Source organism: Pseudorca crassidens, chromosome 20 (genome assembly GCF_039906515.1).
Source record: "Pseudorca crassidens isolate mPseCra1 chromosome 20, mPseCra1.hap1, whole genome shotgun sequence".
In the NCBI taxonomy this organism is placed as follows: Eukaryota; Metazoa; Chordata; class Mammalia; order Artiodactyla; family Delphinidae; genus Pseudorca; species Pseudorca crassidens.
In genome coordinates, this window is record NC_090315.1 from 58246027 (window position 1) to 58532580 (window position 286554).

General features: G+C 49.4%; 4 protein-coding genes, 1 long non-coding RNA gene and 1 other non-coding gene across 22 annotated transcripts; 2 read left to right on the forward strand and 4 right to left on the reverse strand.

The window, feature by feature from the left end:
* The first annotated feature begins 5982 nt into the window (after positions 1–5982).
* ATP2C2 (ATPase secretory pathway Ca2+ transporting 2) lies at positions 5983–81607 on the forward strand. 2 transcript variants are annotated; one of them, XM_067719553.1, is made up of 27 exons: positions 5983–6227; positions 35922–36032; positions 37449–37565; positions 44533–44622; positions 45888–45923; positions 46027–46088; positions 49973–50081; positions 54695–54844; positions 54931–54999; positions 55332–55407; positions 59525–59591; positions 65749–65873; positions 66022–66119; positions 66724–66825; positions 67977–68066; positions 68998–69099; positions 70841–70997; positions 72290–72460; positions 73243–73340; positions 73437–73487; positions 75249–75415; positions 75860–75928; positions 76005–76121; positions 77326–77473; positions 79687–79785; positions 79873–80014; positions 81463–81607. In XM_067719553.1, the coding sequence occupies exons 1-27, from the start codon at positions 6129–6131 to the stop codon at positions 81579–81581; spliced, it is 2841 nt and encodes a 946-aa protein (XP_067575654.1). In that variant the 5' UTR covers positions 5983–6128; the 3' UTR covers positions 81582–81607. The 2 variants fall into 2 exon arrangements, with proteins under 2 accessions (XP_067575654.1, XP_067575653.1); XM_067719552.1 differs by having other exon boundaries at positions 79873–81607.
* A 1955-nt stretch (positions 81608–83562) lies between these two features.
* Positions 83563–128353, reverse strand: MEAK7 (MTOR associated protein, eak-7 homolog). 7 transcript variants are annotated; one of them, XR_010939131.1, is made up of 9 exons: positions 128231–128353; positions 116651–116828; positions 113253–113483; positions 112749–112893; positions 102323–102745; positions 97907–98025; positions 96114–96293; positions 94179–95676; positions 83563–90048 (listed from the first exon to the last, which is right to left on the reverse strand). XR_010939131.1 is itself a non-coding variant. In XM_067719556.1 (9 exons), exons 3-9 carry the CDS (start codon positions 116801–116803, stop codon positions 95563–95565), a joined length of 1365 nt encoding a protein of 454 aa, XP_067575657.1. In that variant the 5' UTR covers positions 116804–116828; positions 124540–124574; positions 128231–128270; the 3' UTR covers positions 83563–95562. The 7 variants fall into 7 exon arrangements, 5 of the variants coding, with proteins under 5 accessions (XP_067575657.1, XP_067575658.1, XP_067575655.1 ...); XR_010939130.1 differs by having other exon boundaries at positions 83563–90778; positions 90812–95676; XM_067719556.1 differs by adding an exon at positions 124540–124574 and having other exon boundaries at positions 83563–95676; positions 128231–128270.
* Positions 128354–182436: 54083 nt separating this feature from the next.
* COTL1 (coactosin like F-actin binding protein 1) lies at positions 182437–226716 on the reverse strand. The gene is made up of 4 exons (XM_067719790.1): positions 226462–226716; positions 226120–226202; positions 199035–199192; positions 182437–183674 (listed from the first exon to the last, which is right to left on the reverse strand). Exons 1-4 carry the CDS (start codon positions 226536–226538, stop codon positions 183564–183566), a joined length of 429 nt encoding a protein of 142 aa, XP_067575891.1. The 5' UTR covers positions 226539–226716; the 3' UTR covers positions 182437–183563.
* Positions 226717–227215: 499 nt separating this feature from the next.
* LOC137215108 (uncharacterized) lies at positions 227216–260540 on the reverse strand. Of its 5 annotated transcripts, XR_010939159.1 has the most exons (5): positions 260275–260540; positions 255562–255613; positions 255064–255195; positions 229492–229585; positions 227216–228128 (listed from the first exon to the last, which is right to left on the reverse strand). It is a non-coding gene; the product is annotated as an uncharacterized lncRNA (long non-coding RNA). The 5 variants fall into 5 exon arrangements; XR_010939160.1 differs by lacking the exon at positions 229492–229585; XR_010939162.1 differs by lacking the exons at positions 227216–228128; positions 229492–229585 and adding an exon at positions 234154–234765.
* LOC137215791 (U6 spliceosomal RNA) lies at positions 259429–259535 on the reverse strand. The gene has a single exon (XR_010939426.1). It is a non-coding gene; the product is annotated as a U6 spliceosomal RNA (small nuclear RNA).
* Positions 260541–260637: 97 nt separating the features above from the next.
* KLHL36 (kelch like family member 36) lies at positions 260638–273295 on the forward strand. 6 transcript variants are annotated; one of them, XM_067719785.1, is made up of 5 exons: positions 260638–260785; positions 263256–263334; positions 267769–268842; positions 270386–270543; positions 272586–273295. In XM_067719785.1, the coding sequence occupies exons 2-5, from the start codon at positions 263272–263274 to the stop codon at positions 273139–273141; spliced, it is 1851 nt and encodes a 616-aa protein (XP_067575886.1). In that variant the 5' UTR covers positions 260638–260785; positions 263256–263271; the 3' UTR covers positions 273142–273295. The 6 variants fall into 6 exon arrangements, with proteins under 6 accessions (XP_067575886.1, XP_067575885.1, XP_067575884.1 ...); XM_067719784.1 differs by having other exon boundaries at positions 260658–260785; positions 263191–263334; XM_067719787.1 differs by lacking the exon at positions 260638–260785 and adding an exon at positions 264891–266294 and having other exon boundaries at positions 263202–263334.
* Positions 273296–286554: the final 13259 nt, after the last annotated feature.

Below are 286554 nucleotides of genomic sequence, written 5' to 3' on the forward strand. Positions count from 1 at the left end.
CTGCCTCTGTAGTCACACCATCCCTAACCCCCGCCAGCCACTAATCTGCCCTCCGTCTGTATAATTTCGTCATGTCAAGAATGTTCTCTAAGTGGAATCATACACTGTGTGACCTTTTCGGATGTGCGTATATCCTTCCCAGATTACCCAAGTCTTTGTGCATGCTCCCCCCCCACTTTCTTGCTTCCCCTCCCTTCATTACCCCTAAGAACCTCAGGGTGCCCTTCCAAAAGGGACATTCTCTCCTACAACTAGAGAACAATGACCCAAATCAGAAGTCCACATCAGTACAATACCATTATCTCCAGAGCTCACTCAAATTCACCGCTGGTCCCACTAACGTCCTTTATAGCAAATGGTAAAGACATTTTTCCCAGCTCCGGATCTGATCCAGGGTTCCATTTGCATTTGGTTACTATGACTCTTTAGTCTCCCTGGAACATCCCGTGGCCTTTCCTGACGCTTCTGAAGGGCACAAGCCAGTTACTTCCTAGGCTGCTCTGCAGTGGGAGGGCTGCTTCCTCACGCTGGGACTCACATTCAGCACTTTGCCAGGAATCCCTCGAAGCGAAGCCGTGTTTCCTTCGTGCACCGTATCCAAGGCGCACGATGTCATTTGTCCCATCGGTGGTCCTGGTGACCCTGATCCCTTGGTCCAGCTGGGGTCTGCCAGATTTCTCCAACTAAAGTGACTGTTTCCCTTTGTAATTCATAACTATCTTGTGGGGACCCATTTAAGATGGTGTAAACGTCTTGTTTCTCATTCAACTTTCATCTGCTTCCTTTTTTAAATGTTAACAGAATTTCTTTTTATTGGAGTATAGATGATTTACAATGCTGTGCTAATCTCTGCCGTACAGCAAAGTGGCTTAGTTATATATATATATATATGTATACATTCTTTTTTTTTTTTTTTTTTTGCGGTACGCGGGCCTCTCACTGTTGTGGCCTCTCCCGTTGCAAAGCACAGACTCTGGATGCGCAGGCTCAGCAGCCATGGCTCACGGGCCCAGCCGCTCCGTGGCACGTGGGATCTTCCCGGACCGGGGCACGAACCCGTGTCCCCTGCATCGGCAGGCGGACTCTCAACAACTGCGCCACCAGGGAAGCCCTATACGTTCTTTTTTTAGATTCTTTTCCAGTATGGTTTATCCCTGGAGGTTGGATATAGTTCCCAGTGCTAAATAGTAGAACCTTTTTTTTTTTAATCTGTTCTAAATGTAATAGTTTACACCTACCAACCTCAGACTCCCACTCCATCCCTCCCCCTTCCCCTCTCCCCCTTGGCAACCACAAGTCTGTTCTCTATTTAACAGAATCTTTTATTGCAACAAAATTTACCTCCCGAAAAGTACACACAATGCAAGTTCCGCTCCATGAGTTATTACAAAGTGGACACCCGGACTGTAGTCTAGGCCTGAAGGGAGGGAATTTTGGGTCCTGTGAGGAGCTGGAGGAAACACACCTGGCAGAGGGACCTGTGAAGTTCAAAGGTGGGCTGAGCTCAGCTAGTTTGACAAACAGCCAGGAGGCCGAGGTGGGGGTGGTGCTGGGACAGGAGGCGCCCGGGGTTGACAGAGGGGCCATTCTAATAGCCACTTAACTGAGAACTAGCCCCACCCCTTCAGCACCACCTAACAGGGGGACCCTGAGGCTTTCTGAACTTTCAAAGGGCAGGCACTGAGAACTTTGAACTCTTTACTATATCAAAAAGCCAACAGAAATTGGACAGTTAACATTTTCAAATGTCCCACTCTATGACATTCTGGAAAAGGCAAAACTATAGCGACAGCAGTAGAAGGATCAGTGGTTGCCGGGGGTTTGGGGGGAGGGAGGGATGAATACGCGAAGACCAGGGGATTTTTAGGCAGTGAAGCTCTTCCATGTGATACTGTAATGGTAGCTAGATGACATTCTACATTTGTCAAAACCCACAGACTACAGAACACCAGAGCAAACCCTCATGTAAATGATAGATTTCACGTATGGAGACCTTCGGCTATACCACCACCTTCTAGAAGGTTCTATAACGGCCCCCACCCAAGGTCATTCCCTCCGCTTCTGAAAATCTTGCGGTAAACAGGTTTGTTCACGTGCCAGGCCTAAAGAATTGTTGGTAGCTACTTAAAGTTGACAAGTAGAAGGATTCCCAGGCCTGTCCCAGCCAACGGGGGAATGTCACCCCTGAGACTGACACGTGATGTCTGCCATGGGTGCAGGAGGTGGGATGGGTGGCATCCGTGCTAGGTGTTTCCCTCTCGGGATTTAGCAAGTCCCAAGGCACGATCACTTGGCACCTGGCATCAAGTTCCATAGGGCTGGGCCTCGCTCGCCTGGTGGAGTCAAGCCCCTTGGAAACCCAGAGATGCCCTCAGCTGCAGAAGGTTCTCAGCCAGTGTTACCCCATCACTCAGCAAACAATGACTGTGGAAGAACTGACAAAGAACATGACGTGAAGAGTGCCTGGAATAAGGCTCTGTGTGGGCGTGGGGTGAGTGTGGCCAGAGTTTGGGTGCAAATGTGTGAGTCATTTCACATAAGCAGGTCTCACAATGGTGACACGAGCTAAGCACACTTTCGCCTGGGACCTTCGCCTGGGGCCTTGGTCCCGTCCCTTCCCTCTGCTTGGAATACTGCCCCCCCCCCACAGATATCCACAAGTGTCACTTCTCACCTCGTTCAGGCCTCTGCTTGAATGTCACCTCTCCTGACTGCTCAAGCGACTCTCCCGTCCCTACTCTGCATCCTTGTCTTCACAGCGTTGCTCACGCTGCTAGTTTCCTGGGGCGGCCACAAGTGACCACAAACCAGGTGGCTTGAAGCAACATGAATTCTCCCGCAGTCTGGAAGCGAGAAGTCTGAAATCAAGGTGTTGGCAGAGCCATGCTCCCTCGGAAGGCTCTGGGGCGGGGTGGGGGGATCCTTCCTTACCTCTTCCAGCTTTGGGTGCCTCCGGGTGGCCCTTGGCTTGTGGCTGCATCCCTCCCATCTGTGCCTCCATCTTCATGTAGCCTCTCCTCTGTGTCTGTGTCTCTGTTCTTCTGTCTCTTAGAGGGACAGCAGTCCTTGGATTTAGGGCTTACCCAGCTAATCCAGGATGATCTTGAGATCCTTAATTATGTCTTCAAAGATTATTTTCCCCAATAAGGTTACATTACACAGCTTCTGGGGATTCGGACATGGACGAATGCTTTTGGGGGGCCCATTACTCAACCCACTACATTCACTGCCTGACACTGCATTACGGGTGGTTTTGTTTGCACCTTATCACACCCACTAGGAGATAAGATACAAGACAAGGGGAATAGAGTCTGTTGTAGCAGGGGTGATCTCCACGGCCACATGGCAGGTGCTTAAAAATATTTGCTGAAGGAATGAAAGTGGCTTTACTTCTCTAATTTCTTCATCTGTAAAATGATTATATTATCACTTGTATGCTCAGCCATTTAAAAAAAAACAGAATTGAGGGTCTAGGTAAGGCATGACAACTTCAAACTAAGTCCTAAAACTAATATATATATCCTTTGTATTCTATACCCCTTCTGAAAAGGATGTTTTCAAATTCTAACCTTGTAATTTGCCAGTGAGGTTTAAATACATTTCAGGTGCCTGGGGCTGCACTGAGGCTTCCCAACACGGTGTGTTTTGGGGAGATAATTTATGGTTCATGAAATGACACCACTTTCATACAGAGAGTGAATGGGCCTTGACGAGTGTGACCTCATTGTTCAAGATGCCCAGAGCCGATACTTAAGGAAAGGCTGGATGTTTTGGGCTGAGTCGTGCCCTTGACTCTCAAGGTCAGGCCAGAACGTCAGGATCAATGGCTCCCAGAGCGGCCAACCTCAGAAAGTTTCCCAGCAGCTGTCTTGTCTGAGTTAATTCCTTGAGAGTGGACTCGAGAATTCAACAGGCTGAAGGCAAAAGGGGAAAATGGACAGGAAAGCAATTAAACTGGGAAATTTCAAACTCTTCTTCCTGTGTCAGATCAGGTAGTCAAAAATAAAGACATGAACAATGGAGTCATAAAGTTAGAGTGAATAAATACAGAACTAATTTACAAAGAAAGTACAGCTTACCAATACTTGTACAAAGAATATACCAACTCGCCTTACTGGGATTGAAATATTTACAAATACTGCATACACAGTATGCAGACAGTCTCAATAAATTAAGGAAAGTTAGTAGACCTGTGTGCAGGCTGCATTTTCTGATCACTATGCAGCAAAGACAAAAATTAAGCAAACTTAAGCCTAACGATGCCCCTTCAGCCATCCCAGTCACAAAGCTGGTCTGTTAAACTGCTTTTGCTGTGATCCACTCCATTTTTTTTTTTTTCATCCCAACAGGTCTGGGTGTTGCACCATATCCACTACCCAGAATTTACTTCCTGAATGCCCTGGGCATTCTCATACATGATCCACAAATTCTTGACAGCTCTGAGCTGGAGCGGAGGTGGGGCTTTCAAGGGAAAGGCATTTGCCCAACACATCACTCCCTGCTCACAAATAGTCTGTTTATCAAACTTTCCCCAAAGCACTCAGTGTGAGGCACCATCTGTTTTTTGCTGGGACCCTCAGTCAGACGGATAGGTAGCGTCATTCCCATTTTGTGGGTGAGTAAACCGAGGTGGAAACAGGTGGTGAAAGTTGCCCGAGGTCACACATCTGAAAGGAACAGGCCTGGGATTCAAATTTGAGTCACACCAGACTTTTGCTCTTTCCATCACTTCTGAGCCTTTGCTGGAACCAAGCAGCATGGTTTCTGCAAAGGGGGGATGAGGCAGGAGAAACAGGAAGGGTCTCTAGAACCTATCAGCTTGAGTGGGGCTGAGGTGGCCACCCCCTGGGGGGGGCAGGTGGGGTAAGTGGCAAACCTTTGCTCCAAAGGGGCAGCACAGTTTAATGGACATATACACATGCCCTGTCCTATAGTCCTTAAGTAACCCCACTCGACAGATGAGAAAACTGAGGCACAGAAGAGTGGCACAGCCTTCTCTAAAGCCACCTCCCTACTAAGCGGTGGGTCTTGTTCTGGATTCCAGTCCCACGTGAAGCCAAAGCCCTTATACATTCCAGTATATCCACTTGGAGGCTGGGAACTGCCTACACTGCATATTCACCCACATACTTTGGGAGCCGTTTGAGCCCAGTGACTTCCCTGTGATGATGATGACGAGGATGATGATGAATATGCCCCCCACACACACTATGCCAAGCCCTGCCCTGAGCTCTTCCTACATTACATGGTCCATCGAATCCCCTCAACTTCACTGGGAAGGAAGTGCAATCATGGTGGCCGTTTTACAGATCAGTAAACTAAGGCTCTGAACATTTTAGAAACCTGCCCCAAGCCCCACGATTAGTGAGTGCCAGGAGCCCATTCTGCAGGTGAGGAAAGAGAGCTCAGAGATCATGCAGCACCAGGTGGCGCCCAAAGGGGTCCTCAAACTCTCCAGCTCCTGGGATTCACTCCCAGGGCCGAGGTGAGGTCTTAGCTTTCTCCTCCTTCAATAACAAACTGGGAACCGCGGCTCAGAGAGGCCACGTGGCTGGTCCCGAGCCTCGCAGCGGCTGTAGCAGTCTGACTCAGCTCCCGCTAACCGTGCTCCCAACACCTTAGTTGACCACACGTGGCTCCCCATGAGAATCACCTGGGTGCTTGCTAAAGTCCAGCTTCCCGGCCCAGGGTAGGGAGGGGTGTGGAAATCTACATTTTAAACAAGCGTTTATCGCTCATCTCCAACCCATTCCGCCCCCCCCCCCCCCCCCCCCCGCGCCCCGCTCCAGATGCATCTCATCATCTGGCAAGTTTGGGAAACAGCTAGGCGCCTCTGCAGCCCCCGGGCCTTCCCGGGCCGCCGCGGCCCCTAAGGGCGAGAAAGTCTCGGGCGGAATCGCCGGACGGGGCGGGGCCAGGTGCGCGAGGGCCGCCGCGGGCGTAGCTCCGCCTAGGGGGCGGGGCCTCAGCTGCGGCGGACAGGTAGACGGCTACCCGGTAACGTGGGCCTGGCCCGGGAGGCTTGGGCGCGCGCAGCCAGCCCCGGCCACGCCAGGGACCGAGGGACTCAGGCAGGGGCGGCCGCCGGCGGGACGGGAGGCTGGGCGAGGGGCCTCCGCCCGCTCACCATGGTCGAGGGACGCTTCTCCAAGTTTCTGAAGAAACTCGCCTTCTCGGGCGGGGGCCACCAGTACCAGCTGCTGGAGAGGGGCGAGTTGGAAACCTTGGTGAGTCCGGGCGCGGGGCGTGAGACCCGACACCCCACCCCCCACCCCGTCCCACCCCAAGTGCCCGTCCGCGCGCTGCGGGCTGCGTTCCTCCAGCTCGCCCGCCTCCCCCTGGTTCTAGAAAGACGATGTCTTCATAGCTACGCCAGCTCGCGTTTCTGTTCTGGGCCCGACGCTCGCCTTTTAACCCTCGCCTGCCAGCCCATTTTGCGGACTCGAAACTGAGGCCGAGACAGGGGAAATATGTCCCTTAAGGGACACGCGGCTAGCAAATGACCCAGCTGGGAACTTAACTTTGGTTTCTCTGACTCCAGAAAATTTAAATTACCGGGTCTCCACACCAGGTTGCTATCCGGATTTTTTAAAGTGACTTGAATGGGGCGGGGGGATTAGAGCGCCGTAAAAAACAAAAACTGTTGTGCAAATGTTTTAGCTTGAATAGTAGGAATAATGGTGGAAATCAAGGTAAGAGTGGCCATGCCTACCACCTTTGTTTCCCACATCTCCAGAGACACTTTAAAAGAAAACACCCAGATTTGTGTGTTGACTTTGCAGCCTCCAGGGGACCCTCTAGGATAAGCCAACAGGATTCTAGGGCCAGGGGAGTTTTTACCAGCAGAGAAACTGACAAAGCTGCCCCCAAAAGCCCTTCCTTCCATGTGGAGGACCCAGAGATGAAGCAGGGTCAACGGGTGACCCCCAACTTTCTCCGTAGCTTGTAAGCAGAACTCAGTGCGTGATACAAGAGCAGAGAGCATGGAATTTCTGCAAAAGCATCTCTGGGTCACTGCACTTTTTAAAATGTAATCAGTCATTCAAAAATAAACTTCCTGATGTGGAACTCTGGAGGTGCTCGTGGCCTTTCCACGGCTGAAGGGAAACCTCAAGTTAAGTATACTGGGTTTGTTTGTTTGTTTGTTTGTTTGCGGTACGCAGGCCTCTCACTGTTGTGGCCTCTCCCGTTGCGGAGCACAGGCTCCGGACGCGCAGGCTCAGCGGCCATGTCTCACGGGCCCAGCCGCTCTGCGGCATGTGGAATCTTCCCGGACCGGGGCACGAACCCGCGTCCCCTGCATTGGCAGGCAGACTCTCAACCACTGCGCCACCAGGAAAGCCCTAAATTTACTTTTTAATGAAAGAGGTCAGCTGGAAAAACTTGACAGCAGTCAAAACATTTTGGTTGTATGGGTCTTAGTATTTGTGCATTTAAAAAACTAGTATTTTATAAATGGTTGCTAACGTGAGAATTCTGGTGCTAGGGTGGTAGACCACGGTGCCGTGTAACTAGCAGTTCTCAGATAATCTCTATTATTCTGAAGCGACATGTATGTTAACCACGGATTGGATGCAGAGTTCCAATATTTTGCCGACATCCATTTCTCTCCCTATATGCCACGTAACTCATTCTGTTGGAGGAGTTTGAAGTTAGTTTGCCAACATGGTTGCCTGTTCTATGTTACTTTGTCTATTTTCTTTCCATCTTTTGATTTTTGCATCAAGCTAGGTATTTTTCAAACACTCCTGATGTAGTTGCTTGCAGTCAGATTTTATGGGATGTCCAGGTTTGCCAGGTATCCAGGTGTGCCAGGTATGGGGATGATGTATCATGAATAGAGATGCTGGGGCGAATTTGATCTCTGCACCAAAGTGGGCTTCGTGCCCCCAGAGGGGCCCTCGAGAGTGGGACAGGTGTTCAACCCGTCTATAGGTATGCACTGGCAGGGGCTTGCCCACCTGGTGTGGTCGGGATGTTCTCAGCTGCACCCCGAAGGGTGTGTGACGACTTAGCAGTGTGGACGTGAGGCGAGACAGGAGACCCAGGCCGCCAGCCGCAAAGGCTGGCAGAGAAACAAAGTATCCTGTCTTTAAAGGCAGTTCATCAAACCCAGGAAATTGAAATAAAGATAAATGGGGAGTGTGATGAGGGAGGAGACCGGCCGGGCCAGGTGACCGGCTTCCTGCCAGCTCAGCTGGCAGTCTTTGCTCTCACGCTTACATCCTCCAATTTGAACTCTTTTTTTTTTTTTCCTCAGAAACATTTGAAAAAGAAGCAAAGTTTGCTTACCGTGGTCATTTCCGTAATAGTCGTAACTCTCTTTCATGAGCACTTGTTGTAGGGGGTGTCCTGGGCGGGCCCTGAACCTCCCCGCCACTTTGCCGAGTCACCTCAGTTATAATACTAATTATTATTGAGAACATGCTGTGTCTCTTCACCCCTAGTTGAGTTGTGTTATTGTACCGGTGTGTTAGATGAGGCTGCTGAGGCGCTCATGTCGGCCAGGTGGTAAGGATACAGTTGTATCCAAAACAGAGTTCGTGGGGGAGGCTGACAGCAGAGACCCCAAGAGAAGTTTAATTTAAGATCCAACCATCTTAAATGGCAGAGTGACCGGGCAGGGGATAGGTGGTTGAGACAGGGATGGGGGAGGACCCAGAGTTAGGAGCTTCTGAGGCTGAATCAGCACAGTTCTTACGGCTCCGCAGACGGTTCATTCTTGCTGCAGTTCCAGTGTCGTGAAAAGAAAAATGTGTGGGAGATCCCCTTTCATTATTGGAAAAACGCTCTCTCTGCTGATCTGAGCTTTGGACAAGGAAAATGTTGGACCAGAAATACCTGCTTCCCAGATGACTCAGTACCAACTCAGGAAGTTATCTTTGACCCTCAGGGCTCCCTTCTCTTAACCGAGACCGGCACGGCTCCATATCCTGTGCCGCCTTCCCTCTTGTGAACTGATCCACCTTCCTGGGGCTCTGCAGGGGGAAGCCTGGCTTCCAGCAGACCTGTGTCCTGGTTATTCATTCAGCCCAGATTCATGGGGCGTCTACCCCGTGTTAGGGTGGTGCTGCGTGCCAGGGATGGGGTGGAGAAAAAGATGCACACACTCCCTGCCCTCGCGGCGCCCTGTCTGGTGGGCAGAGATGGGTCCCAAACTACAGATCATAGTTGACTGTTTAATGAGAAGGGGTGTTTAAGACTCATAGGAATGGCATAGACTAGGGTGAGTGGGAAGGGCAGAGCTGATGGAGAGTTCTAGGCAGAAGGGAGTGAGGTGCAAGGGTTAGTGGGAGAGGTTGAGGCTGCCGAGGTGGACCACTCAGAGCCTTTGGGCCTTGTAAAGGGTTTGGGCTCCATCCATAGCGCAACAGGGAATCACCGACATGTTTTACGTCGGGGCATGGTAGTCATTCATTTATTCAAAGATGTGCCGAACATGAGGAATGCAGGTAACAGAGCAGACACAGTCAGATTTGCGTTTTTAAGAGATCACACTTGGGTTGCAGGAAGAGGAGTTCTGAGGTTTACACAGACACACACACACACACACACATACACACATCATTGGTGTCTCTCAAAATTTAGCAGTATATGTCATCTTTTTCTTTTAAATTTTATTTTGGTTTTATTTATTTATTTTTACTTTTTGGCTGTGTTGGGTCTTTGTTGCTGCGCGCGGGCTTTCTCTAGCTGCGGCGAGTGGGGGCTACTCTTCGTTGCGGTGCGTGGGCTTCTCATTGCTGTGGCTTCTCTTGCTGTGGACCCTGGACTCTAGGCGCACAGGCTTCAGTAGCTGTGGCTCGCAGGCTCTAGAGCGCAGGCTCAGTAGTTGGGCGCACGGGCTTAGTTGCTCCGCGGCATGTGGGATCTTCCCGGACCAGGGCTCAAACCCGTGTCCCCTGCCTTGGCAGGCGGATCCTTAACCACTGTGCCACCAGGGAAGCCCATTATATGTCATCTTGAAGAAATGTATTGGAAGCCCCCAGTGTTGTCTTAAATTATTTGTATCAAAATGTGACTTAACTAAGTAGAAGCCTAAAATTTGCAACAAACATAGCCATGTGCTTATAACTCAATAAAAGCGAACTACGTTTATAATAAAATTAGGAAGTACACATGTAGCAAGTGCATTTTGATGTGACTGGTGATGTATCATTAAAAGTCAACTAGTCGGGCTTCCCTGGTGGCGCAGTGGTTGAGAGTCCGCCTGCCAATGCAGGGGACACGGGTTCGTGCCCCGGTCCGGGAGGATCCCACATGCCGCGGAGCAGCTGGGCCCGTGAGCCATGGCCACTGAGCCTGCGCGTCTGGAGCCTGTGCTCCGCAACGCGAGAAGCCACAACAGTGAGAGGCCCGCGTACCACAAAAAACAAAACAAACAACAACAAAAAATATGTCAACCAGTGACGTCGAATGATTGTGTTCATTATGGATTGCTGTGTAGCAGGTCACTCCCAAATGCAACAGCTGAAAGCAACAAATGTTGATTCTCTCCCAGTTTCTTTGGGTCGCAGATCTGGGGGATGCTCCAGGTAGCTCGTGAGGTGGCTGTCCAGCTCTCGCCAGAGCTCTGGTCTCATCTGAAGGCTCTCTGGGTGGAAGGGCAGAGAATCCCCTTCCAAGCTTCCTCCTGTGACTGTTGGCGGGTCTCTGGCCCCGGCTACATGGGCCTCTCCAAGGGGCAGCCTCGCGGCTGCCTCATAGCTCAACACCTGGCTTCCCCAAGGAAGAGTGATCCTTTTTATAACCCAGTTTTGGAAGTGATATCTCCTCATTTGTGGCATGTTCTGTTCATTGGAAGGAGTCTAGATCCAGCTGGTTCTCAAGGGATGGGGATTACACGAGGATGTCATTAAGTGGAGGCAGGGTGATCGGGGGCGTCTTAGAGCCTGCCGACCACAGTGGTAGAAAGGAATAGTTCCTTAAATGACAGAACCACACCTGGCACAAAGTCTGCTGCACAGCTGTCTCGTTGTGTTAGCGTGTTCAGTAGTCCTGAGGTCCAGTCTTTATTTAGACTCTCTTGAATTTTGATCTTGATAAAGCTCATACTGGGAACGTCTAATTACACGCATATGTAGAAAACGGCATTTAAATTGATCAAGAATGTGTTTGCTAGATTAGGACCACCTGCATCATACTTCACCCCAACTGGCAGCGGGCAGCCCGTGAATGCCAGTTGGAAAGGCTCTCATTTGATAACCATAGAACCTGCTGGCTCACTTGACGATAAGGTGAGTGCCGGCCATTGTGGAAGGGATGTTTCTTCACTGTGTGCGATGACCATACTTGTGCACATCACCTGTGGCAAGCAGCTGCGTGCAGAGACTGGGTGCGTGTACGGCCTCACTTGCAACAAGACGACACTCCTCAAAAGTGAGACGTTTTAAAGCTGATGCGCCGGTGTCAACACCACCTGCTGTGCGATGGCTCCGTTCTCCTGCCATTTCTTCTCTCTGAGCCCCTGAGAAACTTGCATCCCTTCAATGTGTCACCTGATTGTTGGCATAGATGCACGTGTGGCACTAGGGTCACATCACAGCTCTTCATTATAAACTGGCCACCCGAAGGTCTATATTATGCATTATAGTAGGCTAATTATTAAAACACGTATTCAAAGTTTGGAAGATCTCAGAAAACTTGTGGACTCTTGAGAGTACGTCTGAAGATGCCCTGTTAGAAACCCTGCCCCAGTCCCATGTCATGAGCCTTATTAGTAAGGATAACGGATCCTAGATCCCCGAGCTCCTAAGGGGAGGGGAGTAGCAGGCATGCAGACAGCCGTCTTCTCCCCGTGTCCTCACCTGGTCTTTCCTCTGTGTCCTAATCTCTTCCTACAAGGACACCAGTCACGTTGGATTCGAGCCCATCCTAATGACCTCATTTTACCTTAACCGCCTCTTCAAAGACCCTGTCTCCAAACACAGTCACAATCTGAGGTGCTGGGGGTTAGGACTTCAGCACAGGCATTTGGGGGGAGCACGATTCAGCCTGTAATACTATGTTCCTTGCAGAAAATATCTGGATGGGTATTTGGGGTGGGGGGAAAGCTGTGGGTCACACTGGGGAAATATGTAACCTTCTGTGGAGGTTGCAGACACTCTTAAGGTTGTGTTGATCGACCCCACCAGTGTGCCCCAAATCCCTGGAAATGGCTTGTGTTCTTCCAGCTCGTCTTGCCCGTGAACTTCCCGTGGGCAGGGAGCAGAGCCCAGCAGAGCACGTGTCTGACCCAACTTGAAACTCAAGTACATGCCAAGGAAGACGTGCTCAAAGTTCATGATTCTGGAGTCCCCGGGGTAAGAGAGACTTGAAACATCTAGAATAAAGTCAGGCATTACCCATAAGTATTCTTTATATTTCAAACCACTGAAACCGGACTACTGTGGTCGGGCTCTGATAGATTTACAGCTGACACACAGGATCACCCTGTGTACATCTCAGTATCCTCCGGTCTGTGCCTCTCCAGTAACACTGAATCTGGGGGACCTTGTGGATATGGGGGAAAGAATATTGGCCTAGAAGATTGCTCCTAACCAGGAGGTCTTGGTTTAGGGAAGAGACTGGGGCCAGAAGCCCAGAGGTGGAGCCCAGGTTCCATCACTATGACTACGTGAGTTTGGGCAAACTTACTTCATCTCTCCACATCAATGTCTTTGTCTGATAGCGGGGATGTGCCCATAGTGGCTTCGAGGTTCCCCGTGGGTGCTGTTCCCTGACTCTTGGTGAAGATTAGATTAGGTGATATATGCAGATACTCCCACGAGTATGACCGTAGTAACAAAACAAGGATAAATGAGAGGGGCTTCCCTGGCGGTCCAGTGGTTAAGACTCTGCACTTCCACTGCAGGGGGCACGGGTTCCAGCCCTAGTCAGGGAATTGAGATCCCGCATGCCACGAGGCAAGGCCAAAAAATTTTAAAAACAAAACAGAATAAATGAGAGAACGGTTTAAAACGCCGCACAATGCCTAGTTCAACATGTGACGCTGGGTTTTATTAGGAATCATCACTGTCTTGTTCGTCGTCTGGCCTCGGGTCCGGTGCTCAGCTCTGTGCCCAGGGAGGTGCTCAGTGGTGAGGGCAGGACCAGCTACATAATTTGCAAAACGGAAGTGTGGGTTCCTGTCGTGAAAAATGACTGAGAATTTCAGGTCAGCGCCGGCAGGGTGTTGCAGGCAGCACACGCCCTCCTGAGCACACCTGCCGAGCCGGCCTGGTGGGCGTCTTTGCGTGAGGTCCGTAGTCGGAGATGCCGGAAAGTTCTTGCCATCTGGTTTCCTCCTTTTCAGGCTCCGCACAGCCTTCTGACCCTCACCTACTTTTGTGGCTCCTTGAGATCAGCTCTTCCTCGCATGTGGTCTGGGGCCCGGGAATCTGAGTTGCAACCAGCCCTCGGGTGGTTCTGATGTTCAGTGAGTTTGAGAACCATTGCTTCGCCATCCCTGTGACATCTGTCCTCCTGAGGCCAGACCCCTTCAGTGAATAAAACACCCGTCTACTGAGTGGAGCTTATAGTCTGGGGGGTAAGTCATCAAGTAATTATATAGTGAGCATATAATTACAAAATGAGATAAGTCCCATGAAGGAAAGCAGTGCATGTAAGAAAGGAGTTGGATACCGCCTGTGTATGCCTGTCACCTGTGGGGACGCTACTGCTGCAATCCAGGGAGGCTTCCTGGAGGAGGTGGCAGGGACTTGGCGAACTGAGATTTGCACTTAAGCGACATAGTCTCATTTTAATTGTTTCCATGGGCCACATGTCATGCGTGCCCTGGAACATGGCCTCCCTCCTCTGATCTGGGAGGTACCTCTCTGCCTGGGGGATCCTGCCGGTCGCTGGTCTCATTCAGCAGCACCTCATCTCCAGTTTCAGAAATCAACCTACTGGGCTGCCCCTCTCTCTGCCCCTCCCTCCCCCAAGTACCCGCATATTGAAATTTGAGTGACAGTTTCGCCTTCATTGACCACTGAATTAGGCTAACGTTAGCTTGCTATTTTTCAACTGTCTTTTATGAACCAGGAACGCTGCATGGTTTTTTTCTTTATTTGCCTCCCTCTTTGTCCTTTGTTCTTTTCCCTTTCGAAACTTGTCTTAGTTTTTGTTTGTTTGTTTTTTCATGAACCACAGTAAAAGTTTGCAGAGACTGAGATTCCTGCTTCACTGCCCCACTTCTTTGCTTTAACTTTCCTCCTTAGTGAGGGGAGGAGGGAGGTACCGTTTGCCAGCTAATCAGTTTGCAGTAATCAGATTACCGTTTGCTTGGGTGGTCCTGGCCCCCTTTCTATGCAATTCTAGAGAGGCTATGGTTAGGAACACTGGAGTCTGCAGCACCAGATACCTGGCTGCAAAGTCCAGTTCCGCAGCCAGCGGAAGATGTTAAGCAAATTTCTTAATATTTCCAGTGCCTCTGTTTTCTCTCCAGTGGTGTCAAGTGCACACAAATCAGCGATCTGTTATGGAGTGGAATGATTCAGTACTAACGGAGTACTCAGGGCAGCACCTGATCACAGTAGTTACTATTATTTATATACAACAACGTAAGTCTTTTTTTTTTTTTTACATAGGTTCCTACTGCACACACCGTCAGCAACTCCTCCACTCTCCCCACATCCCTGCAATACATCCCAGTCAAACACATTCTTTTCTTTTCTTTTTTAAATGTGATTGAAGTATAGTTGATTTACAGTGTTGTGTTAATTTCTTCAATACAGCAAAGTGATTCAGTTATACACTTATGTATTCTTTTTCATATTCCTTTCCATTATGGTTTATCACAGCGTATTGAATGTAGTTCCCTGTGCTCTACAGTAGGACCTTGTTGTTTATCTGTCCTATTATGTAACAGTTTGCCTCTGCTAATCCCAAACTCCCAAACTCCATCCCTTCTCCACCCCTCCGTCTCTCCCTCCCCTTGCCCTTGGCAGCCACAAGTCTGTTCTCTATGTCTGTGAGTCTTCCTGTTTCGTAGATCGGTTCATTCGTGCCATATTTTAGGTTGCACATATAAGTGATATCATATGGTATTTGTCTTTCTCTGTGACTTACTTCGCTTAATGTGATAATCTCTAGGTCCATCCGTTGTTGCTGCAAATGACATTATGTCATTCTTTTTTTTATTAGTTATCTATTTTATACATGTTAGTGTATACGTGTCAATCCCAATCTCCCAGTTCATCCCACCACCCCCTCCCCACCTTTCCCTCCTTGCTGTCCATACATTTGTTCTCTCCATCTGTGTCTCTATTTCTGCCTTGCAAACCAGTTCATCTGTACCATTTTTCTAGATTCCACATATATGTGTTAATATGATATTTGTTTTTCTCTTTCTGACTTCACTCTGTATGACAGTCTCTAGGTCCATCCCTGTCTCTACAAATGACCCAATTTCATTCCTTTTTATGGCAGAGTAATAGTCCCTTGTATATATGTACCAGATCTTCTTTATCCGTTCATCTGTCGACGGACATTTAGGTTGTTTCCATGTCTTGGCTATTGTGAATAGCAGCACATTCTTTTCTAGTGGCCGTGTAGCCATTTTTATTTAACCTCCCTCCCCAGCGGATGGGCATTTAAGTAGTTTCCCCTCTTTAATTTTTAGAACAATGTTCCACTGAACATGTGTGGAAGCACCACATTACTTTGAATCCTTACAAAAATCCCTGCAGGAATCTGAGCCTTGGAAAGTGAAGTAACTTGCCCAGGAGCTCGGACCTGGGTCTGCCTGATTTCTGTGCTTGAATTCTCCACTCCTACTGGCCAGGTTTCTCTGCTGTAAAGTTACTGTTTCCCCATTGTAATCAACTGGTATTTTATGACGAGTCGCATTAAGGCTATGTCAATAGCCTGTTTCTCATTTTCTGTTGGTGATCCTTGCCTGAATCCATTACTTTTATTTATTTATTTTTAAAATTTTTATTGGAGTATAGTTGCGTTACAATGTTGTGTTAGTTTCTCCTGTACAACAAAGCGAATCAGCTATAATTATACATATATCCCCTCTTTTTTGGATTTCCTTCCCGTTTAGGTCACCACAGAGCACTGAGTAGAGTTCCCTGTGCTATACAGTAGGTTCTCATTAGTTATCTATTTTATACGTAGTATCAATAGTGTATATGTGTCAATCCCAATCTCCCAATTCATCCCACCCCACTTTCCCCCTTGGTATCTATATGTTTGTTCACTCTGTGTCTCTTTCTTCTTTGTAAATAAGATCATCTATACCATGTTTTTCAGATTCCACATATATGCATTATTACACAATATTTGTTTTTCTCTTTCTGACTTACTTCATTCTGTATGACAGTCTCTATGTCCATCCGTGTCTCTACAGATGACCCAACTTCGTTCCTTTTTATGGCCGAGTAATATTCCATTGTATATATGTACCACATGTTCTTTATCCATTCTTCTGTTGATGGACATTTAAGTTGTTTCCATGTCCTGGCTATTGTAAATAGTGCTGCAGTGAACATTGGGGTGCATGTGTCTTTCTGAGTTATGGTTTTCTCTAGGTATATGCCCAGTAGTGGGATTGCTGGGTCGTATGGTAGTTCTATTTTTAGTTTTATAAGGAACCTCCATACTGTTCTCCATAGTGGCTGTGTCAATTTACATTCCCACCAACAGTGTAGGAGGGTTCCCTTTTCTCCACACCCTCTCCAGCATTTATTGTTTGTAGATTTTCTGATGATGGCCATTCTGACCGGTGTGAGGTGATACCTCATTGTAGTTTTGATTTGCATTTTTCTAACAATTAGTGGTATTGAGCATTTTTTCATGTGTTTGTTGGCCATCTTCCATTACTTTTATAATGTTTGCTAAACAGAAAATTTCCAATTTCCTCATTCCTCCCTCATTTATTACCTGTGTTCTGATATCAGGAAGAGCTGCCCCTTTCCCCTCTTCACGTAGTTGTTTGTGTATTCATTCACGTATCGTTATGAGCTCACAAATTCCTATTCTATTAGGTGGGTTAAAACTGGTTACCATCAATTTTTTTTTATTCTGATGCCCAGATTGCCCAGATTTGGCCAATAGAAGCCTTTTCTCGTGGTGACGTTTGCCTCCTCTAGACATTTTTCCGTCCTTCTTTGAGCACTTGCCTGCTCTCTGGCATCCCAAGAAATTCCAGACTCATTGGGTACCTTCCCTGCCCCAGCCCTGGAATCAGCCATTTCTCCCAGGAGTCTTGGCTGTCTTTTCACTGGAAGAATGGTCTTTAGAAATCAAGATCTGGTATGATGTGTGTTCATGCTCTCGGGGTATGACGGCCTCTGGGCCCTCAGAGCAGGTGTGTGTGTACGTGTACACTGTTAGAGCCATATTTAGTTTTATACCTGTGTGTATGTGTACACATACGTATTTTTAATATACTTGATCACAGAGTTCAATGCAATAAATACCACAGGGCTGGCGCCAGCTCTTTGTATATTTGTAAGTCCCTTCACCAACAGGGAGAGCGCCAGCTCCCAGGATCTTTGGTATACTTACTTATTGCCAATCTCCCTGTGTGTAAGCAGGCTCTTCACCTTGCCAACCACCTATTGGTCCCCAATCCACTGGCCACCTCCTAGCTCTGCTGTCTTCTCTCTTGGCCCCTCGACTGCACTGCACCCCACCCCCCCAACAACATATGTTTTCTTGAGTATCTCATGTCCTATTGGCAGTTCTTTGCTGTCTGGGGTCACACCACCGTTACACACACACTCACAGACCACAGACACTACCTAGATGTGATTTCAGGGACTGGAAAACACCTCTGAAACCCATCTTGACCTGAGGCTGGACTTTAAGAACCCCCGCCTCAGCAATGCTGCGTGTGTGGTATCATTCCCATTTTACAGAGGAGAACACTGAGACTCAGGGAAGTCAAGGGAGTTGCTGAGAGTTGCACAGCTGGTAGCTGGGGGAACTAGAATCAGAGCCCAGATCAGTGAGACGTGGGCCTCCACCCAATTTCTGCAGTGAGGGTTCCTCCCCCCACATCGCCCCACAAGTATTAAAAAGTAGTAGGGGGAAAAAAAGAGAGGGAAAAGAAAAGGGACAAAAAAGAAAGCAGTGGGCAGGCCCTTTGAGTTCATTACATCACTCTTGCCCCAGGATCGGAGCCTCCTGTTGCTCTGTGCGCCCAGCCCTACCGGCCTCCTCATGGGTCCCTCTGGTCACAGCCTCTGCCCCTCCTTCCCAAGTGAGCAGCGGCCCAGTCTGATTCTCCAAGCATCCCTGTTCCCAGGAAGCCCCTTCCCTCCTGCACCAGCTGTGCCCCCAGGCTTGGTCGGGACTGGTTTCTCCCCCTTGGAATCAGCAATTCTTACGCGTGGTTCAAGATTTAAGAAGATACAAAATGGGGTCCAGTAGGAGTCTGTCACTGCCTCGGTTTTCCACCACCCTGTTCCCAGCCCCAAAGGCGACCCAGCCCCCGGTCTCTGTGGCTTCTGCTGGAGGTGTGCCCTGATTCGACTAGCAAATCCATCCTCTCCTTCTGGTTATACATAGGCTAGCGTATTGCTCATGACATGCTGCACCTTTTTTTTTTTTCTTCTCAAACTATTGCTAATGGTACCACTACTTGGGAAAGCTCTTGGGCAGTGTCTACTGTCACTAAAAGCACGTAAACCCACCCTGTGACCCCGCGGTCCACTTCTAGGTCTGTGCCCAGGAGAAATGGGGGCTTCTGTCTGCTAAAAGACGTGCGCACAGTGGTCCCAGCAGTGTTATGTATAAGAGGCCAAACTGGGCACAGCCTGAACACCCAACCACACGCAAAGAGTTACATGAATCGTGCATATCCATGCAATGGCATCCTGGGAATACTACACAGCAACAAAAGACAGTGACTTACAGACCATGGAACAAGCTGGATGAGTCTTGCTAAGAGCCAGTTACAGGAGTACATGTGTACGGCTTCCTTTGTGTGGAGTTCCCAAATGGGCAGAAGAAATCCACGTTGATAGAAGCCCCAGTGTCGGTCATCTTCTGGGGGGCTGTCAACCGGGAGAGGGCCCGAGGGAGCCTTTTGGGAGCTGGAGAGGTTCCACGTGGCACCTGGTGGGGTTACTCTGTTGTACACATGCGCAGAAGTGCGTCCAGGCACACGCGGGATTTGTGTACAGGACTGTGTGTAAGTTATACTGCCATATATATTTCACATTTTCCATGTAGGCAAAGAAAAAATAAACGCTTACGCTCTTTGGGTGGCAACAAAGGGTTTCACGGTGCTACCGTAATGAATGTAACCAATCCTTTATTAGCAGCACGTGGGTTGTTTCTAGTACTTCGTTATTATAAACAATATTGCAGTGGATGACTGAACAGAAGCCATTCTGCAGTAAATAAATCTGCAAACGATATGAGGAGAGCAGGTCCGTTTTCAACTTTGATGCTGCCGCCTGCCCTCCCCTGGGGCTCATCTGGCTTCACCTGCCCCTCCCGGCCTCGATGAGAGGCTCCATCCCCACCCCCTGGCACCAGCTCTCCTGTTACAAATTTCTGGAACCTTACCTATCAGATAGGTGGCGGAGGGTGTACTGGAGTCTCTTGAATGCGAATCTCTGATTTTAAATGAGTTTGATGATCCTTTCATGTTTCAAAGTTATTCATCTTTATTCCCTTTCTGTGACCTCTTTGTTTATGTCCTTTGCCCTTTTTTTTTTTTTTTTTTGCGGTACGCGGGCCTCTGACTGTTGTGGCCTCTCCCGTTGCGGAGCACAGGCTCCGGACGCGCAGGCTCAGCGGCCATGGCTCACGGGCCCAGCCGCTCCGCGGCATGTGGGATCTTCCCGGACCGGGGCACGAACCCGCGTCCCCTGCATCGGCAGGCGGACTCTCAACCACTACGCCACCAGGGAAGCCCCCCTTTTGCCCATTTTTGAAAAACATGAGCTGCTAGTTTTTTCCCTTCTTCATAAGTAAGAGCCCTTCATTTGTTTGGGGAATTGTTTTTCATCGGTGTTCTAAGCTACAGATATGTTCCACAGTGTGGTGTTTACCTTGGGACTTAGCGTGTGGTGCTTCTTGCAGAAGACAACCCGGTTCTATGTAGTGAATTTATCAGTCTTTTCCTTCCTGGCGTCTGGCTTCATCTGGCACTCAGAACGCCCTTTCTTACTCTGAGATGTTTTTGAAATGTAGTCCATAGTTTCTTCTAGTACTTCAGTGGTTTCTTTTGTTTCTACTTGTCCTAAAATTTCTTTTATTGAAGTATAGTTGAGTTACAATGTTGTGTTAATTTCTACTGTACAGCAAAGTGATTCAGTTATATATATATATACGTGTGTGTGTGTGTATATATATATATACACACACACACACATGTATATATATATATACACACACACATTCTTTTTCATATTCTTTTCCATTATGGCTTATCATAGGGTTGTTTTTTTTTTTTTTTTTCGGTACGCGGGCCCCTCACTGTTTGGCCTCTCCCGTTGTGGAGCACAGGCTCCGGACGCGCAGGCTCAGCGGCCATGGCTCACGGGCCCAGCCGCTCCGCGGCATGTGGGATCTTCCCGGACCGGGGCACGAACTCGCGTCCCCTGCATCGGCAGGCAGACTCTCACTCCCAAGTGGGCCACTTGCTGGCTCTTTCCGGTGGCCTTTCCACCTGAAGGCCCCCTCTGCTCCATGGGAGCTCACTCCTGCACCTTCTTCAAGGCTGTTTTCTCGCGATTCCTGAGTGCCCGCACTCTGAACCGGGGCCCCTTGGCTCCTTCGTAGGGCGAGGTGTCCCCGTCACGGTATTGCCGCACGGGTCACGGGCATCTCTTGGCTTGTTCCTTCCTGGTGTTGCCAGATCCCCAGAGGACGTCCAGCTGCATTTGACTTTCAGATAAACAGCGAATCGCTTTTTAGTATATGTGAGTTCTATGCAGTGTTTGCCAAGCACATATACTGAAAGATGATCCATTGTTTATCTGGAGTTCGGAAGTAACTGGACATCCTGCACTTTTTTTCTTTTTTTTTTGCTTATTCTGGCGGCCCTATTAGGAACCCCCTCCCCTACCGTGTTCTTGGAGCTGCTGGAGGATGAGGACATCCCTGCCCTCTGTTGTCCCTGTTCATCACCCCATTGCTTAGGTTCACATATGCTTCCCGGGTGCCAGGCCCTGAACTCGGGGCTCCGAGTCCCTGGTTTCCTGTTACCTCACGGCAGCTTATGGAATCCCTGCTGTTATAACCCCCACTTTGCAGAGGGGGAAATCGAGGCACGGGGGAGGTTTGGGGCAAATATGTTGCAGAAATAAATGTTTGCATGAACCCTTTAAAGAGGGAAGCGAGCATTGGGGTCTAACTCAGTAAGTGTTTGAGGTGAACCAGAGCTGGATGGGATGCAGAGGAAGCCGGGCTCTGCTCAGAGGAGACGGTTCACCCCCAGGTGCCATGTGGTCGCTTGCTCTGCTGTGAGCTCACAGCTCATCTTTCAGCGATGCTGTTTACCTCTGTGGTTCCCTTGGAAGCCTCCACCAGGTAGCATCAGCCCTGGACTGTCTTGCTTGGTGAAAATGCCCTAAGAAGTTCATATGTTCCAGACTCTTTCCTCGGGTCTCGGGAAGACCCCACTCACCATCACCAGTGTGGGTCTGTCCTCTGTGAGCAAACGATCCTTCGGGGGTCACAAAGGAGGCACAGAAGGTCACATATTATATGATTCTATTCATATGAAATATGTAGAATTGGTAAATCTGTGGAGGCAGACGGCAGATTGGAGGTTGCCAGGAGCTGGGTGTGTGTGTGTGACTGATGATGGTACAAGGTCTCCTTTTGGGGTGATGGCAATGTCTTACCACTAGGTAGATGGGGTGATTGCACGACACTGAGAATGTTCTGAATCTCCCTGAATTGTTCACTCCAAGATGGGTCATTTTATGTTATGTGAATTTCACCTTAGTGAAAAAGAACTTTGTGAAAAAAAAAAAGGGGGCTTCCCTGGTGGCGCAGTGGTTGAGAGACCGCCTGCCGATGCAGGGGACACGGGTTCGTGCCCCGGTCCGGGAAGATCCCACATGCTGTGGAGCGGCTGGGCCCGTGAGCCGTGGCCGCTGAGCCTGCGCGTCCGGGGCCTGTGCTCCACAACGGGAGGGGCCACAACAGTGAGAGGCCTGCGTACCGCAAAAAAAAAAAAAGACACAAAGGAGAAAGGAGGGGTGGTGCTCCCCAAATCAGGCTGGACAGGAAGGGAGAATCAGGGGTGCCCCAGAGGGTGCCTGACCTGAGTCAGGATGGGCCAGTCTTTACAGAAGGAAAACGCCGCGATTCAAACCCGGCAGAATCCACAAAGCACATGTCCTTAAGGGGTAGAGGGGGCCACACGAGAGCACCCACATGCCAGTGGGAACAGGGACCACATTGCAGTCCCATCTGAGGGCTGTGCTTTCTGAGAATGGCAACCCTGCAGTAAGGCGGGGTGAGCCCCTGCGGATGCCCTGTCCTAGCAGCCTGGGAACACAGGAGGGTCCTGGGACCCCGGCTGAAGTGGGTTGGGAAGTGATTGGGCGTTAACAAAGGAGAGACAGCAAGTGTAGACGGCTTCTTCCCAAGCTCGATCGTGGGCAAGGAGAGGAGTGAGTGTGTGGTCTCCAGCGTGAAGCCCAGAACGGAGGTTAGAGGTACGGGGAAAACCACACGGAAATGCGGCAGAGGGATTGGAGACCCGCAGGGGTGGGGCAGAGGTCTGAGACCTGATGCAGTTGGGGCCCAGGAGCGAGTTGGGGACACAGGTCAAGGTTTTGGAGGGAGTTCAAGTCTAAGTGGCTTTTTATTTTTTAAAGAAGGAATATTTTCTTTTTTTAATTTAATTTACTTATTTATTTTTGGCTGCGTTTTGTCTTCATTGCTGCACGCGGGCTTTCTCTAGTTGTAGCGAGCAGGGGCTACTCTTTGTTGCGGTGCGCGGGCTTCTCATTGCGGTAGTTTCTCGTTGCAGAGCACAGGCTCTAGGCGCGCGGGCTTCAGTAGTTGTGGCTCGCGGGCTCTAGAGCACAAGCTCAGTAGTTGTGGCACACGGGCTTAGTTGCTCCGCGGCATGTGGAATCTTCCCGGACCAGGGCTCAAACCCATGTCCCCTGCATTGGCAGGCAGATTCTTATCCACTGCGCCACCAGGGAAGTCCCCAAGTGGCTTTTAAATTTTTTTTTGAAAGATAAAATTTATTGAGGTGACATTCACATAACATAAAATTCCCCACGTTAAAGTGACCAATTCAGTGGCACCAAGTGCATCCCTAATGTCATGTGACCCCTGCTTCTAGCGGAACCCCCAGTGGAGGGCTCCAAACATTTTGGTCACCCCTAAAAGAAAGGTCACACCCAGAGCAGCCGCTCTCCAGTCATCCCCCTGCCGCCGGCACCTGGCAGCCATGCATCTACTTTCTGTCTCCGTGGATTTACCTGTTCTGATCATCCCCTAAAAACAGAATCACGTGATATGTGGCTTTTGTGTTCGGCTTCCTTCACTCAACGTGAAATTTTCGAGGTTCATCCGTGTTGGAGGGTTGTCGTCATTCCCTAGGGCTCCTGAGACAAAGCGCTCTAAATTATGGTGGCTTCAAACAACAGAAATTTATTCTCTCACGGTTCTGGAGGCCAGACGTCCCAGATGACGGTGTTGGCAGAGCCTGGCTGTCTCTAATGGCTGTAGTGGAGAACCTGTGCCATGCCATTCTCTTAGCTTCCGGTCCTGCTGGCGATCCCTGATGTCCTGGGCTTGCAGAGGCATTGCTCCTTGCTCTGTCTTCACATCGTCTTCCCGCCATGTGGGTCTGTCCCTGTGTCCAGAGCACTCCTTATGAGAACATCAGGCATATTCGATTAGGGCCCACGCTAGTGACGTCATTCTCACTTGGTTACCTCTGTAAAGACCCTATTTCTAAATGAGGTCGCATTCTGACGTTCTGGGGGTTATAACTTGAAGGTAGCTTCTTTTTCATTCCAGATTTTTTTTTTTAAGATTTGTTTATTATTTATTTTATTATTTTTGGCTGCGTCGATCTTAGTTGCAGCACGCAGGATCTTCGTTGAGCCGTGTGGGATCTTGTGTTGCGGTGTGCAGCCTCTGCGTTGTGGTGTGTGGGCTTCTCTGTAGTTGCGCCATGCGGGTTTTCTCTCTCTAGTTGTGGCGCGCAGGCTCCAGGGTGCATGGGCTCTGTAGCTGTGGCGTGTGGGCTCCAGAACACGTGGGCTCTGTAGTTTGCGGCAACAAGCTCTCTGGTTGAGGCGCGAGAGCTCAGTAGTTGTGGCACACGGGCTTAGTTGCCCCGAGGCGTGTGGGATCTTAGTTCCTGGACCAGGGATCAAACCCGCGTCCCCTGCATTGTAAGGCCGATTCTTTACCACTGGACCACCAAGGAAGTCCCTCCTTCCAGATTTATTGAGATATAATTGACATACAGCACTAAGTTTAAGGTGTACAGCAGAATGATTTGACCTACACATATCGTGAAATGATTATCACAGTAAGTTTAGCGAACATCCATCTCATATTTTTTTCCTTGTGATGAGAACTCTTAGGACTTACCCTCTTAACAACTTTTGTACATAACATACGGCACTGTTAGTTATATTTATCATTTTGTACATTATATGCCTAGTACTTATTTATCTTATAACTAGAAATTTGAACCTTTTGACCACCTTCATCCAATTCACCCTCCCCACCTCTGGTAACCATAAATCTGATGTCTTTTTCTATGAGATCAAATGTTGTTTTTTGAAGTTTAATTGACCTATGACACTATGTTAGTTCCTGGTGTACAACATAGTGATTCAGTATTTCTGTATATTTCAAAATGATCACCAGGATGCCTAGTGACAATCTGTCACCATACGAAGATATTACTTAATAACTGCATGTGTCCCTCTCACACTGTCGATTTCATACCTGCGACACGTTTATTTTGCAGTTTGTAAAATTTGTACGTCTTAATCTCCCTCACCTATTTCTCTCCTCCCACCACCCCTCTTCCCTCTGACAACCACTTGTTTGTTTTCAGCGTCTGTAACTCTGTTTCTGTTTTGTGATGTTTGTTCATTTGTTTTTTAGAGTCCACATATAAGTGATATCCTACAGTATTTGTCTTTCTCTGTCTGACTTACGTCACTGAGCGTGATACTCTCTAGGTCCATCCATGCTGTTGCAAATGGCAAGGTTTCTTTCTTTTTTATGGTTGAGTAATATTCCATCGTGTGTGTGTGAGTGTGTGTTTACATATATATATATATACACACACACACATATATATACACTGCATCTTCTTTATCTCTTCATCTATTACTGAGCACTTAGGTTGCTTCCATATCAAGGTATCTTTTTTGAAAAGACACAGTTCAACCCAGAGCATAGCATCCATCAGCACTTCATTCCTTTCTGAGGCTGAATAATATTCCATTGTGTGGAGAGAGCACATCTCGTTCATCCCTCATCCGTTGATGGGCCTTTGAGCTGCTGTGAACGTCCACGAACGTGTAGTTATTTGAGTCCCTGTTTTCTGTTCTCTTGTTCACATACCTGGGAGTGTGTCAATGACTTTCACTCAGAGAACACAGTTGGAGGCCAGGTACCCTCCCACTTTGGGCTCAGACTCTGTCCCCACAGTCATGGTCACAGTACACAGCTGGAATGTGGACCCTCCCCCTCCAGGCGGCCTTTCCTGGCCCCTCCCCTTACACACCCAAGCCTCTTTCAGCCACTTGGCTGGTTCCCAGGGACATGCGCTCGGACAAACTGGGAGTTCCTGAGAAATGGTGGGAACGCCTGCTAATCGTGACCCACAAAGGCAGAGGGAGTGGATTCCTTTGGTCCTTTTTTTTCTTGTGGATTTTGTGTGTGTGTGGTAAAATGTACATAGCATTTACCATCTTAACTGTTTTTAAGTGCATGGTCCAGTGGCATTAAGTACATTCACGTGGTCCTCCAATCATCACTGCCGTCCGTCTCCAGAACTTTTTCAACTTCTCCCACTGAAACTCTGTCCCCATTAAACACTAACTCCCGGGACTTCCCTGGCGGTCCAGTGGTGAGGACTTGGCGCTTTCACCACCGTGGCCCAGATTCAGTCCCTGGTCAGGGAACTGAGATCCCGCAAGCTGAGCGACGTGGCCAAAAACAAAACAAAACAAACAAACAAAAAACCCACTAATTCCTCCCCAGCTGCTGGTAACCACCATTCTACCTCCTGTCTCTATGAATTTCTCTATGGTGGGTACCACACATAAGTGGTATCATAACAGTATTTGTCCTTTTGTAACTGGCGTATTTCACTTAGCATAATGTCCTCCAGCTTCATCCATGATGTGGTAGGTGTCAGAATTCCCTTCCTTTTTCAGGTTGAATAATATTCCATTGTGTGGCTAGACCACACTTTGCTTACCCATTTATCTCTTGATGGATTTTTTTTTCCTGAAACATTTATATTAACATATTTCTATACAGATAACCCAAAGAAAGTTTAGTATTAGTTTTTTTGTTTTTTTTTAAGTTTTATTTCATTTAACTTTTTATACAGCAGGTTCTTATTAGTCATCCATTTTAGACATATCAGTGTATACATGTCAATCCGAACCGCCCAATTCATCCCACCACCACCCGCCCGCCGCTTCCCCCTTGGTGTCCATTCCTTTGTTCTCTAGATCTGTGTCTCAATTTCTGCCCTACAAACTGGTTCATCTGTACCATTTTTCTAGATTTCACATACATGCATTAATATACGATATTTGTTTTTCTCTTTCTGACTTACTTCACTCTGTATGACAGTCTCTAGATCCATCCACGTCTCAACAAATGACCCAATTTCGTTCCTTTTTATAGCTGAGTAATATTCCATTGTATATATGTACCACAACTTCTTTATCCATTCGTCTGTCGATGGGCATTTAGGTTGTTTCCATGACCTGGCTATTGTAAATAGTGCTGCAATGAACATTGGGGTGCATGCGTGTTTTTGAATTATGGTTTTCTTTGGGTATATGCCCAGTAGTGGGATTGCTGGATCATATGGTGATTCTATTTTTAGTTTTTTAAGGAACCTCCATACTGTTCTCCATAGTGGCTGTATCAATTTACATTCCCACCAGCAGTGCAGGAGGGTTCCCTTTTCTCCACACCCTCTCTAGCATTTGTTGTTTGTAGACTTTATTTTTTATTTTTTATTTTTTTAGCGGTGCACAGGCCTCTCACTGCTGTGGCCTCTCCCGTTGCGGAGCACAGGCTCCGGACGCGCAGGCTCAGCGGCCATGGCTCACGGGCCCAGCCATTCCACGGCATGTGGGATCTTCCCGGACCGGGGCACGAACCCGTGTCCCCTGCATCAGCAGGCAGACTCTCAACCACTGCGCCACCAGGGAAGCCCTGTTTGTAGATTTTCTGATGATGCCCATTCTAACTGGTGTGAGGTGATACCTCATTGTAGTTTTGATTTGCATTTCTCTAATAATTAGTGATGTTGAGCAGCTTTTCATGTGCCTCTTGGCCATCTGTGTGTCTTCTTTGGAGAAATGTCTATTTAGGTCTTCTGCCTATTTTTGGATTGCATTGTTGGTTTCTTTACTATTGAGCTGCATGAGCTGTTTATATATATTGGAGATTAATCCTTTGTCCGTTGATTCGTTTGCAAATATTTTCTCCCATTCTGAGGGTTGTCTTTTCATCTTGTTTATGGTTTCCTTTGCTGTACAAAAGCTTTGAAGTTTCATTAGGTCCCATTTGTTTATTTTTGTTTTTATTTCCATTTCTCTAGGAGGTGGATCAAAAAAGATCTTGCTGTGATTTATGTCAAAGAGTGTTCTTCCTATGTTTTCCTCTAAGAGTTTTATAGTGTCCAGTCTTACATTTAGGTCTCTAATCCATTTTGAGGTTTTTTTGTTTGTTTGTTTGTTTTTGCAGTATGTGGGCCTCTCACATTTGTGGCCTCTGCCTTTGCGGAGCACAGGCTCCAGATGCGAAGGCTCAGCGGCCATGGCTCACGGGCCCAGCTGCTCGGCGGCATGTGGGATCTTCCCGGACCGGGGCACAAACCCATGTCCCCTGCATTGGCAGGCGGACTCTCAACCACTGCGCCACCAGAGAAGCCCCATTTTGAGTTTATTTTTGTGTACAGTGTTAGGGAATGTTCTAATTTCATTCTTTCACGTGTAGCTGTCCAGTTTTCCCAGCACCACTTTTTGAAGAGACTGTCTTTTCTCCATTGTATATCCCTGCCTCCTTTGTCATAGATTAGTTGACCATAGGTGCGTGGATTTATCTCTGGGTTTTCTATCTTGTTCCATTGATCTATGTTTCTGTTTTTGTGCCAGTACCATATTGTCTGGATTACTGTAGCTCTGTAGTATAGTCTGAAGTCAGGGAGTCTGATTCCTCCAGCTCCGTTTTTTTCCCTTAAGACTGCTTTGGCTATTAGGGGTCTTTTGTGTCTCCATACAAATTTTAAGATTTTTTCTTCTAGTTCTGTAAAAAAATGCCATTAGTAATTTGATAGGGATTGCATTGAATCTGTAGATTGCTTTGGGTAGTACAGTCGTTTTCACAATATTGATTCTTCCAATCCAAGAACATGGTATATCTCTCCATCTGTTGGTATCATCTTTAATTTCTTTCATCAGTGTCTTATAGTTTTCTGCATACAGGGCTTTTGTCTCCCTAGGTAGGTTTATTCCTAGGTGTTTTATTCTTTTTGTTGCAGTGGTAAATGGGAGTGTTTCCTTAATTTCTCTTTCAGATTTTTCATCACTAGTGTACAGGAATGCAAGAGATTTCTGTGCATTAATTTTGTATCCTGCTACTTTACCAAATTCACTGATTAGCTCTAGTAGTTTTCTGGTAGCATCTTTAGGATTCTCTATGTCTAGTATCATGTCATCTGCAAAGAGTGACAGTTTTACTTCTTCTTTTCCAATTTGTATTCCTTTTATTTCTTTTTCTTCTCTGATTGCCGTGGCTAGGACTTGCAAAACAATGTTGAATAATAGTGGTGAGAGTGGACATCCTTGTCGTGTTCCTGATCTTAGAGGAAATGGTTTCAGGTTTTCATCATTGAGAGTAATGTTTGCTGTGGGTTTGTCGTATGTGGCCTTTATTATGTTGAGATAGGTTCGCTCTATGCCCACTTTCTGGAGAGTTTTTTATCATAAATGGGTGTTGAATTTTGTCAAAAGCTTTTTCTGCATCTATTGAGATGATCATATGGTTTTTCTTCTTCCGTTTGTTAGTATGTTTTATCACATTGATTGATTTGAGTATATTGAAGAATCCTTGCATCTCTGGGATAAACCCCACTTGATCATGGTGTATGATCCTTTTAATGTGTTGTTGGGTTCTGTTTGCTAGTGTTTTGTTGAGGATTTTGGCATCTATATTCATCAGTGATATTGGTCTGCAATTTTCTTTTTTTGTAGTATCTTTGTCTGGTTTTGGTATCAGGGTGATGGTGGCCTCATAGAATGAGTTTGGGAGTGCTCCTTCCTCCGCAATTTTTTGGAAGAGTTTGAGAAGGAAAGGTGTTCACTCTTCTCTAAATGTTTGATAGAATTCGCCTGTGAAGCCATCTGGTCCTGGACTTTTGTTTGTTGGAAGATTTTTTTTTTTTTTTTTTTTGTGGTACGTGGGCCTCTCACTGTTGTGGCCTCTCCCGCTGCGGAGCACAGGCTCCGGACGCGCAGGCCTAGTGGCCATGGCTCACGGGCCCAGCCACTCCGCGGCATGTGGGATCCTCCCAGACCGGGGCACGAACCCGTGTCCCCTGCATCGGCAGGCGGACTCTCAACCACTGCGCCACCAGGGAAGCCCCTGTTGGAAGATTTTTAATCACCGTTTCAATTTCATTACTTGTGATTGGTCTGTTCATATTTTCTATTTCTTCCTGGTTCAGTCTTGGAAGGTTATACCTTTCTAAGAATTTGTCCATTTCTTCCAGGTTGTGCATTTTATTGGCATACAGGTGCTTGTAGTAGTCTCTTAGGATGCTTTGTATTTTTGCGGTGTCTTTTGTAACTCCTCCTTTTTCATTTCTAATTTTATTGATTTGAGTCCTCTCCCTCTTTTTCTTGATGAGTCTGGCTAATGGTTTATCAATTTTGTTTATCTTCTCAAAGAATCAGCTTTTAATTTCATTGATCTGTGCTATTGTTTTCTTTGTTTCTATTTCATTTATTTCTGCTCTGATTTTATGATTTCTTTCCTTCTAGTAACTTTGAGTTTTGTTTGTTCTTCTTTCTCTAGTTCCTTTAGGTGTAAGGTTAGATTGTTTATTTGAGATGTTTGTTATTTCTTGAGGTAGGATTGTATAGCTATAAACTTCCCTCTTAGAACTGCTTTTGCTGCATCCCATAGGTTTTGGATCGTCGTGTTTTCATTGTCATTTGTCTCTAGGTATTTTTTGATTTCCTCTTTGATTTCTTCAGTGATCTCTTGGTTATTTAGTAACGTATTGTTTAGCCTCCATGTGTTTGTGTTTTTTACACTTTTTTCCCTGTGATTCATTTCTAATCTCATAACGTTGTGGTCAGAAAAGATGCTTGATATGATTTCAGTTTTCTTAAATTTACTGAGGCTTGATTTGTGACCCAAGGTGTGACCTATCCTGGAGAATGTTTCATGCGCAATTGAGAAGAAAGTGTACTCTGCTGTTTTGGGATGGAATGTCCTATAAATATCAATTAAATCTATCTGGTCTGTTGTGTCATTTAAAGCTTGTGTTTCCTTATTTATTTTCATTTTGGATGATCTGTCCATTGGTGTAAGTGAGGTGTTAAAGTCCCCCACTATTATTGTGTTACTATTGATTTCCTCTTTTATAGCTGTTAGCAGTTGCCTTATGTATTGAGGTGCTCCTGTGTTGGGTGCATATATATATTTATAATTGTTATACCTTCTTCCTGGATTGATCCCTTGATCATTATGTAGTGTCCTTCCTTGTCTCTTGTAACATTCTTTATTTTAAAGTCTATTTTATCTGATATGAGTATTGCTACTCCAGCTTTCTTTTGATTTCCATTTGCATGGAATATCTTTTTCCATCCCCTCACTTTCAGTCTGTATGTGTCCCTAGGTCTGAAGTGGGTCTCTTGTAGACAGCACATAGATGGGTCTTGTTTTTGTATCCATTCAGCAAGCCTGTGTCTTTTGGTTGGAGTATTTAATCCATTCACATTTAAGGTAGTTATCGATATGTAGGTTCCTATTACCATTTTCTTAATTGTTTTGGGGTTGTTTTTGTAGGTTCTTGTCCTCTGTTGTGTTTCCCATTTAGAGACATTCCTTTAGCATCTGTTGTAGAGCTGGTTTGGTGGTGCTGAATTCTCTTAGCTTTTGCTTGTCTGTAAAGCTTTTGATTTCTCCATCGAATCCGAATGAGATCCTTGCTGGGTAGAGTAATCTTGGTTGTAGGTTCTTCCCTTTCATCACTTTAAGTATATCATGCCACTCCCTTCTGGATTGTAGAGTTTCTGCTGAGAAATCAGCTGTTAACCTTATGGGTGTTCCTTTGTATGTTATTTGTCGTTTCTCCCTTGCTGCTTTCAGTAATTTTTCTTTGTCTTTAATTTTTGATTTGATTACTGTGTGTCTCGGTGTGTTTCTTCTTTGGTTTATCCTGTATGAGACTCTCTGCGCTTCCTGGACTTGGGTGGCTATTTCCTTTCCCATGTTAGGGAAGTTTTCAACTATAATCTCTTCAAATATTTTCTCGGGTCCTTTCTCTCTCTCTTCTCCTTCTGGGACCCCTATAATGCGAATGTTGTTGTGTTTAATGTTGTCCCATAGGTCTCTTAGGCTGTCTTCGTTTCTTTTCATTCTTTTTTCTTTATTCTGTTCTGCAGCAGTGAATTCCAGCCTTCTGTCTTCCAGGTGACTTATCCGTTCTTCCACCTCAGGTATTCTGCTATTGATTCCTTCTAGTGTAGTTTTCATTTCAGTTATTGTATTGTTCATCTCTGTTTGTTTGTTCTTTAATTCTTCTAGGTCTTTGTTAAACATCTCTTGCATCTCCTCGATCTTTGCCTCCATTCTTTTTCTGAGGTCCTGGTTCATCTTCACTATCATTATTCTGAATTCTTTTTCTGGAATGTTGCCTATCTCCACTTCATTTAGTTGTTTTTCTGGGGTTTTATCTTGTTCCTTCATCTGGTACATAGCCCTCTGCCTTTTCATCTTGTCTGTCTTTCTGTGAATGTGGTTTTTGTTCCACAGGCTGCAGGGTTGTAGTTCTTCTTGCTTCTGCTGTCTGCCCTCTGGTGAATGAGGCTATCTAAGAGGCTTGTGTAAGTTTCCTGATCTCTTTTCTTAAAAAAATTGAAATGTAGAGAAATTATTTGAGCCTAGCATCAAATGCAAATCAAAGGAGATTTTTTAAAAATAGAATTCACAATTTTTCTGCCTGTACTTTCAGTGTTGGTTAAAAACACACAGATTCGGGACTTCCCTGGTGGCGCAGTGGTTAAGAATCCGCCTGCCACTGTGGGGGACATGGATTCAAGCCCTGGTCCGGGAAGATCCCACATGCCACAGAGCAACTAAGCCCGTGCACCACAACTACTGAGCCTGCGCTCTAGAGCCCATGAGCCACAGCTACTGAGCCCACGTGCCACAACTACTGAGCCTGCGCACACCACAACTACTGAAGCCCATGCTCTGCAACAAGGGAAGCCACCTCAACGAGAAGCCCGCGCACCGCAACGAAGAGTAGCCCCCGCTCTCTGCAACTAGACAGAGCCCGCACACAACAAGGAAGACCCAACCCAGCCAAATATAAAATAAATTTTAAAAAATAAATAAAAGCACACAGATTCAAAAAAATGAATAAAAATTTAAAAATAAAATAAAACCACACAGATTTAAATATTTATGTATCTTCCAGAGCCACTTGTAGAAGCCTCGGCCTCTGAGAGAACATCAGGGAATATCATCTCCAAAGAGACAAAGTCCCAGAGAGAAGCTCCTCCAGTGCTGGGGTCACCACACCTCCTAAATCCCTCTGGTTCTTTAGGCTGCTGGTCGCTTGTGAAATATTTACTGAATGCACCTGCCACGTGCAAGGCACAATTACAGAGTTGGGTTTTCTTAAATCTTCAAAACTACCTGGGACAGATTATCATCCCTGGTTACGGGGCTGGTCAGTGACAGAGGGGGATTTGAACCCAGGTCTGTGTGATTCCAACCTCCGTGCCCCTTCTGTCGCTCTGGGCGTCTTCCTGCTCTTGAGTTGTCTGAACGTGGCTGAGCCACCCGAGTGATGTCACCGTCATTGTCATTCCAACCAAGTGTCGGAGGCCTGGTCCCTGAGACAGGTACCAGGCCAGCATTTAATCGGAGTTCATGGTGAGTCTGGACTGTGTCAAGCCCTGTACAGGCACACACTTGCTTGATTCCAAAAAAGCAGGATGAGGTAGCTAGCCATCATCATCCCCATTTTGCAGATGAGGAAATTATGATCAGAGAGGTCAACACTTGCCCGAGGTGACATGCTGGCCAGTGGAGCTGGACTGTCTCCTGGGCAGTGCTGACAATGAGGGTAAAATGAGGCTTGTGGCCGAGAGTGCATATCCAGTCATCCACACCGTGGCGCTAAGTGCACGTGCACTTGGATTGGTGTCCTGAGCTCTGACTGACAGATGCTCGCGGAGCAGCCCCTGGGTACCAGGCCCTGGTCTTGCCTTCTGGAGGGGCTGCGTCATGAGCAGATGGAGGCATCCGAGTGATAATCACTTGCTGGTCATGTTGCAAATGAAAGTTGTATAAGTGCCGTCAAGGAGACCTCCAGGGTGCCGAGAGGGTAGAGCAGGGTAACTCAGCTGGTCTGGGAAGACATCAGGACAGGACCACCACCTATTTCTTTCTTCAAAAAAATGTTTTATTTAATATTTATTTATTATTTATTAAATATTTATTATTTTAAATGTTTATTTATTTGGCTGTGCTGGGTCTTAGTTGCGGCACACAGGATCTTCCTTGCCGTGTGCGGGATCTTTTAGTTGCGGTATGTGAACTCTTAGTTGCAGCACGCGGGATCTAGTTCCCTGACCGGGGATCGAACCCGGGCCCCCTGCATTGGGAGCGTGGAGTCTTAACCACTGGACCGCCAGGGAAGTCCCCCATCATCAATTTCTAAAGCAGGTCTTCTCGCCCTCAGCTGGATGGACGTTTCTTTTCCAGGTCATTCCTTGTAGGATGCTTGGCAGCACAAGTGGCCTCTACACTAGATGCCAGTAGCACCCCTGACCCCCATTATGACAACCAAACATGTCTCCAGACAGTGGCAGAGTCCCCCAGGAGGCAAAACTGCCCTTGGTTGAGAACCCTGGATTTAAAGTTTGGTTTGGCAGTCGGGAGAGTGTACCATCTCCTGCAGGGGCACCGGAGCAGTCCACTCCTGGGGACACAGGACTCCTCCAGTGGGCAGTGGAATTTTTAGCTAGTATGCTGCTGCCCCACCTGAGGCCAGGAGAGCATGGAGGGTGGATGTGAGGCAGGGTCTGCTGCAGCCATATTGGAGACGGTTGGGTACTGCCCTGTAACTGGAGTCTATCCAGATGTTTCCAGCATGGGGTGTGTGTGTGTGTGTGTGTGTGTGTGTGTGTGTGTGTGTGTGTGAGAGAGAGACAGACAGACAGACAGACAGAAAGAGACAGAGAGCAGAAGGGAGAGGAGGGGGCAAGATTTATACCTTCAGGGTTGCTTGAGATGCTGCATAAAAAGTGAGTTGAGTGTGGTCATGCCAGACAGAAATGGTCAGCTGGAGAACACCAGGCAGGCAGGTCCTGTAACCCCAGGACTGTGTCCATCTGCAGTGTGATCAAGGATTGAGCACTTGATTTGGTACCACTGAACCAGGTCTTGAGAGCAGAAAAAACATCCTGTCTTGGCTGTGATGTGCATTTCTCTGGGAAGTGGATCTTGCACAGTGAAGAAAGTAAGCTTGACTTAAGCAGAGAGAGTCTGTCGAGTGATATGTGTAATAATCATTGGTTGCTTCCTGGTCACTGGCACGGTGAGAAGCACCCCCCGGAAGTGGGTGTGGTTAGCAGTGCATTTCTAAGCAAACAAGGTGTTTGGGAGATGGGGGCGGGGAATGGCAAGAAGTAACAGAGGAATTTACCGTCTCTGTTCCAGCTGAAGGAAGAGGTTAGCCAATGCCACTCCCTTCCTCCTTCCCAGTGCCAGACTACCTGGTGGAAAAGGAAAAGATGATTATCATGTTCTAGGGGTAAGAATACTAGGAATAATTTTGCAAAAATACTCAGCGTTTTCCTAATTATGAGGTCTCCTCTGTGTTCCCGTGTCCTCCCACACCCTTCAGGTGTTTCAGGTGGCTTCTTCCCAGACCTGCTAGACACCCATACCTTGGCCAGGTTCCCCCCCTCTTCTTAGGTTATTGCAGACATCTCCTAGAACAGGCTGTGATATCGCCAGTCACCATCAGGGGGCACTCTCTGTAGTATGGGGCAAACGTCACAGAATGCCAGACGTTCAAGGTCCAGGGTTCTAAGCCTGTGCATTGTTGCCTTGTTCTGTCAGCTTTGTGAGTTCCGGTGCTTGCATCTGTAATAGCCAACAACTGGAAACAATCCATCAGCAGTAGAACAGATAAAGAAATTGTGCTGTAGTCATTTGGCGGTATATTATGCAGCCATGAAAATTAGCGAACCATCACTACACACATCATGCATGAATCTCACTGATAACCTTGAGTCAAAAGCATATATATTGCATGTTACCATTTACACAGAGTTCAAACCCCAGCAACACAAATCTCCTGGGGGCTGGTAATGTCTGTTTCTTGATATGGAGGCTGGTTATATGGGTCAGTTTGTGAAAATTCGAGCTGTACAGTTAAGATCTGCACACTTTCTCTTTGTATATTATACTTTAAAAAGACATATCAGTACAAAACCTGTGTGCCTAATAGCAATCCTGCTTTTTTTCCACAGATTGACGGACAAAATGAGTTGAAAGCCATCGAGAAAGAGAAGACGGTGGTCGCTCTGCCCGCCAAGGAAGCAAGCAAATGCCACAGAGAGGATCTGGCCAAAGCATTTTATGTAAGAATTGAATTTGTATCTGATGCCAGGTGCGGTAGGGTTTTTAGATTAAGGAGAGAGCAGTACAAAGTCCTGAAAGTGGCTTTAGAATTCTGTGCTATAGTACCTTTTTATCATCACTGCTAGAAAATACTATCGCCATTGAGCCATTCTGATTTCCACCAGGAGTGGCATCCACATTAATGGCAGTGGTACTAATCGTCAAGGCCCTTCCTAGCAGCCAGGATCCTCCCAGCTCTCTGTGTACCTGTTGATGGGAGACAGAGGATGTCTCAGGGGACCCACACGGTTCCACAGCAGCACAGCCAGAATTGAGTCCAGGTGTTTTGACATCAAAGCTCAAACTCTTCACCGTGTGCTGTGCACACCCTTCATCTTTTCTAATCCATGGTGTTTCCAGTGACCGAAAACAAATCTCACCAGTTTCTCCAGTGAATTTGAATTCCTGGCCAGTACAAGACAAAACCCAAACCAAAAAACCACTTCCGTTCCATGAGGCTCCCCTCTGAGGCTGAAGGACTTTGCTTGCTTTATGTTTTTAATTATCTTTACTTAGATAACTGAGCACACATGGGTGTGTGTGTGTGTGTGTGTGTGTGTGTGTGTGTGTGTGTGTGTGTGTGTGTGTGTGTCCTCACCGCATTTTGCTTATCCATTCATGCATTTGTGGACACTGGGTTGCTTCCACCTCTGGCTGTTGTATGTTATGCTGCTATGAACATGGGTGGACAAATATCTCTCTGAGATGGCCTTCCAGTTCTCTGGGTATACACACCCAGAAATGGAATTGCTGGCTTATATGGTGGTTCTATTTTTAATTTTTTTTTTTTTTTTTTATGCGGTACGCGGGCCTCTCACTGCTGTGGCCTCTCCCGTTGCGGAGCACAGGCTCCGGACGCGCAGGCTCAGCGGCCATGGCTCACGGGCCTAGCCGCTCCGCGGCACGTGGGATCTTCCCGGACCGGGGCACGAACCCGTGTCCCCTGCATCGGCAGGCGGACTCTCAACCACTGCGCCACCAGGGAAGCCCTGTTTTTAATTTTTTGAGGTACTTCCATAACGTTTCCTACGGCAGCTGCACCATTTTACATTCCCAGGCCCACGCATTTTTCTAAAGATGAAACATAAGTGTTCCTGCATCTCCAGGTGTCCATACTACAGTTGCTCCTTGAAATGTAGGCCCAAGGCTGTCTTTTCTGCAGTATCTGGAGGGCAGAGTGCGGTCTAACTGACAAAGAATTGGACTCTGGGTTTCCTCCTGTCTCTGCCCCTCTTCGCTCGGTGTCTTTGAACCGGTGCCCCCTCCTCTGTGGACAGCCCATTTTCCTTGATCATCATGGAAGCAGCTGCCTTCCAGAGTGGGTATCCTGTGACCTGGGCTTCTTAATCCTTACTGGCCCATCCTTCTCCCTCCAGGTGGATTTACAGAACGGACTGTCAGAGTTCTCGGTGACACAGCGCAGGCTGGTCCATGGCTGGAATGAGTTTGTCGCTGATAACACAGAACCCGTGTGGAAGAAATATCTCGATCAGGTAGGACTGTAGGTGTCATTCCGTGAATGAACTCGTGTATGCCTGGGGGATAAGAGTGGGGGACGGACATTCATTGTTTAAGTATGGATTGAGTGTGTCCGTGGACAAGTCCCAGGGTGTGGAGCAACTGTACTACAAAGTTAAACAAGGCTCTCCCCATTCAGGCTGCTCTTAGCCGGCAGGAGGGATCACTAACTACCCCAGCAACCGTGGCCATGAATAGTAGTTGTTCCGTTCAGGGAGGGTTTACCATGTACCAGGCACATGCTGACTGAGTGAGTCCGCAAGCATCAACTTACTTAATCATCTTCCTAATCCCCACTTCGAGATGAGAAGGGTGAAGTACAGAGCAGTTGAACTATTTCCCGAGGCTATGTAGGGTTGCCAGATTTAGCCAATAAAGTTACAGGATGCCCTGTTAACATTTGAATTTCACATACATAAAAAAAAACTGTTCTTTTTTTTAATCTATGTCCCAAATGTTGCATGGGACCTACTTATACTTAAAAAAAAAAAGTTCCTTGTTTATCTGAAATTCACATTTAACTGGGTGACCTGTAGTTTATCTGGCAACCAGGGCCCAGAGTCACGCAGTAGGTAGCGGCACTGCTGGGAAGTGAAGCCAGACATCTGGTTGCAGAGCCCCGGCCCCCTTAGCCTCTGCCATTGGTGCTGAATGCGTGGGGCATGAGTCAAACGCCTGGAAGCCATTGGGAAGGGGGGAAAAAAATGGAAATAGACACGGCTGCAAATTCCCGTCTAGAAATCAACCCCCCATCCCCCCAGTACCAGCTCTGAAAGTTCCAGTTAACAGGCAGAACTTCCCATGAAGCCATGGGAACGTGAAGCCATGCAGATTGCCTCAGTGTCCCCTCTGGCCTTTTGCACCCTCTCCCAGCCCCGACACCTCCCTCTTAGCCTAACTCAGGGCTGCCCGGCTTCAGCTGCCTTCCCCTGGCTCACATTTAGGGCTCTCTCGATTGGTCAGTTCAGGGACCAATCACAGCCCTCCTTGCAGCATCCTCACCTTCCTTTCTCCTCCAGTCCCCACCCCGCTCATTGGTCGGTTCTCAGTGCCCTAGGGATGTCATTCATGGACGCATTTTGGCCCCAAAATAGGCTTCTAGGTATGCAGGTGGTTCTGGGCAACCCAGAAACTTCCTGGAATCCCAGTGTTGGGAAGAGGCAGCAGAGGCTCCTGGAAGGTGAAGTTCAGGGAAGGGGGCAGACATGCAGGCTGTGAGGGACATTTTCCCTTCTGGAGTGGGACCTTGGTCAGTTCTGCCCTGGCTGCCCCTTCCACTAGGACCTGCTCACCTGGCCTCTACTTCACGCCAAGGGCTGTCCTCCAGCCAGGGCCTTTCCGGGAATGCAATCTCTTCAGTTTCTAAGAGCAGGAAACGTGCTTATTCTTCTTAACCTCATCAGTTCAGGAATCCATCTCAGGGAATCCTCGCGGGATTGGAAGGAAGCTCCCAATGGCCGTGTTTACCCGCCCTTGATGGGCACAGGAAGTCCACGTGCTCTCACTTATTAATTCTTTTTGTTCATTGAGCATCTGCTGCATGCCAGATGCTGTGATTCTCCTGTCTGTCACCTGCAGTGACAGGGAACTCAACCACTTCACGAGGCAGCCCTGCTTCTCCGTCTCAGGAGACTCACCATGAGGAATTCTACCTTAGCGTGACCCGAGATCCCTGTCCTGGAGTCATGAAGCGAAGGCAGAGGAGAGTCAGCCGGGTTCAGATCCCACTTCAGCCTTGGGACTGTTAATCCTCCCTGAGCCTCAATTGTCCCCATCTAGAAAATAGGCCTAATAAGTACCTCCTGTTCTGAGGTTTACAAAAGAAGAGGCCTAGCCCGTATTGAGTGCCTAGTAAAGCTTGCCCCAGGTCCCAGTGTCTGCCGGTTAGCCCTGGTTTGATTTGAGCGTAGCTGTTAAGAGCACAGGTGTTGGAGTTGCCTGATCTCATTCAATCCTTGGCAATTCAGTTTCTTTCAGAGCCCCAGGTTGGTCATGTATCAAGCAGGACTCCTTAACAGTACCTGTGTCATGGGGCTGGGAGGAGCCTACGAAATGATGCAGGGAAAGCACTGAGCGCAGAGTGTGGCCTGGAGGAGGTGCTCGGGAAATGCTGGTTGTTGCGGTTGTTACTGTTCATTGTAATGAACGTCTCCCGTGTACCACCATTTCACCGCACAGTAAGGTTTCAACAGACCGCTTTCTGCCTGTCCCCCTTTACTTGTGGGCTTAGAAGGGGCCCCAAGAGCCAGAAGAGTCTGATTATCTGTGGCCAGGGCAGCCCTAGTGGCACGTGGTGGGATCTTCCCATTGGATCTGACACTTGTGTGCCGTGTCTCACGGTGACTCACCTGTCTTGCGTGGGAGAGGGCAGGTGCTTGGGATGGTCTCCTGGAGGGCAAGGAGGGAGGGAGGCTGATGGTATCAGTGTCAGTCTGGAGGGTTGCTCAGGTCCAGCCTCACGGGGAGGGGGTGAGATTATGGGCTTGGGATTAGAGTTCAGGGTGAGGCCAGCACCTGGTCCCAGCTCTCAGAGCATCCTGGCCGGGACTGTGGACCCATGAGCTAGCCCTGAGCCCATGGCTGGAGGGGTCCCTTGTGCAGAAACAGGCACCCTGCTCTCTGAGTCTTCACTGGGTACAGCCTGCAGGGAGGGAGGGAGCTGCCAGCCAGGGCCGGGAGAGGTGAGGGCAGGGATCCAGGCGGCGGCGCAGCAGTGACCTGGCCAGGAGGACGCGCCGCCGGGGCAGTACAGACCCACTGCTGATCCGCACCGTGCTGGGTGACCGGGGTCAGGAGCTCCAACCCCACCAAGCCTCCGAGTCGCCCACCTAGCGATGGGCGTTGGCTGTTCGTTCATTCATTCTAGATAAACGCCTTTTGTGCTCCTGGCCAGGTCGAGGCACTGTGCATAGAGCAGTGGCCTAAACCGAGTTTCTGGTTTCAGGGAAACAGACACTCGGTGAGTGATACAGCACCCAGTGGGCGTGGCCTGAGGAGAGGAGTCAAGACAGGAGTGAGGACGTGCCAGTGGGGAGCCGGGTGGTCAGCAGGGGCATCTGACTGGTGTCTGGAGGGGGCGATGTCTGAGCAGAGACCCAGTGAAGTGAGGAGAGGAGCCGTGGTAGGGTGTGGATGAAGGATGCTGCAGGAGGGGGACGTGCAAAGGCCCTGAGGAGAGGCCTGGTGCATGTGGGGTAACCCGGCCTCGGAAGGTGGCCTGGAGAATGCAGGTGCATGACAGGTGTTCAGGGCGTATTTGTGCCCCCTCCCCGCTCACTTCTGTCCAACCGGGTGGGAAGTCTATGATGGGCTCGGGGCTGAAATAAAATCTTATTCTTAACTCCACTGAACTGAGGGGTTCTCCTTCCCTGTGCAAGGTTGAATAGCATCCCCTCAAAATTCACATCTATCTGGAACCTCAGTCTTATTTGGAAATAAGGTCTCTGCAGATGTGATTAGTGAGGATGAGGTCATACTGGGTTAGGGTGGGCCCCTATCCAGTGACTGGTGTCCTTAGAAGAGACTCAGACACACACAGAGGGGAGAAGGCCCTGTGACAGCAGAGGTGGAGTGATGTGTCTACAAGCCAAGGAGTGCCGGCAATACCAGGAACTGGAATAGTCAGGAAAGGTTCTTCCCCTAGGAGACCCCGGGGCCTCCAGAGAGAGCACGGCCCTGCCGACACCTTGATTCTGGACTTCCGGCCTCCAGAACTGTGAGAGAATAAGTGTCTTGTTTTAAGCCCCCCAGGTTGTCATTTATCACCACATCCCCAGGACACCAATATACTGTTAGCCGGCTTGCCCTTGTATCTGGCCCTTCATCCTCCCTGGACTTCCAAGGAAAGGGTGTGTCCCTCTCTGGGGTGGTGGTGTTTGGCCGTGGCTGTGAGCTCTGCTGGGCAGCTGTGAGTCTAGCCCAAGGACTCTCGGCAGCCCCTTCCCTCTGCAAACTGCCCCCAATCCCCTTACCCCCATCTCCGGTGCTTCCAGGTGCTCTCAGGACCAAAACTGGAACTTCTCTGACCAAAACCTTTTATTAGGGAAAATTTCAAAAAGATACATTAGGAGGGAGGATAAGATAATAAACCCCATGTATCCAGCATCTAGTTTCACTAATTGTCAACCCGTTTTGCCCCATTTTTTATCCCCCTTTTTCCTCTGCAGCATTTTAAAGCAAATTCTAGATACTGAATCATTTTACCATCTATACTTTGATGTGTATCTCTGCCCTGGAGGACATTGTTCTTTCTCTCTCTCTCTCTCTCTCTCTCTCTTTTATTTTTTATTTATTTATTTATTTTTGGCCGCCCTGTGCGGCACGCAGGATCCTAGCTCCCCAACCGGGGATCGAACCCGTGCCCCCTGCAGTGGAAGCTCAGAGTCCCAACCACTGGACCACCAGGGAAGACTGTCTTTTTTTGTTGTTTTTTTTTTAAACCATAACAACAATACTGTTATCCCACTAAGACCATGAGCGCTTCTTTCACATCATCCAGTGCCTGGTTCAGAGCTGGTTTTCCCCACATGCCTCAAAGGCACCTCTTCACAGTTGATTTGTTAGTGCCCTTTAAATCGAATCCCTTTTCCTAATCTGTGGACTCATGCCCATGGAATGGCTTATAAGATCCGTAAAATGGATGGATAGTTTATTTACATGTTGAAGACATCGCTCTTGGGAAGAAGCCTGTAGCTAATTGAATAAGGTCCATCTCAGGAACTTTGATGCAGGTTTCAAGTTTTTGTGGGAAGCTCTTTCGCGGGTCTCCCGGGGTTGACTCCCACCCGTGTGTCTCAGACCGGAGCACCGGGGCTCCCAGGCAAGCTGGCTTTGAGGTGTGGTTCTCTCTGAAGGTGTGGTGACCCCCCCCACCCCAGCCCAGCCCAGCCCTGGCAAGGATCGATGGGAAAGCTTCCCTGAGGGCCAGCTATTGGATCAAGAGCCCTGATAAGAGGGACCGTTTTCTGGAGCTCAGGCAGCCACGATTCCTCCCTTTGACCAGTGTTTATCCAGTGCCTTTTGGAATCAGTCTTGGTCCTTCTGGCTCCCGTGTACTGAGCATCTACTGTGTGCCACCCACTGGGCAGGTCACTCTATCCTCCTTATGCCCTTTAGTCCTCCCATCAGCCGAGAGAGGCTGGAGAAGTCAGAGGCTCGCTCGAGGTCTGTCAATGAGCTCATGGTGGAGACAGCTGGAATTCTATCAGATTCCTGAGCTCTTGCCTGCCTCCCCATGTGCTCAGATCCCCTTCTAGGTCCTGGAGGGATTGGGGACCCCAGGATGGGCATGGCCTGTATGCTTAGGAAGATTACATTCTAGCAGAGAATAGAGACAAATAATTTGATACAGACGCAGAAAAATTGTAGCTAAGAAGGTGAAATACATTCGAGTTGCCCAGTCTTGAGGATTCACAATAGATGCGGTGGCTAACACCGGGTGACCCGTGAGCTGACCGCAAAGTGCCCTGTCCCTCATTCAGAGGAGTTAAAGCACAGCAGTTCTGGGGTGAGAGGCATTAAATCCCTTCATGTACCACACTGGCATGATGCTGATGTGCTTCTTTCTGTCAGCAGTACGAATCACACATCTGATCACATTTCCCTTTTTGCCTTTGCTGCTGGGAAGCTCAGAGCCAAAGGTACAGCCCCAATTTAAACAACCATGATTTGCTTATTGATATTTTGACTCCCACCCCGATCCTGATCTTTGGTCTACTCTCTCCGATCCTGTCTTTATATGTTTGTGTTTATGCTTCCTTTCACTTGTCTGTAACCATTGAAATGTATGTGTGAAATGAGACAGATACAGTAGTCCCCCCTTACCTGTGGAGGGTACATGCCAAGACCCCAAAGGATGGCTGAAACAGTTGATAGTACCAAACCCTATATATACTATGTTTTTTCCTGTACATACATATCTATGATACAGTTTAATTAATAAATTAGGCACAGCAAGAGATTAACAGCAGTAATAATAAAATAGAACCATTATAACAATATACTGTAATCAAAGCCGTGTGAATTAATCTCTCTCTCTCTCAAAATATCTCATTGTACTGTACTCACCTTTCTTTTCCTTGTGATGATGTGAGACGGTACAATGCCTACATGAAGAGCTAAAGTGACGGGAGTGACGCAGGCATTGTGACATAGAAGGAAGCTTATCTGCTTCATGTCATCCTGGATCATTGAGCCACGAGGGTGTCAGTGGTTGGATGCCAGGAGCAGGGGATGTGTTTGGTTGGGGATCCCAGGCAGGATGGAATGGGATAGCACAGACTTCATTATGCTACGCAGAATGGCACAGAATTTTAAACTTATGAATTATGTATTTCTGGAATTTTCCATGTAATAGCTTTGGACCACAGTTGACCGCAGGTCACTGAGACTGTGGAAAGCAAAACCACTGATAAGAGAAGACCACTGTAGATAAAATCATAAAGTAAAAAATCCTTTGGGAAGTTTCTGGAACACGTTTTCTCAGGAGGGACATCTCTGGAGCTCCCAGAGGCAGTTACAAGAGTGAGTCGTTGTGATTGGGACACACAGGATTGCAGCCCTGGTGTGGTGAGAGGGGACCCCTTGGCCATGCTGGGCCAGGGCTGGCATCCCACCAGAGGGGAGGATTCTGACCTGAGCATCGTGGAGATGTGGCAAAGCAAGACGAAGAACTCAAAGGCAGGGCCGGGGCTGGCGTCTTGACAGGGACAGTGTCAGGATGACCCCAGGAAGTCGATGTCAGTGAAACTGCAGTGGTGGGTCTTCAGGTGGTGGAGAACCATCGGGTGGCGGTGGTCCTCGTCTCCCAGCCCGCGCATCACTGTAGGGTTGGCCTGGAAGCGGGCTGTGAGTGAAGAGCTCACGCTGCTACACGGGAGAAAGCCCAGTCTCTGATCTCTGTGAGCCCAGAAAAGATCCCCCTGCCCTGTGTTCATTTTTCAGTTTAAGAACCCCCTGATCCTACTGCTTCTGGCCTCTGCCTTGGTGAGCGTCCTCACGAAGGAGTACGAGGATGCCATCAGCATCGCCATGGTGAGTGCACCCCGTGGGGGGCAGTGCCCCATCCCAGACCCGGCTGCCAAGGGGCTTGCTGAGTCTGTGCTTGTCTTTGTTATGCAAGGAAAAAAGAGTTTGGCTGTAGATTTTTTTAGAAAAAGAAAACACAACAGAAAGAAAGGACAGGAAATCCACATCCTTCTCTACCCCCAAATAGGGCGTCCTGGTTCCCTGGCCGTCGCTCTCTTGGCGGTTACGCTGGTGGCTTCTGGTTCTTTGCCGTCAGGAACAATGTTGTAATGCACTCCTCCCCTGTGACCCGTGGGTGGAATTGCCGGATCCTGGCTGTGTGCGCAGTACAAAGAATAATTGCTCGGGGACTTCCCCGGCGGTCCACTGGTTAAGACTCTGCGCTTCCGCCGCAGGGGACGTGGGTTCGATCCCTGGTCAGGGAACTAAGATCCCACATCCTGTGTGGTGCGTCCAAAAAAACAAAAACAAAACAAAACAAGAATCATTGTTCGTAATCATTATACAGAGAGAACCGTTGGGCACCTTTAAAAAAAATGTTTTTTTTTAATTTTAAAAATCAGCCATTTTAAAGTGAATAATTCAGGGACATTTACTCCATTCACAATGTTGTGCCACCACCACCTCTGTCTAGTTCCAAAATGTTTTCCTCACCCTAAAAGAGATCCCGTACCCATTACACAGATGCTCTCCTCCCCCGCCCCCCCCCCCCACAACCAGCCCCTTGAAACCACCATCGCTTTCTGTCCCCACGGATTTACCTGTTCTGGGTAGTTCCTATAAATGGACTCATACAGTACGTGACCTTCTAAATGTGGCTCTGAACATATTCTGATGACTTTTGTTCCTGCCTCCTTCTATCTGTCAAGTGCCGTCGTTTAAAATACAAAAACAGACTTCTTCCGTGCAGTGGAATGCGACGCTTCTGTTCGAAAGCCTGAGGCTAGGTCCGCATCTTCTGATGTGGACTGATGTTTATCAGCTGCTGTTGAGATATAAACGATTACCTCTGTACTAGCTGATCCTGTGTTGTACGTGTATCTATGCTGAAAAATCTAGAAGGATAACCCCCAGATGTGAACCTCTAGGTGGCAGAATTGGAGGTGCTTTTCTGGCTCGTCTGTTTTCTAAATTTCTGCACAGTGTTCTTATTTTGCAAGAAAAAAGGAAATAATATTTTGCAGGACGATGCCCCCTCCTTGCCTCCCCTGGGCTCGTTCGCCTGCTCGTTGGGCAGCTGGGTGTTAACGTCCCTCCCGTTTGCCCCCTAGGCCGTGCTAATGGTGGTCACCGTCGCCTTCATCCAGGTGTGTAATGTGTGTCCTGAAGTCCTGGGCGGGGTCGCCGGGCTGATGGGAGCTCTGTGGAAGCCTCCCTCTTAAACACCACGTTTCACATGCTTCCTACCAGGAGTACAGGTCAGAGAAATCTCTGGAAGAGCTGACCAAGCTGGTGCCTCCCGAATGTAACTGGTAAGTCAGAGACCCGCCCTGGGACTCTTTGGTTCCTCAGAGGAGCCAGGGGGCTGGTGAGTTTGACAAAAAGGTTGGCAATATTTATATCCTTTGTAATGTGATATGGGAGAAGCATGTCTCACTGGGGGCTAGGAAACCTGGTCTCTCTGCCCCGCCAGCCGATTGCTACATGTCTTTGGGTGAGTCGTTCAACCTCTCTGGGCCTCCCCTGTCACTGGTGTCGAATCAGGGTGCCCAGCCTGGGGGCCACGGGTGACGGGAGTGGCTTTGGGGAGAGGGTGGCCCACAAAACCTGTGATGAAGTGTGCAAAAACGTGTGCATTTTTCCTAGGGAGGCATTCGGAATTTTCACTGGATTCTCAAAGGGGGGCTCGGAAGAGGCTGAGAGGCGGGGCTTGAAGGAGCTGAGGCATCAGAACTCTGGCTGAAGGGGGTGGACAGCTCAGTAATGAACTCCGGTCATTTGCTCAACTGCCCGCCAGCCTCTTTCCTGCCCGGACATTCCTGCTTTGCCATTTGGTTATCACACAGCCCTCCCCAGAGACATTTAAAAAGGAAAAAAGAAAGACGAAAATGTCTCCCCATTCCTCCTGGGCCTGTCTGCTTAGCGCAGTGCTGCGCCATAGGACTTTCTGGAATTTTCTGTCATGTGTGCTGCCTGGGATGGCATCATTAGTCCCATATGGCTACTGAGGACTTCACCCGAGGAACTGAAGTCTTCACTTTATTTAACTTGAATTCAAATAGCCTCACAGGCTAGTGGTTGCAGTCTCGGACAGCTCAGCGTAGAGGATGTTCAGGGGCTGCCGCCATGGGTAAAGGGAGCCGCAGAGGCAGAAGGGAGAAGGTTTGTTTTTGGTTTTTTATTTATTTATTTATTTTTGGCTGTGTTGGGTCTTCGTTGCTGCACGCGGGCTTTCTCTAGCTGCGGCGAGCGGGGGCTGCTCTTCATTGCGGTGCGCAGGCGTCTCACTGCGGTGGCTTCTCTTGTTGCAGAGAACGGGCTCTAGGCACGCGGGCTCAGTAGTTGTGGTGCGTGGGCTCAGTAGTTGTGGTGCGTGGGCTCTAGAGAGCAGTCTCAGTAGTTGTGGCGCACAGGCTTAGTTGCTCCACGGCATGTGGGATCTTCCCAGCAGGGCTCGAACCCGTGTCCCCTGCATTGGCAGGCAGGTTCTTAACCACTGCGCCACCAGGGAAGCCCCGGGAGAATGTTTTAGGCTTGATTTTTTTTGTCCATTTAATTTTTTAGTGTATCAGTAATGCCTATGTTATTTTCCCTGTAAAAATGAAACTCTTTTGGAAAAGGCCCAGGTCTTCTCCCTTACCACTGCTAGCATCAGTTGAGGTTGTTTTAAAGTCACGTGTCTTTCCCAAATAGACATTGTTGCTCAAAAGAAAGTAACTGAAAGTATCTCGTGATCTGAGGTACTTTGGAAGGATTTAAACATACAGTAACTCTCTATTACCTGAAGGATAATTTGGGGGAAAGAACCTTAACGTGTATTTGGCAAAATGGAGCATAGGGCTGGGGGATAGAAAAATCTAGTGAGACAGAGTTCCACCTCTCATGGAAACAGCAAGCAAAGAGTATGTGTGTGCATGTGTGTGCGCACACATGTGTGTGTGCATGTGTGTGTGTGTGTGTGTGTGTGTGGGAACAGGCAGAGAATAATGAGTAACAAAATAGAGACCAGAAGAGCACGATGTGAAAGCATGAGAGAGGATGAGTCAATTCTAGAAGGTTCATCAGGGGGCAGTAAAAACGTCTGGGCCTAATGATTGGATGAACAAGGCTGTCAGAAATCCAGACGTGTGATGTGTGACGTAATCCTATAAGCGGACGGAAGTATCTATGATTTAAACAGCTTGATGAGATGATCTTAAGTTTAAATATCAAGTCTTGGCCTTTTGGATGAATAGTGTGCATTATTGATGTCCCTGGAAGTCACTTCTGAAAGATATTTTTATTTTCAAGAGCAGCGGAGGCGGACAGGCTGGTAGTGTTGAAAGAGCACTGAAGGGACACAGCCTCACTCCCCGAGTCCCTGAGACCCGTGTCACAAATCGGGAACAGCATCTGCCCTGCAGACACTTCCTATGTTACCTCCATCCTTTATGCATTCACTAAATACTTACTACGCACCTACTGTGTGCAGGGAGGTATTGTCCCAAGCGAAGCGATGGGAAGGCCCTGGCCTTCGGGGCGCTCACGTTTCTGACAGGGGAGCCAGATGATGAAGTGAAGGATGAGATGATTTTGGAATGTGGCAGATGCATTAAAGCCAAAAAGACCCCCTGAAACCCAAAGCCGCACAAAAATTAGAAGGAAGAGAACCTCACGGAGATGCGGTAGTGACGAGGGGAGGTGTGGGAACTACCTTAAATAACTGGCTGGCAGCCCACCCTGATCTGACATTTAAGGAGGAGCTGACCTTTAGGTTGAGGACTGAGAAACAGCAGGAGCCAGCCATGGGAAGAGCTGAGGGAAGAGCAGATGTATATCTGATAGGCACTCTTGGATACAAAACCCAGAAAATTCAGCTGTGCAAACCACAAGGAAATTGTGTTGTCTTATGGTAAGGGATCTGAGTGGGGGGGTGGATGCTGGGGTTAGTTAATTCAAGATGGTACCAAGGACCTGGTGCCTTTTATCCTCAGCTTGTTAGCTTTGTTCTTGGGCCAGCTTCCCTCATGATCCCAAAATGGCTGCCACAGCTCCGGGCATCACAGCCAGGTATAAAAAGGTCCAACAGAAGAAGAGGCCATCTCTCTCTGTGTGTGTGTGTGTGTGTGTGTGTGTGTGTGTGTGTGTGTGTGTGTGTGTGTGTGTGTGTGTGTGTGTACGTGTACAGAGTGAAAAAAACTTTCTCTCAAGCCCCCAGGAAATATCCACTCCTGTCTCTTAGGCCAGTATTGTAGATCATGCCTGTCCCTATGCTGTTCATGGCAGGCGCTGGGATCACCCTGATGGTCTCAGCCACTCAGGACCCACCCGCTAGAGCACTGCGCAGTGGGGAGAAGGGCGGTACCTGAATAAGATTGAATTCTGTTAACAGGGAAGAGGGGAATGTCTGCTCCAGCATTCCAGGTCAGCAAAGACCTTGAGACTAGAAGGAGTTGGGTGCATTCGGGGGCGGGGTGACAGGAGGCAGGGCCTCTGGGTTTGACTCCAAGGTCACTGGAGACGGTTGGAGTAGGAGGAAGTTGTGATCCGATTTTGTGCGTTAAGAGCTCTCTGGTTGCCACGTACAGGATGAATTGAAGGAGGTCGGAGGTGGGGTGGGCACAGGTCCATCTGGGAGGCTCCTGCCATGTCGGGCAAGGGGCAGTGTGTGGTGGGATTCCAGTGGGAGCCCATGCACAGAAGCACATCCGTGTCTAACGTTAGACGGCAGATGGCCGTGAGGAACAGTCCAGGCCCTGTGGGAGGGGGTGTCCCCAGCTTCTCGAGCACTTAAGATACTCCTCCCAGCTTTGGCAAGCCTCTGCCATCCCTGAGGTCCCGAGCCGGGCTCTGCACACCAGAGTGCTGTGTCCTCTGAGGACAGAAGTGCCGCTAGCTGCCAGCTTCATTAAGGAATTGCTTCCCTAGACCAGCAGAAGCGTCTGGAGGCCGTGTGGCCCAGCCTTGTTTCCAGGCAGAGTGAACAGTAGTCACCCCACTTTTCAAATGAGGCTCAGGGTCTCCTAGAAGCCATACACTTTCCCAAAAGTCTTTTAGGATAGGTGAATTTAAAAAATAATAAAACCGTAAAGGCACAAGGGTTTGTCCATAAGGGAAAGAGAAAGTGTGTTTCTGTAATCTTTGCTCAAGGTTATCAAAGTGCCTAAAAATGAGATGTCAACATGGGTGCTTTTGCTTTTTCCCATTTCAAACACAGCATAAGAGAAGGAAAACTCCATCACCTTCTTGCTCGAGACCTGGTGCCTGGAGACATCGTGTCTCTCTCTATCGGAGACCGGATCCCTGCAGACATCCGTCTCACAGAGGTGAGGGGCCCCAGACCCTGGGTCCAGGGGCCATGCAGACACTTAGCTTCTCAGAGGCAGGCGTTCTCTCTGTCTCGTGCACTGCACAGACACAGGCACGTGTGCACACAAACAGGAAGTTAGCAAGCGAGCTCATTTTAAGCATAAACCTCCTCCAATGGCATTTCACAAATTATTTCTTCTCATTTAAGTATAAGCCTAACAAACTGTGGTTATGTGATTTTTCTAGTTTACAGGAAACTGCAGTGGCAATTAAACCAGGGTGGGGCTGAGGAATGAGGGAAAAGTTGCTTCTGGAAACGGCCACGCTGATGTCGGAGAGAAACGCTATCTGACTGCTTAATCACGAGGATGGGAACAACCGGTACAGCCATAAATAGTAGCGCAAGATTTTAGAGAGCGCAGTTGGGGACATCGGGTGTGGGGCAAGCTCTGTCCCCAACCTTTGTGGGTCTCAGGGTGTCACAGCTTCACAGAACTTTTCCTGAGGCTCTCCGAGATACATTTGATTCTCGAGAAAAGCTTAAATCAAGTTCAGAGGGATCCGTCAATGGGAGTAATCTATTTTATGATCCCTGGAATACTTAAGAATATCAGCCTGATTTATTTATTTAAGGAGGACATGTTCTCAGGATGCACAGCAGGCTGTTTGAAGGGTGGCCTGGAGCGGGGGGATGGAGAGAGGCAAAGAGGCTGGGAGCTAACCCCCGGGAGCTGTGTTTACAGCATCCTGAGACAGTCTTTGAAGTAGAGGCAGAGGCCAGAGGGCACCCAGGTTTTCAAGCCCTTCTGCCTCTGGCTTTCAGATCTCCAGGCAGGGCAGGTGGGTCCCATTAGAGGAACCATCGTCCAGTGGCCAAGCCCCACGTGCGGGAAGGCTGGGGAAGCCAGTGTGACGTTGTCCATGCCTCCCCTAGGGGTGGGCTCTGCCCCACAATGTGAGGGAGTCCCCAGGTACGGAGTGGGGAGTCCACATGCCGATAGGGAGGATACGCATATACTACAGTCTCTCCAGAGAGGCAGTGTTGCTGAGTGGTTAGTGCCCTGGGACTGGGCATTAGCCGGATCCTGTCATTCATAAGCTGTGTGACCTGGAGCGAGTTGCTTACCTTCTCTTTGCCTCGGTTTCCTCATCTACCCAAGCGGTTAATGTTTATTCCCACCTCGTGGGGTTCTCCTGAAGCTGAAACGCTAAGACCTGCTGCCTGCTCGTGCAGCACCTGATGGGGGGACAGAGTCACAAATATCTGCAATCGATTTTACTGTTGATCAGTCCCAGGCTCTACAACAGTTCTTTGAAACAATTTTTTAAACCCCAAATGACTCCTTTCCTACTTCAGCTGGTTTTCTTCCTGCCCCGCTTCTGTCAAATGAAATTGTGCCTGGTCATTGCCACCACGAGGACTTTTTTCAAGGCTGCCAGCCGCCAACACTCTACAGGTTTCCTTTTTTGTCCTTTTGCAACTCCAGTGAACAATCAATAGCTTTGTTTACTCACAGTGGAATATTCTTCTCCACTATTAAGCTCTTAATTAGTTCCAATTAACCACATTAAGCTATTAATTGGTTCCCTTGCATCTTTCAGCCTCCAGAGGCCGCCCGCATTCCTGGGCTTGTGGCCTCAAATTGCTCCAACCGCTGCTTCTGTCTTTGTACTTCCTTCTCTCAGACACTTCTCTGATCCTCCTCTTAAAAGGACCCTTATGATGACATTTAGGCCCCATCAGGATCATCCAGGGTAATCTCCGCATCGCAAGGTCCTTAATTCAGTCACATCTGCAAAGGCTGTTTTGCCATTAAGGTAACACTTTCACATGTTCCAAGGATTAGGACTTGGGTGTCTTTGGGGGATCGGATGGTCGGGGGCTATTACTCAGCCCAGCACACTCAAAGCCCTCCTCTAAGCCTCTCTGCCCTCCCTCCCTGCCTCAGGGCACCCCTCCCCATATCCTCATCACTCATTCAGTTAACAAATATTTCTTGAGCACCTGCTATGTGCCAGGAACTGTGCTGCGTGCTGAGGAGGCAGTGGAGAAAACAGATGAGATCTCTGTGCTCATGGGTTTATTGCCCAGAGTAACACACAAACCACATCTACTCATGACAGGTAATGATTGCTGCAGGGGCTTGAGGGAAAAGCCCCGGGAACTCTGGGTTTCCCAAACAGGACAGACTTGCCTGGCCCAATGCAGCCACAGAGGGCTTCCTGGAGGCAGTGGCTTTTGAGCCGTCCTGGAATGGACGTGAATCAGCTGTTCTAGGCAGAGGAGGCCCAAGCTGTATGCCCAGCCCTGACTTAGAAGCCAGGTGCATTGATGCTTTCAACTGCCTGCAGTGTGTCTTCACTCAGGAGGGCCGTTTCTGCTGCCAGAACCCACTTTCCACCAGCATGACTTACAGCCTTTCTCATTCCTGAGGTCTCAACTCACTGTCCCCTTCTCACTGGCCTCCCCTGACCCGTCTCCTGAGGCATCACCGCCCCCCCCCCCCCGCCCTGGCCACCTGCTGCTCTTTCCAATGTCTGTTTGCTTTCATGTTTATTGCCAGTCCCTGCACAAAGGCAGGGGGTTTGTCTGTCTCGGCCCTGCTGGATTCCTAGGGCCCAGAAGAATGCCTGGCCCCTCGTAGGAGACGGATGGACAGATGGACAGATTGCCCACCTGCATTCCAGTACATCCAAACCCCCACCCACCTCCGCACCTGCGTCCCCTTCCCTTCCCAGCCCCGTGCCCCATTCTTCCTGCTTCTCTGGCCATCTGCCTTCAGAGAGGCACCTTTGTCTCATCTCTCTCTTCGTTTCCTCTTTTTAAGAAAAACAGACTTTATTTTTGAGAGCCATTTTAGATTTACAGAAAAATTGAGAAGATAGTTGAGAGGATTCCCATAGATCCCACACCCTTTCCTGTAATGTCAGCATCATAGATTAGTAGGGTACCTTTGTTCCAATTAATGAACCAATCGAGGCACATTATTATTAACTAAGGTCCATACCTTCACCAGATTGCCTTAGTTTTTCCCTAATGCCCTGTTGTTGTTGTTGTTCCAGGGTCCCATGTTACATTTAATCATCATGTCTCTTTAGGCTCCTCTGGGCTGTGACAGTTGCTCAGACTTGCCTTGTTTTTCATGACCTTGACAGTTGTGAGGAGGGCTGGCCAGGTATTTTGTAGAATGTGCCGCAATCGGGACTTGTCTGATTAGACTTTTTTTTTTTTTTTTTGCGGTACGCGGGCCTCTCACTGCTGTGGCCTCTCCCGTTGCGGAGCACAGCCTCCGGACGCGCAGGCTCAGCGGCCATGGCTCACGGGCCCAGCCGCTCCGCGGCATGTGGGATCTTCCCGGACCAGGGCACGAACCCGTGTCCCCTGCATCGGCAGGCGGACTCTCAACCACTGCGCCACCAGGGAAGCCCTCTTTTTTGCTTAAATGAGAAGGTCCTTAGGGGCAGAGCCCACCCTGATGCCTTGCATGTCCTCGGTGGTACCTGGCACAGTTCTGGCCACAGGAGACTCACCTCTTGAATGATACCTACTGGGCCTGTGGTCAGTTTTGCAAGGTGGTTAAGAGTGCAGTTTCTGGAGCCATCGCCTTGGTTCAGACCTCTGCTCTGCCACTAACTAGCTGTGGAAACGTGAGCACATTTCTTAATCAGTCCATGCCTCAGTTACCCCAAACGTAGAGAGGAGAAAATACTAGCATCTTTCATGGAGTCTGTGAGGATTGAGAGATTAGCCTTGTGTGGGACTCCCCTCGTGGCACAGTGATTAAGAATCCACCTGCCAATGCAGGCGACACGGGTCTGAGCCCTGGTCCAGGAAGATCCCACATGCCACGGAGTGGCTGGGCCCGTGCGCCACAGCTACTGAGCTTGTGAGCCACAACGACTGAGCCCACGTGCCACAACTACTGAAGCCCGCGCGCCTAGAGCCTGTGCTCCACAACAAGAGAAGCCACCGCAATGAGAAGCCCGCGCACCGCAACAAAGAGTAGCCCCCGCTCGCTGCAACTAGAGAAAGCCTGAGCGCAGCAACAAAGACCCAATGCAGCCAAAGATAAAAAATAAATTAAAAAAAAAAGAGATAAGCCTTGTGAAGTGTTCCGTGCCTGGCCTGGCGCATGGTAGGTGTTCTGGAAGTGTCACCCTGGAAACGTATGGGTGTGTGTGCGTATCTGTGCCCGAGTATGTGTTTTGGGTGTTGACGTGACCTTAGGCTGTCACTGCATAAGACGGCTCAGTGCTACTCAGACTACACAGATTGTACGGGACCTTCCAAGGCGGGTGGGATGTGGAGTGTTAGGGGAAAGACAGGATGCTCTAAGAGGGCTGTTCTAATTTAACCATTGCCTAAGTTTTTAAAAATATTAAAATTTAAAATAATGTTAAAATAGGATATGAGACCTTTGTGCTTTCTGAAAGGGGCCGTACATTCAAAGCTTTTCTGTTTCCTGGAGGCATCTGAGGCTGCGTTCTGATCCTCGCTTCCTGCTTTCAGCACGTTCCTGTTTGCTGTCTGCTGGCGATGACACTAAGATGCTAGACACCGTTCTGGGCTTTGAACACCAGCTCACAGGTGGGAGGGTGGGTGCCACGCCTTCTCGCTTTGCCCCCCCAGGTCACAGACCTCCTGGTGGACGAGTCCAGTTTCACGGGAGAAGCCGAGCCGAGCAGCAAGACGGACACCCCGCTGACGGGCGGGGGCGACCTCACCACCCTGAGCAACATCGTCTTCATGGGGACCCTGGTGCAGTACGGGAAGGGACAGGTAAGCCCCGGGTGCCTGGGGGCCCCGGCCTCCGTCATCTGCAGGCTTTAAGCCTCAGAACTCAAGCTCCTCTCTCCTGTACGCAGGGCGTCGTGATCGGAACAGGAGAAAGATCCCAGTTCGGAGAAGTGTTTAAGATGATGCAGGCTGAAGAGGTGAGGGCAGTGGGGCTCTGGGTTTGTGGAAGCTGGGGTTTGAGATGATGCTCAGCTGGTGACACCAGCCCGGCCTGCTCCTTAGGACTAAGGATGATATGATTAACGTGAGTACGCTTTTTCAAATTTTTTTCTTTTAAAACATGTATTCGGATTTTTGTCAAGATAACTTACGGTGACATGCGCAGATCTGAAATGTAGCAGTCAATGAAGTTTTATATATGTGTCCTTGTGTAATCGTCACTCAGCTTAAGATATTAAAAAATCCAGGGAGAAACTGGGGGACGCTGCTGGGATCTCATCTAACAAACCCATTGTTCTCATCCTTTCAGACGCCTAAAACTCCTCTACAAAAAAGCATGGACAAACTGGGGAAGCAATTGACACTTTTCTCATTCGGCATAATTGGTGGGTGAAGCAATTTCTGCACGGGGTCCCAGAGGGGATGGGGTGTGTGGAGGGAGCCGTCCGGAGCACCCACAGCTGTTTCTCAAATACCCTGCTACTCACCTGGGTGAGAATTGGGGTTTGGGATCACAGGTTCTTGGACAGTAACAAGAGGTTTCTCTATCAGAACAAGCTAATGGCTGTAACAAGCAGCCCCCACATTTTAATGGCCTAACATGGTCAAAATCTATTTCTTGCCCACACCACACTCCATGGGCATGTTCCTGGTGAAATGGCTTTCCTGGATAGCTCACCTCCAAACACTGACTTGGGATCCCAGGCCCCTACCGTATTGTTGCTCTGCCTTCCTGCAGGTCCTGGGAGGTGGGCCATAATTCTATGTAGCCAGCAGGTAGGGAAAGAGAGAATATGGAGGCTTGTGGGGGAAAATTTTTAAGGCAGGGACCAGGAAGTGATGTCATCAATTTTGCCTATTCTCGATTGGCTGGAATGAAGTCACATGGCCTACCTAACTGCAGAGGAGACTGGGAAATGTAGTCTGGTGGTGCACCCAGCCATGTTTCTATTCTACTAAGCAGGTTGTGCCTGGGCTTGTGCGTCCTGGCCTTTGGCAACACACCAAACAGCATCCACAGATGCTGCAGAGCTAAATTCAGGTCTTACTCCTGAAGATCCCCATGGGGCTCCCCTGGGCCCTTCACCTGCTCCTTCCTGCTGTCTCCAGCTCTGGTTTTGAGTCTGTGTCCTTCGTTCCCAGCTTTCAGGATCAACCAGTGCCTGGGCCACTGTAGATTCTCAATAAATGTTGGTTGAATGAATGAGTGAATAAAGAAACAAGCCAACCAACCACTGCTCATAGCATGAGCAGTGATGGGAGGAAGTACTAGAGAATCTGGCTAAACTGCAGAGCCAGTAATGTTCTTGGGAGAAACATCTGTCCCTCCTAGCAGCAGTTTTGTTGTGCTTCTGGGCATCTAGGTGCAATTCATTCATTTAGTGAGTATCTTATGACATGCTAGACCCTATGATAGGTTCTGGAAGCCACCAAGATGAGTCAGACACAGCTTGTGCCCTTTGAAGGACCCCAGGGAAATAGGAGAGAGACACCTGAACAAATATGAAATGTGAAGGCAGCAGTTAATTTTGCATGGGAGAGTTGGGAAGGCTCCCAGGAGGAGGTGACATTAAGTTGGGTCTTGCAGGATGGGTAGGAGTTTGCCAAGTGGAAAAAAAGAAGAGATTGGGAATTCCAGACAGAGGAAAGGGTAGATTCAAAGGCATGGAAGGTATCTCCCACTCCTTCACAACTTGTAAGAGGTGGTAAATTTAGCAAAGTGTTCAGAGGATATGGTCTGAAGTCAAAGCTCTCAATTCTGTCATGCTGGGGACGGACCTGCCCACCCTTTCCTCCCTGGCCACCCCATCCCAACCTTCTAGTATCCAGTTTCCAAATGTCAACTTTGGATTTAGTGCTCAGACTTTGCTCAGTCAGTAGTTTTACTGTTTTCATGTAGCTCTATGTCCTCTTCCCTCCTCTCCACCCTATTTTGTCCTGGAGCAGTTATGGAAAATGGGTTTTACCTTAAGCTGCCAAGTCTGATCCCAGCTAAGGGGGGGCTCTGTGCTTGTGAGAGGATTTGGAGTCCATGCTCAGGCTTGGTGGCAGAGAACTGTGATGGATTAGTGATGTCTGTCATGGACGCAGGAGGGGAAAGTGGCTCTGCATCGCCGTTCACCTGCCATCCTCGGGGTTACACTGATCAGGATTTTGGGCTAGAATGGATGCCCACGTGGCCCCAGCTGGCCAGAGGACCCTTTTACACTCTGGAGCAGGGGATGGAAACTATGACTCCCAGGCCAAATCGGGTTTGCCACCTGTTTTTGTGTGGCTCACAAGCCGAGAATTTTTTTTACATTTTTAAATGACTGAAAAAAATAGAAAGAAGAAGAATATGTTATGACATTAAAGTTATATGAGATTCAAGTTTCAGTGTTCACACATCTGTTTTATGGGCACACGGCCACACCCATTCACGTATTATCTATAGCTGCTTGCACACTGCAATGGCCAAGCTGAGTTGTAACAGACCATATGGCCCATAGAACCGATGCTGTTTACTATCTGATCTGTTATATGAAGACCTTTCCACCACCTGCTCTAGACATTGGGGTTGCCAGAAGGAGACTGGGCCGTAATAATGGCCCCAAGAGCAAATACCAAGTAGATGTGCTTCAAGGCACATTGTCAAATAGATGCTCTTAGCAGGCCTTTCCACAAGATGAAATTTGTTTAAAAAAAAAAAAATCCAAGTCAGAGGTCCTGCACGGTCATTGCCTCGTATAAGCCATTATTCCTCAAGTTAAATGAGAAAGTAAATTAGCATGTGCATGGCCAGGCCCATGATACCATTCAGACGTGTTTTCTTTTTAATAAATATTTGAAGAATTGCTCGGCAGAGTGGGAATTTTGAACCCTCAGAGGGTCCAAGGAGGAGATTCAGGGGAACAGCGAGCTCCAGCGGAAAGCGGTGTTTGCCCCTTTCCATGGTATCAGTAGTCACAGCCGCCCATTTCAAGCTACCAGTGCAAAGTTACTGAACGTGGATTTGGGAAGAAATGAGCACAGTCAGCTCTTGTGAGCCCCTGGGGAACAAGCTCAGCCTCCTACTGCAGGGAGGCCCCCAGGGTAGGGGCGGGTCCTGGTGGGTGCGACCTGCACCTATTTTTAATAGAGTTCCCTCCCACCCAGTCTTTTGCAACTGGGTTCATTTGGATGGCAGCTAAGATTTTATTTGACTACTGAAGCCTGTTGCTAATTATAGTATGAAAATACGGACTTCCCTGGTGGTGCAGCGGTTAAGAATCCGCCTGCCAATGCAGGGGACACGGGTTGAAGCCCTGGTCCGGGAAGATCCCACATGCCGCGGAGCAACAAAGCCTGTGCGCCACAACTACTGAGCCTGCGCTCTAGAGCCCCCGAGCCACAGCTACTGAAGCCCGCGCGCCTTGAGCCCGTGCTCCGCAACAAGAGAAGCCACCGCGATGAAAGCCACCGCACCGCAATGAAGACCCAACGCAGCCAAAAATAAATAAATTAATTAGAAAGATACATAGTATGAAAATAGCCCCTAATAAATCAGCTCTTCTGACCCCCGTACTCCAACACACACGCACACACGCACACCGCTACTACCCAGCAGAAAGCTTGCGCTGACTCCCCTTTCCCTGCAAAACAAAGCTAGTGCTTTTCAGCAAATCTCCCAGGACGTGTCAACAGGCGACTCCTCTCACCTCACACATTTTTCCCTTCACCTGTCCGGTAACCGTGGCCCCAGCAGTTCACGACTGGGTGCTACTGTGGGCCAGGAGCCGTGCTAAGCACTCCAAGTGCATTGTCACATCTTACATCCTGAAACAAGTCCTTGAGGAAGACACGGTCATTGTACCCACTTTGCAGGTGAGGAAACTGAGGCCACGCCTGGCGGCCCCTGAACTTTTCCCCATTGTCAGAACGTCTCAGCACTTTCACGGGTCCCAGCAACTCATGCCACTCCTGTGCCTGGAGGGTCCGTCTCTGACTGACTGTGTGTCCCATGCATAGCACAGTGCCTGGCGTTTAGAAGACGTTGGGTCAACGATTGACGAAGGAGAAAAATGGAAAAAGGAATGTATTTAATCATGAACACGCAGGATAAAGTCAGTCAAGAGACAGCGGCCAATCTGTGCATCACGGGAGCACAGCAGACACCTTGGGGCAAGTCCTGGGGGCGTGCAGCCCATGGGAACTTGTGGAATAATACAGAAATGTTGACAACAGCCCCAAATAAACTGGTTGGCTGTTTCTTTTACTTGAGCTGGCTTGATCTTCTCCTGAAAAAGTAAAGCCATCCTCTTTCTCGTAGGCAGGGGAGTTGTTTCTTAAAAAGAAAAAGGGGAGAGGTGGCACGTGTTTGAGGTTATTCATAACCGTCCTGTGTCTATATTACTGGAAACTCTTTAAGGAAATGAGTTTGGAATGCCTTCGTCCTTTGGAGGACATACTCGTGCGTGTGCGTGTGCATGTGCGCGTGTGTGTGTGTGCGCACATACATACGTGTATGTTTTTATCTCCTCCCAGGCCTGATCATGTTCACGGGCTGGCTGCAAGGGAAGCATCTCCTCAGCATGTTCACCATCGGGGTCAGGTAAGGGCGCTGGGCCATCCCCCCCTCGTCTGTGTACAAGAGAAGGTGGGGAGATTGGGGGGAAGATGCAGCCCTTCCCCCTAAGCCACAGTCTCCCCGTAGCACACTGTCTGGCAGGTGGGTGCCCAGCGAATGTCTGCAAAAGGAAGGAAAGCTGACGATTCGGAGTCCCTGTCACTGTCCCCCTGGCCCGTGGGTCTGGGTCTTCCTGGCTGAGCGCAGACTCCAGAGCCAGCCAACCCACGTTTAGATTCTGCCTTTGCCACTTGCTAGCCATGCGACCCCGGCCCAGCGTCTTCATTTACTGGTCCTTCTTTTCCTCCTCTGTAAACGGGTGTGATGTCAGCCCTCCGAGGGGCGCGGTGAGGATGCCCCGGGTGCCCTGCGCAGGTGCCTGCGGCCACGCGGAACGCGCAGGGGGTGCGTGTTCTCATTACGCACTTGGAACTCGGCCCTTGATTTAAGGAGGCAGCTGCAGGAGAGGACAGAGACCGTGTAGCCGAGGCCGCACGGCTGACTGCAGGGCTGGGGATCGGGGCCCTGACTTTAAGCCCCGGGAACCTGCCCTTCCACGACCTGGTGGTGCTCATAACTGACCGCCCCACCCTGGGTCCCAGTGGAGAAGCAGAGGCAGACAGAAGGCAGGCTCTGTGCAGGGGCGTGAAGTTGCCACAGCTTTTCCACGGCTGCTCGGGGACACAGGGTGCTGGGGATTGTCCCTAATGGGGCATGTCCCAGCGGAAGGGCAGCCGGTAATCCGGGACGTGGAGGACCCACGTCAGGCCCCTCATGGTTTCCTCAGGGTGACGCCCCCTTGTGTTGTTGTCTGTAAGATGGTCAGGTGTTACGTGGAAGATTAATGTCGGTGAGCGAAAATACATACTTAGTACCTCAAACCCACAATGTAAACAAACTTCGGTGCCCGTCAAGTAGTGAACAGATAAACAGCATACAGGGGAATACTATTCAGCCACGAGAAGGAGGGAAGCCAGTGGGGGAAGGGTAAGCTGTCAGGAAGTGAGAGAGTGGCACGGACATATATACACCACCAAATGTAAAATAGCTAGCTAGTGGGAAACAGGTGCATAGCACAGGGAGATCAGCTCGGTGCTTTGTGACCACCTAGAGGGGTGGGATGGGGGGGTGGGAGGGAGACGCAAAAGGGAGGGGATATGGGGACATATGTATACGTACAGCTGACTCACTTTGTTGTACAGCAGAAACTAACACAACATTGTAAAGCAATTATATTCCAATAAAGATATTAGAAAAAAAGAGTGAAGCACTGACACGTGCTACGGTGTGGATGCCATAGAAACATGAGGCTAGGAGAAGGAAACCAGACAGAAATGGCCACATGCCATGTGACTTTGTCTCTATGAAATGCCCCAAACACGCAAATCCATACAGACGGAACGTAGATTAGTGACTGCCAGGGACTGGGGTCGGGGAACGAGGAGGGACCCCAACAGTGATGCGGTTTCTTCTGGGGGTGATGAAAAGGCTCTAAAGTGATTGTAGTGATAGTTATACAACTCTGAATATAAAACCACTGAATTAGATACTTTAAAAGGGCGAATCTTACGGTACGTGAATGACATCTCAATAAAGAAAACATAAAGCAGGTAATTAGGAAAGCTGTTATTACAAGGATCCTTGGATCCTTTCTAATTTATATATAAAAAGTGAACTGTTTGCAGACAGCCACGTTGTAACTGTCATTACAGTAAATTACAGTGACGCGCCTCACAATGGCTCGGGGCATCCCAGTGTAGGACGGAGGCTGCGGGGAGCTGCTTCCCACAGGGCCGGCCAGCGTGGGCCAGAGAACCTTGCGTTAGGGGGTTGAGTGTACACGTCTCTGGTACAGAGTCAAGTCTGTCTGTGTAGAAATGAGTGGACACCATTACCTGGCAATTAGCAATAGAAGAAATTCAAATGCAGGTCTTGTAAAATTCCAAATGCCTCCCTTTTTAAAATTGAAGTATAGTTGATTTACAATGTTGTGTTAATTTCTGCTGTACAGCAAAGTGATTCAGTTGTACATATATATATACATTCTTTCAACTGCGTCATTGCCCTGTGTCAGTGCCCTGTGTGCATTGAGAGGCAGGCCAGCAAAATCCACCTGCGGGCAGGTATGTACCTATTATTCCGTGACTATTTTGTGACTGAATGGAAACTGGAAAAGCCTGTGTCTGGTTTTAGAAGCTCTGCCATTCCTTAACAAACAAAATCTCATTAATGCCAACTCCTGGGGACATGAAAAAGGAAAAGGAAAAGTTGGTTTAAAGACTATTATGCAGTTAGAATATTATGTGACAAAAACCATAAAAGCAAGATACAAATGGCAAACATTTGGAAAACGCCACCTCAGACTAATTCTGAGTATAAACGAAAAGATACCCTAACAGCAATTGTCTTTAGGTTTTCACTTTATATAAGCTATAAATAAATGGATTGATACCAGGGCTTGGGTCTTCCCCCCAAACTCTTTGGGACCATGAAGATCAGGCCATTGTGCTGTACAGATGTTCCTGCTGGATTTCAGGTCTTTTCCCTGAAACACACCCGGATCATCATCGTCACATTTGGGTGGCGGCCACAGCAGACGGCTTGCAGAGTTCTAGCTACAGAGCCCAACGCGTTCTTTTGAGTGGACGAGGTCATGATCTCAAGTCGAGCGGGGGTTTCCTGACTTTATATCCTGAGCTACGTGCCGTGAATGGTATAAAGGAAAATAGGACCCAGAGCTTTCATTGGCCGTTTATCCTTCCGTGTCAGTGTCGGAGTGTTGACCAGCTAGGTGAGGCGGTTCTAGAATCTTCGAGAACGTGAAGGGGGCGCAGCCAGGGTCTGCTGATGCCGAGTGGAGGGGGGGGAAGGACTCGGGAGGAACAGGTGACCTCGCTCATCGAGGCACAGCTCCGAGAGGCAGGCCGGTCTCCGTTTCACAGATGGAGACGCTGAGGGTTAGGCTGACACATCTGCCTGTAGTTACAGGATCAGGGAGTGGAGGAGACAGACTGCAGACCCCACGATTCTGATCCAAAGCCGGGGTCCGGCTCAGTGCCCCTGGCCACCTCCCGGGCAGGGTGGGGACTCTCCCTACCCTCCCCGGCCATGGCGCTTGGTTTGCTTATTTGCCCCACACATGTTTCTTGAGCACCTGTTCACTATGTACTTGCATCGTCCAGTGCTGATGGAGCTGGACCACGGAGTCTGCAGGCTGGTGGGGAAAGTAAACGTGAACAATTTAAGTGCATGTTAGCAAAATAATCACAACTTATGATCAAAGCTACAAAGGAAACGATGGTTGAGAGAGATTAAAAGGGAGGCGGGAAGGGATGTGGCCGGAAAAAGGGGCCGGGAGAGGTTTCTCTGAGGAGTTGAAGCTGGAGAGATGTTGCTAAGGGTGGGCGGGGCGTTCAGGCAGGGGAATGGCAGGGGCAAAGGCGTGGAGGCGGAGTGAGCCTAGCGCATCTGTGGAAGCAGCGGGGAGGCTGTGGTCGGGCTGGGTGATAAGACCAGACGGTGGGGTAGGTGACGGGGCTGATCACGCGGAAAGTCATGGGCCCCTTTTTCTCTGAATTCTAATCACATCCTCAGAACCCTTCTCAACACGCTGTGCCAGGCCATCTCTACTATTCTTTTGGAGCAGAGAGATGAAAAGTGTTGGCCATTCTTGGAATGGTGATGGGAGGTGTGAACCTCGGCTTGCTCTGAGGAGGGAGGGGGGAAGAGGGAACAGGGCAGTGGGCAGCTGGCTGCGCTGTGGACGGTGGCGTTTGAGGTGAGGGCAGGGCCTCCCGCAAGAGGAGGACGCCGTAGAGCAGGGGGTCTTGGACTTGACCGTAACTAACCTCACCATACAAGGGTCCCTGGGAGAGCTTGTCCCACACAGATTGCCGGGGCTCTGACTCAGTGGGTCTGGGGGGAGGGCCCGAGATTCTGCATTCCTAACATGCTCCCCAGGGATGGGATGCTGCCGGTTTAGGAAGCATCACTCTAAGCAGTGAGGCCATGGCTACAATTACCCTAGTCGGGGCTCCAGCAAGAGGTGGCGCTAGGGAAGAAGGTGGAGCCCCAGAAAGAAGGCTCAGGTGACTGGGTCTTCAGAGGTAGGGGGTGGTAGCAGAGGGTGGAGCCTCAGCCATGAGGGGCTCCCAGAAAAAGCAGAGCTCTCAGAGGCCATGATGCATGAGAACCTCCCCCAAGTAAGGATGCGTTCCATCCCATCTTGTAAACCACAGAAAGTTCCATGAGGCAAAAAGACTGTTAAATATTTCCAGGTCAGTAAGAGAAAAGGCTCCTGTGTCCACCGCATCCCTACTTCCCCAAGGTTATTTCTGATTTCTTGTCTAACAGCCCCTTTCATCTCTCTCATCCCACTCGGTCCATGGGAAACTGCAATTGAAAGAAAACTGACTGTGGTCATTTCACTTGTGACTTTGAAAGGATGAGGTTCTTCAGTTTTTAGCAGAAGAAAATCACTCAACACCTCTCAGTCATAAGGTAGAAATGGCAGGATAGCTGGTGAGGAAGAGATTCTCCAAAATAAATAGCAAGAGAATCATTCTTTTAGAAACTTTATCCTACTTCCCTGTGCCTTGAGCGACATTCAAGATGACCCAAGGTCTACTTGCTTTTCCTGGTCTATTCTAATCTTTATTAGTTTGCCAATTACTTTTTTATTATTATGAAAACATCCAGGCACACACAATGCCCTTCTCATGCCATGTAGGAGGAAAGTGCCCTGAGAAACCTTTGCAAATGTTTGCTTAGCTGGCCTTGTCAGCCTGTGCCATAAAACCAAGGAAACCTTCTTGCCGTCACCGTAGAAACCGGGCACAGTCCCTCGACCAAATTCCGTCACCTTGGTTTATATAACTTACCCCTGAAGACTCCACGGCCTCCAGGTGAAAGGCCGCCATCCATATACCGTATTTCTTTAAATCTAAGACACACATTCTTTTTCACCTTCTACCTTCTCTGAAGTCAGACTGCTTCTCACAAGTGAGGTGATAAGAAAGCATCCCGGCACCGTTAATGGGCAGTATGTTTTTAGAGGTGCGCAGGATAATGGTGCCCTTCCCAATCAGCAGCGCCTTAGATCTGATGAAATACGGTAGCCATGCGTGGCTTCGGTTCATCCTCGGCGGCGGCGGCGGCGGCAGGGCTTTCTGATTATTAAGCAACCTATGTAGAGCGCTCACTGTGTGCTAGGCCAGGGTGGGTCCAGGCTCTTGCACTTGCCATGTGTTCACTCATTCCTGTGTGTTCACTCAGCAAATATTTACTGACTACCTGCGGGACTGTGCTCTGCAAAGGGTGAACCACGCTGGGGCTTGGCACGGTAATGCTCACCCCACAGCTCTGCACAGTCTGCCCCGCACTCCCTCCCCCATCGGCCTGAGGTCACTGGCAAGACACAAACCCTGCCCACAGGAAGGGGATCCTGTGCTCAGTCCCAATGCAGATTCCCAAGGGAGGAGCTCATTGGTTCAGCTGGAGTCACATGTTCTTCTCTAACCCAATCAACGTTGGCTGTGGGAGGGCGGGGCCCCGTGGTACAGAAAGAGTGGTGGGGGGTGGGGGGTGGGGGGTGGGGGGCGTCCTAAGCAGATGAGCAGACAGCACAACAGCCTGCTTAGGCAAAGGCCTCGCCGTGTCACTTCACCTCCCCCAACTTTCATTTCCTTGTCTGGTTTTCTCACAGCAAATGTCTAAACCATTAGACCAATTTAGAGTAAAATTCAAGGGACCCAGGGAGGACCCTCTAAACCTAATAATTCCGCTTCCCACTTAGTGCCTGATTCCGGAGATTGCTTTCATAGGGCCCAAGACTTTTGTCTCTAATAGATGACAACAATTTAAATGCAAAAGCACTTAAATAGGCAAAACAAGGGACAGACTAATTCACACTAAAGTGTGGATGTCTGGTAGGAAAGCAGGGTTTCGCAGCGGGAAAGCTCAGCGCAATGGATGCTGAAGGAGGAGGCAGGTGTGTCATGGGACTGGCAGCAGAGAACAGAGCAGAGAAGGTGGGGGAACCACGGACAAGCTTCACCGGGTAAACATGCTGCCAACGCCAGGTGCGATGCACGTCATCGTTAAGTGCGTGCTCGAGGTGATCCGCCTGGCCTTTTCGATCCAGCCTGGCTGTGGCCGCCATTCCCGAGGGTCTGCCCATCGTCGTCACAGTGACGCTGGTCCTGGGAGTGCTGCGGATGGCCAGGAAGCGGGTCATTGTGAAGAAGCTGCCGATCGTGGAGACTTTAGGTGAGGGAACCCAGCTGGTTGGATTCTTACGAATTGGACTGCGTGGGCGTTTTAGTGCCGTGCTGATTCTACCTGGGTGTTTCCTAAGCCTGAGAGTTGGTGGTGACGACTTCTTGTTCCTATACACTCTGGTGTCTTCTTGTGCCAGGTTGCTGCAATGTCATCTGTTCTGATAAGACGGGGACTCTGACTGCCAATGAAATGACTGTCACCCAACTTGTGACGTCGGACGGGCTCCACGCCGAGGTGAGCCTGTGTGAATTTATAAGGTTCAAGTCCAGGTTGTGCCCTGCCAGACCCCTTCCTTCCCAGAGAAAGCACACGGAGTCTTCCGGAGAACAGTAAGGAAGAAGCAAATATGGGTTATTGGACAATCTCCTTGCTACCAGTAGCAGCAAGGAACACGACTGGTGGAAGGCAGCCACCCTCTGGCTGGCAGAGGATGTCCACATTGGATGGATGTTCACATTGTCCGTGCTTCCTGTCATATCACAGCCACAGAGTAATCGCAGCAGAGATTACTGCCAAGGCTACGATATTTGCTACCGGCTCTACAAGAGCGAGCTTGCCCGCCCCGGTTCTAGAACATAAGCACCCTTGTATGCTAATATTTGGTTTTCATAACCATAATTTTTACCGGCTGAAGAATGCCGTTGCATTTTACTGAAGCACGGCACTTGGTGAGGCGTCTGATGAATACGTAATCCTGCGGGGGACACTTCACGCTTGGAGACGTGTTCGTGGTGGGACCGTGTCCTTAGGGATGGATCCCCAGAAAGGGATAGGGGTCAACCGGGGAAGCGTCTTTTTGCCTCCTAGTGACACCCCGTTTTTTGCCTTTGCCCTGTAGGTCAGCGGAGTTGGCTACAACGGCCAAGGGACTGTCTGTCTTTTACCCTCAAAGGAAGTCATTAAGCAGTTTTCCAACATCTCAGTGGGGAAATTAGTGGAGGTAAGTGTCAAAAGCGCCACCGTGAAAGTAAACATGCATTTAAAACAGAGCTAATGGGGACTCTCTCCAGAAAGAGAGGCAGCAGTTGGACCAGCTGGTTCTCGGTGATGACTGGGCCACGGCCCAGGGGTCAGGTTGTCACGGTGGCCCAGATACAGATGGAAATATGGGACGTAAGGGAAGAGCTGGGATCCCCTTCCTCCCCCCTTGCTTGCTGGACAGGGAAGGGGCTCCGTGAATGTTGGGAAACAAGCACGGGATGAACGCTGCCTGTTGTGACCATCAGTACTTGTAACGTGAGCCATACCTATCTTCGCAGGAGCTCACGTCCCCTCCCCACAGGAAGTTTGACCACCGTCCTCTCCGCGCAGGTCCCACCTCCACGGTGACAATTAACAGAGCCCTGAGAGGGCTGCCCCATTATCTCAGTTGTGCAGATTAAGAAACAGGAGCTCGGGACTTCCCTGGCGGACCAGTGGTTAAGACGCAGCGCTCCCAATGCAGGGGGCACAGGTTCGGTCCCTGGTTGGAGAACTAAGATACGGCATGCTGGCATGCACAGCGCCGGCCAAAAAAAAAAACGGGGGCCCAGAGAGGTAGCGTGAGTGCCCAAGGTCCCCCAGTGAGTGGGAGGGAGCCGGGACTCACCCCCGAGCTCTTTTTGTCTATTTGTTTGTACTTCTCATTTTTCAGTTATTATTTTAAATTGAGATGTAGGTCGCACACCACAGAATTCACCCTTTTAAAGTGTACAGTTCAGTGGGTTTTAGTATATTCACAAGGTTGGGCAGCCCTCACCGCTATCTAATTCCAGGATGCTTCGTCGCCCCAATCAGAAACCCCGTCCCCATTAGCAGGCACTGGCCATCACCCCACACGCGTGACCCCCCAGTCTGCCTGCCTCCCCACTGTAGTTCCTCGTGACAGCTGTGTGACGACCCACATTCAGCAGAGTCAGTGAATATTAATCGTGTGGGTTTTGAGACTGATGTATTTTGAAGAGTAAACTTGTCCCTGGCCCCCAGGCCAGCCCCAGCTCTGAAAATGGGTGCAGCGTTCAGGCACCTTTTCACGTGCCTGAGTAAGCCCGGAACCCCGGCGGGTGCAGCTCCAAATACTAACAAACGACCTTCGGACACCGCTCCTTCCAGGCAGGCTGTGTCGCCAACAACGCCACCATCAGAAAGAACGCCATGATGGGGCAGCCCACGGAGGGCGCCTTGGTGGCCCTGGCAATGAAGGTAGGAGGTCTGTGACGTCTGCGTGGGGAATTCCTTCTCTCGGAGCTACACTGGCAGCACAATTCGAGGTCCTGTCTGAGTGAGGGAGGTCCTCACGTGGCCTTGTCCTCTTCTTGGAAGGACACCGGTCATGCCATCGTGGGCTCCCCCAACAACCTCATCTTAACTTCGTTACACCTCCAAAGACCCTATTTCCAAATCAGATCCTGTTCGCAGGCACTGGGGAATTACACCTTCCGTAAGTCTTTGAGGGACACAGTGCAACCGATGACACTCCCCTAAACATCCCCTTTTTAGATGTTTTTTCCCTAATCACTCCCCCCCATGGGATTTTAATACTGCAGATGTTACGGAAAGACCCAAACGAACTTTTTTGTCAGCCCAATAGTATGTATCTGTTCCTGTACTGTATGGGTGTCTGTGCTTTATACATAAAGGAGATTTTTTTCACCCCCTAAGAACCCATTTTCACCCCTTGGGGGGCGATGGGATGCACGGGTTAGGATTGGTTTACAACTGGGGAAACCAAGGCTCAGAGCTGTCAAGGAACTGGCCTGAAAGCATCAAAGAGCGAGTGAATGTGAGGCCTGGCAGGGACCCCAGGTGGTGACCGCAGGCGCCCCACTTCCCAGGGCTCCTTTTGCCGCCTCTTCAAGTCTGAAACATTCGTCCCGGCAAGAAACCCCACAGGGTTCCAGCTAGACGCTGTGGCAGAGGCCATCAGGCTCTGCCCCTGGGACAAGAGAAAAGAGAGATTGATTTCTTTTCCCATGGGACGTTTGAAAGCAAATGGCTTTTCTCTGTGTGCTAAACACGTGGATTTCTCATCTGCCTGAGGTGGTTTGAATAATGAATCATTTTAAGGGACTGAGCTTTGCATAGAGATTGGTTTAGGATGACTCACTGAAAACGTCCCATTTTATTTTCCTAGATGGGCTTAAGTGATATTAAAGATTCATACACGCGAAAAAAAGAGATTCCATTCAGTTCGGAACAGAAGTGGATGGCGGTTCAATGCAGCCCCAGGAATGAGGTGAGTCTGCCTCTCTGCCCCTTTCCAGCAAAGCAAAATGCAGACGTCAGAAGAGTTTCAAGTTCCTGGCTACTTCTGTGAGCTTCCAAATACGTGAAAGTATAAACCTTTGATTACCTCGGGTCCTCTTCTGAGATTGTCATCTGAATCTCTGGTTCTCAAAGTGGGGCCCCTGAACCCGCAGAAGCATCACCTTGGAATTTGTTTGAAATGCAGATTCTCAGGTTCTACCCCAGACCCACTGACTCAGAAATTCCAGGGCTGGGACCCGGTCATCTGTGTCTGCCGGGGATTCTGATGCAAGTTCACGTGTGAGACTCGCCTACAGTACGATGACTGAGTAATTACCACTGCAGTGACTGCATGTCCCTACTGGTGACACTGACCCCACTGCTAACTTAGGGTCCTTTATTCCCATCCCTGTGCTGAGTTCTTTACACACATGACCTCACGTAACTGTCGTAACGGGGGAACGAGCCTCCATCCTGAAGGGGGATCCAGGACACACACCCCAGCATCCACCATAGATGGTGCGGACGGTGGGCTCGCACGTGTGTGCACGCATAGGTTCTAGGCCACCTGGGGAACAGGTACCGAATTCCTACTAGCTGTGCCTGGGTGGGGGGATTCAGCCGTTTTCCCCCCCCTTTTTTCTTTTTAAATTTTCTGTAGCTTTTCAGATTTTCTACAATGAAGAAACTTTTTTTTTTTAAGAGATTTTTATCGCCTTCTTCCTTTTTCTCCGAACTTTCTGCTCTTTCTGGAATATGTCACGTCTTGCCCACGCTGAGATTTCCCGTCTCGTTCACAGTGGCGGGTACCTCGGCCAGCTTATCCCAGCTCTTTGCCCTGAGTGGACAGGCCTATAAATTCCGGGTGCTTAAGAGGGGATTTGGATTTTTTTTTTTTATGTTTTAATACCTTTAAATCTTATTTTCCCCCCAAAGGCAATGGTAATATATTTTCATTGAAAAAAATTATAGAAATGTAACTTCAAAAACGCAAGCTCACGACAATTCTGCCCCTCTTTTCTCCCTCCCCACTCCCCACCCATGCTGACACCCCTTAGCAGTCAGAGATAGAGTGTTCCAGGTTCTAAATGTGCGAATGCAACACGGGGGGTAGTAGTTTCAAAAGAAGGTCATGCCGTATACAGTGTGTGTAATTTGCTCTCTTCCCTGAAGTGCTGTCTTGGACAGCTTTCCGTGTCAGTTTGCACAGGCTCACTCGCTGCCCACTGCGAGCAGGAAGGTGCTGTGCTCGTGCCGGGGTTACAGCGTGACCCACACTGACAAGGCACCTGGCGCTTACGGTCTCTCTCAGGGAGACGGCACTTCACAAATGCACAGGAAACGGGTCAGCTGCTCATTTGGGTTCATTCTTATGGGCCAAGTTCATGGTGCCTGCCTTGCTTGGAAGCCTCCCTGAAATAGACATCTAGGGGTCAGTCACACGCTTAAAGACACAGCAATGGCTGGGTATGACCAGTTCGTGAAACGTGCAGATGCTCTGAGTGACGTTAACCAGGGAGCCCGATGTAGGGCAGGCCTGGGTTGGGTCAGAGATCGGTATTCCATCACATGGATTTCCTGTAACTTCTCTAACCTGTCCTGTATTGGTGAACAGTGACGGTCCGGGGTAAATAACCCCGCCGTGAACATCTCTGTGTGGATGAGGTGATGGTCACCAAGAGCTGAAGCAGCCAGTGTCAGCCCATTTTTTTCCTTTTGTCTTTTCCAAGGAGCAGGAAGACATCTACTTCATGAAGGGGGCCTTCGAGGAAGTGATTCGTTACTGTACCATGTACAACCATGGGGGTATCCCCCTGCCGCTGACGCCCCAGCAGCGAGCCTTCTGCCAGCAGGAGGAGAAGAGGATGGGGTCGCTTGGCCTGCGGGGTCAGTGCCTGCGGTCCCAGCCCCAAGCTCTGAGTTTGCACCTAACACTGACTTCTCAAGTGTATTAACGCAGGGTCCCGAGTCAACGCCGTGATGATCAGAGTGGTGTCAGGCAGGATGCTAATGCAAGCAAAGCCAGGGTGGACTCTCTTGGGCAGATGAAAGATAGGGAGACCCCCACCCATCTCAGCCGCCAGACGATACCCGTTATCCCAGACGCAGCTCACGCGTGCAAGGAGAGGTTCTGAGTTTTCTAAGACAGGTGGACAGGCCGCCCCTGAAACGATGATTTTCCCGACTGGTCGTCCTGCTCACGGCTCGCTGTCAGGAAAACCCAAAGCTCTTGTAAATTAATACAGACGTTTCATTCCTTGGCCATTTCCAATTTTCTGCACCAGGGCCAACGCCTTCCCCGATGGGCTGAACATTAAACCTCACGTTTCCCGTAGTGTCATATGTCAGCCTGTCCGTTTTCGGAGAAAATGTCTGAAAACACTCTGGAACACGTGTATTCCCTCAGGGGAAAGTGAGAAGCGTTGGCTTCCTGTATTGGTTTCAGTTGGCCTAGTTTTCCCCTTCAGGGGACAGTAATTATAAACTGACGAGCCTATAAGGTGAGGACATGTCAGGACAGAGCTGAGCTTGGCAGGGCAGGGAGGGTTGCTTTGAGAAAGGGGGGAATGGTACCCGCATCGCTGGCGTACCCCCCTGCATCACTGGTACAGTGTCATGACTGAGGGGTCACAGCTGGAACTTGTTGGCCATAGCTCCCCTCCAGTATCAGTAAAGTCAGTTCTCACACCACCCCCTCTCAGAGCACCTGTCCCCAAGAGCCGGGTCTGGCTTCTGTGCCCCTGAAACAGAGTCCTCTGACCCGTGTTGCCTCCTGCACATTTTTCTTGACCTTGGTAGCTGTCGCCCCGAGTCTGCTGGCAATGACAGAGGAGGGCAGAGCAATGACAGATAGGCCATCCGAAATGTGCCCTTATGTGCCAGCCCACAGGTGTGCTCGTGGCCACTCCCCGTGGGGACTGCACCACCAGCAGACAGAGGCCCGTCTCCCGCTGGGCAGGTTGTTGCTACTTGCCCTGCTCTCCATCGTGGGTGAGCCGTCAACAGCCGCTGCCCTGCACGGGCCTGACGACCATCAGAAAGATCATCCCTCCCCTTTGTGGTCCAGGGACTTTGTGCCCAAGCCCCTCGCGGACAGAAGAGGGTCTGGGACACGGTGGGGCTGGGGCTGACGGGACGAAAATCTTCTGAACCTTCTGTGGGTCTTGCTCTGTCCACAGTGCTGGCCCTGGCTTCTGGGCCTGAGCTGGGGGAGCTGACCTTCCTGGGTCTCATCGGAATCATTGACCCTCCGAGGGCTGGCGTGGAGGAAGCGGTCCACGTTCTCTCTGATTCGGGCTTGTCCGTGAAAATGATAACGGGAGATGCTCTGGAGACGGCCTTGGCGATAGGTAACCAGGGAATGGGGTGGAGGGTGAGGGTCGCTGCCACTGCTTACTCCTCGAGGGACCTGGTCAGGAGAGCTCACAACTACCTTCCACGTGCTTGGAAGAGATTCTGAGGTTCGAGGACCAGCATCCCACCTTCCGAGTGGGTGTTTGTCTCTAAAATGTTGGCAGGTTCTCCCAAAGAGGAAAAGACCTCGTGTGCACCAAGAACCTTCTCTGCCCTGGGGCCTTCCATCCATGATCTCACCTCATCTCCACAGGCAGCATCACTGCCAGTGCACACTTCCAGTCTGGCTTCTGCCAGCAGCGGTGGGCCCTTGGCAAATCATTGAGCCACTCTGACCCTCAGGCTTTTCATCAGCAGAGGGCTAGCAACCTTCCTCCTCCTACTCTTTTTATTACTGTTAGCATGGTTGCCACACCTTGGGTTTCTTCCCCCTCTGTCTTGAGGCAGCCTGGCACCATGGAAAGATCACAGACTCTGGAATCAGACAGAAAGAACCATGTCAGTTCCAGTATTAGCACTTACCAGCCCTATGACCTTGGGAAAGTCACCGCTCTCTGTTTCCTCATCTTTAGAGTGGGGATAAGAGGCCTTGGTTGCCAGTTCATTCTGTGGATGGAATTAAGGTCAGATACCATAGCAGGGGCTCTCTAATTGGGGCCACTGTGGTTTTGTTTTTCCCTGTGGCCAAGGCGGGGCCTGATGTCAGGTAGGTGGAGTGAGGGGCAAGTGCAGGGACCACAGTCTCAGGCCCTCAGAAGGGACTGTCCACACCTTGCAGGAAGAAACATCGGCCTGTGCAACGGGAAGCTGAGCGCCATGTCCGGGGAAGAGGTGGAAAGCGCCGAGCAGGGCGAGCTGGCCGAGCGCGTCGGGAAGGTGGGGCCCTCCCGAGGCTCGCCGCCGAGGGGCACGGGGTGAAGGTGCCACCTCCTCATTCACTGATGCCCGGCCCTCTCCCGTCTCCGTGTCCAGGTGTCTGTCTTCTTCAGGACCAGCCCAAAGCACAAACTCAAAATCATCAAGGTCAGTTGTGTGCCTCTCTGGTCCCTCAGGGCACAGCCCAGGGCGGTGGCGGCTCTGCTCACAAGGTGGTCCAGGGCCCAGCGGTGGCCGCCTCCTCTGCACTGGCCTCTGGGGAGGGAAGAACTGGGGGCCCCGTGCCACGTGTACCAAAAGCGGGGAGCGGGAATTGGGTGGTGCAAAGGGAGAAGCGCAGAGGCCAGCCTTCGTTAGTCGGGTGCTCCTTGGCGTACTCCTGTTATTTAACTCTAGGCCTTAGTTTCCTCATCTGTAAAATGGGGATAATATGAATGACAGAATGACACCAGCTAATTCACAAGGCAGGAGAGGACGAAACGAAGCCAGGGGGCTTTCCTGGCTGTCCAGTGGTTAAGGCTCCACGCTTCCAATGTAGCGGGTGCGGGTTCAATCCCTGGTCAGGGAACTACGATCCCACATGGGATCGGCCAAAAAAAAAAAAGAAAGAAACGAAGCTGGGCCTGTGAAGCCCTTGGCCGCCGCCTGGCCCACCGCAGGTGCCTTCTGATGGCGCATCAAAAACGAAACGACTAGAACGAGAGGCTCCTGTGTGGTTCCCACACATGGATGCTTTGAAAAGCTGTTCTTTAACACTTGTGTTTTTTCTTTTGTGTCATTTTGGGGTTGTTTAGTTCTACAGAGTAAACCTCTGTGCCAGTCATTCCTCAAAGAAAATATTAATCCTTATTGGGTACCACATGGATTCAGGGGACAAGCTGATTATTATGAATGGTTGTTGACTGAAAAAGAAAGCACACCGTGAGAGTTGTGAGTTAAGTTTTATTGGGGGCAAAATGAGGACTACAGGGTTTCCCTGAAGGTGGCGCAGTGGTTGAGAGTCCGCCTGCCGATGCAGGGGACACGGGTTCGTGCCCCGGTCTGGGAGGATCCCACATGCCGCAGAGCGGCTGGGCCCATGAGCCACGGCCACTGAGCCTGCGCGTCCGGAGCCTGTGCTCCTCCGCAACGGGAGAGGCCACGGCAGTGAGAGGCCCGCGTACTGCAAAAAAAAAAAAAAAAAGAGAGAACTACAGCTGGGGAGACAGCGTCTCAGCCCTGAGGGGCTCTGAGGGGCCACTCCGAAGAGGTAGGGGTGGGGTATGTATGTGACTCCAGTGAAGGCGGTACCAGCAGGCATGCACGTGCTTTGGCAGAAGGCTGCTCCTGGCCACGAGGAGCAGACGTCTCTGTTAGTGATTTTAGTGCTTTTCTAGATACGAAAAGTTGTACGAATCTGGGCGCATAAAATCTGCTCCTGGAAACAGCTAACCATCTGAGGCTTGTTCTGCCAGTTCTTCCCTCGTTCCCGATCTCCGCCCTGAACCCCTTTCAGCGGGTGTGGAAGGTCAGCGGCTGCAGTGGCCAGTGACTTCGACCTTGTAGAACCAGACGGCAAGCGACAGTTTTTAGCTGGCGTGGTGACGGATAACACATTCACGCCTGCGCTCGGTGCCGGGCACTGTTCCCTCTGTGTTCTTAGTTTAGGGTTCACAACAGCCCTGATAAGGAGAGACCGTGCTCCCACTCTGCAGATAGAGAAGCTGAGGTTAGGTTCAGGGCTTGCCCAGTGCCCACAGCTCATACGGGGGGAACTGGGATTCAGACCCGGGCCAGCTGACCCCAGTGCCCTCTAGAGAGGGGCCTTTGCCGTGGACCACTCTGTGTGAGAGGCGGGGCAGGAGGAGGGAAGGATCTGGAAGGAAGGTCCTCAGGCTGCAGGCCTCCACTGGCCTCCTCTTTCCAAAGGCTTTGCAGGAGTCGGGGGCGATCGTGGCCATGACGGGGGACGGGGTGAACGACGCGGTCGCCCTGAAGTCGGCGGACATCGGGATTGCCATGGGGCGGACAGGGACGGACGTCAGCAAGGAGGCCGCCAACATGATCCTGGTGGACGACGACTTCTCAGCCATCATGTAATTTGCTCTTTAGGTGTTTCTTTGGTGGCAAAAATGCCTGGGGTGGCAGCCGCCTCCTCTGCTGTGGTGGATGTACACGGTGTCCCCAGGCCCACTCCCCCCATGGAAAGCAGGGCCACGGGGGCTCCGTCTCCTTGGTGGGTCACCGAGGGGCAGGGGGCACTTCGGGAGCCTTGGGTGAGGGCTGGGGTCCCAGGGCTCGGACAAGAGAATGGTCTACAGTCTTTGGACAGAAGGGCGATCGTGGCTTGGCGACCAGCCCCCAGTGGCTGAAGGCACCTGTTAGGACATGAGCATCCTCTACCGGTGATTCCCCGAGAATGCCAGCAAGGAGAATCGTGACCTCTGCTGACACCGTCGCTTCCTTTAGCAGGTGACGGAGCTGGCTGACCCTTCTCTCCCGGCCGTCTTGGTGAATAAATGCTTTCTCCTCTCTTGCAGGAATGCGGTGGAGGAAGGCAAGGGGATTTTTCATAACATCAAGAACTTTGTCCGATTTCAGCTGAGCACGTAAGTCGACGCCGGCGTCCCCCCACGTGCCAGGTCTGGGAGCGGCTCGTGACAGTGCCCTGTGTGTGCCCTGCAGGAGCATCTCGGCCTTGAGCCTCATCACTCTGTCCACCGTGTGCAACCTGCCCAGCCCCCTCAATGCCATGCAGATCCTGTGGATCAACATCATCATGGATGGGCCGCCGGCGCAGAGGTAAGGCAGTGGGCTGGCGGGAGCGTGCAGGGGAGATGGCGAGGGGAATGCACCAGGCGCAGGAGGAGGCGTCTGGTGGGCGGGCAGGGGGACGACGAACTTTCTGCTCCTCTGCCTGGAATGCTCTCCCTGAGCTACCTGCATGGCTCGAGCCCTCTCTTCATTCAGGTCACTGCCTCCAAGAAGTCCTCCCTGATTTCTCTAGCAGCAGCCTCCTCCCTCCCAGTCACCTTACCCTGCTTTATTTTTGTCTAGAGGGAAACATATTTCCTTGTTTATCTGATCATAATCCATCTCCCCTTTAGGACGTCAGCTTCCTGGGGGAAGGCTTTTTTGTTCCCTGTAGGATCCCCGACTCCTACAATGGTGCCCGGCACACACCAGGTGCTCAGGACGTTATTGGCTGGGTGAATGAGGAGGGAGCGTGAGGCTAACGGAATGAATGCTGCAGGAGGAAGGATGGGCTCTGGAGGCAGGGAGGCCGATGTGAGCAAGCAAGGCACCTCCCTGTGTCTGAGCACATAGCGGGTGTTGCTCTCGGTGCAGCTGAATTGTTAGTTATTAATCTAATTACCACCAGTGATGGCTTTGCTCCCCCCACCACGCCCAGCGAGAGGGCCACCTCTTATACGTGCTCTCCCTGGGAACGGGGCCGCGAGCAAAGCTGGACCCCAGCCGTATCTGCCCAGCGTGGGCATCCCCCAGCCTGCTCACTCCTTGGTGCCCCACACTGTCCACTGCGGGCCTAGCCCCGATCCCGCTGCCTTGGAGTTGGCTGAAGGCAGGACCCCTCAGTTGCTGGGGGGCTCTTCAGTGGGCAGGGCCTGGATCCCATTTCTCCAGGCCAGCGGGGATGAGGCCAGGCCTGAGCTGGGGGCGGGGGTCTCCGAGGTGATGGGGAACAACCGGGCACCATTCAGGCCCACGTGGTCGGCCACAGGCGTGGTCTTCTCTCACCGCACTCATGGCTGGGGATGCAGGAGGGCAGTGGAGCTGCCAGGCTGCCGGTGGGGTCCAGGCTATGGCAGCGGAGCAGAGGACGTGAGGCAGGAGGGGCCGGGGACAGCCTGGAGGCACTGCCCACGCCCGTCCAGGCCTTCAGTGTGGACCCTTGTGCGTCGCTTTGCCGGGTGGCCTCGCGCATTTAACCCCTGCACGTCTTTTCAGTGGTTTAGTTCAAAGCGTCCGGTTTTGTTCCGAGCAGCTTGGGCGTAGAGCCGGTCGACAGGGACACCCTCAGGCAGCCGCCACGGAACGTCAAGGACGTGATACTCGGCAGAGCCCTCATCCTGAAGATCCTCCTGTCGGCTGCCACCATCATCAGCGGGACCCTCTTCATCTTCTGGAAAGAGGTGGGGGAGTCCTCATGGGCTTGGCCAGCGGGTCTGTGTGGTCGCAGACGCGGGGCAGGGGTGTGGTCCCGGCCCCCAGGGGTGCAGGCGCCGTGGCTGGGGGAGACAAACACACGTGCAGGGGAGGGGGCAGCAGAGGGTGGGGAGGGACTGCGAGCTGACGCTGCAGAGGTGGGACCGGGCGGAAGGGAGGTGAGGCCTCACAGGCAGAGAAAAGGCGGCAGGTTTCTTCCTAAATGGGACACAGTGCCTCTCCTGCTTTGTATTATCCCCAGGAAACAATCTGACATCTAGTAAAAGAAACTCCTGTCTTATTCTCAGGAGATGACTGTTTGGGAGATTTTTTTTTTTTTTTTTTTTTTTGCGGTACGCGGGCCTGTCACCGCTGCGGCCTCTCCCGTTGTGGAGCACAGGCTCCGGACGCGCAGGCTCAGCGGCCATGGCTCACGGGCCCAGCCGCTCCGCGGCATGTGGGATCCTCCCGGACCGGAGCACGAACCCGTGTCCCCTGCATCGGCAGGCGGACTCTCAACCACTGCGCCACCAGGGAAGCCCGAGATCTTATTTTTTATTAAATTTTTATTTTATATTGGGGTAGAGTTGATTTACAATGTTGTGTTAGTTTCAGGAGTACAGCAAGGTGATTCAGGTATACAGCAAGGTGATTCAGGTATACATATATACGTATCCATTCTTTTTCAGAATTTTTCCTTATAGGTTATTACAGAATACTGAGTTCCCTGTGCTACCCAGTAGGTCCTTGTTGATTATTTACATGTAACAGTAGTGTGTATAAATTAATCCCAAACTCCCAATCTATCTTCCCTGCCAACGATTCCCCTTTAGTAACCATAAGTTTGTTTTCAAAGTCTGTGAGTCTGTTTTGTAAATAAGTTCATTTGTATCATTTTTTTTAGATTCCACATATAAGTGATAGCATATAGTTGTCTTTGGCTTACTTCACTTAGTATGATAAGCTCCAGGTCCATCCATGTTGCTGCAAGGAGCATTATTCCACTCTTTTTTCTGGCTGAGTAATATTCCATTGTGTGTATGTACCACCTCCTCTTTATGCGTTCCTCTGTTGATGGACGTTGAGGCTGCGTCCATGTTTTGGCTTTTGTAAGTAGTGCTGCTGTGAACATAGGGGTGCAGGTATCTTTTCAAATTATAGCTTTGTCTGGGTAATTCGATTTTTAGTTTTTGAAGGAACCTCCCTACTGTTCTCCATAGTGGCTCTACCAGTTTACCTTCCCACCAACAGTGTAGGAAGGTTCCCTTTTCTCCACACCCTCTCCAGCATTGATTGTTGTAGGCTTTTAGACGATGGCCATTCTGACCGGTGTGGGGTGTTCTCTCGTACAGTTTTGGTTTGCGTTTCTCTAATAATTAGTGATGTTGAGCATCTTTTTATGCACTTTTTGGCCACCTGTATGTCTTCTCTGGAGAAACGTCTGTTTAGATCTTCTGCCCATTTTTTGACTGGGTTCTGTTGATATTGAGTTGTATGAGCTGTTTATATATTTTGGAGATTAAGCCCTTGTCAGTTGCCTCGTTTGCAAATATTGTCTCCCGTTCTGTGGGTCGTCTTTTATTTTCATTACTCTAGGAGGTGGATCAAAGAAGATATTTCTCTGATTTATGTCCGAGTGTTCTGCCTGTGTTTTCCTCTAGGGGTTTTGTAGTGTCTGGCCTTCCATTTAGGTCTTTCATCCATCTGGAGTTTATTTTCGTGTATGGTTAGGGAGTGTTCTAATTTCATTCTTTTCCATGTAGCTGTCCAGTTTTCCCAGCACCACTCACTGAAGAGGCTGTCTGTTCTCACTGTAGGGGCTCTTCCTATGCGTCACCTTTCCATGGCCTGCAGGTTCAGACAGCCCCTGTGCTGACATGGCCAGGGAGCTAGATAGAGAATTAGGCAGGTGATCGTCCAGGCGTTTAAACCCCAGCTCGCCCATGTGCGGGAGGCGGGATGGGGCGCCGGACAGCCCCCAGCTCTGTTTTTCTCAGGTGTTCCCCACACCACCCCCGAGGAGCAGCTGGGCTCTTGCATCCTCAACGGCCCGGAAGGTGGAAGAGGCCCCGCCTTTGTCCAGCGCGTGTGCTCAGCCAGGCGGGGGAGAGAGGCACAGATCTCAGCTCTCACACAGGGGTCCTGAGGATGGGGTCCCCGCCTCCCCTGCACCTTCTCACCCTGTGCACTCATGTTCCAGATGCCCGAAGACAAGGCAAGCACCCCGCGTACCACAACCATGACCTTCACCTGTTTCGTGCTCTTCGACCTCTTCAACGCCTTGACCTGCCGCTCCCAGGTGAGCCCCCACCGCCCCGGCTCACGCTTTCCCGGCCCGCGTCTCTAGGCGGCTCCTGTGCCCCAACTGTGACCTTCTTCTCCGCAGACCAAGCTGATATCCGAGATCGGCTTCCTCAGGAACCGCACGTTCCTCTACTCCGTGCTCGGGTCTGTCCTGGGGCAGCTAGCGGTGATATACCTGCCGCCCCTGCAGAAGGTCTTCCAGACGGAGAACCTGGGGGCGCTCGGTGAGTGGGAGGGGTCACCTGGGACCGCAGCCGTCCTCGCCGCATGCATGGGGCAGCTGCAGACCTTTCTGGGGCGTGAAGTCCCCGCATGGGGCCTTCCTGTCCCCAAAGGACTCGGCTCGTTCCTGGACATCTGCACTGGGTAGGAGGGGGCGACGTGATGGGGGGAGTGGAGAAGGCGGGAAACACGGGGGTACCTGCTAGGAGTCAGGGGAGGGCACAGGGGTCTCAACGTCCCAGCCCACCCCCTCCCCGCCCCACAGCAGGAGGCTCAGAGCAGGGACGGTGAGGCCCAGGGGCAGCGCCAGGATGGACCACAGTCTGGGCTCAGCCTGTGATGTGCTGCCCCAGCTTAGGAGTGAGGTTACCCTGTTGGGGGTTTTAACGGCCTGTGTCACTGGGACCCACTTACCTGGAGGCAGGAGTGGGCCAGCAAGCACTTCCTGCTGAAAGGGCCACATGCAATGACCACAGCTCTCTGGGCCCCAAGCACACATGCCGCGTGGGGCACCCCGGGGACTGCCCTGCATCTTCAGCAGGCTTCTCTTCGGAAGCTGCGCCGGGTGGCTTGGCCTCCTGTGCCTGAAACGGTGGTGACGGGGACCAGAAGTGGGAGGAGGGGGCCTGGAGAGCAGCAGTGCAGGGGGAGCACCAGGGTGACCGCCGACCCGGCTTTCCATCGGCAATCCCAGACCCCACCGGGGAGCCAGAGGGTGAGGGGGCTGGGGAGGCAGCCTCCAAGGCAGAGCACAGTGCGGGGTACCTCCCAGGATCATGAAATGCTCAGCAGCGTCCGAGGTGGTGGAGACAAGGGCACTGAAAACCTTTGGGCAAGACTGGGAACCCCCAGCTTCTCCTTCCCCAAAATCTAAAAAGCAGGGTCCCTGAGGGTACGGAGAAAGGAAAAAAACCTAAAAATGTTTTTTTACAGATGTCTCCATCCACTGGGAATTCAGGAAGCTTCCCAAGTCTAAAGGAAGTGCAGGGCCTGTGCCGGGCACCATGTCCGTCACGCACCGTTGACAGCAGGGAGCCCAGAAAAGGCTCAGGGGGAGAATGTAGGGGTCAGAACTAGCCGGAATCGGGTGGGACTGGGAGCCTGAGCCGTGGCCGGGGCGTCTGCCCAAGCAAGGGTCTCCTTACAGCTGAGGCTTGCAGCCTGCCCACCCCGCAGCTCTGAGCTGCCTGCAAAGACCAGCTGGTCCTGGTGGAGCTGGCTCTGCAGCGTTTTGGATGCTGGGCTGGGGAAATCTCTGCCCCATCAGGACAGTGGAAAGTCTGGTCCTCGGCTCCCGGGTCCTGGCCCCTCGCCTCTGTGACTCAGAACGAACCAAGCACGGAGAACGGAACTCCGCGGCCCCCTGGGCTCCAGTGCTGGGCAGCACAGGGCTGGGGACCAGAGGGGCCAGCTTGCACTCTGACCTTTTTCTCTCTTCACCTGTTGGCAGATCTATTGCTTTTAACTGGATTGGCCTCCTCCGTGTTCATTTTGTCAGAGCTCTTCAAACTATGTGAAAAATTCTGCTCCAGAGCCCAGAAAGCCCAGATCCACCAGGAAGATGTATAGTGGACCCCGACCCATGTAAAATTCCCCTAAGTCTATATTTTTATGTGACTGTGGCCCTCCCCCTGCCCCGCCTCTTCCGAGAGGTGCTTTCAGGACACCGTGGCGTCAGGTCACTCACCTGGCTATTCCTGGGAAATCGGCGGGGAGCTTGGGCTCAGCCTTGCGTCCATCCACCACTGTGTCCCGCCAGGCCCTGGGACAGTGAAGGACCTGCACAGAAACACCTCACTATTTATTAAATCACAATGATTTTTATTAACCACGTCTGGCTACATATCTGTGCCATAGCTTGATGCCGTGCAGCCCCTGGTAGGATGGGAAGGTGGGGGCAGGGGAGAGGGCAGGACCCAGGCTTCTGGTCGCACTGCCCAACTGAGGCCCCCTCTCGTCATCCGTAAAAGGGGGGCTTTCGGTATTTTTAATGATGATTATTTTGATGGATTTAATCAGCCCTTTCCTACACGTGGCCGGGTGGGAAACGCACAACCTCAAGTTCATGACCACGTATGTGGCAAGAGGCAGTCACATCCTGAACAGGCTAAGCAAAGGCCTCTGCTTTTGAGGCTGAACAAGACGTGGCCTTGCCCTCCAGAATCAGGAACCGGAATATGTCCCCCCAGCCTGAGGCTTCTTTCCCACTGGCCCCAGGGCTGTTCTTAACACGTGTCCGCCCTTCCAGCTGAAAGATGGCAGAGCAGGGATGTCTGTGGCCAGGCAAATACCACCACGGAGAACCAGAAATGCAACTCCATCTTTCATGAACTGAGGCCACAGCTATAACCCGCCCCTCCCCCCCCCCCCCCCCCCCCGACGCAGGGCTTTCCAGAGAAATCCAACCAACAGGATGGAGAGGAGAGAAAGAGAAGGACGGTTGTGTTAAGAAGTTGGCTTACGTGACTGTCGGGGCCAGGGAGTCTGACATTTCCAGCGCTGGCCGACAGGCTGGAGACTCAGGAAGGAGTTGGTACGGCAGGGCTCGGGTCTGGGTTCCTTTCTTATCGGGGACCTCAGTCTGCTAGCCTTCAACTGATTGGATGAGGCCCTCCCACATGATGAAGGTCATCTGCTTCATTTGGAGTCTACTGGTTGAAATGTTAATCACATCTAAAAAATCCCAGAGACATCTAGGCACCATGGCCTAGCCAAACTGACACACAAAAGTGAATCACTACACCCAGCCACAGGAGCTGTGAGACAGGCTGCCCCGGGTGGTAACACCCAGGCCAGACAGGGCGAAGAAGGTCAAAGTGGACCCCTGAAGCTCCCAGGCAAAGCCCACGTTCCTCCAAAGTAAGATTCGCAGCCTCACTAGGCTCCTTGGCCCCTAGTGACAGCAGAGCTGAATGAGGAGACACACACATAAGCCATCCCCACAAGAGGAGGGGAGGGGCTGGCTGGAGAAGACGCCTTTGGGGCAGGGGTGATACCTGCCCACAGCTACCAACATTTAGCGACTGCCTAGACATAAAGCCAAATAACGCCACACACACACAGCCTGCTACGGGGGCTTCTCTCTGAGTCAGGGACACTCCCTGCGGCTCCCTCCCTTTTCAGGATTCTTCAGCAAGTTGCTGGCCCAAGCAATAGGTTTCTCATTAAAATAATAACTAGGGTCGATTCATACTTGCAATAGAAACAACAAAAAAGTATTCTTAACCCTTACTTATACCATACAGAACAAGCCAGGATAAACTGCAAACGTAAAAGGTAAAACAGTAAAGTTTTTGAAAGAAAAAATAGGGATAGGTAAATTTTTACCAAATAAGACACAAAGAGCTAGCCACTAAGTGTTATATATACTGGATCGACTGGACTGCATGCAAGTGAAGACGCTCTTCTCGTCAAGGATGTAATAGAACAGGACCATTAAGCAGCTTAGCTCCATTTATTTTTATAGAACTCCACCCATCAACAGCAGGGGGCCGTTCACCAAAATAGACAGTAAAGAAAGAGCAGAAAACAATGAAGTCAAAGGCAAAAATAGAAAAAAAAAAATCAAAACCAGTTCTTTGAAAAAAATCAATGGAAGTGTCAGTCTTGCTAGAGGTTCATTCAAGGAAAAAAAAGATACAAACTACCAATATTAGGAATGAGAGATGGTATATCATACAGATCCCTCAAGATATTCCCAAAATAAAGGAACCCTGAGAACAACTTTATGCCCTCAACAAGTTAGATGAAATAAACCAATTCCTTGAAAACCACAAACTACTAAAACTCACTGAAGATGAAATAATACATAATCTGAGTAGTTGTATAACTAGCAAAGACGCTGAAGTTATCATTAAAACCATCCCCTGAAAAGGAAATCACCAAAGCCAGATGGTTTCACTGGTAAATTTTACTAAACGTTTAAAGAAATAACAATCCTGCACAATCCCTTCCAGGATATAAGAGGAGGGAACACTTCTCAACTCATTTTATGAAGCCAACATCACCCTGATATCAAAACCATACAGGGCTTCCCTGGTGGCGCAGTGGTTGAGAGTCCGCCTGCCGATGCAGGGGACGCGGGTTCGTGCCCCGGTCCGGGAGGATCCCACATGCCGCAGAGCGGCTGGGCCCGTGAGCCATGGCCGCTGAGCCTGTGCGTCCGGAGCCTGTGCTCTGTAACGGGAGAGGCCACAACAGTGAGAGGCCCACGTATGGCAAAAAAATTATAATAAAATAAAAAATTTAAAAAAACCATACAAACACAGTACCATAGACCAACATCCCTCATGAACACAGAGACAAGAATCCTCAATGAAATATTAGCAAATTGGATCCAGCGATATATAAAGAGTACAAGACACCATGAGCAAGTGGGATTAATCCAAAAATGAAAAGCTAGGTCAATATTCAATAATCACTGCAATCCACCATATTAATAATCTAGAGAAGGAAAACCACATGGTCATATCAACTGAAGCAGGAAAAGCATAACATTCAAACCCCATTCATGATAAAAACTCAGTGAACTAGGAATAGAAGGAAACTTCTTGAACCAAATGAAAAGTATCTAGAAAAAATAAAAAACAAAAAACCCTACAGTCAACATCATACTTAATGATGAAAGACTGAATGCTTCCCCCATAACATTAAGAGCAAAGCAAAGATGTCCAGCCTCACCACTCCTATTCAGCATAATACTGGAATTCCTAGTCAGTGCAATACGGCAAGAAAAGAAAATTAAAAGGCACTGGAAAAGAGATTTAAAAGGGGAAATAAAACTGTCCCTATTCACATGACACTGTGTATGTAGAAACTCCCAAGGAATCTAAACACAAAAACCTTTCCAGAACCAATAAGTGAGTCTAGGGAAGCCACAGATACAAGGTTAAAAAAAATCACTGGTATTTCTATATACTAGCAATGAACAATTGGAAACTGAAATTTTAAACATAATACACATTTACAATGAAGCAAATTGAAATACTTAAACTAACAAAACATGTTTAGGATCTGTTTGTGTGCTGCAAACTACAAAATGCCAATGAAAGAAATCAGAGAAAACCTAAAACAATGGGGAGACATACTGTGTTCATGCCTTGGAAGGCTCAATATAGTAAAGATATCAGTTCTCCCTAAATTGGTCTATAGATTTAACACAGTTTCTATCAAAATCTCAGCAGGATCTTTTTTTAAGACATAGACAATCTTATTCTAAAATTTATATGAAAAGACAAAGGAACTATAAAATAGCTAAAACAATTCTGAAAAAGAGGCAAAAAGTTGGAAGAAACATATTTCCTGGTTTTAAGACTTACTATATAGCTACAGTAATCAAGACAGGGCAATACTGGTAAAGTAACAGACACACACAGATCAATGTCAGAATAGAGTCCAGAAATAGTCCCACACAAGTATAGCCAACTTATTTTTGACAAAAAGCCAACAGCAATTCAAGGGGGAAAAAATATTCATTTCAACAAATGTGCTGCAACAACTGGACATCCATAGCAAAAAAGAAACTCTTATACTTTCTACAAAAATTAACCAAAAATGGGCAATAGACCAAACCATAGAAGAAAACAAAAGAGAAAATCTTTGGAATTGAGGATTAGGCAAAGAGTTCTCAGACGTGACACCGAAAGTACTATCCGTAAAAGAAAAGAAAAACTGATAAATTGAATTTCACAACTTTAAAAACTTTTACTCATGAAAGTTACAATTAAGAGAATTTTTTAGAAGCTACACACTGAAAAACATTTTCAAATCATATCTAACAAAGGACTTGAGCCAGAATATTTTTTAAATCTCAAAACAGTTAAATTTTACAAAAAGGGCAGAAGTCTTGAACTGAGTCTTCACCAAAGAGGACATACCCACGATAAGTAAGCACAAGAAAAGATGTTCAACATCATTAACCAGTAGGGAAAGGCAACCTTAACCCACAATGAGATACACTACACACCTATTAAAGTGGCTAAAATAAAATACTGACAATACTAAGTGATGACAAGGATGCACAGCATCTGGAACTCTTATATGTTGCTGATGGGGATGTAAATGCTACAGCCTCTCTGGAGAACTTGGCAACATCCTGTAAACTTTAACATACACTTAGCACGTGACCCATCAATCCTACTCCCAGGTATTGATCCTAAAGATGACTTATCACACAAAAATCTATGCATGAAAGTTCATGGCAGGTTTATTTACAAGAGCCAAATCTTAGAAATAACCCAAATGTCCTTAAGAGGGTGAACAGATAAAGAAACTGGTACAACCATACACTGGAATTCTCCCCAGCAATGAGAAGGAACATGCACAGAACAACTTGGATGGATCTCACGGGTATTATGCTGAGTGATAGTATCCAGTCTTAAAAGGTTACATACTAAATGGTTCCATTTACAGAGACCCCCAAGGTGACAAAATTATAATGATGGAAAATGGATTTGAGGTTGCTAAGGGTAGGATTAAGAGGGTGTGACTGTCGAGGGAGAACCTGAAGGAGTTTGGGGGTGATGGGATAGTTCTGTATCCCAATTGTAGTGGTGGTTTCACTGATCTACACATGTAATAAAATTTCATATAACTTGTGGCAGGGGTCCCCAAGACTACCCTCAGGCTCAGTGATTCTCTAGAAGGACTCACACGAAGAGGACAACCAGAGGCTCTGTGTTTTGAACCCTCCCAGAATCTTCCCTTTGTCTGGTTCTCATTTGTATCCCTTCCCTGTAATAAATATGACCATCAGTATGATAGGTTTCCATGAATTTTTTTTTTTTTTAGCAAATTATCCAACCTGAGGGTGGTTTGGGTAATTCCCTGAACTTGCAATTAGTTTCAGAAGTCTTGGGTAGACTTTGCTATCTGGAGGACTGTGCCCTTAACTTCAAGTAGGCCTCAAATCAGGTACTATGGAAAAACTGGTAAAATTCACATAAGGTTTGAGCTGTTTAGTTCATAGTACTGCATTAACTCTGATTTTCTGGTTTTGATCATTTGGTCTGTGGTTATTTAAGATGTTTTCACTGGGGGAAGCTGGGTGATGGGTACACAGGAACTCTCTGCACTATTTTTACAACTTCTATGTCAATCTAAAATTATTTCAAAATAAAGTTCAAGGAAAAAAAAAGACTCAAAAAAATTGAGCAAAAATATACCAGGCAAATGCAGACAACAACTCACGCAACAGGGGTGAAACTACTAATGTCAGATGAGATTTTAAAAATCCAGGCCACAAGCATTCAGTGAGACAAAGAAGGGAATTTAATAAGACATAACCACCACCAAAAATCTAATAGGCCTCGGTATGTACCAACACAACATCCAAATTCATAGAGCACAGTAGAGGAAATTTAGGAAAAACACAGAAACTTCACTAGGAGACTCTTAACTGACCACAAGCAAGGAAATAAATTGATCTCAAAAAGTAGATACAGGTGACCTCACTCATCACTAACCTGCCATGTAAGGACACCACTGAAACCTCAACTGATTCCAGGAAGTAGATGTGATACAGTCGACCTCTCTAATCACTGTTCAACAAAACCACAAAAGAGGCTTCCCTGGTGGCACAGTGGTTGGGAGTCCGCCTGCCAATGCGGGGGATACGAGTTCGTGCCCCAGTCCGGGAGGATCCCACATGCCGCGGAGCGGCTGGGCCCGTGAGCCGTGGCTGCTGGGCCTGCGCGTCCGGAGCCTGTGCTCCGCGACAGGAGAGGCCACAACAGTGAGAGGCCCACGTACTGCAAAAAAAAAAAAAAAACAAAAAACCCACAAAAGAAGCTGTGGAGAAATTCTCTAGCACACCAAAATTGTAAAACTCTTGGGCCCAAGAAAAAATCAAAATGGAACTACAGAAAACCTGGAAGCTCATCACACACACGCCAATCAGAATCTGTAAATGCAATGGTCACGCCGCAAGGTAAAGCAGAGCTCACAGAAAAACAGTAGTAGCCCCATATATTCTCATTTACTCTCTTTTTATTTAGTCATTTAATAATCAACTCAAAAAAAATGAAAATGAAAAATAAATATAAAAAAGCAGCAAAAATAATATAAAACAATATTAACTACAAAACAAAATTGGTAGAACCTAACCTAGGGAAAAAAATGAAAGGAAAACACAGGAAAAATCTACAAGTACAAAAAATTTCAAATATTTCAGTCAATCTATGTAAATTAATTTGAAGACTTAAATGATGTGGAAAATTTACTAAGAAATATAAAAAATCATCAAAACTGATCCCAGCAGAGATTTCAGACAACCCAGATGATTAAAAAAAAAAAAAAAAAGGATAAGGTTATCAATAATTAACCCCCTCCCTCCACCACCAAACCAAGAAATACCAGATGAATTCTACCCAAACTTTAAGGAACTCCTTTCATTTGCATTTTCTAGAACCTGGAAGAAAGAAAGATTCTAAATTATTTTTGTAAGGCCAGCACAATTTTAAAGCGTGACTTACATAAAATCTGACCAAAACAAAACAAGAAACCACAGACCAACTCATTTATACACACTGCCACAAAAACACTAAACATGGGCCAACTGAATGAACACATTAAGAGTGACAGTTTCGGGCTTCCCTGGTGGCGCAGTGGTTGAGAGTCCGCCTGCCGATGCAGGGGACAAGGGTTGGTGCCCCGGTCTGGGAAGATCCCACATGCCGCGGAGCGGCTAGGCCCGTGAGCCATGGCCGCTGAGCCTGCGCGTCCGGAGCCTGTGCTCCGCAACGGGAGAGGCCACAACAGTGAGAGGCCCGCACACCGTAAAATAAATAAATAAATAAATAAAGGGAAGGACTTCCCTGGTGGCACAGTGGTTAAGAATCCACCTGCCAATGCAAGGGACACGGGTTTGATCCCTGGTCCGGGAAGATCCCACATGTCACAGAGCAACTAAGCCCATGCACCACAACTACTGAGCCCACGCGTCGCAACTACTGAAGCTCATGCGCCCTAGAGCCCGCACACCACAACTACTGAGCCCACGTGCCTAGAGCCCGTGCTCCACAACAAGAGAAGCCACCGCAATAAGAAGCCCACATCAAAGAGTAGCCTCCGCTCGCAGCAACTAGAAAAAGCCACACGCAGCAACGAAAACACAACGCAGCCAAAATAAAATAAAGGCAAAAATTTTTTTCAGACAAACAGAATCATAATAGCTGCAAACTCCCAGAGAATTCATAGATTATCAGAAACAATGAACAGCAGTAGTTCTCTGTGTGAGGTCCCCAGACCAGCCACAGCAGCATCACCTGGGAATGTATTAGCAATGTAAATTCTCTAGTCCCTCCCCAGAACTACTGAATCAAACTCTGGGAGTGGAGGTCCCCAGTCTGTACTTTAAGAAGCCCCCTAGGTGATTCTGATGCGGGCTCAAGGTCGAGAACCGCTGGATAAAAGAATTCAGTAAGGTAACGGGGTACAACACTATGTAGAAAAATCAAGAGCTTTCCAATGTTCATAGAATCATCAGTTGGGGTGGGGGGGAGGGGGAAGTCCACTCACAGTGCCAGCAATGACAACAAAAATTTACATAGCAAACTGAGATGTTCCTGTTCTTGGAAGAATCAGCATTAGCCAATGTCAGTTCTGCCTACGTTCATCGATACTTAATGCCATCTTGAAAACACTATCCAAAAAGAAAAAGAAAATACTATCAAACTTCTTAGAAGTAGTCAAAGTGCTACCAAAGATCAGACAAAATAAGCAGGCAAGCATTTGAAGGAAAAACAAAACAAAACAGAACAAACAAGCAAAAAAACCCAGTAGTAATAAAGGAATAGCTCTTACTTTTTTTTTTTTTTGCGGTACGCGGTCCTCTCACTGTTGTGGCCTCTCCCTTTGCGGAGCACAGGCTCCGTACGCGCAGGCTCAGTGGCCATGGCTCACGGGCCCAGCTGCTCCGCGGCATGTGGGATCTTCCCGGAAATGGGGCACGAACCCGTGTCACCTGAATCGGCAGGCAGACTCTCAACCACTGCACCACCAGCGAAGCCCAGCTCTTACATCTTTTTATCACAAAACTCTGATAATTAAAACATGAGACAGAAACCTTCAGTGAGAAAGTAGCATTTTAAGTCAGTGGGAAAGAGACACACAGTTTAATATAAAATGTACAGGAATTTATTTGGGGGTAAGATAGAGGTATATTTTAAAATACAGCTTGAGCCAAAGCAATCTTGAGAAAGAAAAACAGAACTGGAGGAATCAGGCCCCATGACTTCAGACTATACTTCAAAGCTACAGTAATCAAAACAGTATGGTACTGGCACAAAAAAACAGAAATGTAGATCAATGGAACAGGATAGAAAGCCCACGCATCTACGGTGAATTAATCTATGACAAAGGAGGCAAGACTATACAATGGAGAAAAGAGAGTCTCTTCAACAAGTGGTGCTGGGAAAACTGGACAGCTACATGTGAAAGAATGAAATTAGAACATTCTCTAACACCATACACAAAAATAAACTCAAAATGAGTTAAAGACCTAAATGTAATACCAGATACTATAAAACTCTTAGAGGAAAACATAGGCAGGACACTCTTTGACATAAATCGCAGCAATATCTTTTGTGATCTGTCTCCTAGAGTAACAGAAATAAAAACAAAAATAAACAAATGGGACCTGATTAAACTCAAAAGCTTTTGCACAGCAAAGGAAACCATAAACAAAATGAAAAGACAACCCACAGAATGGGAAAAAACATTTGCAAACGAAGCAACCGACAAGGGCTTTATCTCCAAAACACAAACAGCTCATGAAGCTCAATATCAAAAACATGAACAACCCAATCAAAAAATGGGCAGAAGACCTAAACAGACATTTCTCCAAAGAAGACATACAAATGGCCAACAGGCACATGAAAAGATGCTCAACATCGCTAATTATTAGAGAGATGCAAATCAAAACTACAATGAGGTAACACCTCACACAGGTCAGAATGGCCATGATCAAAAAGCCTACGAACAATAAATGCTGGAGAGGGTGTGGAGAAAAGGGAACCTTCCTACACTGTTGGTGGGAATGTAAACTGGTAGAGCCACTATGGAGAACAGTATGGAGGTTCCTTAAAACACTAAAAATAGACTTGCTATATGATCCAACAATCCCACTACTGGGCATACATCGGGGAAAACCATAGTTCGGAAGCTATAAACCATAGTTTATAAACCATAGTTCCAATGTTCATTGCAGCACTATTTACAGAAGCCAAGACATGGAAGCAACCTAAGTGTCCATCGACAGAAGAATGGATAAAGAACGTGGTATATATATACAATGGAATGTTACTCAGCCATTAAAAAAATGAAATAATGTCATTTGGAGCAACATGGATGGACCTGGAGACTATCATACTAAGTGAAGTAAGCCTGACAGAGAAAGACAAATATCATATGATATCACTTATATGAGGAATCTTTAAAAAATGATACCAATGAATTTATTTACAAAACAGAAACAGACTCACAGACTTTGAAAACAAACTTATGGTTGCCAAAGGGGAAAGGCAATGGGGGGATAAACTGGAAGTTTAGGATTGACATGTACACACTACTATATGTAAAATAGATAACCAACAAGGACCTACTATACAGCACAGGGAACTCTACTCAATATTCTATAATAACATAAATGTGAAAAGAAGTTGGAAAAGAACAGATATATGTATAACCAAATCACTTTGCTGCACACCTGAAACTAATACAACATTGTAAATCAACTATAGTTCAATATAAAATAAAAAAATTTTTAAAGAGAATCAAAAAAACAAATAAAAAATTAAAATACATTTTGAATGGATCAAAGATTCAGAAGTATAAGTGGAAAGCACAGTAGTAGTAGAAGAAAACACGGTATTTCTTTTTGTTTAATCTCAGAGTGGAGAAAAACTTCCTAAGCAAACCACACATCTCAGAAGCTGGGAAATATGATGACATCAAATGCAAAATTTATGTATGGAAAAATAAAGGCAGACAAACTGGAAAAAACATTTACCACACGCGGCCAATGCCATTTTGCTTAATTCAAAAGAGCACTCTTGGAATTCCCTGGTGGCGCAGTGGTTAAGAATCTGCCTGCCAATGCAGGGGACACAGGTTCGATCCCCGGTCTGGGAAGATCCCACATACCGCGGGGCAACTAAGCCCGTGCGCCACAACTACTGAGCCTGTGCTCTAGAGCCCACGAGCCACAACTACACAGCCCGCGTGCCACAGCTACTGAAGCCCACACCTCTAGAGCCCATGCTCCACAACAAGAGAAGCCACTGCAACGAAGAGTAGCCCTCGCTCGCCACAACTAGAGAAAGCCTGCACGTGCAGCAATGAAGACCCAACGCAGCCAAAAATAAATAAATAAATAAATAATTTTTTTTTTTTTTTTAAAAAGAGCACTTTTGCAAACCAATAACACCCACACCCTAGGAAACCAGGTGAGGGATAGGACACACACCATTCTTGAAAAATGAAGCTCTTCACTGTCATTCATAAGAGAAAAAAAAAATTAGTTTTCAAGCATCCAGTAAACAAAAACTAAATTTTAATATAGTATTGGTGAAAACATGGCAAACAGGCATGCCAGGTCTCAAAAGTAAAAATCTAGCTTGAAAGAGGTTCATTTGTTAATACCTAAATAAAAAAGCACGTACCTTTGGATCCAGCAATTCAGCTTCAAAGAGTTTATTCGCCAGACAAAACCACACCAAGATGTATATAAACGATATTCATTCCGTTAACAATTAGCTACAAACAGACCGTTCCCCAGCCGGGGATGGCTGACCACCAGAAAGGATGGGGCGCCCATCTCATGGGGCATTACACAGACAATGAGAATAAATGGGTAGACAGAGCAATTTCCACCCAAAAAAAGGTGAGGGACACACCAGTGTGTACAGCACATTACCTCTTGGGAACAAAACGCTAGAGCGGAGTCAGGAGGAAGACTTAGATTTCAAGTTACATCCTTTTGTATTTTGAACTTTTTTGCTGTGTATGCATAAGCTAATTTTTTAATTAAAAAAAAAATATGGTGTGTCTATCAACAGATGAATGGATAAATATGTGGTGTGCATATATATACATACATATGAATATGTGGTGTGTGTGTACATACATATAATGGAATATTACTCAGCCATAAAAAAAGAATGAAATTTTGCCATTTGCAGCAACATGGATGGACTTGGAGGGCATTATGCTAAATGAAGTAAGTCAGAGAAAGACAAATCCTGTCTGATATCACTTACATGTGAAATCTAAAAAATACAACAAACTAGTGAATAAAACAAAAAAGAAGCAGACTCACAAATACAGAGACCAAGCTAGTGGTTACCAGTGGGGAGGGGCGATATGGGGGGGGGGATTATGGGATTATATAAGACCACGTGTGTGAAACCTTTTAAAATTGTAAAGCACTGGAGAATTTAAAGACTCTTTCATTCAATAAAAGAAAAAAATTTCCAGAAAAAAATATGGTGGGGGAGAAAAGTAACAACAGCCATGCTGTACCATGAACAGCGTTTTTTCACCCCTTCCTTCCAGCGCCTATCAGGGGCCCTTATGAGTCTTCACCTCCAGGGAGACCGCTAGTCCTTACAACCTGAATTCTTACTCCCACTTTATCAAAGAACAAACTCATCACATGTTAAAACTAGCATCACGGGTTTCTCAGGCCCAGGAGGAGCGTGGTTCCTCGGGTCCTGTGGCCCCGGGCACAGCTGACACCAAACTGGTCTGTGTGCTCGGGACCACACATGCTGGGGAATCACATGGCTGCCCCACACCCCCTGCGAGGGCCGAACACCCCAGGTGACCAAGCGCCTGGGCTGGGCGCCCAGCTTCCCTCGAGGAGGTGTGCTGTCTTAGGAAACCGTCAGGCCCCCAGGTATGACCTGCACTATTGTTAGAAGAGGCACAAGGCAGAAAACAGGCCGGCAGACACATCCAGCCTCTCTGACAGCCACAGACAGAGGCCGTAGGAAGTGGTCTTCAACGGACCTTTTATTAGCGAGGCATTATTTCATTGCATTTTTCTAAAAAAATATTCTGTAACACACTGAAGACTCGGGGCCTAATTCTTCAGATTACGGTAAGGATATGTGAGGATCCTAATATCCTGCATCTGCTTCCCATCAATTAAGAACTCACAAAATGTACCTGAGAAGCTGTTAAAAACTGTCTTTTTATAAGGAAACTCAACCATGACCGAGCGTGCATGTCACCGTCTGAGCACCTCTCTTCGAAGGCCCATGTGCAAGGCCTTCTGCTCAGGGCTCAGCGCAGAGTTTGACGAGCCTCCCGGTGGAAAATGCAGAGCCTGTGAAGTGCAAACAGCTCGGTTTACTATGGCTTATAATTGGGGGCAACTCAATAACAAGGCAGCATTTCGTCAGATCTGCAGAAGGGCAACGGGTAGCAAAGGGCAGAGCTCCGCTGAGCGGGATTCTCAGTGTCCGGAGATTCTTCAGGCCGCCTCCGAGGGATGCAGGGACTGGAAGGGACACGGCAGCTCTGCCTGAGGTCCAGCCCACCAACATCTTTGCTAGCACTTCAGGATCACTGTTCGTTTAAAGCAAGTCCATGCTGTCAAAGTACCCAGTGTCCCCTCGGGAAGCAGCACGGGGTGGGGGTGATGCTGGGAGGTCAGGAGCCCGGGCCAGTCCAGTTACTCACCACTAATTCCTGCGACAGGCCATACGTGTATTAACAGGAATCTTAGCCTCAGGGCCTCGAATGGCCCCACGTTTAAATTAGTAAGAGAACCACAACTTTGCTTCTCTGTAGACCTCCTGGTTTTCCCATTTGCTCATAGCACAGACTCACTTAACTCATCATTGACCGGGGGATTTTTGCAGAAACTAACGCCTGTGGACGGCGATTTGTTAGGTAAATGAGTACTGAAACGTCTCTGGTCAATGATGTTTGGGTAACAAAAGACGTATTAATACGTCTCTGGTCAGTAATGTGTTAAAAACAGCTGAGAAAGGCAGATACTGAACCTTACTGAAGACCCATATCACCGTTATCTTCAAAATCTCCAGCTGTTACCCCCGTTAGTACACTCCTGTGCTTTTTTTTTTTCCAAAATACAAAAATTCCATGTCAGAGGAAGCTGTTCCCCAAAGGGTTGAGATTCCCATCTGAGCACCTCTGCCCTTTACCAGTAGAAATGGGACATCGAGGCTTTTAGCTGGGAGGCCTGTGCAGAGGCCAAGCGACCCTCAGTGAGTGGACCCCCCCCCCCTCCAGCAAGAACTCAAATCCCCAACCACTGCTAATTGCAGTCGGCCTCAAACGTCTCAGCATCGTCTTCGGATTTCATCTGTACAAAACGAGCGAAGTCCAAGAATCAAGCTGGTAATCGGACATATTTCGGGGAGACACACCCACCAATCGATATATAGCATCAAAGGGACTGTACTCTGTTTCAATTAGGCACCTCCAGGACCACCTAGACGTGACCAGCACGCTCTGGATTAAAGTAAACACAGTCTGCAGGCTGTGCTCCAGCTCCAGGAAGGCCCGTGCTGGGGGCTCCGCCTCACTGGTCCTCAGGCACCTCCCGGAGCCCTTCGCTGTGGCGCATCCGCCCGCTGACTTCCAGCAGGGCCTGGGCCGTAGGGTCCACGTCCAGAACGCTCTTGGTGTTCTTGGCCTTGGGAAGAAGGGAAGGATGGGTGTGTTCAGTGACCAAAACCAGGCAGTGACGTCCTGCTGCTGTCAAGTTTATCAGAGGGGAATTTCCTACTGTCGCCACAAGGGAAATGTGGTAGAGGCTCTCCCCCGAGCCCCACTGAGTCCCCCCGCCCCGGGATGCCATCGCTGGGAGGTGACAAGACGCAGGGGCCCCAACGGTGACTCATCGTCAAACCCTGGAACTAGAAGGAACCCCAGACCCTCCTCATCTTGCAGACAAGTCCCCACCCCCCCCGGGATCCCACCTCCCTGGGGTGGTTCTTTCTACTAAACTTCCACCCACTGGCATCCCTCTGGCCAGCAACGGCTGCTGGAAACAAACTGGAATAAACCATCTCCAGATGGAGGAGTAAAAGGGACAAAGCCGAGAAAGGGGAGAAACGCCCCCATGCTCACCAGCTGTGTCACCGAAGCATCTCCCACCGCCCACACCTCCATCTTCTCGAACCGGAAGTCCTCCTGGGCCGAGAGCTGAGGGCTGTTGTACGTGGTACATGTGGGCTTGGCCTTGCTGTGTCCTTTCCCGAAATCGACATCGATCCACAGGCCAAAATAATTGTGCTGCCCTCCCATGCCCTGCGGAGGGAGGGGCATAGCACCGCCTCGGTCTGGAGCACCAGACACCTGAAGCCCACCCCAGCCGTCATGCCACCGGGGCGTATGAGAAGTGAACGCAATTTTCTTCCTTTCTTCCTTTTTTTTTTAACTGTGAAATACATATTCACAGATTGATACAATTTAAGTATCCCATGACAAGTTCCTAGAACACTCATCAAGGTGTCCTGACTCGTACGCCATGGCCCTTTCTCACGGGGCTGCACTGGCAGGAAACACAAGGGACAAGAGAGGAGAAAAGAACAGAGGCCCTCAGGCCTAGAGACCCCAATCGGTAAAATAAGGAGAGAGGTCTACACAGCACTTCCCGGACAGGGATGCCGATCCGTACCCGGCCCAGGACCCGGTGCTCAAGCAGGCAGGTTGTTCACTCAGCACAGAAAGGAGGGAAAGGAGGAGGCAGCCCCGGGAAGGCGGGAACCACTCGGCACACGGTCGGCTCTGAGCCAGCGGCCGATGGGAACAGACTGCTGTTCAACCTCTCTGATCCCTTTCTCTAGGTGCCCTTTCCACCAGTGCCTCCCCGCCCGGCCTGGGGAGCCTGGAGCTAACGCCAAGCAGGAGACCAGGGCAGGAAACGCAGCTAACCTCGGGGCTGCTTCTCCCCTCGGGCCGATTACTGACCACCACCGAGACCCACTGGGTGCTGCTCCTGAGGCCAAGGCCCTCGCCCCTGTCATCACCAAACTGTCCTATCTTTTTTTTTTTTTTTTTTTTTTTGCGGTACTCGGGCCTCTCACTGTTGTGGCCTCTCCCGTTGCGGACACACAGGCTCAGCGGCCACGGCTCATGGGCCCAGCCGCTCCGCGGCATGTGGGATCCTCCCGGACCGGGGCACGAACCCGTGTACCCTGCATCGGCAGGCGGACTCTCAACCACTGCGCCACCAGGGAAGCCCCAAACTGTCCTTTCTGAAAGGCGTCCGAGGCCATCAGGTGGCCCCGTGGGAGCCTCAGAGTGAGCCTGGGAAGGAGCACAGGGCCCTCTCCACACCGACAAGATGGACCAGCCTCTCCGGCCCTTGGCTTTGCAGAGACAGGGCTGGAATTTCCCGAGAGGGGCTTTTTAAGAAGCAGGGGAAAGAAATAGGCTGGTGCTGCCAGGACACACATTCCTCACCCAAGCTAAGCATCTGTGCGGGCGCCCGTCCCCACCACCGCCCCCGGCCTTCCCCCACGTCCTCTTCTTCCTGTGCTCCGGCTGGAGCACAGAGCAGACAACCCCCCGTGGGTCCAAAGGGTCTGGGGAGCCCAGCCCCGGCCCCGCGCCCGGGTGGTACCCCAGGCAGGGCAGCATCTCCAGCCATGAAGGCCACAGACCAACCACCTGATGGCCAGGAACACTGGCCGACTCTGTCATTTGCACACAAACCTCGGAAATGCCCCAATAGAGGCCCCTTTTTTCCACGAGAGAAATTCTGTCCTCGTTGTCGCTCATCGCATCACCACCCTGAGACTCGGGCAGAACGAACTGAGCGCGTACGGCTGCCCTGACGCAGGGCGGAGTGTCCCCGGGCACGTCGGGGTCAGTGCATCACCATGGGGGGGACGTGCCCTGCCCGCCCAAGTCCTTACCAGTCCATTCGGGATGGTCTGCTGCCCTTGATTCAGGTACATGTAGTGGTCATTGTAGCCCGTGGAGGTGTACACGGCCATGCTGGGGGAGATGGAGAACAGGAAGCACCTGTCATCCCCTGAAATCGATCACAGCAAGAAGAAGCAAGGTCAGCCATCGGCGCTGGGCACGGGGAGAAGCAGGAAACGGAAATGGGCCGTGGCTCGGATGGCTGAGCAGGAAGGGCTCCCCTTGGGTCCTCGGCATGCGCGGGGCTCCTGTGCATTGGGGGCAGGGCCGGCCGGCCGGCCAGCGGGCAGAGCCCGGGACCGTAGGATGACCTGCGGGTGCAGGCTGAGAGTGACCGTTACAAAGGAATGTGACATCTGCTTGCTGGGAACACCTGTTAGCGCTCTCCCGGGGAGATGGGAGCCCTGCCCCACCGCCCCTGAGTCAGCAAGAGCAGCCTCGTCTCAACTAAGGAGCAAGGGGCAGGCGGCCACTCCACGTATTGGCTGGGCACTCACGTGGCCTCAAGCAGGCACATCACCCAGAGCGGAGAAGGCAGGGTACCTGTAGACACAGCTGCCCACAGGGAGGGGCGGGGACACGCAGGGAAAGGGGACCCTCTACCTTTGCCCGGGCACAGGAGTGGGCATGCCACCACTCAGAGAAGGTACTGGTCAAAATCCTGGAAATGAACAGCACCCTCCATCTCAGAGACTCCTGCCCTCCCCGACGCACTCACTAGGGAGGGGACGGAGGCTGCACCTCACCAAGGGAACTCCCGGCTAGGCCGGAGCCAGACCAGGGATGCTCCCCACAGCTGTGAGACCTTGGCCGGAAGGACCGCCCCTTGACGGTGACAGCGTGAGGGCACCTGACACAGGACCGAGCTCGGGTACTTGGGGGTCGGGCCATTCGTCAGGTGGGAAGGAAGCTCCAGGAAGCTCCAGGGAGCCCGAATGTGGAGGGCGGACAGGAAGGGGGCTTTGAGCCCCAGAGGGGCCTTGGGGAGGACAGCCCTCGGCCACAGATGGGCCTGGACCTGCCGAGTCAGGACCAGTGACGCTCGGGCCTCTGCGGGGACTTAGCTCCCCCAAAGTCGGGAAGGACGTCCTGAGGTGGAGACGGTTGGGTGAGAGCCTCTCAGGGAGGAGGGACCCCGCAGGGACACGGCAGGGCATGGGGGAAACAGCAGGGCCCTCGGCTATAGTGCAGGGTGTGAGCCCTGGTTGGGGAAACGGGGAGGTGAGCCTGGGGAGGTCACCAGGACCAGGTGGCACAGGGCTCCCCTCCAGGCTAAAGACTCCAGCTTGAGTCCATGTGCCTCAGAAGGTTGGGTTTAGCCTCAAGGAATTGCCTGGTCCCACCTGTGGCCCCGGGCACTGGGCCTAAGCATCACTTTGCCTTGCCATCCTAAGGCTGCCTTTCAACCAACATTTACTGGGTCCCGGATGCTAAGTGAGGTGATGGGGCCACAAAGCGTGGGCCCCTTGGCTACAACGGACCCCACTCTAGTCCATCCTGCGGTCTGTGCCCAGGGAGAAGGGCCCCGTGGGGAAGATGACCCTCGAGGGTGCAGGGCAAGGACCAAGGAGTCATAAGACCCGTAAAAACATCACTTCCACAGAGGGGCTCCTCACCCAACTCTCACAGTGACACCACCACCCATCGCCCAGTGCGTTACAAGCTGCCATTCCTGTGGTTCTGGGGAACGGAGGCCCAGAGAGGGTAAGCAACTTGCCCAGGACAGAGCCGGACTCAGCTCAGAGCTGCGGGCCTGTAGCTGCCCCATGGACGACAGAGGCGAAAATGAAGTGACCCAGCGGCTGTCACACCATCTCAAGGCTCAAATACTCGGAGTGATTGTTTCCCGGGACAAATGGACAGGAACGCCCTGAACTTGACTGGAATCTGTGATGCTAGGCTGCCCCCTGCTGGAATTCTGTCCTCACGCTTCAGAACAGAATGAGCTCAAGTTTGAAAACTTGGTAATCTCATTTTTCCACCCTTCTTCAAGAAGATGAATTCTGCTTGTTAATAAAACATGAAGACGCAGCAGAGCTGACCTGGAGTTAATACTAAAGGAGCTGGAAGAAGCGGAAGTTCCGTCTATAATAATGATTCTCAGGGTTTTTCCACATCCTCCAACCACACAGAGACCCAGCCCGTCATCCCCCCCAGAGCCCCTCCCCGTGACACCGTGACGGAGAGACCTGGGTGTGTGGAAGCCCAGGCCTGAGACTGGGGTCCCCAGAAGGGCCGCCTTCCAGGGTCAGCCCTTGGCTGGCGTCTGGGAAGGTGGATTTGGGGAGGGTCCCCCCCTCCCAGGACTGATGAGCGGCTCCCTGTGGCTAAGCTGTGTGTACAGACAGGGGCGTTGGTGCCGGACTCCTGCTGTCCTCCTGGGGGTCTGGGGTTTGGGCGCGCGTCAGTCAGAGGGTGCTCGTGTGAACGGCCCCCCAAATAAAGACCCCGCGCGCTGAAGCTCTAACGCGTCCCTGATGGACGACACTGCACACGTGCTGTCACAGCTCGCGGCTGGGGGAATTTAGCGCGTCCTGTGCGACCCCACTAGAGAGGATGCTGGAGCCTGGCTCCCCCGGACTTCACCCCCCCAACCCCTACCCAGCCTCTGAGCTGATCGTGCTCTGCATCCTCTCACTGTAATAGATCAGCTGTGATGACAGCGCTGTGCTGCGTTCCCGAGTCCTCCTAGTGACTCACTGATATGTGGGTGGTCTTAAGGGACCCTGACACAGTGGGGAAGGGCTGGTAGCAACAGCTGGATTAAAGATCTAGAACAATCTAAAACCTAGAGAGAACCAAACCCTGGAAGCAACAGGATCTCGGGGATGAAGGCACCCAGCCTTCACACCATGGTCCCTTCCACCCACCCCACCACTGCTAAAAGCCCTCCTGTAATGGCACCTCTGCACCTGGACACGGCTCCCCAACCAGCAGAAGCTTCCCTGGTGCAAGGAAGATGGGAACAATTCCAGAAGCGTGCAGTCCCGTAGAGGACCGCGGGGAGTAGCTGGCACTCGTGTGGTCGGGAAGGCTTCCTGAAGGAGGTGACCGTGGACTGAGTCCCGACAAGGAGCTGACTGTGCACAGGTGGAAGAGGGAGAAAAAGCAGCATGTGGCAAGTCCTGAGATGAGAGCGCGGCCTGTTCTGGAAACTCTGGGTAATTCAGTGAGACTGAGCCCAGGGCCCAGGGCCCAGGAGAGGTCGTCAGGCTGGAGATAAAGGATGCACCATTCTGGGTGCACGGGGGGTCCGTCCAAGGGTCTCCAGGGGACAAGCACCACGGCAGGTGGGCCGGGATGTGGCAAATGAACTGGACGGGTGAGACCAGGAGGCGAGGGCCAGGCAGAAGGCACCCGCAGCAATGCAGGTGAGCATGGGGTGGAGAGAAGAGGGAGCGGGGACGCAGGCAGAGTGCATGCAGCTGACAGCTGTCTGGCTACGATGTGCAGCCCCCATCCCAGAGGAGCACGTGGCCTTTCTCCCCCGTATTTCGCATCTCAAGACCCTGGGTTCTCCCTTCCACTGACCCAGCCAGGGAGGGTGTTAGCCTCGCCCCCTCACTGGGAGGGACTCTCCCCGGAACTGCGTCGGCCAGGCTGCCCCATTTAGCTGAGGGGAGTGAGGACAGGCCTGTATCCGGCTGCTCAGAGCCACTAGGAAAAGGCCTCCATCTCACAGCTGTTGGCCCCCAGGAGACCTTCTGAGAACAGAGACTCGGGCAGCCCGGGGCAGGTCCCAGGGGACACACCGTGACTTCAATCCTGGGAAGACAGGTTCACCTCTGAGTACGAGAACAGCCCACTGACAGGAGATGAGCGTTTTCAAAAAGAGTCCTTTAAGAGCGTTTATCAGAGTAGTTCTTTGAGGAAGGGAAGTATTTCATCAGGGCCTTTGATCCAGGGCATTCAAGGTCTAGCAAAGAGCTTCCAATCTCCAGCAAAATCACAAAACCGAAAAACTACGGGCAGAAGCAGCAAAGCAGACCCACACAGGGGGTTCCAGGAAAGGAAGACGGTCCTCCGAGAAAACACACCCCACCTGCAAGAGCCGGTACCTCCCAGTCCCCTATGCAGCACCTACGGCCCAGCCTCGCCCGCGGTCAGGACCTGGCATCGTTTAATGCTGATCCGCTGTTTCCTCACCTGAAGGCCAGGGGTGAGGACAGCTGTCCTGCTCACCTGACCCTGCAGCCAGAATCTACAGAGAAATCCATGAAGTTAAACCATCATAAAGAAACACCCCGTTTCACTATCCTCCCAAACACGTCTCGCAAAACACTTGCGGGAGGAGATGGAAGAAACACGCACATCCCCTGGCGGGGCTCGGAGGTCTCCACACAGCAGCCGTCTGACCAGAACGAGCACTGGTGCTACCATGTGGGGTTTTGGTGGCCAAGACTCACCTTGAAACTGAGGTTTGACCTCCCAGGAGCAGGAAGCAAAGCCACCGAACACATGGCCGTCGTGGTCCTCGAGCAGCACCACGCAGGGCCCGCAGTGTGTGATGCGCCCGCAGAGCTGGGCGAAGCTGTGCCCGTGGAGCTCGGATGAGAACAGCAGGCGCCAGTGGTTCCTCTGCTCCCTGGGCAGGTGGGAGTTGATGTAGATGACGGACAGGACATCCAGGACGCTCGCAAACTCCCGTTCCTGGTCGACTTGGCGCTCGGGGACCAGGGTGGCCAGATCGAGGGACGAGCCCAGGAGGAGGAAGCCTTGGTGGATGACCACGCTCAGAAACGTGGCCACGTGGGGAGCCCTGAACACCCAGTCCTCAATTGTGGTTCGGTCACATTCCAGCCGCTGAGGCCCCAGAGGCTTCTCACCGCCTAGGGGAGGAGAAAACAGTATTAGTGGGTGAGGACATCGCCTCTTCTCTGCTTACCTAAACCTGCTCTGTCCAGCGGGGGAGGCACGCGTGGTTCGTCTGCATTGAGACGCACAGTAAGTGTAAAAGGCACACCCCATGTCAGAGGCTTGGCGTGAAAAAGAAAATGAACGTAAAATATCTCATTTTCTTACATTGATTGCGAATGTTAAAGTATACTTTGGACATATTCTTAAGATTAATTTTGCTTGTTTCTTTTTGGTATTTCCATGTGGTTACTGAAATATGTAAAATTTCATATGTGGTTGGCTTCGGAGTTCACATTCTGTCTCTATCGGACAGTGCTCATCTAAACAATTCAATATCGACACTCTTATCTTTTCTCTCTGCTCCAAGCTGCATTTCAGAGACACAGGAGACAGCTACACCCTCACCCCAGGGCCCCAAGACTCCCCAGCAATCCCTCCTGAGAGGGCTACACCAAAAGCCGCTAGTCCTAACAAAATCATTTGGAAAGGATTTAGAAAGTGTGCTCTCCTCCAGCTATGGCAGGGTAGTGGTTGGTTACTTCCTGGGCACCCCTCTAGTTTATCTGGGGAGAACGGATATCATTAACTACAAATTATACTTACTTGTTTCCGACCAGCACCCATCATTCTGATTTCCATCTCTTATCTACTAAGAACAGAGGTGACATGGAGGTGATACCAAGAGATGAGCTGTCGGTACTTCATTCATATATATGTATATACATATATATACACACATATATATGTGTGTATATATATATAACAGTATTATATAGTATATTATGTCATTATTCTTTCCAAGTTCCAAATACCTCACTTAATTTTTCAAACTGTGTTTAAAAATCCAACTTTATAATAAAACAGTAACACTTTTATAAAACGAATCTACTTTGCAAAGAGATTCACCACAAGGTATTTTTAAATCGCAAGTAAATTTAATTATATACTGTTTCTCAGCCAACAACAGCAGAATATATATTCTTCTCAAGTGTACCTGGAATATTCTCCAGAACAGACCATATGTTAGGCCATAAAACATGCCTCAATAAATTGAAAAGAACTGAAACCATGTAATGTATGTTCTTCAACCACAATGTAATGAAATTACAAATCAGTAACAAGGCAATTTGGGAATTTCACAAACACATAGAAATTAAAGACTATACCTCTAAACAACCAACAGGCCAAAGAAGAAATCACGAGGGAAGTTAGAAAATACTGAGATGGGGACTTCCCTGATGGCGCAGTGGATAAGACTCCACGCTCCCAATGCAGGGGGCACAGGTTCAATCCCTAGTCAGGGAACTAGATCCCACAAGCATGCCACAACTAAGAGTTCACAGGCCACAACTAAGGAGCCAGCGAGCCTCAACTAAGGAGCCCACCTGCCACAACTAAGACCCAGAACGACCACATAAATAAATAAATAAATATTTTAAAAAAAAAAAAGAAAGAAAAAACTGAGATGAATGAAAACAAAAACACAATATACCAAAACTTACGGGCTTCAGCTAAAGCAGCGCTTAGAGGGAAATTTATAGTCATAAATGCCTATATGAAAAAGAAGAGAGATCTCAAATCAATAACCTAAACTTCTAACTTGAGAAATGAAAAAAAGAAAATCAAACTGGCGATCAGAATCAAGATGGTCAGTAGTAGGACGTGGAACTCACCTCTTCCCACAAAAACATCAAGAATACATCTATGAATGGAACAATGCTCTCAGAAAACTAGCAGAAGACCTCAAACACCTCAAAGGACAAGAAAGATCTCCAAGTAACTGGGCAGGACAAAGGAAAAAAACAATAGAGGAAGTGGGACGAGACCTGTGCCCCTGCGGGGGTGGAGCTGAAGGAGAGGAGAGGTTCCTGCACCCAGGGAAGCCCCACCGGTGGGGAGAGCAGCCGGGGCAGAAAGGGAGCTTCAGCGGCTTGGAGGAGAGCACAGCAGCCAGTTAGTGGCAGGCAGGACAGAGAGAGACCTACACGGACGGCTGTGCCACCGCCCTGTGTGCCCCAGCCTGAGACGCACGTCCGCTGGTATGGGTGGGGGCTGGGGGCTGTAATACGGGGTTTAGGGGACAGACCCAGGGAGAGGACTGCTGTTGGCTGTGCAGAGACGCCTGAAGGGGCTGGAGCGTGGGGCGCAGCAACCAGGAGTGTTTGCGGAAGAACCCCGGGCCGCCACTGTTAAGAACCCCGGGCGCCATTGTTAAGTGGCCAAGGTAGAGGCGGGGCTGCCATCGCAGCCTCTTTCCCCACCCGCCGGCTCCTGCCTACACAGGCTCCAGGACAGGCTCCTGCCCAGGCAGGTCACACACCCCGGCCACCCCGGTCCCCTCCTGCCTGGGCAGGCTCGTGTGCCCCAGCCACTGCCCTGTGCCCCCAGAAGCAGACAGCAGTGGGTTGCCCACACGCACAGGTGGGGCTGAAATCACAGCTGAGGCCCACGGGCCGTGTGACTTAGGAAGCAGAGCTGAAATCTCTCCCCACGGCTGCATGAACCTTGGATCTATACCTCCACGGCCGACTTCGTAAATTCAGTGCCTGTGGAGCAACCAGACAGCTGGTGCTCCCGCAGCTGGGACGGGTCTGGCCTTAGCAGTTGTGGGCTTTGTGGGCGCGTACACGCGGGGGCGGGGCTGGGCCAGGGTCTGAGCTGCATCCACAGCTCCCACAGTGGGTCCAGGTATGTAACGACTGCAGTCCTGGGACCTGACTTCAGTGGATCTGCGCTGGTGGCCTTGTGAAAACAGAGCCTGAGAGGCACCAGGGCTGACTGCCAGCACGCCCAGAGCTGAGGTGGGGCTGAGGGCAGTGCCAACAACAGTGTACTCGGTGAGCCCGCACAGCAGGTGAAAGGTGACACACTCACAGGGGAACAGCTCCAGCACAGCAATACCCAGTGGCTCCTCCCCCAGTGGGAGCGCTCCAATCCCGCCTACTCTTGCACTGCAGATGAGAAACAGGGCTAGGGCCTTCTACACCAACAGCTAGAGAGCAGACCCTGCCCTGGACAGGGCAGTGACAACCACAGAGGGAAGAGGAGTCCCCACTCACTGGCCAGTGCTGGCTCTGGCCATCGCAACACGAGCCGCACCTCCTGTCAAGGGGATGACAGCCAGCACACACTGAGGAAAGAGGCAGCAGGCATCCATACTGAAAACAGCCCTTGCACCAAAAAAATACTAAACCCATGCAGGCTACGCAGGGACACTCCCACATAAAAACAGCCCTCCGAGACCACAGTAGATAATTGTTTCTCCTAAACTCATACAGCAAGAGAAATATAAGTAAAATGAAGAAGCAGAGGGACCACTCCCAATGAAAAGATCAAGAGAATTCCCCTGAAAGAACAAACAATGAAACAGGCCTCTTCAGTCTAATAGATACCAAGTTCAAAAAGGAGATAATGAAAATACTGAAGGAACTAAGAAAGGCTATCGATAGAAATGCAGATTACTGTAAAAAAGGAACTAGAAACTATAAGGAGGAGTCAAGAAATATTAGGAGATTCATTTGCTGAGACGAGAGCAGAACCAAAGCTATGAATAGCAGAATAAATAATGCAGAAGAACGAATAAGTGATCTGGAAGATACAGTAAAGGAAATCATCCAATCAGGACATCAGACAGAAAGCCAAGTGAAAAACATGAAAGCAATACAAGAGACCTATGGGAGAACGTAAAGCATGCCCATCTACACATAATAGGGATCCCAGAAGGAGAAGAAAGAGAAAAGGGGACTGAAAACGTATTTGAAGAAATGATGGCTTAAAACTTCCCAAAGCTAAAGAAGGAAACAGATATGCAGATACAGGAAACACAGAGGGTCCTGAACGAGACAAACCCGGGAAGACCTACACCAATATCAAAAGTTAAACATGAGAAAGAGGATTCTAAAGGCAGCAAGAGAGAAACACAGAGTTAACGACAAGGGAACCCCCATAAGGCTGTCAGCTGATTTCTCTACAGAAACGTCGCAGGCCAGAAGGGAGTGGCAAGATATATCCAAAGTCCTGAAAGGGAAATATCTGCAACCTAGGACACTACCCGGCAAGATGATCATTTAGAACAGAAGGAGAGAGAAAGAATTTCTCAGACAAGCACAAGCTAAAAAAATACAGCAATACTAAATCTATCCTAAAAGAAATATTGAAAGGTCTTCTCTAAATAGAAAAGTAGTAAGAAGCTATAGGAAAGAGAAAATCACAATTATTTTTCTAGAATGTGTTTGAGCCTAAGTGACTACTAGTCTAAAGCAAGTAGATAAATGAAGGGGTTAACATACTTGAAAAACAGGGCAACCACAAATCAAAAACACACAACAGAGTCACAAAAATCAAAAAGAAAAAACTATAAGCATAATACAAAAGAAAAGAATCAAAGCACAAAAGGAAAAAGAAAAAGGGACAAAAGAATATAAAATCAACAGGAAAACAAGGTTTAAAATGGAAATAAATATATATCTATCAATAATTACCTTAATGTCAATGGATTAAATGCTCCCATCAAAAGACACTGAGTGGTAGATTGGATAAAAAACAAGAGTCTACAACATGCTGCCTACAAGAGACCCACTTTAGGGCAAAGGACACACGTGTATTAAAAGTGAGGGGATGGAGAAAGATACTGCATGCAAACAGAAATGAAAAGAAAGCAGTGGTCGCAATACTCATATCAGACAAAAAAGACTTTAAAACAAAGGTTATAAAAAAAGATAAAGAAGGACACTGTATAATAAAAGGATCAATACAAGGAGAGGATATTACATTTGTCAACATATATGCACCCAATATAGGAGCACCCAAATACAGAAAACAAATACTAACAGACATAAAGGGAGAAACTGACAGGAATATAGTAACAGTAGGAGACTTTAGCACCCCACTCACATCAATGAATAGATCTTTGAGACAGAAAATCAATAAGGCAACAGAGGTCCCATGTCATACATTAGAACAGTTAGACTTAATTGATATCTTCAGGACATTACATCTAAAAAAAATACATTCTTTTCAAGTGCACACAGAACATTTTCTAGGATTGACCACACACTTGGGCACAAAACAAGCCTCAACAAATTTAAGAGTAAAGAAATTATTTCAAGCATCTTTTCTGACCACAAAAGCATGAAACTAAAACTCAACCACAGAAAAAGAAACAAGAAAAAAACAATTACATAGAGGCTAAACATGCTACTAAAAAAACAATGGGTCAGGCTTCCCTGGTGGCGCAGTGGTTAAGAATCTGCCTGCCAAGGCAGGGGACACATGGGTTCGAGCCCTGGTCCAGGAAGATCCCACATGCTGCAGAGCAGCTAAGCCCGTGCACCACAACTACTGAGCCCACATGCCACAAATGAAGCCCACGAGCCTAGAGCCCTGCTCCACAACAAGAGAAGCCACCATAATGAGAAGCCCGTGCACTGCAACGAAGAGTAGCCCCCACTCACGACAACTAGAGAAAGCGTACACACAGCAACGAAGACCCAATGCAGCCAAAAATAAAAATAATTTAAAAAACCCAATGGGTCAATGATGAAATCAAAGAAGAAATTAAAAAATACCTTGAGCAAATGACAATGAAAACACAACCATACAAGAACTATGGGATGTAGCAAAAGCAGTTCTTAGAGGGTAGTTCATAGTGATACAGGCCTTCTTTAAGAAACAAATATCTCGGGACTTCCCTGGTGGTGCAGTGGTTGGGAGTCTGCCTGCCAATGCAGGGGACACGGGTTCGAGCCCTGGTCCGGGAAGATCCCACATGCCACAGAGCAACTAAGCCCGTGTGCCACAACTACAAAGTCTGTGCACTACAGCCCGCGAGCCATAAATACTGAGCCCGTGTGCCACAACTACTGAAGCCCGCGTGCCTAGAGCCTGTGCTCCGCAACAAAGAGAAGCCACTGCAATGAGAAACCTGCACACTGCAACAAAGAGTAGCCCCCGCTCGCCACAACTAGAGAAAGCCCGCGTGCAGCAATGAAAACCCAGCATAGCCAAAACTAAATAAATAAATACATTTTTTTAAAAAAGCAACAAATATCTCAAATAAACAACCTAACACACTACCTAAAAAAATTAGAAAAAGAACAAACAAAACCTAAAGGAAAAGATAATAAAGCAAAGGAAAGATAATAAAAATCAGAAATGAAATAAATATAAGAGAGATTAAAAAACAAACAAAAAAATCAATAAAACCAAGAGCTGTTTCTTTGAAAGGGTAAGCAAAATTGACAAACCTTTGGCCAGGCTCACCAAAAAGAAAAGAGAGAAGACCCAAATAAACAAAATAAGAAATGAAAGAAGGGAAATCACAACAGATACCACAGAAATACAAAAAACCATGAGTGAATACTATGAACAATTATATGCCAACAAATCTGACAACCTCCAAGAAACGGACAACTTTCTAGAAACATATAACCCATCAAAACTGAATCACAAAGAAAGAGACAACTTAAACAGACCAATCACTAGAAAAGAAATCAAACCTGTTAAAAAAAAAAAAAAAAACAGCAAACAAAACAAAACCTGCCTAAAATAAAATTCCAGGACCATATGGCTTCACAGGCAAATTCTACCAAACATACAAAGAAGAACTCATACTGATCTTTCTCAAATTCTTCCAAAAAACTGAAGAGGAAGGAACACTCCCAAAGACATTCTATGAAGACACTATCACCCTGATACCAAAAGCAGACAAAGACACTACCAAAAAAGATAATTACAGGCCAATACCTTTGATGAATATAGATGCAAAAATTCTCAACGAATTATTAGCAAACCGAATCCAACAACACATTAAAAAAGTCATACACCACAACCAAGTTGGATTCATCCCAGGATCACCAGGATGGTTCAACATATTCAAATCAATCTACATGATATACCACATCAACAAAAGAAAGGACAAACACTACATGATCATCTTAATAGATGCATAAAAAGCATATGATGAAATTCAACACCCATGCATGATAAAAGCCCTTACAAAATTGGGTATAGAGGGAACGTATCTCAACATAATGAAAGCTATTTATGACAAACCCACAGCCAACATAATACTCAATGGTGAAAAGCCGAAAGCCTTCCTGCTAAAATCTGGAACAAGACAAGGGTGACCACTCTCACCACTTCTCTTCAACATAGCATTGGAAATCCTAGCCACAGCAATCAGACAAGAAATAGAAATAAAAGGTATTCAACTTGGTAGGGCGGAGGTAAAATTATCATTATACACAGATGACATGATAATATATATAGAAAACCCTCAAGACTCCACACAAAAACTACTAGAACTCTAGAGCCCACAAGCCACAGCTACTGAGCCCGCAGGCCACAACTACTGAGCCCGCATGCCTAGAGCCCGTGCTCTGCAACAAGAGAAGCCACCACAATGAGAAGCCCATGCACCACAATGAAAAGGAGCCCTGGCTTGCCACAACTAGAGAAAGACCGTGTGCAGCAACAAAGACCCAACACAGCCATAAATTAATTAACTATTTATTTTTTAAAAGATGATTCAAAGAAATGGAAAGATATCCCATGCCCTTGGATTGGAAGAATATTGTTTAAATGGCCATACTACCCAAAGCAATCTATAGGTATAATGCAATACCTATGAAATTACCCATGACATTTTGCACAGAAATAGAACAAATAATAATAAAATTTATATGGAACCATAAAAGACCCAGAATTGTCAAAGGAATCCTGAGGAAAAAGAGCAAAGCTGGAGACATAACCCTCCCAGACTTCAGACAATATTACCAAGTTACAGTAATCAAAACAGCATGATATTGGCACAAAAACAGGCATATAGATCAATGGAACAGAAGACAGAGCCCAGAAATAAGCCCACACACCTACGGCCAATTAATCTTCAACAAAGCAGGCAAGAATATACAATGGAGAAAAGACAGTCTCTTCAGCAAGTGGTGCTGGGAAAGCTGCACAGCTGCATTTTACATCAGTGAAGTTAGAACACACCCTCTCACCACACACAAAAATACACTCAAAATTACTTAAAGACCTAAATACAAGACACGACACCATAAAACTCCTAGAAGAGAACATAGGCAAAACATTCTCTGACATAAATCATACCAATGTTTTCTTAGGTCAGGCTCCCAGGGCAATAGAAATAAAAGCCAAAATAAACAAATGGGACCTAATCAAACTTAAAAGCTTTTGCACAGCAAAGGAAACCATAAACAAAACAAAAAGACAACCTACAGACTGGGAGAAAATATTTGCAAATGATATGACCAACAAGGGCTTAATTTCCAAAATATACAAATGGCTCATAGAACTCAACAACAACAAAAAACAAACAACCCAATTCATAAATGGGCAGAAGCCGTAAACAGACATCTCTCCAAAGAAGACACACAGATGGCCAAAAAGAGAAGAGATGCTCAAGGTCGCTAATTATTAAAGAAATGCAAATCAAAACTACAATGAGGTACCACCTCACACCAGTCAGAATGGCCAGCATCAGAAAATCTAAAATCAATAAATGCTGGAGAGGGTGCGGAGAAAAGAGAACCCTCTTGCACTGTTCATGGGAATGTAAATTGTACAGCCACTGTGGAGAACAGTATGGAGGATCCTTAAAAAACTAAAAATGGAACTACCATATGACCCAGTGATCCCACTACTGGGCATACACCCTGAGAAAACCATAATTCAAAAAGACACATGTACCCCAGTGTTCACCGCAGCACTATTTACAAGAGCCAGGACATGGAAACAACCTAAATGTCCATGGACAGATGAATGGATAAAGGAGATGTGGCAGATATATATAATGGAATATTACTCAGCCATAAAAAAGAATGAAATAATGCCATTTGCAGCAACATGGAGGGACCTAGAGATTATCATACTAAGAAAGGTAAGTCAGAAAGAGAAAGACAAATACCATATGATATCACTTATATGTGGAATCTAAAATATGACACATATCTATGAAACAAAAACAGACTCACAGACATAGAGAACAGACTTGTGGTTGCCAAGGGGGAGGTAGGGAAGGGGAGGGAAGGATTGGGAGTTTGGGATTAGCAGAGGCAAACTAGTACATATAGGATGGATAAACAAGGTCCTACTGTATGGCACAGGGAACTACATTTAATATCCTGTGACAAACCATAATGGAAAAGAATAATAATATAGGGACTTCCCTGGTGGTCCAGTGATTAAGAATCACTTGCAATGCAGGTCTTGCAATGCAGGTGACTCTGGTTCAATCCCTGGTCAGGGAACTAAGAACCCACATGCCGTGGGGCAACTAAGCCCACGTGCCACAACTACTGAGCCCATGTGCCACAACTAGAGAGAAGCCCGCACACTGCAATGAAAGATCCTGCATGCTGCAACTAAGACCCGACGCAGCCAAAAGTAAATAAATATTTTTTAAAAGAGTAAGAATGTATATATTCATATGTATATATATATATATATATATATAACTGAGTCCCTTTGCTGTACAGCAGAAATTGACACAACATTGTAAATCAACTATACTTCAATAAAATTTCTTTTTAAAAAAAGGAAAGAAAACCAAACTAAATCTAAAAGAAGCAGAAGAAAGAAATAAAAGACTTGGATGAAGATAAATGAAATAGAGATTAGACAACAGAGAAAACCCATAAAACCAAAAGTTGGCTCTTTGAAAATAACAAAAAGTGAACAAACCATTAGCTAGACTGACCAAGAAAAAAGGAGAAGAATCAAATGGCTAACATCAGAAATGAAAGTGGGGACGTCACTACTGACCCTGCAGAAATAAGGATTATAAGGGAATACTATGAACGACTGCCCACGGTTAAATAATCTAAATAGTCCTCCAAAGTTGGAAGACCCACATTTGCTGGCTTCAAAGGTTCAGTACAAGCCTACAGTAATGGAGATGGCGTGGTACCACTCTACAAGGCCAAGGTCTAAGGACTGAGGCAGGGCACTTGCCTTGAAGCTTCATCTCGGAGCACAGCTGAGCAGCCAGCACCTGCACCCTGGACAGGGAGCCTGGGCCTTGCTTCTGAGTCCAGCCTCTCAGCTCCTGTCTGTAGTTTAGCACGTGTGCCACAGAGCCAACCAGGTCCTCTGTAAACTTGAAGACCGCAATTTTACCATTAATCGCATTTCCGTTGTCACCTATGACCTACATCATATCAACATGGGGAAGGGTGTCTCATGTCCTTAAGGCCAGCTGTGATGGACCACAATCTGGAACAGATCATGTAACTTGGGTAGTTACTCATTTTTCCAATGACACATTTGGCTGGTCTAGATTGCCAGTGCCTTTCTGTCCAGGAGTTCTGACCTCAACCAGTGACATGGTCTAGGTACCCGCCCCCCGGGGTGGACTTGTGCACAATGCCTCCATCAGCTGCTTAATCGTCCTAGGTCCCCCACCAAAGGATACCAAGGTTGCTTGGGATGGCTGCAAAGGGCCTGGTGGCCTCTTACCTTTTTGACCTCTCTTGCTTTCACGGGACCTTCTGTGGCAGAAATCATTTTCAGGATCACGAGACTCTTCTCCTCAGCATTTCCTTTCAAAAGGTAGGACATGGACACTGTGAACTGCTCCTGGGAGATGCGCTCACTGGGCCCCTTGGTCTTCCCAGTCACGTCCACCCTCCGCATGCCCTCAAACAGTCTGGTGACCATCTCTTGGGGAAGAGCTTCCCCCACATGGCTCTGCGGGGACAGGTAGGTGAAGAGGTCAGACAGGGTGCCAGTCAAATGAGGCAGGATGATGGAAATATAGCTAAGGGAGAAAGACCAACCGCTGCTACCAGCACATAACCTTCCTAGATCCCCAAATGCACCATCTCTCCCCACCTAAGGGCATCATGACACCGCAGGACCCACACACCTAACGCGTCCTGGCTCGTGGCTCATCTTGGCCGTCAGACTCTTCCATCATCTGTTCCCATCCTGCCCTCCAGACTTCCCAGTCTCCCCAGACTGGCTGTGTCATTCCTGCCTCTGGCCATCGTCTGCTCTTCACTCTGCTTACAACATCTCCTCAATTCTAGATTCTAGTAGCTGTCATTTGCATGTCTAAATTTATTTCCATATGGAACATACGGTCTGTGTAGTGCTAAACTGGCATGCTCTATACTATGGACTTCCAAATATATTAGCTAGCGTTATCAATCTGAGTTCTTTGTGCTCAGTATGCATTGGAAAGGGGGGGGAGGATAAATTGGGAGATTGGGAGTGACATATACATACTACCATATATAAAATAGATAACGAATAAGGTCCTACTGTATGGCACAGGGAACTACTCAAAATTCTGTAATGACCTATATGGGAATAGAAGCTAAAAAAGAGTGGATATATGTGTAACTGATTCACTTTGCTGTACAGCAGAAACTAACACATCACTGTAAATCAACTACACTCCAATAAAAATTTTTTAAAATTTTAAAACTCTAGTTCATGGGACTTCCCTGGCGGTCCAGTGGTTAAGACTCCACGCTGCCAATGCAGGGGGCATGGGTTCAATCTCTGGTCAGGGAACGAAGATCCTACATGCCACACAGCAAGGCCAAAAAATTAAAAGAAAAAAATCTAGTTCTTAATCGTCTTGCCAGTAACGTTCTGTAAATATCCTCTTCTCTTTGACTCCAGCATCAAACCTGATTTTGTCCAGGGATCATAAATACAGGGGGAGAGAAAGCAAACCATGAACTAAATCAGCGAGGTCTGAAAACGGAACTCTCCTGTAACAACTTCCCGTGTCTACACGGTCTGTGACAACATCAATATTCTGTATTTCTTGTAAAGCAGTCCCCACCCTCATTGCTCAAAAAGAGTTTTCCTATTTCTGTCGGTGTTTCCAAAGTTCCACTGGAAGAGAAACCTCTAATTCGTTCCCAAACGAACCTTTATTTGGTTGCCAAGGTTTTCTGACCAACTTTTCACCCTATTTATCTTTTTTTTTTTTTTTTTTTTGCCGCATTGGGTCTTCATGGCTGCGCGCAGGCTTTCTCTAGTTGCAGCCAGCAGGGGCTACTCTTCGTTGCGGTGTGCGGGCTTCTCATTGCAGTGGCTTCTCTTGTGGAGCATGGGCTCTAGGCGTGCAGGCTTCAGTAGTTGTGGCATGCAGCCTCAGTAGTTGTGGCTCGCGAGCTGTAGAACGCAGGCTCAGTAGTTGTGGCACACGGGTTTAGCTGCTCCGTGGCATGTGGGATCTTCCCGGACCAGGGCTCAAACCCGTGTCCCCTGCACTGGCAGGAGGATTCTTAACCACTGCGCCACCAGGGAAGCCCCACCCTATTTATCTTGATAAACACCTGTGAACGTTGTCACGAACTCAGCAGTTAAGTCCCTAAGTGGCCTGTCTTGTTCTGTCTGCTCCAGCTTAGTGGGCGACCCAGCAGACTGGGGTGCTTTTGGTCTAGTGGAGATACACATGATACACACACACACACACACACACACACACAAGCTGTAACCCCAATAACCTCCCTGGCCAGTTTCCTCAACTATAACGTGAGTATGTTGGGGGGATCCCCAATGCCATCCGCTCCTATTCTGCATGTCCTAAAAGAGGAGGCTCTCCTCAGAAAACTAAAAATAGAGCTACCATATGATCCCACACTCCTACTTCTGGGCATACATCCAGACAAAACTATAACTCAGAAAGGTACCTGCACCCCTATGTTCACAGCAGCACTACTGACAATGGCCAACACATGGAAACAACCTAAGTGTCCATCGACAGATGAATGGATAAAGAAGATGTGGTGCATATACACAATGGAATACTACTCAGCCATAAAAAAGAATGAAATAATGCCATTTGCAGCAACATGGATGGACCTAGAGATTATCACACTAAGTGAAGAAAGTCAGACAGAGAAAGACAAATACTATACGATGTCACTTATATGTGGAATCTAAAATATGGCACAGAAGAACCTATCTACAAAACAGAAACAGACTCACAGACATAAGAGGTCATACTTGTGGTTGCCAAGGCCGAGGGGGAGTCAGGGAGGGATGGAGTGGGAGTTTGAGGTTAGCAGATGTCAACTATTATACATAGGATGGATAAACAACAAGGTCCCACTATATGGTACATGGAACTATATTCAATATCCTGAGAGAAACCAAAATGGAAAAGAATATAAAAAAGAATGTGTATATGTGTATAGCCGAGTCACTTTGCTGTACAGCAGAAATTAACGCTACGTTGTAAATCAACTATAGTTCGATAAAAAACTAAATTTGAAAGAGGAGGCTCTGAAATGTCTTCACACATTGCACCGCCTCCCCACTGCCCAGGGGGATGGGCTGATGAGGTCTCTTTGCTGTTGTCTCGCTCTGTCTGAGCACCCAAACCACCCAAACACGTGGCTAAGAGCCCCATGGAACGGGGCCAAAAGATGGGTAAATGGGCAGTTCTCACTCGTTGTCAGGTGAATCTTGACTCTGAAACTTCGTTATTTTGTTAGGAAAACCACCAAACTCCCAGGACGTCAAACGCTTACGAATCCTAAAGGCCAAGGTGGACTTGAAACTTTGCAGTTATTGGACCCACAAATACAGCTAAGGGCAGCCTATCACTCGTCTGAAGGGAAACCGGCGACAGTGGTTCAAGAGACAGGAAGAGGCCAGCCCCTCTAGTCAACCTCAAGTGGGAAAAGTCCCCCAAACACTGTGATACGAAGGCTGAGCAGAGCAGCTACAACACGGACCACGGAACCCACAAAGCTGAAAATAGGTACTATCTCTCCCTTTCTAGAAAACACACCCCTCCGTGTTCCCACACCTGTCTTACGGGAACAGACAGCCAATGTTGGCCTGACCCCTCCCCAAACTCAACATGAACTTCTGACTGTTACTCTTGCCTTCAGTGCCTGTAGAGAGAAGGATCTGGGCGAGGTACTGGAGCGGAGTTCCGCCGACGACAGAGCATCAAACAATCTGTCGATCTCGGCCTGCTCCGCAGGAAGAAACCGCGGGGAGAGACTCTGCCCCGAGAGGCTCTTGCTATTCCCCATCTGTCCTGGTAGCTGGCAGGAGTCTCTGCAGAAGGAAAGTTCACACCCAGTTAGCAGGGAAATCAAGAGGTAATCATCACAGAAAATAAACATCGATAATTACATGGTCAAGGTAATCAATACTGACCTCCTTGCAAAATGCAGCTACAACACATCAGAGCTATGTAATGTTGTTTCAGTGTGGCAGAAATTAATGGTCGACACAAATAAAGTGGGAAAACCCAATTCTAATTCTTCTGACTGCCTGAGGCCTGCTCATAATTGCCAACCAAAAGTCGATTTCTTTATTCGAAAACAGTTTCTAAGCTAATGTAACTAAAATGTAGAAGAATCAGGATTTCAATCTAAATATTTATTTTTTAAAAGTCTGAGTTGAAAAAATAATCTATAAGGCTGGATGATCACACACATTTTAAAAAATCAACACCCTGCAAATATCACCTAGAGAGCAGACGTGCTATTAGACATGTTTTTCCCTTTGTGATCCTGGCTCCACCTGGCTGGCTGTATGGTCTTGGGCAAGCGACCAAAACTCTCTGTGCCCCAGCTTCCTCGTTTGTAAAATGGGAATAATCACAGCCCAACCTCAGACGGCTGTGATCATGGTTGGCCAAAGCTGTGAGATCAGGACTTCCCCGGTGGCACAGTGGTTAAGAATCCACCTGCCAATGCAGGGGACACAGGTTTGAGCCCTGGTCCGGGAAGATCCCACATGCCACCGAGCAACTAAGACCATGCGCCACAACTACTGAGCCTGTGCTCTAGAGCCCACGAGCCACAACTACTGAGCCCCCATGCCACAACTACTGAAGCCCGTGCACCTAGAGCCCATGCTCCACAAAAAGAGAAGCCACCACAGTGAGAAGCCCGCACACCACAACAAACAGTAGCCCCCACTCGCCGCTACTGGAGAAAGCCCGCATGCAGCAATGAAGACCCAATGCAGCCAAAAATAAATAAATAAAATTAATTTATTAAAAAATAAAGAAGTAAATAACATACAAAGGAATTCCCATAACGTTATCAGCTGATTTTTCAGCCGAAACTCTGCAGGCCAGAAGGGAGTGGCAGGATATACTTAAAGTGATGAAAGAGAAAAACCTACAACCAAGATTACCCAGCAAGGATCTCATTCAGATTCAAGGGAGAAATCAAAAGCTTTCCAGACAAGCAAAAGCTAAGAGAATTCAGCACCACCGAACCAGCTCTACAGCAAATGCTAAAGGAACTTCTCTAGGAGGGAAACACAAGAGAAGAAAAGATCTACAAAAACAAACCCAAAACAATTAAGAAAATGGTCATAGGAACATACATATCAATAACAACCTTGAGTGTAAATGGATTAAATGCCCCAACCAAAAGATACAGACTGGCTGAATGGATACAAAAACAAGACCCAAATATAGGCTGTCTACAAGAGACCCACTTCAGACTTAGCGACACATACAGACTGAAGGTGAAGGGATGGAAAAAGGATATTCCTTGCAAATGGAAATCAAAAGAAAGCTGGAGAAGCAATACTCATATCCAATAAAATAGACTTTAACATAAAGACTGTTACAAGAGACAAGGAAGGACACTACATAATGATCAAAGGATCAATCCAAGAAGAAGATATAACAACTATAAATGTTTATGCACCCAACACAGGAGCACCTCAATACACAAGGCAAATGCTAACAACCATGAAAGCAGAAATCAACAGTAACACAATAATAGTAGGGGACTTTAACACGCCACTTACACCAATGGACAGATCGTCCAAACAGAAAATAAATACGGAAACACAAGCTTTAAATGACACAACAGAACAGTTAGATTTAACTGATATTTATAGAACATTCTACCCAAAAGTGGCAGAATACACTTTCTTCTCAAGTGCACATGGAACATTCTCCAGGATAGATCACCTCTTGGGTCACAAATCAAGCCTCAGAAAATTTAAGAAAATTGAAATCGTATCAAGCATCTTTCCTAACCACAACATTATGAGATTGGAAATCAATTACAGGAAAAAAAACTGTAAAAAACACAAATACATGGAGACTACACAGTGTGCTACTAAATAACCAAGAGATCACTGAAGAAATCAAAGAAGAAATAAAAAAAAAAAACATAGAAACAAATGACAATGAAAACATGACGATCCAAAACCTATGGGACACAGCAAAACCAGTTCAGGGAAGTCTATAGCAATTCAATCTCACCTCAAGAAACAAGAAAAATCTCAAACAATCTAACCCTACACATAAAACAACTAGAGAGGGGCTTCCCTGGTGGCGCAGTGGTTGAGAATCTGCCTGCCAATGCAGGGGACACGGGTTCGAGCCCTGCTCTGGGAAGATCCCACATGCCGTGGAGCAACTGGGCCCGTGAGCCACAACTACTGAGCCTGCGCGTCTGGAGCCTGTGCTCCGCAACAAGAGAGGCCCCGATAGTGAGAGGCCCGCGCACCGCGATGAAGAGTGGCCCCCGCTTGCCACAACTAGAGAAAGCCCTAGCACAGAAACGAAGACCCAACACAGCCCTAAATTAATTAATTAATTAATTAATTAATTTAAAAAAAAAAAAACTAGAGAAAGAAGAACAAAGAAAACCCAAAGTCAGTAGAAGGAAAGAAATCATAAAAATCAGAGGAGAAATAAATGAAATAGAAACAAACAAAAGAGCAAAGATCAATAAAACTAAAAGCTGGTTCTTTGAGAAGGTAAACAAAATTGATAAACCCTTAGCCAGACTCATCAAGGAAAAAAGGGAGAGGATGCAAATCAATAAAATTAGAAATGAAAAAGGAGAAATCACAATTGATACTGCAGAAATACAAAGGATTACAAGAGATTACTACAAAGAACTATATGCCAATAAAATGGACAACCATGAAGAAATGGACAAATTCTTGGAAAGGTACAATTTTCCAAGACTGAACCAGGAAGAATTAGAAAATATATCTTAAAAAATATAACTATTTTTGATAAAAAATATACCTATCACAAGAAATGAAATTTTAACTGTAATTAAAAATCTTCCACCAAACAAAGGTCCAGGACCAGATGGCTTCAGAGGCAAATTCTATCAAACACTTAGAGTAGAGCTAACACCTAATCATTCTCAAACTCTTCCAAAACATTGCAGAGGGAGAAACACTCCCAAATTCATTCTATGAAGCCACCTTCACCCTGATACCAAAACTAGGAAAAGATATCACAAAAAAAGAAAATTACAGACCAATATCACTGATGAATATAGATGCAAAAATCCTGAACAAAATACTAGCAAACAGAATCCAACAGCACATTAAAAGGATCATAAACTATGATTAAGTGGGATTTATCCCAGAGATGCAAAGATTCTTCAGTATATGCAAATCAATCAATGTGATACACCACATTAACAAATTAAGGAATAAAAACCATATAATAATCTCAACAGATGCAGAAAAGGTTTTTGACAAAATTCAACACCCATTTATGATAAAAACTCTCCAGAAAATGGGCAAAGAGGGAACCTACCTCAACATAATAAAGGCCATATATGACAGACCCACAGCAAGCATCATACTCAATGATGAAAAACTGAAAGCATTTCCTCTAAGATCAGGAAAAAGACAAGGATGTCCACTCTCGCCACTCTTATTCAACATATTTTGGAAGTCCTAGCCACGGCAATCAGAGAAGAAAAAGAAATAAAAGGAATACAAATTGGAAAAGAAGAAGTAAAACTGTCACTGTTTGCAGATGACATGATACTATACATAGAGAATCCTAAAGATGCTACCAGAAAACTACTGGAGCTAATCAATGAATTTGGTAAGGTTGCAAGATACAAAATTAATGCACAGAAATCTCTGGCATTCCTATACACCAACAATGAAAAATCAGAAACAGAAATTAAGGAAACAATCCCATTTAACATCTCAACAAAAAGAATAAAATACCTCGGAATAAACCTGCCTAAAGAGGCGAAAGATTTGTACTCAGAAAACTATAAAACACTGACGAAAGAAATCAAAGATGAAATAAACAGATGGAGAAATATACCATGTTCTTGGATTGAAAGAATCAATATTGTGAAAATGACTATACTACCCAAAGCAATCTACAGATTCAATGCAATCCCTATCAAACTACCAATGGCATTCTTCACAGAATTAGAATGCCATTACAATTCGTATGGAAACACAAAAGACCCCGAATAGCCAAAGCAATACTGAGAAAGAAAAACAGAGTTGGAAGGATCAGGCTCCCCGACTTCAAACTATACCACAAAGCTACAGTAATCAAGACAGTACAGTACTGGCACAAAAACAGAAATATAGATCAATGGTACAGGACAGAATGCCCAGAGATACACCCACGCACATATGGGCACCTAATTTACAACAAAGGAGGCAAGAACATACAATGGAGAAAAGACAGCCTCTTCAATAAGTGGTGCAGGGAAAATTGGACAGCTACGTGTAAAAGCATGAAATACACTCCCTACCACCATACACAAAAATAAACTCCAAATGGATTAAAGACCTAAATGTAAGGCCAGACACTATAAAACTCTTAGAGGGAAACCTAGGAAAAACACTCTTTGACATAAACCACAGAAAGATCATTTTTGACCCACCTCCCAGAGAAATGGAAATAAAAACAAAAATAAAGAAATGGGACTTAATTAAACTTAAAAGCTTCTACACAGCAAAGGAAACAGTACACAAGACAAAAAGACAACCCTCAGAATGGGAGAAAATATTTGCAAATGAAACAACAGACAAAGGATTAATCTCGAAATATACAAACAGCTCATGGAGCTCAATATCAAAAAAACAAACAATCCAATTAAAAAATGGACGGAAGACCTAAATAGACATTTCACCAAGGAAGGCATACAGACGGCCAAGAGGCACATGAAAAGATGCTCAACATCACTAATTATTAGAGAAATGCAAATCAAAACTACAATGAGGTATCACCTCACACCAGTCAGAATGGCTATTAACACAAAATTTAGAAACAATAAATGCTGGGAAAGGTTGGTGAAAACGGAACCCTCCTGCACTGTCGGTGGGAATGTAAATTGATACAACCACTATGGAAAACAGTACGGAGGTTCCTTAAAAAACTAAAAATCGTATTACCATATGACCCAGCAATCCCACTACTGGGCATATATCCTGAGAAAACCATGATTCAAAAAGAGACATGTACCACAATGTTCACTGCAGCACTATTTGTAATAGCCAGGACATGGAAGCAACCTAAGTGTCCATTGACAGATGAATGGATAAAGAAGACGTGGCACATAGTTACAATGCAATATTAGTCAGTCATAAAAAGAAACGAAATTGAGATATTTGTAGTGAGGTAGATGGACCGAAAGTCTGTCATAGAGTGAAGTAAGTCAGAAAGAGAAAAACAAATACTGTATTCTAACGCATATATATGGAATCTAAAAAAAAAAAAAAAATGGTACTGATGAACCTAGCTGCATGGCAGGAATAAAGAGGTAGACATAGAGAATGGACTTGAGGACACAGGGTGGGAGAGGGAAGCTGGGGCAAAGTGAGAGTAGCACTGACATATATACACACTACCAAATGTAAAATAGTTAGCTAGTGGGAAGCAGCAGTATAGCACAGGGAGATGGGCTCGGTGCTCTGTGATGACCTAGAGGGGTGGGATAGGCAGGGTGGGAGGGAGGCTCAAGAGGGAGGGGATATAGGGACATATGTATGCATATGGCTGATTCACTTTGGTGTACAACAGAAACTGTATTGTAAAGCGATTATTCCCCCCAAAAGATCTATTTATAAAAACAAAAGATAAAAAAAAATGAACTCCAGGTACCAAAAAAAAAAAAGTGAACAATTCAGTGGCATTTGGGACATTCACAACATTGTGAGACCACCACCTTTATCTAGTTCTAAAACGTTTCCATCACCCCAAAAGACAGCCCACACCCATGAGCGGTTATTCCCCATCCCCGATCCCTCAGCCCCTGGCAACCACTAATGCGCTTTCTCTGTGGATTTGCCTATTTCGAACATTTCATGTCAATGAAATCATCCAGTGCACGGTCTTTGGGGTCTGGCTCTTTTCACTCAGCATAATGTTTTAAAATTTCATCTGCATGGTAGCACGATCAGTACTTCACTCCTTTTTATGGGTGAATAATAATTATGGTAGATGGAGATGCCGTCTTTGGTTTATCCATTCGTCTGCTGATGGACATTGGGGGCTGTTTCTATCCTTTGGGTGTTGTGAACAGTGCTGCTGTGAACATATGTGTACATGTACTTGTCTGAGTCCCTGCTTTCAAATTTGGGGGCGGCAGGTGCTATACCTAGGAATGGAATTGCTGGGTTGTATAATCTGATGTTCACTTTCTGAGGAATTGCCAAACTATTTTCTGTTTACATTCCCAGCAGGAAAGCATGAGGGTTCCGATTTCTCCATATCCTCTCTGACATTCTTGCTATTTTTCCATCTTTTTAATCCAGCCATCCTGGCAGGGGTGCCCATCTGCCCCAAACAGGAAGCGTCCAGCAGAGGGCTCCTTGGACAGGAGCTGTAGCGCACTTGCAAAGGCTGCTGGAAACGGGTGCTTGTGCAGCCCAGTTTGGGGCTATCACTCACGGGCCACCTGATCTAACTGGTTCCAATTCTCAAGTTTTTCAGCAGCCTAAGAGCCAAGAAGGAAAACTTCCGGCCCTGGGCTCAAGGTCCTGCCTGCGTGAGGCTTTCTTCATGTCTAAGATACAGCGAGTGGCACCACCGGGTGCCTGGTCCCCTCCAGGGGGCACAGCCCAAGCAGCCATGCCAAGGCAGACCCGTCTTGTTTGTCAACTTTTCTAAGAGCCCCAAGAAACAACCTGATCACGTAGGACTGGATGAGGAGACGAGCCATCATCATTTGATTTTTAACTACCCGCCACTTCCGGAAGAGAGGAGGAAAGAGTGCCAAGCAAAGGCAGAAAAAAGGTACGAACATCACTGACGCTGCAGTTAATTTAATATATTCTGCCAACTGCCAAGCCATGCTCTTAGTATTAAGTGTCTGAAAGCCACGCCTAAGAGAAATCACAATAGAAAATAGGTCGGTGCCCCCTGGCTATCGACAAGCAGGAGTACGCGTGTGGTCAGAGCTGCATTTCCAACCCAAGGCAGCGAGGAAGCGCGGGGTCTCGGTGAGAGTGTGAAGGGGGCTGCTTTCTTGGAAGGCTCAAAGAAGGGGCTAATGCCATTCAGTGGCTGGGTAGCTTAATCCTTTTCATCGAGGATGCAGGAGGAACAGAGAAGGGCTAGGGTGATAATTAAGAAGGACGCTGCACTGTTCTGTGGACCTGAAAGCAGGCTGCAGGTCATTCTGGGACCCCGCACAGTGACCTGATCTGTCTACACAGCATGATTTTGCTTTCACTGGGTTCACCCCCGCTTTACTTCCATTAGCGATACATCACGATGGCTTTAGTCAACAGTATTTTTAGATTCACACCCTTCCAACCAGGGAAATTCAAGATTCTCTCAAAATCTGTGTTAATTTGTCAAGTCACCGAAAGATCTGTCACACAACTCTCCCTGCGTCCCTCCCTTGTTATCCCGCTGAAATCCTGGAAATGGTAAATGAATTAAAATGTACCCTAGTGAAAGCTATTTCGTTCTCAGGGTCTTCCTAGCAAAGATCACCACGTTTCTTCACTTCATCTAGAAAACCTTAACGTTTGTGACATGAGAAGGTCCCTGACTCACCTAAACTCTGGAAGAGATGGCGGCCTTTTGAACACCTGCGGGGAAAGGTTTCTGAGATGTCAGCACAGCTTCATATCAGAGCTGGACCCTCCAGGCCGGTGACAGCCGTGCCCACCCGGGTGGGCTCCCAAGGCCGACCTGGCGGATGCGTGTGGTCCCCTCGGAACGTCAGACACCAGTCTCTGTGGACAGTTCCCTTCTGCCCGTTGTCTGGCTCAGAGGACCCTCATGTCCACCTCTGCACCCCTCATCATCTACTCAGCCTCAGGTTCCACGACTACCCAGCATTCCTGACTTTCCTAGAACCGACTGCTGCCTTAACTGACGGGGACACAGGTCCCTCCTTACTCACTCTGCTTGCGCGGCACCCACACCTGCACGCCTGACTCACCCACCGCAGAATCTGAATGCCATTAAAGAGACTGCCGCACGGCCACCTGGCCAGCACCTGAGTCAGCCTGGTACACGCACGCATGGGGACGTGCCGGTCCAACAGCTATGTTGTTCCCCACCCACCCCTCGGGTGGACGGCCTGTTCTCTCACCAGCTCGTGAGATCCCGTGTGCTCACTCCAGGAGGTCGGCCTTGCCTGGGTCCCTCACGTTCGGGCCCCAGGGGACTCACTCCCAGACCCCAGGCACTCAGGGGCCCTTGGATCAGTGCCACTCACTCCACCACCCGTGACCAGTCCCCTGCCCACCTCTGTACCCCATGGTCCACCAGGCCTGGGCCACCAGGGAGAGCTCACAGCAAGGACAGGGGCTCCATCTACATGCCGCACCTCAAACTCCCCACATCCTGGGAAAACATCCTTCCTTCTCAAAACCAAGGAATCGCTCGACCGGGGGATACCAGCCTCTTTTAGGGGGACGTCTGGGGCTAAGAGGCTGCCAACACGTAAATGCTTCTCCTCAGTCATTCCCAGATGCTCCATGACTGAGCAATCAGGGCGACCAGGGGCAGTGCACTGAGAGGTCACGGGGCCTGCCCCCTCCAGCACACTGGCCTTCCTGACATCAGCACATGCATCTAATCCCTTCAACAGATAACTCAGTGTCTCCTAGGCCAGGCCCCCGTCAGAGGGAGAGCAGACAGAAGCCTCAGAAAGGCCCAGGGCCTGCAGGAGCGTCCCGTCCAGCAAATGCTGCGGGGATCGGCAGGGATAGGGCAAGAGTGAAAAATGTCCCAAAGGACATGTTCTGGCTGGGTTTTCCGGCACCCACAGGTGGTTCACCCAGGAAGCAGGGACAGTGCACACAAAGGTGCAGGGTGACACCGACATCGTCCAGGCGAGGTCTGGTGTGCGGAGGGGGCCAGAGGGGTCTACAGAGCAAGGCGGCCTCATCTGCCTCCACCCAGCCACTCACTTCCAGCCCATCCCAGCCCCCTCCTCTGTCCCACCGGAAACAGGCTCCTCCACTGTTGTCTGGAAACAGCAGCCTGGCCTCCTCAGGGTCCAAATGCCTTCGAGAAAGGACCAGAGCTGGGCGAGGTGCCCACAGGGAGGACCATAGGGCAGAAATGCACAGGAGAGGTGCGGCCATCGGCATGCATGCGGTAGGCTCAGGGCGGCCCCTGGAAGAGATGCCAGGGAAGGCCCAGAAGCAGGGCAGCTGGCAACACTGGCTTTTCTTCTAGGAGGAGGAACTGCTATGCCCTCAAGCAGGAGCCACAGGCCTGGAGTCAACAAAAGGTGGAAGGAAGGGCAGCCTCTCAGACCATGCCCCAGGCCCCTGGCCCACCATTCTCGGTGTCCGCAGGGCACTGGTAAGAGGACACATCTATAGACAGCTCCAAGGACAGCCCGCTCCTGTTAAAGAGCTCCACACGGCTGGATGAAGTAATGGCAGTGGTACAGCGTCCCCAAGTTCCTCCAGCCTGGACTCCATCGTTTTATCAGGCCTGAAATCTCTTTAATCAACTTTGGGGAGGAACTGAAGGCCTTTGATGCGTCCTTACTTCTCCCCAGATGCATATTCCTGAACTTTCTTTCAGTCCCTGGCCATGGTTTTCTCACGGGACTGTCCTGGGTGCACCTCGGTATGTGCCACAGGCTTTTTTTTCCGGGCAAGCTGTGCATAAAACAACCCAACGCTGGCCTGAGTCTCCTGCAGGTTTACGTATATCACATTCTCTTTCAAGAGGACGCGCCTCAGTGTTCCTTTAAGATGGCTAACCCCAGCGGTTCTCAACTGGGGGCGGTTCTGTCTGCCGGGGGGACAGCTGGCAATGATGTCTGGTTGTCACGACCAGGGAGAGGGGTGCTGCTGGCGTCTAGAGGATAACAACCAGGGGCGCTGCTACATACCCTACAACGCACAGGACAGCCCCCCCTGAACAAAGAAGTCCCTGGCCCCAAATGTGAGTAGGACTGAGAATGAGAAACTGGCTTCCAAAGATGCAGGGCCGTGGGGCAGAGCGGGAGGGTGGGCACTGAAGTGCGCTGGTATCCAGGCGGTGTAAGCAAAGGTGCACAGATCCGAGTCCAAGCTCTGACACTGGTCGGTGCTAAGACTGAGGGCAAGTTATGAAGGCTTTTCCAACCCTAGTAGAACAGGGCCAGTGCCGCCAGCCCTGTAATGAGGGGAAAGGATTAAATGAGGCAGCATCGGGCATTTATCAATAATTCGGCTTTCTGGAGGCCAGAGGAGGAGACACATGAGCCCAAGGCAACAGAAGTTTCTTGCCTTGGAACAAAACAGGCCAGCTTGGAAGGAACAAACTCCCCAGGGCTAGGGAGGGAGCCAGGAGCTGTTTTTCTGTAGAATCGGCCGCAGTTCCTGCTGGCATCCTAGCATGGCTCAGGCACCTCTTTTCAGAGCCTCTCTGAGGACTCCTGTCCTCGAGGGACACCCTGGACTCTCCACCTCCAAGGGGCCACAGTCCTGGGAGCAGCAATCTGGCCCTCAGTACGCCCCTTCTGCGAAGACTCCCAGCCCCTCATCTGCTTCAAGCTTTGTTTACATCCCAGAACCTTCCGCGAAGGGTCAGCTTGAGCCTGGGCCAGCTGCCAGCTGTGCAGAGTCCCTGCTAGCCAGAAGGTGACCTGTCCCGCTCCTGCCCTGTGCTGGCTTCCCTCCCTCCAGGGAGCCCCAGTGGCTCATCTGCAGGTTGTCAGCCTAGGAGCACTTTCTTCTCTCCCCTCTGCCCTAAATTTAGCCATCAGCTCCACTCTCCGGGGACAAAGTGAGTAGGCTGTGGTCATTAGAGAGACCGCCCCAGCCCGGCACACACTCCAGTACAGCCCCCTGCCTCGCCTCCTCCCGCCGACGCTCCCCAGTTCTTCCTGCGTCTCTACAGCTCTCTCTCGCTTTCCCTTCTGACAGCGGGCCTCCACCCTGAGAACCCTCGGGTAAGAATCTGCCGGAACCCTCCGATCTCAACCACACGGCAAGCAGAATGTGAGGAGTGATTCTGTGCTCCAACACGCGGAGAGACTCTTCCTCCCTCGCAGCTATACCCCCCACCACTCCCCACCCCGCCGCTGGGCAGAGAGGCACGGGCTGCCAGGGAGGGGCAGGGCCCAGGTCCACTCTGGCACCATTCGTTCCCAGGACCAGGGTCATCGCCCCCAACCCTAAGTTGGCCAGGCTGCTCCCTCCAGGCCTCCTGACCAACGACCTTCCCCCTCCCACACCCCCACCCTTCCTCCCACCGAAGCCGTCACCCTCAGCCCCAGAGCCGACCCGACCTGCCTTTCCGGTTGCGGTCCACAGGTGCTCCTCTAGAGCCGCCCACCCCGTTGCCAGGCGACAGCGCTGACGGACGGCTATCTGCCCCAATCGCAGAAGCGGAAGTCTAGGGGCGGAGCCTTATAAAGAATTCAGCCAATGGATATGCACCTCATGGGGAGCCGGCCAGGCGCAGAAGGGTAAGGGCGGGGCCGTGGGCGGGGCCGGATGCAGGAAGGAAGGAGGTGGGATTCCTGGGGAGCCGCCGTGGGAGGAGCTGGAAAAGGCGCTAGAGGCGGAACTGGGAAAGAGAGTGGCTGAGGATTCATGGGAGGAGCCAGGGAGGAGCACTTGGGGAGGGAGGGGTTGTCTGGCCTCGGGTAAAGTAGCTGGGCTTTGGGAGTACGGGGTGTGGCCGGGATGAGGACGGAGCTGGGAGAGAGGAGAGCGGGCCTAAGTGAGACCCAGCGAGAGACGAGAAAGGCAGGTAACCCAGCCGCGGGACCCTCCACTACTGAGGCCTCCATGGATTAAGACCCAGGCAACCCTCCTCTGGCACCCCTCTCCCTCCCCCAAATAATCTGGGCGCAGCTTCGCATCCCAGGGCCCGGGCTCCTGCCTACCCCCCACCCCCGCTTCTGCCCCTCCGCAGCCCAGCCCCTCTCTCTTCCTGGGAGCCCTCACTTCTGTCTTGGTTCTCTGACCCCCAGTCCTTTCCAGTGGCATTTCAACGTGCTTAAGTCTGTCCAGTCTAGATAAATAAACTCACCTAGACCCTCAGGCCTTCTCCAGCTTCTCCCATCCCATCCTCAACCCCTCGACCCCAGCTTCACTCCAAAATGTCTCAGGACTGTTGTCCGGATTTATAAACCTTCCATTCGCTCCCCAAACCACTGAAACCTGGCCCCAGGGGCTCTGTCACTAAATCCATGGGGCACTTTCAGTCCTTACATGCAGGGGTTCACAGTCAGCCTTATTAAAACTCTCCTTCCTGGGCATCTAGGTCACTCAGCCCTGGCTTTTCTCCCCTCCCTCCCTGATAGTTTTCACGCTACGCATCCTCGCTGAGATTAATTCCTTCCTCCTGTCTTCCTGGTGACTTCACTTCCCACCTGTCTGCTCTGCTGACCCCCAAACCTGCACGTCCACCTGGTGGTCTAGACTGCACTCTGACCCTTAACGCCCATCAGGTTGCATCTCAAACTCAGCCCAGCCAAATCCAAACTCTTCCCTTCAAAACTGCATCTCCTATTTACTTCCTTCCTGAGGGCCGTCCACCACCTTCCAGGCCCAAGTCAGAGAACTGGAACCATCCTGGATGCTTCCTCCTCCTTCTCTCTCCATGTTCCATTACTTACTAAATCTGTTTTACCCCCAAGATCTGGCCTGCATCCACCCACTTCCCTCCATGTCCCCAGGGCCCCCTGTCTGGGCCAGACCCCAATAACAGCCTCCTTGCCTCCTCCAACCCATCTCCCAGCCAGAACCAATGGAACAGTTAGCACAGAAACCTTCCTCCTGCCCCCAAGACTGAGAAATGGCAGCACAGGATCAAGCAGAGTAACAGACACAGATGAAACCAGCTGGTGGGTTTTGCTGTCCTCAAGTTCACGAGGAACAACATTTCTCAAGGACACTCAGCTGCAGCTGTAAAGTGTCATAATCACCCCCTTTTTTGTGTAGTGACTGTTTTACTCACAAAGAACTTTGAAGTGTAAAATCATAGATGAGCAGAAACTTCACTGAAATTATATCACTCAGAATGAAACTTCCTGCTCCCGCCTGAGAATTTAAGTCAACTTTGATGGAGAAGCAGCCTGGATTTCCAACCCAGGTGCAGATCCATATAAATGGTTTCTGGACATGATGGTCCATTGCCCTCCTAACTCTGTGGTTCCCAAGGGGACAGGAGCCGAGTCTACACTGCAGCCCAGGCCAGATGCTGGCCGCTTCCCACACAGCCCTGTTTGGCCCTGAGCCTGTTGAAACGCTGCTTCTCTTAAGTTTCACCCAAACCCCACCTTTCCACAAAGTCCTATGAAATCTGTCTTTGCCTTTGTCAGTTTGAGCTGCCCAGGGCTCCCAGTGTGCTGGGTGAACAGGCCTGATTTGTCAGACTACGGGTTGACCTTGGTGGTCCTGGGCCTGTGGGGCTAGGACAGCTGTAAGGTCCCAAGGGCAAGGGCAGTGCTGGTCACAGGTCCCCAGATCGTACTGAGCACCTGCTATACACATGCCAGGCCTGGTGACACAGCAGTGAGCATTACAGTCCCTGCCCTCAGTCTTCTAGTCCTTTACCATTCAGTTCCACCTGCTGAATGAGTGGGGAGGAGCATGATTAAATTGAGGGGAGGGGATGGTTGGCGGGTTTCTGGCTGCAGAGGAGAGGCTGGGGAAGATAAGAGGGAGAAAAACCAGGACGGTGAGAAGCTACGGCGGGAAAATAGATGGGATATTAAAAAATACACAGAGACTTCAAGGCTTAAAAAGAATTCAGAGCTGGAGAACAGTATGGAGGTTCCTTAAAAAAGTAAAAGTAGAGTTGCCATGTGATCCAGCAATCCCACTCCTGGGCATATATCCATAGAAAACTATAATTCAAGAAGATACATGCATGCCTACGTTCATAACGGCGCTATTTACAATAGCCAAGACATGGAAGCAACCTAAGTGTCCATCAACAGAGGAATGGATAAAGAAGATGTAGTGTACATATATACATATACATACATATACAATGGAATTTACTAAGCCACAAAACGAATGAAATAATGCCATTTGCAGCAACATGGATGGACCTAGAGATTATCATACTAAGTGAAGTAAGCCAGACAGAGAAAGACAGATATCATATGATATTGCTTATATGTGGAATCTTAAGAAAAAAAAAAAAAGTACAAATGAACTTATTTACAAAACAGAAATAGACACACAGACATAGAAAACAAACTTATGGTTACCAAAGGGGAAGGGAGGGGAGGGATAAACTAGGAGTTTGGGATTAACAGACATATACCACTATATATAAAATAGAAAACCAACAAGGACCTACGATATAGCACAGGGAACTATACTCAATATTTTGTAATAATCTATAAGGGAAAAGAATCTGCAAAAGAATATATATATATATATATATATATATATATATCTGAATCACTTTGCTGTACACCTGAAACTAACACGACATTTTAGTCAACTGTACTTCAATTAAAAAAAAAAAGAACTCAGAGGCCATCTGAACATTTTCCTTTTTTGTGTCAAGGGACTACTGCCTTCCAGACTCTTTCTGTTCACCCTCGTCCCCGCCGTTCCTGCCAATCGGGTGCTTCCTGGCCAGAGCCCCTTCTTGCCTGCTGCCTGGGGACTGCCTGGATGCTTCAGGCCCGCAAGGCACAGGCCCTCGTGGAGAGATGGGTCTGAGCACCGAGGCTGTCCCGTGGGAGCAAAGTGTTCCGCAGCCCAGGCACCCTCACCCTCCTGGGCACGAGGGAGTAACCCCAGCTCTTCGTCTCCGCTCGCTCAGGTTTCTGCCGCCTGCAGCCAAGGGAGTGGAAGGATAAGATCCCCTGTACTTATGCGTGCAAACCTCGTGAGTATACTTTCAGGAATATCCGAGGTGGTGGCATTCTGTGCAAAAAGGCAATTTCCTAGAGGCCGGAGCACGCCCAGGGCAGGGGGCCAGGGGGCTATGGTGGTCCCAGGTGCAGGCAGTGGGGGGCAGCGGGGGCCCCCCGGCTGTAGAGATACCGACAATAAAACCAACTAAAAGTCGGTCTGCTTTTTATCCCCAAGCGCCAGCAATTCTAAGCAACATCAAGTGACATCATTCTCCTCCCTGAAAAAGGCTTTTATTGGGCTAAGCACAAAACCAGGGGTTGGCAGACTTTTTCTGTCAAGGGCCTGACAGTAAATATTTTTGATTTTTCAAGCCATACCATCTCTGTCACAGCTACTCACAGCTCTTGTGGCACCAAAATACCCACAGGCAATAGAAGAACAGTTGGGCATGGCTGTTTATGTCACACATTTATGGACACAGAAATATGAATTTCACATAATTTTTACACATCATAAAATATTATTCTTCTGATTTTGTTTCCAACTGTTTAAAGTATGAAAGTCATTCTTAGCTCACTGGCTATATAAAAGCAGACAGTGGCCAGACTGCAGTTACTGTTACGGTTTTTTTTGTTTGGTTGGTTTATTTTTTCCTAGCAGGATGAATTCTTAGAATTAAAAAAAAAAAAAAAAAACTTTACCCAAAGAAGAAAGCTGTTTGCTACTTCAAATGTGCCAACAGGGCTTCCCTGGTGGCGCAGTGGTTGAGAGTCCGCCTGACGATGCAGGGGACGCGGGTTCGTGCCCCGGTCCGGGAAGATCCCACATGCCGTGAAGTGGCTGGGCCCGTGAGCCACAGCCGCTGAGCCTGCGCGTCCGGAGCCCGTGCTCCGCAACGGGAGAAGCCACCGCAGTGAGAGGCCCGCGTACCAAAAAAAAAAAAAAATGTGCCAACAGAGGAACAACTCATTGAGCATGAAGAGCCACAATAACATCATATCACAAAAGGAAAATGACAAGTCTCCAGAAACCAAACATAAAGTCAAGGAATACTATGATCTAACTGATAGATTCAACACAGCTGTCATAAACAAACTAAAGAGCTACAAGAGAACTCAGCAAGGCAGTTCAATGAGCTCAGGACTAAAATTAAGGAACAGAAGAAATACTCAGTAAAGATACTAAACTCTAAAAAAGAACAAAATAAATTCTGGAGCTGAAGAACTCAATGAGATGAAAAATGCATTAAAAGGCATTGGAGGGCTTCCCTGGTGGCGCAGTGGTTGAGAGTCCACCTGCCGATGCAGGGGACACGGGTTCGTGCCCCGGTCCGGGAAGATCCCACATGCCGCAGAGCGGCTGGGCCGGTGAGCCATGGCCGCTGAGCCTGCGCGTCCGGAGCCTGTGCTCCGCAACGGGAGAGGCCACAACAGGGAGAGGCCCACGTACCGCAAAAAAAAAAAAAAAAAAAAGCATTGGAAATAGAGCAGACCATATGGAAGAATTAGTGAGCTTGAAGAAGCTTATGTTTTAATAATATTTATATTTTTTATTTATATATTTTCATGTATATTTATAATATTTACATAAGCTTCAAACTGTACATTTTTATGACATTTCTTTAAAAACCGAGTTTACCAATCCTGTTTAAAATTGCATCAAAAAAAATAATAAAATACCTAGGAATAAACCTAACCAACGAAATGAAAGACCTACACACTGAGAACTATAAAACACTGATAAAGGAGATAGAAGATGATTCAAAGAAGTGGAGATAACCCATGCTCTTGGATCAGACGAATTAATATCGTTAAAATGGTGTACTACCCAAAGCAATCTATAGATATAATGCAATCCCTATCAAATTACCCATGACATTTTTCACAGAACTAGAACAAATAATGCTAAAATTGACATGGAACCACAGAAGACCCAGAACTGCCAAAGCCATCCTGAAGAAAAAGAACCAAGCCAGAGGCATAACCCTCTCAGACTTCAGACAGTACTACAGTAATCAAAACAGTGTGGTGTCGGCACAAAAACAGACATATGGATCAATGGAACAGAACAGAGAGCCCAGAATTAAGCCCACACACCTAGGGTCAATAAATCTTCAATAAAGGAGGCAAGAATATACAATGCAGAAAAGACAGTCTCTTCAGCAAGTGATGTTGGGAAAGCTGGACAGCTACATGTAAATCAGTGAAGATAGAACACACCCTCTCACCATGCACAAAAATAAACTCAAAATGGCTTAAAGACTTAAACATAAGATAGGTCACCGTAAAACTCCTAGAAGAGAGCACAGACAAAACATTCTCTGACGTAAGTTGTACCACTGTTTTCTTAGGTCAGTCTCCCAAGGCAATAGAAATAAAAATGAAAATTAAAAAATGGGACCTCATCAAACTTACAAGCTTTTGCACAGCGAAGGAAACCATAAACAAGAGGGAAGGACAACCTACAGAATGGGAGAAGAATCTCTGCAGACGATGCAACTAACGAGGGCTTAATTTCCAAAATAGACAAATGGCTCATACAATTCAACAGCAAAAAAACAAACAACCCAATCGAAAAATGGGCAGAAGAACTAAAGAGACATTTCTCCAAAGAAGACATACAGGTGGCCAATAGGCACATGGAAAGATGCTCAACATCACTGATTATTAGAGAAATGCAAATCAAAACTACAATGAGGTACCACCTCACACCCGTCAGAATGGCCATGGTTAAAAAGTCTACACATAACAAATGCTGGAGAGGGCATGGAGAATAGGGAACCCCCCTACACTGTTGGTGGGAATGTAAATTGGTTCATCCACTATGGAGAACAGTACAAAGTTTCCTCAAAAAATTAAAAATAGAGTTGCCATATGATCCAGCAATCCCACTCCTGGGCATAAACCCAGACAAAACTATAATTCGAAAAGATACACGCACCCCTATGTTTATAGCAGCACTATTTACAATAGCCAAGACACGGAAGCAACCTAAGTGTCCATCAACAGATGAATGGATAAAGAAGATGTGGTACATATATACAATGGAATATTACTCAGCCATAAAAAGAATGAAAGAATGCCATTTGCAGCAACATGGATGGATCTAGAGATTATCATATTAAGTCAGACAAAGACAAATATATGATATCACTTATATGTGGCATCTTTAAAAAATGATACAAATGAACTTATTTACAAAACAGACTCACAGACAAGGAAAACAAATTTATGGTTACCAAAGGGCAAAAAAGGGTCATGGGCTTAACAGATACACACCACCACGTATAAAATAAACAACAAGGACCTCCTGTATAGCACAGGGAACTATATTCAATATGTTGTAATAACCTATAATGGAAAAGAATCTGAAAAACATTACACATATACACATATATATATATAAAAGCGAATCAGTTTACACCTGAAACTAACACAATATTATAAATCAACTATACTTCAATAAAAAGTAGACTTTTTTAAAACACTGGGTTTATTTGGAGAACACCCAGTTATAGATCTGGCCCCAACACACATGGATACAGCTACAGGCATTCAGCTCAAGAGCAAGTGTGAAACACCTGGAATCTTCTGAGGTCACTCAGGGTGCAGTTTGGGTCTCCCGCCCCCCCTGCACTGAAAGAACAGATTTGAAATAAACATCATCAATACGGTGATGCGCACGACCAAGAAACGCCTCGGGCTACTTCAGTGCCGACATTCTGCGTGACCACTTGGACTTTCTGTGCTTAAAAATTCTCAACTCCAGAGCAATCTAAAAGCCTTTAGAATAAATCCCAAAGGAACCAAGGCATAAATGGCTTTTCAGTTTCTGGACTGTAGCATGTAATGCAATTTGGGTGAATCTCTGTCACACGTAGCCTTAGGCTTAAGGCTTTCCCTACTCATACAGCTGCTGCTGCTTCATGAAAGCAATCTTGAAAGCAAAGCTAATAAAACTTGTTCATATATGTGTGATGGATTAAATAAATGTGGAAGAGAAGGTACGTCTCCCTTTCCAAAGAACCCCAGTAATTTATGCAGAGGCTCCCAAGTGGGGGAGGCAGAGCATGACTCCCTCTCCTTGGGCCTGGGCTGCACACGGCGACTTCCTTCCAGAGAGATCAGAATGGAAACGGAGACCGGAGTGAACCATACAGGGCAGGAAACTGACCAGGCTACCGCACGCAGATGATCACAGCTGACATCAACAGTCATAAATTACATGGATACAATGGGACCTTCTGTGACCTTGGTTTGGGGAGCCCTCAGCTCATCACAGACCCAGCAAAGGCAGCTTCTTCACTCTATGAAGTTGGCCTGCAGGCCGGGGACCCTCAACCCCCTGGTCCCCCGTGTATTTCCGCTTTCTCTGGAACGTTCCGCCCAGTCTGCGTCTCTCCCAGCCTCACCGGCCGTTCTCCTGTTACCAGGCATGCCTTCTTTCTTCCCTCCCGCGAGCTCACATCTCCACTGCAGGGAGGCTCAACCCCTCACAGCAGGACGATGTAAAAGGGTCAATGTCATGGAGATGAGGGGAGATCTGGGGAGAGACTTGTTGGAGGGCCGAGTCTGTTTCCCCGGAAGGAGAGGGGGGAGCCTGCCTCCGACCTCAGGCCCTGGGGGTTCGGGGCTACAGTGCCCCTCTGAGAGCTCCAGCCAATGGCCATATCACACATGCCACAGCTGAGGTGTGAGGGCAGCGGAGCGGGCTCTGCTCCCGGCGGTCACCACCCTGCCACCCAGCAGCCCGTCAGAGGAAGAGGATCTGGGACAGGATTCAGGACACACCCTGGGCGCAGACGCCTGGAATCACACTGAGTCTCCCCAGGGCCCCACGGCAACAGGCTGCAGGGCATCAGCCAGCCCAGGGCAGGCAGTGCCCAGTCAGGGGAGTTGCAGGGGCCAAGGAGGCCTCCCAAGGATGCGCAGAGGTGACCATGAGATCAAAGTCAGCTCAAAACATGGGCCAGGCCCAGATGACCTGAAGCCAGCGTGCTTCCCGTGGGACGCCGAACAGCAGCCTTCAAAGACGTCCAGGTCCTAATTCCCAGACCCTGCGGGGATATGTGAGCTGACATGGCAAAGGGAACTTTGCAGATGTGATTACATTAAGGATCTTGAGATGGGAGATGATCCTGCATTATCCACGTGGGCCCAGTGTCATCACAGGTCCTTATAAGAGAGAGCAGGACAGGACTTCCCTGGTGGCGCAGTGGTTAAGAATCTTCGTTTCAATGCAGGGGACACGGGTTCAATCTCTGGTCCGGGAAGATCCCACATGCCGCGGAGCAACTAAGCCCGTGCGCCACAACTACTGAGCCTGCACTCTAGAGCCCGCGAGCCACAACTACTGAGCCCGTGTGCCACAACTACTGAAGCCCGCGTGCCTAGAGCCCGTGCTCCGCAATGAGAAGCCACCGCAATGAGAAGCCCACGCACAGCGACGAAGAGTAGCCCCTGCTCTCCACAACTAGAGAAAGCCCGCGCGCAGCAACAAAGACCCAACGCAGCCAAAAATAAATAAATATTTTTTTAAAAAAAAAGCGGGAGTGTCAGAGTCAGACAAAGAGATGTGATGATGTGGGGGAGGGGAGAAGAAGGAAGGAGGGAGGGAGGGACTGGAAGATGCTATGCCTACTGGTTTGAAGATGAAGGATTTCTAGAATCTGGAAAAAGCAAGGGAAGGAATTCTTGATTTCAGACTTCTGACTTTCTGAACTGGAGGAGAATAAATGAACATCTTGAGCCACTAAATCTGTGGTAATTTGCTCCAGCAGCAATGGGAAATGAATAAACTGTCATCCGGCAAGTAAAAACGTTCTGCCTACCTTCCACCTCTCCTCCCTCCTCCACGAGCCTGGAGGGGACAGAAATAGGATGGACAGACGCAGCAAATAAAGATACAAGACGCCCCGTTAATTCTGAATTTCAGATAAACAATGAATAGTTCTTTAGTATGGATAGTCCCAAATATTGCATGGGACATACTTATACTGACAAGAAATGATCTGTTTTTCAGCTGAAATACATATTTAACTGGATACTGTGGCTGTATCTGGCAGCCCTAGCCACAGACAGCAGCTGTAGGGGAAGAAAAGAGCAAAGAAGAGGAAAACTGCCCTGTCCCTGACACCCACGGCAAGTGCTCCAGGGGAGAAGAGAGATTTAATATTAAATCAAGCCCCAAACTTTATTACCTGGGACTGGACACTTTTAATTCATGAATTGGGACCACTTTCAATCTAAAGTGACCCTGGGACCTAATTTCCTAAGAATGGAGAGAAAAAAAACACAGGAAACGTCTGGGCTTTTCATCCAAGGATGAGAAGGTGGCTCCCTCCCTCCATCACGCTGAGAAGGTTGGAGGGACAGCAGGAAATAAAGCTGCTACACCTGCCGGGCCGGCTTGGACCAGTGACAATGGGATGCATCAGCTCCGTCTCCCGCCCAAGGTAGAGGTGCAGATAGATGTTGGCTGCGATGACGAGTCCTGTGTTTGCTCTGCACGTTCCCCACTGGATGTGCAGCCAGTGCAGGGCCGGAAGCAGGCCTATCCCATTCCCCAAGCCCAGTCTGTGCCCCTGTGTTTCTGAGGAGACCCGACACAGCTAATATAGCCGTGTGCCCACAAGGTGGCGCTCATGGTCACTGCAACACAATTTGCTCCGGTCATTGTCACAAAAAAATATTTTAGAATAGTTTTAGATTTACAAGCTCGTTGAGAATAGGATACAAAGAGCTCCTGTGTGTCCCAGACCGAGCTTCCCCTGTGATTAACGTCTTACATTAGTGTCGAACATTTGTCAGCACTGATGAACCAATACTGATCCCACGTTACATTTAGGCATCGTATCTCTTTAGGCACCTCTGGGCTCTGACAGTTTCTCAGACTTTTCCTGGTTAGTAATGACCTGGGTAGGTGTTCTGTAAGGTGCCTTTCTACTGGGATTTGTCTGAGGTTTTTCTCACGATTAGACTGGAGTTGGGATTTGGGGAATGAGGACCCCAGAGGTCCAGTGCCCTCTCATCCCAGGTATCAAGGGCACACACGGGCCCCAAGACCCCTCACTGCTGGTGATGGCCTTGATCACCCGGCTGAGGTCAGTCCCATCCAGCTTCTCCTCTCTACACTTGCTCCCCTTTTCCATAATGAGCTCCTTGGATCATGTGTTTTTTTTAAGTTTCCTTTTTTTTTGGACGCACGGCTTGTAGGATCTCAGTTCCCCTGACCATGGGTTGAAATGTGGGCCATGGCAGTGAAAGCCTGGAATCCTAACCACTAGGCCACCGGGGAACTCCCAAAGGTTTCCTTTTTTAAATCATTTCGTGTCACCCCTGGTTCAGTTAGGACAGTGGGGGTGGGTGTGAGAAGAGGGGGGCGGGGGGTGCCCCTCACATGGCGTGAGAAGTGGAGACATGCATCCCAGGGTGTACAAAGGTTGGAGTCTAGGACAGTTACTTGCGGTTCTTGCCTCTTCCCACCTCACCGATGATCCAAGTAAACCTCCATCAGTGTCCTCGAAGGGGTCACAGGAAGGAAAGCACGGGAGAGGGCGGCCAGGGAGAGCGGTGGGAGAGGGGACCCTGTCACGCTGCCCTGGGAGCAGCACGAAGATGCGGCGTCCCAGGAGTGCGGCACCGCGCATGCGCCCCCCCCCCCCCACACACACACACACCGGCGCTGCAGCAGGTGCTCAGAATGGAGACTGGTGCCCCCAACCCGCCCCCCACCTCACTCCACCCAGGCCGGCTTCCCTGTAGCTCAGTGAGTTTCCATCAGTTAAGTCAGATCACACCTCTCTGCTTAGAAACCCTTGTGTGACCTCCCCCGGTCCCAGGCAGACCCTGCAGCCTCCACACCCTGGGCCTGGACATCCCTCCACCTATGGGGTCACGGGCACACCGACTCCCCAGCTCAGGGCCTTTGTAAGGGCCCTTCCACTCTGCCCAGGACAGGTGTCCCACTTTCTCCACTCCCTCACCTTCAGGCCTCGGCTCAGATCCCACCTCCCAGAGACCTTCCTGCCTCCACCCCCGTCGCTACCCCGTCGCCTCGATGAAGTGGAGCAGAGAGGGTGATGTCCCCTGAAGACAGTACAGGGTTCAAGGACCGTGTGGGAAAACCTAACCTGGCCAGCAGGGAAGACCCCAAGGATGAGCCCTGAGGCTCCGGAGGGGGGATGGGGGTTTACGCCCCCCCAGCCAATGACCACCCCCCCACCGGGCTTAAATTCTGCAGGTGATTCCTGTGGCCACCCCGGGGGGCACACACAGCCTCCTTCGCGGTCTCTTGTGAGCCAGGCGCTCTGCTCTGAGGGGTTAGTTACATTCTGGTTTTGCAATAAGTGTCTGGGAGGTCAACCCAGCCTTTCTCACCACGATAAAGCACTGTTTTTCTGCTTTTGTGGTGCACGGTCTTTTCCTTCTTCTCTAAAACCATAAAAGATGTCAAATCACACACACCCTGCCCCCATGGCTGAGATCCTGTGGTGCACACCCCCAGTTAGGAGCGCCTTGGGGGCTGGGCTGAGCGAGGCCCCTGCAGCAGCCTGCTCACCCCTGCTCACCTGTGTGTCAAGGGGTTGCCTTATAAGGTGAAAAGCAGCTGCCCGCCCGCCCCGCCCGCTGCGGGTTCAGCCCAGGGCTCAGAAAGGAAGTCCTGAGTTTCGCAAGAAGCTCTGCACCGATCTTTGCAGGTCTGGCCTCCAAGCCCCCAGCCAGCTTGCTACAGGGTATCTCAGGGTATCTGTTAACAACAGGAGTTAGGTGCCAGAGACGCACGGGGACAGGGTCCTACTTCCTTTTCAGCAGTTAAAACCAGAAGAGATGCTTGGACATTCATTGCCTGGGGAGGCCAGCAGCTAGCAGACAGAGGCAGGAGGGCATTATAACATCAGGGGAACCAGATGAAGCTGCAGTTTGGGGTTTCGAATATGACAATACTAGTACATGTCGGCTCTAGTGAACCATGGGCCAGGCCTGAACCAAGTACCCGACACGCAGTATCTCATTTAACGCTCACAACAGCTGGGTAGGATAAGTACCACTATTAGTCCCACTTTGCAGATAAGGAAAACTAAGGCTCAGAGGAAGGCAGTAACTTATCTAAGGTAAGATAAGTAGCTTTTCTACCAGACAACCAGCAAGTGGGAGAGACTGAAGAGGCCTCCAGGAATCCCCCTCTGAGAAGGATCGCTGTTCAACGCAGCAGCCACACGGGCCACATGTGGCTACCAAGCCTTTGAACTGGTCCCAGCTGCGATGTGCTGTGAGTGTGGAACACACACCAGAGTTCAGAGACTTGGTTGCATCTTTAAATTTTAAGGTAAAAAAATCTGAACTGTAAACTATCTCCAAAATTTTCAGCTTCATTCTGAAATCATTATAGATTCATGGGAAGTTGCAAAGATAGTACCCAGAGGTCCCTTCACTCAGTTTCACATGGTGACATCTTATGTAATTATCATAATTATTGTACAGTATCAAAACCAGGAAACTGACGTGTGTATAATTCTACGTCCTTTCACCGCATGTGTGCATTCGTGATGATCAAGATACAGTAAATCAAGATTCGCCATGATCAAGATACAGTAATGATAAAATAGCGATGGCATGTTGAAATATTATCTTGGCTGTGTTGGGTTAAACAAAATAAATCATCGGGGTTAATGCCGCCCGTTTCTTTCCGCTTTGAAAATGCGCCACTGGAACATTTAGAATCGTGCACGGGGCTTGCCTGTTTCCACTGGACAGCACTGGCATGGAAGTTCAGACCCAGCTCGGCGGTTAGGACAGGTCACTTGACCTCCCCGAGCCTGGCTCCTCTGGAGTAGACCAGGCCTTCAAAGTAATTGTACAACTGCTCATTCATTCAGTGCATTTACTGAGTGCCTGTCGTGTGCTGGGCATTACGCTAAGGGCTGGAGACACAGAAGCAAAGACTGTGGCTCAAAAACACGAATTGTCCCTGGCCCCCAGAGCAGGTAAATCCAGCAGGGGAATCCTAGAATCCCACCGCCTTCCTGACACCTCCCAGAACTCAGCAAGAGGCACAGGGAAGGAAGTGACAATGGTAGAAAAACAAAGTGCCGACCCACAGAGGACACACAGGTACTGACGTATACAGCTGGCGCTTCCAGTCAGAGAACTCAGCAGCCAGCCCTGGAACCCAAGGCCCACATCCCCCACCTGTCCACCTGTCCTTCCATCGACCTCAGCCTAATAGACTTGGGGTTGCCAAGGGGGAGGGGGCTGGGGGAGGGATAGAATGGGAGGCTGCGGGGAGCAGCTGTAAGCTTTTACATAGAGAATGGACACACAACGAGGTCCTACTGTAGAGCACAGGGCACTATCTTCAATATCCTATGAGAAACCAGGATGGTAAAGAACAGTAAAGAATGTGTATGTGTGTGTATATATATAAACTGAGTCCCTTTGCTGTAGGGCAGAAATTAACAGGACATTGTAAATCAACTATACCTCAATTTAAAAAAACAAACAAAAAAAATACCAGACCAACCTTCACACACACAAAGAGAGAAATTTCTAACATGAGGAAAAGCAGGGTAATAAAACAAACCGTACCCCTCCACCTAGCTTTAACCATGATCAACATTTTGCCCTATTTCCTATTGTTCATGGGAGTATTTGAAAGAAAATGAGAGTCACCCTAACATTTTAGCCTTAAATATATCCGTCTGCATCTCTGTAAAAAATGACACCTTCATACCCAACCACAATGCCATTAACAATATTTCCTTAATATAACCCGGTCTTCACTCTTTGGACGCTGATTAGAAATTCTGAGTCCTGGGCCTTGCCCCAGGCCTTCTCAATCAGATTCTGCATCTCCATAAGGTCCCGAAGAATTCGTGTGCCCATTAGTTTGAGAAACAAACTTTACATCCGGTCTGTTATTGAACTGTCTCCCACAAAATCCACACGTTGAAGTCCTAACCCCCAGGACCTCCGAGTATGACCTTATTTGGAAATAGGGTCATTGCAGACGTAATTCATTCAGATGAGGTCAGACTGGCATAGGATGGCCCCTAGTCCAATATGACTGGTGTCCTTATTTTAAAAATTAGAGACAGACATGCATAAAGGGAGGATGATGTGAAGAGACAGTATAAGAAAGAATGAAATAGTGCCATTTGCAGCAATATGACCTAGAGATTATCATACTAAGTGAAGTAAGACAGAGAAAGACTATTTGTCACATGATATATATGTCATATGATATCACTTACATGTGGAATCTAAAAACATGATACAAATGAATTTATTTACAAAACAGACACATAGACTTAGAAAAAAAGTTTATGGTTACCAAAGGGGAGAGGTGGGCGGAGGGATAAATTAGAAGTTTGGGATGAACATACACACAGTACTATATATAAAACAGATAACAAACAAGGACCTACTGTACAGCACAGGGAACTCTACTCAATATCCTGTAATAACCTATATGGGAAACAGACCCTGAAAAAGAGTAGATATATGTTTATGTATAACTAAATCACTTGGCTGTACGCCTGAAACGAACACAACATTGTAAATCAACTATACTCCAATATAAAATTTAAAAAAATTTTTTTAAAGAGAGACAGAGAGTAGACGGCCGTCTCCAAGCCAAAGAGAGAGGCCTGGACTGGACCCGTTCCCCATGGCCTCAGAAGGACCACCCCTGCTGAGAGCCACCTTGAGTTCACACTTCTGGCTCCCAGAGCTAAGACAGGATACGCTTCTGTTGTCTAAACCATGCAACTTGTGGTACTTTGCTGCGCCAGACCTAGGACACTCAGTATTCAAAGTTGGGGGGGGTTAAGTGCCCCCAGCTGAGCCCCCATTGAAAGCTTCCAATATAATGGGTCTGAGGCAGAGGCTCGGGGTGGACGTCTGTAACGCTCCTGAGGGGTTCCCAGCTGTAACCGGGCTGGAATCACTGCTCTGCTTCCCCAGTTAACCATCAGCCTGCGGATCACCTGCTGCCTACTGCTTTGTGGTGAAGGGCTAGCGGGTTATCTGCGGAGAGAAATACCCAACGCCAGGAGTCCTCAAAGCAGGGGTCCTGGACCAGTAGTTCGGGACCAGCCGGGAGCTCGTTGGAAATTCAGAGGCTTGTGCCCCAGGCAGACCTGTTTCAGAGACTCTGGGGTGGGGCCCAGAAAGCTGTGTTTGAAGGAGCACCCCCCTCGTGATTCCCATGCACCTCAAGTTTGAGAACAAGCCTCAGAGAGGTGTGGGCCCTGATCCCGGCGTGCACTTAACAGCCTCCATCCGAGCCAGCCGGTGGGAGTTTTAAGAACCATCAGCGAAACGAAGCAAACTCCTTCGCTAGCCACAAACCAGATGTTTTCTTCCTGACCCTCCTGACCAGCATCCCCCTCTGACTCTGGTTCCCAATTTCTTTTTTTTTTTTGCGGTACGCGGGCCTCTCACTGTTGCGGCCTCTCCCGTTGCGGAGCACAGGCTCCGGACGCGCAGGCTCAGCGGCCATGGCTCACGGGCCCAGCCGCTCCGCGGCACGCGGGATCTTCCCGGACCGGGGCACGAACCCGTGTCCCCTGCATCGGCAGGCGGACTCTCAACACTGCGCCACCAGGGAAGCCCCCCAATTTCTTTGTTAATTAACTTGTTCGTTGAAATATTAACACACCAACACAGTAACAATTTCAAACGGTCCAAGAGAGGAAGGAAATCTCCCCACAGTTCCCAGTCCTTCTCCCCAGAGGCCACCACGGCCAGAAGCTTCCGGTGGATTTTCCCAGAGCTCTGCTATGAATCCACCTTCACAGCCATCCATTTCCCTTAAACCCACACTCCGGCAGCCGACTGCAGTTTCATACCTCTCCTTCCTCTACTTAATCACGAAGCCACACAAGCCTCTGTTTTCATTACGTGCCACTGTCTGAGAACACTGTCTGAGCGGATTTAAGCCAATCCTCCACGGATGAGCATTTCCGTTGCTCCCCAACTTTTAGTTCTACGTGTGATGTTACGTTTAACACCCTTTTGCAGATACCTTTATACCAACGGCCGAACGCTAAGGTCTCCAGATTTGTGGATTTCACAGATAAATTAAAAACACCAAGGGGCTGATACGAGGCTGCCTGCTTCTTATTTACCGACAAAGATGTTAAAAAAAAAAAAGTAATGCCACTTATCATCGCCTCTGTTCCATAAAGTAAAACCACTTTAACACCGAAATCTTAGCAAGACAAGATTATTTTCAGAGGCTAAAAAAAAACCCCACATACTTTGCTTCGTAGAAGATTCGCGTTTCTCAGTTACTACAGACCTGCAGTAACTTCCTCCTGGAATGGTTTTCAACACGATGCTTCGAGGGAAGAAGGGATCCAGGATTGCGCACGTGCACTCACCCACCAACGTCCCCAAGGGCGTCGTTTTGTAAAGAGAGGCTCCAGCAGGCGCCCCCATCCCGCTCTCAGCGTCGCCTGCTGTCCCGGGGTCTCTAGTGCAGAATGAGCCTTCTGTCCTCATGAGGAAGGGCCAAGTGAGTTGCTCGGGGAAGGTAATTCCAAGCACGTGTCTGATGAGATTTTTGAGACAGCTGGATTTCATTCTCAAAGAAATCCTTTGGCAGGTCCTCATTCACTCAGCTCTAGCTGATGAAACCAACTGCTCCGTAATTCAATTGCCTGGTCTCTACTATCCAGGTGTTAAAATGGCTAGAAAACAGGATGGCGGTCTGACCCCGCCCCTCGCCCCTCCCCGAGAGCACGCCGTCGCACACCTCTTATGCGTGTTTGCAGAGGGATCCTGCGGATGTCTCCTAAACTGGGCCCATCGATGCCTGGTCTGAGGGCAGCAGAAAGCATCACCTGGAAGCCAGAACCCAAGTTTCACCAGGTGACTCGCAGGCACCGGAAAGCTTGGGAAGGGCTGCCCGAGCCGAGCTCTGCAGAGACCCAGAAAGGCATGCATTCAGACAGCGTGAATTTGGGGGCAGTGAACTGTCAGACAGCTGGCTGTGCACCCCACTCCGCCGCCGTGTCTGTCTGTGGACACTGAGTAAGATGCCTCTCTCTCCCTGGGCCTCAGTTTCACCATCTGTAAAATGGGGGTAAGAATAAGAGCTGCCTCCCAGGAGCTGTTCTGATGATTAAATATGCTAATGATGAAGGCATTTTGTCACAGGGCTTGGCACACAATAGGAGCTCAAAAAACATGGATGCTTTCTCCCTGGCCCCAATTAAGGGGCTCTGGCTCCCTCAGGGCCACTGTCTCCCCAGCCCTGACCACCCCCAGAAACCCACACGGTCCTGGGCACCTTAAATTCAGCGGTTGTAAGGCTGTCCTGGGGAGGTGCTTAAACACGCAGATGTGGTGCGTGGTCCCAGAGAGGCTGACTCTGCAGGTCAGGAGTGGGGGCCTGGGACGTCTCCATCCTGGCACACGTGGTCCAGGGAGCACTCACAGACCCACTATCCTCAGGCCTCGCTGCCTGGGGTGGTCCTTGGGCCTGCAGCATCACCTGGGAGCCTGTTAGAAATGCAGGACCTCAGGCTGCCCCCAACTATTAACTCAGGATCTGCATTTTAACAAGACCCCCGGCAGACCCAGCATCGCCCAGGTTCAACCTGGTTCACTAAAGGCAAAATGCAAGGACACGGTCAATGTGGTGGCCTCCCGGGTTTGGGCCTCCCAGGCCTCCAAGCCCACCTAGTCTTCATAAGACAGGTGTTAGCTATCATCCTCCAGCGTTCAAGCTCGAGTTTCCTGGAATGGGTCTTGTAACTATTGCTTCCTGGAGCTGCTGTAATGAGGCCCCACAAACTGTGGGGCTTAGAACAATAGAAATGTGTTCTCTCACAGTCCCAGAGGTCAGAATCCAAAATCAAGGTGTCCGCAGCGTGGGTTCCCTCCGGGGCTCCGAGGGACAGACCGCCCCAGGCCTCTCCTAGCTTCTGGTGGCTGCCAGCAATCCTGGGCATTAGGGACCTCGTAGACGCATCAGTGCAGTCTCCGCCTGCATCACCGCACGGCCTTCCTGAGGCTGTGACTTCTCTCATCAGGACACCCGTCATTGGATTCAGGGCCCACCCTAATCCAGGATGAGCTCCTCTCCAGAGCCTTAATTATATCTGCAAAGACCCTACTTCCAAACAAGGTCACGTGCCCAGGGCCCAGGTATGAGGGCTGGGACCTGCCTTTTTAGGGGGGCTACCATTCAGCCCCCCAAAGGTCTGCTCTGTGACTCACACCTCTGAGTATCTCAGCCCCTCTTCTCTGGAGGTTTCATGTTTAAGTCTCCACTCTCATCTGGGAGGAAGAAAGGCTGCACCCTCCTTTAAGAGATTTCAGTTTCCGAGAGCTAATGGCAGAGGCCGGCTTCATCCCAGACGGGTGCCTCCAGCCTCAATGACAGTGGCACCAGCGCCCATTGACACCCCCCAGGAGACTGAGGCTGGAGAGGGACCGCCAGGTGGCACTCCTCCCTCAGGGGTGGGGGCGTGGCCTTGAGACAGGGCCCCACCCACCAACCAGCAAATTTCACAAAATAAACTGGGGCACCCAGGAGAGGCCACCAGGGAAGGATCCGGCCCTAAATAAGAGCATGCTCATCTGGCGGTGCTTCCTGAAACACCTAACACCCGACACTGAAGGGTCTGGGAGTTGCTTTGATGAGACCCACCGACTGTGAGTGTCCCCAGGCCTCGGGGCTCAGGTGCTGGAGGTTACCTGAGCTGGGCCACGTGTGACGCACACACTTGGACAGCACAAGCTGTTGGATCCAGAGCGTAGCTGAGTCGAAAGATCCAACTTCCCGTCGCTCTTGGTGTAGACCAGCGGCTCTCAGCCTGGGACCCTCCTCTTCTAACCCTGTCTTGCAGCGGACTTTTGCCTCCAGAACCCACGCTCTTCAGGGCTACCCTGTCTGTGCTCCTGGGTTTGTGGTGGCCATGGAGGTGCACTGCTCACATCTCTCTCCAAGAGAGAACTCAGCAGCCTCCCTGCTCCCAGCCGAGGACAGACCTGGAGGAATGGGGTCATTCTGGCCTCCCAGGGGGCTCCTCCATCACCTCACCTTCTCTCTGGGGCTCCCCATCAGCTGGGCCAAGACCCCCTCTGTGCTGCCCTGCAGGCCGAGCCTCTTCCTTCTGCGTCTCCTTTCCCGGGTGTCAGACCCGCACCGTGGGTCTCCCCTCCTTCTCCCTCCCCACTGATCCCTCACAGGCTTCCCACCCAATCAGGCTCTTGCACGTCTAATTCCAACCAGGCCTCTGAATTGGCACAGGGTTCAACTTGGCTTCTAGCTCAGGAGCCGGCAGGTGGGTGGGTCCCCACATCCAGGAATGGGATTCGAGACACACATGGCCACAACATGACACGTGTCCTCTGTGTGCATCTCTCTCCCCAAAGTCCCACCCCAAGCAGCAGCCGACCCTCTCTCTCCCTCCCCAGCACCCTTGCTCTCTCCTCTCTCCCACCCTTCTCTCCCTTTTAAACACCTGGTCTCCTCTTCCCTGCATCTTTCCGCTGTGCCCTTTCTCATAGAAACATAACCCATTTCCCTGATCAGAGCTATAAAGGCCTGAGAGATGTCAATCAGGCAATCCTGCCATCAGTCCCACTTGGAAGAGCAGAGAAGGACGTGCATACTTTCTGTTAATATTTTCCGCAGCCCATGGACACCAACTTCATAATTACAATAACTTAATAACTCACTTTTTGAGTTACTGCTAAGCATCCCTTACTTTACATCGAGATGAAAGTTCAGGGAATTGCTGACCATTTGCCCAGAAGAACCTAAGGAAGGCCCCTCCTGACCAGCCAGTGGTCCCCAGACACTTTCAGGAGCTCTGTCTTAGGGCTGCCCCCAACGCCCCTCTCCCCAGCCCGACCTTGGAACTGACAGCACCCCACTCCCCACCCCACAAGCCTTGTGTGCAGAGAAGCACCTCAGCCCCAGGCTTGGGGAGGGCTCCCCCTCTCCTGCTGACCCCAAACTCCCTCCTGGCCTCCCTGCAGCCGCGTGGCCCCGGGGCTCTGCCTCCATCCTTTGTTCATCCGAACCGGCCAAGCTAAGAGCATAAGCAGATTCCATGCAAATCGCCCTCAGAGAGCACAATCCGCCTTTGCCAGCCCCGCCAGTCCAAGAGGCTGCCCCGACCTTCCATAACCTCCCGCTCCGGAAAGCCACGGGACACCCAGAGCGGGGGCGAGCGGCCCCAGCACATGCGCAGTGGAGGCCGAGGCCTCGGAGAACTTCGGGTGTGTTGCCTCTTTGGTCAGGACTGAAGAGTTCCTGATGCTCTTCTAAGGCCCACCAACCCCACTGTGGACATGACGAGCCCAGCCCCTCGGCAGCCCACAAGGTGGGAAACAGGGAGACAGCGGCCGCGCCATCAACGACGACCCAGAGGCTCTCCAGCGGCGCACGCGCCAGGCTCAGAGAAGCACGATTCTCCCTCTGAAGCTGTATTTGCCCGTGTGAATCTCAGATCGTTGGTTCCAAGGCAGAGACTCTCAGGTTCAGTCCCTTGCTCTCTAGACCCAGTATTTCTCCAACTGCTCAGAGGAATCCTGTGGGGAGGACGACCCCTGATTTTGCAGGTGGGAGAAATGCCGCTCAAAAAGGTCTAGGAACTTGCCTAATGTCACACAGCTGGAAAGGGCAGCTTGCCTGGCCACCCAGGAACCGGCCAAAAGAATCTTCCAACAGAGCGCTGTTTTTTGAGCAAACATAGGTTTGTTGTTATTTTAAAATGTAACAACACCAAGCACACGTATCATGCTCACAACCTGCCAGGTTCTGCTCTGAGCCCTTCACCGGCACTGTTTCGTTTGATCATCTCGGAGGCAGGTTCAGGCATTAGGCAGGTTCAAGTGTTACAGCTAAGAAAACCGAGGCACAGGAAGGTTAATGGACTCCCTCAAAATCACACAAGGAGGTCGGAGCTGGGACTTACACTCGGGCATGTGGTTTGGCATCAATGAGCTTTAAATGCTGCCCTCTGCCACAGAGGAAAGAAAGGAAACACAAGAGAACTGGGTTTGGCTCATGAAAAGGATCAAAACTCACTGAATTTAAGGGCAGAAATACCCTTGGCCTTTAGCATCGAACAGCTTTTGTGATGAACCCACCGTCAAACAGACGGCAGAGCCTCCAGGTAAAGACAGGCGGCCCAGGAGCCAAGCTCTGCAGATTCCCTAGCTGTGGGACCTGCGCCCACGCTTTAGCTGGCCTCAGTTTCCCCATCTTTAAAATGTACATAAACACTTGATCACAAGTGTTGTGAAGGATAATACAACAGGACCAGGAGAAAGGGTCACAGAAGAATGCGACCTGGGCTTCCCTGGTGGCGCAGTGGTTAAGAATCCACCTGCCAATGCAGGGGACACGGGTTCAAGCCCTAGTCCGGGAAGATCCCACATGCCGCGGAGCAACTAAACCTGTGCGCCACAACTACTGAGCCCACGCGCCACAACTACTGAAGCCCGCGCGCCTAGAGCCCGTGCTCCGCAACAAGAGAAGCCACCGCAATGAGAAGCCCGTGCACCACGACGAAGAGCAGCCCCCGCTCACCGCAACTAGAGAAAGCCCGCGCGCAGCAACAAAGACCCAACACAGCCAAAAATAAAATAAATTAAAAAAAAAAAAAAAAAAAAGAATGCGACCTGGTCAGGGAGGGTGGGCGCTTAGGAGATGGACAGTAAGGAGACAGGACAAATCAGGCCAGGCTGCAGGAAAGTATGGTCATGGTCCGGCAGCAGCAGTGAGGTCTCAGGGTCTGTTAGAAACGCAGGATCTCACCCCCCACCCCCAGACTTGCCAAACCAGAATCTACAGTTTAGCAAGATCCTGCAGGGAATGTGTCTGCACGTTAAAGTCTGGAAAGTCCTGCCCTGCCTCACGGGATTCTTGTTTGGAGTCAAGAAAATCTAAAGTTCCTGGTACCTTATTGGCTTCGATAAAGGTCAGCTCCTTCCCCCACTCCACCCTCCACCAGCAAGCGATCGCGATGGCCCTAGGGAGCCAGAGGTGAACCACCGCTGCCCAGTGCCTGCACTTCACACACACAATTTCATTTCACCCTCAGGTGAAGGACAAATACTGTCACCATGTTACAGATGAGGAAGCAGACGCTCAGAGAGAGAGAGAGGTCACTTGACTTGCCCCCGTTCCCTGGGGCCGAGGCAGGCGGGGGACCAAGTCTGTCTGATGCCCCAGCCCTTGTTCTAACCATTGCGCTCTCTTGCCATGTCACTCAGCCTGCACCGTTTGGAACCCTGGGCTTGCGTGCTGCGTTTCCAAGAGCCACCCCCGGGCCCGCTCTCCCTCCCGTCCTCCATCCTCGGCTTCCAGGAGCCAGGAGAGGCGTCATCTCCCGGTGTGAAGACGGCCCCCCGGGGACCAGTTGGGAAACTCTGGACAAACGCGCTGTCCAAGGAGACAAGCCAGAACAGGAACAAAGGAACGCAACAATGTTACCGACTTGCAAATTTAGGAGCACTCTGGACTCTGCCGGGTTTGCATTTTTGGCACAGCGATCTTTTGCCCACTCTGCTGGCTGAAATCACTCCGTTCTGATTCCCTCATTTGGGGCACAACCAGGACAGTCACCGGGACAGTGAATGGGATGCAAGCAGTGACCTTTCCAGAAAAGAACGGCCAGTCGCCTCTGCATTCCTGAGAGGAATTCCCCAGGAGCGACTGAGGACTTCGGAACCAGTTCTGGAAGCGTGCCCCTCCACTGCTTACAGTCTCCTTCTCTACTTGGGAGTTCTGGTTTCTGGCAGCATGCACACACTTGGTTTCCCTTCCAGGGGTGAGGCCCTGCTCCGGGGTACCCCAGCAGTTTCCTGGCTTCAGTGGCAGGAGGAGAGGCGGGCGTGGGTTCCGACCATCTGCCCCTCATCGGAGGGATGTCAGAGCCAAGGGCCAGGAGTGGGAAGGAAGCCACCGGGCCGAGCGGTGGCTGGAAACACTCAATGCGGATGCCGCACCGAGAATGGGATCTTGTTGCAGAAATAACACCGTGGCTGCGCATCTGCGCGTTCGTTCGACACAATCTTAGAGCCTGTTTATGTGTTCCTTGTGAAAGGAACAGAACTACCTACCAGAAACAAAAAAGCAAGAAACCACACACGCCCATTGCGGCGAGGGTTCCCAGACCACACCCACATTCAGAGACTCACTGAAAGAAGTCACGAGTTTCAGCACAGAGCCATTTCCACGGCAAAGCTGTATTGACAGCAGCGGAGTCAGGATACACAGCCGGATCGGAAGGCAAAGACCCACAGCTGGATGTTATCGCCTGAATGTCTGTGTCCCCTCAGAATTCGTTATGTTGAAGCCTTAAGCCCCAAACGTGACAGCAGCTGGGGATGGGCCTTTGGGGGTGTAGATGGGAAGGGAATACTTGAACTCACAAAGGAGAACGAGAAGAGGATTCAGTTAATTCCTCAGTTCATTAAACACGGCGGCAGACACCAAGAGAGGGGATGTGCACCTGCGTTACTGAGAGGTGCCCATGGTGCTTTGCAGCCCCGCTCTCCACACGGCTGATGGGGCCCCCCTCCGCTGCACTGGGCGAAGGGAAGGTTCTCTTTGTGCTGCTCTGAGCCAGACTCCCCCTCTTCACTGTCACACACTGTGGTGGCCCCGTGTGGGGTCCTCAGGCTGCACTGCTCTGCCCTCGGCGCGTTCCTCCCCCAGACCTCGGGCTCTGTCTGCACTTGGCCGGCAGGAGGGAATGTAAGGGAGTTTGCTCGCAGCTCCCACCCCACCCCAGGGCTCCCTGCTAGATGCCTTTTCCTTCATTTTATTCCTGGACTCTTTTCTGTCCATTCTGGTTTCCTGGTCCGTGGCTGCCCTCTTTGATGCAGTTCTGGGAAGAATTTTGAAATACCTTTTGTTCAGGTGGGAAGACCACCTTTCCGGCCGGGTCTGTCTGTCTAGCTCAAGACTCTCTGGGTTGCAGGTAACACGAACCCAGGGCCGGCTCCCAGGGGCCCACAACCTGCATAGTCACAGCGCAGGGCCTGGCTTAGAAGGGTCCCCACTTGGTTTCACGCTCTGCCGTCACCAGCTTGAAATTCTCAACAATGTTTGAACAAGGGGCCCTACGGGTTCCTTGTGCACTAAGGCCCCAGCATTATGTGGCTGGTCCTGCATAAAGCCATTCTAGAAACTTGAATTACCAAAGGAGATTTAGTGGAAGGTCAGGGGGTGTCTCAGGGAACCCAAAGGCACGCATGTGGTTAGGTGTCGCAGTGCCGGAAGCAGGGCCTGGAGAACGGGAAGGAGGTCTCTCTCTCTAGCTCCCCCGCCCCTGCCTCCCCCTTGAGCTCCCCTTCTCCACCCCCGCTTATTCTCTCTCTGAGCGGCTGCCAGCCCCACCCAGGATTTCATCTCCTCTGTTCCAGAATCAGCCCTGATGGCGTTTCAAGGGGGCAGAGATGCTGACTGGCCCAGCGCGGATCGGGTGTCCAGCCTTCGTGCAATCAGTTCTGGCCCAGGGGGCAGGGTCCAGCGGAAACCAGAGTCAGCAGTTGGCAAGAGACACATCTGCCCTGAAGCTTCCCGTGACACTCGGTCAGCAGCCCCCTGGCTGCCGCCACCCGGAATTTACGGCTTAAGCACCCGGTGTTCTCTCCCGGGAGCTTCACTCCTAGGCGGGAGCTGAGCTATTGATTGGGGCAAACCATCTCCCCTCCTGTCATTTTCTTTCTCCTCCCATTTAAAAACAAACCAAACTGAAATAAAGAAAACTTCTCATAGAGGCCGGAAGGGTGAACAATACAGAGATCTGTGAGATGGCTGCTCTGGAAAGGAGCTACACACACACACACACACACACACACACACACAATAGAACACGTGTTTTCTAAGACACTGTAAGCAAGTTACACATCTTCGGCCCTTCAAAGTCTGACCAATACTAACTCATCGCAAAGCATTCCCTGGCGGGCATTCAGAGTTCTGCGCGACAGATAGAGGCCGCCCCAAAAGGAAGTTGATTAGACTCTGGGAGATAAATCTTGTTTGCTTCCTTCCTCTCTGAGATGATTACAAGCCGGGAACAAAGGCCCTGTGTCCCGAGAGGCGTCTCCACCCGACCCCTCACGCATTATGAATCGCGACCTCGTCACCCACCCACGGGGCACACACTGCAGAGCCCCCTTGCTGGCCCCCCACTGCCCCACGCCAGCCCCCCGGGGACTAACCCCTGGCCAGAAGCGTCCGCCAGGCCTTCTGCGGATGCCGCGCTGGGCGACACCAGCCGTCAGAAGGCCCCTTCTCCACGAGGCTCTTCCGCTTGCCCTGACAAGCTGGCCCTTCCTGCCTGAGGGGGTGCAGACCGGCAGGGAGGCCGGGTGCCCTAAGGGGGTAACAAGCACAGGCTTTGGGGGCAGAAACAGCAGCCTTCACACCTGCCCAGCGCCCACCTCCCAGCTTCTGCTCGGGAGGGTTACTTCCACGCTCCCTGCCTTTGGCGCCTTGTCTGCACAAGGGAGCTGATGACAGTAATGCTGATCTCACGGGGTGGTGAGAGGTTAAGTGTGATCACGTGTGTGAAGTACTTGGGCAGAAGGTCTTGGCCACGGGGAGCAGGGCGTGAACTCCAGCCAGGGCCGCTGAGGGATCTGCGGGCCCGGGCGAAGGAAAATGTGCAGGAAAAAACCTCTTCCTCTGCTTCCTCTTTTCCTTTTCTTCTTTCTCTCTCTCAGACTGTCACGGTGTTTTTCGTTTGTTACTTAATGACAGGCTCCCTCAGACAGAGGATGCTCATGGGACAAGTGGGTGGAGAGCAGCCCTGGCTACTGGGAGGGGCGGAGGGGGGAGCCGGTGGCCGAAACTCATTCTGGGAAGCAGGGAGGTGGCAGCAGGCAGGCCCGCCCAGCCCCCGGCGCATGCTCCATTATCCCATCACACATCACTTACAAAACACAAACATAAAGATAAAATTATTTAGAATTTCAAGAAGGCTCCCACAGAGCCTTAAATCCCAAGCCCAGGCCCGTCTGAGCGCAGGGCCATTTGCCCGGGAGGCCAGCCCTGACTGCAGTGATGACCGATTTATCCATCGCCCTGATTCTTGGATTCCAGAAAGTCATTCATGGAATAAACGCTTTCTAACCATTCGGGAGCACCGGCTGAAGCGGCACATAGGCATAACGGTATCAACCAGAAATTCCACTCCTCCGTAGACACCCAAGAGGAACGCCTACTTGTATGAGCACCTGTACTACAATGTTCTTTGCAGCGTTGCTCACAAGAGCCCTACGCTGCAAATGCAGTACCCAAGTGCCCATCGACCGCAGAATTCTTCAACGAATGGGGCCTTTCCAGGTGATGGGACCCACGCAGAAGAAAGAATGACTTACAAATACAGACGACAACAGGGCTGGGTCTCACAGATAACTGTGGGGATGAAGGAGCTGACTCGGCCCCCTCCCCCCAGGGCAGCCCCCAAGTCCTGGGCTTCCTTTGCCTTCTGCCTATCTCCTTACACTGAATGGGGTTTTGTGGCATTCAGACGGCCTCCTGGAGGGCAACGGTGAAGAGAGAGAACAGGCGGGTTCAACGTCATCCAATACAGTGCCGAGGCACCCTCTTGATTTACGGACCCTATTTGAGTCCAACTAACACTGGATGCACACCTACTATGTGCTTGGTATTAGGGGCACAAGGATGAGGATGTCCCTGCTCTCAAAGAGCTGGGAATCTGTGACACAGAAAATCCCAGGGCTCAGGATCAGCTAGGTCTCAATCCACAATGGGCGTATTGATATGCCAACACCAGCATCTTGTCATTCCTTGGAATTTCTATTTATGGCACGGAAATAGTCACATGAGAGCCAAGCTTAGCTACAAGGCTGTCCATTGCAACGCTGTGAAAATGGTGAAAAAATTAAACACAGTCCTACTGTATAACACAGTGAGAACATTAAACACAGTCCTACTGTATAACACAGGGAACTATATTCAATATCGTGTGGTAAATCATAATGGAAAAGAATATGAAAAAGAATGTATACATACGTACAACTGAATCACTTTGCTGTACAGCAGAAATGAACAACATCGTAAAAGTTTTAAAAAGGTTAAAATAGTGAACAAATGAAAACTAACCTGTTTCCGATGATGAGAGATTGGTCCAGAGAGGGACAGAAAAGCAAAATGAGGGACCACGACACAGCCACTGGAAATCATGCTGGAGGAGGCTGTGGAATGGCTCTCAAGGCCTGTGATGAGCAGCGACTGTACCTAACATGCAAGCCCACAGGTGAGCCTGCCACAGTTTCATAGCTGCCGCAGGAGACACGAGAGTCCTGGATCAGAGACAAAGGACTTGATCCCTCGCACACCGCAGGCGGCATGAGCATCGGCCCAGGCTCCCCAGGGCGACATGAGGGGGCCCCGGCAGGATGCCACTCACACTGCATGTTCTCCCCTGCTGAGGGACCCTGAGCTTAAGGCACCCAGATCTCTTCTGCGGGGCAGGCAGCCTGCCTGACCTTGTCCTGGAGGGAGATTCTGTATTAATATTGATCAGAAAACAACCCTGGCCTTTACTTGGAGAGAAGCACCACGTCTAACCACCACTATACAAACATCCTTGAACAGAGGGTCCATGTTTTCCATTGAAAACATGCAGAAACCTAAGAGGCCCACGGACAACAGCTCCCAACAATGACAGAGAGAGAAATTTGGGGTCACCGAGAAACAAACAGTCCCTATGTTGCGATCTCGAGTTATGGGCAGACAAGCATGCATATTACATAAGCACTGACACTGGACTGGCAAGATATACCCATAAATGTTCACAGGGGGTCTCTCTCTGAGTATTCTCGTTTCTGTAATGAACAAGTATTGGTTTTATATGCAGAAAAATACACCTAAAAAATAGTTCTTGTAGCTCAGACTAAATAGCTAGCCCTTGCTATACATTTTCGAAATGCCAAACCCTGTTCTAAGCACATGACATGGATCCCCTCATTCAATCCTCACAACAAACCATGAGGTAAACACTGTTTATTGTGCCCATTTTCCAGATACAGCAAACTGAGGCCTTGAGAGGGCACGCAGCGGGCCATCAGTACAGCCAGGATTCTGAACCCGAGTAGTGTGGCCGCAGACTTCATGCTCTTAAAACCACTTTCCTATGCGCCTGGAATAAAGCCTCATTATTAAAAGAGAAAAAGCTCTCTTACCAGCAGCCCTTTTATTTATAGATGTCATGATAAATCTAATAACAGAGACAGGAATTGTTTTCTCTCCACCCCGAAAATTAAATGAATCTAAAACCAACCACAGTTGGATAGAAAGACCATGTAATAACATGCAAACGCTTACGACTGAATCAAAAAGGCAGAATATATAAATGTATGCAGCACAATATTGCACATTTGTAAGAAAAAAAATACATATATCCACAGGGGGAAAAAAGCACTAGAACACAAAGGATACAAAGATACTACCATGTTTGTTTTAGGGGGATGAACTCTCAGGGATACTTTTTACTTTTCTCCTTTTTCTGAATTTTCTATAACACGGTTATAGCTCTTTTATGATGAAAAATGTTAAAAAATTTAAGAAGACAAAACACCAATGAAGCTAATTGTAGACTATGAGGGTTAATTCAGACCGTCAAGTTCAACCCAGCCTATCGTGTATGAACTGGCTGCCAGCAGGCCTAATCTGCCTGAAGAATGTTTTACTTGGCTGAATCCCTATTTAAACGAATATTCATTGCTTTCTGTCACTATAAAGTAGGGAGATTTCAGAGCAAATTCATCTTTCTCTGAATGTGTGCCTTCCTATGAGCCAGCAATTCCACCCCTGGCATGAATTCGATAGAAATGTGTTTGTATATACGTCAACAGGCACACGCGAAGATGCTCACAGCAGCTCTCTTATTATTGGCCTCACACACGAAAGCACCCAAATGCCCATCACAGTAAAATGACTAAAGCAGAAGTTGAGAGTGAATGGTTTACAAGCACACCCCAATCTGTCTGAATCTCAGACAATGTGGGGGAAAGAAGCCAGCCTCAGAAGTACACCTGGATGTAAAGTGTTCATACAAACCGGCAAAGCTGATATCCAGTGTTAGAGGCTGGGACGGTGGTCACCTCTGGGGATGGGTAACCACCAGCGCAGTGATAGTGAGGGCTGGGGGAAGGTGGGACTTCGGGGCAGGTGTGCTCTGTTTCTGGATGCGGGTGCTGAACTGTGTTCAGTTCTCAAAAATCCATCTGGCTGGACACTTGGCACGTGAACACCTTTTTGGGGCATGAATGTTGTATGTTAATTTAAAACTTTAAAATGACAAAAGTATGATAAAAATCTTCAAAGGACAAAAAAGCCAACGTTCTAGTTTCTCATGAAAAATCAGCAGCTCTAGAAACCCGAATCCTCATTCCCACATAGTAAGGGCAGGGGTCTCCCAGGCTCACTTAGCCTGGGCACCACCTCCCTATCTGCTTCACCCATGCCCTGGCCCCTGTAGGCACCCAAGAGTCTCTCACTTCTGAGCAGAGGAAGCTGAGACTCAGAGGAAGTGAGGCCACACACCGAGGTAGGCAGCAGAGCAGTAGCTGGAATCCAGGTTTATGGGGCCCTCAGGACATCACCCACGCAGGACAGGTTAATTTCATCTGGACTGGAAGGAGGCAACGTCACTTTCGAGGTTAAAGCTGCATTCTTGCTATGACTGCAGTGAACAGAAGGCCGGGACCCTTCCCCTCTGGATTCTAACTCCACTGACTGCCCGCAAGAATACATGGCTTCAAACCCCGCAGCTCTCGATTTTTCTCTCCTTTTTAAAGCAACTGAGACCCACTGAGAAAGGGGTACTGACTCCTTTGCGAGGCGTAAGCTGAGGGGTGACTTTTCTGGGAACAGAAGCATCAGGTACCCTCCCCAAGATTTGGGGGACCTTGGGCATCAATGCAGGCAGGTGCCCCATGGGCCAGTAAATCACAGTGACGTAGAAATGGGAAATCTTGGGTTCAGATCCTTCCCCAACCCGTATCCTTTTACTGCCACCAATTCCATGGGGACACTTCCGGGAGCACGGAAAGTGGAGGTTAAAATCTTCTCCACAACCTGATGCCTGAAATTCCAGCACGAAAGCCTCCATCCCTGTCATCCTTTCTCTTCCCCTGGAAGGGCACTGCTTTGCTACTATTGGACCTTACCATGGAGGAAAGAGCTGAGAACAAGGGTTCCAAGGTGGGGGGCAGACACCTGCGATCCGGGGGTGAGGAAGACACTGGTCCCCTCCAGGAACCCCACTGAGCACTTCCTGTGTTAGGGGAGGTCCTCGTCCTCCAGAGACGGCAGCGGATGAATGGAGAATTATGATAGACGAGCAGACAAATCTCCCGGCACACAGGACAGAGCAAATCACACAGGTGCGAACAAGGCTCTAGTGGCTTAAGCCTCCGTTCCCTTATCTGCAAAGTGGGGCTAACCCAATGTCCACTGAGGAGAACTGGCATGAAGACGTGATGAGAAAGTCAGGTCAAGCACTAAGCACGGTGCCTGGCGGGCAGGAGGTGCTCAGTGCTTGCCAGGTGGGGAGGAGGGGCTGACCCCGGCCCGGGGAGTCTCACCAGCTGAGTATGAAACCGTGTCCCCCTAAAACTGAATTCCCTTAACCGAGTTTATGATTAACCTCTCTAACAGAAACTTTATTCCCTTTCTTGTCCCCTTTGACCTTAATTCTGGCCTAACTGATCACTAACTAATCAGCTAGAATCAGATGACTTAAGACAGCTGTTGTAGATAACATCGTTAGTGTACTAAAATGGCCATTACAGATGTCATCATTAATGGACGGACTCGGGCTGTTCCTCGAGGGCAACGTGAGCTCACAGAGCCCCCGGCCATGGACCACCTGGCCAGAGAATCGGAAACCAGAGACATTCTGAATCCCCAAACTATGATTAAGAAATGTCACAAGACCATGATTAAACCCAGATTCTTTGCTCTTTGCCTTTAAAACACCCCCAACTCAAAGACCAAGTTCAAGTGGGTCTGAGGCTGGTCTCCCACTCCTTTGCTTGGTGCCCTGCTGCAAACTCCCGCTGCCAGAGTTTGGCTTTCTGAAACTCGGGCATGGAAGCCCTTTGCTGGGTTACAAGTATGATGGGTCTAAACGCTAGCAGCTGGCTTCGCCCTCATCCCTAAATGGTGGAATCAATTCCCTGGCCTGTAACAAGGGCGGGAACTTTGTTGTTTATCTCCCCAGTGTATCCCCGGCACCTAGAATGGTGTCTGCACACAGCTGACGCTCAGTAAGTATTTGGTGACCGAATGAGTAAACGAATGAATGAACGCACCTTTTAAGGCTAATTCAAGTACCTGTCCTCTCTGAAGCCTCTGATAGGTCCCGGCCCTGGGGCCTTGCACCCCTCACCAGAGTGGTCTGGCAGCGTTATGAAAGCATGTTTTCTCATTGGTCAACACTTTCAGGAATGAATACATGAACGGAACGGGTTACCAGAGTGAAGGAGGAGGTGACTGATTAGCTGATAAACCCACGTGCTAAGCCTCAGGTTCCCTCCCTGCCCCCCCCCCCAACTCCCTTCCTGGCTCTCCACCTGCTTTAGGATTCGGAGAAAACACGCAGGCAGGTCCTCCCTGCCCCTCGGCTTGGGGGGGATTAATCCAGCTCAGAGGGACCTTCTAAAAAGCGGACAGGTCGAGCTCTTTCCTCTCCTGGGCCCAAACAGGCGAGGCACCCCTGGGGGAGAAAGGCCGATATATCGGCAAAGCAAGCGTTCATTATCCTTATGCAAGAATCTATCTGAGGCCTCCGTTCCTGAACTTCAGGCTGCGGGTGGGGTCCTTGCAAGGGGTCTACAATCCACTAGTGAACAGAATTTTAAAATGGCTCCAATATATATTTCACAAATTTATATAAATGAAGTTTTAAGGAATAAAACACAGCTCCCTTACCATCGGCGTCTTAAATCTTCAGTGGCTTTTTGTCCTTAGGTATTTTCTGTATCACCAGACGATGAAAAGCACAGGTAGGGGCTCCATCCTCGAGCCCACCCACCCCACCTCCCCGCAACTCTGCTCCACAAGCCCCTCGGGCGGCTCGGACGCTAGCGGCCATATTTGCACCTTGCAAGTCAGCTGCTCTGGCTGTAGGTGATTGGACAAAGGGTGGTCACCTGACTCAATCTGGGCCAATCAGGTTCTTCCTCTGAGCCTATGCCTTATCATACTGTGTCTTGGATTTGTGATTCATAATTTTAGGTGCTGCGGGCAGCTCTCTGCCACGTGGGTTGAGGCGAGTAAGTAGACCGGCATAGAGAGAAGATGGAGGAGGGACACTACCAGGGTATCTGATGGCCTTCCGTCTGGTTCTGACTCCCTAGGAGTCAACCGTGTGTCTTCCAATAAATTCCTCTCGTTTCCTCGTAAGTTCGCCCAGGTGGGGCCCAGCAACCCTGAGAGCTGTGCTCACACTTTCCATGTTCGCATGAAGCAGGGGGCTTGTGTTTGTAAGAGTTCAAAACTCAGCTGCATAGAAACCCAGGCTTCTGTCATTAAAATAATTGTGTGCTAAAGCAACATCAGAGGAGATCTGGCTTCTCTCCATAATAGGATTCTTGAAAAATAAACTAGGAAAGTGCATACTTATCCTTCCTTCTAAAGACAATGTTTTATTAGCTTCCTTGTTTTGGGGAAAAAAAAGTCAACCAGCAACTTCCTTTCATTGGGCAGATTTCTCTAATAAAACCTCAGGAGCAGCTGTGTCCTTGGCCCTTCCTGTTTGTCAAAGGATCTTGTTACTTGTCCGTGGTGCTTGTGTTCGAGAAGAATCTCAGACCCTGTCATAGAAATCTTGGAAGGGGTGGTGAGGCGGAAGAGGCTGGAGGCCAAACAGATGGAGGGATGGGTGAACTATGGTGGTTCACGGTTTTGCTTTGGGGCCCTGGAGAGGATTCTCAGTCTTGGGCCTCTTTTGTGAAATGAGGGGCTAGAGGTACTCAGCTCCCTTCCCATGGGGTTCTGTAGACCCAGCGAGGGCCGTCCTCAGCCACGGGCTCCTTCATGGGCACCCACAGGCGGCCTGGATTACCAAAGGGCAAAGAACAAAGAGCTCTGCCCTGGGTCCTGCCCCCTTGGTGCCTCTTGTTCACCAAAGCAATGACTTCTGACCACTTACGGGGGAAGCTGTCCCTTCACTCCCTAGACACACCTAGAGCTTCTAAAATGTGGATTAATTCCAAACAATTCAAATTGAGAAATTTCACATAAGATCTAGATTCCTGACTCTCCTTGAAATGTTAGATGATCCGGCAGACCCAAGCCGCACCCCCAGCACGGTGAAGTTCGCGGAGCTACGTGGGGTTGTCCCTTCAGAGGGAGCACCTGCTCTGCATGGTCCCACAGTCCCCACGAGGCAGGAGGTAGGGGGACCAATCATGCTGAATTGCCTAGGACGTGGGCCTTCCAGTTTTAAAACTGGATGCTCCTGGGGCAAACCGGGGCATTTGGTCACCCTGGTCCCCACCCAGACCATTTGCTCACTTTGGTTCCTCTGGCCCCAGAGTCACAGTTTGGGACCTTGTTCATGATAAGTTAATTACATGTTAATCACATGCCCCCCCACCAGGCTCTTTTGCCACTCTAGCCCCAACTCCCCTTTGCCTTTATCATGTGATGTCCCCACCTGCCCTGGACCGCCAGCACCTGCATTTCTCTGCCTGGAAGCTCTCTTTGGCCGGGACCCACTTTACCCACCTGTAAGGCTGGCCCACCAGACAGGCTGAGAGCAGCCCTGAGCCAACGCCTGACCTCGGGTGGAAAGACACGCAGGCGCGTCCCGCAGGCGTCCTATGGCAGTCACAGCCCCTCCCGTTACTGGCTCCTCCCCTCCCTGTCTCACCCCCACTCCCCTCCTCACTATCCAAGACCACCTCCGAAATAAACCCCTTGCACTTGAATCCCTGCCTCGAGTTCTTTCGGTTTGGGAACCCAAACTAAACCAACCGTGAAATCCCCAGTGCAGAGTCCAGCAGCAGGGGCACTGAGAAACCATTTCTTGAGCAAACCACGGAAGAAGCAGATTTCCCCGGGGTGTGTGAAACCTTCCTGCTGAGTGAGAGGCAGCTCATGGTGGCCTACGAGCTGGGCTTTGGAGTCCGACCTGGATTCCAGTCACATGTGTGTCTGCTTACCAGAGTTAGTTACTACCCCCCTGAGCCTCAGGACCCTCATCTGTGAAATGGGAATAATCATCGGTCACCCCAAAGGGTGCCTGTAAGGATGAGCAGGGAGCGAGGCAGGAAGGCTCATGGCAGGGTCTGTGCGGGGTGAGTGCTCCCCAAATGTTTACTGTGTGTGGTTCCCGTTGACACCACTGGTGTCTCCATCTCCCTCGACCTGCAGGATCCCCAGGAGTCCCACAATGAGACTGTCAGCGCCCTGGGGGACAGATTCCTGGCACCCGGGCTCATGCTACCTCGGGACACAAGAGGCTGAAACATATCCGCCAGAAACAGCCAGATTCCTTTACAGTGAGACATGCCTGGTGGACAAGCTGCCTGAAACTGACTCAGTGTAAACAACTTCCGGCGGCCAGTGCAGAAGCAGAGATCTAAGAGGAGCCCAAGGACCATCCCAGAACAGATTCCGGATCTCAGGGATAGAGCTAGGCAGAGGAGCGAAGGATTCAGGTTTAACAGCCCAGCTTTGGAGGCCCACGTTACCCATCTCCAGCAGGGGGGGTGTGGATGAGCCCCCATCATGGTCAGTGGTGGGGACACTGTGTCTTCATGGCTGGCAGCCCCCTACCCCCCATCATTCTCTATGTCCCAGCTCCAGTGGCTTTAGTGAAGCTCCAAGTGCATAATGTGACTTTCCTACCACAGGGCCTTTGCACTTGTGGTGGTTTCCCATTGCTGCACACAAGGCTTGGGACTCCCAAGACCACCTCGCTTCCGACACCAACTGTACGTGGGGGTCCCCGAGACCACCTTTCAGTTTGATGACTCACTGGAAGGACTCACAGAATTCAGAAAAGCCATTATACTTGTGATTACAGTTTACTACAGTGAAAGGATAGATTAAAATCAGCAAAGGGCAGTGACGCAAAGGACGGAGTCCGGGAAAGACCAAGCACGGGCACCTGGTTGCTCCCTCCCCAGGGGGTCGTGTGGACAGCACTTATTTCTCCCATCATTGATGTGAAAACATGCTCAGAATATGGCCAGACAGAGAAGCTCACCCAGCCTTGAAGTCCAGAGTCTTTATCGGGGCTCAGTCATATGGATTTGGCTGACCTGACCACCCACATGGTCAACCTTAACCTGCAGCCCCTCCAGAGGCTGCAGGAACTAGATCCCGCGTGCTGCAACTAAGACCCGGTGCAGCCAAATAGATAAAAATAAAAATAAAAAATAAAATTCAAAGCCATAACATGCATCTCAGAAACATCTAGAAACATCGTCTGAACACGATGAAAGACGTCTGAACTCTTAATCCCCAAGAGTCCCCTGTTTGTCACCTGGTATGACCCTCTACCACAGTGGAAGTGCTTTGGAATCTTTTCTCCAAAGGAGGGGACACCTTTTCCTTATAAATAAACCCAGAAAAGCTCATCTGAGCTAACTCTGTCGTCTGCAACACAGCAGCACTATTATTCAGTTCATATTTTTTAAAAAATCAACCTACTGTGGTTTTTCTTTTCTTAGCCATACCCTAGGCAATATCCATGAAATCAGGGTTTTGATGAGCTGTATAGTTCAGTGATTAACAACACAGACAGTGGGGGACTTCCCTGGTGGCGCAGCGGTTAAGAATCCGCCTACCAATGCAGGGGACACAAGTTCAAGCCCTAGTCTGGGAAGATCCCACATGCCTCGGAGCAACTAAGCCCGTGAGCCACAAGTACTGAGCCCGTGTACCGCAACTACTGAAGCCCGTGCTCCTAGAGCCCATGCTCCACAACAAGAGAAGCCACCGCAGTGAGAAGCCTACGCACCGCAAAGAGGGGTAGCCCCCGCTCGCCACAACTAGAGAAAGCCTGTGCGCAGCAACGAAGACCCAACGCAGCCAAAAATAAATAAATAAAAATTATAAAAAACCAAAAAAACACAGACTGTGAATCCAGAATGTTTAGGCTGAAAAGCCCGCGTGAGCTGTGTAATCTTTGGCAAGTTATTTAAAATTCCTGGGCCTCTGTTTCCACATCTGTAGAGTGGGAATAACAATAACATGTACTGCCTCGGGTGGTTGAAAGGATTCAATGAGTTAATACGAGTGCGGTGGTTAGAACAGCTCTGGGCAGGCAGTGGTATGCTGGGAACTTTAACAACTGGCTCTGAGGGGAGCCCTGACTTGCAGCGTTTACGAATTTCCAATTTCCCTGGTGTAAATATTTCCATCACAGTCAATTTCAAGTTACAGATGTGAGGTCACCAACCATGGTGTTGGGAGGAATGAGCCCCAGGTCAAGCCGGCTCCAGCACATCGCTGAGCACATTGCACCCGGGAAGTGTCCTGCTGGTCAGTGGTTCTCAAAGTGGGGTCCCCCGACCCACAGCATCAGCAACACTTGGGGGTCAGAAACGCAGATTCTTGGGCCCTACCCAGACCCACTGAGTCAGAAATGCTAGGGGTGGTCCTGGGGATATTAACACACCCTCCAGGGGGTTCTGTGCCTGCCCAAGTGTCAGAACTGCTGGGGGAAATGTTAGCTCCCTTTGTTGCGTGTTTTAATACGTTCCGATTATTACACGGCAATTAACATAATGACTGTTCCTCTGTGTGCCCTGAAATCACCACGGAAATGGCCAGTCTCATATCTGGCAACTCTGGGGGATACCGACCTAATCCCAGGGACACTGAGAGCCATGGAAACAAAGGGACTGTCCCAGGGCCACACAGCTTGTCCCCAGCACAACCAGAGTCAGAGCCAGGACCCCACACCGCCAACCCTCCCTTCTCTGCCCAGGGCCCCTCTCAGTGACACATGGGGTTGAGCGGATGCCTTTGGCCTTTCAACTTCTCTTGTTTTGGTGGACATGTTGATGCTCAAAATTCCGCTGGGTGAAGGGAACATGATTTCATGCGAGAAAGCGCAGGTTTGGGGGTCAGACAGACAGCCTTTCAAGTGCCGGCTCCGTGACCCTGAGCGGGCAGGATCCCATTCCCAGCACAGCAGATGGGGTCACTGGGCCAACACCTGGCACCCGAAGGCCAAGGGGCCCAGGGTCATCCCAGCGCTGAAATCAAGACTGAAACCAGAGCTCAGAAGCAGCGTGTCAGGGGGAACCTGAGGACCCCATGACCAAGGCCTCAGGCATTAACTTTCTCTTTTTTTTTTTTTTTAACTGAAATAAAGTGCGAATCATGAATAATTAAATAGCCGTCTCGCCCCATCCTTAGGATACAGCCCCAGGGGTTCCCAGAGTATTTGGTGATGTGTGTTGTCTCTCTCCTGACCTGGAGCCCTCACCGCTGCGTCCCCGACCCTCTCCTTTCAGGCTTTTTTTTTTTTTTTTGGCTGCGTTGGGTCTTCGTTGCTGCGCGCGGGCTTTCTCTAGTTGTGGCGAGCGGGGGCTACTCTTTGTTGCGGAGCATGGGCTCTAGGCGCGCGGGCTTCAGTAGTTGTGGCGCGTGGGCTTCAGTCGTTGTGGCTCACGGGCTCTAGAGCGCAGGCCCAGTAGCTGTGGTGCACGGGCTTAGCTGCTCTGTGGCACGTGGGATCTTCCCAGACCAGGGCTCAGACTCGTGTCCCCTGCGTTGTACCACCAGGGAAGTCCCTTTCAGGTTTATTAAAGATTCTTCTGGGCTTCCCTGGTGGCCCAGCGGTTGAGAGTCCGCCTGCCGATGCAGGGGACACGGGTTCGTGCCCCGGTCCGGGAAGATCCCACATGCCGCGGAACGGCTGGGCCCGTGAGCCATGGTCGCTGGGCCTGCGCGTCCGGAGCCTGTGCTCTGCAATGGGAGAGGCCACAACAGTGAGAGGCCCGCGTACCGCAAAAAAAAAAAAAAAAAAAGATTCTTCTGACTTCAGTACAAATAACTAGTGAAGTAACAAGTCTGGCCTTTGGAGAAATCGATACACAGACCATCTCAATCATCCCCGGTTTTTATGTCACAAAAGCCTCCTCAACACAAGGTTTAGGAAAGTTTCCCACATTCCCTCCCCAGTCCTTGTCACACTGCTGACATTTTAGGGCGAAGACAGTAACCCTGTTTACCGAGCGTCCACTGTGGCCCAGGTGCCCTCCTAGGTGCTGGGAAGGGAGAAGTGAAGGAGCAGATGGTCCAAGCCTGGACCCACTGGATGCCACGTAGCACCCGCCACCCTTCCAGTCAAGATTCCCAAAAATGTCTCCAGACATTGCCCAGCATCTCCTAGGGGCAAAGTCACTTGTGGTCGAGAATCACCGGTCTGACCTCAAGTCAAGGGCACTAAACAAGGTGAAATAAGGTGGAACAATGTGAAACAAGGTCACAGAACCGTACGCAGCTTTTTAACCCCCCTAAGCTATTTATCCATATAGCTAGGGTACCAGATAGATCTGCATATAGACACAGATACAGAAAAAGTAGAAATACAGATATGGAAACAGCTATAGATGCAGATGGACATATGGATGCAGACACAGTTGCAGAGATAGATTTGTTCTGCTTGAGGGGGTGATTAGCACTCTGAAGAAAGTAAGTAAGGCCCAGGGCCTAGAGGAGGATGCAGGGTGCTGTTTTAGAACAGGGGTCAAGGTGGGCCTCTCTGATAGGTGACCATGGGCAGAGAGCTGTGTGAATGAGGGATCCAGCACAGGAATGTCAGCGTAAGCAAGCTTCAGGCACGGGGAGGGGAGGGAGTCGTGCAAAGGCCCTGAGGCTGACTGTGCCACGTGAGCGTGAAGCACAGTGAGAAGGCTCGTGTGCCTGGACACTAGGTGGTGATGCAGGGGCAGGTAGTGAGGTTGGTGAGACATCGGGGTCCCAGTCACATTTGGCCTTGGTGCTGTTGTAACCACTCTGTGTGAACGGGGACCTATACCGGATCTGAGCAGAGGAGGGACGTGATCTGACTTAGATCTTGAAAACCAGGCAAAAAGGGGAGTCAGGAGACTGTGGCCATGGTCCACGCGAAGGATTGTGGCAGCTTGGACCACCCCCGTCTGTTAGGCTCGAGAGGCCGGTGGAATATCCAACCTGGAGTATAAAAGACCATAGGATGCATGGTTCTGTAGGTGATGGGGAAGGAGAGGGGGAGGGAGGGACAAAAGGAAAAAGAGAGAGGGAAGGAAGGAGGTAGAGGGGGAGCAAGGGAGGGAGAGAAAGATATCAGGGTGCACTTTTGAGCCAGCAGACTTGGGTTGAAATGCCAGCTCCACCGCTTTCTAGCTTTGTGACCTTGGGCAAGTAGCTTGACCTCTCTGAGCCTCAGGTTCCACATCTGTAAAATGGCTTAATAGAACTGCATTCCACCTAGACGAGAATGAGGTAGGCTTGTCACATAGTAGGCCCTCAATTAACAGGGTCTTTCTTCAAGGGAGGGGTTCTTGCTCCCCTCCCCCACCTACACTGCCAATTTCTCCTCTGAGCACAGAGGTTTTAGTGGTGGGCTCTGCAGGAAGCCCAGAGCTAATGCCTTCCCACGTGGAAATGAAACCTGAGATCTTAAGTGACAGCAGATCTTGGGGCCTAATGGCTATTGTCAAGAGCAGCCTTTTTTTTTTTTTTTTGCCACACAGCACAGCTTGTGGGATCTCAGTTCCCTGACCAGGAATTGAACCCGGGCCTGGCCATGAAGGTGCCGAATTCTAACCACTAGACCAGCAGGAAGCTCCCAAGAAGAGCCTTGCAGAGAAACTTGCAAGCAGGAGGCAGGTCCTAAGGTCCCTGGAGCTTGTCAAAGGCAGCCTTCCCCGCCCTCACGCCCAGCACCCCGTCCCGCTCCCTGACGGCTGCTGTGGCCCCAGCCAGCTCCCAAAGCCTGGCCTGGGGCTGAGGTTTTCTTTCTTTCAGCCCAGTAACAGCCGCAGCTCCTAACACTTTCTCAGCACAATTCACCAGCCTGGGCAGGTCAGAGCCGCCCCCCCGCCTCTGCTCAGAAACCCACCGCACACCCCCGCCGGACATCTCCCTGTCACACGGGGTGGGGTGCTCGGCCCTGGCCCCGGAAAGCGACACACACAGGTCTGCTGCTCTGCAGACACTAGGCAGCGCTATGGAAACGGCCACAGTCACACGGGCAGCTGGAGAGAACGTTCCAGAATCTTTCAAGGGCCTAGCAGGAGGGAGCAGGGCCTGGAGACTAGCCGGGGACGTCTGCCTGGGGCTTTTCAGGCCTCTGGCAACCTGGGACCTGCTGTCCCCACACCTTCTTCTGGCAAGAGAGCCGCCTGTGGGGAAACGTGGCTCCAGGCCTCCCCCCGCCGGCCCCGCTTCCCCCTGGGCTGTCCGGAACACCGAGAACTTGCTCTCTGAGTAACATGCCAACCCCTTTTATTTCAGTATCCAGATCTGGGGCTTCTTTTGAAAATCAGAAGATCTGGGAACACGCACCCACCATAGTGGGTGAGGGTGCTCTCTTTACCAGGGCATGGCCTCGCCCCGTGGCCGCAGTCCCCACCCCTCCCTGCTGTCTCCCTGGCACTCAGCCTCCTTCCCTGCCCCCTGTCCCCTGCCGACCAGAGGAGGGCCTGAAGGGGGCGGGGAGCAGGATGGGAGGCAGGCGGCTTTCCCAGTTGGAATCAACAGACCTCGGACAAGTAAGGGAGGAGGGACATGAGGGTCTCCATCTGGGGGGTGGTCGATGCCGAGATGGAGGTCGACAGAGATGCGGAACGCAGGGAGGAACCGGAGGGCGAGGATGTGTCCATTTGGTGTTTGTTGAGCCCCAACTGAAACACACAAGCCTGAGCTCAAGGAGGACAGTGCATTATCCTCCTGTCAAAGCAGTTTGAAGAAAAAAAACACCCCTATTTGCATATCCAGTTGGCAAAAAAGTAGAAAGGTTAATAATAAGACAGAAAGAAGGGACTTCCCTGATGGTCCAGTGCTTAAGATGTCGCCTTCCAATGCAGGGGGCCTGGGTTGGATCCCTGGTAGGGGAGCTAAGATACCATATGACTCACAGCCAAAAAACTAAAACATAAAAAAACAGAAGCAATATTGTACCAAATTCAATAAAGACTTTAAAAATGCTCCACATCAAAAAATCTTTAAAAAAAAAATAGAGAAAAGATTAGTGGCTGCCAGGGCATGGGGATGGAGATAGGGAGCAACTGTTTAAGGGGTATGAGGTGCCCTTACGGGGTGATGGAAAGTTCTGAAACTACGTAGTGGTGACGGTTGCAGTGTTGTGAATATAATGCCAATGGATCATTCATTTTAAAATGGTTAAAATGGGGGCTTCCCTGGTGGCTCAGTGGCTAAGAATTTGCCTGCCAATGCAGGGGACATGGGTTCGAGCCCTAGTCTGGGAAGATCCCACATGCCACAGGGCAACTAGGCCTGTGCGCCACAACTACTGAGCCTGCGCTCTAGAGCCCACGTGCCACAACTACTGAAGTCCGCGCGCCTAGAGCCCGTGCTCCTCAGCAAGAGAAGCCACCGCAATGAGAAGCCCGCGCACAGCAACGAAGACCCAACGCAGTCAAAAATTGAAAATAGATAAATAAATTTTAAAATAAAATGGTTAAAATGGGACTTCCCTGGTGGCGCAGTGGATGAGACTCCACACTCCCAATGCAAGGGGCCCGGGTTCGATCCCTGGTCAGGCAACTAGATCCCACATGCATGCTGCAACTAAGGAGCCTGGCTGCCGCAACTAAGGAGCCCACGTGCCGCAACTAAGGAGCTGCGAGCCACAACTAAAGAGCCCGCAAGCCGCAACTGAGACCTGGTGCAACCAAATAAATAAATTAAAACTAAATAAATTCTCACAAAATGCTTAAAAAAATAAAATGGTTAAAATGGTAGACGTTGTGGGCATTTTACCATAACAAAAAAGATGGCTAATAGCCAGCGATGGTGAGGGTGTGGGGACACGGGGCAGGGTGTCCATCGACACAGGGCTTCAGGAGGGCAGTTTGCTGGTTCATGGCATAATCTAAATGCTTCACCCAAAAATCTTTCAGAAACTCTGTGACATAAATATGCATGTGCAAGAGGTTCGAGACAGAGGTGTTAATTAAAAACAAACACACACACATAAAAGCTGGAAACAGCCTAAACGCCACATTCGTTTTCTGTTGTGTTAACAAATTACCCCCAACTTGGCAACTGAAAATGAGACCCCTCTAACCCCCTGCCCACCTAGGATTTCCCGATTCTGTAGGTTTTAAGTCCTGGCACAACTGGGCTGGGTTCTCTGCTCAAGGTATCAAGGCTGAAATAAAGATGTCAGCAAGCTGTGGCCTTACCGGCACATCACGGTCCTCTTATAAGCATATTCGGGTTGGTGGCAGAATTCATTTCCCCGTGGCTTTATAACTGAGGCCCCCTTTTCTGGCTCACTGTCAGCAAGGAGCGGCTCTCCACTCCTGGGGACCTCTCTCAGGCCCTTCCACGTGACCCCCACCCCTCAGCAGTGGAGAATCCCCCCACCAGAAAGAACACATCCCTTTTAAGAGCTCACCTGATTAGGTCAGGCCCACCAAGGATAACCTCCCTTTTTTTTTAACCTCCCTTTCTTAAAATCTGCAGTGCCGTGAACACACCCTAGTCACAGGAGTGACACCCCATCATATTTGTAAGTTCCTCCCACACTCAAGGGGGAGGTGGATATTTAAGGGGGGTCACTGGGGTCATCATAGAATTCTGCCAGCCACAGTGTCCATCAATAGGGGACTAGCTCAGTCAACCGTTGTACCTCTGTGACCTCAAAAACTGAAGAGAATTTAAATAAAATGAAAGATATCTATATGCACTGGTGGGGAACATCTTCCCTGATGCACTGTTAAGTGAAAGCAGCACATTGCAAAACTATATATACTCTCTCTCCACATGTATGTAAAATTTCTCATATATGTGCAATTTTACATGTATAAGTTCATTTTATCAAAAATTCTATCTATGCATGCCTGTACATGTGTGTGTGTTTGTACATGTACAAAGAAAAGTCTGGAAGAAGACAGATGATTGAGGTACTTGTCATTTATACTTTGGTCTGTATTCTTCCAGACTTTTTATTTTATATACTTCTGTATTATTTAGAATTAGTTACACTGAGTATCTATTACTTTTGTCGTTTAGAAAGATTAAAACATTAATAAGAAAAAGCTCATCGGGACTTCCCTGGTGGTGCAGTGGTTAAGAATCCACCCGCAAATGCAGGGGACACAGGTTCGAGCCCTGGTCCAGGAAGATCCCACATGCCGCAGAGCGAGTAAGCCCGTGTGCCACAACTACCGAGCCCGTGCTCCAGAGCCCGCAAGCCACAACTGAAGCCCATGCGCCTAGAGCCCTTGCTCCACAACAAGAGAAGCCACCGCAATGAGAAGCCCGCGCACTGCACTGAAGAGTAACCCCTGCTCTCCACAACTAGAGAAAGCCTGCGTGCAGCAACAAAGACCCAACACAGCCAAAAATAAAGAAAGAAAAATAAATTTATTTTTGAAAAAAAGAAAGAAAGAAAAAGCTATGACTTAGTCACTAGTTGAATCATTACATTTTAAGGCACATGAAGGAAAACTGGTCTGGCTCTCACCCCACCCCCGCGGGCTTTTATGATGTGATGATGCTGGGAGTAATTTTCAAGCCAGACTCATTATTTTTAGTTTTGAAATATTCCTTAGTGACTCTCGAACTTACTCATTGCTAAGCGAGAGCTCCCAGCAATCAGAGTAGTGAGAACATAGAACCACCACACCCCTGTACAATGTACTCGAGAGGGGTCCAAGGGCCTCCGGGCAGGCAGGCTGCAGTTTGAAGTAGGTTGTCTACACTGGAGGTAAGCAGCAACCCCTGAGACCTGAGTCAGGCTTAGAGTCAGACCCAGCTGCTGATGGAAGGGCAGCGCAGGCACACACACCAGGAGGCCAGCAGGGATGGGGTACGGGGTGGGGGGGGCGGGTGGCCTGAGTCAGGCTCCATGCAGAAAGCAGAAACAATTCTAAGTATTTTCGGCAGAAAACAGTTTAGTACAAAGCACTAGGCGCTTACAAAACTGAGGGCTGGCTGGAGGAGCCGGCCCAGGCCCAGCGGCAGTAATGACCTCCAGGCGCTGCAGAACTGACCCACCGGGGGAGCTGCCACAATCAGGAGGAATGAGAATCAGAAAGCTGCCAAGGGGACTGTGAGTGAGGAACACATCTTCAGAGCTGCAGTCCAGGGGTGAGAGCCCCCACTGCTGCCCTGCCTCTAGACACCCCCAAAGCTGGAGACTGGACACCAGCATCCCCACGACCTTGATGGCCAAGAAAAAAACAGACCACAGAGACACAGCTTCATCTCCTTCCCACCTTCCAGACCTCCTGTGAACGCATTTGATTGGCACAGCCAAACTCATCCCCAGAACCTGAGCTCCAAGAGAATTTGGGGAATTGGTTTTTAACTTTTCAAAGGAGTTAGAATGAACACTGAGTACCCGGGGTCATTACCCAAGAGACACAATACATGACACGAGTTCGAGGACCCTGACGGGGGCCTGGGAGATAGGGCAGAGTCCAACTCCAAGGCCCAACAACACACTCACAAGGTGGCATGGGGAGCCTTGGGTTGGGTGGCGCCCGTGATTATTGTTGATATCAAAATTTCAAGGGCCATTCTGTATCGAGTGGTTGTCGTTATTAGCCAAGCACTGCGCTGAGTGCTCCATGCCTTACCACGCATCAGATATTTTGCCACAACCTTATAAGATGGGGACTGTTGTTATTATTAAAAGGTAATGAGGGGGCTTCCCTGGTGGCGCAGTGGTTGAGAGCCCGCCTGCCGATGCAGGGGGCGCGGGTTCGTGCCCCGGGCCGGGAAGATCCCACGTGCCGCGGAGCGGCTGGGCCCGTGAGCCATGGCCGCTGAGCCTGCGCGTCCGGAGCCTGTGCTCCGCAGCGGGAGAGGCCACAACAGTGAGAGGGCCGCGTACCACACACACAAAAAAAAAGCTAACGAAACTGAGGCTCAGAGGGGTTTTATTACTTGCCCAAGGTCACACAGCAAGTGAATGGCAGAGTCAGGATTAGAACCCGTTTTCTTAACCACAATATGACATTGGCTACCACAATTCATCTTTGATTTTCTTTTTAAATAAGAAAACAAGTCTGTGCTTCCTAAATGCAGTTTGTTTGGAAGACAACTGTTCTAAAATATGGGATGCAGGGGGAGGTAAATAATGAAAGGAATCCTTTGTGGGGGAGGAGCTGGAATCTACAGGACTAAATGGTACCTCTGCTCCTTTCAGAGCCAACATTCTGTTCTAAAAGCACACCTACTTCTCCCCATTAAACAGCCACTGTATCTATAGCCATGCTGGAAGTAACTCCCACCGGGTCGGGGTCTGGGGGAGGGAGGGATACTGTTTCTTGAAGGATGCTGTGATCATCCCTGAAGCAATCTACAATTCGGTCCCCGAGTTGCTATAGCAACTCCCCATCTGGGTTATTTAAATGAAATAACAGAAGCATCTTCTGTCTCTAGGCTATTGTGGCTTTGAAAAGTGATTCATTCATTCATTCAATAAATATTTGAAAGTGTCATCCAGGAGTGGCAAATTCAAATGCTTGTAGGATCAGACTGCTGACATAAAGGAGTTCGTGTAAAAGGATGGCCAGGGGTTTAACCAGAGAGGTGAAGACTGCAGGGCCCTGGAGAGTGCACACACACCCGCATCTGTAAGAGCAGCTGTCTCAGTCCCAGGCTCTCCTCGCTCTGCTGGAATGTAATCCCAGTGTTACTAGATCTTTGGATCTGTCAGAAGTTGAGAGCTGGGTTTTTATGTGAAATCTTTCCATTTTTAAACAGTGGCAGCCAATTCAAGATTTGAGGTGGGGCTTCTGAGTACCGTTGTGCAGGTCGTACACTGCACAACTCTGGAGTCACTAGTCTCATGTAAGTTCGGGGCAAACTGTGCAGCTATATATGTGCAATCCCATCACATCAAGGAGCCAAATCTGGCTTATCCAGCTTGCCAAGTGCAACTCTCTAAACATCCAGTCATAGAGGGAGGGCTAATTTAATGACTGTCCAACTATCCAGTATAAGTCATAAAAAGTGATGACTATAGTAGTATTTACCGACCTGGAAGAGTGTTCACCACATATTGATGAGTAGAAACAGCAAGTTACAAAAACATGAACAGAGTACAATCTCCATTTTTGAAAATAAAAATGTATATGCTGCTTTAGAAGATCTGGAAAGATATACCCCCAATTGGGACGAGACTTCTATCTGAGAGGTAGAGTATCGGATCATTTTTATCTTTATCTTTTTTTTTTTGGCCGTGCCTTGCATCACGTGGGATCTTAGTTCCCCGACCAGGGATCGAACCTGCACCTCCTGCACTGGCGGCACGGAGTCCCAACCACTGGACCAGCAGGGAATTCCCTATCTTTATCTTCTTTATCTCTGCTTTGTAAATACTTTTAGGATGGCAAGTAATACTTATACAATGAAAAACGTAGCAAAAGGGTGGAAAGCAGGGCTGTGGTCAGAAACAGGGGTTCCCAAACTCAAACGTGCACCAGCATCGGCCTGAGGGCGTCTTTAAATGCACAACCCCCCAGCCCGCCCCCAGAGTCTGTGATTCAATAGGCCAGGGACTGGGCTCGAAGAGTCCGCCTTTCACCCGTTCCCAGGTGACGCTAATGCAGTGCCTGGACCACGAACACCAAGAACCAGGGGGAAAATGAGTTACTAGGCTCTACCCCCTGAAAAGACCTTCTTCTCAGGGTAGCTAAGAATCACTCGGTAAACTTGCTAAAAATGCAGATTCTGGGATGGTCCCCAAAGACAGTGACTCACTGGGTCTGGGTTGGGGCCCAGGAATCTGCATCTTAGCGAATATGCCAGGTGATTTTGCTGTGGGTGCCTGGGGACATGCTTTGAGAAGCACGGGCACCTCTTTGTAGTGCCAGCTCATTTAGGTGGTATCCATGTACTGAGTATTAAGTGGGTTCCTACTGTATGCCAGGCACTGTGCCAGGAACTGGACAGATGCATAAGCCATACCCCTGCCCTCCAGGTGTGACCCTGGAGGCAGAACCAGAAGCAGCAAACACCCGGTGGAAGGCTTCTGCCGAGGCTGACGAGACGGGGTGCAGGGATACAGGACGTGGGGGCCTGGGCAGTTGTGCCCCGGGTCTTGAGGGAGGCAGCCTGGAGGAGGGCGCTGGGAGCATCTGGGGACTTTCTTCCTCGTGATCTTTCAGACTAACAATTTGTTCTTAACAGCAACCAGCCGCACTTCTGTTGAAGTTTGAATCTTTAACTCAAAACATGTGCTGTTGGGGCACATGAAAAGATGCTCAACATCACTAATTATCAGAGAAATGCAAATGAGCACTACAACGAGGTACCACCTCACACCGGTCAGAATGGCCATCATCAAAAAGTCTACAAATAAATGCTGGAGAGGGTGTGGAGAGAAGGGAACCCTCCCGCACTGTTGGTGGGAATTTAACTTGGTGCAGCCACTATGGAGAACAGTAGGGAGGTTCCTCAAAAACCAAAGTCGAATTACTATATGATCCAGCAATCCCACTCCTGGGCATATACCCAGACAAAACTATAATTCAAAAAGAGTCATGCACCCCTATGTTCATAGCAGCACTGTTCACGATAGCCAAGACATGGAAACAACTGTCTTGTTAAATGTCTATCCACAGGTAAATAAATAAAGATATGGTACATATATACAGTGGAATATTACTCAGCCTTAAAAAAGAAAATAATGCCATTTGTGGCAACATGGATGGACCTAGAGATTATCATACTAAGTCAGAAAGACAAGTATATGATATCACTTATATGTGGAATCTAAAATGACACCAATGAACTTATCTACGAAACAGAAACAGACTCACAGACATTCAGAACAGACTTGTGGTCGCCAAGAGGGAGAAGGATCAGGGAGGGGTGATTGGGAGTTTGGCGTTAGCAGATGCAAACTATTATATAGACAATGGATAAACAACAAGGTCCCACTGTATAGCACAGGGAACTGTATTCAATATCCTGTGAGAAACCATAATGGAAAAGAAGATGAAAAAGAATGTATCAATATATATATGTATAACTGAGTCACTTTGCTGTACAGCAGAAATTAACACAACATTGTAAACCAGCTATACTTCAATTAAAAAAAAAAAAAACTCACGCTGTTGGGCAGCAGCCAGGCTGTCTGTTCTGGGCGGGGCCTCTGTGAGAACACTCACCGCTGTTTCCTTTGCTTCCCCGGCCTCCTCCATCCGTTCTAGTTCAAACAAAGTCACCTGTCTAGGTGAGCCCTCTGTCATTCCTCCCTGCCGTTGCTGGGTACGCTATGCAAATTCTTCTGTTTTTAAAAATTCTTGAAACTTCCATAACCCAAACAGACAGGAAAACAGAAAATCATCTGACAAATTCCCACCTGCCCATGACACAGATGCTTCCATTTTATAGATTTCCTTCAGCTCTGTTACAAATAAATGAACCAAGCAGACACAGCTGGAGTCTCACTCTGACCCTCCCTTTGCCTCCTGCTCTCCCTCCCCACGACTCACCCCTCAGGGCATTTGATGTATTTTTGCTCATGCGCATATATACGCACAACCAATAGGTCATGTTATTTTGTCTGAAAATTTAGCTCTGGTGTTACCATCCTCTACCCTCATCGTTTTGCAAGTTGCCCTTTACAACTTTTTTACACCCACCTTTATGCTTTGGGACGTATCAGAAGAACTAGTTTGTCTTGCCCGTGCACACCATCCATGGCTCTGCATGTCCTCCTTGCTAGTGCCATCAGACACAGCCCTGCTGGGGATGTGGCCAGGGCATGTTGATGTCTGCGCTACTTCTCTTGGCTTTACCAGAAATAACCCATGGCAGTCTGTTGGCCCTCAGTTCAAAGGGGCTTCTTTTCTCTCTTATTCCCCAGCTACAGGGCAGCTCCCCCAAACCAGGGATGGTGATGGGCTCCCCGCTCCAGATCCCAGGCACAGGCAGACAGAACAGGGTGGATCCCGAGGGGACCTGCAAGGCTCCACAGGCCGAGTCCTCCCCAGAGCCCCAGACTCAACGGCGTGGCTCGTGGCCTCGGGGCCAATCTGCCCCCTCCTGCCCCACCCAGAGGAAACCAAGGTACCCCAGTCACCCCAGCCCTGGGGCACACTCCAGCCTCTGCAGCAACCTCCCTAAAGGTATCTTAAGGATCTTCCAGAGACAATGATAAGGGAGAAGCAATCAGGATAATGGCTTTGAGCCCCCAGAGGTGGAGAAGCCGGACAGGTACATGAGACAAGTGCACAGGTAGACAGGTACGTGAGGTACGTACCGGCCCTCGGGCAGAGCCAGCTCCCGGGGGAAGGAAGCCGGGAAGCCCTTGGAGCCTCGGCCTGGTTGAGCACCGACCAAGTCTGACCCCGATCTAGGCAGGTTTGGGTTCTGTGTGGAGCTCGGAGAGGGGTGCAGAGCCCCACGTGCTCCCAGTTCAGGCCACACCTGCTCCAGGGGAGCCCCACTCATGGACTGTTTACTGAGCACCTACTACGCGTAAGGCCCTGGAGACATGGTCCCTGCCCTTGAGAGGTTCACAGTTAGTAAATAAAAGAGGGAAGTTTCCTGACTCTCCTGTAACGAAGGACCACAACTGAGGGCTTAAAACAGTAGAAATTTATCCTCTCACCGTTCTGGAGGCCGAAAGTCTGAAATCAAGGTGTGGGTAGACCCAGGCTCCCTTCAGATGTTAGAAGCTCTGCGGGGTCAGGGGGTCCCTCCTGCCTCTTCCGGCTCCTGGGGGCTCCGGGCGCCCTTGGCTTGTGGCCGCCTTGCTCCAGTCTCTGCCTCTGTCTTCAAACACCCTCCTCCCCTGTGTCTGTCTCAAGCTTCCCTCGGCTTTCTCTTATAAGGGACACCTGTCATTGGATTCAAGGCCCGCCCTAAATCCAGGATGGTCTCACCTGAAGATCCTTAACTAATTACATCTACAACGACCCTAGTTCCAAATAAGGTCCAGGCACAGGTTCCGGGGCACAGGTGTATCTTTGTGGGACCACCATCCAACCGACCACACAGGGCGTGGGGAACCTTCTTGAAGAAGCAGGTCAGAGCAGAAACCACTCTCTCTCTAGAGGGAGGGAACGTAGCATTCAGGAAAGTGAAGGAAGGAAGGATGCCGGATCGGGGGTCCAAGGAGGAAGTGGACAGAGTTCTGAGCAGAGAGACAAACAGGGCCCCTGCCCGCCGCCATCCCATTGGGAAGTTTAAACTTGATCACAGGGCAGTGAGGTGCTCCTGGGGGTGGGGGGCGGTTAGCCTAGGGCCGGGATGGAGCTGCAGGTGGGGAGCAAAACTCTCTGCTAATTTCAGGAAGAGCTTTTCTGACCGGCAAGAAAAGCCATTAGGAGAAGGAAACTGAGGTGCAGCCCACCTGGCCGGCCACCTCCGACCTGACTCAACCTGAGTGCAGAGCTGCCTCCGGTTTCTTAACGAGTCACCTCCTCACAGCCGACCTTTTAAGGTTCTCGTTTTCACCTCTCTTCTGTGAGTCACTAAGATGCGGGGAACAGGAAGCAGCAGGGAGATGAGGACAACCCACCATCACCAGGACAGCAGCTGGGGCTGAGCCCCCCTTCCCAGCCTCAGATGGCCCCCCGGAGACTAAGCGTCCATGGGGAGGCGGGGCCTCCCCCGGGGGATCAATCAGCCCCCTCCACCGCAGCCCCGCCCCTGCAGTAATTGGCTGGTTTCCATGTAGATCTCCTCTGCCCCACACGGACCCCTGGGCAAGTCCCCTGAGCCTGAGGCACCCCATGCCCCAAACAGTGCCTGGTCACAGGTGTGGTACTTGATTTTATATATATATATTTTTTTATTGTTATTATTTTTGGCCGCAGGGCATGCGGGATCTTAGTTCCCTGACTAGGGATCCATCCCAGGCCCCCTGCAGTGGAAGCGCAGAATCTTAACCACTGGACCACCAGGAAAGTCCCCAGGCGTGGTGCTTTAAAAAGGTCACAGGTCTTGGCACTCCTCCTACTGAGAGGCGGGGTCAGTGTCCCCTCCCCTTGAATGTGGAGGGGCTCATGACTGCTTCCCCCAGGAGAGTCCAGGGGAAATGCTGCCATGTAACTCTGGAGAGTTGGTCAGAAAAGGCCATGCAGTCTCGTCCTGGTCTTCTGGGATGCTCATTCTGGGGGAGGCCGGCCACCGTGTAAGCCCACAGCCCTTAAAGAAGATGTGGTCCATATGTACAATGGAATACTCCTCAGCCATAAAAAGCATGAAATAATGCCATTTGCAGCACCGTGGATGGATCTAGAGATTATCATACTAAGTGAAGTAAGTCAGACAAAGAAAGACAAATACCATATGATATCACTTATATGTGGAATCTAATATATGACACAAATGAACTTATCTATGAAACAGAAACAGTCGCACACAGAACAGACCGGTGGTTATCAAGGGGGAGGGGGAGGGAGTGCGGGGGTAGGGATGGAGTGGGAGTTTAGCAGATGCAAACTATTATATAGAGAATGGACACACAACAAGGTCCTATTGTAGAGCACAGGGAACTATATTCAATATCCTGTGATAAACCATAATGGAAAAGAATATGAAAAAGAATGTATGTATACGTATGACCGAATCACTTTGCTGTACAGTAGAAATTAACACAACATTGTAAATCTACTATACGTCAATCAAATGCATTAAAAAAAAAAAAAGGCCACAGGCTGATAGCACGGTGGCAGGACAAGCTGAGCGCTCTGATTCACAGCCCAGCATCAGCGGCCGGCCACGTTCAGCCTGGGCATCCGGCCCAGTCAATCTGACCGCAGCCAAAGGAGAGACCCTGCTAGTAAGAATCGCCCAGCTGAGCCCTTCCTAAATTCTGGTCCCACAAAATCAAGGGCAAAACATGGTGGTTGTTTTACACCCTTCAGTTTGGGATAACCTGGAACGGCTGCTGAATGCCCAGTGCATCAGGTAATTCAGAGCATCTGTGAGCAAGGAGGCTTGAGTACCCAGAGCTCCACCCCAACCCCTGCCAGGCCCTGATGGAGGTCAATCCAGGGCGTCCAGGCCCTGGGCAGTGTCGGGAGCAGGCGGAGGCAGCTCCAGGCAACGTGACCAGACACCTGCTGGATGCTACTTACAGGGGATAATGAGCTAAAGGCAAAGTCTCTCTGCCCCTGAAGACCTCGAGATCCCATCAGGCACCCTCTGAAATCCCAGCTGAAGGCCTGAACTTCAGCTTTCAATTAAAACCAAGCTCCTTGACACACAAACCCAGCTCCACCCTCTTTGCTCTTCCCCTGGGCAAACACCCCCACGGAGCTTTTGCCTGCTTCCCTCCTCTCCTTTGGTCCTCAGGTGTCACCTCCTCAGGGAAGCCCTCCCTGGCCCCCAACCAGGCCCAGTCCCTTTGTGATTTACTCTCACAGAACCTGGCTTTTCTTCCCAAAGGGGTTTATCTACATGTGTAATTATCCCAAGTTCTCTGACCAGAGCTAAAAGCCCGTAGGCCAGGAAGCCAGAGACCTACTTTGACTCTCTCTGCTCTAGGTTTAGGGAAAAACTGGGGCACCCCGAGCTATCAAGACCTAGCGGCAGGCCGGATGGGATGAGGACTGAGCCCTGCTGGATACCCTCAAAATCCTCGCTGTTCCTTAAGGATTTCGCGGATGAGAGAACTGAGGCCCAGGGAGGTTAGCCAACTTGCCCAAAGCCACACAGCCGTGAGCAGAGGGGCATGGCTGGGGATGGGGCTTGGGCGACCTCCAATCTTGCCCACATCTCGCAGGATTCCTTCCTGCTCTGATTTCGGTTTCTGCCCTCTCCCCGCACCCTCCCCTCCCCACTGTCAGCTCCTCCAAAGCCGGTTGTGCATCTGAAACTCCTCTGGCCTCATTCTGCACTCCCACTGGGGCTAGCATGCTGGAAATCCCGTGCTGAAGCTCTAGGACAGCCTCATAAAGGAAGTCACAGCCCAGCTGAGGAGGACGCTTTCTCCCAGCTTTTCCTGAACACACAGAGAGGAGGCTTCTGACCACACAAGACACATCACAATCCCGCCATCTCCTCTCTATCTCCAATCCAGGGCCTCTCCACTCCCCTCACGAGCTACAGCACCAGGGCCACTGGGAAACCCAGGTTCGAATCCCAGCTCTGCCACCTTCCAGCTGGATGGCCTCAGGTGAATCACTGAGACTCTCTGAGCCTCAGTTTCCATAAAATGGGGATGCCAACAGCACCTATTTCTATCTTTCTTTCTTTCTTTTTTTTTTTGCCACACTGTGAGGCTTGTGGGATCTTAGTTCCCCGACCAGCGATCGAACCTTGCCCCCTGCATTGGGAGCTCGGAGTCTTAACCACGGGACTGCCAGGGAAGTCCCAAACAGCACCTATTTCTGACGGTTATTGCTAAAGCTTAAACAAGCTACGGAATGAGAATACGCCAGCCCCTAATAGCTCCGTGAATGCCGATTCCATCTGAATACGACAACCGCCTTTGTTTTTCCAGTAAAGTGAGAAGCTTTATAAGACCAATCAGACAGCCTTGTTTTTTGAAAAACAAAAAACCCATTTATTTCTGTAAACCGTTTTGAGTGCAGATGCTCTTCACGACCCCAACACAGCACAGACTTCCCCCAACGAAATGAACAAGGAAAAGAGAAAAAGAATGCTACCAAACGTGCTCACGAAGAACCAAGCCAATCTCATCTTTCTCTGAAAAAAAGAAAACCCTTTTGCTGGCGTGGTGCTACCAAGGATTAAAACCACCTACTTTCTGGTCCCGAGAGGCCGGGGCTCCTGCTGTACATGCTCTGTCCCCCGCTGTCCTTGCCGTCGAGCAGAGGACCGACTGGACCTCAATTCCCATCCCGCACCCCGGGCCTCTCTCCCTAATGCCCTCACCACTTGGGGAGCCTGGGAAGTGAACCCTGAAGGGCTCCTCCTGTTGAATCTGGACTTAGACCTTTGTCCCCACTCCACACCATCGTGAGATTTTTGATCAAGAGGGTGGGAAAGGGGCCACTTCAGACCGGTGGCAAAGCCAGGCAACTTTTAAGGCAAAATTTCTCTCTTCTCTTTCGGTCTGAGTCAGCCCTGCACATCTCTGATGGAGCCTGGAGCTTAGGCAACTTGGGATGGGGGGATGGGGACTCTGGAGCGACTCTCGGGGCGTGTGAGCCTGGCCAGCGGGACACGTGTGTGCTTGTGGAGGCCGCCGTCGAGGGCACAGCTGCCTCCTCAGCGGGAAGCAGGCAGGCGCCGAGGAAAACCAGGAGAGCAGCCATGGCCCGGGCGCCACAAGCAACACGAGGTTGGTGGGTGAGGCCAGGCAGGCTACTTGTGCCGTCAGTGAAATACCAGGAGAGGGTCACCAGGGGAGGCACCTCCGATCTGATGATGTGTGTGCCCTCGGCATCAACATGATTTTTCTTTAGAACAAGAAAGGGGGGAAAGAAAGAAAAAAAGAGAAAAGAAAGATGTTCCATGAGCTTCGTAGGCTAGGACGCGGCAGGTGCACAAGGGAAGCGGGGAGGGGAGCTGGGTTTCGGACGGGGTGCTGGGCGCTGCCTCTCATGGCGTCTCCTCTCCCTGGCGGGCTGGTGGCTGAGGCCGTGGGCCCCTCGCCCGGGGAGCAGGCAGATGACTTTGGCAAGGGGCGGGGCGCGGGGGCTACTCCGTCTGGGCGTCGTAGTTGGCTCCGCCCGCCTTCTTGAGCTCGTTCCTGATGAAATCGTCCTCCAGCTCCCTCCGGTCGCTGATCACAAACTCTTTGGCGAAATTCTGCCGGAACAAAATAGAACACAGAGTTCCCGTTAAAAAGGAGGGGACGGGAAAAAAATAAATAAAAATAAAAATATATAAAAAAAAGAGGGGACGGGATCTGAGCATGGCTCAGGTAACACACCAGGAAGTCTTGGCACCTAAAACGCTAAGAAGTGATCAAAATGAAAATCTGGTGGCAGAATGGTTTGGCAGGGGAAGAAAAAACAAACCCAAAAATAACGTGACCAGAGATCAGGAAATGGGTAAAGTCGAGATACTGTGCAGCTCCAAGACCAAGGGGATGGGCCAAGGTCAGGTCTGGGTTCGGATTCTGGCTCTGTCGTTCTCCGGCTGTGTGGCCTTGGGCAAGTTCTTTCAACTCTCTGTGCCTCAGTTTCCTCATCTGTGAAAACCCATCTTCTCAACAGAAGAGGAGATTGGAAAGGTAGGCAGGTCAGCTGGTAAATGTTTAATGCCAGGCTCTCTCAAAAGAGGGGTGGTGGCGGGGTGATTTGTAGCTTTTACGCGTTTCCAGGGTGTATATATTCACGTGATATCTGATTACAAGCTATCAACAGGGGACCAGTACGTGGGGCTGGGAAGAGATACATGACTGGATGTCACAGGCTGGTACAAGGTAGCTTCAAGCTCCCCTGTCACAGTGATGCAGGGCCTCTGGTCCCAGGCCTGAGTGATCAGCACAGACACTGAAGGCACTAAAGGATGTACTGGGCTCTTCGGCCACACTCAGCTACTGGAAGGCAGGGAGTCTGTCTCCATACATTCAAGAAAAACCATGCCGTGTGACGGGGCTACAATGAGAGCAAATGGAGGCAGTCACTGTACCCTCTTAGGGCACACATTTCAACCATAAAACCCCACGGGCCTGGCACACGTGGGGCTCTTATAAATGCCCGTGGCATGAATGAGTGACACAGGTGATCTGGCTTAGCAGGTAACCCTGAAGCATGAAGAATCTAGAGTTATTTTAATACATAAGACTTCCATAAACAAGGAAAATTTCAGGATGGTGACAGGTAAAAATACAGAGAGGGCTCCCCTGGTGGCGCAGTGGTTGAGAGTCCGCCTGCCGATGCAGGGGACACGGGTTCGTGCCCCGGTCCGGGAAGATCCCACATGCCGCGGAGCGGCTGGGCCCGTGAGCCATGGCCGCTGAGCCTGCGCGTCCGGAGCCTGTGCTCTGCAACGGGAGAGCCCACAACAGGGAGAGGCCCGCGTACAGCAAAAAAAAAAAAAAAAAAAAAAAAAAAAAAATACAGAGAAATTTACCAAAATATGAATAAGTCTGAAGGTCAGAAATTATCCCCATTAAAAAAGAGTCCAGGGCTTCCCTGGTGGCGCAGTGGTTGAGAGTCCGCCTGCCGATGCAGGGGACACGGGTTCGTGCCCCGGTTTGGGAGGGTCCCACATGCCGCGGAGCGGCTGGGCCCGTGAGCCATGGCCGCTGAGCCTGCGCGTCCGGAGCCTGTGCTCCGCAACGGGAGAGGCCACAACAGTGAGAGGCCCGAGTACCGCAAAAAAAAAAAAAAAAAAAAAAGAGTCCACAAGGAAATAATGTAAACAATTACCACTATTTACAAAGCACCTATGGGTACCGGACACTGCCACACATTAGCAAACTTAATTCTTAAAACCTTTAGTACGGTATTCCTAGATAGGTACCCAAGAGAAATGAAAGCATATGTCCACACAAACACTTGCAAACACAAACATTCATGGCAACATTATTCATAACAACCAAAAAGTAGAAGCAACCCAAATGCCCATCGAGACATGAATGGGTAAACAAAACATGGTCTATCCATACAATGGAATATTATTCAGTCATAAAAAGGAATGAGGTAGTGACACAGGTTACAACAGGGATGAACTTCAAAACCATTATGCTCAGTGAGAGAAACCGGACATGAAAGACCACATATTGTATGATTCCACTTATATGAAATGTCCAGAAAAGGCAAATCCAGAGAGACAGAAAGTAGATTCATGGTTTCTAGGAGCTAGAGATTGCAACAGAAAATAATGGAAATGTGCTGAAAGTGGATTGCGGTGATAGCTGCACAACTCTGTAAATTCACTTTAAAAAAATCATTGATTTGTAGACTTAGGATGAGTTAATTTTGTGGTATGTAAGTTATACCTCAATAAAGCTGTTTTTTTAAAAATCCTATAAAACGATCAATATTATTTCCATTGTGAAGATGAGAAAACAAAGGCCGGAGATTATGACACCTGCCCAAAGTCACACAGCTAGTAGGTACAGCCGACTCTAAAGCTGGACTTCTTAAAAGTGTCACCATCCCCTTTAGGAGTGATGAAAATATTTTGGAGTTAGATAGAGGTGGTGTCTGCACAACATTTGTGAGGTACTAAACGCCACTGAGTTGTGTATTTTTAGATGGTGGTGAATTTTATGTTATGTGAATTTCACCTCAATTTTTTTTTCACCTCAATTTTTTAAAAAACAAGAGAAAGGAAAAAAAGGAGAATGACTAAACCAGGAGCACTCCCAAGATCAAGTTTTACAATATTAAGACGAAACGTTCGCCATGCCAAACCACCAAGAATACTAACAGGAAGGAGGAAATGGGAGGTTAATATTTATCAGGTACCTATTATGTACCAGGTGCGGGCTCACACATTTGCTCACTTAATCCTCCCTCACTATATTAGCTTTTTTTTTTGAAGATAAGATCCGCAGGCCGGGCTTGGAGAGATTGTGTAACTAGCCCAGATGACCAAACATCCTTTCAACCCTTTCTACCCCCAGCCTGCCATGCTGTGCTGCTAAGCGTCTGTATAAGTCATCAGCACACCACTGAACACAGCAGAATGGCAGAGCCAGAAAGGGGAACCCAGAAGTAATGTGTTTCTCAAGCTGAGCCCCAGCGGCAGGGGGAGGGGCGAAGAGCAGACCAGAAGGAGGAAGCCCACAGCTCGAGACGCCTATAGAAGGAAGTCCAAAGTTCCTCTGCCCTGTGGTAGCTATATATGGCAATCTAGAGAAACAAGAACACTCACGCTTGTGTCTGTTAGCCATTAGACAACCTAGATTAAAAGAAGTTTGATAAGATCTCAGAAATCCACAATGAAAGTGCACATAGAGCACAATTCGCCTTCAACCCACAGGTATATGGGAAGTCGAATCACAGCCAGCAGGAGCAAACCAGGATAGCAGAACCCAGTGAAACATAACAATAAACGTAAATGAACAAAATTACCTTAAAAAATAGCTATGTCTCAAAGTGCAAAGAAAAGCAGCCCCAAACCCTATATACCTGAGAATCTGAGACGTTTAAAACCAAAAGATTTGCCAAAAAATGATTCTTTCAAACAAAAGTACAGAGAAGAGCAACGTCACCCATCCCCACTATAGGAACCAGCCCCTGCCCTCCAGAGGGCAGGCAGGAGGGGGCCAGCCACGTGGATGTGGTCCCAGCAGGCCTGGTGGGCCTCCTCCACCACAGGATGCTGGGGGGTCAGAGGCTTCAAAGGGGAGCCGATGCTTCCCCTCAGGGTGTGGACTCTGCAGAAAGTCCCGCAAAGGTCTGAGTCAGCCTCAACCCAACTCAAAATGACTGTACACTCCTCCACCTCTGTTCCTGCCAGGGTTCTCACAGAGCAGGCCTTCGATGTGGCAAGGGAGATGCCACCACCTCTGTGGAGTGGGCTTAAGTGTGAGTTTTCCAAAAGAGGCAGAAACAGAGCGAAAACAGCTCTGTGCACAGCCAGACTTTGATGTGGGAGCAACACCTGGGACCTGCATGGACTTGCCTGCGCTGAAAACCACAAAGAACACAACTGCACAAAGCTGGGCCACCTCCCTGCCACGCTCACACCTCTGCTCTCAGCCACTGTCCCTGGCATCCTCCAGGTAACACCTCCTGGGGCAGAGGCAGGCCACACGAGGGCTGCAAGATGAGCGGGGAGGCAAGTCCTTTCTCCAGAAAGGAGACCGGCAGGGCCCAGAGCAATGCTAATACGTAGGGAATTTTAAATTTTCTAGTAGCCATACTGAAAAAAAGTAACAGGTAACATTCATTGTAATAGTATTTGATCTAACTCTATACCCAAAATATTGCCATCGTAACAGGTAATCAATATATGAAACCATCAGTGAAACGTCTACAGTTTGTGCTCCAGATTAAATCTTGGAAAGCCAGTGTGTACTTTGCCCATAGGCATGGCACACAGCAGTATGACAAGCCAGACTTCACGTGCTCTGCAGCCACACGTGGCTGGTGGCAGCCCAGGTCTAGATAGAACAGGAAAGAACCTGAGAGAACAATGTGCTCAGTCAAGGAGAATCATTAACCATAAAATATTGGAGCCGATCTGAGTGGGGGAGGGGGAGCCTTTGGGGACGGCACAGGGAGAGTGTGAAATGTTCCGACTTGATCTGGGTAGTAGTTTCATGGGTACGTACAAAAATTCAAAATTTTTAAATTCAAAAATTTATCAAGCTGGGGGCTTCCCTGGTGGCGCAGTGGTTGAGAGTCCGCCTGCCGATGCAGGGGACGCGGGTTCGTGCCCTGGTCCGGGAAGATCCCGCATGCCGCGGAGCGGCTGGGCCCGTGAGCCATGGCCGCTGAGCCTGCGCGTCCCGAGCCTGTGCTCCACAACGGGAGAGGCCACAACAGTGAGAGGCCCGCGTACCGCAAAAAAAAAGAAAAAAATTATCAAGCTGTACATCTAAGATTCGTGCATTTTCCCCTATGTACATTATACCTTGATTAACAAAAACAGGTGGGGGGGGCAGGGGACATTGAGCTGAAAGAGCCTTTGAAACCCTGACATTCACCCCCTTATTTGATAGAGAAGAAGTAGGAGACCCAGAGAGGGGAAACTATTCATCCCAGGGCGCACAGCAGCCTCCCCTCGGGGCCCTGGGGGCAGGTCCTCACTCCTCCGCACGCTCCCCGGGAGGCTGCTCCAGCCTGTCTGTCCCACCCACGTAAGCATCTGTCATACCCTCAAGGCTACCAAAGCCACATGCCAGAGACTTCAAAGCAAAATATGCCAGTCTGGGGGCACTGTCACCTGTGGTTCTAGAAAGATCTTCATGTCTGGGAACTCGGGGTCCCTGGCTGAGAGCCTCCAGACAGGGTCTCTCCCTTTTCTGCCAGTGCAGGACTTTTCAAAGGAAGAGGCCTCATCGAGCTAAAAAGGACCCCAAGATGGTTTGGAAACACACCAGTCAAGTTCAGGATACATTCTGTCCCTGTGACTTCTCTCAAGTGCATTTAAGTTCATGCTTCAAAGATATAAGATGGACATTGGTCTGCTTCCAAGGAGGGCAATTCTAGGCAAGGACTGGGGTTAGGAATTGGGGCTCTGTACATAGTCAACAATCTATTTGCAAGGCTGGTTTTAAAAGTGTATAAGTATTTTCCTATCCTTGGTTTTAAATCACGTCATTTTTAAATGGCTCCCAATTGCCTGGGTTTCAAGCCCAGCTTCAGTCCTGAAACGTGCTAGGAGTAGTTTGTGCCAAATACAAATAGGGACAGCTGTCCATACGCATCTCCGGCAGCCTGACCCTCCCCAGAAACTTACCTGCCCCGAGCTTCAGTCTCCTCATCTCCAAGCAGGGACAATAAGAGGACCTACATCCCAGGGCTGGCTGTGATGCTCGGATGAGTGTGAAGTAGAAGTGCTCCAGAATGATTAGGTAATATTTGAAATGACCCTGAGTTACCTTTGTTCTCAAGATTGTTAGAGGAGTGTGAGCTATAAAGAAGTTTTCTGAAACACTCAGAGCACAGGGAGTGGCTAGTTCCTCTTCTCTCACCCACACTGATTTCTCCATTCCCCACTATTTACTTTTTAATGAAGGGAAGTCTGGAGAATTCCTCGGAATAAGCAAGGTAGTGACATTGGCTCTCCCGGCCCTTGCAGAGAGAAGACGGCAAACCCAGCTGCTCGTCCAAAAGCTGTGCGTGGGATTAGCCACAGGAGGACAGAGAAGAAGCCTGTTGGGGTAAGAGTGTGTCTGGTCTTCTACCTAGAACATTAGGACCATGGTGGGTTGCTACCCTATGCAGAGAATATGGGTGCTGGGAAGGTCTGGGAAGAAAAAATGAGTGGGAGTCTTTGACAGTTAAGTTTGCGATGCCAGCAATGGACATTTCTACAAGGCAGGCCCGGGGAGGAAAGGTGACCTTCGTTGTATCCAAAGACAATGAGAGCTAATGCAATTCGTTCTTGCAATAAACACGTGTTTACTGAACACCTATTATACGCCAGACGCTCTCCTAGGCCATGGGAAGTCAAAATCTGGTACTTACAGGTCCCTCTGAGAGTCTAAGAGCAGAGAAAGAGAACCAGGGGGCTCTAAAATGTCCCGAAGGAAGCCATCAATGGCTCTGGGCCCTGGTTTCCACCTCTGTGAAAGAAGAGGGCTTTCTTCTTTCATAGGTTCTAGAAGGCAGGTTCGGCCAGCCCTTTCGCCACCAGCCATCTGTGGATTTGCACCTGAGCCTCCAGAGCATGTGGGACAAAGTTCCACCTTGGACACAAGAATCAAGGAGCAACGGGGGAAACCGGCACAGAACTGTCAACTTGGGGATTAGAGCGTGGCTTTCGAAAAGGAGGCCTCGTGCTAGTAAACTCTTGCCAAAAAACGGGGGATGGAACCTCCCCTCCCACATGTGTGAAATGGGACAGGGGGTGGATGAGACGCATGCTGGCCACAATATTGTATCTTCTCCCCCAAGTAGGCAAAGATTAATTATAAACCAAAGACCTTGGTCTGCTGAAGAAAAGCAGTTGGTCCCAGCAGCCTGCATCTTGCTAGGAGAAAAGGCACCCTCCAAGGAACACAGGCCTGATGAAAATGCACAGTATCAAACCTGCCAACCCCTCCCGGGTCCCCTACGCCTTCCCTCCTGCAACTATTCTACAGCGCCTCAGAGATCAAGGTTTTCAAAATCCTTCCAGCAAGGTGTAATTCACTCAAAAAGAACAGGTTCTCGTAACTGGCGTGAGTCACCACAGACAAGGGAAAAACAAATAGATCAAAATGGTAGGGTCCAGTGTTTGACAGATTCGGGAACACAGGCACCTGCGTCACCACCACGGGGCAGAAATGACACGACCCTATTTCACTAAGGAGAGGACAAAGGACAAGAGAGAGAAATGTGGTGGCATTTCGAGTGGACACAAGGTAACTGCCCAACACAGATGGATGGGGGAAAGCATGATGTCTTATAGCAAGCTGGGGTAGGTATGCATCCAAACCTAAAAGGAGCAGCCATCCATATGCCTTGAATCCTGACCCCCGCAGGGCCACCCACCTCTTTAGCATGTGAGTGGCTGCCTGGGTTCTGACACCCCCTGCTTTCCTGACCACGGACATTTCCAGAAGCCCTGACTCCGTTCCGCCTGATTTCTGACTACGGCTCCATCTAGACCAGGGACGGTAAGAAAGCGGGAAACAAACTCTGCTCGCTTTTCCAGTATCCATGGCAGACATCACTAATCAATCCTGGCACTTTCCCCACTGGGTCCAGACTTAACCTCAAAATCCTTAACCCAGACCTCCAAACAGCCCCTGCCATGGATCACTCGACAAACGATATTAAATCCATGTTTAGGGCTTCAATTGCTGCCTGGCTGAAATTGTGCTTAGCATTTCTTGTTCCTCAGTGACACCCACTTTGGGGACTTTTTCCCAAAGGAATAATTCAACAGAATTTTTTAAAAATTATAACACACATACTCACAGGTGTTCATTGTCAGTAAATACCAGACTGCTTCCACTTTTCAACAGAAGTTGGGTAAATAAGTAGTATTTACACTGAACACTTCATACATAGCAGACACTTATGATACAGTATTTTACTTAATTTTTACAATTCCATGAGTTTAGATATTATCATCCCCAATTTTCAGAGGATGCTGAAACTCAAGGAAGTCAAGTAGCCGGCAAAATGTCGCACACACGGTGAGTGGTGGGGCTGGGACCGAAACCCGTGTCTAACTCCACGCCAAGGTCTTTACCAGGAGAGTGAACACACACACACACACACACACACACACACACACGTACATGTAATCGCACATTCACTAACAGAATAGTATTCAGCCATTAAAATTATGAAAACTGAAAGCATTTATGAAATGTTACATGAAAGGACACACTGTACCACTGCTGTGATTAATCCCGTTTGTAATAACATGTACCACGAGGCCAGGGCTCCAGGGGAATTAGCAGAAATCGCTGAGTGCCTGATCATCATTTAGGTCCTTAATTTTGTCCGAACCATTTTTCAAAACCACACCACCCTGGGAGAAACCACCAAGGGGGAGAAAACAGAGAGCCTGGAGCTTGTTCTGGGAAGGTCTTTCAAAAGGCAGGATGTCGAGGGACAAACTATGACAAGGACGAACGTGGGGCTGGTCCATGCAAGGGAAGACAACGAGGGAGGGAAAATCTGAAAGACAAACGTAGAGAGTGTAGGCAGCCTTCAGCCCCGACAAGCTCCATGGGGTGTGCACGCCACACACGGAGACCTGTCTGGACTCAGCGTTTGGGCTCCTTCAGTAAAGACCTGCACACACTCTAAACTGGCATCCCCAGAGCATGGAAACTGTCTGCTGTTGACAGTGTGGGGAATCACTGTGTGGACATCAGGAGGCCAGCTGGCGGGGGGCAACCAGGCAGGCACCACGCCAAGGCCAGCTGGCCGAGGTCTGGGACCCATCTGGGGTTCAGTGATGGGCACCCGGCCACAGCCCCCTGGCAGGGCAGGCTTGTGCAAGCGGCTTCCATTTACGTGCTGGGCTCAGGGCTTGGGCGTCTTCCTCTCCCAAGGGCTTTTAACCTCCTGGTAGCAGGAGCATAGAACCAGGTTCCCCACTGCCCTTCCCACTACTAAAGCGGTCTCTGAGCCCCACCAGCTGGCTTCTGTCTTGACACTCACCTTGGCTTGAGGACTCACCCCTCCCAGCCTCAGCTTCCTCATCTGTATATTGGGTGTATAATGGCACCTGCCCCTCCACACATGATCCCTGGCTCCACCATTCACAGGCCGCTTGGGAGCTTTGTATTTGTGTTACATAAAGGACACAAGCATGGGAAAGCCCCCTTGCCTGAGCCCAGGCCCAGGTGAAACGCCTCAGCACAAGAGGCCCTTTCTGGTTCTGAGAAGAATAAAGGGCCTTTCCACAAACCAAGGGCTTGAAGAAGCATAAAACTCCCTGTAAAAACAAACAGCTGAAACCCTTTAAAGATGGATGAAGCCCAAAGCTGGTCACCCGAGGGCCAGGCAGCAACTAATGCTTTGCAAGGGGGAGCAGCAGCCCCGTAAATCTCATGACACAGAAGTGTGTGGGCTCTCCCGGCTGACCCAACCAGCTCTCAACTCTGCTTTTCACTGACACAAAGCAGAGCCTTTGGAAATTCCAATCCACCCCCAAATCCCTCCCTGAGTGTAAATGGCTTCCACAATTTAATTCAGCCCAAAGAGCAGTTACTGAACATTGACTAGCTTCTGTCCTAGGAATACACCAAGAATAAGACACAGACTACAGCCTAGGTGAACAGATCTGTTTCTTCACTTTTTAGCACCTGTTTAGTACTTTTCTAGGTTTGAGAAATACAAATTAAGCGGCCATGGTCCCTGCCCTTGAGATTAGTTTCTAGGGTCACTTAATTATAATTCATGGAATTTGGGTCATAGTATCATACAAACAGATAAAGGAGCAATTAATTCTGATTGAGGCTGGTAGGAGAATGGGGTAAAGAAGAAGGGTTTTGAAGGATGAATAGGAGTTCATCGGTCACTAAAAGGAGAAACCTTTCACATCCTTTACTTTCCTTTAATCCTTCCAACAGCTCTATGAAATTTTACAGTCTCTTTTTCCTAAGTGAGAACAGAGTCTAGAGATAAAGTTACTTGCCCGAGGTCCTAGGATGAAAAGTTGCTAGAGCTGGAATATCAACTTGGGTCTCACTCCCCTTAAGCCCATGATCTCTACCATTTGACACAGCAGCATTTTTTAAAAAAAGAAACACTGTGCAATGATGTTCAGTTTCCAGTTTTTTTAAAAAAAAAAAAAAGGTTCTACCATCAAGGAGCTTGAGAACCAGATCAGTAAATTTAAAAAATAAATGTAAGAGGTTTGTTTCCTGCAGAACTTCTCAGAGCCTTCTCAGAGTGCTAGAGGACTTTGGGAAACATTCAGTGGGGTGAAGTGACAGAGTCAGGGCCCCAGGGGCCAGTCTACAAGCACAGGGGACATTGGGCAACTTCCCCAACTTCCCCGGGCCCCAGTCTCCTCATCTATAAAGTGGGGATAATGACAGAACTGTCCTTGTTGTGAAGAAGAAATCATTTTAATGTGTGGAAAGTCCTTGAAAGTGCCAGGCATGTGGTAGCGGCACAGTAAAACTCTTGTTATTAATATTACTACCATATTGGTACACAAATACGACCCTCCTGGAGGAGAGTTAGGACATCTGGTCCTGGCTCTGGGGGTGGAGGGGCTCCGGAATGTAAGCCAGCCCTGATCCTGGGGTTTAGAGGCCATGAGGATACACTACACTGATGATTCCATGCAGTCACTGACATGCCCATCCTTCCCACCTCTACTTCTCCTTGGAGGAAACACTCCCCGCCGTTCTTTTCCCAGTGCTGAAAGCTGAGATCTACCTCTGGTTACTTGGCTCCGTGAGCATTCGTATGATGTTAAAAAATACAAAACAGATAAAAGGACCGCGTGAACAAAGTGATTCCGCAAGGCCAGCACAATGCTTCATCGACCGAGTCTGCTCTAAAGCAAGACAGCCTGGCCCAGCGCGGGCAGGTCTCTAACGGGGGGTGACTGCTTCGCCCCGGTCATCCCACAGAGGCGCCGGAACAATGGGACGGGTGTTGTGTTGATGACGGCTGTGACGACGCAGCCGCGCACCCTGTCCACTCAGCACATTCCCAGGGCTCGAGTCCGGCTGTCACCATGGCCCAGCCCAGCACCCGTCACTGCCCGTGGCCTTGCTGGTCTTGTCTTGTTTTCCACCAGCCACAGATGCAGCTCAGCATCTCAGCCCGGCTCTGAACACAGACTAAAGAGACCCAGAATCAAACCTCCTGATTTTTCACTCCTCTGGGCTCCAGCCCCAGGCCTGCTGCTTGGTAGCCATGGGTTCGGGGCAAATCCTATCACTGCTCTGGGTTAGGGTTAGGGTTAAGGTTAGGATGAAGGTTAGGGCTCCCCTTGCTGATGCACCTATGTGCAGGCCCCAGGCTGGAACCTGAAGGAGTCTGGATTGTTTGAAGTCAGCAAGGGTGGGTGAGGGTCAGGACCTTCCTGTGTTGCTGATGGATGTGACTTTGATCCAAGCCATCTGCAAGACAGTCAGGCAGGATGGCTCAACAGTAAGATTCATGCCTTGTGTCCCGGGCTCAGCACGCGGACCTATCGGCTCCCAGGGAAACACTCCACAACCTAGAAAGCTGTGCATCGTGGTGCTGTCTAAGCAGGACAGCTGGGAGTCATAAAGCCGCACTTCCAGGCCTCTACCAGAGATAGTTCTAAGCGCTTTCCGTATAGCTGCTCATTTAATCCCCACAACAACCGCAAGAGGCAGACACTATACCAGCCCAGTTTTAGCCATCAGGGGAGTGAAGCCCAGAGGACAGCAACTTGCCCAAGGCCATACAGTAAATGGCCGGGCTGAAATCTGAACTCACCCCCATCTGGCTCAAACGGCTATACCCCAGACCACTGCACTACAAACTCTCTTTGTCCGACAAAGCGAAGTATGGTTCATTTAAATGTAATATGCTGTCGTAAACGAACTACCCCATAAAAAATGAAACAATTTCAGAATAAATCAAAACAGGATACGACACAGCAGGTCAAGTCATCCAACTCATTTTTAAGTGGGGAAACTGAGGCCCAGGAAGGGAGAGAGACTTGCCCACAGGCAGGCAGGTGGCGTAAAGACCCACTCCTCTGGATTTCAATGTCTCTACATTAATTTACATGGTCTACGTCTCATACAAAGCCTAAGGATGTGGGTACATTAGTTTTATTATTACAAAAACCAAGGGTTATGAGTAATCTTACACTAAAACTCAATCCATTTATTCTTCACATGGAAACGGTGGTAAAAGGCATCTAGGGATGTGATCCTGTCCCCAAGACACGGAATCCAGAAAAGGTCCATCTGGAGACCCTTAGAGAACATCTGTTCTGAGTCTCCATTAAGCAGAGAGGACAACTGACACACCAGATCAGCATGATTTCGGTGACTGTCAGAAAATACCATTATGCCAGTAATATCAACCCCTTTGTAACATTAATGGCTGTATTTGCAACTGTAGTATAAATGTGAGGTCTTGTAATAGCTTCGGGTAATAAACCTTTTTAAATGCAGAGGTGAAAAATGTGAAAGGTAATGGTCAAAATATCACATTGCACCTGCAGTTCAAGATACAGTCGTCATCGTCGTTGTCGTCTGTTCCCCCCCACCCCCACCACCACCGGAGGGGACGTTTGTGCTTTTCATCTACCAGCATCCCTTTCTTTTAACAATCGGAGCTGCCAATCATGGGACCCCACCTGCCTGGTCCACGGGATGTGCCAACTGGATCATTTTAAGGGAATGATTGACACTGAGGGAGGGGGGCTCTCTCTTCCCCTGGGATCAAGACTGGGAAGAACCACCATGCCTGGACCATTTCTCCCGCTGCACAGAGGCCACCTGAGGACAAATCCAGGGGAAAGAGAAAAGAGAAACGAAAGGAAGATACTGCTTCAGCCCTGGATCCAGCCACCACTAAAGCTGGCAACCCCTGCGCTTCCCAGTTCAGAGAGCCAAGCAATTCCCCTTTTTGCTGCAATGTATTTGAGTTTGCAAACAAATGAATTATAACCAATACTCCCAATTGAGGTTACCAAAGAATCGTATTTCCCCAAATCACCCTCTTAACCCACTGAGCCAAATTGAGAAGAGTTCTAGATATATAAAGAACTCTGCAGACTGCTAATAGGTTCAGGGTTTCCTTTGGGGGGGTGATAAAAAAAAGTTCTGGAACTTTCCGGACGATGGTGATGATCGCCCAACACTGCAAATGTACTTCACGCCACTGAACCGTACACCAAAAGGGCTAACATTTCATGTTACTGTATTTCACCACAATCTTAAAAATGGAAAGAAAACAGGAGCATTGCAAGATTCAGAAGACTGCCGCCACTGGACACATGTCAGCAACCATCTTCTCCCTGTGTGCCCTGTTCCCCTGGCTGGCCAACAAGAGGGCTAAGTGTGGAGGGCGGAGTCCAGCAGGAGACCTTCGGACTTGGACATGCATTCTTTTGCATTTTCCATTCTGTTGCCATAAAGGAGATCCTTGAAAGCTGGTTAAGCATTAAAACCCCCAACTGGGCTTCCCTGGTGGCGCAGTGGTTGAGAGTCCGCCTGCCGATGCAGGGGACACGGGTCCGTGCCCCGGTCTGGGAGGATCCCACGTGCCGCAGAGCGGCTGGGCGCGTGAGCCATGGCCGCTGAGCCTGCGCGTCCGGAGCCTGTGCTCCGCAACGGGAGAGGCCACAACAGTGAGAGGCCCGCGTACCGCAAAAAAAAAAAAAAAAAAAAAGTGGAAGCAACTCAAGAGGTCAACAGCAGGGGGATTTTCAGTACCTCACGGTGGAAATGGGACGCTCAGCCGCCAGAAAAACCTTCATTACAAAGACTCTGAGGCCACATAATTTATGTAATTATGTTATGTTAGAAAAAAAAAAAAGAAGAAGAAGAAGCAGCTGATTAGGGAGTGATTCACAGGCTGTGACCAAGCAATGCCAAGAGGTAGGTGAGCTTCCCCGCAGAACTCGTAGCGAAGATGGAAAAATAAACTGTAAAAATGGAATGATAGGAAAATTTTTTCCTATTATTATTTTTTAAATAAAAGTTTTATTTGGGGATAGTTGAGGATTTACAGAAAAGTGGCAAGAGACAATACCAAGAGTTCCCATGTACCCCACCGGTCATTTTGACAATTGTTAACATCTTATGTTACGGTGCCACATCTCTCACAGCTAAGAAGCCAACACTGGTACGTGACTACTAAACTAAACCCCAGGCTTCATTCCGATTTCACCAGTTTTTCTGTTCCAGGATCCAATCCAGGACACCACATTGCACACAGCCGATTTCTGTGTGTGTGTGTTTTGGTTTTGGTTTTTTTACAATGCAACAGCTTCCTTTTGTATATTCACAGATACGTGCAACCATCACCACAGATTTTAGAATATTTCATCACGTCAAAAAGAAGCCCCATACCCGCGGTGGGCGGTAGCTATACCACCTCCCCTTCATGGGTTTTAGGAAATTGTTTTGCAAACTGGAGAATCCTTTGGTAAGGAGAAAACTATCTCCCCTTCACCTCTCTTCCCCAGTTTATCTTTCTGGAATCTGGATTTTATTTTTCTCAGCATGACCCAGTGTCCCAGCCCCAGATGAATCACTTAGTGTCAATTTTTGTTATGTCCAGAATGGAAAAAAAAAACTTTAAAATGGGGAGCTCTACAGGTAGAACTGTTTAGAAGCTCAGAGACAAAACCAAGGGTACACCCACCTTTTCCTCCTCCTCTCCGCCTCATAGGGACACAGGAGTAAGCCAGTCATGACCAACGCCCAGTGCCCAGACTAGGCATCTCTGCCACTGTTGATATAGCCTTTGTCATCCTATGGCCATCAAAGTCATCATAAAACCCCTGCTGGTGCCCATAAGGTTGACATTTATTCATTCACCAAGTGCTATTGAGCACCTACTGTGTGCTAGACACCTTTCAGAGAGCACTCGTGAATTCTCCCATTGGGTCCTCATGGCCACAGTTGGAAGTCATCCATCACCCAATCAGGAAGCGGTGCCACTTGGTCATCCCTCCAACCCCTTCTCCGTGAGCCACCTGCCCGCCCCCCGCAGAGGCAGACACCAGCCACCCCTTCTCCGTGAGCCACCTGCCCCGCCCCCCGCAGAGGCAGACACCAGCCACCCCTTCTCCGTGAGCCACCTGCCCCGCCCCCCGCAGAGGCAGACACCAGCCACCCCTTCTCCGTGAGCCACCTGCCCCGCCCCGCCCCCCCCCCCCGCAGAGGCAGACACCAGCCACCACGTTTCTAGTATTTGATGGTCAGGATCACAAATGCGGCTACCACCCCAGAAAGCAATTTGGGGTACATCTCACCAGTGGTGCTAGTGGTCCAGAAATGTAGCACGACACGTTCAAAGTCACAGACCAAGGAGCCCAGCCCAGCCCCTCGTGTCCCTGCTGGATGGTGACCGTTTGTGGGATGTGACCAGCACCCTTCCCCGCCCAGAGACCCTACAAGAACACAAGGACAGTTACCTGCACCACCTCCTTCACCAGGGTCTTGTCCGTGCCGGTCTTGGCGCGCTGCAGCCCGCTGACATTCTCGCCGATCCACGTGATGAGGGCAAACTTGGATCTCTTGCTCATCGCATCCCCGGTGGTGAAGCGCACGAAGGCAAACAATCGGACGTCATCTGCACCAACGGCAAAGGGAGGGCACGGTGCTCGGTTAAAACACCCCAAATCCACATCCCCAGCAGGGGCTCTGAGCCACAAGGGTGCCCAGAGCCACATGGCAAGAGCCAACATTCCCTCACTCAGTCTCGACAACAGTGCCACAGGCTGGGATGCCCATTTCACAGATGGAAAGTGGAGGCACAGAAGGGCCATGTGACACTCCCAAGGCTGCACAGGCAGATGGGGGCCAGGCCTCTCTGGCTGCCATGCCTGCGACCCTCCCCTCCCCCATACAGTCAAGGCTCAAATTCTGAATCTGATTTAGGGAACAGAAGTTCGTCGACTCTTTTTAATCCCAAATCTTTGAGGCCCTATTTGGAACAGCAAAGCCACACGGTGGAGAGATGGGAACTGGGCTGGGGTGGGGAGGAGAGGAGGAAACAAAGACGGTGGCCCTTGTTCTGGTCTGGGATATAGCTCTGGGCCCACTGGGCATGGCTAGCTTATGGCCAGACAATTAGGCCAATAAAGAATTCTGGGGCTTCCCTGGTGGCGCAGTGGTTAAGAATCTGCCTGCCAATGCAGGGAACACGGGTTCGATCCCTGGTCCGGGAAGATCCCACATGCTGTGGAGCAACTAAGCCCGTGCGCCACAACTACTGAGCCTACGCTCTAGAGACCACAAGCCACAACTACTGAGCCCGCATGCCACAACTACTGAAGCCTGTGCGCTTAGAGCTCGTGCTCCAAAATGAAGAGTAGCCCCCGCTCGCCGCAATTAGAAAAAACCCGCGGGCAGCAATGAAGACCCAATGCAGCCAAAAATAAATAAATAAAAATAAATTAATTTTAAAAAAAAGAATTCTGAGTATTTTTCCACTGGGTATGTGATGCTTGTTATATGGTATATGTTTGTTTTTATTAAAATGACTCTGGGGGCTATCCTGGCTGATGGATCCACATTTAAGTCTGTGTCATTGCCACACCAGTAATCTCATCACCATCACTTCAGAATCTCTTTCATAGGACATTGTGCTAAGTTCCCCCATCCTCCGCTGCTCTGCATCCCCCAGATATCAGCTGGTATTCTTGAGTTCTTAAAGTGACGTGTGTGTGTGTGTGTGTGTGTGTGTGTGTGTGTGTGTCCACCTAGGTACTCTAGTCATTAGGGGCTGGGTCATTCTTCGTGCTGAGCGGCATCCTGGCCTTCACACACACACACACACCCGCCGCCCTGCCAACTAGGACAATCAACAACGCCTCCAGCCATTGCCCAACGTCCCCAGGGGCGCAGAACTGCCCGCAGGTGAGAACAAATTCTAGACATACTTTGTGTCCCCATTTAATCAGGACCCCTTTGTGTTTTCCACCAAAATCCTGCACGTTTTGTTGAGGGCATCACATATCCTTACTCAGATTAATGCCTAAATAGTTCACATGTCAATTAAAGTTATCGGTGAAATCTCATTCCACCCTCCCCCAACCCCCCACCCCCACCCCGTGATGGCTGGTACGCGGGATGCTGCTGGTTTGGGGACATGCATCTTGTACCTGCCGCTTCATTCAGCTCATATTCTCAAATGGCTTTTCGTCACTGGCTTTAGGATTTCTCAGCAACCCAATGACCCATCAAGCTGCGTTTCCCAAGCATTGTCTGAATCACCTGGGATCTCACTAAAATGCAGATTCTGATTCGGCAGGTTGGGGATAGGGCCCCAGGGTCTGCATTCCTAACTAGCTCCCAGGTGATACTGATGCTGGTCAAAGGTTCACACTTTGAGGTTTTATGGCTTTTTTTTTTTTAAATCAAGGAGTCTTTCTTCCTAGAATCTCCCGGTGTCTCCCTGCCGAATCCCACACAAAGTAAAGGTTCTCACCAAGATCCAAGGCCACCAGCCCTCTCAGTGTAATTGAGACACAGTCTACACTGGCTGGTTAGTACCTCAAAGCATGAGCTCATCCTGACAACAAGCTATGATGTCTAAGGGGGAACCATCTGACTGGGGAGCTGAGACACAGCCCTGGCAAGCCACGGACTCCTGATCAAACGCCACATGTGGGCATTTCTTAAAGGAAACAGATCATAATCGCCATTCACGCTGGCACAGCACCTTTCGGTTTACGGGTCAGTGTTCATTGGGTCTTTATGAGGATTCTGGGAGGTGGGCCGTGGGGTCGGGGGGCATCGTTGTCACCCTCATCAACATCCAAACAACCGTTTGGTAGATGAGGCTGGGAGGTTGTGTGACGTGCCCAAGGTAACATGCCAAGGACAGAGCCAGCCTGAAGCCAAGGGCTAGGACATCTCGGGTGTGTCTGCCCAGCTGCCCTGCTTTAGGGGACCACCCCACCCAGCCATGGGAGCCTGGTGGGTGCCCATCCTGGGACCTGACCACGGGGGTCAGGCAGTGAGGACAGACCGGTGTAAGGGACACTTCACAGGCCAAACTGACATGGCTTGGTGACCAACTGGCCGTGGGAAATGAGAAAAGTCCAAGGGCAGGAGGCCATGTGAGCTCTGTCTCTTAGTCCCGGAGGAATCTGACTTAATCCCCAAACATCGGAGCCTCGCTGCCTCACCTGTAAAATGGGGTGATTGTTTTGGTCCTCCCCATTTTTTTTCTTTATTGAGGTAAAAATCACACCACAAAAGTCACCATTTTGGGCTTCCCTGGTGGCGCAGTGGTTGAGAGTCCGCCTGCCGATGCAGGGGACACGGGTTTGTGCCCCGGTCTGGGAAGATCCCACATGCCGCGGAGCGGCTGGGCCCGTGAGCCATGGCCGCTGAGCCTGTGCATCCGCAGCCTGTGCTCCGCAACGGGAAAGGCCACAGCAGTGAGAGGCCCGCGTACCGCCAAAAAAAAAAAAAAAAATTCACCATTTTAACTATTTTAAAGCAGAGAAGTCAGCGGCATTTAGTACATGAAAACTGCTGTGCAATCATGACCACTACCTTATTCCAGAACATCTGCGTCATCCCCACAAGAACCCCCTGCCCACCAGCCATCAGTCCTCACCCCCCTTCCCCCAGCCCTAAGCAACCACTAATCTGCCTTCTGTCTCTGGATTTGCCCGTTCTGGACATTTCTCACAGATGAAACCTACACTATGCGGTCTTTTGTGTCTGGCTTCTCTCACTCAGCATGTTGGCAAGATTCATCCGCGTGGTAGCATGATCTTCACTCCTTTTATGGCTGAATAATATTCCATTGTACGGATGGACCGCATTGTGTTCTGTTCCTCCATGCATGCACTGATGGACACTCGGGATGTTTCCAGATCGGGGTCATTTTATACCTCCCTCCTTCCGTGGCCATGAGGATTCAATAGGATGCTGGCCCGACATGGTAGAACCTTCTCCCCGGAGCCTGAGCTACCAGGCAGAGCTGCGGGTGGAGAGTGAGAACAGGAAATGAGGCTGTCCGGGTTGAGGAACTGAAATTCACGCAGCCACGCACGGCTGGTGCAGGACTTTCGTTCCCGAGCTTTTCCGAGCATCGAGGCCGCTTTTGGAAGCCAGCACACTGTTCCTAGTGTTATTGGAGGAACAGGAGAACCAGCTCCAAAGTGTTTAATTAAATTGCAGTCTTGACTTGAGGGGGAGGCGGGCCACACCTCAGATGCCTCGCGCCTTGTTAAGGCTAAGACAACACCAGCAAAAAGAACTCGCAGTCTGTTTCCATGGCAACCACTCTATTTCCCTTTTCCTCATTGGTCAGCCTGGACGTTTGGGATCCCATGACCACACTTGGATCCCAACAGCCCCATCACTGGCCAAACTCAGTGGGAAAGTTTCAAACCATGTGTCCCAAGGACAGCCCAGGACCTGGCACAAGACAGATATCCGATAAGTCAGTCTCACGCCCACCTCCAAAGACACAGGGAACCTGGCTTTTAAGCCCTTCCAGAACTGCAGGCCAATGTCATTTAAATTATCAAGGCCAGAGAGACTGCTTTCCTGGGTGCCTGTTTGGTGCTTATCTGACAATGCTCTGGCCAAGAAGACTGCTGACGTTTCTGAAAATCCGAGAGTCACGTTTTGCTTACAAACGTCTGCCACTCGGGATTTGGCATGACACTGAAAAGTCAGCTGAAAGTCTGAGATGAAAAACCTGTTGGTCTGAGTGACATTTTCACAGCTGCCCACACAGACCTCTGTCCCCCACGCAGCCTGAAGGAGGTCCTAAGCCCATGTGACCTCCAACTAGTCAATGCAGGAGGAAGTTCTCATTTAGTCGCTAACTTCCTTCCTCTGAACAAACAGGGCAGGCCAAACACGGATGTGCACACGGGCACATCACCTGGAAGGCAGAGCTTGACCCCATCACATATGCATATATGAGTGTGTGTGTGTGTGTGTGTGTGTGTGTGTGTGTGCCTGTGTGCATGTGTGTGCATGTTCGTGCGTGCGTGTGTGTGTGTGTGTGTGTGTGAATGCATGTGTGGGCACATACACACTAGGATGGCAAAATTGGTCGGAAGAAGTTTGGTACTTGGGGTCACTGTCACCCCTGGGGTGGCGCTTGGTCCCCAGTGGGCCAATGGCACACCTTTCCAGTCTGAGGTTGAAAAGTTGAGGTGCAGCCCTGGACAACCTTGGTGGGGGGCACCCGGGCCCAGGACTAATACCAGGGGACACACACTCTGAGCTCCCTCTGTGAGAGGTCCCAGCACAGCCATCTACACCTGCTGCTCCCTTGACCATTCAGCCTCAACCTTCTGGTCTACAGTATCCAGGTTGAGTCCAAGTTCTGGAATCCATTAGAAACTCATCCCCTCTTCATACCAGCTCTGTGATGAGACCAGATTCCTGAATGCCTCTAAGCCTCAGTTTCCTCATCTGCAAAATGGGTCCAATACCTACCTCACAAGTTTGTTGTGAGGATTCAGTGAAAGAGCAAGAGATGTGAAAGGCTTGCCTGATGGGGATGGTGACTATTTTTCTATCCCTATCTGTCTGGTGAAAATGCCCTCCGAGGTCCACAGTGGCTTCCTAACTGCCAAACCCAACGGGACAGCCTCGAGGACTTCCGTGGAGTTCCAGCGGTTAAGACTCCATGCTCCAAATGCAGGGGGCCCAGATTCGATCCCTGGTCAGGGAACTAAGATCCCGCAAGCTGTGCGGTGCAGTCAAAAAAAAAAAAAAAGTCCCTCCAACAGGACAGGCTCCTTGCCTTCCAGCCTCTGTGCTGGCTTTCTGTATCTGCCAAACTTACGCACACTCTGCTCGGTTTCAAAGTAGGGCCCTCCTAGGCACACACAGTCATGTGGCCACTCGTCCCATGAGTATTTCTTGAGGACCTACTGTGTGTCAAGCACAATGTCAAGCACTAGGGGCCACAGATAAGACCAACAAGGGTCCTGAAGATGACAGAGGCTGTTTACTAAGCATTTACTACGTGCTAGGCACCGTCCTAAGCACTTACACGTAGCTGCACGTTTTTCTATCCCAACCTCTCTGTCCGGTCAGCACTGCTTCTGATCCCATTTCACAGATGGAGAAATTAAGGCTCAGAGAGGTGAAGTGATAAGAAGCCAGACATTCCCTTTCTCTGCTTACATCTAGAGCAGCAGTTCTCAAAGTGTGGTGCTCAGACCAGCAGCAACAGCATCGCCCAGGTACTCATTAGACTGTGAATTCAGAAACTCTGGGAATAGGGTTTGGGAAGTGAGTTTGAACGAGCCCCTGGGGGATTCTGGTACCTCCAAAGCCCGAGAACCACTGACCTAGAGGAAGAGGTGAGAAGAGAAGATGGGGTTTTCAGCTCAGAGGACCCACTATCCCGTGGCCGGGAAAGGGAGTGAGAAAAAACGTCTCATGGGCAGAAAAGTTGAAGTGCCCAGAGTTTAGCCTCACCCACTTCCTCCCCACCAGCACCTTTTATTTTAAGGAATTGATCGTGTAAAGGAGCTTCCCGTATGGTGTGTCTTCTCAACACTAGAATTTACAGAATTTGAGGCATCTAGGCGTGGTTCCCTGAGCATCTCCCCATCAAAGACCAGCGGGGCTGTCCCCGCAGAGTCTCCCCCTTCCCCCGAATCCCACAGCCCAAGACAGAAGAGCAGTATTTAGAGAAAAAGCTGCTGAGCTACGGTACCGGTAATAGGGAGTTTTTCTGTGACCTCTATATGTCTGCTGACATAAGCCATCATTAACAACGATTTCCAAATGCATCACAAAACCACACAGAGCCCCATCTCAGGGGAGCCATCAACCGATGACAAAGCAAGGTTGGGAGCCCCGACCCCAAGGACCATCGACACCACCGCACGCTGCCTTCTGACCTTCGCTGAGGTGGCCCCAATTCGGGACTGTGGCCACCCTCCCCTCCCTCGCTCAGTGAGAGTCTTGTTCATGAAGAGACGGTCCTCAGAGGGCGTTCATAAAACTCCACTCTCAAAGAACTTGACCCTTTGGTTGGTCTGTGAAGCCTCATCACGGGCCAAGGATGGGTTATCAGTGTGAAACAGCTCCTGAACCAGTCAGTCCCACAGCCCTAAGGACCCCTCGGGACCTAGAGACCCCAGGCAGGGCCCACTTGGTTCAAAGTCCGGTTCCTCTTTTCAAAGCTCCTTGCCTTCACTGACTACGTGTAAGTTAATTTGCAGCATAAAGTCATTGTCTGAAAAGTTCTTGGGATACTGGCTGGCAGAACTCTGCTCAGAAACACCGGCAGTGGACTTCCCTGGTGGCGCAGTGGTTAAGAATCCACCTGCCAATTCAGGAGACACGGGTTCGAGCCCTGGTCTGGGAAGATCCCACATGCCGCGGAGCAACTAAGCCCGTGCGCCACAACTACTGAGCCCGTGAGCCACAACTACTGGGTCTGAGCTCTGGAGCCCGTGAGCCACAACTACTGAGCCCACGTGCCTAGAGCCTGTGTTCCACAACAAGAGAAGCCACCGCGATAAGAAGCCCACACACCACAACGAAGAGTAGCCCCCGCTCACCACAACTAGAGAAAGCCCACGTGCAGCAATGAAGACCCAACGCAGCCAAAAAGAAAAAAAAAGAAACGCCGGCAGTGGTCGCTAGGCATTCTCTCCTTTGTAGCCCCTTCCTCCCCTGGCCCTCCTCTATCCTCCTCTCAACCCTGCATTTCCCTCTCTCTCTCCTATCAACTGCCTTTACCACCCCCTCCCCTTCTCCCATCTCTTCCCTCCACCAGCTCCAGTCTAGGGCTAGAAAGGAGGGAGGGACTTAGGAAAAGAGAGTAGAGGTAAGGCAGGAGGCGGAGGGATATGAAGGAAATAGGATGACGCAAAGAGGGAGAGATGACCACAGAGGGCATGGGAAGAGGGGTGAAGAAAAGAGGGGGGTCAGATTTATCTGGAATCACCAAGGCCACCAGGATGAGCTGCTCTAATAAATTTCCCAAAAACTATAAACGGCACATAATCCCCACCAAGCTCTTAACGACTCCCTGCCCTCTCCCACCCCTCCCACCCACACTTGAAATCTCCTAAGGCTCAGAATCACTGAGGGACGGATTCTGACTGGTCACAGCCAGTATGCTCACCACGGTGACCCTGACACAGATCCACATTGATCCAGGGGCCCCGCCTTCTCCCAAAAAAGACCCTTGTCTTCCCCTCTGCCTCTTCCCAAAGCTGGCACTGGCTGGAGGATGAAACCCAGAGGAGACAGAGGATCTGCCACGAGTCAAGCAGTGTGAGGTTTCCTCACACTTTTGCAAATGCTCTAAACAATTTTTTTCATTACACACAAAAACACGTACTAGGGGTAGAATAATTAGGAGCACAAACAAGCGAGAAAAAAAAAAAAGCCTCACTACCTAAATAACCTTAGTAAACTCCCTAAGTGGCACCTAAGTAAACCTTTGGGTGCATGTCCTTTGATCTCTTTAGCTGCTTTCATATCTGTCCAATGCCTGTCATATCCCCAGCACAAACCACGGCACCAGCCACATAGTAGGCACTCAATAAACATCTACTGGTCAACAGAAAGAAAAAAGAGAGAGAGAGAAGTAATCATTTCATAATTTCCATCCAACACCGAACTTCAGAGCAAGACAAAAGAAAGGGGGAAGGAGACAGCAGGAAATTGCCCCAGAGCTGCGCTGAAGCTGCCCTTACCTTATATAGACTCCCTAAGAAGTTATGCAAACAAGGTTCAGTAAGGGAAAAAACAACCCACACTCCAAAAAGCTGAGCTGTCAGCTTCCACCAAGCAAGCTCCCTAGAGCGGGCATGAAAGGAAACAGGAAAGAATTCAAACATCCTGCCGCCTGGGGCAGAGGGACAGCTGGCCGGTTGCCACAGCTGCATCATTTCCAGCAAGTTGCTGATGTGGGAGCCCAGGCAGCGACAGACAAAGACCTGGAAGTGCTAAATGTCCTCCCTCTCTTGGACACGGAGAACAAGGGCTCCATGGATGTGTATACAGTCCTTGCATGTGAGATCACACTGTCTGTACACATTGATTCTTTGTCCCACCCCTTCCTCAAAGCAGTAGACTTCTCAAATGATTCCTTCCTCGTTGCATTTTCGTGGAGTGAATGATCCAGCTTTCCTAGTTTGCCAGAGAACACAAGAAAATGGAGTACAGAATATAGCCAGGGGAAAAGAAAGATGATGACTTTGGTAGAACCCTCAGGGAACGGGCTGATCTGGAGACCCAAATTATCAGGACAGCTAAAGGTTTTCCCTCGGTGACAGAGCACCGTAACTTTTTTTTTAATGACTACTTTTACTTCCTTAAATGGCAGTCAGTGTGTTACATCTGGCTTCACCTTCTGACTTAGAGAACAGTGGCTGTAACCAGTTCCTGGAGGCTCTGAGTACATAATTGCAGCGTTGACAATGAGACACTCCGAAGACACTGAAGGATTCGGTGTCTGATTGCCTGAGCACTACGGGCCCCGGTGTGCACGGCTCTGCATTCTCGTATCCACTTTTTATAGTTTTGCTGTTTCTTCCATTGCTGTTAGTCATTTGACAAACACTTGTTGACAATTTTTGGTTCAAAGACTTTGCTGAATAAGACACAATATGAACCCTCAAAAAATACACAATCTAGCGGGGCAAATAAGAAAAACTAAGTGTGTGGACACAATGAAGTTAGCACCATAGCCACGAGGCATCACAGGGCATATGGGAACATCAAAGAAAGAAAGAAATTAACTCTTCTTGTGGGGTGGTGATCAGGGCAGCCTTCACAGAGGAGGTGATGTTTGAACTGGGTCTTGAAGGATGACCTAGAGTTCACCCAGCTAACGGGGTAATGAGGAAGAAGGGGGCCCATGTTAACAACTTGAGGGATAGATTCTGACAGAACTCCACAGACAAAAGCACCAGCTTCTGCGGGCAAGTTCAAAATGCCTTCCTGTACCAGTCCCTCTCTCTATCTCTGACTTGCCACAGGCTAGAAGGGCATATAATTAGCTTATTATTACTGTGTGTAAAACAAGAGTTTAAAGGCTCAGAGTGACATCCCTGAGGGCTCCTGCAGTCTGCTCATCCCTCCACCAGGAGGACAGGAATCCTGTTCCCTGTGACATCTGCAGTGCCCACAACGGTGCCTGACACACCGTCCATGCTCAATAAACATTTCTCGAGTAAATGAGGAGCCTCTGCCCATCTTCTTCAGCAGCTCAGAAGCACGTTGGTCCCCAATCCTCAGCTGCGTCACTTCACTGGGAGATGCTATCTTGTAAGAATAAAACCAATCCCCTCCCTGGATTTTAAAGACGTAGATTCTAATGAAGAGACTAGCAGAAATAATCAGACGTGGACAGACAGGTAGCAATTGCCTGGTCTGGACAAATGTGCCTTGGAATTAAAAGCACATGGGAAGGGCAGCCCGAGAACAGGGTGATGGTAGGATTAGCAATGCCTGCCTAACGTGGGGGTTCTCCTCTCCCTTCCCTGCTCACATCACCAAGCATGGGGCCTCAGAGGTGCAAAGCAAACGCCAACCCTCAGCAGCTCAAGAGCTCCAGGAAACCCAGGTTCAAGTCCCCACTCTGCCTCTCTCTGCTGTGTGACCAGGGCTCCCTGGCATCCCCTCTCTGATCCCCAATGTTCTGAGCTAGGTGGGGGGGGTGGGGGGTTTCTCTGTCCCTGCCTCAGAGCCCCCGAGTGGTGGGGACAGACACACAAGTGGTCTTCATCCCCGTAGCTGTTGACACTCGCAGCCCTGGAGTCTGCCCCCACATCTACAGCTGTGTCAACTCACTCTTTTATTGATTCTCTTAGCTACTAACGCACATGAACATCCAAGACAGACCTTCCGCTTTCCCTTAAGTACCCATGTCCGATGCAACAGTTGCAGGCAATGAAACAACTTCTGGGCACCAGTTTGGTGCCAGGCGCCGAACTGGAAGATGAAAACCCAGCCGTGGGTCCGGTGCTGTGTCTGGCTGTCAATCCTCATCAGAATTATGGAAGGGCTCAGAACTGAACCTGGCACAGAGGCAGCGACACTAAAAACGCCAGACAGTGGTGATGATAAGAATGTGGCTAACTATTTCAGAGCACACGGAGGCAGTGGGAAATGAGAGCCGGGAGACGATCAAGTTCACGTGAGCACGAGGGGCGGGGCTGAGCGTGTCCTGGGCGCGTGGGTTTGGAAAGGGGCCGTGGGGAAAAGCAGGTCTGACATGGAGGGAAAAGTGGCAGGCAGAACCACAAATGTGGACATGGGAAGGAACGACAGGAAGACCCAAGGCGAAATTCTGCAAAGTCGTAGGACAAAAGACATGGGAATAAAATGCACGCTGTTCAGGCAAAATCAGTCCTCTGACCCCACCTCCCTGCACACGCAAGGCCACCACCCTGCTGGCTTTCTGTCATCCCCCTCACCCCGTTTCTTGTTTTCTTTTTTCCCCCCCAAAAATTATTTATTTATTTATTCTGCGCCGGGTCTTAGTTGCGGCACGTGGGATCTTTCATTGCGGCATGTGGACTCTTAGTTGCGGCAAGCATGCGGGCTCTAGTTCCCCGATCAGGGATGGAACACGGGCCCCCTGCATCGGGAGTGCAGAGTCTGACCCACTGGACCACCAGGGAAGCCCCACCTCCTTTCTTCTTTACGTTTTAAAAACTGAGATAGTTACATACCATAAAATTCACCCCTTTCAAGTGTACAATTAATTGGTTTTTGGTACATCCACAGGTTGTGCAACCATCACCACTATTTTAGAACATTTTCATCACCTCAAAAGGCGACCCCGTGCCCATGAATAGTCACTCGTCGTCCCCCGTCGCCACGCCTGGCAACCAATAATCTGCTTTCTATCTCCATGGATTTGCTTCTTCTGGAAACTTGAAATAAATGGAATCACACAACATGTGGCCTTTCAAGTCTGACTTCTCAGCAATAATGTGTCACTCAGCGTCATGTTTTCAAGGTTCACCCATGTGATAGCATGAATTAGTACTTCGTTTGTTTTTATGACCGAGTGATATTCCACTGATGGATGGACCACTTTTTGTCTATCCGTTCATCAGCTGATGGACATTTGGGTGGTTTCTACTTTGGGGACTGTGAATAATCCTGCTGTGAACATTCATGTACAAATTTTTGTGTGTTTTCATCTCTGTCGGGTAGATACTAAGGCATGAAATAGCCAGGCTTAACCTTTCAGGAACTGCTAAACTGTTTCCCATGGGAGCTGCAGCCGTTTCCCTTCCCACCAGCAGTGCATGGGGGTTCTGAGTTGCAACGTCCTCTCAACACCTTTTATTATAGTCTCCTTGTGCGTGTGAAGTGATGCTTCCCTGTGGGTTGATTTGCATTTCCCTAATGACAATGATGCCGAGCACCTTTTCATGTATTTACTGGCCGTGTGTGTGTCTCCTTTGGAGAAATGTCGATTCAAATCCCTTGCCTAGGGCTTCCCTGGTGGCAGAGTGGTTAAGAATCCACCTGCCAATGCAGGCGACACGGGTTCAAGCCCTGGTCCGGAAAGATCCCACATGCCGTGGAGCAACTAAGCCCGTGCGCCACAACTACTGGCACTGCGCTCTAGAGCCCGCAAGCCACAACTACTGAAGCCCACGCATCTATAGCTGGTGCTCTGCAACAAGAGAAACCACCGCAATGAGAAGCTCGCGCACCACAATGAAGAGCAGCCCCAGCTCGCCACAACCAGAGAAAGCCCGCGCACAGCAACAAAGACCCAACACAGCCAAAAATAAATAAATTTAAAAAACTTTTTTTTAAATCCCTTGCCCATTTTTTACTTGGGTTATTGGTCTTGGTATTGTTAAGTTGTAAGAGTTCTTTATATATTCTGGAAGCTAGACCATTATTGGACATATGGTTTGAGGGCCTCCCCTTTTGCTGGGCTCATTCCTCACCCAGATACCCGCATGCCCGGCTCCCATTCATTCAGGTCTTGCCTTAGCATCACCTCCTCTTTAGGCCTCCCCTGACCACCCTGGCTAACAGTGGCCTCCCCACAATCCGTCTCTGGCCCATTGCTTCGTTTCATTTTCTTAGCACTCATCTCGTTCTGAAAAGATCAGATTTGCTAGCTTATCTATTAGCTACCCCTGCATTCCCATTGAATGTAAGCTCTGTGATCCGGATCCCCCAATTCCCCAGTACCAAGAGTGCCTGGCACATAGTAGGCCCGCAGTGTACGTTTGTTGGATAATGAGTAGTTACAAAGCGACAAAGAAGAGAGTAAGTTACTTTCCCCAAATCGAACACACGGCAGTAGGTTTTGGCAAATCAAGAACAGAGCAAGTGGGACTTCCCTGGTGGCACAGTGGTTAAGAATCCGCCTGCCAATGCACGGGACGTGGGTTCGAGCCCCGGTCCGGGAAGATCCCACATGCCGCGGAGCAACTAAGCCCGTGCGCCACAACTACCAAGCCTGCGCTCTAGAGCCCGCAAGCCACAACTACTGAGCCCTCATGCCACAACTACTGAAGCCTGCGCACCTAGAGCCCATGCTCCGCAACAAGGGGAGCCGCTGCAATAAGCCCGCGCACCGCAACAAAGAGTAGCCCCCGCTCGCCGCAACTAGAGAAAGCCCGCGCTCAGCAACAAAGACCCAACGCAGCCAAAAAAAAAAAAAAGAACAGAGCAAGTCATGTAAATCAACTATACTTCAATAAAATTAAAACCAAAGCAAAACAAACACAAACACAAAAAAACAGGGCAAAAGGTATCCCAGCTCAGGGCTGCAAGAGTTCGCTGGAGTGAACACAGGATCCCTCCTTGGTTGGGCAGGGAGCTCACACAGGGGCTGCACAGAGCCTGGCTCTTCTCACTCCTCCTCAGAAGCCCCAGCTTCTGACCCAGCGGGGGCCTGCGGCCTGCCCAAGACAGCAGCTTCCTTTATTTGCAAACCATGAACAGTGTATACTCCATTCTAGAGCCAAAAAAGAGGAAGAACACTACTTCCAGGTCACATCAGATGACCTCCAAGGGCCATCCCTGCGGTCAAAAGTAGCAGAGGGCTTCCCTGGTGGCGCAGTGGTTGAGAGTCCGCCTGCCGATGCAGGGGACACAGGTTCGTGCCCCGGTCCGAGAGGATCCCGCGTGCCGCGGAGCGGCTGGGCCCATGAGCCATGGCCGCTGAGCCTGCATGTCCGGAGCCTGTGCTCCGCAACGGGAGAGGCCACAACAGTGAGAGGCCCGCGTACTGGGAAAAAAAAAAAAAAAAAAAAAAACGTAGCAGAGTGACAATTCTTCCCTGGGAAGAATGGAGGCGTTTGAATTACGGAGTGTTGCTCCCCAGAGACCATCACAGGTTCTTCACTTGAATAAAGGCAGAAAAAGTACCTCTGAGCTGCATGTTCTTAGAAATGTACCACCAGCCAGAGACACAGGCCTCGGGTCTGCCCCTTGGCATTCAAGAAGAAAGCTTGTGGAAAACTGTTAAGAGGATAGCTCCCAAGAGTTCCTATTACAGGAGAAAAACAAATTTTTTTTCTTTTCTTTTTATTGTATCTATATCAGACGGTGGATGTTAACTCAACCTATTACGGTCATCATTTCATGATATATGTAAAGCAAACCAGCATGCTGTACCCCTTCAACTTATACAGTGGCGCATGCCAATTATTTCTCAATAAAACTGGGGGAGGGGAAGAGGCAAAAAAAGAAAAGCGCTCGTCCTTGGTCCTCCCTCCTTGTTTCTAAAGAATTTCAGCTGCAAGTGCTGCAGGGTGTCAGGAATGGTGGCCAGGAGCACAGGCACTGGATGAGGAACACAGCTCCGCCTCTGTGCAACCCCGGGCCAATGACTTTATGGCTCTGAGCCTCAGTTTTCCTGTCTATGAAATGGGAATGACAACAGGGCCTACAACATGGGGTCACGGTGTCGATGAAATGAAATCACGATTAGGTGACTCTGGCTGGGAAAACAATGGGCCCTAAAGATGTCCACAGCCTAATCTCCAGAACCTGTGACTCTGTGACTTGACACGGCAAAGGGGACTTGGTGGGTGTGATTAAATTAAGGATCTCGGCATGGGGAGATTATCCCGGATGATCCAAGTGGGCCCAAAGTCATCACAAGGGTCCTCAAATAGGGAAGAGGGGGAGGCAGAAGAATCAGAGAGATGGCATCGTGAGAAGGACTCAACCAGCCATTGCCGGCCTTGAAGGTGGAGGAAGGGGCCACGAGCCAAGGGATGCAGGCGTCTCTAGAAGCTGGAAGAGGCCAGGAAATCAGTTCTCCTTTCAAGCCTCCAGAAGGTACACAGCCGGCCCACACCTTGATGTTAGCCCAGTGAGGCTGATTTTGGATTTCTGCCCTCCAGAACTCTAAGATGAGAAAAGTACATTGTTTTAAACCACTAAGTTTGTGGCCATCTGTTACAGCAGCCACAGGCAACTCATACAATGACCTCAGCACAATTCCTGGCACAATAAAAGCCCAGTGTTCACCATTATTTTTGAAGTATTACTATTACTTATTATTGGCAAGGAAGCTTACACAAATACACGGATGATAAAAAAAGATTAAGTACGTGAGGAAAAATGAGACAGATGACCAGAAACTAAGTCCAGAATTAAACAGGATGTCAGGCAGGTTAATTTCAAATACACTGATGAAATAAAACACAAAATGCTGGGCTTCCCTGGTGGCACAGTGGTTGAGAGTCCGCCTGCCGATGCAGGGGACACGGGTTCGTGCCCCGGTCCGGGAAGATCCCACATGCCGCGGAGTAGCTGGGCCCGTGAGCCATGGCCGCTGACCCTGCGCGTCTGGAGCCTGTGCTCCGCAACGGGAGAGGCCACAGCGGTGAGAGGCCCGCGTACCGGAAAAAAAAAAAAAAAACACAAAATGCTGAGGTTAACAGCCCTGCCTTCACATACAGGCCTCTGGGGACCTGCCCCTGCAGAGGCCACTGAGTGGAATCTGAAAAGCCGAAAGCATCAAATTAAGTCGGTGAGGAATGCAGCCACGCACGGGCTCCGGGGCAGGGAGCTGGGCCAGAGGCCAGTGCGGGTGAGGGTTTCAGAGCCTCGGCACCTGCAGGCACTCCATACGGGCCACTGGGCTGTTATATTGGCAGAGGGAACAGCGGGCCGTCCAGGGCTGAGCTCAGCTCTCAAACATCTCAGGGGACTGTGTTCATTCATCTATTCAACACCCACCTGGGGAGAATGCCAGGTGCTGATGGTACAGCAGAGAACCAAGCAGAGCAGGCTTCTGCCCCCCAGGAGCTCAGATTCTAGCAGGAGAGTCAGACAGCAAACACATACATGAACAGTCATGTGGATAGAGCTTGGGGAGTTAGGAAGTGCTACAGCCCGTGACTTGGGTCCACACAAGGGAGTGACACACCCACTGGTGAAAAAGAGATTGGGATATCATCTCACACCAGTCAGAATGGCCGTCATCAAAAAATCTACAAACAATAAATGCTGGAGAGGGTGTGGAGAAAAGGGAACCCTCTTGCACTGTTGGTGGGAATGTAAACTGATACAGCCACTATGGAGAACAGTATGGAGGTTCCTTAAAAAACTAAAAATAGAACTACCATATGACCCAGCAATCCCACTACTGGCCATATACCCTAAGAAAACCATAATTCAGAAAGAGTCATGTACCACAATGTTCATTGCAGCTCTATTTGTAATAGTCAGGACACGGAAGCAACGTAAGTGTCCATCGACTGATGAATGGATAAAGAAGATGCGGCACATATATACAATGGAATATTACTCAGCCATAAAAAGAAACGAAATTGAGTTATTTGTAGTGAGGTGGATGGACCTAGAGTCTGTCATACAGAGTGAAGTAAGTCAGAAAAAGAAAAACAAATACCATATGCTAACACATATATATGAAATCTAAAAAAAAAAAAAAAAAAATGGTCATGAAGAACCTAGGGTCAAGACTGGAATAAAGACACAGACCTACTAGAGAATGCACTTGAGGACACAGGGAAGGGGAAGGGGAAGCTGGGACAAAGTGAAAGAGTGGTATGGACATATATACACTACCAAATGTAAAACAGAGAGCTAGTGGGAAGAAGCCGCATAGCACAGGGAGATCAGCTCAGTGCTTTGTGACCACCTAGAGGGGTGGGATAGGAAGCGTGGGAGGGAGGGAGACGAAAGAGGGAAGAGACATGGGGATATATGTATATGTATAACTGATTCACTTTGTTATAAAGCAGAAACTAACACACCCTTGTAAAGCAATTATACTCCAATAAAGATGTTTAAAAAAATAAATAAATAAATAAAAAGAGAGATTGGAACCAGGTAACCATGAGGGGTGGAGATGCTCCACTGAGGATACCACCGCCACAGAGACAAAGTCTCCCTTTCCAGGATCTCACCATGAAATTGAAGAAACAGATGCACATGTAACCACCGCAGAATGTGATGAGCATCACAAAGGCAATGAGGGCATCTGAGTGGAGGGGATATTTACACTGGGCCTTGACGGATGTATAGAAGTCCTCCAGGAAAGCAAAACGGACGAGGACAGGGCCGGAAGAGGGAAGACTGTGCACAAGTCCCAAGGAAAGGGGAGGCAGGGCAGCACAGTGCAGGGGAAAGGCTGGGAGCCTCGGACACAGATCTGGGTTCAAAGTCCAAATTTTTGTTTATGGGGTGAAACATTCTTTAAGTTCCATAGTGCTTTACAATTTTCAAAAGTTTCGCACACATGATTTCCTATAATCCCATAATAACCCTTTTTCCCCCCTACCCCTAACTTGCCCCTCCCCCCTCCCCTCTCCCCACTGGTAACCACTAGTTTGTTCTCTATATCTGTGAGTCCACCAAGCAAGTGACTTTTGACTCTCCAAGGAAACCATCAGATTCCTTATCAGTAAAATGGGGCTGACTCCTACTCTGGTCCATTGTACATATTACATACACACCCCTCATGGATAAGAAAAATTATAATAGATGAGCCGATACATGCAAAGCGCCACACAGTGCGGGGCATTTGGCCTCCATGGGGTCAGAATCATGTGTTGGGAGTGTGCATATGCGTGGGGTGAGCTGGCGAGCATCCCATCCTAAAGGACATTCCATGTCATCTCTAAGCATTCGAACCTTACGGGCAAAAACTACAAAAGGTTGTTAAAGGGAGAGAGAAGTCCGCCTCCCATCCCCACCCCCGCCTGGACTGCAAGCTCGCCAGGGTCAGGAAAGGGTCAACTCAGCGCTCAGCAAAGGGCTTCCCTAGAGCAGGCACTCAATAAATATCCCAGAGAAGGAAAAGCCAGCGCCAAGCGTGGACCCCAGGAAACACCCACACTTAGGGGGCACGAAAGGGAAGGAGAACCAGCAGAAGGAAGTGAGAGCAAGAGATGAGAAACAGAAAAAGAGAACTAGGCAAGCTTTGCAGTGCAGAAGCAAAAGGATGGGAAAATTATCTTTTCAGTGAGTAGTGGTCGCTGACGAAGGCTGCAAGGAGGGAAAGTGGAATAAAGACAAAGAAACGGGGTTTCCCTGGTGGTGGTGCAGTGGTTAAGAATCTGCCTGCCAACGCAGGGCACACGGGTTCGAGCCCTGGTCCAGGAAGACCTCACATGCCGCGGAGCAACTATGCCCGTGCGCCACAGCTACTGAGCCCACGTGCCACAACTACTGAAGCCCGCACACCTAGAGCCTGTGCTCCGCAACAAGAGAAGCCACTGTAATGAGAAGCCCGTGCACCGCAACGAAGAGTTAGCCCCCGCTCGCCACAACTAGAGAAAGCCCACGTGCAGCAACGAAGACCCAACGCAGTCAAAAATAAATAAATAAAATAAATAAATTTATTTTAAAAAAGACAAAGAAACGGCCACTACATTTGCCACCAGAAGGTGACAGAGGACCTGTGCACAGGGTGCCAAGCTCTGGTTATGGGGGGGATGCCAGGATGTAACGAGGTGAAAAAACGATGGGAGATGAGGACGTAGATATAACATCTATATGATCCACAAGCAATACTTTCAAAAAGTTTGCATTAACGTCTAAAGATTTTCAAGGAGCAGAAACTAAATTCATTTCAACTAATTGAACACTTTTGCTGAACCATAGACACCCTACTTACCAGGAAAAGGGACATCTAGCAAACTTCTCCATGGGAGATGGGCCCACAAACTCCAAAGGAAGCACAAATATCACCCAGAAGAGCTGTCACAAAGCCCACGCATCTCATGACACAAAGAAGACACAATGCAGCTCAGGACCTCCCAGCAACGGATGTGTGGGCCAAGAAGGCAGTGGGAGAGTGAATTTTGCAGAAAACTGTGAGGTAATGTCTCAGTAGCCCTTCAGGTGCCACTTAAGACTCAGCACCCAACATTGTTTCTGGAGCAACAGAAGCGATGTTTCAATCAATGTTTGTTGAATACTGAGGAACAGACTATCTAGCACTTTACAATGTCCAAAGCACTGTCACAGATTTACAGCTTCCTTTTGACCTCATATTGCCTTAGACTCACTAGACAATTTCTCTTCATCCCTTCTCACACCAATTTCTAAATTTGAGCGAAGCTAGGGGGAAAAGATCCACATGTAGAAGAGCAAAATACATAGACCGCCACTTGTACGTGTGTTGTACAGCTGCACAGGCAGAGGCCACGGACAGCAAGTGTATTTGTCTCTTTCCCGTTCCATCCCTCTTGCAGTAACAGCAAAGATTCTCTCCTTGACTAAACTGTAACCAGGCTCTTCTGAGCTCTTTTTCAACTAGGTCTCAACTTCTGGACTTCTGTGTTCATCCCTGCCTTATCCGACTTTAGCAAGGATCCTGCCAAGTCAGTCGAGCCAGAATCCCCCATCCTCCATATCCGATCACCCTCGATATCTAAATTGGGTTCCTCATCCCCGCCCTCCCCCGGTGACGTCTGATCACTGGCCTGCCTTCAGCAAGTATCCCGTTAGGTCAGTTCAGCAAGAATCCCCCCTCACCCCTGACCCTTCCTCTTGGTAACTTTCTATCCACGAATCCCCACCTTGCTCCTTCACTATAAATTCCCACTCTTCCTTGTTGTATTCAGAGTTGGACCTGATCTCTCTCCCCTGTAGTGGTCCCTACACCTACCCCAACAGTCCCCTGAACAAAGTCTGCCTTACTGCTCTTTAACAAGAGTTAGAATGAATGGTTTTTTTCTTTAACAATAAAGACACCCCCGTTTCCCTAGGAACCATCCCACTGCCACACTCAGTCCCTGGTGGGGCTGATCCCATCCCAGAGCGGCATTACCTATACCTCAGCTAATGCATTTTGCCACTCTTCTTGGGAGCACAGCAGACTAGAGAAGGGGGCTGTGAGAGAGAAGGAGAATGCATGGTCAAGAAGGGCCTCTTTCTTAGATATCTATGCCAAGGGGTCAGGCAGCCTCTCCTAACATACCTCCCATGATGGGGGTCTTACTACCACCAGTGACAGCCCATTCTAACTTGAGGCCAGTTCTTCCTCAGGCAAACCCCAAATCTGTCCCTGAAATTTCTACTGTTTGGTGCTCTACCACATGGGGTTGGGGTGAGGGTAGGAACACTGAAGAAGTCCACACCTTCCACAAGACAGCTCCTCAAACATCTGAAGACAACACTCCTGTCCCCCTGCAGCGTCTCTCCAAGTGAAATATGCCCCATTTCCTCAGTCAGTTCTCACATGAGAGGTTTCGAATTCCTTGCCCAACCTGGATTCTCCTCTCTTAGCCTGTCCGAGCCATCTACTCTGGGTGCTATGACCAGGACTCTTTTAGAGGGAAATGAGAAACAACCCTCTCAAGCTGCCTTAAGGAAAAAAAAAAAAAATTAATTGGCTCATGAAAGCAAACAGCCAGGAGAGAGCTTCAGGCATGGCTGGATCCAGGAGCTTAAGCCATGTCATCTGTTCTCCATCCTCCATCTTTGGCTCTATACCTGAGTTTTCAGGTTCCCTCTCCAAATGGTTGATGGGTGCTGCAAGCCCCAAGCCTTCAACGTGCTTACAGGTCTTAATCCCAGAGAAAGATAAAGGGACCCAAAGTCTAAGGGATGGAGCTGATTGGTTTGACTTGAGTCACCTGGGCCCAACCCTGAACCAATCAGTTAACAGACTTGTTAACAGTTAATGGCTTACTCTGATTGGCCAGATCCGGGTCATGTGCCCTCTCAGTGGGGAGAGGCAGAGTCACCCTCACTGGAACTACACTGGCTGAGCAGGATTATTATAAAATGACAGGGAGAAGTTCCTCCAGAGGATGGCATGCTGGACAGACAAAAACATGCAACCCCACGTCTCTCTGGGAGTGATGTTGGAGCTGAGCACTCCAGACTCACCAGAGCATCATGGGAATATCATCTGCACCCAGACAGACCACCTTCCCAAGTGCTACATTAACAGTAACCACATTTATTGAGCAGCCACTCTATACCACGCACTGCCCTACAAGCTTGATGCGTATCACGTCAACTTACCCTCACAACAACCCTGCACACCATGTGCAATTACTATCCCCACGTTACAGAAGAGGAAACAGAGAATCTGGGAGACTTGACCAAGGTCACACAGCGCAGCAAGGCTACAACTCAAGGCGAGACACCTTGGCTCCAACATCGATGCTCGTAACTGTAACTGATCGGCTCTAAAATCTGCACCAACAGAAAACTGGATTCCTTCCCAGGCGGCTGGATTCTTTCTAAAATAGAACTGCTTGCAACAGAGTATTCTGGGGTCCATCAATAAAAGATGTATTAAACAAGGCTACGTTTATATGAGAGAACATTCTGGAGCTGCTTTATAAATTTATTTATTTATTTTTGGCTGTGTTGGCTCTTTGCTGCTGTGCGCGGGCTTTCTCTAGTTGTGGCAAGCACGGACTACTCTTTCTTGCGGTGCACGGGCTTCTCATTGCGGTGGCTTCTCTTGTTGCGGAGCATGAGCTCTAGGCACACGGGCTTCAGTAGCTGTGGCACTTGGGCTCAGTAGTTGTGGCTCGCGGGCTCTAGAATGCAGGCTCAGTAGTTGTGCACGGGCTTAGTTGCTCCGCGGCATGGGGGATCTTCCTGGACGAGGGCTCGAACCCGTGTCCCTTGCATTGGCAGGTGGATTCTTAACCACTGCGCCACCAGGGAAGCCCAAAACTCCATTGCTTTTTTTTTTTTTGCGGTATGTAGGCCTCTCACCGCTGTGGCCCCTCCCGTTGCGGAGCACAGGCTCTGGACGTGCAGGCCCAGCGGCCATGGCTCACGGGCCCAGCCGCTCTGCGGCACGTGGGATCCTCCCGGACCAGGGCACGAACCCGTGTCCCCTGCATCGGCAGGCGGACTCCCAACCACTGCGCCGCCAGAGAAGCCCCTGGAGTTACTTTAAAGGCTGCGCAATGACAATAGAACATCAGCTCCATGAGGACAGGGGCTTTCTCTGCGTCTATATTTATCCTCAGTGCCTAGAACAGTACCCTACAGAGTAGCCGCTCGTATACACTGGAGGAAGGAAAGAGGGAACGAACGAACGAATGAACAAATTTCTCAGCGTTAAACTATATCTGAACTATATCTGGTTTTTCTTCTCTTCTTTCTGCTTAGTCTTGCTTTCCGAGTATCCTGCAAAGGACGTGTATTACTTGTAAGGTACAGAAAGAAGACATGATTTCATAGACAACTCGAGCCATTGCCCCAACACACACACATGATCTGTAAGCCCTTATGCTGAGATCAGAGAGATCACGTGACCAGTCAATCTGTGAAACAGCTCCTTTCTCCTTTGGCAGCTGAGCCCTGGCTCCTCCCCACTGCCCGGGGCTCTGTTGGGGCAACCAAAGACCCTCCAGCACAGCTCGGTACCCATTCCCTCCCCAGCATCTCTTCCCCTCCCATCTCTCTGGTGCTCTCAGACCACATACGTTACTTCCACAACAATTAAATCCAGCAATGAGGTGACAATTGCAGTGATTACCATTTAGGGAGCACTTACTGCATCTTTGGCACCATGGACCTGCTTCCTTAATCCTGCCACTGAGCACATTATAGCAAAAGAAAGAGCAGATGAACTCACCTGCTCCAGATCCCACGACTGGCAAGAATTTGAACCCAGGCCTGTTTGAAGCAGCCCAGCCCTTTAACCACTGTGCTAACCACCTGTTACCATGTACTGAGCACCTACTGCATGCAGGCCCAGGCTAAAGGTGTCATGCACGCCCACATGGGGCCTACTGCGTGCCAGCCTGGGGTTGAGCGCCTCTCATGGGCAAACCCAGAGTTGAGTGCCTACTGTGTGCTGAGCTGGGGCATGCACTGATAGCTTCAGAGCAGAAAGCACACTGTCATCCTAAGTACTAGGAGAATAAAAATAATACCATAAAAAGTAACAGTAACACCAGGGAGGTGCTGGACTCTCCTTTTAGACATGATATTTCAGTTAACCCTCTCAGTCACCATCAGAGGCAGGCACCATCAGGACCCACATTTTACCGAGCAGAAGACTGTGGCACAGAGAAAGGGATGTCCTTGCCCAAGGCCACACAGCAAGGGGCAGAGCTGGGATGTGAATCTAGAGCTTTTCTGATTCCCAAGCGTTCTGGCTGTTGAAATACAGAAGGGATTGCACTAGACTGGTTTGCTGGCTCAATCCCAGATGGACAGATACAGGGGAGAGGAATTCTGCCCGGAGGGAACCTCCAAAATCACTGGCCTGCAGGCTGGGAGTATTACACAGGGTCAGGCCACAGGTGCACAAAGAAGGGTGTGGGGAGCTATTGGGCAGGAGAGGTGGGTGGGGACCAACGGACTGGAATGGCAAGCAGGCAGCCTATAAATGCAATGGGCAGATGGGAGCTATAGATGGTTAATGAGCAGAGGAGAAACTTGATTAGAGCCCTTCTTTAGGAAGAGTTACTCCCAGTGGGGGGTTGGGGTGGGGTAGAATGGTTGTAGGACAAGAAAGAACAAGGGCTGAGGGACTGTTGCAGTAAGCGCGGGCCATGGACCTGTTTTGCGTTTGCCCCTCTTCTGGAAGCAACATGCCCTCCCATCCACTTTTCCCTTAGGAAACCACCCTCCCCCACCCTGTCTCCTGGTTTGGGTGGGCCTGCCCCTCCCCCTCTCCAGGGGTGGGCACCGATCCAGCTCTAGCCAGCCAGAATGGCGGTGATTGGTTCACAGTGGGCACATGAACCCAGCCAGGCCAAACAGTGTCTGTCAGTCTGGAGACTTCCACTGAAATCGGTGGCAAAGAGTCTGTCTCTCCCCATCAGGATGGCTTTGCCCGCAGCCCGGAAGCTGGGATGGTTAGCGGGCAACTGTATCACCGCTCAGGGAGAACCTGCCCTCCTGCCCCCAAGAAGGGCAATAAAGGAGGAAGACAGAGCTAGCAGCAGCAGGAGGGGAGGTTGAGTTTGGGCAGCCTTACCTGCAGCTGCTACTTGGCCTGGACTTGCCAACCGTGGAAGCTACACTGCTTTTTTTTTTTTTTTTTGCTTAAGCTAACTGCACTGGGCTTCTCTCACCGCCCCTGACAGATCTCCCACCATTCCACACGGACTGAAGTTTGGGGCAAGAAGCAAGCGCAGAGGCAGTGATGGAGCACTTAGTGCAGCAGGAAGGGGGCCAGGTGAGTCCAGCGCCAGACGAGCCAGTGCGGGGCACGGAGGACTCCAAATCCTGCCGGCAGAAAGAAACAGGAGGACGAGGGCCCAGCGACTTTCCAGATCCACGACCTTCAGGAAGCACCTCCTGCAGACAAGGACAGGCCAGCCTGGGGGCTGAGGAGAGGTGACAGGGAGAGGCTGCACGGGCACATTCCATTCTGGAAAACCTGGGGGAAGGACAGGAGAAGGAAGACAGTAGCCAGAGAGCACAGGAGAGGTGAAGGAGGGTGTTGCAGACAGACGATGCCCAAGGAGGGGCTGTCAGGGAGGAGAGAGAGCCCGGGGACCCTCCACCCCGTCATCCCCACAGTGCAGACGGAGGGGAGACCAGGTGCTGTTTTCAGGCCCCCAGGTCCGCTGTGACCTTGTGAGAGGTTTGGAAATAGGAAGGCTGGACCAGAGTGGGAGCCTCAGGCCTGTCAGGACACCTGGCGGGGGATGAGGGCCACCAAGAAGCCTCCCTGCATCACGCGAATAGGCAAATGTGTCTTTTGTAACCTGCAAACAACCCCACAAGCCCTGACCGGAACCTGCTGTGTCACTGAAGAATCCTCATGGCTTAGAAATGAGAGCCTAAACCACTTCCTCAGCAAGAAGGGGCCAAGAGCACAGACCTCGGAGCCAGCCTGCCTGGGTTCAAGTCCCAGCTCTGCCACGACCTTGCTGTGTGATCTCTGGCAAGTCACTTAACCTCTCTGGGTCTTGGTTTCCTCATCTATGGAAGTAACAGAGACAAGGCACGTCCAGCGTAGTGACTTGCATATAGAAAGTTACTACTCAGCGTTCTGAATCCTTGGTCACTGGGTTATGAGGACACGGCAGTGGGATGGAACCAGCTTTTCTAACACAAACAAGAGCAGACACGGCAACCATAACGCGCCTATACATTTGTCCAACAGATGGCTGGGGAAGGAAGGCGGACTTCCAGCCAAAGCAGACGGAGCCTTCAGATCCCACAGCCCATTCATAAGATCAACAAGCAGCAGGGAGAGCATTTTTAGTTCTCCCCCCAGGCCCTCCCCACTCCCATTCCTGTCATTGGGGGAAGGGTCTGACTAGCAAACCGCAAAGCTCCAGGGAGGGAGGAAGTGTTCTCTGACCACAGCCTCGCCCCATGGCCAGGAACATCTGTTCGGAACCTACTCACAGGATGCCCTTTTTTCCCGCGGTCACCTTCTCCTACTCCATGGAGAGAACAATAGCTTCAGAGGCAGGGGGCGGGGGGGGGGGCAGGGGAAGACCCCATTCTGATGGGGGGTGGGGTGATGGATGGCCGGCAGGAGGAAACTGCTACCTTACTGTCAAGGGAGGAAAGAAGCCGTCCTATGACAAAGCCTCAGAGACAGCAAGGCAAAAAATACTGCTGAAACTCCCAGTTATATGCCAGATGGGGTGAAAGCCAGGAGTCTGCACTTACTCCACTTGTAAAAGCAGTCATCGTGGTGGCGGAAGGATAGAGGTGGTTCAGAGACGGGGCTCCTCCGCCAGGATTGGAACCAGCCCCCACCCCCACCCCGCTCTCCACAAGAGGCCCCGTGCACCTCATTAGATGTGAGTTGTGAAAGTACTTCACACATCTGATATTTTAAACAATCCTTTCCAAAAGCAGTGAGTGAACGTCTAGAGGCAGCACTTAGGAAGACATTCTAGTTGAGAGAAGATTTAAAAAATAAACAAAGCTCAGCACCACCCAGCCCATAGCAGACACTTTATAAACATTCTTTTAATTAGAGTAAATGCAAAATACCATTTGAATAAAGGAAAGGGGCCGTCGCATGATCCTGGGCACGATGAGTACTTTTTATTTATTTCACAAATGACCATGTCGTTTGCACAGGCACTGACTCACCAATTCTCACAACAGCCCTCTAAGATTACAGGAGAGGAAACCAAGGCCCCGAGAGTTAAAGTAACTTGCCCCAAACCACACAGCTAGAGGGTGGCCACGCGGGGATTCCAACCCACCTTGCTGACTGAGTCCCCACCCTAACCTCCAGGTTGCACTGCCTGTGTCTGAATCTATGTGTTTCCAAGCTAGAGACCAGAGCCTGGAAAAGAGCCCATTCTCCAATCTCAGCTTTGAAAGGCCCTCTTACCAACGATGCTGGGCCTTTTGCTTCTATGGGGTGGGGATGGGGGGTTGTGGTTCTACCTGCGTGCGTTCTTTCCTCCTAATGGTTCAACACACCGCAGGGAAGGGCAGAAAGTTTACAAACCCTAAGGATCCTGCTTGAAAGATTTCTTACATATGTAGAAACCTGTTTAACCGCCTCACAGATCAAAATACATTTTCAACCCCACCCGACCCCACACCACCTTCCGGGTGCCCCTCCCCCCACCAGTGCCTATCTACCCGCAAATATGCCCATTCTTCTGACTTTTCACACCACAGATTGGCTTTGCCTTTTCTGTCATTTCATATACATGGGATCCTACGGTGGGTACACTTTCATATCTGGTTCTATAGTCTACAAATAAAAACATTTCACCAGCACACGGACAATGATTGTGGGAGAAGGGGGGTGGGTGAAGCTGACCGTTTCTAGCTCCTGCAATAAACGCTAGCATTGTTTTTATTGGGGCTCACTGACCGGTGGAAGGGGAAAGCGGGGAGGGCTGGAGCCAGGAGTTTGGAACAGCGGCAGTTGACGGTGGAAAACTAGCGACCCGCAGGAGGCAAAGGAGCTGCCGTGCCTGAAAAGGTTACCTTGGGAGAGAGGAAGCCAGGCGGTCGCCTCTGATGGCTCTGGACGCCCAGAGGGGAGAAGCCTTTGTGAGGCTTCAGAACGCTCAAATCTGGTTCCTACAGTGCCAGAGGCGCCCAGGGTGGCCACAGGCTCCGCCCAGTTTGGCCTCTGCCGCCCCTCCCCGGCACTGACAATATCCCAGAAGACGGGGAACTCCCCCAGATGGCGCGTCTCCCTACCTGTGCACTGTTGGATGAAGTCCTGATATTCCGCTCCCTGCTCGCCGGGGACGATGGTGGAGCCGTCATATTTAAAAGTCACCCTTTGGATTGGGAGAAGAGAAAAACACACACACATATCAGCGTTGGTAGCTGCACAGTGCCGAGCTTCCAGCAGGACAATCTAAAAGATGCTCTGGCTAGGGAGAAGCCAGCGCTGGCTTTCCACGCCGTCCTGGGTTAAGGCTGCGGGAAGACAGCACGGGATGACCCTTCATCCGTCCGGTCTGGAAGACGGCTCAGTGCACCAGGCCCCTTGCGAGCTCGGGAGCGGGGCTTGGAGAGCAAAGGAAAGTTCCTCACCAGATGACGGCCGAGCCGTCGTCGCGCACCAGGTTGTACGCCGTCCGGCAAGCCTCTTTGTCGATCTTGGTGGCCATCGCCGCGATGCCGCAACGTGGATACTGTGCTCGCAGCGACAGATAAGCGCGCTCCGGGACGGCTGCAGGGACCAGAGCAGAGCGGGGCGGGGACGCTCCAAGGGCGGGCGGGCGGGCAGCGGCGGCGACAGCGGCCGGGGAAAGCGAGCTCTGAGCTCCGAGTGCTGCTCTGGCTCCGAGGGCGCCGTGAGCGCGAGCCAGACCTAGGCCGCGCCGCCCCGCCCCCCTCCAGCCATTGGCCTCCCAGGACGCATCCCGCCCCGCCTCCTCTCGCTATTGGTCGTAGGGCGTCGAGGGCGGGGCGTCTTTACGTGACAGCGACCAATCCCAGCCCGAGTGAGTTGCGCAACTCTGCGGTGGGGGCTGGAGGAGGGGACTTCTTTCCCCCCGCCTCCTCCTTCCTCCTCCTCCTCTTCTCTCTACCCCCTCTTCTCCTCTATCCCCCAGCCCTTTCCTCCTTCTCCCACTCCCCCAGCTCTTCCCCCCATTTCCTCCTCCCCAAGCCCTGTTTCTCCTTTCCCTCTCTTCTCTTGTCCTTCTCCGTCCTCACTCCTTGAGCCTGTCTCATTTTCTCCCTCGCCTCCCCTCCTCCTCCTTGCTCCTCCCACTTCCGTAACCCCCTCCCTCCTACCTATACTCACCTCCCCTCTATCCCCTCCCTCTATCCCCCTCCCCCCTGCCCCCCCACCAGGCTGCTGGGCTCCACAGGGGATCTCCAAGTGGGTGACTTAATGCATCAAACCCAAGGAGACTGCCCCTGCCCCAGTGTATGGCTCCCTGGTTTCTAGGTAGGGAGGAATTGGAAAGAATTAAGCGTTTTTGAATAGGAGGGAATAGAAAGTGGACTGCTTCCAAAATGCTGGTGGGATCACTGTTTACTTTGTGTTCCGGTTATTTGCATTCACAGCTTATCTCCCCCTTTGGGTTCCTCCGAGGGCAGGAGCTGACTCATTCTGTCTTCTTTCTGCCCTCACTGACTCACTCATTCATTCCCTCCTGCAATCATTCCACAAAGATGAGTTACAGGGTCAAGGCAAGTAAAAAGCCCAGACCCCAGAGACCTGGCTCTTGCATTGCATCTAGCCCTGCCTCTTTTTAACTGTGGGCCCTTGGACAAGCCTGAAAAACTCTCTGATTACTTTCCTCCAATGGAATAATAATAGTACTGACACCATAGGTTTGCTTTATGATTAACGGAACCGATACTTATAAACAGATATATTAGACCTTCAACAAAAGGTCATCGTTGTTGGTTATTAACTAAAATAAATCCTAAATAGAAACCCCAAAGGTCAGAACAATGTCCGATTAGTAATAAAATTCTCAATGGCAAACAAACAAAAATCAATCGATCAAGCATCGAACAGGTAAATGGGGGGAGGGGGTGGATGGGACCACATTTACAGGAAAGTGGGAGCTGATGTTGCTATAAATACAAAGACAAAAACAAAGAAATTCCAGTTTGATGCAGCTCCTACCTTACTTCTTGATAAAGGTAATGGGACAATCAGCCATTGGAAAGAAGAACAAAGATGAATCCATACCTCACACCACAGATCAGGGTAAATGCCAAAAGGATCAAAGATTTGCCTGTAAATTAAGGAAACCACAAAGTGCCAGAAGAAAACATGGGAAGCTTCCTTTATAAGACTGGAATGAGAAAGGTCTTTCTAACTATGACTCAAAACACAGAAGTGGGGCTTCCCTGGTGGCGCAGTGGTTGAGAGTCCGCCTGCCGATGCAGGGGACACGGGTTCGTGCCCCGGTTCGGGAAGATCCCACATGCTGCGGAGCGGCTGGGCCCGTGGTACAGAAAAAACAAAACAAAACAAAAAACCACAGAAGCCATAACAAAAGATGGATACATTCAAATATGTAAAAAGTCTTCTTCAATGGGAAAAAACAAAACAAAACAAAAGGCAAGGCAGTAGAAAGTATTTGCAACTCAAATCACAAAGAATTTGTCTTGCTGACGTGTAGAGAAACCAACCTAAAAAAGAGAAAAGAGGGAATTCCCTGGCGGTCCAGTGGTTAGGACTCTCTGTTTCCACTGCGTGGGGCCCAGGGTTCAATCCCTGGTCAGGGAACTAAGATCCTGCAAGGCATGTGGCACGGCCAAAAAAAAAAGAGAGAGAGAAAAGAAAAGTGGGCACAGGATATGACCAGACAGATCAGAAGGCTCTTAAACACATGAGAAGATGTTCAATATCAAGCCCTAATAAGAAAAATGCAAATTCAAGCGAAACTGTGATATCTTAAAAAAAAAAAAAACTAGCAGGTTAGCAAAAAGCAAAGTTTGACAAGCATGTTTTGTTAGTGAGGCTGTGAACACCCAGGCCCTCTCATACAAGCCAGTGAGAGGGCAAGTTGGTAGAACCATCCATGGAAGCCATTTGTCAATATCTAGCAAATTTAGAAGTCTATGTGCTCTCAACCAGTTTCCTCTAGATGTCAACAGCACACAGGGCTCCCTGTGTGCCCTGGTCCCGTGCTCGGAGATTCTGATGTAGTTGATCTGAGGTATGGCTTGGGGGGTGGGATTTTTAAAAGCAAAGCCCACTTCGTCATTCTCATGTGCAGCTGGAGCCAATGGCCACTGCTATAGACATACTCAAGTGTGTGCAAAATATATTCAAGGTTATTCACTGAGCTTTATTTGTGGCAGCAGAAGCCCCCCCATTGAATAGATGATGATAAAGGTGTGCCGTGGAGAAGTCTGCAGCTGGGAAGACAGAGAGAGTAGGGGGGCCTTCTCTCTGTGTACTGCTATGCATAGTTCCACAATCTACTTCATGATCGCACAAAACAAGGTATAGAACAGTATGCTCAAAACACCCTTTTGTGTTGCTACCTTTGGGTAAAGTGGGGGGAGGGTTTACAGAGATATTTGTACCTGTTTACATGTGCATAAACACCTCTGGAAGAGCATGCACAAGAAAAACAACAATTGTACCTGAGATGGAGGTGAGGTAGGAAGCCAGACACGAGGGGAAAAGGGGAGGGAAGGAGACTTCATCATATACCATTTTCTTCTCTTCTCTTCTCTTCTATTTTTAAACACATGAATACATTACCGATTAAGAATATTAAATAACAACAACAAGGTGACTTCCATCCTGGATTTGATTCTATGGTTCAGGGATCCTGGGGGGGGGGAAATGCCTTAACGGCGTCTCTCCTATTCCTAGTTGCTATTGCCCTCTACTGGACTGAAAGTGTACAGGGTTGGTTTTGAGGCGAACCTAATTTTGAGCACCCTGAGGTCCACGTGCCCAGCTAAGGCACAAAAATACACTGTACACCAGAACTAAATGCGGTGTGTGAATATTTCTTTAAATCAGGATGCGTACAATAAAAAAAGCAATCTAATTCAACTCACGTTTCTTTAGAAGAGAAATCAAATCAAAATATTGGGCGCTTATTATATGCTAGCTACTATGTCAAGAACGGGGGGGAGTGTATAAATTCATTCATTCATTTACTCATTCATTCATTCATTCATTCCTGACAGTGGACCTATTATGTGTCCAAGGCAGGGTCACAAACCCACTTGCCTGTAGGGGGAAGGCACATAACATAAATGAGCCAAGCACACAGCCTGTAAAAAATTTCTTCTGCAGGTCATCGTCTTCTGGGTGTCAGTTTCTTCTTCTGAACTGCCATCTAAAGGGGGCCACTGGTTCTCAGACCCACCCCAGTTGCCAGGTAAGAATCCTAGCATGACCATACCAAGGCTTCCAATTGTCTAAGAAAAGCAAAAAAATCAGAATCTTTTTGTGAATTCTCTCGATTCTTAAACTTGGATAATAACAATGTAAGAGCTGCCTGGATGCAAATTTGAACTAGACAGATACACTCCCTGCCCTTATGGGGATTACGGTCTAGGAGGGCTAGGGGATTACAGTTCAAATAGGCCTACACAGTGGAGAGAAAGCAATGACTCCATGATGGGAAGGCCCAAACTTAGTGGAATTCACGCATCAGGCATGTTTTCATCAGGGCTTGGCCTCTATCTTTCTTCATGTTTCGACTTTGCCCTCCTTTTTTTGCTTTTAATAAATCTATTTATTTATTTTTGGCTGCGTTGGGTCTTTGTTGCTGCGTGCAAGCTTTCTCTAGTTGCGGCGAGCGGGGGCTACTCTTCGTTGTGGTGCGCGGGCTTCTCATTGCAGTGGCTTGTGTTTGTTGCGGAGCACAGGCTCTAGGCGTGCAGGCTTCAGTAGTTGTGGCTTGTGGGCTCTAGAGCGCAGGCTCAGTAGTTGTGGCACTCGGGCTTAGCTGCTCCACGGCATGTAGGATCTTCTGCGACCAGGGCTCAAACCGGTGTCCCCTGCATTGGCAGGCAGATTCTTAACCACTGTGCTACCAGGGAAGTCCTTGCTGTCCTTTTTGTATCAGTTTCATCTCCAGGCAAATTCTGCCCCTCTGGAGGCACAACCTACCCCAAATTCTGCACGGCTGACTTCTCATTCAGACCTCACAGGTTGCCCCTCAGAGAGGGTTCCCCAGCATCCCGATATAAAGCAGCCCCCTCTGGGACCTCCCCTGGCCACTCTCTACCACATAGCCTTTTGTTTTCCTTAGCAGCCATAGCTATCTGAAATCACCTTTCTCCTGCATCTCTTTATAACTATGTTGTCTATCCACTCCCAGAAGAATGTCAGGTCCGTGAGGCCAGGGATGGTGTCCATCTCACTCACCATCGTATGCTCAGGTCCAAGCACGGCACTGGTCCCAGGTGGGCAGGTAATTTACAGTTGTTGAATGGGTGCATGTGGGGTGAGGGCGAGAGAAGAGTCAAGGAAGGTGATACTTGCAGAAGAGTGGACATGTAGACCAATGGAACACTTCTGAGAGTCCAGAGGTAAGCTCATACGTTTATGGTCAACTGATTTCTGCAAAGGGCGCCAAGATAATTTCATGGGGAAAGAGTAGTCCTTTATCAAATGGTGCTGGAACCACTGAATAGCACATACAAAAGAATGAAGTTGGGGGCTTCCCTGGTAGTGCAGTGGTGAAGAATCCGCCTGCCAATGCAGGGGACACAGGTTCAAGCCCTGGCCTGGGAAGATGCCACATGCCGCGGAGCAACTAAGCCCATGCGCCACAACTACTAAGCCTGTGCTCTAGGGCCCACGAGCCACAACTACTGAGCCTGCATGCCACAACTCCTGAAGCCCACGTGCCTAGGGCCCATGCTCCGCAACAAGAGAAGTCACCACAGTGAGAAGCCCGTGCACGGCAACAAAGAGTAGCCCCCGCTCGCCACAACTAGAGGAAGCCCACATGAAGTAACAAAGACCCAACGAGGCAAAAATAAAAATAAAATAAAATAATTTTTTAAAAAGACAATAACAAGTATCAGTGAGGATGTGGAGAAATTGGAACCCTCATATACTGTTGACGGGAATGTAAAATGGTGTATCTGCTTTGGAGGACAGTTTGGCAGGTCCTCAAAATGTTGAACATGTAATTATATAGGACCCAGAAATTCCATGTATAGGTATATACCCAACAAAAATGGAAACATATGTCTACATAAAAACTTGTATGTGAATGTTCACAGCAGTATTATTCACAGTAGCCCAAAAGTGAAAACCTAAGTGTCCTTCAACTGATGATTGGACAAACAAAAACATGGTCTATCCATACAGTGGAATGAAGTACTGATTCATTCTTATAACATAGACAGACCTTGAAAACAGTATGCTGGAATATTACTCAGCCATAAAAAAGAATGAAATAATGCCATTTGCAGCAACATGGATGGACCTAGAAATTACTAAGGGAAGTAAGTCAGGCAGAGAAAGACAAATATCGATACCATATGATATCACTTATATGTGGAATCTAAAAAAAAAAATGATACAAATGAACTTATTTACACAACAGAAACAGACTCACAGACATAGCAAACAAACTTATGGTTACCAAAAGGGAAGGGGGAAGGGAAGGATAAATTGGGAGTTTGGAATTAAAATATACACACTACTATAGATAAAACACATATAGTAGTATGTATATTGACCAACTAGGACCTACTGTATAGCACAGGGACCTCTACTCAATATCTTGTAATAACTATAACAGAAGAGAATGGAAAAAAAGATGTATGTATAACTGAATCACTTTGCTCTACACCTGAAACTAACACAACATTGTAAATCAACTATATTTCAATAAAAATTTTTTAAAATAATTAAAAACCTTCATTAAAAATGAAAAAAAACCCCATTATGCTGAGTAAAAGAAGCCAGTCACAAAAGATCATAAAATATATGATTCCATTGATATGAAAAGTCCATAATAGTCCATTTATGGAGACAGAAAGTAGATTAGTGGCTGTCAGGGGCTGGAGGGAGGGGGAGAATGGGGGGTGACTGCTAACGAGTATGGGGTTTCTTTGGGAGGCTGAAGAAAATGTTCTGGAATTAGTGATAACGGTCACACAACTTTGTGAATATGAAAAATCACTGAACTGCACACTTTAAAGATGTTTAATGATATGAATCACTGTGTTGTACACCTGAAACTTACACAATATTGTACAGCAACTATACCTCAATGTTAAAATGTTTAATGAAATTTAAAAATTTTATTTTTGGCTGTGTTGGGTCTTCTTTGCTGTGCGTGGGCTTTCTCTAGTTGCGGCGAGCGGGGGCTACTCTTCGTTGCGGTGCACGGGCTTCTCATTGCAGTGTCTTCTCTTGTCGCAGAGCAGGGGCTCTAGGTGCGTGGGCTTCAGTAGTTGTGGCACACGGGCTCAGTAGTTGTGGCTCGCCGGCTCTAGAGTGCAGGCTCAGTTGTTCTGGCGCACGGGCTTTGTTGCTCCACGGTATGGGGGATCTTCCCGGACCAGGGCTCAAACCCGTGTCCCCTGCATTGGCAGGTGGATTCTTAACCACTGCGCCACCAGGGAAGTCCTAATGGAATTTTTTAAAAAAGTGAAGGAAGCCACCTGGGTTTGGGGCCTGAGCATCTGGGTGGGTGGAGGAGATGAGTCCAGTTTGGGACAGGTGGCGTTTGAACTGCTCATGGGACATCAAAGTAGAGACGGCCGGCAGAGTTGCAAGAGAGAGACTCAGGACAGAGCCTGGGTGGGGCTACAGATCTGGAAACCATGGGTCTACAGGCGGTGCTCAGGCCAGGGGTGTTTGAGAAGGTCCAGGGAGGATGCTTAGGTAGAAGGTCTATGGTGGAGCCCCAAGAGTCATCAGCATGGACAGGAAAGGAAGCCCAGGAAGTAGACTGAGAAGAACTTTCCAGAAAGGGAAGAGGAAGCCCAGAAGAGGTGGTTTTCAGGAAAGGGGGAGCGACCAGCATGGGACAAGCTAGAACCCATCCCTGTGATATTAGGCAGGGGAGCAGAAGGGGGCAGCAAGTGGGGAGGGGGCATGAGACAGTGCCCAGTAAATTTTTTAATCTGTCATTGGCCCATAAAATAGATTACGGTCAGAGACAAGTGTGGGTGGGATCCCCAGCCATGCATAGGTATTGCCTCTTTTGAGCCCCACTGCTATGCCCGATGGGCAAGTTATATAATCTATATTGATATATTATTAATAAAAGTAATTGTATATCCTATACATGATACAGTAACTATAGTATGCAGTATGATCAATAGTAATGTCTTTCTGTGGGTTGCATTCTCTGTACCAAGCACCATGCTAAGTGCTTTACGACTGTTTTCTCAGGTAATTCTCATATAAGCCCAAGGAGACCGTGTCCCTAACCCCCCAACATAAGAGAGAGAACTGAGGCACCAAGAGGTGGCGCCATCTCCCCATGGTCACGCGGCAAGAGCATTGCAGATACTGTTTGAACCCAGGCAGTGTGACCTCAGGGATCTGAGCCTCCCCGGCAAGAAAGTTTGGAGACTCTCACATTGACCCGGGGTATCTCAGCTACGTGTGCTCTGAGACTGGAAACATCTGTGCTGATCTTTTTTTTTTAATAAATTTATTTATTTAGTTTTGCCTGCATTGGGTCTTTGTTGCTATGCACGGGCTTTCTCTAGTTGCGGCGAGCGGGGGCTACTCTTTGTTGCAGTGCGCGTGCTTCTCATTGTGGTGGCTTCTCTTGTTGCACAGCACGGGCTGTAGGTGCCTGGGCTTCATTTGTTGTAGCTTGTGGGCTCTAGAGCACAGGTTCAGTAGCTGTGGTACACGGGCTTAGCTGTTCCACGATATGTGGGATCTTCCCAGACCAGGGCTTGAACCCGTGTTCCCTGCATTAGCAAATGGATTCTTAATCACTGTGCCACCAGGGAAGTCCTGGGCTGACTTTTTAAGACAATAATTTTTGCATGAGCTTTATTTCTTTCATTGCAAAAAAACCTTACAGAATTGTTGAGGTCAGTGTCCTGGTTTCCACACTTTCCTTGGGGCTATAGAAAGAAAGAAATCCCACCTCAGCTGTAATTAGAGATGGGAATAAAACATAACCCTGAAACTTGCTGTTCTCAGCAAGGTGGTCATCATTCTGAAACAGGTGCCTTACATGGAATGGATATTTATAGAAAATGATATTTATAAAATCAGCACTGAGCTCACTCATTGTCAAATCTCTGAAAAGAGGCCCCCAGGAACTTTTGGGAAATGAAGATGCTGAGCAACTGACTGAGGGAACGTAATCCCTATGTCCTGAATGGTCTTTCTCAGGAACCATGAGTCACTGAGAGAACTCCGCTTGGGTTCCAGAAATCCAGCAAGAAGACGCAGGAAGGGGCAACATGACCTGGGATTTTATCTACCGTGAGTAAGCGCAGGGTGGGTCCAAGTCTCTGAATGGGGCAGTGTGGTCTAATGGCTAAGGGTTCAGGCAACTGCTCACCCAAATCCTGGCTCTGCCTACCCTTCCTGAGTCTCAGTCTCCTCTTCCATTAAGTGGGTACCTCCCACAGAGGAGTTATTTGAGGATCACATGTGGAAAATGCATATCAAAGGATATAAAAGCAGCTAATACTTTGAGTGCCAGCCCCCTGCCCCTTCCAAGTGGTATGTAACCTTAAACTGCCTTACTAGAAGTAACACACAGCACTAGAGTCCACTGGAAAACAGAAACTGTATATATATAAATAATCAAGCAAATGAGAGAGGGAAGTATGTAAGCAGGAAGAATTGAACGCAGGGTATTGGCTGCAGCAGGTACAGGAGAGCTGAGAAGCCGAGCAGGTTGGTGACACCCCCCCAGAAATCAGCCACAGGCTAGAGACTGGTGACCAGCTCTGGGTCCGAGAGACAGAGAGGGGAGGAGGGGACACTAGAGTAGGGGCTGGGGTCACCCAGGGTTTGCTGCAGCTCAGAGGAGGTATGGTTGCTGCAGATTTGCTCCAGAGAGGGACAGAAATACCCTTGCCTTTTCTTCCCTCCTGCCCTCCACTCTCTCACGAGGGTCTCCCACTGCCAGACTCAGCAGGAAGCCTTTGACTAGGGAGCTGGGAAATCCAGCCTGCAGTGGGGACACCCTTCCCCCACGCCACCACCATCCACCCAACCATTCAGGGCCAAGGAGGGCAGGTGGGAGGAGCAGCTCTAATGCCCAGAACCAGGGAAGGAGAACATGTTGTTTCATTGGTCTGACCACACCCTGAGAATTGTGTTCCGATGTGGAAATCATGCTTAAAGGAGGACCCCAGCTGACACAGGGTGGGGATGAGAAGCCACAGATGCAATTTATCCTGCAGGAGAGCAGTTTCATGGAGGGCAGGGGAACTGCCCCTCCATTTGGGAGGGGGTCTCTCTTGCAGCAGATGGTAGTCTTCTCATACAACCCTCCCAGGAGCAAGTCAACACCAGTTACAGGAAGAAAGAGTTGGAGTCAATATAAAGAAGTTGTCTTTCCGTTTCACAGCAATTAACACAACATTGTAAGTCAATTATACTTCAGTTTTTAAAAATATATTGATTGGGGGCGGAGTCAAGATGACGTACTAGGAGGACGCGGAATTAGCGTCTCCTCAGAACTAGGGCACCTACCAGGCACTGGTGGGGGACCATGGACACCTAAGTGCATGGCAGGAACCCCCAGCAACCAGTTCTTTCAATTATAGTTTTATTTTTCCTAATATATTTTTTATCTTTCTAATTTTATTTTGTTTTTCATTCTTTGATATTGTAATACTCCTTTTTTTCTTTCCTTCTTCCTTTTTTTATTTATTATTTATTATTATTTTTTTTTTACCACACAAGAAGCTTGTGGGATCTTGGTTCCCAGGCTGAAGGTCGGGCCCGAGCTCCTGTGGTGGGAGCTCCAAGTCCAAACTGCTGCACTAACAGAGAACCTCAGACCCCAGGGAATATGAATCAGAGTGAGGCCTCCCAGAGGTCCTCATCTCAGCACTAAGACCCAGCTCTATCCAACTGCCTGCAAACTCCAGTGCTGGCTGGACGTCTCAGGCCAAACAACCAGTAAGACAAGAATACAGCACCACCCATCAAAAAAAAAAAAAAATGTTACAGACGAAGGAGCAAGGTAAACACCTACAAGACCAGATAAATGGAGACGAAATAGGCAACGTACCTGAAAAAGAATTCAGAGGAATAGCAGTAAAGATGATCCAAAATCTTGGAAACAGAATGGAGAACATACAAGAAACATTTAACAAGGACCTTGAAGAACTAAAGAGCAAACCAACAGTGATGAACAACACAATTACTGAAATTAAAAATACTCTAGAAGGAATCAATAGCAGAATAACTGAGGCAGAAGAACGGATAAGTGAGCTGGAAGATAAAATGGTGGAAGTAACTGCCAGGGAGCAGAATAAAGAAAAAAGAATGGGGCTTCCCTGGTGGCGCAGTGGTTAAGAATCCGCCTGCCAATGCAGGGGACACGAGTTCGAGTCCTGATCTGGGAAGATCCTACGTGCTGCGGAGCAACTAAGCCCATGCGCCACAACTGCTGAGCCTGTGCTCTAGAGCCCATGAGCCACAACTACTGAGCCTGCGTGCCACAACTACTGAAGCCCATGTGCTCTAGGGCACATGCTCTGCAACAGAGAGAAGCCACTGCAATGAGAAGCCCACACACCGCAACAAAGAGTAGCCCCCACTCGCCACCACTAGAGAAAGCCCGCGCACAGCAACAAAGACCCAACGCAGCCAAAAATAAATTAATTAATTAATTTTTTAAAAAAAAGAAAAAACAATGAAAAGAATTGAGGACAGTCTCAGAGACCTCTGGGACAACATTAAACGCACCAATATTTGAATTATAGGGGTCCCAGAAAAAGAAGAAAAAAAGAAAGGGTCTGAGAAAATATTTGAAGAGATTATAGTCAAAAACTTCCCTGACATGGGAAAGGAAATAGTCACCCAAGTCTAGGAAGCACAGAGAGTCCCATACAGGATAAACCCTATGAAAAGCACAACAAGACACATATTAATCAAACTAACAAAAAATTAAATTCAAAGAAAAAATATTAAGGGCTTCCCTGGTGGCGCAGTGGTTGAGAGTTTGCCTGCCGATGCAGGGGATACGGGTTCGTGCCCCGGTTCGGAAAGATTCCACATGCCGCGGAGCGGCTGGACCCGTGAGCCATGGCCACTGAGCCTGCGTGTCCAGAGCCTGGGCTCCACAACGGGAGAGGCCACTACAGTGAGAGGCCCGCATACCGCAAAAAAAAAAGTAGCAAGGGAAAAGCAACAAATAACATACAAGGGAATCACTATAAGGTTAACAGCTGATTTTTCAGCAGAAACTCTGCATGCCAGAAGGGAGTGGCTGGACATATTTAAAGTGATGAAAGGGAAAAACCTACAACCAAGATTACTCTACCCAACAAGGATCTCATTCAGATTCGATGGAGAAATTAAACTTTTACAGATAAGCAAAAGTTAAGAGTATTCAGCACTGGGCTTCCCTGGTGGTGCAGGGGTTAAGAATCCACCTGCTAAGGCAGGGGACACATGTTCAAGCCCTGGTCTGGGAAGATCCCACATGCCACGGAGCAGCTAAGCCCGTCCACCACAGCTACTGAGCCTCAGCTCTAGAGCCCACGAGCCACATCAACTGAGCCCACGTACCACAACTACTGAAGCCTGTGTGCCTAGAGCCCGTGCTCGCAACAAGAGAAGCCACTGCAGTGAGAAGCCCGCGTACCACAACGAAGAGTAACCCCGCTCGCTGCAACTAAAGAAAGCCCACACACAGCAACAATAGACACAACGTAGCCAAAAATAAATTAATTAATTAATTTAAGAAAAACCACATCCCTGGTCAGAAAAGTACAATTAAAAATAAATAAATAAACATTTAAAAAAAAACAGAGAGAGAATTCAGCACCACCAAACCAGCTTTACAACAAATGCTAAAGGAACTTCTCTAGGTAGGAAACACAAGAGATGGAAAAGGCCTACAAAAACAAACCCAAAACAATTAATAAAATGGTAATAGGAACATACATATCGATAATTACCTTACATGTAAATGGATTAAATGCTCCAACCAAAAGACATAGCCTGGCTGAATGGATATAAAAACAAGACCCATACACATGCTGTCTATAAGAGACCCACTTCAGACCTAGAGACACACACAGACTGAAAGTGCAGGGATGGAAAAAGATATTCCATGCAAATGGAAATCAAAAGAAAGCTGGAGGGACTTCCCTGGTGGCACAGTGGTTAAGAATCTACCTGCCAATGCAGGAGATACGGGTTCGAGCCCTGGTCCAGGAAGATCCCACGTGCCACAGAGCAGCTAAGCCCGTGCACCACAACTACTGAGCCTGCATTCTAGGGCCCACGACCCACAACTACTAAAGCCTGCACACCACAACTACTGAGCCTGCGCAACACAACTACTGAAGCCTGCACAGCTAGAGCCCGTGCTCTGCAACAAAGAGAAGCCACCGTAATGAGAAGCCTGTGCACTGCAACGAAGAGTAGCCCCCACTCACTGCAACTAGAGAAAGCCTGCGCCCAGCAATGAAGACCCAATGCAGCCAAAAATAAATGAATAAATAATAAAAAAGGAAGGCTGGAGTAGCAATTCTCATATCAGACAAAATAGATTTTAAAATAAAGATTATTACAAGAGACAGAGAAGGATACTACATAATGATCAAGGGATCAACCCAAGAAGAAGATGTAACAATTGCAAATATTTATGCACCCAACATAGGAGCACCTCAATACATAAGGCAAATGCTAACAGCCATAAAAGGGGTAATCGACAGTAACACAATAATACTAGGGGACTTTAACACCTCACTTCCACCAATGGACAGATCATCCAAAATGAAAATAAATAAGGAAACACAAGCTTTAAATGACACATTAAACAAGATGGATTTAATTGATATTTATAGGACATTACATCCAAAAACAACAGAATACACTTTCTTCTCAAGTGCTCATAGAACATTCTCCAGGATAGACCATATCTTGGGTCACAAATCAAGCCTTGGTAAATTTAAGAAAATTGAAATTGTATCAAGTATCTTTTCCGACCACAATGCTATGAGACTAGATATCAATTACAGGAAAAAAACTGTAAGAAAATACAAATACATGGAGGCTAAACAATACGCTACTAAATAACCAAGATATCACTGAATAAATCAAAGAGGAAATCAAAAAATACCTAGAAACAAATGACAATGAAAACACGACGACCCAAAACCTATGGGATGCAGCAAAAAAAAATTCTAAGAGGGAAGTTTATAGCAATACAATCCTACCTCAAGAAACAAGAAACATCTCAAATAAAGAAACTAACCTTACACCTAAAGCAATTAGAGAAAGAAGAACAAAAAAAACCCCAAAGTTAGCAGAAGGAAAGAAATCATAAAGATCAGATCAGAAATAAATGAAAATAAATGAAGGAAACAATAACAAAGATCAATAAAACTAAAAGCTGGTGCTTTGAGAAGATAAAATTGATAAACCATTAGCCAGACTCATCAAGAAAAAAAGGGAGAGGACTCAAATCAACAGAATTAGAAATGAAAAAGGAGAAGTAACAACTGACACTGCAGAAATACAAAGGATCATGAGAGATTACTACAAGCAACTATATGCCAATAAAATGGACAACCTGGAAGAAACGGACAGATTCTTAGAGAAGCACCAGCTTCCAAGACTGAACCAGGAAGAAATAGAAGATATAAACAGACAATTCACAAGCACTGAAATTGAAACTGTGTTTAAAAATCTTCCAACAGGGCTTCCCTGGTGGCGCAGTGGTTGAGAGTCTGCCTGCCGATGCAGGGGACACAGGTTCGTGCCCTGGTCCGGGAAGATCCCACATGCTGTGGAGCAGCTGGGCCTATGAGCCATGGCCGTTGAGCCTGCGTGTCTGGAGCCTGTGCTCCCCAACGGGAGACGCCACAACATACCAGTGAGAGGCCCACATACCCAAAAGAAAAAAAAAAAAAAATCTTCCAACAAAGAAAAGCCTAGGACCAGATGGCTTCACAGGCGAATTCTATCAAACATTTAGAGAAGAACTAACACCTATCTTTCTCAAACTCTTCCAAACTATAGCAGAGGGAGGAACACTCCCAAACTCATTCTATGAGGCCACCACCACCCTGGTACCAAAACCAGACAAAGATGTCACCAAAAAAAAAAAAAAAAAAACTACAGGCCAATATCTCTGATGAACATAGATGCAAAAATCCTCAACAAAATACTAACAAACAGAATCCAACAGCACATTAAAAGGATCACACACCATGATCAAGTGGGGTTTATCCCAGGAATGCAAGGATTCTTCAATATATGCAAAGTAATCAATGTGATACACCATATTAACAAACTGAAGGATAGAAACCATATGATAATCTCAATAGATGCAGTAAAAGCTTTTGACAAAATTCAACTCCCATTTATGATAAAAACCCTCCAGAAAGTAGGCATAGAGGGAACCTACCTCGACACAATAAAGACCATATATGACAAACCCACAGCAAACATGTGATGATGAAACCATTTAATGATGATGAAAAACTGAAACCATTGATGAAAAACTGAAACCATTTCCTCTAAGATCGGGAACAAGACAAGGATGTCCACTCTCACCATTATTACTCAACAGAGTTTTGGAAGTTTTAGCCACAGCAATCAGAGAAGAAAAATAAATAAAAGGAATCCAAATTGGAAAAGAAGAAGTAAAACTGTCACTGTTTGCAGATGACATGATACTATACATAGAAAATCCTAAAGATGCCACCAGAAAACTACTAAAGCTAATCAATGAATTTGGTAAAGTTATAGGACACAAAATTAATGCACAGGAATCTGTTGCATTCCTATACACTAATGATGAAAAATCTGAAAGTGAAATTAAGGAAACACTCCCATTTACCATTGCAACAAAAAGAATAAAATACCTAGGAATAAACCTACCTAAGCGGAAAAAAGACCTGTATACAGAAGACTATAAGACACTGATGAAAGAAATTAAAGATGATACAAACAGATGGAGAGATATAGTATGTTCTTGGATTGGAAGAATCAACATTGTGAAAATGACTATACTACCCAAAGCAATCTACAGATTCAGTGCAACCCCTATCAAGCTACCACTGGCATTTTTCACAGAACTAGAACAAAAAATTGCACAACTTGTATGGAAACACAAAAGACCCCGAATAGCCAAAACAATCTTGAGAAAGAAAAATGCAGCTGGAGGAATCAGGCTTCTGGACTTCAGACTATACTACAAAGCTACAGTAATCAAGACAGTATGGTACTGGCACAAAAACAGAAATATAGATCAATGGAACAGGATAGAAAGCCCAGAGATAAACCCACGCACATATGGTCACCTTATCTTTGATAAAGGAGGCAAGAATATACAGTGGAGAAAAGACAGCCTCTTCAAGAACTGGTGCTGGGAAAACTGGACAGCTACAGGTAAAGGAATGAAATTAGAACACTCCCTAACACCATACACAAAAATAAACTCAAAATGGATTAAAGACCTAAATGGAAGGCCAGATGCTATAAAACTCTTAGAGGAAAACATAGGCAGAACTGTTTATGACATCAATCACAGCAAGATCCTTTTTGACCCACCCCCTAGAGTAATGGAAATAAAAACAGAAATAAACAAATGGGACCTAATGAAACTTAAAAGCTTTTGCACAGCAAAGGAAACCATAAACAAGATGAAAAGACAACCCTCTGAATGGGAGAAAATATTTGCAAACAAAGCAACTGACAAAGGATTAATCTCCAAAATATACAAGCAACTCATGCAGCTCAATATCAAAAAACAAACAACCCAATCCAAAAATGGGCAGAAGACGTAAATAGGTATTTCTCCAAAGAAGATATACAGATTGCCAACAAACACATGAAAAGATGCTCAACATCACTAATCATTAGAGAAACACAAATCAAAACTACAATGAGGCATCACCTCACACTGGTCAGAATAGCCATCATCAAAAAATCGATAAACAATAAATGCTAGAGAGGGTGTGGAGAAAAAGGAACCCTCCTACACTGTTGGTGGGAATGTACATTGGTACAGCCACTGTGGAGAACAGTACGGAGGTTCCTTAAAAAACTAAAAATAGAACTACCATATGATCCAGCAATCCCACTATTGGGCATATACCCTGAGAAAACCATAATTCAGAGTCATGTACCACAATGTTCATTGCAGCTCTATTTAAAATAGCCAGGACATGAAAGCAACCTAAGTGTACATCGACACATGAATGGATACAGAAGATGTGGCATGGGCTTTCTGGTGGTGCACTCGTTAAGAATCCGGCTGCCAATGCAGGGGACACGGGTTGAAGCCCTGGTCCGGGAAGATTCCACATGCCGCAGAGCAACTAAGCCCGTGCAACACAATTACTGAGCCTGCGCTCTAGACCCCGCGAGCCACAACTACTGAGCCCACGTACCAGAACTGAAGACCGTGCACCTACAGCCTGTGCTCCGCAACAAGAGAAGCCACCGCAATGAGAAGCCCGCACACCACAATGGAGAGTAGCCCCTGCTCGCCACAACTAGAGAAAAGCCCGTGCATAGCAACAAAGAACCAATGCAGCCCAAAATTAATTAATTAATTTAAAAAAAAAGAAGATGTGGTACATATATACAATGGAATATTACTCAGCCATAAAAAGAAATGCAATTGAGTTATTTGTAGTGAGGTGGATGGACCTAGAGACTGTCATACAGAGTGAAGTAAGTCAGAAAGAGAAAAACAAATACCATATGTTAACACATATATATGGAATCTTAAAAAAAAAAATGGTTCTGATGAACCTAGGGGCAGGACACAAATAAAGACTCAGGCATAGAGAATGGACTTGAGGACACGGGGAGGGGGAAGGGTAAGCTGGGACGAAGTGAGAGAGTAGCCCTGACATATATACACTACCAAATGTAAAATAGCTAGTGGGAAGCAGCTGCATAGCACAGAGAGATCAGCTCGGTGCTTTGTGACCACCTAGAGGGGTGGGATAGGGAGGGTGGGAGACGCAAGAGGGAGGAGATATGGGGATATATGTATATGTATAGTTGATTCACTTTGTTATACAGCAGAAACTAACACAACATTGTAAAGGAACTATACTCCAATAAAGACGTTAAAAATATATATGTATATACATATATATAAAATATATATATGTATATATATATATATAGATTAAAGGAAAAAGAAGCAGCTCCTTCCAGTGGAGCCCTCTGAGAGGTAGTGAGTCCCCCGTCACAGCAAAAGATCCGTGAGTATTAATTCTTGATCTAGTGACTGTTGCTTTTCTGAACTAGATTCTACTTTTTTTTTTTTTTGGTTCAGCAGCCATGGTTCACGGGCCTTGCCGCTCTGCGGCATGTGAGATCTTCCCAGACCGGGGCACGAACTGGTGTCCCTGCATCGGCAGGCAGACTCTCAACCACTGCACCACCAGGGAAGCCCAGATTCTACTTTTAACATGACAAAGAAGTTTCAGTAACACAGAAGATCTTGCATCATCAGTTAAACTTTTTTTTTTTTTTTTAACTGTGAAACCCAGATTGGGACTTGAATCCACGGTCTTTTTTTTTTTTCCTTTTAATGAATTTATTTATTTATTTATTTATTTATTTAGTATTTATTTTGGGCTGCGTTGGATCTCTGTTGCTGCACGCGGGCTTTCTCTAGTTTCAGTGAGCGGGGGCTACTCTTTGTTGCAGTGCACGGGCTTCTCATTGTGGTGGCTTCTCTTGTTGCGGAGCTCAGGCTCTAGGCATGCAGGCTTCAGTAGTTGTGTCATGCGGGCTCAGTAGTTGTGGCTCGTGGGCTCTAAAGTGCAGGCTCAGTAGTTGTGGCGCATGGTCGTAGTTGTAGCATATGGTCTTAGTTGCTCGGCGGCATGTGGGATCTTCCCGTACCAGGGCTCGAACCCACGTCCCCTGCATTAGCGGGTGGATTCTTAACCACTGTGCCACCAGGGAAGTCCCATCAGTTAAACTTTTAAACTTGCTTTGTAAAAACCCTCTGTTTTGTTTCTCCTTAACAGGCTATAAATTCCTCTCAGACAGGAACATGTTTATAGTTCTGCCTGAGTTTAAGCAAATATAATATATGAAAACCTTGGTTCTTGGCTCCACTAAAACAAACCAGAAAACAAAACAAAACAAAACAAAATCCACCACGGAATTCCTTTCAACAATAAATAGTAAAATATACTATCAGGGTCCAATAAGGTTTTTTTCTGAAGTGTTTATTTCATGCTGGCAAAGGGAAACTATTATACAGAGGAAGCCTACAGAGAGGAAGAAATTAATGTGAACAATATGCAAATAAAAAGCCACAGTTGTCTGCAGTATGTGTTAAAGTAAGCATCCCTTTGGCTTTTAGCAGCCCATAACGGCAGCCTGCAGTAGGTAAAGAAATATTGTTTATTAACAGAGAATACACCATTGAATTCAATAGATATAATAAATTTAAAATTAATTTTAATTAAATAAATTTAAAAACCAGTTTCATACTTGGACATTTAGTAGCGAAAAAGGAAGGAAAAATAGCAGAGAAAACAGAAAATGAGAAATTGGAAGAAAAGGAAAAAAAGCAGAGAACTTCAGAAAGACAAGGGAGGTTTCTTATGCTATAAAATCAGGATTTTGGTCAATCAGCTAACAGTGAATCTAAGAAGTCAGTTGTCTCAGGGAATCACCTTAAATTCATCCATACCGTGAGTATTTAATTGGACCTAACACATGCGTATACATTCTCCTTTGAGCATGGGCTGGCTGAAACAGGCCTGTGTATTTCTTTCTTTCTTTCTTTTTTTTTAATTGAAGTATAGCTGATTTACAATGTTGTGTTAGTTTCCGGTATACAGCAAAGTGATCCGGTTAAATTTATATTAATTCTTTTTCAGATTATTTTCCATTATAGGTTATTATAAGGTATTGAATATAGTTCCCTGTGCGAGATAGTAGGTCCGTGTTGCTTACCTATTTTAAATATAGTCGTGTGTATCTGTTAATCCCAAATCCCTGATTTATCCCTCCTCTCCCTTTCCTCTTTGGGAATCATAAGTTTGTTATGTCTGTGGGTCTATTTCTGTTTTGTAAATAAGTTCATTTGTTTCATTTTTTTACATTGCACATATAAGTGATATCATATGGTATTTGTCTTTCTCTGTCTGACTTAATTTAGTATGATAATCTCCAGGCCCATCCGCGTTGCTGCAAATGGCATTATTTCATTCTTTTTTATAAGCCTGGGTCTTTCTTCTCACATGGACCACATCTATAACTCTTCTGCTACAATTTCCCATTTCCTGTTCTTTATGGCAGCTGGAGAACCTAAAGATGCTTTCAAATCCATCCATGTGTACAACGATGCCCCCCACCTGGGGCTCACAATTTCCTTCCATTTTCTCTGTCCCAGTTTCTACAGCTCATTTGATGTCAATTTCCTCAGTCACTCGCTTCAAGTTGTCCCAAGTTTCTTATCAGTTTTCATAGAGACAATATTCTTTCTTTTTACCCTCACGTTTCCACAATTTCTGTAACACTTAATTGAATCAATTAGTGACAATAATAAACACAACTGCTATACACAAATTTGGGAGCAAACACAACTGACTCTACTAAGCACAGAGGCCAAAGGTAGGGGGAGAAGTACATAGGTGGAGGGTTCAATGTGCTTGTGTGTTTCACAGAAGAAATGGGACAGGTACATTAATCTAGTGAGTCAATAAAGTGGAAGTTGGTTAAGAGAGCATCTTAAACAAATAAGTGTATAAAAATTAAAATTCGCTTAGACATTAGAAGCTAGAGGTGCCTTTTTTTTTTTTTTTTGGCCGTGTTGTGTGGCATGCAGGATCCTAATTCCCCGACCAGGGATCAAACCCATGCCCCCCTGTAGTGGAAGCGCAGAGTCCCAGCCTCCCAACCACTGGACCACCAAGGAAGTCCCCAAAGGTGCCTGTTTTGCATTAGGTCATTTTAATCGATCATCCACTCATTCTTTCATTCAATAAATATTCCTTCCGTGACCTCACAATACTAGACATATTGCTGGCTACAGGCTGATTGGCAGGGTCATTTTATTGTGCCCATTTTATTTTATTCTTTTTAATTAATTTATTTATTTATTTTTGGCTGCGTTGGGTTTTCATTGCTGTGCACGGGCTTTCTCTAGCTGTGGCGAGCGGGGGCTACTCTTTGTTGCAGTGCACAGGCTTCCCATTGTGGTGGCTTCTCTTGTTGCGGAGCGCGGGCTCTAGCCGCATGGGCTTCAGTAGTTGTGGCACGTGGGCTCAGTAGTTGCGGCACACGGGCTTAGTTGCTCCGCGGCATGTGGGATCTTCCTGGACCAGGGCTCAAACCCGTGTCCCCTGCATTGCCGGGCGGATTCTTAACCACTGCGCCACCAGGGAAGCCCCTGACCATTTTACTGATGGGATGACTGAGGCTCAGCCATCTGTCCCTTGCCACACACATGTAAGTACAAGTGCTGGGTCTCCTGGTTGTACATCCTCATGTGCTCCCTACCATGTAATGCTGTGGGTTCATATTTCCCTTCCCCTTAGGCCAGAAATTCAGGTTCTTATGACAGTATGAGGGAGAAAGCAGACAACTCTACTAGCCATTTTGGAAAATGACAGATAAATAGATTGAAAGCCAAATTGTCCCAGTGTTTGGAGTCAGAGGGCTGACAGCAAACAGAAGGCACATCAGATGGGATTCTGAAGAGAATTTAAATAAAGGACCATAGGGAGTTCCCTGGCAGTCCAATGGTTAGGACTCGGTGCTTTCACTCCCATGGCATGAGTTCAATCCCTGGTCAGGGAACTGAGATCCCGCAAGCCACATGGCACAAACAAAAATTAAAATTAAAATTAAATTAAAAAATAAATAAGGGACCATTTAGAGAATCGAGTTAGAAGAACCTACTGAAGTACCCAGGGCCAGCAAGAATGGCGCTGTCACCACCCTGGGCCTGAAGACACAAATGCAGGAAAGAGCATTACTAGGGCCTGGGAGGCTAGAGCCTGGAAGAGGGATTGAAAAGATGTCTCCTTGGCCAAACTTTAGTCATGCTCTTCTGATCCCTCTTCTCAGCAAGGCCCTGACCATGGCCCCATCCTGTCTTTGGCTTGACTAGCCCAGTTTTAGCAAAGTATCCTGATAAGTCAGTTTAGGGAGAATCCCCTCACCCTTGATATCTGATCAAATTCCTCATCCCCCACCTTTGATATCTAAGCCCTTGGCCTGCCTTTAACAAGAATCCTATTAAGTCCATTTAGCAAGAATCTCCCAACTCTTGCTAGCTCCCCTTAGTAATGTTCCATCCACTGACCCTGACTCTGCTATAAACCCTTAGCTGTCTCTGTTATATTCAGAGGTGAGCTTGGATTCTCTCCCCTGTTGCAGTAGTCCTGAATAAAGTTTATCTTGCATCTTTAGCTAGTGTCAGAACAGTTTCTCTTTAACAGGATTGCCAGGCAGGAGCTGTGGTCACTGAAGCCACTGACAGAGCCTCAGCCCAAAGCAGGGGGCGGGCAGGGAAAGAAATGCCCCCACCTCTCTGCTCCTGCACTCCAGTCTCCAGCTGGTGCCTCCCACTGGCTGACCCCAACAGGAAGTCATAGGGGTGGGAGCCTAGGTGATGCCCTTCATTAAGGTCAGACTTCCAGGATAGAGAGAAAGTATGAATGAAAGAAAGAATGAATGAGTCTGGGGAGCAAGCAAATAGAGAATAACCAGCCCACCTCGTTTGCCAATGGGTGGCATAACTGACATTGTCAGAATTCTTTCTCCCATTACAATGTTAAGAACTCTCCGAGACTGACCCAAGAGGAAGGGGCAGGGGAGGACATGCCAGCCAGAGCAGTATTGGTGCCAGCCCACCAAGGTGGTCAGAGGGAGTGGGTAGGGGCAGGGAACCAATATGCAGACCCAGGCCTGCCAAATCTCTGGATGCTCAGACGGTGACACTTAGACCAGAAAGGGGACTTTGCAAGAGATTGAAGGTCAACAGGCAGACAAGGTTGTGGCAGAGACAACTATGCAGTCCCCATCCTGATTTAAGAGAGTAAGGGGGAAGTGTGGACTATGGTCTTCAATCTGCTAGATGAGAAATTGTCACTGGTGAAGCGCTCACTCTTCAGATCCTCTCTCCCCACCTCTAACTCATCTCACTACAGCCAGCAGTTCTGCCCAAGCCTTGCCGATTTTGTGCAAAAGCAAAATGACGGGACCCCCCCCACCGACACACACAGGACCAAGTTACATCTTCAATCCCCAGACTTCACAGACACCATGGCATGAAATACCACAAAGCCCTCTAGGGACTCACACTGCACGACCCAGAAGTTGGCGGTGGGGTTAACTCCCATGGGCTACCCTTGACAGTGGCGGTGCAGGAACCAATAAACAAATGGGTGCCCTTCCATCACCTGGGTGGACGATTCTGAAATGCATTTCCCCAAGAAGTCCCATGGGATTGACTACACAGTCACCCCAGCATTGGGCAAATTGAGGGTACATCCTTGGACCAACAACCTCTGATCCCCTGTTCCAAACCCCCATCCTGAATTCCTGCTTCCTGGATTCACATGTATTACATAACTTGGAAAAGAAAAATATGAAACTTTCCAGTTGAGCTCAGCCTTCCCGGAACTAACAGCATGGGAATGGCCTGGCCTCGAGGACAGAGACGCATAATCCAAGATTCTCAGTCAACAGATATGTCTTCATCCCTGAAATGCTGCCATTTTTGAGACTGAGGGATTAAAGTATGAAGATTCTGCATTAGTAAGGACTCAGATGCTGTGAGTGAGAAAAACAGAAATCACACCAGCTTAAGCCAATAGTTTTGGGGGAAAAAAGATGGGGAATATACTGGAACAAGTAACCATCTAGAAGTACAATGGGACCGGGAATTCAACGTCATCATCTTCATCCTCTCTCCCACCCTATCTCTCCCATCTCTCAGTTCTGTTCCCCTGCGCGTCGGCCACATTCGCTTCTATTGCAAATGAGCTACTTCCATGCGGACTTTGAGTTTACAACCCCCACCCCCACCCCCACCCCCAGTTAGTGACAGAAAGTAGAACTTCTCTCACCCAGCAACTGTATAAAAATCCCAGAGAAAGATTCTGATTGGTCCTGCTTGGATGACCTGTCCACTCCTTGAGCCAGTCACTGTAGCCGAGGAATCGGCTACCATGATTGGCTAGACATGGATCACGTGCCCACACTAGTGGGTGGGGCTGTGTGGGGTTCTCGGATCGGCATCTTCAACAGAAGCTTTTGGAAAGGACTTTGGGGAGGAATAGTTCCGTAAAGGAAGGTACGGCAGATGCTGCTGGAGTTCCATCCATATTCCTCAGGCCTTACTTCCCCAGCGGTATACCAGTATTTGCAGCTCTGGGTCTGAGGGCTTTGCCCCCGATTCATAGAAAATGTTCTGCCCACTGGCCCAGCAGGTTGGGAACGCAGGCTGATTAACGCCCCCAAAGAGCTGTCAGCCAATATGCAGCAGGAATGATGTGCAAATACCCCATCTGCCCCACCTCTTGTGTAGAAAAGCTCTAAGGTGTGTGTTTTCTGTTATTTCCAAGAGTTACCTCTAAAGTTCCAGCTTGACCTGCACTGTTAGGACCTCTTCCCTTCCCTGTCTCCCTACCCCCGCCCCCATGACTGTTTCTTGCACTCTCCAAATTAGCTACTTGAACCTGAATTCTAGCCTCAGGGTCTGCTTTTGGGGGAACCCAGACAAAGGAGAAAAGGATTGGGAGGGGACAAGGGCTATTGTTTCAGGAGGAGGAGAAGAAAAAAAGGGCAGCTGTCACCAATAGCCCTGCCCTTTCTTGCACTTGTTCATCTGTGGCACCTTAGGTCAGGTTTCTAAGATGCAGAACCTGTGACCTGGATTCTCATGCAGTGGTTTATTGAGTGAGAGTTTGCCGGAGAAGCAGCTAAGGAAGCAGCACAGCGCAGCGAGAAAGCCCGACGAAGGGGGGGGTCTCGGGGGGGAAACTAGCCTTAGCGTGATCCCAGAGGAGCCCTGGAGCATGAACAGAACCACAAAACTGTCCTCTCTACCTTGAGGCAAGAGCCAGACCTTGACACCTTGCTATTATTGATCAGCCACTGGCTGCAGGCTGCCCTCGGGCGGGGGCGGGGCAGGGGGGTGCTGCAAACTTCCAGGCTGTCCAGGGCAGGTGAGATCTGCGCAAGGCTTGAGCAGCCTCCTCTGCGTGTGGATTATTACGGGTTATAGGGAAAAGGAGCCTCAAGGCTGCTGAAACTTTTGACACAGACAACAAATATATGCTGAGCGTAACAAAGAATTAGGATACAAGAGCTTCGCCTTCCCGAAGTTCATGGTGTGCTGGTGGAATTTAAAATCACACTACTTCCAGATGCAAACTATTATATATAGAATGGATAAACAACAAGGTCCTACTGTAGAGCACAGGGAACTATATTCAATATCCTGTGACAAACCGTAATGGAAAAGAATATAAAAAAGAATGTATACATACATATAACTGAATCACTTTGCTGTACAGCAGAAATTAACCCAACATTGTAAATCAACTGTACTTCAAAAATAAATTAAAATAAAGCTACTTCATCCACCCTTGCCAGGCACCCAGCTCATTGCCGAAGGGTATCTGTCCTCGTGGTGTCCAGTCTCCTCCTGTCAACCCCATTTCCTGCTGTTTCCCTGCAAGCACCCCATGTTCCAGCCAGCCTGGGTTCTTCCTCGACTGTCCACTGCTTCACGCCTCTGGGCCTTTGCACATGCCATTCCCTCTGCCTGGGATGCCCTCTCCTCTCTCATCTGCTTGGGAGGTCCAACTTACCCTTTCAAACATAGCTCAAATGTCGTTCCCCACAGTTATATGTCATGAGCAGAAAAGCTTTATCCCAGGGGTGCCAGGAAAGTTTAGCATTTGAAAACAATTTTCATTCCTGGAATGGACCAGGCCAACAGAGTAAAAGAGAAAAATCTCTGGGGACCTGGAGATGTGCATGTGAATGACAGCAGCAGTGAGCCAGTATCGCACCGCAGGCATCATGCTAAGCCATGGAGGGGGAGGTGGAAAGGCTCTGCTGGAAACTTCATTTCACAGAGGAGGAAAGCAGGGCACAGAGAGGCTGGGTAATTTGCCCAAGGTCACACAGCTGGTAAGTGGTAGAAGCAAGAGTTGAACTGAGACATCTTCACACCACATGTCATACTGAATGATTGAGTGAAGGCAACCAGCAGAACCAAAATGATGGGCGATCCAGAGAGAAGACAGCGCTGCTGAGTCAGGTCGGGCTGTTCAGGTCACTCCTTGCAGTGGGGGAGAGCGGGAGCTAGGACAGGCAGTTCAAAGGATGGAGAAGGATGCAACTCTTCCTGTGGAGCAGACTCCCAGGGACCCAGTGTTCTTCCTGCCCTGGGTCCCCAAGGCCGAGGGCCAACCTCCACCCTCCCCCTTATCTCACTATATTACAATTGCAAGTTCACGTGTCTCTCTCCCACTTTGGATATGGGGCCGGGTTTCACGCAGCCCTTTTTGGCCAGGACCATTTGTCCGGCCTGGAGACAATCCATTTTCTTGAATAAAGGAGAGCAACGGTACTCAAGACTCCAGGAGCCCTAGTGAGAACACGGCCAGACCCCACTCCAAGAGACAGCAAAGCAAGAAGCCAGTTACTGCCAAGTGGTCAAAGCAGGACCAGCTGCTTGGCTGACAAGGTACCGACCAGGCACTTGCTCTTTCCCCTACGAAGGGTCAGGCCTGTGCCTGGAGTCTGAGCTTGAACTCTACAGACAGAACCTAAGGATTGTGGGGGCCATGCAGCTCATAGGAGAACTTGGAGGTGATGTTGGAGAGGATGTGCCTGAGAGTGTTGCTCCATTGCTGTTCCTAGAATCCCATTGGTACCTCTGGGCTCAGGGGGAAAGTGCTGTGGTGGATTAGCAATGTCTGCCATGGGTACTGGATGGGAAGTGGAGGCGTACTTGTTATGTGTTTACCACCCAGGTAGTAGCAGGGCTGTGGGAGAAGGGAGCTGGGCAGATTACTAGTAATAATCGTGACTAACATTTCTTAAGCACTTAGAATGTGCCAGGCACCATGTTAAATGCTTTTCCTGCTCTATTTCATTTAATCTTCAAACCAACTCTTGGAGAAGAGTACTCTGGTCCCTCCTCTATGTCAGCTCCATGAGAGTCATGATTTTATTTATCTGTGTTTAGCACTATATCCCCAGCACCTAAAAGAGTACCTGACCCATGGCCAGCACTCAATAAGTATTTGCTGTTGAGTAGATGAATTCCCATTTTGCAGATGAAGAAACTGAGGCCCAGAGAGATAACTTGCTCAAAGTCATGCAGTTAGCAAGAACTGCTCTAGGGCAGTGTCTCTGGAATATTGTGAGACAATGGAATTGTTCTATAATCTGTGCTGTCTCAGATGGGCGCCACTAGCTGCAGGTGGCTGGTGAGGATGTGACTTGGGGCTCAGGCAACTGAAAAAGCGAATTTTAAATTCTATGCAGTTTTAACTAACTGAAATGGAAATGGCCACAGGCGGCTGTTGGTGACCATTTTGCCTGGCACAGCTCTAGAGCTTGAAGGCTTGACCACCCTAGACACCCGGCCCAGGTTCTCCAAGTCAAACATGATAACACCGAGACTTTTCCAATTGTAATTCCATCGGGGAGGGCAAGGGGTGTAATCAGTGAAGGAATCTCCAAAAAATTGCATTTGTGCTCCTCTGGCCACACAATTCTGGGAAGGCTTTTATCCATGTGCCTAGTGTTATACATGAGAGGTTTGAAGATTCCAGAGGAGACATGGCTCGGTCAGGGTTACCTGCTGACCTTGGACCTCAGCCAGGTTTGCAACCCTGAAATGCCAAGCGCTTCATTTTCACAGTTGGCAAACAGGGAAGCATGCGCCTGGTCTGGTGAACCATGGCAGAGTCAGGCTGTGGGCAATGTCAGCTTAGTTAGGGACCTCAGCGATAAGGGACAAGCAGTTCTGACCAGACGGGCCCCAAGACGGAGCCAGCTCCCAGAGAAGCCGTGACATACAGGGAGCTTCCTGTACATTCTGTGCCTGGTACCTGCCTCCCGTCCTGCCTTCTCTCTTCCTTTCTCTTTTTTTTTTTTTTGTTTTGTGGTACGCGGGCCTCTCACCGTTGTGGCCTCTCCCGCTGCAGAGCAGAAGCTCACGGGCCCAGCCGCTCCACAGCATGTGGGATCCTCCCAGACCGGGGCACGAACCCGTGTCCCCTGCATCAGCAGGCGGACTCTCAACCACTGCGCCACCAGGGAAGCCCTCTCTTCCTTTCTTGAGGGCTGGTATCTTCCTTTCCCTCTGGTCACAACACAATAACGTGATCTTGAGAACGAAGCTGATGAATGAATGCTAAGGTGTCAATGGCTAATAGAAAAGAGCCCGTTCTGGGGACTTCCCTGGCGGTCCAGTGGTTAAGACTCTACCCTTCCAATCCAGGGGGTGACCCCTGGTCGGGGAACTAAGATCCCACATGCTGTGCAGAGTGGCCATTAAAAAAGAAAAAAACGAGTCAATTTTCAAATGATTTCTATGTTAACAGGAAACAAAGGCTTCAGCCAGAGAAGAGTCCTCTAATTGGTAGACAGTCAGGCATCGTCAGCAAAGGCTCAAATTTATGCAGCTTTACGCATGGGGTACTGTTGGAAGTGGTCAGCGTGTAGTAATTCGTTTATTATTATTCATTCCTTCATTCACTCACTCATCCATCATGTATTATTTCGTCAACACCATGACAGGGACAAAGGCTTCCCCATTTGGAGATGGGGAACTGAGGCATGGTGTAGCTGGTCCAGTTCACACAGCCGGGGAGTAGCCAGGCCGGGGCTCAAATCCAGGGAGAGCTGGGGAGAAAAGCCTTGGGGAGACGGAAGGAGGAAACAGCAAGTACCAACTCAGGGGAGGTCTTTTCTCTTTTAATCTGAGATTTTAGGGACGACCGAGGCCTGGGCCCACATTCCCACTGTGGCTCTACCCATTCGCTGGTCTGTTGCTTCTTAGCCTCCAGTCTAAACAGTTACAAACTTACCGGAGTGATTGAGCCAAGAATTCCGCTTGCCAGCGTGATCCCGGGTGGCCCTAGGCTGACTCGTTTATGCTGGGCTGCGATTTTTCTACATTACTCAGGCTTTGGGAGGGAAGCTGGGCCACGGACAAACCTCTGGTGAGAAGAACAGTTTTCAGAGAGCTGGCCCCGCCTCCTCCTTCTCCCCTCCCCCTCCCCTCCCTGGAGGGCGAGGGCTGCAGCTGCAAGCAGCAGTGCTCACGGGGCCTCCCCCCCAGCCTCCCCCCTCCAGCCCCCCCCAACCAGGCCCAGCTGTTCCGGGGACCCAGCTGACAGCTCGCTGACACTTCTCCCTGCCTCCCCTTAGGACCAGCTACAACCTCCTGAGCAACAGGAAGGTCAGAGCCAAGAAGGTAATTTGAAAGAAAAGCAGCTTGCAGCCCTTCCAGGCTGGGTAACAACAGGGTAACTGGGTGCTGGCATACAATGGCCTGGGTTCCTCATCCCGGTTCCCGCACTTACCAGCTGTGTGATACTAGCGCCAGCCGATCGTTCAGAGCCTCGGTTTCCTCATCTGTAAAGTGGGAATAACAGTGGCATGGACCCGCAAGGTACCAAGAGGATTCCACGGGTGGTGGAGAGAGTGCTTAGCATGGGGCCTGTGCGTTACCCGCAATCAGCCTCGGCCCCCTCCCCCTCCCTCCTTTTGTTATTCTGTGTGTCCATGTGATGCACGTCTGTACTAGGGTGTTCCGCTGAGGCTTGGAGAATGAACATAACATTAGCCTCAAGGGTTCTTTGGTGACAGTCCCAACTGTTCCATCTAGGGCCAGCAGACACACAGGGCCCCGCACTCAGAAAGGCCCCGCACTGGAGGTTTAATGCTCTACGATTGTTGTCTGGAAATTCTTAATAATTTTATCTTTTGATGTTGTATTTTGTAAGCAAAGCCAAATGGGACAACGGAGCATGTTCTGGGGGACTTGGAACCTCGTTCACAGGCTCCATCTCCCCTCACCCTGCCCCCCAGGACCATTTGTTTCTTTTTTTCTTTTCTTTTCTTTTTTCTTGTTTTAATATAATTTTGTTTACTTATTTTTGGCTGTGTTGGGTCTTTGTTGCTGCACACGGGCTTTCTCTAGTTGCGGGGAGCGGGGGCTACTCTTCATTGCGGTGCGCGGGCTTCTCATTGCGGTGGCTTCTCTTGTTGCAGAGCACGGGCTCTAGGCATGCAGGCTTCAGTAGTTGTGGCACGCGGGCTCAGTAGTTGTGGCTCGCAAACTCTAGAGCGCAGGCTCAGTAGTTGTGGCGCATTGGCTTAGTTGCTCTGCAGCATGTGGGATCTTCCTGGACCAGGGCTCAAATCCGTGTCCCCTGCATTGGTAGACGGATTCTTAACCACTGCGCCACCGGGGAAGCCCCTGTTTCTTTTTTTAATTGCAGTATAGTTGATTTACAGTGTCGTGTTAATTTCAGGTGTACTACATAATGATTCAGTTATACATATATAATGTATTTATTCTTGTTCAGATTCTTTTCCCTTTTAGGTTATTAGAAAATATGGAGTATAGTTCCTTGTGCTACACAGTAGGTCCTTGTTGGTTATCTGTTTCATACATAGTCCAGGACAGTTCCTGACCAGGCATCTTTGCCCCTGCCTGGCAATCACTGTCACCCATCAGGGGCCTGGGTACCACAAGAAGGCTTGGGGCAGCCTCTGCCCTGCCCACCAGCTCACATGGCCCTAGGTGCCTGTGAGGGTCTGTCTGCACAAGTCCCACAAGTGCCCCTGTGTCCAAAGGAGAAAGGGGTGAAACAGCAAATAAAAAGCTCCACAACGGGTCGTGGCAGAGACTGCAGAAGAAAGGAAAAAGCTGTTTTATTGCTTTATGAACAACCAGGGAACCACCTGGCCCCAGTTCCACTTGATGGGGCTGAATCTCAAAAATGATGGGGTGCTGAGCCACTGACTAGGGGTACTTCCCAAGACAGCCTTTGCGGGGAGGTCAGAGCCTTCCAAACAGGCGCTCCCCTGACCCAGCAACTTCATTTTACCATCAGGCGTGGGTGCAAGAATGTTCACCTGTGTTATTATAATAGTGAAGCCAGCTGGGTGCCCCAAAACGAGGGAGGGTCAAGTCCACAATCCAATAGAAGAGAACTTATTGACATGTGAAAAGCTCGTGATATTTGCAAAAGTGTGTGGGGGGGGGCAGTTTCCAAAGGGCCTGCGCCACATGGAGTCACATGCATGGATGCGTGGGGAACACTGGGCCGATCTACACTTAAGTACTGACAGCTGTTCTCCTCGGGTGGGTAATGTTTTCCCATTTGTGCTTGTCTGTGTATTCCAAGTTCTCTGCATGGAGCGTGCCTCACTTTTATCGTCGCACAAAGGCAGGATGGTGCAGAAGACAAGGTTAGGCCTGCAGACTGCGGTGCTCAGTTCTGACCAAATTCAGAACCCAAACAAGTCTGATCGTTGAAATTTGAATATTGGGAAAAACTCGTCTTTTCTAAGCCAGGTTGTCTCTGGCATGGGAACAAATACACACAGGACTGCCAAGGTTCCAAGCCCAGCTCTGCTCCTTACGAGTTCTGTGACCTTGGGCACAGAGTTAACTTTTCCAGGCCTCAGTTTCCCCTTCTGTAAACAGAGAAAGTAAACAGTACCTCCCTCAAAGAGTCCAGATGAGATGAGTGAATATGTACAGGGAGCTCAGAGCAACGTGTAGCACATGTGAGCTGTACAGGGGTTGTGGTGGTAGTGGTGATATTATTGTGAAAAACTACATAAGGGGAAAATACGGAGAGACAACAGTTTTAATAATTATTTTTGGACAGTGCAGGAGTGAGTGGTTTATTTTTCCTTTCAGACTTTTCCGTATTTTCCAAATTAACTTAAACATGCGTGACTTTTCTAATTTGAGAGAAAATGAGACATAAAGGAAAAAAAAGTGAAAGGATGGTTCACCAGGTGGTGATAAGGAAAACAGCACAAAGTCAGCTTAGCCAAGCCTGCACGTGTTTCAGGTCAGTGTCACGTGGGGATTCCTGAGCCTGTCCCAGGCCCTTACTACAGGCAGTCCCTTCAGTTTGTACATCTTCTCATTCATATAGAACCCATCACCAGGAAGACAGACATCCATGCCAAGTTATAGGCTGCTAAAATATCTAGGGACTCCCCTCAAGGTCTAGTGGTTAGGACTCCGTGCTTCCACTGCAGGGAGCATGGGTTCTGAGATCCCTGGTCAGGGAACTAAGATCCCGCATGCCATGTGGCACGGCCAAAATAAATAAATACATACAATAAAAAATCTATAGCTAAATCTCTCTAGATAGATAGATCCATGTATGCGTAGAGAGATCCATATATACCTTTATATCTACCTGTCTTTATCCATATCTTTCTATATAGAATCTTTAAGTATAGCTATAAAAAAGAATACATCCCACCCATAGCACTCTGAATATATCCCTAACACAGGACTGACCCGGATACAGTAATTGCTCATTTATTTGTTTGTCTCCCTCCCTAAAATCCTTGAAACTATCTTCTTTCTAACCCTGGCAACTACCACAGTGCCTGGCACATAGTAGGAATTCCCTAAAAGTCTGCTGAGTGAATTAATGAATGAAGAAGTACATGAATTCATGTAATAGTGGAGATTTGCACATCAAGATACAGACATAGAACAAGATGTGAGATTAGCTTTGTTGGGGTGTGAGATTAGCTTTGTTGCTCAAGGAGGGGTCAAAGATGGGCAAGTAAGGCTTTAAAGAGTTACCTGAGGGCTTCCGTGGTGGCACAGTGGTTAAGAATCCGCCTTCCAATGCAGGGGACACGGGTTCGAACCCTGGTCTGGGCAAATCCCACATGCCACGGAGCAACTAAGCCCGTGCGCCGCAATTACTGAGCCTGAGCTCTGGAGCCCGCGAGCCACAACCACTGAACCCGTGTGCCCCAGCTACTGAAGCCTGTGCGCCTAGAGCCCGTGCTCAGCAACAAGAGAAGCCACCAGAGTGAGAAGCCCGCGCCCCGCAACGAAGAGTAGCCCCCGCTTGCCGCAACTGGAGAAAGCCCACGCGCAGCAACAAAGATCCAATGCAGCCAAAAATAAATAATTTTTTTTTTTTTTTAAAGAAAAAGGTACCTCCCTGTACCACGAAGAGAGCATTCTTTATTTAAAAAAAAAAAAAAAAAAAAAAGACGCTCTCAATCCTTCCCAGAGAAGGCAGGGAATAGAAAAGCGAGGACAGAGAGAAGGTTTTCTGTTTGGTTTTGCTTTTGTAACAGCTTTATTTATTTTTTTAACATCTTTATTGGAGTATAATTGCTCTACAACGGTGTGTTAGTTTCTGCTTTATAACAAAGTGAATCAGCCATACAAAAATATGGAACGCTTCACGAGTTTGTGTGTCATCCTCGTGCAGGGGCCATGCTAATATTCTCTGTATCGTTCCAATTTTAGTATATGTGCTGCCGAAGCGAGCACTACAGCTTTACTGAGATACAGCTCATACCATATATTTTTTCTGGTTCTGGCGGCGCCGCGCGGCTTGTAGGATCTTAGTTCCTTGACCAGGGATTGAACCCAGGCCACAGCAGTGAAAACGCCACGTCCTAACCACTGGACTGCCAGGGAAATCCCAAATTCACCCGTTTGAATTGTACATTTCAATGGTATTTTCTGTATATTCAGAGTTGCACAATCATCAATATCACCTAATTTCAGAACATTTTTATCACCCTCCCCCCCCCAAATCTCTTAACAGCCACCCACTCCACTTACCCCCAACTGGTTAGCCCTGGGTAACCACTAAGCTTTCTGTCTCTATGGACTTGCCAGTTCTGGACACTTCATATAAATGGACTCATACAATATGTGTCCTTCTGGGTCTGACTTATTTCACTTAGCATAATGTTTTCAAGGTTTATCCAAGCTGTAGCATCAGTTTGACAAGGATAGATCCGTGATGGTTAAACTCATTCATTCCTCGAAAATTTATTGAGCGGCTACTAGGTGCCAGCCCTGGGGGCCCAGCCAGGAATAAAACCGACAGTAAACCCTGCCCTGGAGGGTTCCTAGTGGGGGAGAGAGACAATAAGTCAAATGAACAAGGAAATGATTCAGAAGATTAGACGGTGGTAAAAGCTAAGTGAAGCGGAAAGCTGGAAACGGGGTTAGGAGAGAGGGATGGTGACTTTAATCACGGGGTCAGCGAAGGACTCACCGTAGGGTGAACGCAGAGGCCGACCGAGCTAAGGCTGGAAGGAGGTGAGGGTGCGAAGGTGCCACCGCGATGGCCCCTCCCAGCACTCCGGTCCCCCAGGCCCGGGACCATGCCTGTCCCTCCACGCCGTGTCCCCGCGCCTAAGACGGCGGGCGACACCCAGTAGGCATTTCGCGGTGCGTGACTGTGAGTGGCCCGCCTGGGCCACAAGCGAGTCCTGCGGCCGGGTGGACAGCTGGGCGAGGCTGGGCGAGGACGCCGCGCCCCCCGCGCCCCCCGCGCAGGCCCCGCCCGCCTGGGGCAGGCCCCGCCCCCGCGCCGCCAGAGCCCACCCCCTCCCGGCCGCCGCCATTGGCCGCGCGCGCCTCCGCCCTCGGCCTCGCACTTCCTGGCGGAGCCATGGCCGCGCACCCGGCCGGCCCACGGGCTCCGACGCCCGGGCCCCGCCGCCCCGCCCGCCCGGCCCCGCCGCTCGGAATCCCCGCGCCGCGCCCGTAGCGCGCCCTCCCAGGTGGGCCTCCGCGCGCACCCCGCTCCTTCCCGGGCCGAGAGCCGCGCGCCGTCCGGGGGCTGGGGCCGGGGCGGGGGGCGGGCCTGCCTCGGGAGGGTCCCCGGCCCCGCGAGCTGCGACCCGGTTCCGCCCCCGGGATCTCTTTGTGCTCGGGGGGTGGATCGCGGGGCCGGGGGCGAGCGGAGGGGCCGCCGCGGGGCCGGGGGGGGTTGGACAGGGGGCCGCCGCCCCCTCAGGTGAGACAGGTGCGGCCTGTGCGGCCGGCCCGCGCGGCCCAGGTGAGTGACTGTCCTCGCGTCCCGCCGCGGGCGCCAGCCCCGGGCGCAACCCAGCTCCGCCTCCTCGCAGCCGGCTCGAGCCCGCCCGGGCGGCCGTTGTGCCGGCGGTTCCGCCAGGGGGTGCTGGGTCCGAGCGAGCGACAGAGGCGTCCCCGGAGACCCTGCGGGCGAGACCCGGGATGGGTGGGTGCCGGCGGGCGTCCGCGTCCACCTCCACGACGCTGTTTCCCGGAGCGCTGCGGTCGGGCACGTTCAGGGTCGAAACCCGGGGAAGGAGCCGGGAGAGGAGGCTCCGTGGGGACCCTCCCGTCCGGACGCGGCCTCGGTTCCCGTGTTTACTAAAAGACCTTTTACGCCTCACTGGGGATCGCCACCGTCCCTGCGTGTGGCCTTGACCCCTCACCTGCTTGCAGAAAGCGCAGGAGGCAGCTAATATCCACACTCCTGTAGCAGTGAGCCCCAGACCACTTTCCCGCAGACGAAAGGGAGCCTCCACAAGGGGATACTCTCTTTAGAAATCTTGGCCTAGAAAAGAAAGCTCTTAGCACTAAAGGCAGACCTGAGCCCTGGCTGGCTGCCTGCGGTGGTGCAGACTGTCTGCTGTGTGACCTTGGGCGGGGCCGCACGGCCACCTGAGCCTGGGTGTCAGAAACGATGGTGGCACCTGTCTCAGAGGGTGAAGGTGAAACAAGGAAGTCAGGGGTGAGCAGTAGGTTGGGTGCTGGTGTTCTTCTCTTCCCTCTCTGAGCCGCCCAGCATCCTAGGAGCAGACAGAAAGGACAGGGGTGGGGACAGCTGGTCTTTGTCACAAAGTTGCTAGTTTGTCGAGAGAAATCTCGTCCCTTCCTTCCCCCCCAGGGAGCTGGCAGGGTGGACTGTGTCTGAATTTGTCCCCCCATCCTCCGTGGGAGCGCTGGAGCCCCCTCTGTGTGTCCCTGATTATCTTGACACAGAGCTGACTCCTTGTCACGTTGTTCCTTTTTAGCAAAGGCTGTGTGTTCAGTAGGTAACAGATTGACTCTTTTCAACTCCCCTAGCAGCGGGAAGAATTCCTCCTTAAACCCTCAGTCCCAGTATGCGACTTGTGCCCATATTGCTAGCTTAATCCTTCCTCTGTGTGCCCCCCATCCTCCAAGGTCCCCCAAAGCCCAGCTCTGTGCTGTTAGTGGGTTGCCTGACTTTTCAAAACTGGAAGAAACCTTAACATCCCCTGATGCACCAGCCCAGTCTGTAGATTCAACCATGAAGTCTACGGAGGTTAAGTTGCTTGGTCAAGTTTATCCTGCATGTTCCAGCCGGGGCATGGGCTCCCCCTGCAGAGGTTTCCTGCCTGTGGGCATTTTTTTAATGGTCAAGTGAAATAGCCCAGGGATTGAGAGCAGGAAAGCCTCCTTAGGTCTGCTTCTTCCTGTGTGTGACGCTGGGCAAGTTACTTCCCCTCGCTGCCATCAGCTTCTTCCTTTATAAACTGAGGATAATAATAGTGCTGTCCTGGTGGGCTTGTTGTGGGGATTAAATCAGTGAGACACAGAAAACACTTAAGACAGTGCCTGTGTCTAGAATGTATTTTATACTTGGTAGTCATCACTGCATCATAGCCTTAACTTCATGAAATTTTAAAAGTATGAGATTCTTGAAGATTAGGCCACATTCAACCAGGCATCCCAGTGAAGGGCCCATGTCTGTCCAGTTTTGAAGCCGGACAGACTCAGGTTTGATTCCCAGCCATTCACTAGCTTTGTGACCTTGAGCTCAATATCCTCATCGATCAAATGGGTTAAGTGACATCAGCCCAGCCAGATAGTTGTGGGAGTTTAATGAGATAGCACATGTCAGCTTGGTTCCAGGGTCATAGTCTGGGTTCTGAAATGATAACTGTTGTCATTATAATCTTGATCTCTCGAAAAGGCCTAATTCAGCTCAAGCATCCAAAGGTAGGTACTTGTAGGAGGTGGGCTAAAAGACGTGATGAGGTGAAAAAGGAACACTTATTAAATGTTCTATCTGATTCTAACCCTCTGATTTTTCCAGCTCTCGGAGTAAGGGAGTTCTTTGTAGTACAGTTTTTTCTCCCTCTTTCCTCCATGTGACTGTTTTGCTCTTGCTGTCACTGATACCTGCCAGCAGAGCCTGCGATTCATGAATGACCTCGAGTTATTACTACACGCTCAGAAGTCCTGTTCTTGTCGCAGGGCTGCGATCTTGTTTATGATGGAGGGAAGCCGGCAGACGCGAGTGTCTCGGCCGTCCAAGATCAGCGAATCCTCAAAGGTCTGTGAATGGGTCGCTCACCGCCTGTGCACATTGCCAAGGAAGCATGAGATTTTTCTGATGAGCTCATTCTTATTGCGCAGACTGATTTTCTGTTCTTGGTGTTGGTGTTAATCTCCTTAACAATGACTAGAGGTGGCACAGGCAAGGAGTGGAAAAATCATAAAATCAGAGAGAGCAGGGGTTGGGGGTTGCGAGGGATGTTAGAAACACAACTTGACTCGTTTATCCAACACCTGGCATCTACAGGACAGGGTGGACGCCGTGGGATTTGTGTTTCCACTTGGGGCTCAAAAAATCCAAGACTGTGTCCGTGGAGAAGCCAGTCCACAACCTTATAGTGGGAGCAACACTTTGTGTACCTGGATGTTAAGGGCCCAGAGTCTTCCCCGGTCGTGACCTTCTGAGACCCTAGGAGCCAGTGAGGGTGGGTTCTCCATGGCGAGGCTACCTACCTGTGGCACACGGACTACATCAGACTCACCCTGGTAGACGGGGAGGGGGCAGGTGTCTCATGAGAAGCGCATATGCCCGGCCCCACCCCAGACGTGCTAAATGAAAATCTCAGAGCAGGACCTGCAAATCTGTACCTTCAGCAAACTCTTCAGGTGACTTGGAGCGGTCCCTTCCCCCACAGCTGCTGTAGATAAGGTTTGGGGGACCAGTTGGTGAGACAGTCCCAATTTACACCTGTCTCTTTATGAATATTAAAACACCCTTTTCTTTATTTATTTTTTAATTATTTTTTCGGCCGCACCGCAGCTTGTGGGATCTTAGTTCCCCGACCACACATTGAACCCTGGCCCTCGGCAGTGAAAGTGCAGAGTCCTAACCGTGGGACGGCCGGGGAATTTTTTTAAAGTGTCCTTTTTTGAAGATTAAATGTCATGTTTACCGTAGATCATGCATTCTCCATGGGGCTGACATTGCTTACAAGGAGATGAAATGGGTTCTTGGGGGTCTGGAAAGAATTTTACTCTTTTAAAGTATAAAGCTATACATATAATACACACACAGATATATAGACTATATATTATGTGTTTAAATGACATGGCAAGCTATATAGAAAAAAAAAATCTTAAAAGCAGACTGAAAAAAAGATGAAGAAATACCATTTTAGATAAAGGGAGTTGGGAGCAGCCTATAGATAAGAGGAGAAGAAGGGGGAACGAGGTTCGACAGGTGTGTAAAAAAGAAAAACGGGGTGTAATTTTCAGGGGAGGTTGGTCCTCCTGAGAAATGCTCTCGTGTTTCCATTTGAGTTGACTGAGAAGACTCTTGCCAAAGCCCGGCTTTATCTACTGCGAAACCCCAGAAGGGTCTTGCTGCTGACTCAAAGGGGCTTTGTCTGGGAGCTTGGCTGCAGAGACAGCGTAGCTTTCTAAGCTCGGCAGCACTAGAAATCTTTGTGCCTCCAAGCCAGATTCTGAGCTTGTCTCTCTCTGAATTGAAGCTTTTAGGAATAGGCTTCTCTGTCCCTTGGTTCATTGTATTTATGTTCCTAACTCTTTATATTTAAAAAGTGGCCAAATCATAATGTACCCTTGATTTTCTAGACATTGAACACACCCAGTTAAAGAACATTATCAAACCCTTCCAGCCCCTACAATCAAGACAGCCACTCGCCCAGCTTCCAGCCCTGCAGTTTTGCCTGCCCTTGAACTTATATACGTGGAGTCGGGGTGGGTCCCCTGGGTGCCTGGCTCGTTACTCTTGTCACCCTGCCTCTGAGGTTCAGCCTGGTTGCTGCACGTGCGGGTAGATCGTGCCCTTCTTGGAGCGGTGGAGTCTTCCATTGTGTGGCGGCCGCTGTTCATTTATCTGCTCTAAAATGTGTTGATCCACTTTGATGCTGAATTCTTTTTTATTTTTAATTATTTATTTATTTATTTATTTGGCCATGCCGCGCAGCTTGCAGGATCTTAGTTCCCCGACCGGGGATCGAACCCGTGCCCCCTGTAGTGGAATCACGGAGTCCTAACCACTGGACCGCCAGGGAAGTCCCTGAGTTCTTTTCTAATATAAGATACCCCATACCTGCTTTCCGCCCAGTGTTAGATCCTGAGTTTCTTCACCTGATTAAGGTGCTAAAGTAAGAAACAAAGGAATGAACAGGGTTAATACCACTGGAGAATGTTGCAGGTTGGAGTTTCTAAATTATATGAAATGTTGCAACTCAGTTACTGATGCCAGTTTAACGTTGGGAAGTCACGTTTTTCTGTTTTTAGTTCTGGTCTCTGCTGCTGTACTAAATAACCAGAAATGGGCTGTAGTCAAGACCCAGGTAAAGAATTAAACTTGCCCGTTTAGCCTGGAGACCCAGCTGTAGAAACAGTGGCTGCCGTCCCCCCTGCCCTGGCTCGCTGCAGCAGGTGGCTCCCCTGGTAGCTGTCATCTGGGGCTCTCCCCAGTCCCCGCCCCTCCCCAGGGCTGTTTCCCTTTTCACGCGGTAGCCTGGGGGCGTGTGTGCCCCTTTTTAAGCGGGGTAATTCCAGCACCCTCACCAGCTTGGAAACAACCAGGAGCCCATGGTGGGCTGACAGCCCACCTGATGCCCCTCACTTGCTTCTCTAGGACACTAGCCTTCACTGTTACTCGGTAGCTTGCCGCTGTAGTGCTTTTTTCATTGCCTTCCTTCAGTCCGCACCCAAGAGGGGCCCCAAGCCAATATGTGTTGAAGCCCAGACCAGGCCAGCCTGGCTCTCTCTGAATAACCAGGATAGAGGGAGATACCTGTGTATATGGACCTTCAGGAAACCATCCTGTAATGTAAGGTAGGAGAGCTTGGCTCTGTAAACTGGGAAGGGAAGGAAGCTTTAGGGAACGTCTGTTTGGTACCCTCAGAATGTGAGGACATTGCCCGAGACTGTTGCACAGGCAGAGCGATTGATGTGGGAATTGGCCGGACGGGGAAGAACCACGGGAAATAAAGTGCCCCAATTACTAATGCATCGGAGGCGGTAAGGAGCAGATTTGGAAGGGAAGAAAAAACCACCCCCCTGCCGTAGGACACATGTTGAGAAGTAACCCAGAAGGACCTGTGCACCAGTCACCCAGCTGCTCACACCTGCTGAGCCCTCACCCACCTGTCTTCCTTTCCACCACCACTTCCCCTCGGGCTTAACGCCTGCCCCGCCCCTTTCCCCAGTCCTCCCTGAATCGCCCTGCTACCTAGTTGGTATTTCTGAATGGTCTGTTTTTCCATATGTTGAATTTTTTTGTTGTTTTTATAGGGAATAAATAAAGCAGTGTGAAATATCCTAATTAGTTCTTCCAGGGCATAGAAACCGTTGTCTGGGTCTGATTTTTCTTTGCATCTTCAAAAGCCCAGGGCAGGCAGATAACAGTCAAGCAATGTCCACCAACCTGAATTTATTGAATTAATTCCTATTAACTATTCATATTAATAGATTCGTTAATTCCAGTGTAGTGTGGTGATTAAAGGTTTGGGCTCTGGGATCAGACCTAGGTTCAAATCCCAGCCCCGCCCCTCAGTCCCTGTGAGACTTTGGGCAAGTTCCTTAGTCTCTCTGAAGCTCACTTTTCCTCCTCTGGAATAAGGGGGTTACAACTGACGTTCCGTTGGAGGGTTCCTGGGATGCTCAAATGAGAGTGTGCAGGCGAGTGCACAGTGCGGTCTGCGGCACATACAGCTCCCGGGAAAAGACAGCGTTCCTGCAATTTACATACATTTTCTGGCAATGACTGTTGAAGCCGTGTCTCTGAAAGTAAGATTCCCCAGAGCACGTTAGTCTGGATATATTGCAGTCTCTGGGACCCTCTAGCTCCCTGGACTGGTCTCTGTAGCATAGCTGTCGGCACCGTGACTCCGTGGGAACTGACGGTCACAGCTGCTGACTTTGCTCCCGCTGTCCCCGGGCCAGCTCTGCGCTATGTTCTGGCTCATGACCCCTCCCCCGCACCAAACCTGGGGGAGACCAGGAGCCGAGGCTCAGGCTGCTCGTGACTCACCCGGGTCACACAGCTGCAGAGCAGTGGCGCTGGGGTTTCACCAGCTCCTGTCTGACTTGAGAGGCCACGCCCCAGGCAACTTCACCCTCCCGATAGGACAGCGTTTTCGAACCTATGTGCCGTGACCCACACACACTAAGGAGGAAAGAGAGACAGGGAAGGAAGGAAACTTTGGGGAATCCTGTTTACAAAGAAGGAGGAGAGAGGGAAAACGAAACAAAGGGAAAAAGAAAGATTGAGTTAAAATTTTTATTTGTAAAGAAGGGAGGAAATATACAAACATATGCACACGTACAGGGAAACACCCTGACTTTCTGCGAGGTGCTCTGCCACCTTGTTGCCTGTTCTCTCATTCCACTGTATGTCAGTGCTGGTCGTGTAGCGCTAGCTGGGCCGCTGCGGTGTGGGGGCGGGTTGACAGCCCCCTCCCCTCCTGACGCGCGCTCTCCACCGCCACCGCAGGCGTACCGCTGGGCCGACCACTCAAGCACGGTGCTGCAGCGGCTGAACGAGCAGCGCCTGCGCGGCCTCTTCTGCGACGTGGTCCTGGTGGCCGACGAGCAGCGCGTGCCAGCCCACCGCAACCTGCTGGCAGTGTGCAGCGACTACTTCAACTCCATGTTCACCCTCGGCATGCGCGAGGCCTTCCAGAAGGAGGTGGAGCTGATCGGCGCCTCCTACGTCGGGCTCAAGGCCGTGGTGGACTTCCTGTACGGCGGGGAGCTGGTGCTGGACGGTGGCAACATCGACTACGTCCTGGAGACAGCCCACCTGCTGCAGATCTGGACGGTGGTGGACTTCTGCTGCGAGTACCTGGAGCAGGAGGTGAGCGAGGACAATTACCTGTACCTGCAGAAGCTGGCCTCCATCTACAGCCTCAGGCGGCTGGACGCCTTCCTTGACGGCTTCATCCTCAGCCGCTTCGGCACGCTGTCCTTCACGCCCGACTTCCTGCAGAACGTCTCCGTGCAGAAGCTGTGCGCCTACCTGGGCAGCAGCCAGGTGCAGCGGGAGTGCGAGCACGACCTGCTGCAGGCGGCCCTGCAGTGGCTGACGCAGCGGCCCGAGCGCGAGGCCCACGCCTACCAGGTGCTGGAGAACATCCACTTCCCGCTCATCCCCAAGAACGACCTGCTGCACCGCGTCAAGCCGGCCGTGTGCTCACTGCTGCCCCGCGAGGCCAACTGCGAGGGCTTCATCGAGGAGGCCGTGCGCTACCACAACAGCCTGGCGGCCCAGCCGGTCATGCAGACCAAGCGCACGGCCCTCCGCACCACCCAGGAGTGCCTGCTGTTTGTGGGCGGCGAGGTCTCCGAGCGGTGTCTGGAGCTCAGCGACGACACCTGCTACCTGGACGCCCAGAGCGAGCAGTGGGTCAAGGAGACGCCCCTGCCGGCCCGGCGGAGCCACCACTGCGTCGCCGTGCTGGGGGGGTTCATCTTCATCGCTGGCGGCAGCTTCTCGCGGGACAACGGAGGGGATGCGGCATCCAATCTTCTTTATAGGTATGACCCCCGCTGTAAACAGTGGATCAAGGTGAGATTAAAGCCAGATTATTTCTTTACTCTTGAGGACTTTTGATCTCCTTAACCTTAGCCTTGACTGCCCCCACCCCCTTCTCTCGGGCCTTGACCACCACCCTGCTTCTGAACGAGGTGTGACGATAAAGTGACAAGCCACATCATTCCCCCCACCCCCTGGTTGGGGGCGGTGAGGGCTGACCGGCCACCTTCTGCAGGGACGGTCGGTGTCCAGAGCATCGCCGTGCAGTAGAACTTTCTTCACTGACAGAACCGTTCTTCATCTGCGCCATCCGATACGGTAGCCACCAGCCACGTGTGGCAGTTGAGCGCTTGAAACGTGGCCCGTGGGACTGAAGAAATGAGTTTTCCATTGTATTTCATTATCACTAATTTACATCTGAGTGTAAATGGCCACAGGAGGCCAGTGGCTACCATATTGGATGACACGGGTCTGGAAGATTGACCCAGAGTTCTGACAACCTCCCCGTGTCTCAGAGTCTCCGCTGAGTTCCTCTTTGGGGCAGGTTTGGAGCTGGTCAAGGGGGCCACGAAGGCTTACACCTGCTGGGAGTCGTGGCCCTTCGGCAGGTGTGCCAGCTGATTCCGGGACAGGCCTGGGTCTTGATGTCAGACCCAGCTTCACGCCCCAACTTGGCTAAATCGTAGCTGGGGGTTTCAGACCGGTTCCTTGCCCACTCCAAATTTCAGCTTCTCCCTCTGGAAACGGGAGGGGGGATGCTGACCTTCCAGGGTCGGTGGTTGTAGCTCACGTTGATTGGCACATGTGCTCCTTTCCTCCCAAGAACCAGATGGCCACCCATGAAAGTCTGTCTCAATCTTTATACTCACACCTCAGTCTTCTTACTTAACTCGGTGCTTTTCTGAGCTCAAGGCTCCGAAGGGACTTGGGTGACCTTTTGATTTTATTCTCAAAACTCTAAAACCAAGGTGTAAGTCTTGCACTTGCAGTTGAAGGAGGCTTGCAGCTTTGAAGCCCGTCCTCCAAACCTTCATCACGGTCGCAGCCTGACATGGGCTCCTGCAGGACCATGTTCATTCGTGTGTTCTGCTTGGATGATTAAGAAAAGAAAGAGAAAGACTTGGGTCTTCCATTGCTAATTTTCTGTGGAGCACCACCTTATGCCCATCAACACGGATGAGAATCAGCATTAAGTTTTAAAATATCTGATTGTGGGGGGGTGAGGGGAAAGATGAACTTTTATTTCAGGAAACCACTACATCAGCAGTTCTGACCTGTGTGTGCTGCAGAATTCCAGTCCACAAGGTCGGCCACGTGGCCAGACAGGTTTGGGGAAGTGAATTCTCCGTCCCTCTCTTGGGGATTCACGAGGTCTCGAGGGTCCTGGGGGCCCTGAGAAATCCCGCCTACAGAGCCCCCCTTTCTTCAGGTTTGGCTCCCTTCCCCAGGCTCATGTGGCCACCACCTCGCCTTCCGGGGCTGTGCCTTTCGTGGAGCATGTTTGGGGGTGCGGTGCTGGATGTTGACGCTGACCCGAGTTTGGGGAAGGGAAGGTACAGGTGTCTCGCCTCCGCAGGTGGCCTCCATGAACCAGCGCCGCGTGGATTTCTACTTGGCCTCCATCGAAGACATGCTGGTGGCCGTCGGCGGCCGGAATGAGAATGGAGCTCTCTCGTCGGTAGAAACCTACAGTCCCAAGACCGACTCCTGGTCCTATGTGGCCGGCTTGCCAAGGTGATTGGGGTTTTGTGGCAGACCCTACAGACGTGGAGGCTTTGGGGTTACAGTTGAGCCCACCTCCCTTTCTGGATACTTTGGCCTTCCAATTCCAGGAAGAATCTCCTGGCTTGTAAAAACAGCGTGGGGGGCAGAGGGCATGGTTGTCAGGGTGCCTGTTCTGGGCCGTCGGAGTGCAAGTGTCAGCTCTGCCACTGAGACAAACATCCCTCTGTTTCTGAATCTCTTCACTTCCTGAGTTTCGGGGAAATGAGTGCTGAGTTCAGAGAGTGAGAGATTTACTGCAAATCCCTCTGACTTTGGGCAGGAGGAGTACAGAGGGTGAGGGTTCTCTACCGTCCATCTGACTCCAGCAAGTGTCTTCACCCCACACTCTCTCTTTTTCCTCATCTGTAAAGGGGATGTGATGTCAGTACCACCCTGTCAGGGTGTCCACTCACTGCCTTTGTTACTGTCACGGGCTTAGCAGAGGTGCTGCCATTTATTTGAGCAGCTCCCTACAGTAGAAGCTGCACGGCTCCTCCAGTCCCCGCCCCTCCCCCCCACGCCACAGTAACTACCACCTTCAGGTAAAGGTTCCAAGAAGCCGATGAAGTAACACCTGGACACCTGTGGATAAGGTGATTGGACAATCATGATAGTAGCTGTTGATCACCACGTGCCAGCCTGGGCCATGTGCTTGATGTGATGAGTCCCTTGATATCCACAGTGATCCAGTGGGGTGGGTAATAACCCATGTCATGGATTACCCAAACCCGAATGCCCGTGAACGGAGAGCTCAACCGTATAACTCCTGACCCTGTCCTAGGCAAACCAAGACCTGTGTTCTCCCAGGTTCAGGTCTTGTGTACCACCCCACTTTACAGATGGAGAAGGGAGACTTAATTACATAAGAATATCTGCCTCTGTCACTTTCTCTAGGCCAGCCGGGGTTGTTTGTGTACCTTAAGTACGACAACAACCCTATCGTTATTTTTTCTAAGTGGACCATCGATGTCCAGAGTTGGAATAAACATAATCCATGATGCTGCTGTCATTAGGGCATGCATGCCCCACATTTGTTCCGTGTGTTTACTCATACCTTTTTTCATTCATTGACTTACTTGTATAATGAGACCTCCACAAACCCACAGCCCAACCCAAGAGTCGAAGACGTTGAACGGTAGCCCACCTGCCTGGGACTCATTTGCCCCGTGTGCTCTTCTCCCATCCGCTTGCTTCCCGCCTCCGGCTAAGGAATCACCGTCCTGAATGTCGTGACGCCATTCCCTTTTTGTTCCACCTTTGTGTGCACTTTGTTTTGCTGTTGGTAATTTCTTCTTTGCCTTTATATAGATCTCATTTTTTAGAGCGATTTTAGGTGTAGAGAAAATTGAGCAGAAAGTACAGAGGTTGCCAAGCGCACCCAGCTTCCCCCGTTGCAGTGACTGGTACATTGTTTCCAGCTAATGCAGCAAAGTTGATACATTAGCTAAGCTCTCTAGTTTACATCAGGCTCCCTCTCTGCGTTGTGCATTCCGCGGGTTTTGACACGTGTATGATGATGTGTATCCGTGGTTACAGTGTCGTACGGCATAGTCCCAGTGCCCGGAGAATCCCTCGAGCTCCATCTTTTAATCCCTCCCTGCTTCCCCTGAACCGCTGGCAGCCACTGATACTTACTGTCCCTGTAGGGCTGACTTTTCCAGACGGTCGTGTAATTGGAGCTGCACTTTGTCGCAGGCCCTGCTTGATGTGTGATGGGACAAGGGCCACACGTGTGCCTCAGTGGCGTAGCGTTTCTAGCCCTAATGAGACAGATGCGGTCTTGTGATGATGCCCACTTCTCAGATGGGCAGAGAGAGGACAGAGCTGCCCGTGTGTCACCTGCCCTGCTCCATCTGTCACCCCCTCCCATCCTCACCACCCCCTCAGAGGGCAGCTTGTCCCCACTTTGCCGAGGAGAAGACCGGGTCCCCGGCTCACAGAGGCCCAGCCTGTGCAGCACTGAGCTCCCGCTCTGTCTCTGTCGGTCCGTCCATCCATCTGTCTCTCCACAGGTTCACGTACGGCCACGCGGGCACCATCTACAAAGACTTCGTGTACATCTCAGGGGGCCACGACTACCAGATCGGCCCCTACCGCAAGAACCTGCTGTGCTACGACCACCGGACAGACGTGTGGGAAGAACGGCGGCCCATGACCACGGCGCGTGGCTGGCACAGCATGTGCAGCCTGGGGGACAGCATCTACTCCATCGGCGGCAGCGACGACAGCCTCGAGTCCATGGAGCGCTTCGACGTGCTGGGCGTGGAGGCCTACAGCCCGCAGTGCAACCAGTGGACCCGCGTGGCACCACTGCTGCACGCCAATAGCGAGTCGGGGGTGGCCGTGTGGGAGGGCCGCATCTACATCCTGGGCGGCTACAGCTGGGAGAACACGGCCTTCTCCAAGACGGTGCAGGTCTACGACCGCGAGAAGGACAAGTGGAGCAAGGGCACCGACCTGCCCAAGGCCATCGCCGGCGTGTCCGCCTGCGTGTGTGCCCTGAAGCCACGGCTGGAGGACAAGAAGAAGAAGGGCAAGGGCAAGAGGCCGCAGGACCGCGGCCAGTGACGCCGCTGCCGCCGCCTACGGCGCGTCTGGAGACCAGCAGCCACTTGGTAGAATCCTGGAACCATTATCAACGACTTAGCAGCTTTTTTACTTTTATGATTCTTGGTATTTCTGTGATATCACAGTAACCGATTAAATATTCTGTATGACTTGACATATTATCTTGCTTGAATAATTAAAGCGGGGCCCAGGCAGGAGCGACCCCTGTGTCTGTGCAGGGCTGCTTCCCACGTTGCGAACCCCCATGGGTGACCCCCGCGACAGTCCCCCAGAGAGCAGCCAGGGCAGGGGTGACGCAGAAATTTTCCTATCGAAACGAAGGGCTGCGGTGGGACATTACAGATTCCCTAGTCCACGCCTCCCCAAACCTGGCTGAGCTTTGAAGAAAACAGGTTCCTGAGCCCCGCCTCAGAATTATCGAGTCTGAAACTACCAGGAGTGGTGTAGGGGAGCCTAGAAACTCCTTTAGCCGGTCCCTGGGACTACTGAGCGTCGGCCATGTTCGGAAATCATTGGCAAGGGCGACATGCCAGGTGGAGCACAGAGACCCATAGAGGGTGCCTGCGTGACCGAGAGCCACCAGCTTGCCGGCAGTCAGGCGAGCCGTGGGACTTCTCACCAGGGAGGCCTCCCCACTGGGATTCCTTGCTCAGATGGCTGCTGCTTCTAAATAATCCTGTTTCTCCTGGTTGGTGGTCTTCCCGAATTCTAAAAGGGGATCGGTAATCAAGGAAGAACGGTAAAAAGGGCGCCTTATTCTGTGATTTGTGCTCTCGTCTTCTTACCGTTTCTTTTTTCTGGAACCCGCTGTTTCTCACATTACGATGTACTGAGCCCCACAGATCTCCATTTATCACTCAGGAAAGAAAAAGGGAGCCCGCAGAATGTGCCATTGTTTTCTGTGACTCCAGCTCTGAGAAGCCACGGGAAGCTCCACGCGAGTGAGTGAGGGCCCGTGGATCCCCAACGAGGGAAGGTTGTCCGAGCATCTCCCTCGACGCCGGCGCCGGATCCTGGTCGCGGCCGTCCGCTGCCGAGTAGTTGTGTGCTGGGCGCCAACTTCTTTAACAAGTCATGAGCTGTTTCCCCCTTCATTAAGTGACAGATGAGACAATGGGCAGGTCTCCTCCCAGGGGTTCAGCTCTCTCAGTCTATATAAGCTGTGAAAGTGGATTCCGCACCTCCTCGTGAGATGCGTGACCGGCCCGGCCCGGTTCCTGCAGTTACCGGAACTCACAACAGTAGCGTGTGCCATTTAAGGAGAGTTTGAGACTCGTGCCCAAGCCGCTGTGTCACACCAGGACGACAGGCATGGGGTGGGTTTTAATCACGAGACAAGGGAGGCCTTAGTGATCTATACTGAGGCGCAGATCTGACTGCAGAGACGAGAACACTTCCAGATGTATCGTTAACACTGCTGTTAGAATGAGAATCTCAGTTAACTTCTTTTTCCCTTTTTCGTCTCCACTGCACTTCCTTTCCTTTCTCTCAAAGGTTTACTGTGATTTTGATCGGCCTCTCTCTCTAGTAACCGGGAGAGCTGAGAGCCACTTGGGAGTTGAAAGCTTCGGTACCCGAACGATTGCCCCCTCTCGTGAGACGGGCGACCTGTCTGCATGTTTAGCTGGTTCCCTGCCTATGGAAGTCGCTAAAGGCTTCCAGACTCTTGAGAGGTTCTGCAAGGCATACAAACAGTCAAACCAAAAAACTGTCCATCTTCCTGGAGCTCTTTAAAAGAACATTTAGGTGTACCGAAGGCTCTGAGGAGTCCTGCATTAACTGCTAACCCTCCATCAACCCAGCACTGCCAAACTTCATGGAGCCCGAAACCCTTCTCTTACCTCAAACCTAGTCCAGCCCTCCTCGAAACATGTTTTGCAGAACTACTGCCAATTTTGGGATAAGCTTACCCCCTTCCTGTTCCAGGAAAGGTTTCATTATTTGAAGACCCTTTAGAAGGCACAGAACCTGTGGTCTGTTCTCCCCACTTCAGCCCAGGTCATGAGCAGAGAGGTGGTCGTTCAGTCAGAATCCAGGGGCAGGTCGGGCTGAGCACATGGAAAGGCCGTGCGTGCTTTGGGGAGCGGGGAAGGCCTTGACCTTAGGAAGTGGACAGGCACGAATTTTTAGCCTAAGCCAGCTGTTGTGTTTTTGACTTCCAGGACGTGTCCCAGGATAAGGGTGCAGTGCTGGCCTCTACTCTGACTTTCTTGTGCCTTGCAGGTTAACATACCGTGTCCTGCACCGACTATTCTGTGATGTCTCCCTTGCCACTGTGAAGGATGTTTGTGATTTACATGCCTTGGAATCTAATACGATTGAGGCGGTGAGTGTTCCTTGAAAGGTAGGGTTGACGAGGAAGTTCCCTTTTGGAGACCAACTTCAGATCATTGGCAGTGGCTCCACTGCGCTAACAAAGGCTTTCGAGCTCACTGGCGTCCGTGGAGCGGAGGGTCCTGACCCGTGAGCTGCGCCTGCCTGGATGAGGGAGAGCACAGTGGTGGGACTGTGGCAGGTCTCTGCTGTCTGTGGTTTTAAGATGGACATCACCGTGCCGTGCGGTGCAGCTAAGATCGGAAGAAAATGGTTTATAACCCAGGTGGGCAGAGCTTGGGGACGTACTTATGCAGGTGGGCATTAGAACGGCAAAATCACGATAGTGTGATTTCAAACCATGGTGATGCAGGCTTGGGTTCTCCTGGCTGCCATGTTGAGACAGAAACCGCAACTTTTGCCATGATTTTGTCAGACTCAGCGCTCCGAGCTGTTCTGCTAGAACTTTGACGATGCTTGGATAATCTTACTTTGATCTTTCAGAATGAGCCTGGTGGGCTTTTATTGAGGTTCTGATTTTTTTCTTTTAAAGAACTAGAGTTTTAACTTCATATTAGTGGTAGCTTTTGAGTTTGATCCTCACCCAAATTGGAACCCTGTTTGCTTAAGCAGAGTAGAAAAGCTGAAGAATCCTCGTTCCTTACAGTGGTCTCTCTGCTGTTTAAAATACACAGAGATTAGCTCAGCACCTGCTTGCGTGTGTGGCTCAATTCGTATTTTCAACATCCTGCTGCTTTAGAAATCTAGAGTACCAGGTAGGACTCCTTCTAGATCTTGATCTGAGCAGAAAACCTCATGTGTGTATTTATATTCTGAACGCCCCTCCCCTTGACCCTGAATGATATAAGTCGACCTGAATGATAGGAACCCCAGAAGCCAACCGTAAAGGGTGTTCGATTTGGGATGGGAACCCAAACGCCAAAGGGAGGTGGAGTCCCTCCCAGGTCCCACTCTGAGTTCAGGTGAGTTCACCTGTGGCTCAAAGTGCCTGGCCCCTAAGCCAGGAGTGACCTTTGGGTGATTTGCAGCCGTGGGGGAAGGGAAAGGACGGCACCCTGCCACCCCAACCCCCTTGTAGACGTAGCAGCCTCCGCCTCTTACCCTGGTCCCCCGTGGCACGTGGCTCTGCCAGCCACTTAGCTTTTGGCCCTCGGAACTTTTGGCCAGAATCTCAGATCACTGGTCCCAGACCTGGAGGGGCAGTTCCGTGTGGCGTGGACATCCTTGCTGTCTCTCTGGAGATTCTGAGCATCTTCAGCGGGAAAGGGGGCAGAGTCCCCGTCTCCAGGATAAACCTCTGAAATGTAGGGCAGCCCTCCGGGTGCTTAGAGAGCCTGCCCTGTGTGTCCGCCAAGCCTGGCAGTTTTTAAAGTTTTTTGAAATGTTTTGATACTTTTTGATACCATTTGCTAATAACCTTTTGTAGTTGCCTGCCGGGGTTCTCCACCTCCCCCCACCCCTCGAGCTTGCGCTAGACAGCAGGCATCCCCGGGTCAGTGCCAGGGTCTCGCCCACCTCCTGTGGCTGTGACTCTCCTCCGTGGCTGCGATCTGATACAAACTCTTGAATTGTGTAAGGGCACACGTGGCCCGGGAGTGTGACTGTCTTGGGCCCCCCAGCTGAGCAGAAGGGCAGTGCTTTATGATGAGGACTCTCTTAACGCCCTGAGACGTTGTGCATTTCTTCCAAAGGTCCTACCTCAGCAGTGTGCAGAGCTGAAAAGATACCTGAAGGCTGATCCATATATCACCTGTCCAGTACAGGTCGTTCCTCAACCCAGGGCATGGCTGGGTCTTGATTCACTCCCGTCCACGCCTCCTTTTAAAGAGACATTTTAACATGAAATCCACAAAAGCTGTTAACAGTGAACCATCCTGCACTTTGCAGAGTGACTGCCCTTAGTTTTGGAGGTCGTTCATTTCTTTTTTATTTCCCCCTTTTTACATGGGTAGAATTTGTGGCTTCACAGGGTGTTTGGGGGTCTCAAGAAATTGTCTTTTGGTTGCCTTAGTTAAAAGAGTTGAATGAATGTACAAATTTTGGTGGTAGAGGGGGGCGGGGGAGAAGAACCCTCCCGTGTCAGTTTTCTTTGAGAAAAGGAACTCCACTTTTCAGAGTTACTTGAGCCGTCCTTACAGGTTTGCTTGCGACAGAAGGAAAGGTCCTTTGGACCAACTGAAATCCATCATCACTACCAGCCCCCTTGCAAAATGAATAAGATCTTTGATGATTAAGTATTGATAATTCACTGGGTATGTTCTGGCTACTCAAGTTACCGAAATCTGTAATTACGTGTGTGCTCTTTTTTTAAATTTGTTGCTTTTGTATTTGTAGTTGTATGACACCCAAAGCTTTTCTGTGTCTTACCTCTTCTTTAATTAATTTTCTGCACGTTGATTTCCCCCCCCCTCTGTTTTTAATTCCATAAAGGATATTCGATTCTCAGAACACATTAAACATGATTTGCCTGCTAGGGTCTGGCTTATTTTATAATTATATCCCTTGGTCTTGTGTGGTTATTGTAATAATCTTCAGTCCTATTTTCTCCGCCTACATGAAAAAGAACCCCTTGCATGTTGAGCCCAAATATAATTTGGAAATTAACCAGACTGCCTTTCAGTGTGGCGGCAGGCTGGGACGTTTTGATTCTGCTCTCACTGTGCTTCTAATGACTGTATTTTACCAGGAATTTCATTCAGATCCTTGACTGCAGCCCCAAGTCCTGTGACCGGAACTGAAACTATTTGCTCCAATTTGTGTCCGTTGGGGTAATTTGATAGGAAAAGAAAAACAGACAAGGAATGGGTTATGTTTATCAGAAAGATACAATAACATTTCTATAAGAACAGAGTCCCTTGACTGCCCTTGGGGCCCAGGAAGGGGAAGACGGCTCCCCTGCACGGCCACCGGCAAGCAGACGAGCCCAGTCACGGCCTCGGGCGTTTCTTCCCGCAGCGTTTGGCAATTCAGCTTTGGGAGGATGGTGGGAAGTACCTGCCATGCATATCGCACCTGGAAACTGGATTCGAATTCGCCTGTGAGCTGCCCCAAATGGGACACCGGCTACCAGATGCTAAATTCGCCTGGATTCTTTCATTTCCAGAAGAATCTTAGGTTAGAAACGATGCTCCTCCCCTTTTCCGGATGAAGCACCCAGAGCTCGAGCTAATTATCTTACCCAAGTGCAATTACCTCACCTCCCCAGCAGGTCCGCACTCGTCTTGGTTTGGGTCTTCTTGGACAGAGAGCCTTAGGTGAGGGCTTGGTCCTCATGTTCCCAGGAAGCCCAGCGAGACCAGGAAGGAGGAAAGGCTGCTCATCAGGTGCTTTACCTACGGCTGAGTAGGAGCCCCCCCCCCCGCCCCCAACCCCGCCGCCACGCCGTGGCTTAAAGCCATAGCATCAGTTATTTTTGCTGACAAATCTGAGGGCTGCCTGGGCTCAGGTAAGCAGCGCTCACCTGGGTCTCACACAGTCCCGGCCAGGTGGCGGCTCCTGGAGGCTCACTGCCCCTCCCCCTCCTTCCTTTCCCTCTGCTCTGCTCCCCCTGCCCCTGCCCCATCCCACGGGTCTCTCTCTCTCTGGTCCCTCCAGGTGCTGGCCCTACCACATTTCTTACCTGGCAGCCAGAGTCTCCCAGAGAGCGTGTGCCAAGTGCGACTGGCAGCGGCCAAGTGGCTGCCATCCTGCTGCCTGAGGGCATCACAAAGGCCCCACAGGTTGGAGGTGGCGGGGGCGACAGAGATGGCATCTCTCGGCGGGAGGGGGGGGGCGGGTGGGTATCAATGAATTGGAAAATCCCACAGGAGCCCGTGTGTTCCCACACATCCTCTGCCCAAGGAAGGGGGGCGGAAGCTCCCAGAGGCCCTAACCACCTCCACTCTGGGGCTGCTCTGCTCACCGAGCTCGCTCTTCAGTGTCTGGGAGGACTTGGGGCAGAAAGAAGCACCGTGTGTGACGGAGGGGGATGCTGTCAGCTTGAGGCCAGCGGGGCCCACCCTGTAGTGGAATCAGAGGACGGCAGAGGGTCTGTGTCGGATCCCAGAGGCGCCTGCTACGTCTGGAGCTGGATTTTAACCCGAGTCTGCCAGCTCAGACCCAGCTCTTTCAACTACCTGAAAATGATCACCATGTAAGTTCCCTGCGTGGGATATTAGGTCCCCGGAAGGCCGTGCTGGGATGCAAATATGTGAGCTGAGGGGCTAACGAGGGAAGCCGTTAGCTTTCACTCAACCACGGGCACAGATACTGTCCCTAACGCAGAATTAGCAGAGAGGCAGTGGGTGCAGGACAGGCAAGTCTGCAGGGGGCTGGGGGAGGGGAGACTGAGGACCCAAGCCCATCTCTTCAGATCCACCTACAGAAGAGGTCCACACCACAGGTCGGCTGAGGCCAAGGCCATTGTCCCAAGGACCCACCTACGTCCTCCGTGGAGCTTGACAGCTCTGAGTGTTCTCACAAAGCTGCCACATAGTCACTAGGTGTCCGCTTTGTGCCAGGCAGGCACCGAGGGGGGTGAGGGGGCGATACGGTGGTGAACAGACAGCAAGACGTCCTCCCCAAGGACTTACATCCCAGTGGGAGAAACAGACCAACAAAGCCAGGTCAGGTAGGGATAGCGGCAGAACGCACTGAAACCCATCAAACCGTACCCTTAGATGGGCAGATGTTACGTGTGTGAGTTATATCTCAGCAAAGCTTTTTTTTTTCCAAACTCTGCACGGGGAGTTCACATGGCAGGTCAGGGGAACAAAAGGCGCTGAACAAGGGCTTCCCTGGTGGCGCAGTGGTTGAGAGTCTGCCTGCCGATGCAGGGGACGCAGGTTCGTGCCCCGGTCCGGGAAGATACCACATGCCGCGGAGCAGCTGGGCCTGTGAGCCATGGCCGCTGAGCCTGCGCATCTGGAGCCTGTGCTCTGCAACGGGAGAGGCCACAGCAGTGAGAGGCCCGCGTACGGCAAAAAAAAAAAGGCGCTGAACGAGAGAGAGCTGGGGGCAAATCGCAGAGCATCTGAGCAGCGGAAACCCATCAGGAGGCCTCTGCCATCACCGCCATCTGCTCCAGTGATGGGGACCGAGAGCAGAGACTCCCCGATAAACCCCCGTGGGAACACACCCCAGCTGTCCCAGCTCCCTATTGCTGGTGCTCAAAACAACTTAATTATATTTTACAATATTGTCGGCCGGGAATTGGTGTGGGGCTCAACTAGGAGATACTACTGTTCCACGTGGCTCCAGCCGGGGTCCCTTGGTATTACAACCTCACTCGTGTGGTTGCTTTGGAGGGGAAGGCTGGCTTCACCTGGGACCTATAACTGCACCCCTGGCCTTTCCCACAGAGTGGTCTCAGAGAAGGCTGACGAGTTCCCGCCTGCTGGCTCAAGGCAGCCCTGTTCTAAGAGATAAGAGGTAGAAGCCGTCTATGTCCTTTTCTAAAAATAACCTGCAGTAAAATGTACTCTCTGTGTGTGTAGAGTTCTATGAATTTAAACAAATAACCAATCAACTATTCACTGCAAAAATTAAAGCCTGACAATGGGTGAATGGATAAACAAAATGTGGTCTAGCAAGATGATGGAATATTACTTGGCCCTGAACAGGAACGAAGCGCTGACGTGATGATGTGGATGAACCTTGAAAACATTATGTTAAGCTGAAGAAGCCAGGCACAAAGGACAGCGTATTGTAGAATTCTGTTTATATGCAGTGGCCAGACAGGCAAATTTAGAAACAGAAAGTAGATTAGTAGTTGCTTAGGGCTGGGGCAGGGATGAGACAGGATAGGGGTACAGGAGCTAAAGGGTATGGGTTTCTTTCGGTGGTGATGAAAATGCCCTAAGATTGACAATGGTTGTAGTTGCACACATCTGTGACTATATGAAAAGTCTTTGCATTGTATGATATGTGAATTACATCTCATTAAATGTGTTTAAAATACGAGAGTGGTAATTCACCCCGTTCTCTGAGTTTCCTGTGTTAGTCTCCCAGATAGCTACAGGTTGAGCGCCCGCATAGAAACCTCCCTAATTGGGTTCTAAAATTGGGGATAAAATGGTAAGCATAGAGGTAGTGTTGATTTCAGGCCCACCAGGGAGCAATTCTGTGTGTGCAGACCTCGTGGCATCCTTCAGAAGGCGCCCTAGAGCAGGGGTCCTCCAACAACGGTCCCTGGAACAGCAGCACCTGCATCCCAGGGAGTTTGGGAATGCATATTCTCAGGCCCCGCCCCAGATCAGCTGACTCAGCCCCTCCTGGGGTGGGCCCCAGCGACGTGTGTTTTTCACAAGCCCGCCTGGAGAGTCTCATGCATGCTCGGTTGAGAATCGCTGCTCTCTAGAGGGTTGTGTCCTTTCTGCACCCAAAGGCTTTCCCGAGCTGTGAGTCGGACAGATCTCCGACAGCTGTGCCTGGTTGGCACTGGCCAAACCTGAACCATGGGGCTTCTCTCTGGTTAAATCCAACCCAGCCCAGGGGTAGCTGAAGCTTTGAGCTTGAGAAGGCTGGCTCGGTCTTGGAGCAAACCCCTGCAGCGGCCACACACCTGCTGCATCCCAGGGAAAGTGAACCTCATCTATGGACTTCCTGTTGATGGGGGGGAGGGGAGGAGGCAGGAAGCCCTGGGGTGTGGCCCAACCCTTTGAATGGTCTCCAGCATCCGCTGGCTCTGGGACTTCATGCTTGGCCCAATGGAATCATTTCACCGGGCATGCCACAGCAGTGATGATTCATCTTCTCAGGGGTCACCTAAAGGCGCTAAAAATATATCACTCCTGTACGCAGTTCTGAACTTCTAAATGCCCCAAAGCTGTGGGCTTTCTTTTTTTGTTCCAGGCTGAAATTCAAGAGACCAGGATTCCAGTCTGATCTTTGTAACTAATTAGCCTCGAAGAAGGCTGTGCTTGGTGTCTCCTCCTTTCAGAATGGGGACTAGATCCCACCTCTGTGACATGGATGGAGCACGGGGCTGTGCATCACGAAGGTGGGGTATTTTGTGGGTTTTTTTTTTTTTTAAGATTTTGGCCACACCCACAGCATGTGGGATCTTAGTTCCCTGAGCAGGGATCGAACCCATGCCGCCTGCATTGGAAGGCAGAGCCTTAACCGCTGGACCAGCGGGGAAGTGCCAGGAATGTGGGTTTTAGCTTTGACTCTGTCACGTGCCACCTGGACAAGACGTTTTATCTCTTAGATCTCAGCTCCTTACACTGTGGGATGAGATGTCCCTCGGGGTGTGACCTGCATCACCCTTGTCCCCTAAACAGCTGCCTGAAGGAGCTCTGGTCAGGAAGTACGTGGGGGACTGTGGAGGTGAGGTCCCGCTCTTGGAGGTTCACATCAGGCTGCACGTTTGTATATTACAGCCTCTGACAATCCCATTAAAGACATCTACCTCGGGCATTCCCTGGTGATCCAGTGGTTTGGACTCCACACTTTCACTGCTGAGGGCGTGGGTTCGATCCATGGTTGGGGTACTAAGATCCCACAGGCCGCGCAGCCGGAAAAAAAAAAAATTACTTACCTGACTATAGTTAACCCAGGATTTCCCGAGCTTGTTTGCCCCCGGCCCCTTCCCTGCTTTTTCCTCTGTTAATAACTTTAGAGACTTTATGTCATCATAACACCTCTTGGGGAGTAGGAAGCTAAAAGATTTCTGTGTCCCATCAATTGTGACAGTCAAAGATTCAGCGATTGTCCCATCACCCGCTTGGAAAGATACCACAAAGATGTCAGAGAAGATGGTCAGCTGATTTTTCAGGATTCCCCACGGAGGACATTGGCTTGATGCGGTTACTGTGTTTTAAGGTCTGGCTTTTAATTTTGCGTATCTAGAATCTTGATCTGGTTAATGCATCTGTGATGGTTAATAGTATGTGTCAACTTGGCTGGGCCCCAGTGCCCAGATACTTAGTCAAACATGACTCTCAGTGTTCCTGTGAAGGTGTTTTTTGGGTGAGATTAACATTTAAATCAGTGGACTTTGAGTAGAGCAGAATGCCCTCCATTACGTGGGTGGGCCTCGTCCAACCAGGTGAAGGCCTTAATAGCACAGAGACCAACCTCCCCAGAGCAAAAGCGGGAATTCTGCCAGCAGACGGCCTTCAGACTTGAACTACAGCCCTGGCTCTTCCCAGGGTCTCCAGCCTGCTGGCTAACCCTGCAGATTTTGGACTTGCCAGCCTCCGTAATTGTGTGAGCCAACTCCTTAAAATAAATGTCTCTCTCTATATATACATACACATCCCATTCTTTCTGTTTCTCTGGAGAACCCTGACTAACACAGCACCCGTGAAAGAACAGACTCAAAGAACTCACTACACGAGCCAGACTCTGAAAGAATTCATCAAGGGGAACTCCTTCCAAGAGCAGACTTTTGCCGACGCAGCTGGTCACCCACTTTACGGGGAAAGAGAAGTAACCTGAGATAAGAATGTATATAGACTCACGGCCAGTGATAAATAGCTTCACTGGTTGGTCAGAGACCTGGAAGAAAAAGAGGACTAAAACCAAGCGTGTAGGTTTTTGTATCACATGCAATGTTCACTAGAGAACATTCACCATGGAAGAGGCCACCCCGGTGCTGACACAACAGGCATATGACCAGAGTAGCCATGGCAACAGGGTTGAAGGCTGTGCATGGGCTCCATTTACCAAGGCTCATCTAGCTGTTACCACTGCCACTAACGTAGACCAGTGTCAAGCCCCACATATGGTACCATCCCTCAAGGAGACCCACCTACCGCTTGGCGACCAGTTGGTTACATCGGACCCCTTCTACCCTGGAAGGCTCAGCAATTCATCTAGACCGGAATTAATGATAATCCAGGTATTTTTTTCTGTCCAAAGGATCTCTGCTAGCGTCACCATCTGATGGCATACAGAATGCTTGATCTGCTGACATGGAATCCAACATAACATCCCCTTGAACCAGAAGATGCATTTTACAGGAAAGGAGGTAAGGAGGTGAGCATAGAGCCATGGGATTCCTGGTTCTATCACCTATACCAGAAGCTTCCAGCATGATAACATGACAGAAAGATCTTTTGAAAGCACAGTCAAGGCGCCAGCTTAGAGATGATTCCCTGAGAGTTCGGCATACTATCTCCCCAAATGCAATCTACTCCCCAACTTAACTACCAGTAGAGTATGATGTGTCCCCAAAAGGGAGAATACATTGGTCCTGGAAGCAAGGGACAGAGAAGCAGATTTGGTCCTGGTCAGTACCACTCCCAGCGACCCTGTAAGAGGTGTGCTTCTCATCCCTCCAACTTTTGGCTCTGTGGGTCTAGAGGTCCAAGTTCTCAGAGGAGTTAATGTTTCCACCTAGGGACACGGAACGGTCCCCATTAGACTTTAAGCTCTGACTTCTACCTGGTGGAAAACTTTAAAATGTGTGGATTTTATGGTATGTCAAGTATATCTCAATAAAGCTGTTATAAAATAAATGAGTAGGGCTTCCCTTGTGGCGCCGAGATTAAGAATCCTCCTGCCAATGCAGGGGACACGGGTTCGAGCCTTGGTCCAGGAAGATCCCACATGCCGCGGAGCAACTAAGCCTGTGTGCCGCAACTACTGAGCCTGCGCTCTAGAGCCCATGCTCCCCCACGAGAGAAGCCACCGCAACGAGAAGCCCGCGCACCGCAATGAAGAGTAGCCCCCACTCGCCGCAACTAGAGAAAGCCCGTGCACAGCAAGGAAGACCCAACACAGCCAAAAATAAATAAATAAATAAATTTATAAAAAAAAAAAAGAAAGTGATACCTCAAGAAGCCAACAGTGTTTGTCTTTGAAGAGAAATGAGTTTTTCTTCTTTCTACTTTGCTTTACCCTCTTTAACACTTTGAGCTTGTATTGCCTTCATAATTGGAAAGAATTAAAACAAACTGGCATCTCACAAGTCGGATGGAGCCTCAATCTCCTGCCTCTGACCCTTCATCCCATTTGTTTGAGGTCATGGTCCTAGTGGGGGTAATGATGACAGGTGCCTGGGTGCCCCTCCCCCTCTCCCGGGAGGTTACGCTCCCCAGAATCTGCTCATGAAGTTCAATTCAAAATCATTGTATAACTCATGTATCCATACTGCTAACAACAGCAACACTATCTTATATGCAAAACACTTTTATTTAATCATAGAGCAAGCGCAGCATAGTAATTACCTATCAAATGGTAATTATGGTTTTATTATTTTTTTAACTTCCATGAAAAGAAAGCATCTTAAATTGGAAAGAAACAATCCATGTCACAAGCCAGTTAGTCAAAAAATGTTTGTCTGTTTGGAGGGCCCAGAATGATCATGGTAACATCTACCCTTTATGAAATGCTTATCATGGACCAGGCATCATGCAGAACCCTTGGGATTTGATGTCTCTTCACTTCCATGATGCAGATGCATCTTGTAAATCACGAGATTAAAGATGAAGAAGCAGAGACAGAAAAATTAAATCTCTTGTTGAGGGGGCAGAGCTGGAATTTAAGCCTTGGAGCGCGTAACTCAGAAGTGGGGCAGAGTTAGCCAGCATGCTGCATTGTCAGTACAGGTGTGCTCTTAACCTCTGTTCACAAAGGTGTGTTGATGCAAACGAAGAAAAAAATAAGGCACTATGCCTCTAGAGGAGAACTGTCATTCCCCTGGCTTGTGTTTCTGTCTCCCATCAGACTGAGAGCAACCAGAGAGGTTCTGTTATCGAATGCAAGTTTGTGTGCCCGACACCCAGTGATGCCAAACAAACTGAAATGCCCGAGTTTGGAGCAGAGAAAGGTTTATTGCAGGGCTAAGCAAGGATAATGGCTAGCTCGTGCTCAGAAAAACCCAAACTCACCAATGGTTTTCAGGGAGATGTTCACATAGGCAAATTTTGGGGGAAGGGCTGCAGGGCTTGTGACTTTCATCTGATTGGCTGGCGGTGAGGTAACAGGGCGATGCTTCAGGAATCCTGTGCTCGGCCTGAAGTTACCATCCTCCACCTGTGTGAGGGCCTTAGTTCCGCAGAAGAACTCAAAGACATCGTTATGGGGAATTCCCTGGCGATCCAGTGGTTAGGTCTTGGCACTTTCACTGTCATGGCAAGGCCAAAAAAAAAA

What these genes read in the sequence shown, in the direction of transcription:
- KLHL36 (XM_067719784.1), top strand. Translation starts at nt 263,203, where the DNA reads ATGAATGACCTCGAGTTATTACTACACGCTCAGAAGTCCTGTTCTTGT. An exon ending in AGATCAGCGAATCCTCAAAG is followed by an intron (nt 263,335 to 267,768) that starts GTCTGTGAATGG and finishes CCGCCACCGCAG; the next exon opens with GCGTACCGCTGGGCCGACCA. An exon ending in GCTGTAAACAGTGGATCAAG is followed by an intron (nt 268,843 to 270,385) that starts GTGAGATTAAAG and finishes TCGCCTCCGCAG; the next exon opens with GTGGCCTCCATGAACCAGCG.
- COTL1 (XM_067719790.1), bottom strand. Translation starts at nt 226,538, where the DNA reads ATGGCCACCAAGATCGACAAAGAGGCTTGCCGGACGGCGTACAACCTG. An exon ending in CTTCATCCAACAGTGCACAG is followed by an intron (nt 199,193 to 226,119) that starts GTAGGGAGACGC and finishes CCGTTGGTGCAG; the next exon opens with ATGACGTCCGATTGTTTGCC. An exon ending in TGGTGAAGGAGGTGGTGCAG is followed by an intron (nt 183,675 to 199,034) that starts GTAACTGTCCTT and finishes TTGTTCCGGCAG; the next exon opens with AATTTCGCCAAAGAGTTTGT.
- MEAK7 (XM_067719554.1), bottom strand. Translation starts at nt 116,803, where the DNA reads ATGGGGAATAGCAAGAGCCTCTCGGGGCAGAGTCTCTCCCCGCGGTTT. An exon ending in AAGCAAGAGAGGTCAAAAAG is followed by an intron (nt 112,894 to 113,252) that starts GTAAGAGGCCAC and finishes GCGGTCTTCAAG; the next exon opens with TTTACAGAGGACCTGGTTGG. An exon ending in AGACCATCCCGAATGGACTG is followed by an intron (nt 96,294 to 97,906) that starts GTAAGGACTTGG and finishes CTCCCTCCGCAG; the next exon opens with GGCATGGGAGGGCAGCACAA.
- ATP2C2 (XM_067719552.1), top strand. Translation starts at nt 6,129, where the DNA reads ATGGTCGAGGGACGCTTCTCCAAGTTTCTGAAGAAACTCGCCTTCTCG. An exon ending in GATGGGCCGCCGGCGCAGAG is followed by an intron (nt 76,122 to 77,325) that starts GTAAGGCAGTGG and finishes TGTTCCGAGCAG; the next exon opens with CTTGGGCGTAGAGCCGGTCG. An exon ending in CCTTGACCTGCCGCTCCCAG is followed by an intron (nt 79,786 to 79,872) that starts GTGAGCCCCCAC and finishes TCTTCTCCGCAG; the next exon opens with ACCAAGCTGATATCCGAGAT.